The following is a 260,925-nucleotide window of genomic DNA, read 5'->3' on the forward strand; positions in this document are numbered from 1 at the left end:
TTTTTAATTGTTTAATTAATGAATATTTACATTTTAAAAGTCAGTTAAGGAAGTCAGCATCCAGACCACTGACTGTGAGGCAGAAAATGGATACATGTGTCATTTCCAGGGCTTCACAGAGGAAAATCCAGGGAGACTGAGTTTCTTGAGTTCACAATTCTCATTCTGAATACAAACGGTTAGGCCTATCCATCCTCACTGAACACTTTAGTTAAAAACATTATCAACAGTGCTTCCATATTGAGTGCTCAGCCCGGAGGAGATTGCATTAGTTGACAATAACTCTTTCAGAACCAAAACTCATATGATTTTTCATTCCTGAAAGAACTTGACCTTGTTACCATTATTCGATTGTGGAATGGTGGCTCTGGGATAGGGAAGAGTTGAAAAGCTTGCTCATGGAAGAGATTAAAACTCACCCAAATCTGTTTGGTTGAGGTATTCTAACTGTTTATTCTCTGCTCTCTTTAGAGGAAGGATCAGTAAACATTTCTTAAGGATAGCAAGTAGTTTGGATTTGCAGATCATTTGGTCATGAGGCATGTAAACAAATGGACATGGCTGCAGTCAAGTAAAACTTTATTTACAAAAACAAGAGGCCCAGTCTTTGTTTGCCAAAGCCTGTCATAAGGGTGAGGCTAGGCGCCCGAGTTCTGTCCAGAATATCTGAATATTCTGAATGGGTGAATGTTCATCAACATGTGTTTGGTTTTTGTGTCAGAGACATGTGCTCCAACTACAATTTTCTAGTATGAATTTTTAGAATGACTGAGGAAGAGTATCAGTATTTTTGACCCAGACCATTTTATGTCATGAATCCAAGTGGAATATACCTTAGGAGAACATGATGTTATATTTCCCAGTGTTGAGCAGAACTAGGACGACACTCAACTTAAGTGCATATACCTAGAATAAAGTGAACAATTGAGATGCTGGAGATAGGAAAGAGTAATTAAGCCTACATTTTGGTTGGACTGCCATCCCAGTCTCTGACTTTAAAACGTAAAAGTTTAAAATGATTAGTGTGACAAATTTTCATTATTTTAGATTAACTTTTTAAGTTAAAATTTAAAATTGGTATAAAGGAAAAAATAAGATAACCTATAATAAATTCAGTCACAGCATTTTTGGTTCCTTTAATGAATCCTTCTAATCTTAAGTCAAAGCTGGTAATATATCACATGTGAATTAAATGCCATTAGGCATTTATGATGGTATCTGCCTCCCCTAAACATAAGGCAAATCCATTGATTCTTCACCTGCAACTTTTTGATAGATGGTGAATTCCTTTTCCAGTGAATTTCTAGATTCAAGAATTTAAGGTGGGAGGGGGGATCGGGATGGGGAATACATGTAAACCCATGGCTGATTCATGTCAATGTATGACAAAAACCACTACAATATTGTAATTAGCCTCCAACTAACAAAAATAAATGAAAAAAAAAAAGAATTTCTCAAGGCCTATGCCTGGTAATATGGCCACCTGATGTGAAGGACTGACTCATCTGAAAAGACCCTGATGCTGGGAAAGATTGAGGGAGGGAGGAGAAGGGGACAACAGAGGGTGAGATGGTTGGATGGCATCACCGACTCGATGGACATGAGTTTGGGTAAACTCCGGGAGTTGGTGATGAACAGGGAGGCCTGGCATGCTGCAGTCCATTGGGTTGCAAAGAGTCGGACACAACTCAACGACTGAACTGAACTGATGCCTGGTAAAACTCATTTTAAACCTCCAAATTGCCAGTATTAACTGACCTCAGAGGATCTTCCAAGGGAATAAAATTGTATTCCTAAGCACACTGAAAATCCTATAACATTTGCTCATTTCATAATGAGAGAATAGAGAGAGGTGAGAAGACATGAAGAGTCCTCTTTAGCCCCTCTCCAGAAGGTGACAGGCAGCTGAGAATGCTCATGTGCCATATCAGATCAGAAATGTTAAAAAGAACCATTACCTCTGTTAAAAAATAGTAATATTTTGTCAGTCACTTCAAAGTGTGAGTTAAACTGAAATTTATTATAGAGGCCTCATGGTTTTTTTTTTCTTTTTTCCCCAGAAAGCTCTTTCTTGTCCTCTAAAATGGTTTCCATAATAAGGAAGGGCTCTGGATGGGGCCAGTGGTTGAAAGAATAAGGAATGAGGAGAGGCAGAAAGAAGTGCAGGGTCTTCATAATGTATATAAAACCTGTTATGCCTGTTATCTTACATCTGCAAAAAAGGTTTCCTGGCTTGCTGTTTTCATCTGGAAGACTGTTAATTCAAAAATATATTACATTTTCTTGTTATTACTTAAGAGATTAACTGCTTACATTTTTGATTACCTAGAGATAAAATTTTTTTCCAAAGATGCTATTAAAATAAAATCAATGCTTTGTTTTACAATATGTCACTCAATTATCTAGTGACCAGCTCTCCAAGCCCTTCTGTGATGCTTTGCAGCTGAAAAAGAAGACAGTCCCATTAGAGGGTGAGTAACCAAGTGGACACCTGCTCCAGAGCAAACGCCTGCACCTGACCTGCGGTGTTGAGCGTCCTCCAACGACTAAGCTTGGCCAGCATGAATAGCTTTAATAGGCCATGACCACTTTCTACCCTTCACTTCTTATAATCACAGATTTTTTTTTCCCCCTTCTTGAAAGCAAAAATGATCACACGGATTATCAGAATCTCAGGTACAGCACTTAAAGGCTGTAATTACCTTTTGTAATTTCAAAAGATTATAGTCAGTTTAAAGCGTGGTACAGATTCATAATAGTTTTTCAAGATGCTAAATCCCTTGCATTTTATTTATTTATTTAGTCCCTTGCGTTTTAAAGTTTATATCAGACACTGCAACGTTAAGGTATTTGAACTTCTAGTAGGTAGTAACGGTGTCAGAGAATGATGGGTAATTAGGTCATACATCTTGTGTCCACAGCCCATGTGATTTTTACAGAATGGTACATTATGTAAACTGCCACTGTGAAGCAAGGCATTGTGGCCCTGAATTTCCCATAAATCCACCCAAATAAATCTTGTAGCCCCTCTCTTTGCAGATAAACATCTTGCCTTTGAGAAGATTCAGTAGAAAAGAACCTTGCTAACAGTTTCTTTAGCAATAGCAGGAAGATTTTCTTGTATGAGACTCCATAAGGTTTTCATTTCATTAGCTCTCTCTTCCATCTCCTTTATTTATCCAACAAACTTGTACTGAGCACCTCCTATGAGCCAGGCTCTGTTTCAAGATCTGGAGATAACAATATGAACAAAACGCAGGGAAGTCCCTGACCCATGGAGCTTCCATTCTAGTTGAGGGACACGGACAAGCACATAAATCCATAAGATCACAGGGTTCAAAACAGCTTAGAGACATCCTCTCTGAAATCTATTTATTGCATCTCCTCATTGTGGGGCAGTGATGAGTGAAAGGAGAGGCCAGCAGGGGACTGCAGCAGTGTCCTTAGTCCTAATGGGTGAAGAGTCCTTCAACTAACAAGGGTCTCAGTTTCCTCAGCTATAAAATGGGGAGAGGTTGTATTACATGCTTTTTTTTTTTTTTAAAGAGAAAGGGCCCTTTCAAGAGCCAGTCTTTTGACTCTTCTACATTTAAAAAAACATTGAAAAAGAAAATATGAGAAATCCGTAGGTATTCCACATATACTCAACACTTTAAATGCCAATCTAAACTTCACAAATAGCAAACATCTTATTTATGACGGCTATAGAATGAAGCCATTTTTTCATCTTTGGCCGCCATAAAAGCATATTAATTTCCATCGTTGGTTACACAGTCTCACCTCATTTGTAAAACTCTCTTGTGGGTATGTAACACTGTCTCTTTCCTGCTAACTGACTTTATGTTTCACTGGCTTTATGTTCCTATTTAGTCTTTTCTACTGGACTACCAACTCGATGGGCATGAATTTGAGTAAACTCCGGGAGTTTGTGATGGACAGGGAGGCCTGGCATGCTGCGATTTGTGGGGTTGCAAAGAGTCGGACACGACTGAGTGACTGAACTGAACTGACTGACTGATTGGACTACCAGCTCTATGAAACAGGTATGGATCCTTACTTCTTTGGACGAGATTCTGTCCAGGTAACCCATAAAGGTGTGATTATTGCACTCAGTGTAAGTGTGAAAGTGAAAGTGTTAGTCACTCAGTTGTGTGACCCCATGGACTATAGTCTGCCAGGCTCCTCTGTCCACGGGATTCTCCAGGCAAGAATACTGGAGTGGGTTGCCATTCCCTTCTCTAGTGGATCTTTCTGACCCAGGCATCGAACCCAGATCTCCTGCATTGCAGGCAGATTCTCTACTGTCTGAGCCAGCAGGGAAGCCCCATCTATACCATATTTTATGGCCTGTTGGGAACCCACATTAGTTCTTCAAGTTGTAAGAGTAGTTCTGCATAATAAAACTAGAGCTATGGGGTATCAAAGGGTATGTTAACATCCAAAAAGGAGAAATGGATTTCCTGAACAAGTCACAGATGAGGATAGTGTGAATTAATAAATAACCCTAACCTCTTTGGAACTGTAGTGGAATGTTAATGCTTATTTAATAATGCAAGAGATGGTGCATGTATTTTACAATCAATTTTTCTTCTAGAAGGTAGCATAGCTGGAGAGCTGAATGTCAAATAAGGCTGGGCTCATACTCATTCACTTGGCATGAGTTACGAAGCCCCTGATTCTCTTGAAAGACAAGTTGTATTTGCTAGTTTTATTTTGAGATGTAGAAACTCCAATTTCAATCTGGCAGCTATGGATGGCAGGAAATTTTACAGGACTGTAAGAAATGTTCTTTCCTTATCTGAATCTGATTCCCACCAACATGTTGGTGATTTCTGAAGGCTGTATGCTCTGTCTTTGAGTTTTATGGGTTGCTGTGTAATCAAATATCCTACACATGTTTTCAAATCTGATCCGGTGGGCCCTACCATAAGGATACATCTTGTCAGTGCCTTTGGAGGTAAAGTGAAATCTCTGCTGTAATAATCAAATTTAATTCCTTCCTGTTGCTCTGTCGTGTCAAGATACATACTATCAATATTATCAGAAGTACCTAACATGGGCTGCTGTGTATACTAAGGTCTGTCCTGTCCTTTCAGTCACTGGAAGGGAAGAAGGACCACATCCTTGGTTGGGTGCACACCACAACTCCAGGACCAGATGGGCAGAGCATCCCATGGAACCTTCAAGAATCTCAGAGCAGCATCACAACATCTTCTAGCAGTAAACATTCTGTGAAACAGAGCCTGTATGGATTACAAGATGAAGGCAGGTCCAGCAAACAACAGCTGCATGTGTGAGGGTCAGAGGAAATTAAGGAGGTTCAGACAACTTTTGGCAACGTAGATCACAGTTACAGATAAATTCTTGTTAGCAAAGAAAATGCACTTTGGTATACATCATGGAATTGAAATATGTGTTGAAGCTGTTGGGTATATACTACCTAAGAATGCAGTCCCTTTTTCACAAGGAGAGGCACGAGGAATTATAAAGCCAAGCCGATGTTCATTGTCCTTACATCAGTATGACTGCAGCCCTTCCAAGTCAACTCAAAGAGTTGCAATCCAAGGGGTGGATGTGTGCTCTGGGTCTGGCTTTGTCTATTAGGTCTCCAGAAAGTCAGAATGTGACGTGTACTCTTCAGAGTGGAAGTCTCTGAGCTGCAAATAAGTATAACGCTTAAGTCCAAACCTCCATGGGCACCATGGCTTCCTTGGTTCCAACAGAAGGCAGTAGGTTTTCTTCAGACAAGAAATAAAAGGGGAATTGCACCAAGAACCCACGGATCTTTTTCAGTTCTTCCTCAGCTCTAATGGGATCCTCCTTTGCTAATATGGGCTTGCTTATAAAGTCTCTCAGCTGAATTAAATTGTGTACTTCATCATTGGGAAGGCACCGGAACACCTGATCAAAATGCAAATAGGAAACTGAGTGATAAGTTTAAAAGAAAGCATATCCCCTTTATGGAAAATACTCACTCTGACAGACAAAACCTTTGTTTTATGAAACATATGTGTTTTATGTTACATCACAGACCTGATTGAAGGGTTGCTTCTTTTATTTGCTACAGAGAGTGCGAGATTTGCTTCCATCAAAAAAAGAAAAAAATCATAGAGGACTTCCCTGGTGGTTCAGTGGTTGACACTCTGAGCTTCCACGCAGGGGGCATAGGTTCAATTCCTGGCTGGAGAAGTTCTATATACCATGCAGTATGGGACGGTGGTGGGGGAGAGAGATTGTATATCTGATCTATGGGGGAGGGGTGCTTCCCAGGTGGCTCAGGGGTAAAGAACTGGCCTGCCAATGGTGGAGACCTGGGTTCAGTCCCTGGGTGGAGAAGACCCCCTGGAGGAGGGCATGGCAACCCACTCTAGTATTCTTGGAGAACTATGAACAGGGAAGCCTGGTGGGCTACAGTCCACGGGGTCACACGAGTCGGACATGATTGACAGAGCACAAATGAGTGCATATCTAATCTGCATTATCCTGTGACTGACCACAGGATAATGTCAGGTGGTGGTAGGGAGATTCATGGGTGATAGCCTACTTTAAGGTTAATTTTTTTGGATAATAATCATCCTTGAATTTCACTGGAGGTTCTCGTCTAAAAGAAAAATTGTATATTTTCTCTTTTTATTTTGAAAAATGTTTATGTCGGTACCTGTACTTAAAGTTATCAGTTATATATGTATTTTGCTCATTGAAAATAAGTTTCACACATCATAACACTTCACACCTGAATACCTCAGTATGCATTTCTTAAGAATAAGGAAATGTGCCTATATATCCATAATACCATTCTCACACCTCAGAAAATCAATTTCATGTCATTTAAGATATGGTCCATATTTAGATTGATCTGATTATTCCCAAAATGTCTTCTAGAGCTGTTATTCCCCCCAATCCAGGATCCAAACTAGGCTGTGCCCTGCATTTTAAAAATACTCTACACATACGACCTATTTAATCATGTCTGTGAGTCCTCAGTATGAAATAGGTCTATGTAGATAGTTGTCATGTTTCATTAGAAACATGAATTTTTTGTGTTCACAGATGAATTTTCTGTGCTGAAGGGAGTCTGGAAGTCAGAAGAAGAATGCCCTCTTACCCTGTTTATGATAGACAGTCATATGATAGAGTCAATGGATCTCAGTTTGAATATTTTCTGTGATAAAGGTAGCTACTTGATGATGTAACCTGTTCCAGGGTTGGGGGACTCTTAACTCTTGCACAGTCTTTCTCATCACTAATGGATGGAACGTACTAGAAGAGGCATTTGGCCTCCCTAACAGATGAAGCTGGTTTTAAAACCTTTCCAAAGTTGCAATTGTCCAAATGAGGAAGTTTCTCATTATTAATAAGCTTCATCATTAGAATGCATATCATTTACTATGTGCTATGTACTAAATACATTTAACAGATTATTTTTTATCCTCATGACCACCTCATGAATATTCCTCCCAATTTATAAGAGAGGAAAGAAAGGAAGGCTCAGAACATCAAATTACTATACACATACTCATACCACCAGCAACTGTGTGAGCTGGGCTGAACTCAGGTCTGACTCATTTTTTGATCCCATCTGCTTTTTCTTTTTATCACTAGACATGTACAAAGTCTGGGTAACCACCCACTAAGGAGGCTTATGATGGGATTCTGGAATCTGAGATCAGAATGCCACTGAAGTCTCTTCTAAACCATAATCCATGACTCTTACTGACTCTGTTTTCTTAACGTCTACAAAGAAGTCGGACACGACTGAGCGACTTCACTTCACTTCACAAAGAAGTATTTGATTATAATTTGGAGGTATGTTGTGTTTTTACACTTGTTAAGAATACTCTGTACCAATAATATGCAGAAATAATGATATACTTTTGTGATATGATTCAATGTAAAAAGGAGGAGGATATGCGAATCTCACCTTATCATAAATTGTAGCATTTCGAGCTGCTGTTGAAACCCACACCTCCTTGAAGAATTTGTCACTCACTGGATCCTGAATGTCTTCACTGGGGCCAGAAAGATAGCCAAGGACAACCCTGAAATATAAGTGTCCTCCTGAATGAGTAACTGAGACAAAAACACTTTGTTTGCAGGCACTGTTTCAAACAGTACAGTAACTCAGGCACTCAACCATACAAGCCTATTTTTTTAAAAAGGAAATCAAAGGAAGCCATTAAGACTAAATGTGTATCCATAAGGGAAAAAGACAGCATGTACCCCAATGTTCATTGCAGTGTTACTGACAATAGCTAGGACATGGAAGGAACCTAGATGTCCATCAACAGATGAATGGATAAAGAAGCAACGGTACATATATACAATGGAATATTATTCAACCATAAAAAGGAATGCATTTGAGTCAGTTCTAATGAGGTAGATGAACCTAGAGCTTATTATACAGATTGGAGTAAGTCAGAAAGAGAAAAACAAATATTGTATATTGACACATATATATGGAATCTAAAAGATGGTACTAATGACCTTATTTGCAGGGCAGCAACAGAGACACAGAGAACAGATTGTGAACACAGTAGGGGAGGAAGAGAGAGGGATGAATTGAGAGAGTAGGGTGGGACGAATTGAGGAAATATACACATTACCGTATGTAAAATAGATAGCCAGTGGGAATTTGCTGTATTACTCAGGAACTCAAACCAGTGTTCTGTGACAATTTAGAGGTGTGGGAAGGGGTGGGAGGTGGGAGGGAGGTCCAAGAGGGAGACGACATATGTATACCTATGGCTGATTCATGTTGATGTATGGCAGAAACCAACACAATATTGTAAAGCAATTATATTCCAATTAAAAATAAATAAATATACAAAAAAAGACTGTGTGTGTCTTTATGAAAAAAAAAATCCTAAGTTGCAAAACAAAACAAAAGCCCTAAGTTGTTACAATGCTTGAAACTTTTAACTGTTAGACAAGAAAGACCTTCATTTCATTCTAAGAGAGTCCTTGTAATTTGGCCTAGGAAGGTGAGGACCTTGGAAGATAGGACTGGTATTCAAAGAATGTGCCAGCCAATATGCTGAGCCCTTTCCAGAAATGATCTCAACTGCCTATGAGGAAGTAACCATTAAAAAATAATAAAAAGGGGACACTATTATTATTTTCCTTTTACAGAAAAGGGCACTAAGGCACAGAAAGTTTAAGTAACTCTTTCAAGGTCACACAGCTTAATAAGCTGTAGATCTGGGACTCCAACCTGGACCACCAAATTCCTAAACCTGTGCTCTTAACCAAGACCCAACCTTCTTACCCCCCTTTTTCCTTCTAACCTTCCCTCTTCCCTCCCTTGGGCCAAGAACTATGCTGAACTCTAGGGTATAGAAATGAACACAAAAGACATAAGAGTCTCTCTGGGTAGAGTTAAATTTGGTGGGTTAGATCAACACTGAATAAAGAATCACCCTCAGAAGGAATTGATTAAAACGTGGTAAATACCAGGTATGCTTTAAGAGTATGAGTTGGGAGTAGTCAGTCTTTTCCTTCCCCGCCTACCATCTTTCAGGATTCAGTACAAGGCTGCCTCTAAACAACTTCTGATGGCTCCTTCTTCTCCCACTTCCTATTTCTCCCCGGTCACTTTTTCTTTCTTTGTCCCCCACACCGTGCCTCACATATGCTTTGTTTTTGTCAGAACACCTGCAATATTCACGCACTTTTTGCTTTTAACCGGCCCATCTCCCAGTTCTAGTGCATAAACTCTTTGAGAGAGAATGATTTAGTTAGTCTCATATCCCCAGAGTACCTGGCATAAAAGAATACATGCAGTAGATTGTCTGAGTGGATCAAATATAAACAGAGGACTAGAAATAATAAGAAATTCTCAGGCAAAGCAAGACAAATTTCAGAGGTCATATTTGAAAATGATAAGAGCTCTTGTGCTTACAAAAAGCCAGAGAGTTAAAAAGCACATCTATTTTAATCCTGTGAGGTTGATGGTGCATGATTCCCATTTTGCAAATGGGAAACAAAAGGTTGGAGACATTTTATTAGCAGAGCAAGAATCTAAGCTGAGTCCAAAGCCCTTTTCTCACACACCTGACAGGTTCAAGGAATAAATACAAAGGCTTGTGCTACACTGGAAACAGAAGTGGAGGAATGGGTCTCAGAAGGGTTTTGGCTTTTACACTGCATGAAATTTGGGACGCACTGCAGGCACGGGAGCAAGGAGTGACAGAAACTGATTTACATATTAAAAAACCAGCTGCTGTGTTGAGAATAAACTGGGCAGGGTGTGGGTTGAAACGTGGAGAGCAGCTGGGAGTCACTGCAGTGATCTCGGTGGGAGACGATGGTGGTGTGAGCAGTGGGGAGGAAGGTGGGGAGATCAGGTTTCACTGATGCAGTGGACATAGAACATGACAAAAATAGGCATCAGGATGACTAAAAGGGCTCTTTGGCTTGAGCAACTAGATGAAGGCAGTTGCCATTAGCTGAGATGGGGAATTCTGTGTGTAGAGTCAGCTAGTGAAGGAAGACCAGGAATTCAACTTTGAACTTGTTGGGACATCTATTAAATACTCAAGTGGTGATACTAAGTAGGCAGTTGGATAAATGAATCTGGAGTTTGGGACAGAAGGTTTGGCTGGAGATATAATTTTGAGAATTGCCCACATATGTATACTCATAAAGTCATGTGATAAGTATAGACAGAGAAAAGGACCTCAATAGTAGGGGAGAGAAGGAGCAGTCAGTGAGGCTGCAGAAAAGTCAGAGGGTGAGTATCCTGGACCAACACAGTGTTCAGTTCCGATGAGAACTGACCATTGGATTTAACAGGGTGGAGATCACAATACTGTTACCCTCTTAGTATTTAAATATGTACACTTACAGCATCATTTTTAATGACTGCAGAATTTCCAGTTATGCGAAAATTTATTTAACTAGCTCTTTTGTTATGACCTTTTGGGTCATTTCCAGTTTTCCATTATTATAAACAAAGCTATAATGAACATAATTTATTCATCACATATAATTACTTTGTGAATTTCTATGATTATTTCACTCAGAGAAATTTAAAAATTAAAGTTCCTGGGTCAAACATTATGCAAAATTTACCTCAGGGAAGACTGTTCCAACACACATAATATTTATCATGTGTGTTCTCCCCAGTCAACTCCAATATTACCAATACCTAAAAAAAGCTCAGTCAGATTATGGGGATAAAAGGGCATCTCACTTTAGTTTTAGTCTTCACTTTTTCTATCGTATAAAAATTCTCTAAAAGGGAATTCCCTGGTGGTCCAGTGGTTAAGACTTGATGCTTTCACTACGAGGGTCTGGGTTCAGTCCCAGGTCAGGGAACTAAGATCCCACAAGCCAAGTGGTGCAGCCAAAAAAAAAAAATAAATAAATTAAAAAAATTATCTAAAACAAATGAATCTGGTACCTGGGCTCACTATGATTCTTAGAGGTTTATAACCTCAAAATTCTACTTCTACTTCTAATTATGTCTTCCAGGTGGTGCAGTGGTAAACAGTCCACCTGCCAATGCAAGAGAAGCAGGAGACACAGGTTCCATCTCTGGGTTGGGAAGATCATCTGGAAGAGGAAATGGCAACCCACTCCAGTATTCTTGCCTGGAAAATCCCATGGACAGAGGAGCTTTGTGGGCCACAGTCCCTGGGGTCGCAGAGGGTTGGACCTAACTGAGCACGAACGCACACATGCAGACTATAAAGGGATAACTTTCAATAAAGATCCTAAAGGATGATGTTTGCACACAGATGCTGCTGCTCCTTAAGACCCAAAGCAAAATTTAACTGTGTCAAATTTGAAGGACAGTGCAAGTTACAACAATAAGCCAATTAGAATAATGTCTTTGGTTTGGGTTGGGTCTAACTAGCTGAAAACAGCAAGAAAGAATACTTCTGTGACTTCGCTTTTAAATGAGAACAAGAGGTGAGGCAACGTGTCTGTCAAGTTATCAGTTAAGAACTTGTGAGTAGAAAAAGTATTTAAATAAGCCTATAACAGATAATATTCAGTAATAAATTATTTTGCCTGTCAGTTTAATTATTAAAAATTTATATTAAAAAGTACAGTAAATATAATGTGAAGTACCCTGGGTATTTGAGGATTAAGACTTCAGAGAAAATGAATTTGATTGTACGCTGAGGTGAATAATAGCAATTATTGAATGTTTAATTGTTTACATTATCAGTGGGACAGTAGGAAAAGTGCAGAAAAATTTCTGTTCTTTCCACTGCTCATGTCGACCACTGTCACTGATTCTGAGCTCTACCTGTGTGGTTAATGGTTTCTGTTGAGAGATGGCCACATCTGTAAGGTCTGGATAATTTTCTAGGACTTAGTGAACTGTTTGGCATGCAGTTGTGACATTCAGTGCAGTACTGTGATGGTTGATTCTATTTAGAACTGATGTCACATTTAAATGTGTCTATTTCTATTCAAAAATAAACCAGATGGGAAATGGATTGAAGTGCATTTTTTTAAGGGGGAAAATGGCTCGACTCTAGGTCACAACATTCATCTTTGAGAATATTTCCCAGTAAAAAGAGCTAAAATCAACATAAGGTTTTCATGGTGCTTTTTTAATGTATTATTTGTGTCTGCTATTGTGGAAGAGTGAAAATGCTTGTTCAAGAACAACCGCCTCTTTAAGACAGTTTAAAAGTTGCCAGGAATAGTAAAGCACCTAGGAACAAACTTATCATGAAATGTAGAGAGTCAGCAAAAAGCCAAAAGGACAACAAAAATCTTTCAGTTCAGTTCAGTCGCTCAGTTGTGTCCAACTCTTTGTGACCCCATGGACTGCAGCACGCCAGGCCTCCCTGTCCATCACCAGCTCCCAGAGTTTACTCAAACTCATGTCCACTGAGTCGGTGATGCCATCCAGCCATCTCATCCTCTGTTGTCCCCTTCTCCTCCTGCCTTCAATCTTTCCCAGCATCGGGTTCTTTCAAATGAGTCAGTTCTTTGCATCAGGTGGCCAAAGCATTGGAAGTTTCCTTCCAATGAAAACTCAGGACTGATTTCCTTTAGGATGGACTGGTTGGATCTCCTTGCTGTCCAAGGGACTCTCAAAAGTCTTCTCCAACACCACAGTTCAAAAGCATCAATTCTTCAGTGCTCAGCTTTCTTTATAGTCCAACTCTCACATCCATATATGACTACTGGAAAAACCATAGCTTTGACTAGATGGACCTTTGTTGGCAAAATAATGTCTCTGCCTTTTAATATGCTATCTAGTTTGATCATAACTTTCCTTCCAAGGAGCAAGCGTCTTTTAATTTCATGGCTACAGTCACCATCTGCAGTGATTTTGGAGCCCCCAAAAATAAAGTCTGTCATTGTTTCCTCTGTTTTCCCATCTATTTGCCAGGAAGTGATGGGACCAGATGCCATGATCTTAGTTTGCTGAACGTTGAGCTTTAAGCCAACTTTTTCACTCTATTTCACTTTCATCAAGAGGCTCTTTAGTTCTTCTTTGCTTTCTGCCATAAGGGTGGTGTCATCTGCGTATCAGAGGTTTTTGTATTTCTTCCAGCAATCTTGATTCCAGCTTGTGCTTCCTCCAGCCCAGCGTTTCTCATGATGTACTCTGCACATAAGTTAAATAAGCAGGGTGACAATATACAGCCTTGACATACTCCTTTCCTGATTTGGAACCAGTCTGTTGTTCCATGTCCAGTTCTAACTGTTGCTTCTTGACCTGCATACAGGTTTCTCTTGGTCAGGCGGTCTGGTATTCCCATCTCTTTCAGAATTTTCCACGGTTTGTTGTGATCCACACATTCAAAGGCTTTAGCATAGTCAATAAAGCAGAAGTACTCCTGTCTCCAATAATGAAAATCCTAAAGCATTACTGAAGAATAAAAATTTTGAAGAAACTGAGCTACATACCTTGTTCTTCAATAGGATGGCTCAATATTATAAAGACATCAGCTCTTTTTATATTAATTTATACTCCAGTATTCTTGCCTAGAAAATCCCATGGACAGAGGAGCTTGGTGAGCTACAGTCCATGGGGTCACAAAAGAGTCAGACACAACTTAGACACTAAACAACAGCAACAATAAATATACTGTGGTCACGAACGAGAAACGAATGAGAGAACTTGAATAAACAATGTTAAAGTTCATGTGGAAGAATGAATAAGAGTAGCCAAGATTATTTTGGAAAAAAATACTAATTTGGGGAAGTGGCATGGTAGGAAGGAAGTAGTACTAAAGTGCACATCTATGATAATTAAAATGATACCACACGGGCATGCAAGTTAACAGACCTTCAGTAGGAAGCAGTAGAGATTACAAATAGGTTAGGATGTGTGGCAATTTGGCGCAGCATGAAGAGGCACTGCAGGCTGGAGAGGCAGACAGTACTGCAGTCCTGCAGTTCTGGACCAGCTGGTTTCTCCAGCAAAAAGAGTTAAGAGTCCCTACTTCCTCTCTAACATTAAAATAATCTGCAGATGCTGAATGTAAAATATAATATCAGAGACTTCTATGGTGGCTAAGACTCCACACTCCCAATGCAGGGGACCCAGGTTCGATCCCTGGTGAGGGAACTAAATCCCACATGCCATAACTAAGAGTTCACATGCCACAGCTGAAGATCCCGTGTGTAACTGAGACCCAGTGCAGCCGAATAAATAATAAAAAGGTAAATAAATATTTAAAAATAAGTAAATAAATATCAAAAAATAAAAAGTAACATTAAACAAGCACTAGAAGATAAAATATAAGGAAATAGGAAATATTTTATCTTGGGTTGGGGAAGCTATTCTCAGCATATTTATTAAAATGGGGAGAAAAAAGAAACAACTGATAGATCTGATTAATAAGAATTGAAGTTTCCCCCAAATACTATAAACATGATGCAAAAGCAATTGGCAAATCAGATTTGCAACAAATGGGAGAAAGAAATTAGCCTCTTGTATACTTAAATTACTTATAAGTCATTAAAAGAAAGTGAAACATTCCAACAAAATGGACAAAGGACATGAATAGTCTAGACAGTTTACAAAAGAACAAGTACAAATGGGTAATGGATACATTTTTAAACACTCAAATTGCACATTGAAAAAAAAAGGAAATTCATTTTGAAACCCAACAAATTGGCAAAGATTAAATAAAATAACAGAATTCAGAAAAGATGGGAGGAAAAAGCCCTCTAAAACATTGTTAGAGATACAATATGAAGTCAGAGGGCAAAGGAAACTACACACTTCCTTTGGCTGGAAATTCCAGGGTTAGGATTTAGTTAAGGAAACAATTAAGAAGGTGACCAAGATGCTATCTACAACCACACCCCCTTTTGTAAATCAGTGAAAAATCTGTGTGCTACTGAGGTTCTCTTTAAAGAAATTATGGCATACTCATATGACGTGATACAATGCAGACATTAAATATAGTACAATGTAGCTATTAAATCTTATAGAACACAATGACATGGAAAAGTGTGTGCAATATTGTTTAAATAATAAAGAACTTTGTGGAACTACAAGAACCCGATTATGTTTTAAAAAAGAAATAGAACACAGTGATATTTATGTATAGAAAAAAGTGGAATGAGATACATACCATGTTAAAATTATTAGCCCTGGGTGGTGGGATTACAGATAAAATTTAATTTTCTTATTGCTTTTCTGTGTTTGCCAAATTTTCTATAATGAAAATATGCTGAAATCAGAACTCTCTGCCTCTATAATTATTATACATTTAGAAATTTATACAGAAGCCCACACCTTTAAAGAGAATACTTAAGTTCTCATGGAACTGAAAAGGTATGACATTTATTTCTAGTTTACAGGAGGAAATATTTGTTTCCCTATATAACCTGCAGTAGGCAATCAATGGGTTGATTAACAGGGTACTAATTTTAAACTCTCCCCTCTAAACAAAACAAATTGACATTAGAAGCTAATTGAAATATCAATAATCAGAAAAAAAAAATCTTACTGGCAAAACAATTAGTAACAAATGTGAATAAAAACAGAGGTCTGACATATTTTGAGGGATGAATTTGCTGAGTTCCTGGGGCAGAGGGAGCAGAATGAACTGAAGCGTGGTTCTCAAAAGCCAGAGTCTGGAGTGAGTAGAAGGGAAGGGCCTCCAGCATCTGCAGGAGGTAAGAGCTGGTGTGTGCCCATCTGCCGGGGAGCCAGTTTCCAGAAGGGACTGTTGACTTGGGAAAGGGAAAAACAGCAGCACTGCAACAGTATGCATGTAGTGCCTTCCATCAGAAAGCTTAAAATACCACCTTCAATTGGGGCACTTGCTTCTATCACACTGCAGAGACCACACTGAAATCCCACCCTGGCCCATACAGTTCTCTGCATGTTTTAGTCATTCAGCCACGTCCAACTCTGTGTGACCCCACAGACTGTAGCCCGCCGGACTCTTCTATCCATGGGATTCTCCAGGCAAGAATACTGGAGTGGGTTGTCATTTCCTTCTCCAAGGGATCTTCCTGACCTAGGGATCAACCCGGGGTCTCCTGCATTGCAGGCAGATTCTAGAAGCATACAACTGTGGACTTCCTGAAAAAGCTTACAGGTGGGAGGGTGGTTGGGATGTTCCATAGACGGTGGGAGCTCAGCGTGTCTGCAGTGACTGGGGAAGAGGGACAGGAGATAAGAAGCCATTCGGAAAAAATAAAAAAAGAAGAAGCCATTGTGGAGGGAACAGAGAAGTGACAGGATCTGAGTTAGGTTCTCGAAGGATCATTCTGTCCATTGACACTGAAATAAAGGAGTTGGGATGGGGCCAGTTAGAGCCATGCCCAGGAAAGTTCTGAGTAACACTTAATTGAATGAAGGACTCATTTAGGGCCACACAATCCTTGGTTTTCAGCCCAGTGCTCTCTCCACTGGACCACAGATTTGTTTAAAACTCACATCTTCCTGTAGAAGACCAGGAATCTTCTAGGTCCGGAGTCATCTCAAATCTTAGGACTGAAGTTTCCACATTTAAATTTAACACCAATAATCTCTAGCATTCTCCTTTAGTGATTTTAAAAATCATACCCTTGTATCACTGGAACCATTTCAATTTCTAAAAGTGGTCTCACTATAAAAAATTTAAATAGACACTAGGTGGCTTGACTTGGTCCTAAATCTATTAATAGATTTAAAATGCTAGTTTTTTTTTTTTACACATAAAAATAATAAAAGCTATTAAAATAGGAAATGTTTGTGCCCCACACAAAGCCATTTTGCACCACAACCTGTGTTCTGGGGACTCTGTTTTGAAAAAAGAAGAACCTGGAGATGGCAGGCGTGCTGAGAGTTAAGAGGCTGGGCTGGGTCAGTGCCTACTGCAGAGGGACACCCAGCTTCAGAGACCCACCGAAAGCACTGAAGGCGAAGTCCTTGGGCAAACCGACCAGCTTGGTACTCTTTTCCATCCATTACCGAAGGGACTGTCTCTGTGTCCTGCACAATGACTGCCATTTCACTGTCTCGTTTTCCCAGCATGCTTCGGTCATTTATGTTGGCAGAGCCTATAAGGAGAAACAGTGCAACTGAACAATTTTCTTGTCGAGGTAGACACTCACTTGTCCTCCAGACTTGATTCATCCTTGCTAAATAAACCCTCATTTTGTTTGGTTATCAAGAGGTGCGGTGCTCTAGGGAAGCAGTGACCTCCCTAACCCAGGGGTGAATCTCGATCAGTCTAAGTCAGCCACGGTCATGACATTTCTGCCAGTGACTGCTTAGAAATGGGCACTTGTCATGATTCTAGCCATTGTAACATGAAGGCAAATCTGCCAGGGGCTTCTGAGAAAGTTTTCTACTTCTTATTAACAGACACAAGAACAGGATGTCTCTTCCAGTCTTTGGATACTCTGGCTTGAAGGGTTGTATGAAAACATGATTCTAGGAGCTATAGCAGCTATTTTGTAACCAAGAGGACAAACAGATAAGTTAAAGACAGCAGAGCAGAAAGAAGACAGACTCTGGGTCTTTAAGTTATTGAACTAGCCAACTCTAGAACTTCTTACCTTCTTACCTTATCTTCCCTATTGTTTCACATACCTCTAGCTGAATTTTCTATCTTGTGTCTCAAGGGATTCTGACTGATATAACCATTAAGCACACAAAGAAACAAGAATGCTTACCAGTTCAGTTCAGTTAGCTTTTATACTTAATAAATTCTGCAGACTTTAACTCATGGTCATATAATTATAAATGGCAAAGCCCAAGAAGACCTTCACAGCAATATAACCCACACTCTGTATTTGATAGTCTGTATTTGACTATTAGAGGCTCTGAGTTTCCATTCTCTTGCCTCACTTGAGAGGCACAGCAATGGCTTCTGAATCAACTTCTCTCCACTCTATTTTTAAATCCAAATGAGCTGAGAATGTCAACTTTCACATGCGTTTGAATATTAGTTCACCGTGTATCTTCTGTGTTCCTCTGTCACTTATTGTTACTTTTTCTGCATTAACCATTGTGGATCCACACTTCTGAATCCTTGAGGTATTCTACAAATTACGGAGGGGCCTGCTGATTCTCTTTTTCCTTCTTGCTCCTCCTGCCCTAGCCCCACACTCCACTGTTTCTGCAGACTCAGAGCAGAAGGGTCAGGTTGAACAGGAGCTCGGGGCTACCCTCTGTGATGGGGGCCATCCGGGCGGCAGGTGTTAGCAGCCCTGCCCCAAGCCCAAATGGCTGGATGCTGGACAGGAGAGGAAGCTGGCTCCTCCCAAAGAGACTTCACTGCCATTTGCCACAATATGGCGTGTGTGCATGCGTAGTAGGCCACTTCAGTTGTGACTTTGTGACCCCGTGGACTGTAGCTCGCCAGGCTCCTCTGTCCATGGAATTCTCTAGGGAAGAGTACTGGAGTGGGTGGCTGTGCCCTCCTTCGGGGATCTTCTCGATCCAGGGATTGAACCCATGTCTTTAATGTCTCCTGAACTGGCAGAAGGGTTCTTTACCACTAGTGCCACCTGGGAAGCCCTTGCCACAATATTGTCACATAATTAATACACAAATCTATGATAACTGTGGATATAAGTGGTGCCCCACAGGGTCTCTGGGTGATAGAAAAAGGATGGAACACCTCACAGAAATCTGGGAGCCCTACTAGGGTGCTGTAAGGTGAGTCCCACCTTTGAAAAGTGTTGTTTTGTTAGTGACAAATCAACTTTTACACATACATTTACATTTTATTTATTTTTTTTATTTTTATTTTTTACACTTACATTTTAATCACACTATAAAATTTGCCTCCTCTATTGCAGACAAATCACACTATAAAATTTGTCTTTGGGCTTGACATTTGGCCCAGCATTAATTTGGGCAAAGTCATTTAATCTTTTTTCAGCTTTAATTTAATCTTTCATAAGTCAAGATCATAATACAGACCTTGTCGGGTTGTTGTGAGAATTAAATAAGACCACGTGCAAGCACTTACTGATCTATAAACTGCTCCACAAATTCTAATTATTATTGGCATTATTATCAGATACTTGTTACCTCGATAGTATCTACACTCGAGAACCTGCCTCAGGAGGGGGGGGATTTGCTAGCACGTAGGTTTGTAGCAAAGAAGCCTCCTCTCTGTGTGAACTGCCCCTTACCCAGGCGTGTGAACTGTCAGGGGTGAGCAGTAAGGGCCCCCCAGTGCCGCCTTGGGGCTAGCGAGATGGCTCAGTGGTAAAGAATCCGCCTGTCAAGCAGGAGACACAGGTTCGATCCCTGGGTTGGGAAGATCCCCTGGAGTAGGAAATGGCAACCCACTCCACTATCTTTGTCTGGAAAATTCCATGGAAGAAGAGCCTGTCGGGCTATACAGTCCATGGGGTCTTAAAGAGGCAGACACCAGACTGAGCAGTGCTGGGACGTCACTACCACATGTGCCCAGCAGAGGCCGCTGTCGGGCCGGGGCTGCTGAATTGGGACGCCATCATTGCTCTTCACTGTCCGGCAGCCTGAGCATATGAGCCCTCTGGAAAGCCTCCTACACACATAGGCATAGGCGCGCACACACACACACACACACACACACACACACACACACACACACACACACACACACACCACACACCACACACACACACACACACACACACACACACACACACACACCACACACACACACACACACACACACTTTCACACCGGTCCCCCTAGACTCCTTCCCAGCACTGTGGGCCCCGCACTCGCCAGCAGAGGAATGCATTCCTGGCATTCTGAATTCTTAGAGGGTTTGTTTTCCCGTCCTTGCAGGGTCCATCAGGAGTTTCCCAGGGCACTCACTCTCAACCACACTGGATAAGTGAGTTGTGCTTGTCTTGTGCTCATGCTCAGTCATGTCTGACTCTTTGCGACCCTTTGGGCTGGAGCCCACCAGGCTCCTCTGACCATGAAATTTTCTAGACAAGAATACTGGAATTCCTCCTCCAGGGGATCTTCCAGACTGAGGGATTGAACCTGTGTCTCCTGTGTTTCCTGCACTGTAGGCAGATTCTTTACCCACTGAACCTTCAGGGAAGCCAGGATAAGTGAGTTGGCTACTGTTTACTAGACATATGAAGAAGGGGAAGAGAAAACTTCAGATGAATTTAATAAATGAGATACTAAAAATGAGATACTGATGGATGTAAATATTATCTCCCTTTTTGTTGTTAAACATTCCCATATTCTGAAAATCAAATTCAGAACAGCAGGTTATAGTATTAACCCATTTCTATAGAAAATATGAGGAAGAAGATTGGGCAAGGATTCTAGGAAGATACACACTGCAGGGTTAAGGGTGGCGAGTGCTTTCTGGCAAAGGGAAGGAGACAATAAGGGGAATTTTGACCTTTTACTCTATATGAGTCCTTAGAGTTTGAATTGTTTTCAACAAAGGTACTCTGTATTTTTATGGTGACTGCAATCCCTTGGTTTATTAGGACATTGTCCTGATCATTTAAAACCACTTAATTTTTGGAAAATGACCTTTTCTAAGCCTGTTATTAGGAACTTTTTAAACACTGTGAAATATAGCAAAATAGAAAAGAGTATATGAAAACTTATAAGTACAACTTAGGTAATGACTTTAGAAAATTATCGAATTTATTACCCAAGCTGAAGAACAGAACATTACCACATTCCAGAAGTCCTCAGCTATCTTCCCATGGAAGTCCTTCCCTTCCCAGGAGAGAAATTTTATGTAGAATTTTGTGTTCATCATGCTCAGATGATGTTTTCCTGAACAAACAAGTTTACTTTGGGCTTATTTTTAATTTGTGTAAATAGAACCATACAGTAGATAATCTTTGGAGACTGGCTTCTTTCATTCAACATCATATCTTTGGGATTTATCTTACACATATTGTAATGCATTATTTTCCTTAACTGAGCACCCACAAACCTATTTATTCATTCTACTGCTGATGGATGTTTGGGTTGTTTCCAGAGTTTTGCTATAATACACAATTATGTTCTACATAGTTGTGCATACGTTTCCTGATGTACACATGTGGAGTTTCGAGGGGCTCTGTACACAAGAGTGGCATCCCTGGTGTCTCTTAGTATTGCCAGCACTCGGACTGTCCAGTTTTTTATTTTTGCCAACTGCTATTTTGAAAGTCTCTTCTTTTCCTCATTACTATATTAATGAGGATGAACATTGTTCATATATTATGGGACTCAGGTATGTCCTTTTTCGGGGAGCTCCTATATAATTCCTCTGCCCATTTTTCTTTGGATATTGTCTTTCCTTGTTGATTTAGTTCTTTATATGTTTTGAATGGGCTTCCCTGCTGTCTCAGAAGGTAAAGAATCTGCCTGCAATGCAGGAGACCTGGGTTCGATCTCTGGGCTGGGAAGATCCCCTGGAGGAGGGCAAGGCAACCCACTCCAGAATTCTTGCCTGGAGAATCCCCATGGACAGAGGCGCCTGGCAGGCTACAGTCCATGGGGTCGCAAAAAGTATTAAGTGTGTTGCAAATACTCTTTTTTTCAGTTTGTGGTTTATCTTTTTATTTTACTTATATAGCATATTTTGATGAATAAAGTTCTGAATTTTAATGCAGTTAGATTTATCTATCATTTCCTTTGTGATTTTGCTTTTTTAAATGTCTTGTTTAAGAAATTGTTGATTCTCCTGTGATAGACAGAATAATGACCCCTGCTGCTGCTGCTGCTGCTAAGTCACTTCAGTCATGTCTGACTCTGTGCGACCCCATGGACTGTAGCCTACCGGGCTCCTCCGTCCATGGAATTCTTCAGACAAGAGTACTGGAGTGGGTTGCCATTGCCTTCTCTGAATGACTCCTAGAGATGACTATGTCCTAATACCCAAAGTTTGTATGTTATATTGCATGGTAAAGGGGAATTAAGGCTGCAGAAGGAATTAATAGATGGTGCTAATCAACTGACCATAAAAATAAGGACATTATCCTAGATTATCTAGGTGTTCAGTATAATCACAAGAGTCTTTAAAAGTAAAGGGAATTCAGAGAGAGATGTGGTTACAGAAGAATGGGTTGATACTTGGAGGACTTTAAAAGAGATGTAACATTACTGCCTTCAAAGACAGAAGAAAGGGACCATGAACCAAGGAATGCCGGCAGCCACTCAAAGCTGGAAGAGGCAAGGAAATGGATTCTCCTTTGTGCTAAATTGCTTCAGTTGTGTCCTACTCTTTGTGACGCCATGGACTGTAGCCCACCAGGCTCCTCTGTCCATGAGATTCTCCAGGCAAGAATACTAGAGTGGGTTGTGACCCAGGGATCAAACCCACATCTCTTACATCTCTTGCATTGACAGGCAGGTTCTTTACACTAGCTCCATCTGGGAGGCTTCTAGAAGAAACACAGCCTTACTGACACCTTGATTTTAACCCAGTGAGATCCATGTTGGACTTCTAACGTACATAACTTTTAGATAATAATTTTGTGCTGTTTCAAGTCCCTAAGTTTGTGGTCATCTGCTACAGCAGTATTAGACAACGAATACACCAACTCTACCCTATTTAGGCCTGTGTGTTTTAATTAATTCACTTATTTATTTTTGGCTGCACTATGGAGCATGTGGGATCCTAGTTCTCCGACTAGGGATCAAACCCATACCCCCTGCATTGGAAGTGCAGGGACTTAACCACTGGACCACCAGGGAAGTCCTTAGCGGGCTCTTCAGCACTTTCTAACCGCTTGTGTTCCCTGTGTCTCCACTTCAGGAGTTCTCAGCCTGGCTGCACAGGAGCATCATCTAGGTAGCTTTCAAAAGATAATGATGCCAAAACAAAAACAGAAAGCAAAAAAAACCTTGATCCCTGGGCCCTAAACCAGACCAGTTAATCACAATTTCTGGAAGTAGGAACCAGGCATTATTAGTATTTTCTCCTAATATCACTCCATCCTTCTATCAATTAACCCAACTTTTTTTTGGGGGGGTGGGGAGAGGATCTATTTGAAAGTAAACTGCAGACATAAATAAACTTTCCCCTAAATGACAGTTCCATTTATCTGAACTCAAACCCATCTGTGTTCAAAATTGTTCCGTGGTGACAATGAAAACATCTGATTAACTGAGTGGAGATAGGAAGACTCCTATCAGAGTGATGGAAATATTCTGTATCTTGTTCTGGGTGGTGGTTACATAAATGTAAACATGTGTGAATATTCATTAAGCTGTACACTGAAGTTTTGTACCATTTACTATATATAATACATTAATTAAAAAAGAATAGCCCATGAAAAACAAACAAAAAAAAGTCACTAGGCAATCCTAAGGCAGTCAGGGTTGAGACCCATGGGACCCGCTCTTTACCGGGGTAGCCTTTCAACTGCAGACACTTATCTCGAGCCTGCCTTTAAGCACTGAGATCCATTCCCTACATGTAGTTTCCCACATATCACCCTTGCTGACTGCCTCTCAGCACCAGTTCATCAGTACCCATCCCGATGGTTCTGGTGTTTGGTGAAAGAATACCTGCCTCCCCTGTAGTCCATGAGATGGGTGGGCAGTGGCACTGTGTGACCACGTTTTGTGTCTCCCTATTGTGCAGTGCAGTGGACTGCATGTGGGCATGCTAAGTCACTTTGGTCGTGTCCAACTCTTTGTGACCCAGGGCATAGTAGCCTGCCAAGCTTCTCTGTCCGTGGGATTCTCTAGGTAAGAATACTGGAGTGGGTTGCCATTCCCTCCTCCAGGGGATCTTCCAACCCAGGGATCAAACCAACATCTCTTATGACTCCTGCATTGTCAGGCACGTTCTTTACCACTAGTGCTACCTGGGAAGCCCATGCAGTGAATTAGTGAAACCAAAAGAAAGAAAGAAAGAAAAACCATTTCATTTAGTTAACAGGATAGACTTAAATTCTACTTAAGGATAGTGAAAGTGAAGTCACTCAGTCGTGTCCGACTCTCTGTGACTCCATGGACTGTAGCCCACCAGGCTTCTCCATCCATGGGGTTTTCCAGGCAAGAATACTAAAGTGGGTTGCCATTTCCTTCTCCAGGGGATCTTCCCCACCCAGGGATCAAACCCAGGTCTCCTGCATTGAAGGCAGATGCTTTACCCTCTGAGCCACCAGGGAAGTCCTTGTTTTATCCAGGAAAGAAAATAACTGTTCGGGTACATGCCAAAAAGATGAATTAGAAAACTGGACTTGGTCACAGATTTTAGAACCTACAGGGCCACAGGGGGTAAGACATAATTAAAGCTATACATGAAAGAGATCTCAGTGTGAGAAACCAAGTATTTCCTTGTGAAGAAAAAATGAGGATAAACCATTTAGTCATTTTTCTTATGATAGATTATTCAGTGACTCTGGCGTAAGTCTGCCATGTTAGAAAATTTAATCACAGGTTACTTTAACTTCATTTAAGCTCTTAATGACTTAACACCTGTAAAATATCCTCAACCTAATTTCTCAAGTTCCTCTTTGAGAATTTTAAACATTGTTCTCTGTGTTATGAACTTAAACAGGCCAAATGTCTGAGAGTAGCAACAATAAGCCTGTTTCTTCCAGAGTTCCCAAAGAGGGAAAAGAACAAAAGTATACATGGATTTTTCCATGGATTTTCCAGGGGGAAATCTGTTCTGCCCTTGAGGAATAAGAGAAAGAAATCCAGCCCCTAAACACTAGCAAGTGAGACCTCTTCATACTCCCAAGGTCACATCTTCAGTTTCAAGAAAGTAGATAATAACTGTATGCAAAAAGGATCAATTATTGCTAGTCTAAATAAACTGTAGTTTTTGAGAGTTTAAAGACCTTTCTAGAAAGTAAGTCAAAAACTCTACAGATTTATTTAGCTCAGATACTAAAAACTACTTTGCATTTATACTTGATGTAAAAGTAAAGCAGGCTGAAAGTCGAAAAGACTTTTAAAAGGAAAATATTTACATCTGTCAATTTTTACTTCAAGAATTCTGAAATCTCCCTGAAGAGATCAACTGACTTTTATCTGGCTTTGTTTGTTTGTTTTTCCGTTTCAGCAAGCATCAATATCTTCCCTTTCCTTATCGTCACTGTCAGTTTTAATATAAAAATATTCTCAGATTAGCTTCTAAAGAGGCAAAGACAAGAATAGCTTGGGGAAATAAGAGAAAACTTGTTTATTAGGGGAGATGGGGGAGAAATGAATCCTTAAAGAGCTCTGATCCCTATTGGACAAGATATTGAAGACACAAGATATTTCTCTTAAATGCCCAGTAAGTATTAAAAGAATGTGTGTGTGTGTGTGTGTGTGTGTGTGTGTGTGTGTGTGACCACACTGTGATCTACATATTTTCTGGCTTCAGAACTGCTTTTCTTTCTCTTCAAATCATGTTCCAGAGAAGACAGTCTCATTACTCCTAGGTATGAGATTTTTCTTTCTTTTCTCAGTGGAGGATAGAAATGGAAAAGGTATATTTACTGTCAAATTTTTTTCAGAACACTCCATGACACTTAGCTTCTTAAAGAATAGATATCTTATAGCTGAGAAACTACATTTTATTTAAAACAGATGAGTGGAATGCCCAACAGTGGGACACAGCATATCTCTTAAGTAACATCCCCTCACCCATGTCAATTCATTTATCTGGCTGGTTATTAATATTCATTTTCTCATTTTGACCTTTCAATGTTCATGTAACATGATATTAGAAGGCAAACCAACCCCACGATGGGAAAATGAAGCTTTCCAAGTATACAAAAGAATGGAGCTACAAACCCATCCTTCTCAGCAGGCTGATCTAATCTGGGTAAAAGTACAACCAGTAACTGCCCTGAATCTGTCCATGGGGTGAGGGCTGCAGGAAGAGACAGCAGACCTTAGTCTAGGGCTACACTGTATTATTACTACACAAGCTGGTCTACTCTGTACCCTGATTAGTAACACCCAAAACTCTGACTCCGGGGGAAAAATGGTAAGCATAGACATTGTTGTTGCTGTTGGATAGTTGCTCAGTCGCATCTAACTCTTTGGTGACCCCATGGACTGTAGCCCGCCAGGCTCCTCTGTCCATGGGAGTTCCCAGGCAAGAATACTGGAGTGGGTTGCCATTTCCTTCTCCAAGGGATCTTCCCAATCCAGGGATCAAACCCACATCTCCTGCATTGGCAGGCCAGTTCTTTACCACTGAGCTACCAGGGAAGCTCCAAGCATAGACGTAGTGACATTTTAACATCCTTCTGATCCTGACTCTTGCAAAAACCTTAGATCTGAGGTAATGGTGAGGTGGATGTGGTGGGAGCACATACAAAGTACTAACAGGCTACCAGGTACTCATTTATGACACACTTCCCTCCCCAAACGTCTCCCTTCCAGTCCCTGAAATCTAGTACTTGTGTTCAAAATTTTTAAAAAGGGAATAATAAAGAATTAATGAGCACAGACTGATTACAGCCCTGCTGGGTTAGACTGCTGTCTCTGGATACTGTAATTTGCACAATGGCCATTTAATTGTCCTGTGCCTCTGTTACTTCATAGATAAAAACAGGGATTAGAAAGGACAGAAGCAAAAAAGATTGCTACAGAAATGTTTTAGATACTGATACTCTCAACTGCAAAGAAAGCTTCAGAGGAATAAAAAGAATGATTTTCGCATGAGATAAGTCAACTGACAAGGAACACGATTAGAGACCAAGTACTTACCAATAATAACAGTGTTGTCATCAGCAATTAGCAACTTGCTGTGGACATAGATAAGCTCAGTGACTAGGTTTCCTTCAAGCTCTGCATGTGTTCTAAGACCACAGAAGGATATATAATTTATCCACTGATTGCCAACTGTAAATTAAACAAGAAATCACTAAAATTAACATGACCAAGCTCAATAAAGGCATCTTAGATTTTACTGTCTTTCAAAACAAATATACCACTTCAACAGGTTGAGAATAGATTGTATGACATATATATGTATGTGTGCGTACATAATTTTAGAATGCACCTAGGATCTATTTTTACTTTCTGAAGAGTTTTATATTGCTCATATAAATGGAGATATAATTTCAAAATATCTTACTGAAGTGATTTCTATGAATCCCCAATGCTACATGATCCCAAAATAAATTCAAATATGAACATTTTATTTTAAAGACTTATTGAGTAACTACTGAAGAGTGATAATTGAAGTATAGCCACAGTGGGACAACTTAAGATTTGCATCTGTCTGGGTTGACACCTGCTGCTGTTTATTCTGTTATTTTTTAAAATTTACTTATTTGCCTGCATCAGGTCTTAGTTGCAACACTCGGGATTTTCATTGCATCTTGTGGGATTTTTTCATTGCGGCTTCTATTTGTGGCTCATGAGCTCATTAGTTGCAGTACATGGGCTTAGTCGCTCTGCAGCGTGTGGGATCTTAGTTTCCCAACCAGGGATCAAACCTGCATTTCCTGCATTGGATGACAGATTCTTTTTTCTTTTTTTTTTAAATTTATTTATTTGGCTGTGTAGGGTCTTGCTTGCAGCACATGGGCTCTTTTGTTGCTCCTCATAGTACATGGACTTCCTTGCTCTGGGGCATGTAGGATCTTACTTCCCCAACCAGGGATTGAACCCACATCCTCTGCATTGCAAGGCAGATTCTTAACCACTGGGCCACCAGGGAAGTCCAGATTCTTTTTTCTTAATCCAATTTTATTTTATTTATTCTTTTTGCCATTTTAAAAAAATTTAATTGGAGGCAAATTACTTTACAATATTGTGGTGGTTTTTGCCATACATTCACATGAATCAGCCATGGGTGTACATGTGTTCCCCATCCTGACCGTCCCTCCCACCTCCTTCCCCATCCCATCCCTCAGGGTCATCCCAGTGCACCAGCCCTGAGCACCCCATCTCATGCATCGAACCTGGACTGAAAATCTGTTTCACATATGATAATATACATGTTTCAATGCTATTCTCTCAAATCATCCCATCCTCGCCTTCTCCCACAAAAGTCTGTTCTTTACATCGGTGTATCTTTTGCAGTCTCGCATATAGGGTCATCGTTACCATCTTTCTAAATTCCATATATATGTGTTAATATACTGCACTGGTGTTTTTCTTTCTGGCTTATTTCACTCTGTAAAATAGGCTCCAGTTTCATCCACCTCATTAGAACTGATTCAAATGCATTCTTTTTAATGGTTGAGAAATATTCCATTGTGTATATGTACCACAGCTTTCTGCCAGTGGACGTCTAGGTTGCTTCCATGTCCTGGCTACTGTAAACAGTGCTGCGATGAACACTGGGGTGCACGTGTCTCTTTCAATTCTGGTTTCCTCGGTGTGTATGCCCAGCAGTGGGATTGCTGGGTTGTATGGCAGTTCTATTTCCAGTTTTTTTAAGGAATCTTCACACTGTTCTCCATAGTGGCTAGTTTGCATTCCCACCAACAGTGTAAGAGGGTTTGGATGGCAGATTCTTAACCACTGGACCACCAGGGAAGTCCCAACACCTGCTGCTGTTTAAATCAGATACAAGACGTGAATCCAAACTATCTGATGTATATACATACTTAGTAGCAAACTCAGGGCAAAGCAGCAGTTAAAATTTTACAGACTTTGGGTAAGTAAAAATGTTGACAATTAAATAACATTCTTCCTTCTAAATCATTAAAATTAGGGAAACAAAAAAATTCTAAGTACGTTTGACCTTGGAGAACTTATTTCAGAGCAAGAAGTACGAGGTTTGTACTTTAAAATGTTGCCCTCTCGTCGTGTGAAGGTCATTTATGTGATAAGAACTGTATTCCATATCAAACCAACCCATAATCATTACTCTGCCATGAGTGTTAGTCACGAGATTTTATGGCCCCCCTCTCACACAGCAGTTGTCCTGGATAAGCTAAGTGTGATACTAAGAATAAATGGAGTGGAACCAAAGCATCACAGATTGTTATAGAAGGAGAATATGAATTGTTAGAAGAGAAATTGAAGTATGCTGATAGAATCAATGGTAGTTCATATTTCATTTACTGAAGTTTCCAGGTATTACTGATGTTTTCTATTTTGCTGTTGATGTTACTCAGTGAACCTATTACATTTAGGTATCTTGGAAAGAAATTTTTTCACAGGTAATATATAGAGGTTCCTCCATTTATATATAGATAACCCTTCCCATATCTGATATTAACACAGACTATAAAGTCTGTATAATTAAAACAGTGCAGAACTGGTACATAGACAGCCAAACCAGTGTCTGAAATTGAAAGTCCAGAAATAGACCCAAGTAAGTATGGAAATTTTGCATATGATACAGGTTGTAGCTCTAGGAAAAGGGCTTTTTAACAAAAGGTGCTAGTATAATTGCATAGCTATTTGAAAGAGATAAAAATTATATACATTCCTTCCAGCAATCATAAAAACTCTAAATAAAGCAGAGATGAAAATGTAAGCATATGAAACCATACAGGTGTTAGAAGAAAACCGAGTGAATTCCTGGTAACCTGAGTATATGGGAGGCTTCTAACTATCTAGAGGCAATAAAAGAAAAGATCAATAATGCTGGCTAAAAAAAACAAAACAAACTCATTTGCATGACATGGAACACAAAAAGCAAAAACAAAAGGCAAAGGACTTCCCTGGTGATCCAGTGGTTAAGCAGCTACCTTCCAATTCAGGGGCCACGGGTTCAGCCCCTGTACCAGGAAGATTCCACATGCTGCAGAAAAAGGAAACCAGGGTGCCACAACGACTGAGCCTGCGCTCTGAAGCCCCAGAGCCGCAACTGCTGAGACCGCATGCTGCAACTACGGAAGCCCTAGAGCCTGTGCTCTGCAACAAGAGAAGTCCCCACTCGCTGCAACCAAAGAAAGGACTTGCAAGGCATTGAAGACCTAGCGCAGCATAATAAAGAAATAATTTTAAAAATAACTGAAGGGAGAAAAAGATCAAAGTCTTCATAGAAAAATAGGTAAAAGACATGGACAATTCAAACACACAAAAACATACATTTGAAAAGACAGTCATCTTCACTCATAATGAACAGAAATGCAAATTAAAACTATACTGAGAAACCATTTCTTAACCTATGAGATTGACCAAAAAAAAGAAAGAAAGATAACATATTCTGTTGTTGAGACTGGGTTGAAGCAAGCTCTCTCTTACATTGATGCTGAAAGTGCAAATTGGTATAAACTTGGAGGGGGATTTGTCAATATCTAACAAAATTATCTATAGCCCAGCATTTCCACTCTAGAAACTTACCCTAAATATACAGTTCCAACAAATAAGAATGTATGTATACAAAGCTACTAATTATATTATTGTAATTGAAAAATATTGAAGATAACCTAAATGCTCACACAGAGAATGATTGGATTAACTATGGCCAATCTATACATGGGAGACTATGCGAAGGTAGAAAGGAATGAAACTCTCTATGAACTGATCTCCAGGATGGACTGTAAATTTAAAAAGAGCAAATACACAAGAGAATATGTGGTATGTTATTCTTATGAAAGAGATTTGGAGAAATAAGAAAATATACATGTTTCTGCTCATTTGTACAAAAAGAAACACAGCCCAAATAACTTAGAAACTGAAAAAAATTGTTACCAATAGAGGATGAGTAGATTAGGGTGAGAAAGACGGTGGGAAGAAACCGGAAGGAGGTATAGAGGAGTGACGCTTGTCCAAGCATGTCTGTCTTTTGTGCAGTTCTGACTATTGGAAGTTTATTGCATACACTCAAAAAAGAAAAAAAAAATCAGGAAAGATATGGGAAAAAGAACCCCAAATGAAATACAAACTAAAGCAAGTGAACTTAACTGCTTTTCAAATTAAAACCATAATCCAAGGATACCTGGAACACTAGCTTTTGATGATATATACTCTTAGGCTAAAGACAAAAAGAACTATAAACAAATACTGGATTCTAGTGAGATATATTTTTCACAGTATTTGGGCTAGCAATTTCTGTGTATTCTAAGATTGAGGGAATATATATATATTTTAGATAATAGAAGTAGGTTTCTTATTGTGAGATAAGGAAGTTATAAAAATAGAGAGATGGCAAGAAGGAATCCTGTGGCATGGGACTGAAATGATAAGTATCAGTATGGAGATTAGATGATAGGTAGATGATAGATAGATGGACAGATAGATAATGTGTATGCAAAAAGCCCATAGCAGTAATATCCCAGTAGCAATGATCATACCTCCTACCCAGAATTTGGTTTCTAAATACCACTTTCCACTGTGCGTGCATGGGTACTCACTTGTGTCCTACTCTTTGCAACCTCGTGGACTGTAGCCTGCCAGGCTCCTCTGTCCATGGAAATTCCCAGGCAACAATACTACAGCAGAGTGCCATTCCCTTCTCCAGGAGATCTTTCTGACCCAGGGATTGAACCCTTGTCTGTTGCATCTCCTGCTTTGGCAGATGGGTTCTTTACCAGCTGAGCAACCAGGGAGTGAACCTATATAAGTTCTTGAAGAAATAGGTTGATTGCCGGGCTAGTTATGGGAATGTATAAGATGGGTCTGAAACCTTTGTGCCAATGAAAACACTCCATATCTACTCCCCATTCATCCTTGCTATGAAATAATTCCTATGGAGTGGCAGAAATCTTTATTTCTTTATGAATAGGGCCTTTAAAAAGAAAGCTCAGGGTGAGTACCAGTCACAGGGACCAAAACGAAGATAAGGGTTCCAAGCTAGAAAGTAGATATGTTGTGTCCTGTCAAAAGAGGTGAACAGATCCACCACCCACTCTTGTGAGAAGAAAAAGCAAATTGAGAAATTACTTTGGCCAGTACAGTCATCCCTCAGTATCCACAGGGTACTGGTTCCAGGATCCCCAAGGATGAAAAAAATCTGCCCTACTCTAGTCCTTTATGTTAGTATAAAGTTGTATACCGTTTCCACGTGATGTACGCACATCCTCCTGTACACTTTAAATCATCTCTAGATTATTTACAATACTTAATACAATGTAAGTGCTATGCGAATAGTTGCCTGCTTGTGGCAAATGCAAGTTTTGCCTTTTGGAACTTTCTAGGTTTTTTTCCCCTCAAATATTTTCAATCTGTGGTTGGTTGAATGTGGGCTGGGGAACCTGCAAAGTACAGCTGAGTGTAGATTATTCTGTGAAGGAAACTGACTCAACAGAGTAACAAAGTTGGTGATGTTTAACTTGTGGTGTGAGAATATACTGAAACAGTGTCTTCTGAATAAAACATGAGAAAGCCAGGAGCATGACAGGTATTAATAAAGAGCAATAGGCAGAAAATAATCATAGGGGCTTCCAAAGTACATGTCATGGAGGTATTTGAGAACCTGGAGTTTTATATAGGCCTCCAAGACATATTTATTGTGAACGGTGGTGTGTATATAGCTTGAAAGATGAGAAATCTGATACAACAGACTAAGTTTATCAGGACATTTTGTGAAAGGGCTTGGAGTTGTTACAGGCGTTTGCTGCTTAAACAAGCACTTCTTATATGTACATTTCTAATCCTGACTGAATACCTCTAGACCTTGTGTTAAATTATACTAAATTGGCTGCTAAAATGCCATAATTCACAACAATTATAAAAATGATAAAGAAATGCTTTAAGTTAAACACTAAATCCCTGAAGATTAGCATATCAGAAAATTATACACTAATCACAGCTGGTTTTCTTTTCAGGAATTCCAACATATTCGTAGCAGCAGTTTTGTTATTTCTAAAGAACTGAAACAGGAGAAAACTACAGTTCTCTATCCAATTAGAGATTAGCTAGTTCATGTATTTAAAACCCACTATACTTTTATGAAAGCAAAGCCAATAATACAACACTGTACCTCAAAAAGGGGCATTATGTAATTAATCTATTCTTCCATGTTTAGAGTATGTGCATTTCCCCACAGAGATGCCTGATTTTGACTTGTTCCCAGGGTACTTGGAACTCGTTTTGTAAGAGGGCTTAACATTGAAATTACTTCTTATGCTAAAATCCAATTTTTCCCCTGAATAGGCAAAGGAAGGAAAAGGGTCCAGAGTCAAAGGAAATGCTTATAATAAGCTCAGGATATATTTACGGTTGAGAAACTAAATGATAGTCTTGTTCTGACTCTTTATTTTCCTATAACCTCACCTTTGCATTTTTACTAGCCACTGTCATTACTGAATGACTGTCCTGATTTTATTTCTTTTTTAAAGATGTACCCATTTTTATCTCCTCTCAAATTTCATGGTTTTTTTTCTGCCGCACCATATGGCATGTGGGATCTTAGTTCTCTGATCAGGGATCAACCCTCACCCTTGCAGTGGAAGCAGAGTCTTAACCACTGGAGAAGTCCCCTGATTTTGTTTTTTTTAAGTGTATTCTTTTTTTTTTTTCATTTATTTTTATTAGTTGGGGGCTAATTACAATACTGTAGTGGTTTTTGTCATACATTGACATGAATCAGCCATTGATTTACATGTATTCCCCATCCCAATCCCCCCTGATTTTGTTTTTATCAAGAGATCTTTTAGAACCTTACTCATTCACTATCACTTCATTTTAAGCCTTTACCCTAGAGATAGGGTAATAATCTGGTAAATCTGTGTGTGTGAGTGCTTAGTTGCTTCAGCCGTGTATGACTTAGTGACCCTATGAACTGTAGCCCGCCAGGCTCCTCTCTCTGTCCATCGGGTTTTTTTTTTCACAGCAAGGATGCTGCAGTGGGTTGCCATGCCATCCTCCAAGGGACCTGCCTGACCCAGGGGTCAAATCCGCGTCTCCTCCATCTTCTGCATTGCAGGCAGATTCTTTACCCCTGAGCCACCAGGAAAGCCCCTGGTAAATTTACGTCCTGGGTAAAATTAGATATAACTTTTCAAAGTATTTATTATTGGTGATGTACATGTCTTATGTCCAAAGTTCTTTCTCAAGATTTTTAGATTGAAGAGACCATTTGTGAAAAATCACTGAACATTAAACAGAAATAGATAAGTTTAAACATATAGTCCTAAAGGCTTACTTCATTATTTTTACAACTTCCAGATCATTTAAAAATCCACCGGCCATAAAATTTGCTTCTTTAAAGTATGCAATTCAGTGTCTTTTTAAAAAAAGGTATAGTCACAAAGCTGTACCATCATCACCACTATCCAATTTTAAGGTATTTTAATTACTCCAAAAATAAAAGCCATACCCATTATATTTGCCTATTTTTGGCCACAAGACTCAGGATTTTCTGGCATTCCTGGCATTGGGAATCTGCTCCAACAAAGCAGTAGTAGTTTTCTTTTGTTGGTTTAATTTTCCTTCATTTTTTTGTGTGTGTGAACATGTTTTCAATTCTCTTGGGTATATTCTACGGAGCAGAATTGCTAAGATATGGTAACTCTTGCAGAATGAAATGGCAATCCACTCCAGTATTCTTGCCTGGAAAATTCCAGGAGCCTGGTGGCCTACAGTCTCTGGGGTTGCAAAGAGTGGGCCACGACTGAGCAACTGAGCACATGTTAGCTCTCTGTTTAACTTTTGGGGAACTACCGAACTGCTTTCCAAAGAGTCCACACCATTTTGAATTCCCAACAGCAATGTAAGAGGATTCTAAAATCTTCATATTCTCATCATTATCTTTTATATGTCTTAAATCACAGCCATCTTAGTGGACATGAAGTTGTATCTTATGATTTTTACTTGAATTTCTCTAATGACTAATGATGTTGAGTATCTTTTCATATGTTTATTGGCCATTTGTATATCTTCTTTGGAGAAATGTCTATTTAGATTCTTGGTCCACTTTTTAATTGGATTATCTCTTTATTGTTGACTTGTAAATGTTCTTTTGTGTATTCAGGATATGAATCCCTTATCAGATATATGATTTGCAAACATTTTTTCAGTCTTTTTTTCCCAGTTCCTTGATAGTGTCCATTGGAACATAAAAGCTTTTATGCCTGTTGAAATCCAACTTAATCTATTTTTACATTTTTGTTGTAAAGCCAAGAAATATATGTTAATACAATGTCAGAATGATTTTTGTCTGTTTTTTTCTAAGAGTTTTTACATTATAGGCCCTGATCCATTTTGACTTATTTTTTTGTATATGGTGTAAGGTCCAACTTCATCTCTTTGTATGTGAATATCCAGCTGTTCAAAGACCATTTCAGGACAGGGAATTGTTCTGAAACCCTTGTTGAAATTCAAATGACCATAGTCATAAGAACTTATTTTTATATTCTCAGTTCTATTCCTATGACCTATATGTCTATCCTTATAGCAGTACCACACTGGTTTTATTACTGTAGGTTTCTAGTAAGTTCTAAAATTGAGAGTGTGAGTCCTCCAATTTGTTCTTTTTCAAGAAAAGCTGATTCATTGGATAAGACTCTGATGCTGGGAAAGACTGGGGGCAGGAGGAGAAGGGGGTGACAGAGGATGACATGGTTGGATGGCATTACTGACTCAATGGACGAGTTTGAGCAAGCTCCGGGAGGTGGTGAAAGACAGTGAAGCCTGGTGTGCTACAATCCATGGGGTCACAAACAGTCGGCAACAACAGAGGCTGATTGAACAACAACAGAGGCTGTCTGGGCTATTCTAAATGCCACAATCATTTTTTCTGCATTCTTTTTTTCTGCTCCTCAGACTGGGTAATCTCAGTTGACCTATCTTTAAGTTTGTTGACTTACCTGCCTACTCCAGTATGCTACCGAATTCTCTAATGCATATTTTATTTCAATTTATATTTGATCATTTTTTTGTAAAAAAATTTTTTTTAATTAAAAAATTTTAGTTTTTATGGTTTCTATTTGGAGAGTGATTGTTTTTATACTTCTCTTTAGTTCCTTAGATTTATTTCCTTCAGTTTTTTGAACATAGTCAAACTAGCTATTTTAAAGTCTTTCAAACTGTCTGTCAGGTCAAATTATGACTATTCTCTGAGGACTGTGGGAAGATGGGAGCTTTCAACCTATTCGGCTCCTCCCAGTAGCTGCCAGGCTACTGGTTTCCTTTCACAGTGATAAGGAGTTGGTTTTCAAGGCTGCCATGGAACTGAGGAGAAGGGGATGGGCACATGGCAAATTAAAAAGCTTGCTGCTTTTACCAAGATTCTGCTGTCCTTCTTGAGTAAACAAATTGTTACATGCCCTTGGTTAATTTCCCAAGTTCTGCAGAAGTTGATTTTTGACAATTTTTGTGAGCATTTTTGTTGCTTTTATTTAGGAGTGGATTTGGGGGTGTCCCTGCTATGCCATGGGGCTTCCCTCGTGGCTCAGATGTAAAGAATCTGCCTGCAATACAGGAGACCTGGGTTCAATCCCTGGGTCAGGAAGACTCCCTGGAGAAGGAAATAGGTACCCATTCCAGAATTCTTGTCTGGAGAATCCCATGAACAGAGGAGCCTGGTGGGCTACAGTCCACAGGGTTGCAAAGAAGCGACTTAGCATGCACGCATGTAGGAGGCCAGATACATACTTGTTGGCCAAGTCCTCATCCTTAAAGCAGGGATGACCCCTTCCTGTTTACTTTCTAGGACTGTGGTGAGGGATCACAGGAGAAGATACACATGAAGTCATTTTTTAAAATTTAATTTTTAATTGTAGTATAATTACAATATTGTCTTGGTTTTTGCTATGCATCAGTGTGAATCAGCCATAGGTATACACGTGGGGTCTTTTGAGGTGCCTTACAAATTCCACTTCTTACGAAAACAATTACTATAAGTAAATAAAAACAAATTATAAAAACTGTAAAAATAGGGACTTCCTCGGCCATCCAGTGGTTAAGACTCAGCTTTGCACCACAGGGGGTTTGCATTCTACCCCTGGTTAGGGAGCTAGGAACCCAAAGACTGCAGGGTATGGCCAAAAAAATACAAAGTGTAAAAAGTTTTTAAAAATTTATAAAAATACTCTCATTTTTATCACTTATGCATCTCATACTGTGATGAGATTTGAACAACTGTTTAGACTATTTAGTGAAAATAAGTAATTTATTTCTGCTAAGCATTTTGTGGGCTATCTTTCGTGAAGAGTTCTATAACCACACTGTAAAAACACTAATAATATGTCCTAAGAAACAACCATGCAGGAAAAGAAAAGCGGTTACTCACTCTCTGCTTTTAATTGTCCAAGGATGGAATTTTCTCCTCTGCACATGGTTCTGAAAATACATAAAGGAAAGAAACAATTAAAGAGATTTCAAAGGAATCAATCCCAATTGCAATAACCTAATCCAAGCAAAAACAGAGCAAGTGCTTTTATGACAAGATGCTACATAGGCTTTTTAAAAGTAAAAAAAAAAAAAAAAAAATGAGTGTCACTTCTGTTACTGATGGGACAAGTTGTTTTGAGGTGGATAAATGAAAAGTTACAAAATTGATATTAGATTTCAGAAAGTGAAAATGTTAATCACTCAGTTGTGTTTAACTCTTTGTGACACCATGGACTGTAGCCCACCAGGCTCCTCTGGAATTTTCCAGGCAAGAATACTGGAGTGGGTAGACATTCCCTTCTCCAGGGGGTCTTCCTGACCCAGGGATCGAATCTGAGTCTCCTGCATTGGCAGGCAGATTCTTTACATCTGAGCCACCAGGGAAGCCCAGAAAGAGATGTTGTTTTTAAAAGATGGATTATGAATGAGTTTTCCCTCTTAGAAAAGGTGGCATTAGTTCCTTTGGAATTAAAGAAACTACTGTACCTGAGCTCTCTCCGTAAAGATAGAAAATCCCTTAAAAGTGAAAAGTATAGTCTCGAATAGCTGACTCTTCTAATGGTTTTGTTTCTCAAGACTCTGATAATAGGCAATGAATTAGACTGACAAAACAAAAAATTCTATGCTCCATTTGCTTGCTCTATGAAAGTAATTAAAAATACACTTATGTCTAGGAAATGCTGATATTATTAAAGATGATGCCAGCAAATAGAGATGTTTTTGCATAATAAAAGGTTATAGTTTCGGTTGCTGAACAAAAGCCAAACATGTTATTTCATTCAGCTGGTTCAAACCCAAGAAAACAGTCATAGAAAGTAATTACAATTGACAATATTCCAAAAATAATATTAGCATGGCAAATGAAGTGGATAAAACCAAATTAAACATTATGTCAGTGCCTTAAATACTTCAAAAGCTTTGTTTGTCATGTTATAAATCAGATAATATGAGAAGTGGGCAAATCTTCAAGTGTATAGACCAAAGCACAGGGAAAGTTTTCTCATACTGTCACCGGGCAAAATCACCCCAGGAGAAACAAAACATCTTTACTTGAAACCCTGGCAGACAGAACGATACATGCTTGAAAAGTCAGAAAGAAACAAGAGGACTAGAGAAAAGATTTCCACCACAGTGGTACACTCAAACCACGGGAAGGCCTTAGATCCTGCAAGGGCTGCCTCTAGGGAAGAGGACAGAAGCCAGAGCGCATCTAAGCCCCCACCTCCAATCTGACCAGGGCCCTGACCCTTATCTGCTTCACACTCTGGGGGTTTGGGACAAAATCTTATGTGTCCCTTCCCCACAAAAGAACTTGATTAGAAAGGTGGGAAACTATAAGTGATTCTGAAAAACAGGACATTAAAAGAAAATATCCAAGTGCTAGTTCTTGCTCTGACATATGATCCTGAGTGGGGCACTTTTGTGTCTCAGGACACAGGGTCTGTAACTGGGAGCTGGATTTATGCCAGGGCTGTTGCATTTACTTTCTACTAGGTCACTCTTCTCAGCTGAGTGACCCAGAAAGAATGCGTCAGGGGGGTGGGGGTGGGGTTTCCAGGGGGCGTGGTTTCCATCACTCTGCACCACCTCGCTACACCGCCCACCAGCTAGGACCTCTCAGCCCTTTCATCATCATCTCCTCGCCAAATCTGAAGCCTCGTGGGCCTTTTTGAGTCAATGTGGACTCTCTGCTTTTCAGAATACTGAGAACAGGACTTCGCATTCTCCCTAAAATTCTAACAATGAGATGGTAGGGAAAACAGAATTAAAACTCCAGGAGACAGGAAAGAACCTTCATGCTTCACTTACTGGCAGAGACTATTATTACCAACCTTGTTGAAGGATTGCTGCCTAAAATACTCATAAACCATCATGTGCAAATCATGTCACTGTAAGCATTTATTTTTTTTCTTTTATCTACTTACTGCAAAGAATATGGAAAGCTCAATAACTATTTATGGCTTGAAGATAATTTTTAAATTATCTTTAAAATTAATTATGTATAAAGAACTTTATATCTATATAAAGTTTTATATAGATATAAATTGTATCTATAATTTATATAGATAATATACATTGATTTATAATATATATTAATATGTACTCAATCCCTGGTGGCTCAGTGGTAAAGAATCCACCTGCCAATGTAGGACATGTGGGTTTGATCCCTGGGTTGGGAAGGTCACCTGGAGCAGGAAATGGCAACCCACTCCAGTATTCTTGCCTGGGAAATCCCATGGACAGAGGAGCCTGGCGGGCTACAGTCCACGGGGTTGCAAAAGAGTCAGACACAACTTAGCAACTAAACAACAAATAGCAACAACAAATAACTAAAATGTTAGTATTTTTATATTTGTATATATATTGTGTGTGTATATATATCTTATAAATGGAGATATGCACTCTCTCTATATATATATATGTGATAGGCAATTAGTATAAGAGAGAGACTAATATTTTAGTTCTTTTATACTTACCAAGTGTCCTAGGCCTACCATTTAAGATTTTAGGCTCTATTTGAGTTTTATCAATTAGTGAACAGGCCAAGATTCAAATGCAAAACAACGAAATGTGTCCATCTGCTCAACGCTCCATTGAGTAGATGTGGAGAGACATTTCCATGCCTCTGGCCAGTTTACATGCGTGACTGACTGCAAGCTGAAAACAGAGGACTGCAGAACTTTGGCACCTGTAGTTGAAGTGCATTATTGCCTGTAGAGCATTTCCTCCACCGGTTGAAATGTCTCCTTCAAAACCTGGCAGAAGTGGTATCACGACATACACCCGGTATCTCTGGCTTCCCCTGCAAAAGTCAGACGCAGAGAGTTTCATCACAAGGAAAAAAAAAAAAAGACACAGTCACGGTTAAAAATGACAGCCAAGCAGTTCACACGGTTTTGGGGACTGAGTGAATGGCTTCCCACAATACCCTCTATCACGTTCCAGGCATGTTGCTAGACTGGAAGCCAGAACCGGCTATCAGGCTAACCATTCGTTAACAACCTGAAAAATAAGCTACACTTGGCAGGAAAGTGGGAACTATATCCACTATCTCTCTACAGCACAATCCTTCCTAGGACAAAATTCCTTGTAAGAAGGCCTTGCGTGGATTCCATGGAAGTTGGAGAGGTTACAATAAAGTTTTGAAAAGATATTATTCTAACCATTGCCTGCGGACAGTAGGCATTCAGTTAGCAATCACTGAGTAAATGAGTTCCCACAGCCTAAATCTCAGGGGAAAAACAAGATATTGGACCCAGGATATTTTCCAGTGCAGAAATCATCATTCAGAAGCTCTGATTCATCCCTGAAAACTCTGCTTCAAATGCAAAATGTTTCCCTGGGCCCATCAAGAATTTTAAGTAACTGATGTTGAGTTTTAAATCTCCTGCATATACGAAATATTTCTTGGCTCACTCTCCCAACTGATTAACAACAGCCTTTGAAAGAAAAGCCTTTGAGTTGCCTTTGCTAACTCAAGGATGTAACAAATGTTTAGAAGAAGAAAGCGTGGCTCCTTACTTTGATCTGCGTTCAGAAAATCGGAAATTTGGAGAACTATATTCAAATAGATCCTGCCTCCTTGGAGGCGAGACTGTTAATGTCCTTATCTCTGGAAGACAGACAGGAAGAAGAGCAAGTCTGGAGGTGGCCATGGTAGCCACTATGGTCAGAATCTCACCCGTTTATCTGAGAAGTCTACATTCACACAAAGATGTTGCTGCAGCTTAATTTTCAAATCGGAATCTCCCTAAACTTTTCATAATACATAATTCCTAAAATGCATTTTCTTTTAAACTGCTACATTTTTCTTTTTTAAAAAAAACTGCTACACATTTATTTTGGGTGAATATTATTACTACTCTTAGAGGGATCAGACTTAATTACTGAGGTCTCTGATGTCAGCTTACTGTAGGAAGACTTAGGGAAAGTGTGGCTCGAGGCAGAAGCCACAGCCAACAGGACAGAGTCTGGAGGCCTTTGAGCTTAACTGCAGAGCCTAGAAATGAGGAAATCTGAACTAGGGTACTGTAATGGCATGAATTAATCACTAGATGGCAAACACAGTTTGAGTTGGAAATTTTTTTAAAAAAAGATATAAACTGTTAAAAGTTCTCTGTCAGGTAAGGGTAAGAAGCTCACATTCCTAGATATTAAGCTAGAAAATGGGAAGAACAGAAAGAATACCTAAGCCACTGTCCCACAGCTGGTATTTAAAAGTCCAAATGAATTTTACAGTTGAAAATTGACACCATCTGGCCTCAACAAGCTGGTCTGAGTGCAATGGTGTTTATCATTAATTGATCACAGCCAGTTACAGACATCTCTGGAGAAGGAAAGGGCAACCCACTCTAGTATTCTTGCCTGGGAAATTTCATGGACAGAGAAACCTGGTGGGCTATGGTCCATAGGGTCGCAAAGAGTCAGACACAACTGAAGTGACTAAGCATGCATGCACATGGTCTCAACTGTCTTTACAAAATCACCTTTAGTCTGATCCTCCCAGGCCCACACTCCAGTGATGGGACACCGCTGCCCTCTGTTCAGAGGTACACCCGCACTAAGCAGGTTAGCCGACCTAACTTGTCTGCCCCCGAGCCTGGATGACCTTCTCCTCGCAGAACCCCTCTTTCTCTTGCAGGACTGATGACCAGCTCTTCGCACCAGGCCATCCTGGATATGCCAGTCAGAACTGACTTGCTTCTGCCTTCACATTCCTGCTGCACATGGCTGGCATGCCTCCTCAGCACCTTCTTTGCTTTACACAACAGTGACAGGTACCTCTGCTGGCTAGAATATGTGATATGCCTTTTTGAAACACAGGACGTATGTCCACTTAGCTTTCTATTTTGGGCAGTGCCCACCAGAGGACCTTTGCACAAAGCATGCACCTGGTACTGTTTGCTTTGAGAGGATGGGGTCTGGTTGGAAGAATGTTTGCTTCTGGAATACCTCTGATAGGCAAGAGGTTCAACAAGATATTTTTCTTTAAATTAGATTACATTATTAGTTGAATTTTTTTATTGTGGTAAAACATAAGTGTTAGTCAATCAGTCGTGTCTGACTCTTGGGACCCCATGGACTCTAGCCCACCAGACTCCTCTGTCCATGGAATTTTCCAGGAAAGAATACTGGAGTGGGTTTTCATTTCCTTCTCCAGGGGATCTTCCCAACCCAGGGATCGAACCCAAGTCTCCTGCACTGCAGGCAGATTCTTTCATATCTGAGCCACCAGGGAAGCCAGTGGTAAAATATATGTAACATAAAATTTACCATTTTAACCAATTTGAAGTGTACCATTCAGTGTTCTCATTACTTTCACATCTTGTGCAACCATCCTGATCTCTATTTGCAAAAGTTTTTCATAAGCCCAAATAGAAACTCTGATAATTTTGCAATAACTTCCAATTTCCCCTCCCAGCAACCTCTGGCAATGTCTAATCTACTTTCTGTCTCTAGAAATTTGCCTGGTCTAGATATTTTCAGCTAAGCGAAATCAAACAGTATTCGACCTTTTGTGGCTGATTTTATTTCACTTAGCATAATATCTGTCAAGATTCATCCATGATGTAGCATGAGTCAGAATTTCCTTCCTTCTTATGGCTGAATAATATTCTGTTACATGTAGAGACCACATTTGGTTTATCTTGTCATCTGTAGGTGGGCACCTGTGATAGTTCCAGCTTTTGGCTATGGTGAATAATGCTGCAGTGGATTTGTTATCATTGTTGTTCAGTCGCTAAGTTGTGTCTGACTGTTTGCAACCTTGGGAACTGTAGCATGTCAGGCTTCCCCATCCTTCACTCTCTCCCAGAGTTTGCTCAAGCTCCTGTCCATTGTATCGATGTTGCCATACAACCACCTCATCCTCTGTCACCCCCTTCTCCTGCCTTCAACCTTTCCCAGCATCTGGGTCTTTACCAATGAGTCAGCTTTTCACATCAAGTGGCCAAAGTACTGAAGCTTCAGCTTTGGCATCAGTCCTTCCAGGGAACATTCAAGATTGACTTTCTTTAGGATTGACTAGTTTGATCTCCTTGCTGTCCAAGGGACTCTTGAGAGTCTTCTCCAGCATTGCAATTTGAAAACATCATTTCTTCAGTGCTCAGCAGGGAATGTGGGCATATAATATTTGAGTCCCTGTTTTCATTTATTTTATATACCCAGGAATGGTGTTACTGAGTCACATAGTTATTTTATATTTAGCTTTTTGAGGAATCACCAAATAAATTACGTTTTTGAGTGGATAACATATGCTCACAGAACAAGTCTTCAGAAGTAGAAGATTAGACAATGAAAAAATCTCTTTTTCACTCCTTTGTCTCTAGCCTTTATTTCCCCTCCCTAAGGGCAATTCGTATTACCTTTCATGTTCTTTCAGAAATAGTCTATGAACTTATAAACATATATATGTATTCTTTCCTTCCACACAAATGTTAGAATACTATAAACACATTTCTGAATTAAAAAAAAATAATATATCTTGTATCCTGGAAATTCTTTGATATTTGCACTTAGAGAGATGCCCATTTTAAAAAACAAAATGACAGTATTCCAAATCCATGCCATAATATTTAAACCAGTTCTCTTTTGGTGGGCATTGAATCATTTCAAATTTTTTGCTACTCCAAAATTTCAAAATACCTATTTTGCTATGTGTGCTGACACACATAAGTTGTTTTTCACATTGGTTAGAAAAATTTCAGAAGTAACATTTTTGGTCTTGAATACGAAGTATTTGTTATTCTGTTTGTAAAAGATAGTTCCCTTGTATCCTTGTGTTTTTTCAAAAGCAAAGATGACTTCAAAATGTAGACATTTGGAAATGTCCTATAAAAATCTTCTATCTTTAGACAAAACATTCTTGAAGAGTCAGTTTGTAGAAATCAGACTATTCACATTTTCTTGTTTTTGGGACTCTGTTAGTTCTATATCAATGTCTTTGCTTTTTTTCTTTTTTCAATGTAGCAGCTTTTGAATTTCCTTATTGATGAAATTTTTAAATTGTGTTCAGGAAATCAGCAGAAATGACTTAGATTTTCACTGCCATAAAAAACAAAGGGCTCCAGAATTTTAAACCATAAAATTGTTGCTAAGTTTAAGTCAATGAAGAGAAAATTTTATGCGCGAGCATGTCCAGCCTCCCTTCTTGATCTAGTCCCTAGAAAACAATGGTTCCCGGATGCTAAGGATCCTAACCCCTTCTGAAACATCCTCACAATGCTGAGGAGGTGAAATGACAGCAGTTGATGTAGGGCAAGAACCTGAGCCCCTACCGTGCAGAATTATTTATGATTTTAAAAGCAAAAGAAGAGCTAGTGGGCACCAGGCCATCATGCAGGCCATCGCTTTATCCATTTTAGTTCAGAACAATTTTATAAAATTGCATTCTCAGGCTTTTTGTTAAAATAAATTTTTCTTTCAAAACTCACTAACTCTCATAGAAGTGTTATGTATGATAGCTAGAAATTGGAAATAAATGTCTGATAATGGGGAGATGGTTAACTAAATTATGTTATAGCCATTCATGGATATAACTTCTTAAAGCCACAAAACAACCACTGTGATGGCTTCCTAGCAAAGTACTTCTGGTAGTGTGTTAAAATGGCCCTAATGCAAAGCTGCAATCACAAGACAATCACAGATGTGGCAGACTGATACTATTAACTATTAAATTTTTCTCCTTAAATGTGTTTACTTCCCCCTTAGCAAATGGAGATATGAAGGAGGCCTTGCTCTAGGATGACGCTCTCACAAAGGAGTCAGGGCACAAAGATATCAGCTTCTTAGATTTAAGGAACCGGGTAGACATACTTTGAGCTGAGGCAGGAGTTTAAAGAAATAAGAATGATAAAGAAAATGTGGTACATATATACAATAGAATGTTACTCAGCCATTAAAAGGAATGAAATTGGGTCCTTTGTAGAGACATAGATGGTGGGTTGACCTAGAGACTGTCATATAGAGTAAAGTAAATCAGAAGGAGAAAAACAAATACTGTATATTAATGCATATATGTGGACTCTGAAAAAAATGGTGCAATCATTTTTACAAAGCAGAAATAGAGACACAGACCTAGAGAACAAATGTATGGACACCAAGGGGTAAAGGATGGCAATAGGATGAATTGGGAGATTGAGATTGAGATATATACAGTATTGATACTATGCATGCAGGCTAAGTCATTTCAGTCGTGTCTGACTCTTTGTGACTCCATGGACTGTAGCCCTCCAGGCTCCTCTGTCCATGGGATTTTCCAGGCAACAATACTTGAGTGGGTTGCCACGCCCTCCTCCAGGGGATCTCCCCAACCGAGGGATAGAACCCACATCTCTTTTATCTCCTGCATTGATAGGCGGGTTCTTTACAACTAATGCTGGTACGATGTAGAAAATAGATAATTAGAACTTACTGTATAGCACGGGGAACTCTACTCAATGCTATGTGGTGACCTAAATGGGAAGGAAATCCATAAAAGGGGGGCTATATATATATGTATAGCTGATTCACTTTGTTGTACAACACTGTAAAGCAACTATACTCCAAAAAAAATAAAAGTAAAATAAAATAAAGAAATGAGTGAGACTCAGGGCAGGGACTCTGTCCTTTGTCCTTAAGTAGAATTCCAGGGAGAACAGGACAGGCCCTACTCGCTCTCAAACAGGATATGGGGCCACGAGGATCTGAGCCTTGCTTCCAGGGAACACTCAGAAATGATTATCAGCTTACAGGATGTGGAAGCAATAGAGGAGAAAGGACAGAGAGGCAGGTTTGAAAGGAGAAGGCTGAGGCCCCCAGGCTACAGTAAGCAGATGCCAGAACGGGCTTGAACCAGGTCAATACTGAGCGCTAGGAGCCCTTTCCCAAAGACCCAGGACCCCAAGAGTCTATACCAAGGATGCAGGAGAGGAGGAAAGACCAGGGAGCACCCTGACGGACTGAATATGGAACAGAGATAACCACAAATCATTGAATTTGGTCACATTTATCAGGAAATAACTAAACTAATTTTCCCTCTATTGTATGGAAGTAAGACTTGAGACAGAACTCCACGTGAGTTATAGGGAAACGAAATAACAATTCAGAAAATATGTCTGTATATGAATATGGACCAAAAAGAAAATAGGAAAATAACAAGCAAATTGTCAAAGTGGTGAGAATATGGGATCTTTAATATTTTTAATTTTTGTGATTGCTGAAATGCTGTCTGTCCCTTTAAAAACAGAGTCCTAATTCAAGCAGCGGCTTTCCTCAGGTTTCCCTCCTTGCTCTCCTCTCAGTAGAATCCCCTCTGCCTTCCCCTCCCCCTCAGCCTGGTGCAGTCAGAAGAGGGGTCTGGGTCTCAGGATCTACAAAACAGCCTCAGAGGAGCTCACTGTGCTTCTCCTGTGACGAGACACTTTATCTTTTGAGAATTTGAGATTTATAGACCATATTTCATTGCCATAAACATCAAGAGCTGGTATAAATCCTCTCATTGTAGATTTTGCAGCAGTGAATGTTGCCAGAAATAACAATTGTGGTTGGGGCTTAGTGTTTCTTTATGGGGAGAATTGTACTCCACAGTGGTATCAGTTATGGGAGAATTGGTCTGTAGCTTCTCTGTGGTTTGGGACATGACCCATTTTATTTTGTGTTTGGCAAATCTTTTCAAATGCAGTAAACCTTTCTGGACTTCAAGTTCTTTCATCTGTAAATGAAGGAGTTGGTGGAAATTATTGCTAGTCCACTAGTAATGCTGGTTCTATTTAGCACGACCTTGCATATTATCTGTGAGACTTTTATAGATAGGACACTGCATACTGTGTATGCACACACATAATTTTTTTCGCTGGTTATTTTTTGAAAATGGCAAGCTTTAAAAAAAGAATTTGTTTATTTATTGTTGTTTACTATTTATGGCTGTGCTGGGTCTCTGTTGCTGCTTGTGGGTGGGCTTTCTCTAATTGCAGAGAGCACGGGTTATCCTGAAGTTGCTATGGTGGGCTTCTCGTTGCAGTGACTTCTATTGTAGAGCACAGGCTCTAGGCTCGTGGGCTTCAGTAGTTGTGGTGCATGGCCTTAGTTGCTCCATGATATGTGGGGTTTTCCCAGACCAGGGATCGAACCTGTGTCCCTGCATTGACAGACAGGTTTTTTTTGTTTTTTTTTTTAAACCATTGAGCCACCACGGAAGCCCCGAAAATGGCAAACTTTTAAATGTAAGAATGTTCAGGGTTAGTCCAGCATGTGTAACTTAGACTGAAGTCTAGGCTTGATAACCTTCAGCAGGCACGCCCCTCAGTGCAAATAAGATAATCCAAATAAGACTCTGAAAAAGCTCTTATGAAACTATGCTACAGCCCAGTCATTTTCATTCTCATTTTAAAAAAAGAATCTTTCCTTTCTTTCCTCCCTCTGCCAAGGCACGTGCTCAGACTCAAAATGATTGCTGGCCTCTGCCCGGTATTAATCTTTACTCTATCTTTTTTTTTTTTTAATCTTTACTCTATCTGCTGAGATACCATTTATCTAATTTTTGGAATCAAATAAGAGCAACTAAATGATCTAAATCCAAACTTCTCCTGCCACATTCTGTCATCTCTGCCTTAATGTAACCTCTTCTCCAGGAATTTTACACAATTTGGAGGTTATCCCACAAGATAAAATGTGAAACCAGCCATGGGCATACTTAAATTTCATATTTTTCTTCTTTTTTATTGTAACTGCAGCTTAAATTTCTTTAAGACAGTGATTCTGAAACATACCCAACGTGTTCTTTCAGCTTGGTACGCAAATTATAGGATATGGTAATTATAGGATGTAGATTTTTCTTTAAACCTAAGAAAATTTTATCTATCAAGAAATTACTTAAAAAAAAAAAGAAAATGTTCATCTGATTTTTTTTTTTAAATTAAGGTAAAGTATCTCTCCTCGATTTCTGGGAGAAATGAGAACATTTCTTCTTCTCCTGGAATGAGCAAAGTTTTGTAGTCGAGCTACAATGGTACAAGGTAAAGAGCCCAAGTTGAGATCCTAAAGATATGATCTGAGCCCCAGTTACACTCATCAATAGCTGTATGATGTAGGCAGGTTACCGTAATCACTCTTGGCCTCAGCTGCCTCATCTACAGAATGGAAATCATTTGCATCCATTTCATGTGAGAACCGATGAAAGAATTAAATAAAGGAATGCATAAAAAGTAAGTTGGATGTGGAATGACTCAAAAGTGATTTAATAACATTATTAATCAATCAACAACCAGTGATTTCAATTAGAAAGCTTGTACACCTTCGAATGCCTAAAGTTAAAACAAAGCAAAATTGAACTCACATTATGTTTTGGAATATATTTTATTTTATATTTGGGAGGAAGGTGTAATCCAATCAATAATGAGGAATCCAAAAATTGATTCCTATGAGGAGTCAGCTATAGATTTCTGGCAGGACACCTCTAGACAGTGTTTCAATTATGTGCCTCTACCTGTCAGAAAATGAAGAAGCACCAGTTATAGGGAACCAAGGTAAGTTGTCCTTATCCAGCAATAGTCATCTAATAATTTAAAATGGGGCACATTCAACATCCCTTTAAGAAAACACTTGTTTCTAACATAAATATTAATTTGTAAATAATTGATAAAATTAACAGTATTAATTTCTAAATTGTTTCTAAATAGTTGAACTAGTCAACCCTAAAGGAAATCAACCCTGAGTATTCATTGGAAGGATGCTGAAGTTGAAGCTCCAGTACCTTGGCCCCCTAAAGTAGAGAGCTGCCTCATTGGAAAAGACCCCGAGGCTGGGAAAGATTGAAGAAAGGAGGATAAGGGGATGACAGAGGATTCGATGACTGGATGGCATCATTGACTTAATGGACATGAGTTTGAGCAAACTCCGGGAGATAGTGAAGGACAGGGAAGCCTGGGGTGCTGCAGTCCATGGGATTGCAAAGAGTTGGACACGACTTTAGTGACTGAACAACAACAACAATAAATAGTTGGTTTCAGAATTGTGATTCTTTGTCCGTGCTCGACTTTAGTGTGAGCTAGCACATTTCCAGATGATGAATATCCTGGAAATAACATAGTAATTTCTTACATGAGCTGGTCCTTGACAGTTTTCAAATTGCTTTCACATCTATTCATATGGGTTAGGTAGAGCAGATATTATTATTCTCCTTGTTGGTGAAAAAATGGAGTGCCCAGAAAGGCAGAAATGATAGATTTGAAAGGTCATGTGCTTGTAGACAACAAAGCTGGGAAGAACTCGGATCTCCAGACATCCGGTTCCCAATTACTTTCAGATTCTCCAGAGGAGGTTCCTCATACCATTACTCATGGCCAAACTATAAGCATCATCTGGCATTATTCTACAGTTGTAGGAAGCATGAAGAGTTTGAGCAATTTTCAAAACTGTGTATTTTCCAATGCAGTTTAATATTAAAATACAGATGCATTTAAATCAACTTCCTATTTCACTGCATGTGTCCACCTCGTAGTGGTAACAGTGCAAAATGCACTGTTTCACTTAAAAGTTTTTTACCAGAGCAGCAAAATCATGCATGTGAAGGTTCCATAAGCAAAAATGGTTGCATCTTCAGAAACCGTCCACAGTGTTTTACGTTTTCTTGTTGGATCAATTGGTTATACTCTGTCTTTTGGCTTATGCAGACATGGTACAAAGCGTCAGTGTTAGGCTGTGGATTATGATTTCTTCTCCCTGATCTCTAGCCCTATTTGAGTTGTCAAAGACAGGCTTCTAGCTGGTTGAGAGCTGGTTGCACCTCCAGGACAGTTTTGGTTTCTAGAGCAGACCTTCTGTTTTCTGCAGAGATTCCCACAGCTATTTCCCACAGTTCAGCAGGGGGGAACAATATTCTGAGGCTCTAGGTTATGAATCAGGACACGGAGGCTTGGCCTGGTTCTGCAAAGAATTATGGATGCTGAGAGGAACCAGGAAAAAGTAAGGGGATCAGAGAACTCATTATGGGAACTGATGTGGGGCTGCCAGGGCTGGTAGAATAACAAAGGCTCAGCCTTTGTTGAGAGAAGTTGGCAATTTAAAGACTCCGATCTCTCTAAGGAGGGAGGGCTCTGGAAAAGAGCCTGTGTTCCTTGGTCAGGCTGGACGAATGCTGATTGCCGTTTCCCTCCATCTGCTTTGTGCTGTATTCTATTCTTCTTCCAACAGCCAAAATTATACTTGTTGCTAGGCATGTGACCCTGGCAGGGCAGTTCTGAGACTGAGAAGAGCGGAAGGAAGAGAGAGGGGTAAGCTTGGGGATGGCCCATGATGGCTCTCAGTGAGGAGGCTGCCTGCAGCCTCCTTTTGCCTTTTTCCTAAGAATACAAGTTCACAGGTTTGACATTATTCCATAAAAATATATTTTATAATTTGGAATTAACATAGGAGATGAACAATAATGTGGAGACACAGAGAAGGGGGAAAATGTGAAATATGATTCCGGGATACATATGTGTGCCCACTGGAAGTCTGAATGAGTGATACACATACCTCTTTGAAGTGACTGTCAAAGCAAGTGGGACTATTGTGAGATCAAAGTGAAATGACACACAGTGAATTTGAAATCTGATGATCTCATTTCCCAGTTTCTACAGAATGAGTTTGAAATGGCCCATCTTTAATGTGCACTGTGAACTCCCAGGCATGAGATAAAATCTGCAACAGATGCTACCTTGCCAGGCTCTCTAACCATGGATCCCAGGGTCACTGGGAAATGTTCCATTAGAATATATCTTAAAGTTCTTTCCAGCTCTAAAAAGTGCTACAATTTTGAAGAAGGGCAGATTTCAGAAGACAAATTAATATGCCAAGGAAAAATGTCCTTTCAGGTTCCAAACAGTTAAAAACAAATCTTACAGAAACTTATTAAACCATATACTATAGGGAACTATTAATTGGGATGAGCAAAGCTGAGATTCATCCTACTCTCCTGATTAGCTGATCACAGCTCCAAAATTCATGATTCACTGCTCAGCCCAATGAGCTCATTTGTCAACTAAATGTATTTTTGTGACTTACTTCAATTTCATGAAAAATTATTTTTCTTTTTTGTTCAATGTGCTTTAGAGACCAAGAGGACACTCCTACATCAATAAAATGCAAGAGTTGACAGAAATATAATGCAGTTTTGTAAATGAGACATAAATTGTCCCCTAAAATTGAGAGACTGAAAAGGATGCAAGGAATCCGTGTGTGTGTGTATGTTTAACTGTAAACAGACTGTTTTTAAGTTATCTCAGAAACAGTCTTATGGTGACTTTCTTAATAAAATCATTTGAGAAGGCAAAGAATAAAGGTCATCTGTAAAAACACAGACTGTTATTAATATTTATGGGCATATATCCTGTTCTAGGGACTTCTCAGGTGGCGCTGGTGGTAAAGAACCTGCTTGACAATGCAGGAGACTTTAGACATACAGGCCCAATCCCTGAGATGCGAAGATCCCCTGGAAGAGGGCACAGCAACTCACTCCAATATTCTTGCCTGGAGAATCCCATGGACAGAGGGGCCTGGAAGGCTACAGTCCATAGGGTTGCAAAGAGTTGAACACGATTAAACCAACTTAGCATGCATGCATGCTGTTCTAGATGAGTACTACATCATCTTGGCTGTGCCCTGGAATTACTTGTAAACATTTATAAAATAAAAGTGCCTGGGTTCCCCTTCAGGAAATTCTGATCCAGTAAAGCTGGAGTGGAGCCAAGCCCTCTGTGTTTTTGTGAAATGGTGATTGTGATGCGTGGGACCGGGCTCTGCAGGATGGGTGAGTCTTGTGCCGCACTGCCCAGAGGCCCTCACTGTGGGCCCAAGACAGCCATTCCCTCAGCTGCTGAGAGTGCTGGCTGCTGCCCCTCACCACTCACGCACAGTGGTCCTTCTCAGGAACTGACCTCCAGAAGCCAAAGGAGCCTGCCTCACTCAAGGTCATACCCATTTCCCAGAGTCGGCCTACATCCAATGACCGGTCAACGGGAGGACAGGATTATAAAGGTCCAAACGGCTTGCCTCAATGTGGAGCAACCCTGAAGTGGTCTGCAATCCTGTCAATGAATGGGAGATACAGGTGGCGCAGTGGTAAAGAATCTGCCTGCCAGTGCTGGAGATGAAAGAGACACCTGTTGGATCCCTGGATTGGGAAGATCCCCTGGAGTAGGAAATGGCAACTCATTCCAGTATTCTTGTCTAGTAAATCCCACGGACAGAGGAGCCTAATGGGTTACAGTCCACGGGATTGTAGAGTTGGACATGAGTGGGCCCAGAGCCAAGCTGCCAAGCTGCTGTGGGATGCAGTTGGTCCGAAGTCCAAACACTTGGCCTCAAAGCTGTTTTTGCCTTCTGCTGTTAGTGTCCCAGACAAGGCACATCACCTCTTTCATCTCAGTTTTAACTTTAAAAATGGGGCAAAGAAAAAGATACATATTGCAATCCCCAGACCAATCACTAAAAAATGAAAAGGTATTAAATGCTAATAAAGGCATCAAACAGAAAAAATAAAAATGTATAGCAACAATAATAACAACAAAACTACATGATCTACTTTCAAGAGTAGTTGTGAAAATTCAGTAAGAGTCTGTAGATAGAATATGTGAATCACATAAAATGCTGTGAGCTTCCTTGGTGGTTCAGTGGTTAAGAATCTGCCTGCCAATGTAGGAGACACAGACTGAACCCTGATCCAGAAAGATCCCATATACCCTGGAGCAACTAAGCCCGTGCACCGGGACTATTAAGCCCGTGCTCTAGAGCCTGGGACCCGCAGCTGATGAGACCTTGTGCTCACTAAGAGAAGCCACCGCAACGAGGAGCCCACGCACTGCAACTAGAGAGCAGCCCCCACCCGCCGCAACTAGAGAGAAGTCCATACAGCAACGGAGACCCGGCATAGCCATAAATAAATAAATGAATATTTAAAAAATGCTGGTAGTGGCCATTGTAAATTGTTCTTAGGTCTAAAAAGCCCCACATATTTATATGTGAAAAAAGATATTAAAGTACTACATGGCACTGGACGTCAAAAAATGGTTTGAGTTCCAAATGTATATGTACTTAATATTCTCCACTGTATACATTCAATGAATTGAAACAATAAAATGTAATGATTTTCTTGGGCTTCTCTGGTGGCTTAGACAGTAAGGAATCTTCCTGCAATGCAGGAGACCTGGGTTTCATCCCTGGGTCAGGAAGATCCCCTGGAAAAGGGAATAGCAATCCACTCCAGGTTTCCTGCCTGGGAGATCCCATGGACAGAGGAACCTGGCGGGCTACAGTGCATGGGGTCGCAAACAGTCGGACACGACTGAGTGATGAAACCACAACCAGTGATTTTCCTTATTTTGCTGTTCCTACACAGAGCTAAAATCAGTCATAAAAAGAACTAGTCCCACGTGTCAAGACAATTCAGCAGGGAAGAACAGACTTTTCAACAAATGCTGCTTGAACAACTGTATATTCCACATACAAAAGAACAAAGTTAGACCTCTATCTCACAGCATATACAAAAATTAACTCAAAAAAGTCCTAAATATAAGAGCTGAAACTATAACATTCTTAGAAGGGAACAGGCATAAATCTTCATGATTTTGGACCAGACAGTGTTTTCCAGCTATGAAGCCAAAGTACAAGCAATAAAGGGAAATGAAGATAATGAACTTCATCAGAATTTGAAACTTTTGTGTTTCAAAGGACAGTATCAAGAAACTAAAAAAGAAAACACACTGAATGGAAGAAAATATTTGCAAATCATAAATCTGATTTGTATGCAGAATATATAAAGGACTCTTACAACTGAATAATAAAAAGACAACCTAATTTAAAAATGGACAATGATAACAACGAAAGGACAATAAACAAAAAAAAAAAAATACTCAGTATTATCAGTCACCATGAAAATTCAAATCAAAACTACATGAGATGCCATTTTACATCTACTAGGATGACTATAGTCAAAAAGAAAGATAATTGTAACTATTAGTAATGATACAGAAAAATTGGAAACCTCATATACTATGGGAATGTAAAATAGTGTTGCCACTTCTGAAAACATTCTGACAGTTCCTTAAAATGTTAAACATTAGAGTTACCATATGATCCAGTAATTTCACCCCTAAAGTAAAGAAAACATGTCTGCACATAAAAACCAGTACAGAATATTTATAGTAGTTTTATTTATAATAGCCAAGAAGTAGAGACAAACCAAGTATCTACCAACTGATGAATGGATAAGTCCTTTTATATGACACATAGACAGATAATGGGATATTACCTGACAATAAAAATAAATGAAATACTGATACATTTTATAACATAGATGAGCCTTGAGAACATTTAGCTAAGTGAAAGAAGCAAGTCACAAAAGGCCACATATTGTATAATTCTATTTACATGTGGCATTTCTAGATTTCTAGGTTGCCAGGGGCTAAGAAAAGGAAGAATAGGCAGTAACTGCTAATAGGTATGGAGTTTCATTCTGGAATGATGAAAATGTTGTAAAATTGATTCAGAGATAGTTGCACACAACTCTGTGAATACTAAAAATGACTGAATCGTCCACTTTGGGAGCATTGTATGGTATGTGAATTATATCTTAACAGAAGTGTTATTAAAGAAAACAGTCACATGAGCTGAAAAAGACAGAGGGTAACAAGAATTTAAATATAACCCATGGGAAAATGTTTTGACTGTTTTGCTTTGATTTTTAAGTGAACACAACTCACTGTCTGCCTTTAAATAAATCAAATCACAAGTCTAATGTGTGGGAAAGAGACTGGCCAGGAAAAAATGACTGCTCTGGGAGCATTCAGAGTTCCTCAAAAATGGACTCAAAAATTCTCAGCAACTGACGCAGATTTAAGGACTCAATAACCTACTGCTAGCTGAACAAAAGTCATGTCTGCTAGAAAAAGACGGTATTTTAAAAATGGGCTTTCAAAAGTCATTTTAGCAGTAAAGGCAAGAACATCTGCAGTAACAACTTCTACCAAAATGCTAAAAAGCTTACCTGTGAGCTTTAAGTATCCTTTGAGCAATGGCATTGCCAATCCTGTTGAACACAACTCTGTTATCAGCGCAGCTTATGAAAAACTGGTTCTATGCAAAATAAATGAGATAATTATATAATAAATTTCTATCTTAGTAGTATGCATGTAAGGAAAATATGGTATATAATAAAAAAATTACACTGATATTTAAAAAAAATGTTTCCCTGAGCCGATATGTTCTGATCCTGAAAATGACACTGGGAATAACTGAGATGAGAGTAACTATATAAAGTTATATGAGAATAACTATATAAGGAAGTCTCATCTCACTCTGGGTCTCATGCAGTTCTAAACAATATCACTTATATCATCTTATACACAACTTTTTGTTACCACTTCCAGTTCTTCTAAAGTATTGGGCTTCTCTGGGTCCCAGATAGTTGGAATCCAATCATAAGGCAAACCATTCCACATCACAGTAATCCAAGACTATGCCCCAACCAGTGATGCTCAAGAAGCTGAATTTGAATGGTTCTATGAAGACTTATAAGACCTTCTAGAACTAACACCAAAAAAAAGATGTCCTTTTCACCATACAGGGGTGTAATGCAAAAGTAGGAAGTCAAGAGATATCTGGAGTAACAGTTAAGTTTGACCTTGGAGTACAAAATAAAGCAGGGCAAAGGCTAACAGAGTTTTGCCAAGAGAACGCACTAGTCATAGCAAACACCCTCTTCCAACAACACAAGAGACGACTCTACACATGGACCTCACCAGCTGGTCAATACTGAAATCAGACTGATTATATTCTTTGTAGCCAAAGATGAAGAAGCTCTATACAGTCAGCAAAACAAGACGTGGAGCTGACTGTGGCTCAGATCATGAGCTTCTTATTGCAAAATTCAGGCTTAAATTGAAGAAAGTAGGAAAAATTACTAGACCATTCAGGTATGATCTAAATCAAATCACAAATCCCTTATGATTAGACAGTGGAGGTGGTGAATAAATTCAAGGGATTAGATCTGTTTAGACAGAATACCTGAACTATAGATGGAGGTTTGTAACATTGTACAGGAGATGGTGACCAAAGCCATCCTCAAGAGAAAGGAATGCAAAAAGGCAAAATGGCTGTCTAAGGAGGCCTTACAAATAGCTCAGAAAAAAAGAGAAGCGAAAGGCAAACGAGAAAGGGAAAGATATATCCAACTAAATGCAGAGTTCCAGAGAACAGCAAGGAGAGATAAGAAAGCCTTCTTAAGTGAACAATGCAAAGAAATACAAGAAAATAATAGAATGGAAAGACTCATTTCTCTTCAAGAAAATTGGAGATACCAAGGGAATATTTCAGGCAAAGATGGGCACAATAAAGGACAGAAACAGCAAGGACCTAACAGAAGCAGAAGAGATTATAAAGAGGTGGGAAGAATACACAGAAGAACTAATAAAAAACATCTTAATGACCCAGATAACCATGATGGTGTGGTCACACCTACAGCCAGACATCCTGGAGTATGAAGTCAAGTGGGCATTAGGAAACATTACTATGAGCAAAACTGGTAGAGGTGATGGAATTCCAGCTGAGCTATTTCAAATCCTAAAAGATGATGCTGTGAAAGTGCTCAAGAAGCCAGCAAATTTGGAAAACTCAGCATGTGGCCACAGGACTGGGAAAGGTCAGTTCTCATTCCAATCCCAAAGAAAGGCAATGCCAAAGAATGTTCAAACTACCATAAAATTGGGCTTATTTCGCATACTAGCAAGGTAATGCTCAACTCCTTCAAGCTAGGCTTCAACAGTACATGAGCCAAGAACTCCCACACGTACACACTGGATTTAGAAAAGGCAGAGGAACCACAGACCAAATTGCCAATATCCGCTGGATTATAGATAAAGCAAGGGGATTCCAGAAAAATACCCACTTTGGCTTCATTGACTAGGCTAAAGCCTTTGACTGTGTGGATCACAACAAACTGAAAAATTCTGAAAGACATGGGTATACCAGACCACCTTACCTATCTCCTGAGAAACCCGTATGCAGGTCAAAAAGCAACAGTTAGAACTGGACATGGAACAATGGGCTGATTCAAAATTGGTAAAGAAGTAGGTCAAGGCTGTATATTGTCACCCTGCTTATTCAACTTGTATACAGAGTACATCATTCAAAATGCAAGGCTGGAAGACTCACAAGCTGGAATCAAGATTGTTGGGAGAAACACCAACAACCTCAGATATGCAAATTTATTGTTGTTGTTTTTCAGTCACTAAGTCTTGTCCAACTCTTGTGACCCCGTGAGGACTGCAGCATGTCAAGTTTCCCTGTCTTTCACCATCTCCTGGTGTTTGCTCAAACTCATTTCCATTGAATCATTGATGCCATCCAACTGTCTCATCCTCTGGTGCACCATTCTCTAGATGATACCACTCTAACGTCAGAAAGCAAAGACGAAGTAAGAGCCTCTTGATGAGGGTGAAAGAGAAGAGTGAAAAAGCTGGCTTGAAACTCAACATTCAGAAAACTAAGATTATGACATTCAGTCCCATCACTTCATGGCAAATAGATGGGGAAAAAGTGGAAACACTGACAGATTTTATTTTCTTGAACTCCAAAATTACTGCAGATGGTGACTGCAGCCATGAAATTAAAAGACGTTTATTCCTTGGAAGAAAAGCTGTGAGAAACTTGGAGAGACTATTAAAAAGCAGAAATATCACCTTGCTGAAAAACGTCTGTCTAGTCAAAGCTATGGTTTTTCCAGTAGTCACATACAAATGTGAGAGTTGGACCATAAAGAAGGCTGAGCACCAAAGAATTGATGATTTCGAACTGGGTGCTGGACAAGACTCTTGAGAGTCCCTTGGACAGCAAGGTGATCAAACTAGTCAATCCTAAAGGAAATCAACCCTGAATATTCACTGGAAGGTCTGATGCTGAAGGTAAAGCTCCAATACTTTGGCCACCTGATGCAAAAAGCCAACTTATTGGAAAAGATCCTATGCTGGGAAGGATTGATGGCAGGAGGAGAAGGGGGCAACAGAGGATGAGACGGTTGGATGGCATCACTGACTCAATGGATGTGAGTTTGAGCAAACTCCAGGTGATAGTGAAGGACAGGGAGCCTGGTGTGCTGCAGTGCATGGGTCACAAACAGTCGGACACAACTTAGTGACTGAACAACAGCAACATGTCATCTGAGTCAGGTAGAAAGCTAAACAATTGTGTAATTATGCAAATTCATTGTAGATTACGTTCTTAGAATGGTAGGAACATTCTGAACTTAATAGGGAAATCAGGTTTTCCAGACACACTGTGTAGATGCTTATGATTAAAAATCCTATATTGGCAAACATTCTATCCCATGCTAAGTTTACTTTCTGAACAGGGTAGATGGCAGAATCCTGATTTAATTTTCTCCACTATTTCCTATTATCTGCTTTGGCCTTATCACATTTGTTTAGGTTTTTTACTATTCCTGGACTTCTATTTTAAATAGTTATAAACCTCTCTTACAAGTATGTTGTACTATATAAATCAATCAATAAGATGGAAGGAGAAATAATTTTCTCTCTTTTTGCTTTAAGTACTTCTGCTTATAAATTCATGCATCATTATTTAAAACTGTTACTAAAAAAAAACCAGGTACAAGATTATTATTATAATGGTATGAAAGATTTAGCTGCTGCATAAAGGACTGTTGAAAATTAGGTACAAATATTATGAATATTACACATTCTATTTACTATACAAATTGTTTTAACACACCTGTAATTTATAAGTATAGTCATCACAGAGTAACCTCTGCTAATCATCTTAAAGTGTTAAATAGGCAATAACTCAAAATAGGATTATTATCCTTTGGCCACATTATCATTTTTACTATTGCACAAGCTTTTAAACTTCAGTGCATAAATCTGTTAACAGCTTCCAAAAGACAAAATTAGAAGAAGTCTTTGCTCAAAAACTCATTTGAGAATGTTTCCCCTTTAGGGCAGCAAACAATCAAAATCTCAGGGGCTACCAAACCATGTTTGTTCTTCTGAATTCCTATCGCAGAGAAGCTTAGCATTCCTCAGCAGCTGTAACACACACTCACGTCCTTCAACTTCTCCTTTTTTGGATACAGGAGGGTGAATGCCAACCGCTTACTTTGGCTACAGGCATTTCAATCAAGTTTATGTCCATAGCCATGTGCACCCACATGGCATTACTGACCTTGTTTACTGCCATGGTAACATTACAAAGAAAGTGGATTTAATCTATGAAAAAGAGACAAAGCAAAAGGATGCAGGGCAATGGATGAACCAGCTATTAACACCTTGCATTATTATTGAACAATTGTTAAAATTATAATACTAACAATATTAGTTTTATTAAACTCTAGACTTTATTCAGATTTTACTAATTTTTCCACTAATGTCCATTTTCTGTTGTATGATCCCATCCAGGATACCACACTAAATGTAGCCTGCTAATATTTTTTATCAGTCTTCTCTTTCTCTAGGCCTATGAAATAAATTAAACTCCAATTCTTTCCCACTTGCCTTTAATGAACTGTTACTTCATGGAAGGGAAGGGCTAGGACTCAAGGAGAAGGAAAGTGGGTCTAGAATGTTTTTCCCCAGCAACCCCATCTCTTTATTGAATTTGTTACAATATTGCTTCTGTTTTATGTTTTGGTTCTCTGGCCATGAGGCCATGTGAGATCTTAGCTCCCCAGCCATGGATGGAACCCACAACTCCTGCATTGCAAAGCGAAGACTTAACCACTGGACTGTCAGGGAAGTCTCACCACATATATTTTAAAATTCAGTGGGAAAGAAAAGACTAAAATAAAGAGGATAGATATGCTCCGAGTGACTTTTCCATGGTCACGGCTTTTTATTTTTAAAGGCTATTCCAAGTGTTCGGAGCTGTCTTCAGATCTACTTTGAAGTACAATTAAGATTCCCAAACTAGTACCTGCAGATTTCCTCCTATTCTCTACACACAAACTCTGGGATCTGAAAAAGCTTTATAACGAATAGTAGTTGACATGGAATTGAAGAAGGTGGTACCTGCCCTCAATATTCTTACTTCTCCCTTTTCCATGTTCCTTTTCCTGCCTCTCCCCACTCCAACATCTCTGAACCATGGCATCCAGTGGTCTCTACGTTAACGGGTTAACGGCTTACCCCTGTGTGTGCTCTCCTGAAGCAGCACACGCCTCATATTTACACCCTCCAACTCAAGCCAGATCAAAACTTACATCTTCATGGTGGGATATTTCTGGCTAATAACATTATAAGTTGATACATTCTGATAATAAGGACTTAGGGAATTTCTATTAGAGTCCCAAGTTAATGAAAATGCAGAGTGAATGTCAGGTATGCCAGGGAAGTCAAATTTCAGGTGACCTCTTCACATCTTAACATGCACTCATTCATGGAGCAAGTCCTGAGTGGGGACCCTGCACTCTCTGTGTGATATGACAGGAAGGCAGATTGTCATACTAATTTAATGAGCAAGACTTACTTCTAGGGATTTCGCTGGTGGTCCAGAAGCTAAGAATCCACCTTGCAATGCAGGGGATGCAAGTCCCATCCCTGGTCGAGCAACTAAGGTCCCACATACCGTGGAGCAAGTGAGCCCATGGGCTGCAATTTATGAGCCCAGACATTCTGGAGCCTGTGTGCTGCAACTACAGAGCTTACGTGTCACAACTAGGGAGTCCATGCGCCACAACAAAAAGATACCACATCATACAACCAAGGTCCCACATGCCACAACTAAGACCCAATTCAGCCAAATAAATACATAAATGTTTCAAAAAGACTTACTTCTATATAGATGTAGTGCTTGCTGTTCTCTATCACATAGACGTAAGCAGCATGGATGGATTCTTCATGGTACTTGATACCAGCAGACCAATCAGCTGCAGAGCGGAGTAACTATAAGGCAGCAATCAGAAATGAGCAGATGTAAGACAATGGAGATGATACCAGAGGAATTACTACAATGAAGTCCACCCTTTTCTTCCAAACAGCTTATTGATTACAGTGGCTTGTGTGACATGTGTGCACTGAGGGAGAGACGGTGGATAGGGAACTGACCCTTAGATACAATCCACAATAAAGAAGCCCAGCTGGAAATCCCATCCTAAATATATGCTCTTCCACCCAGGATTATTTGCATTCATGACTGGAAATCAGGAGGTTGTGGTTTCTAAAAGGAGCATTTCAGAAGCACCTCTTTTGGTGGCTGTGAGCAGGGTGACCATTTGTACTCTTCATTCCATGATGGCCCCACAATTATACCAGAATCCTGGTGTGTTAATAACAATTTTACTCTCAAAAGTGTCCTGGTTTGATTCATATGATATGGTCACCCTAGCTCAGACTTGATAATGTGATTACTCTTTTCCCTCAAATATACACTGTTCAGAACTGCTGTTGTTCATTTGCTAAGTCATGTCTGACTCTTCGCGACCCCATGGACTGCAGCACACCAGGCTTCCCTGTCCTTCGTTGTCTCCTGGACTTTGCTCAAACTCATGTCCGTTGAGTCAGTGATGCCATCCAACCATCTCATCCTCTGTCACCCCTTTCTACTCCTGTCCTCAGTCTTTCCCAGGATCAGGTTGCTTCCCAATCTTTTCCAGTGAGTCAGCTCTTCACATCAGGTGGCCCAAAGTATTGTCGCTTCAGCCTCAAGCATCAGTCCTTCCCATGAATATTCTTAAAGGGTTGATTTCTTTTAGGATTGACTGGTTTGATCTCCTTGCTGTTCAAGGGAGTCTCAAGAGTTTTCTCCAGTATCATAGTACAAAAGCATCAATTCTTTGGCACTCAGCCTTCTTTATGGTTCAACTCTCACATTTGTACATGACTACTGGAAAAACCATAGCTTTGACTATACAGATCTTTGTCGGCAAATTTCAGAATAATACATTCTAAAATACAAACAGATTCATTTAGACATCTAACCTTGATTCTAATTTGATTTTAATTAACTGTCTAATCCTTGATGTGTCACTTCAACTATCAAGTTTCTCATTTATACTGCCTCCCTCTCTTCAGACACTCACCTGCTCCCACTTGGATTACAACAACAGCTTCCAGATCAGACATCTAATATATGGTAAATACATGGATGCACAGTGAGACAGCCTGGGTTCAAAGTTTAGCTCAACCACCTAGCGGCTTTCATCTTGGTCAAGTTTCTTAATCTCTTTGTGCCTCAAATTTGTTCTATAAAACTGAGTGTCCACTTTGCAAGGCTGTAAGAGGATTCAAAGAATTACTATCCAGTTTGCAGAAGGAGGCTGAGCACCTAGTAAGTGGTACATAAGTGTTTGTTGTTATTAATGAGAACCTTAGAGGATGCATTTGAACTGTAGCAGATCATTCCATAGGTGCTTCTGACTATAGCTATGCTACAGTCTGGCCACATAGAAGGCTTTTTCAACACTAAGAATCCATTGGTTGTAACTTTTTACAGCATTCTAATCAGTGTTTCAGTATACCGTTGGGCACATAGTAGGTGCTCAATAAATACTTATTACCTGACTTTCCTTAAGCAATAGAATGTTATCATAGAAGAATCACTATAAAAATATATTCATTAATCCTAATTTGAAATGAGTACTGAAACTGTTCCTCATGAGGTCAGCTGAAATTAAAAATAAAATAGCCCATACTTATTAGAAATTTATAAAATGATCCAATACAAAATCAGTTTTATGTCTATTACAAATAAAAGGTCCAACAAAATTCTTGCTTTAATCACTAACTTTAAAAATTGCACATACTGATATAAGACTACTGAAATCCAAATCTAATACTAAAACTGATTGTGCCATTCTCAGAATGCTATTTCTTTATTCATTATGAAGTATTTATTATAATATAGCTCCCCAAAAAGCATTTTACTCAATGCTATCTGATGAGTATGTGTAATGAAATTAGAAAACTTAACTATGAACAAGAATAGTCAAATATCTCAGAAGGAAACTTACAAGGAAAACTTAGATAAATATAATACACACTGGGAAAGTATCTTGATTCACATAATCTTCAGGGAACTGCATTACTGTTCATCAGCATAAATAACAAAGGTTAAAAAAAAGAGGTTTCAATTCTTTGTCCATTCAAATTTATGTTGAATTTTGTTGCTAAGGTGCATGGCTCTGAAAATGCAGGTCATCTTGAGCAGATTCTTTGGCCACACATCCTGATACAATTCTACATTACTTTGTCAACAATGTGTATAACTGCAGCGTGTATTGGAAAGGTAGGAACACTTGAGGCCTGCACTATTGCTCTGAACTTACTAGCTCTTTCACCTTGAACAAGTCATTTTAATATCATGGAGGCTTGATTTCTTCTTTTGAACACTTGAGATAGCTTTGTCTGTCTCTGTTTTTCTCTTTCTCTCATACATACACACCTGCCCACCCACAAACTCCCATACAGAACTGCTGTAAAGAAAAAAAAATGGCAAGACAAACACAAAGCACTGTTACACAGCACACAGAAGATATTTGCTATATGGTAGATCTACCTTTCTAAAGGCTTCCCTGGTGGCTTAGATGGTAAAGAATCTGCCTGCAATACGGGAGACCAGGGTTCAATCCCTGGGTTGGGAAGATCCCCTGGAGAAAGGAATGGCAATCCATGGCAGTATTCTTGCCTGGGAAATCCCATGGACGGAAGAACCTGGCAGGCTACAGTCCATGGGCTCGCAGACTCAGACACGACTGAATGACTAACACACACACACACACCATCCTAAAATGTTATGAGCAAAGTTTATATACTGCCCTTGGTGGTAATGTCCTAGTCTTGCCCTCATATCCAAACACCTTACACTTTCTTTACTTTCTCAGTTTCAAAATATGTTCCTTCAAAGATTTAATAAACTTATTCACATAAGATATAAATCAGGAGTGTCGAGCAAGGGTCAACTCAAAGGTCGAGTCTAATTGATTCCAAGTGGCTTCCTGGACAGCTATGTTGAAAAGTGGATTTTTGGAACTAGACACATGGGGGAAGAAATCTGGGTTAATGGCGAATGGCAGCCAGGAGGGAAAGCACGAAGGTCACATATCTGCCATCTTTCCTGTGAAGGATAATGGTAAATGTTTTCCTTTCTAGAAGCAGTTAAATGTTTATAATAAGTACATTTGTAAGCCAAAAGAAGACCATTTTGTCATTAGCCTGTGGGAGAGCATAAATAAAGTAGAGGGAAGCCCCACCCCTGATGCCTATAAAACCATACAAGGTAGATGGTTACCTACACCCTAAGCAGGTTTAGCACCTTGTGTCTTATTGTCTGAATCCAAATCTGTATCATTTTCTCAAAATGAAAATTCATTTAACTTAAAAAAAGTCATCGTTTTTGGTTAAACTTGAACATATTCTTCAAGTAATACAGAAAAAAATTACTTGAGACTATTACTCATTTTTTATGATTTTGATTAGCTAAAATCTGTTTATCACCACAAGATAATTAAAAATATGAATTTCTCTTTTACCACTAAACCAGGGGCCCTACGGTTATGTACAAACCAACTCAACTGCTTTAAATGATTGATAATCTAGAAAATTTGTAAACAAATCTAGCCAGAAAGCCAAAGACATTTTGATTGACTTACTTTTGTTTTAAATTTACGATTTACTCACTTCTTTTCTTAACTGACCTGACCAACTTGTCTTAACATTTGTTTCAAACCGATGTAACTGAGACAAACCTCAAACTCCCCCTCACATACACAGAAATGTGGCTTATCTTACTGCCCCAAGTATATTGAGTGTTGGGGTCCTTTAATGGACCAGAACCTTGTGGTACGGAGTCGACGATAAGAAAGTGAAAGAGAGAAAGAGGCTGATATCCCTTGGTTTACGCAGAGGACCAATAAAGTCCTTGACACAGGACTTGCATCACTCACAAAGGCACCAGGCGCCCTCTCGAGGGGGTCTTAGAAGCCCGGGCAGAAAAGTGAGCACGACGGGTCTCCACGCTCCAGAGAGTCAGCCAGAAAAAGAGAGAGAGAGAAAGAGAGAGAGACAGAGACAAAAAAGACCTGGGGACCTAAGCTCTGATGAAGCAAAGGTGCTTTAAAGATTTTCCTATGAGTATATATAGGCTGTGGTATAAGAAACTTCTTTTGGGAATGATAGAGTTCAGAAAACCAAACGTACAGCAACCGTTACCAAGGGAACAAGGGGTAATGTTAGTCACAAGGTCAGGACACAATCCATATCTCAAGAAAGGGGAACGAGACTAAGCAGTTTTGTCCTAAAGAGAATGTTTAGTAAAGGAGACCCAAGCCTGCCTCACACAATGACCTCAGTCCCTGGGAGCAGCGTGCTGTTCCACTTGAAGAGGGACAAAGGACTCATGAGAGACAGCACGTAGGAATCCTCCCGTCAAACATTCCCTGACAATTCCCCCTTATTTATTTATAATATTTGTAAGAAGAGTTTTGACCATCAGAGTTTATTCAGTTTTGACAATTTTTGCATGAAGGTAACAGTAGACAACAAATATAATTGTTAAGACAATCACCAAAATTATAGTTTTAGACCCAATGTTATGAGTAAGGCTTTGAAACCATCTATGTGGGTCTAGCCCAGATAACTGATCAGCCAATTGTTTAGCTAAAGTTCTCATACTAGTGGAAGAGGGCAGATTATTAGAAAAGGTTTTACATATTTTTTTGTAATAACTGTACATTTAGAAAGGCATTATCATATATGTTTTTTAAAAATGAAACTTGATTTGTTTCTAGTTGTAGCCACTATTATAGAAATGAACAGGAGTAACATGAAATTGAGTAGAATTTTAATCATATTTTAGCATCATCTGTTTTTGTACATCTGTTCATTGATCTCTAACCCATTTGATGGCTGTTTTCAGTTTTTGTTTTTTTGAATATTTTCATCTATTTGAGCCTGAGTGGCCCACATAGTATGAGCATCTTTAGTCCAATTTTGGATAAAATTATGTGTTTGAATTGAGGTTTGTAAAGTAATGCTAGTGATTACAGCAATGGTGTAAATAGTTATTAATCTTATAATGTCAAAAATCAGCCATCTAATGAATCGTTTAGATCATTAGAGCAATTTAGTAAATAACTGGGAAGCAAGTCTAGCCTTGGGACCTTTTTCTCAGGGCCATTGGAGATTTATTGGTAACCATAGATTATGTCGAGATCGAAGAATCAAAAGGGAGTCATTTTTTAAGGAAATAGAGGAGTTAAGACAAGTATATAATTTACAATTTATGCAAGTTATAGAACGTAAAGTCTTATTGAATTGTAAATTTTTTATAGCTACAACAAAAGGAAGTGGAACATAGGCTTGTATAAAATATGATTGATTATAGTGAAAGAAATAATTGCTATAGCTATGATTGGTCCCTGTGGAATGTCTGGTCTAAGTATCAAGTTCTTCAGTGTTTGTAGCAAGTTTTTAGATGTTTCATTGTTTAGGCCCAATCTGTTTATCAAGGATGATTCGAGGATGAGGTGGGGGCCATTTTATCATCAAGCTAGCCAAGAAGTCTTTTGTCACGGTAATGTTTTATTGTAGTATTAGTAACCTTCTATGTTACTTGAGTAATATAATCATACATAGTATTGTTAATATCATCTGAGCAGTTTAATAACCACATACTATGGGGTCTCTAATTGACAATTGTATGATTAGCTATAAACATTAATTTTCTTGGTTTGGCCTGACATTTGTCTCAATGAACAGGAATATATTTAAAGTTTTTATTAGTAAACCCTTTGCATGTTGTTCTTTGTTTTTTTCTTAATTTTTTCCCTAAAGTTTCAGTAGTATAAACATAGTTTACTGACAAAGAAAGGGCAGTAAATAATCTAAGTAGTGTCCGAAAATCTTTTTTTGGAGGCAGAACGAAAGCCCAAGTTTGTTGACTAACGTTTATACATAATTTTGTTGGGCCCATACATAAAGGAAGGACTTCATAACCTAGAATGATATTAATTAGTTTTTGTTTTTTTTTTAGGATGAGAGGGCCCCTCCAAGTTTTAAGGAGGGGGCATATGTGTTGACTCATTAGTGGATATGATTGGTTTTATATCTGTCTATTTTACAACCTACAATAAAAAAGGGGGGGTTAGGTATATAAGCCCAGTAAGTATGATCAATCAAGTCAGCCTGAGAGGGGGAAGCAAAAGCAAGCAAAGCAAGCATAGCGAAGAAAAATATTTTTAGGATTTTGAGGCATTCCCTGTTGAGAAATCAGGTTTTCAGTTTAATTAGTAAGGGTTTTTATCTGTCCCCAAGTAGGGAGATCATAAGGTCGATGACGTCGAGTGCGGCGTTTTTTGGAAATTTTTAATGTCGCCATGGCTTATATTGGAATTTTTTTGGGGGGTTTTTTTGTTGTTTTATCTCTAGTCTGAATGTTGGGGGCTCTCTTAGGTTGAATCTTCTGAAGAGGAAGTCATGTGAGCTCGTTGGATCTACCTGGAGAAATAGAAGCATATCTTTTTTCTGTAAGATTAGTTTTTTAGATTTCCATTGATTAGTTAACCTGTCTTGATATCAAATGGGCAAAGGAAAGGAGGTGTCCTATAATGTTTCAAAACTTCTTTTTTTGTTTGTTTGTTTTTTTGTTTTTTGTTTTTGTCAAAACATCTCTTTGTGGTAACTTTAAAAACTTTAAAACAAATAAGGCTATATTAACAATAGTTATAAAAAGAGAGGAAAGTGATAATGATGAAAATATTCTTAGGAAATATTTTAGTCTAAAAGAAAAAAATCATTCAGAAATCTGTTTGGGACTGGTATTTGGCTATGGTTTGTGTTATTTGGGGCAAAGGATTAGGAGTAACCATTCAAATATTTTTTCTTAAGTGAAATTATTGAAGAGGTGATGTAGAACAACTTGACAAATGAAATGTTGCTCACATCCAAATATATTTGACCTTGTCTTTGAAAAAGAAATGTAGCTTAGCAACTGTTGAATCTCACTGTTCAGTGTGTTAAAGAGGATGACTACACTTTTAAGACAGACCTGAAAAGAAGGCAAACATTTCACATTTCTGATATTCTTAGGAACAAATAATCTATTCGGGAAATGGTGTTTTTTTTTTTTTTTTATGTTGTTTTCACCCTGTTTTAAGAATCTTATACATTGGGAACAGAAATAAAGTCACACCAACAATAGTTATAGGCTTAAAGACTACACTACACCAGAATCTAGTAAAGTTTGTTCTGGACAAGGAAGACAAAAGTGTTTTTGTGTATTTTTTCTTATTTAATTTTTTATTTGTAGTTACAGTGTGTACTGTGTTTGTCTAATCATGTCTTGTGTTTGTGGACTATAAGGAATGTCTGTAATCTGTTTAATAGAGAATGAATGTAAAAATTGTTTGAACTGCTTAGAAATATAGGCAGAGTCATTGTCTGTTTTTATAGAATTACGTGTTCTCATTATCGTGAAGTAAGTTGATAGGTGGGTTATAACATGTTGTGTAGTCTTACCTTAGAGAGGTGTTGCCCCTAGAAAAGAAGAATTTGTATTGATCGAGACATGTAAGAAGGAAAAGGAAGAAAGTTTAGGACAATGAGTTACATCAATTTGTCATAAAGTTTTTTTTCATTTGTCATAAGCTTTTTTAAAATTTCAGCACTAAATATCTTTAAAAGTTAAAAGGCCAAAACAAAGTATGATAGCACAATAAACAAATGTAATGTTTATTTTAAATAAACATATCATACTTTGTGGTTTTCATTGTGATCCACCCAAGCATTTCAACTGTATTTTCTAATATATTTGCAGTCTGAATGTATCTGCTGACCAAAGTTAATTCTGTTAAATATTGTTTTTTCAGAATTTTTTTTTTGTTTCCAATTTGGTTTAATTTGGAGAAAGAACATTTGTTGTAGCTAGAACGACAATGAAAAACCAGTCTAGTAAAGCTTATGTAAATACCACTTTATTTTATAATAAATGTTTCAACAATTAAAAAAATATTTTTGTATTTATCATTTTATTTGTCATTTTTTATATCTTTCTATTAAAAGCATATATTTTACTTTTTTATAGCAACATGAAATGTCTTATATGTTAGCATTTTATAGACCATTGAACATATTTCTCAAATCATATTATATTATACATATATTTTTATATAAATATATATTTATATTCATTAACAGCTCAAAATCTCTTCAGCTCTTTTGCAAGAAAAACCCCTTTTAAGAGTAAGCCAATGTTTAGCAATTAATGCTTTAAAATTTTACTTTATTTGGAAATGACCCAGCCATTCAACAAACTTTTACTACTTAGTTTAGCACAACTCTAGAAACCTAAGTCACTCTAATCTCAAGAGACGGCTCTAGATTATAGATAATAGATCATTTTATCAAAAATACAATTATTTCTAACAGAGCTTATCTAAAAGTTTTTATCTCATCTATATATTTGTGTATATATATATATATATATATATATATATATAAAGAGTCACCTTTTTGTTGACAAACTTAGTTTACCTTAAACCAAGGCATAATAAAAGTATTATATAATGTTGATGACTCAAGACATGTCTCAACTAGATTAACAAATAATTATATTTAAATCACATTCACATTTAAATAAACATTATACCCAACATTGAACACCCTTTAGTTCATGTAAAGCTGAATTTAAATAGAGCTCATTAACTCTACACTATCTAAAAACAAAGACATACATTGAGACATAGATAATTTTAGATACATAGGCATAGTTTTCTGTTTGAAATTTAAAATATCCTTTTGTTTTATTTATTTATTTTGAGCTCCACCAATTTGTTAATGGCTGGAGTCTTAGATAGAGTGGGCTGTGTATCTCAAGGACATGATAAAAGTTAACTTAAGGGTTTTTTTTAAGCCTATTTTTGTTTTTCAGGCAGAACTGGAGCTCAAAAAAAAAAAAAATATTTTAACAAGTTAACCTTTTTCTAACTGCACGTGCAAGAAGAACCAGTTTTGCAATTTTAAAAAAGATTTTATTTTCATCAGTTTCCTCCGGAGTCTAAAGAATATCATAGCCATTCAGTGTCAAAAATATCATTTTTCTTTTTTGTAGCTATAGTATATTATTAATGATATATGTATGAGGGAATTGTTGTCACATAGGAAGTAAAGCCTTGGCTACAAAATTTTGACAAATACTAGGACTGTTATGGAGACGGCAATAGCACCCTATTTCAGTACTCTTGTCTGGAGAATCCCAGGGACGGGGGAGCCTGGCGGGCTGACATCCATGGGGTCACATAGAGTAAGACACGACCGAAGTGACTTAGCAGCAGCAGTAGCAGGACTTTTAAGCATACCTTGAGGTAACATAGTCTATTGAAATCTTTTATGAGGCCCGATATGATTAGGATAAGGGAGAGAGAAAGTGAATCTCTCCCGGTCTAAAGGGTGTAAAGGCATATTTAAAAAGCAATCTTGTGAATCAGTAATAATAATGTGCCAATTTTGAGGAATAGTAATAGGTGATGGGATCTCTGGTTGTAATGCACCCATAGGTTTTATAAAAGAATTAACTTTTTTAAACTCTGTTAAAAGACACCATTTGTTATGTTTTCTTTTTATAACAAAAATAGGAGAGTTTTAAAAAGAGCAAGATTCCTCAATATGTTTTAATTTTAATTGTGTGTTTATAAGTTCTTTAGTAGCTTGTAATTTTTTTTTGTAAGGGGCCATTGCTTTGTCTAAATAGGCTCATAATTTTTCTCAGTTATTTTAATAATTGTTTTGTTTGTTAAATGAGCAGTGGCCCCTAGGAAAAATGTGGAATGTATATCTGAGTTTGTCATTGCATAAGTAAGTCTCTTCTTATTAGATTAAAGGGTACATTTATTACATAAGGTTTTAATGTTGCGGGTTGGCCTTCTGGTCCCTCACATGAGTATATTTGAACACTTTGATAAACTTTTTGTATTTTAGTTTGAGAAATTCTTGCAATTTAGCAAGAGACCTTTTGTACAGGCCAGGATTTGGGCCATAAATGTTTGGAAATAATAGTAATATCAGATCCAGTGTCGAGGAGACCAGAAAATCTTTTACCATTAATTTTGATATTTATATTTGGTTGGGCATACTCAGATACTAATGATGTTTACAAAGATTGTTTTTGATCTGTACTGCCAAACCCATCTGTCTGTACATTATTAGAGGAATTAATAGAAATGTAAGGTAAAAGTAGTAATTGAGCAATTTTGTCTCCCTTTTTGAATTGCCATAGAATCTGAGATGACATCAGAATTTGAATTTCTTTTATAATCTGAATCAATTATTTCAGGGTGAACAGTAATTCTTTTAGAAGTCAGACTAGATCGGCCAAGCAAAAGACCAAAAGTTTGTGGGGGCAGGGGTCTAAAAAGTCCGGTAGGCACTCTGGTAGGGACTGCTTGAGGGTAAAGGAAAAAATCATTTAGGGCTGGTATATCGACAGCAGCACTGCCAGATGTTGAGTGTTTGAGGGAAAAGATAGAATTTGCCCCTGGTTTTTGTTGTAGGGGACCTGGGGGGGGTCCCCTGTTTGGAGTTTCCCGGAATAGGTTTTCTATCAATATTAAATTTAAATTTACAACTTTTGGCCCAGTGCATTCCTCTATGGCAGTGAGGGCAAATTTTTGGTATTTTATTAGCCTTCTTAGGGCAGTCCCTTTTTAAATGATTTTTATCTCTACAATTAAAGCATCCTTTATTTTTCTTTTTAAAGGTAGTAGCCATTGCCTCAATCAGCATTTGCATCTTTTGAGTTTCTGATCCTAGATTGTGATAAGCTTTTAAATAATCAATAATAATCCTAGTCTCACAAATTGCAGCTATAGCTCTTTGACATTTCTGATTTGCATTCTCATAAGCAAGTAATTTCTCTAGCTATTTTTTGGTTTCTTCTCCAATTACAGTACGGGAAATAGCAGCTTCTAATCTAGTTTAAAAATTAGCATAATTTTTCATTAGGTTCTAACAAATGAGAGACTTTTGGAGTTGCGACTGTTGGCGGAGGAGAAGCATTTGGAGCAGCCGGGGCAGGGGTAGTAAGAAAATTTTGAGATATTTTGTATTGTTTTAATTGGGCCTTTTGTAAAGTTTAATCATTTAATTTATATTTATGTAATAAGTGTTCTGTCTGTTGCTGAATATTGGAAGGGCTAGAATGTACCTTGAAATGACAGAATTACAGCTTTAATAAGAGCCCATAGGGGCTAGAGATCAATTGGAATATTTTTTTCCTTGTTTGGCTGCTCATTTAACATTTTCTTTGACCTGGAGCCAAATATTTAAATCAAAACTGCATTTATCAGGAAACTAAGGATTATGTTCAACTACTGTTTGAAGGCAAGCCTCTATTCATTGGCGTGAAACCAGAAGTCCCTGAAATTTAAACAAATGGTGAAGTAAAGTAGAAAAATAATGGGGCTGGCCAGCCATTTAACCCATGTCTTAGTACTTACCGACCTCAATAGGTCCCTGAGTCATTCCACCCGATATGCCACGTATACCAGTGTCCCTGTTCAGGCACCATTTGTTGGGGTCCTTTAATGGACCAGAACCTTGTGGTACGGAGTCGACGATAAGAAAGTGAAAGAGAGAAAGAGGCTGATATCCCTTGGTTTACGCAGAGGACCAATAAAGTCCTTGACACAGGACTTGCATTGCTCACAAAGGCACCAGGCGCCCTCTCGAGGGGGTCTTAGAAGCCCGGGCAGAAAAGTGAGCACGACGGGTCTCCACGCTCCAGAGAGTCAGCCAGAAAAAGAGAGAGAGAGAGAGAGAGAAAGAGAGAGAGACAGAGACAAAAAAGACCTGGGGACCTAAGCTCTGATGAAGCAAAGGTGCTTTAAAGATTTTCCTATGAGTATATATAGGCTGTGGTATAAGAAACTTCTTTTGGGAATGATAGAGTTCAGAAAACCAAACGTACAGCAACCGTTACCAAGGGAACAAGGGGTAATGTTAGTCACAAGGTCAGGACACAATCCATATCTCAAGAAAGGGGAACGAGACTAAGCAGTTTTGTCCTAAAGAGAATGTTTAGTAAAGGAGACCCAAGCCTGCCTCACACAATGATCTCAGTCCCTGGGAATAGCGTGCTGTTCCGCTTGAAGAGGGACAAAGGACTCATGAGAGACAGCATGTAGGAATCCTCCCGTCAAACATTCCCTGACAATTGAGAATCATATCTAACCCAAGCTTTTCAAATCTCAAGTTTGAATACACAACTTTAAAGTACACGTATGCCCTTTTTTTTAAAAGGACATATTTCTAATTCTGTGCTTTAGCCTCAAGATTGTAACTAGAACCAGTCATTTTCCTTTGTACTATGTCCTATTTTTTGACTTAAAGGATAACCTTCTCTTTATCCATAAGCTCTAAACCCCTTACATGTAGTGGGCCTAAGCTGAATATGTGGATTAAAATGCAGAAATCTCTTCTTGAAGGAAGGAAAACTTTCAAAACTTTCTTTGTATTTGTCCCTAGTTCCTGTTCCCTTACTGTAATGCTTTTATTGCCTAAAAATCCAGTACATATCTTAATTCCTTTTTATTTCTCTGAGCTCCCAAGTCAATCACAGAACAAAGTACTTTTTTTTTTGTCTTTCATACAGAAGTTGGCTTCCATGTTGCAGATCACAAGTGGCATGGGTCAGGGAGAGAAAAGAAGTGATCAGATTATTGAGCCTCATTCTTCCAGTCTGTGTTGAGAAGCACTGCAGGCAAGAAACTGCAGAAAATGACTGTGTTCAAGAATCTGCCTCAGACTACCAAATTCTTCCTTTTTTCTTTTTTTGGCCATGCTGTGCAGCTTGTGGGATCTTAGTTCTCTGATCAGGAACTGAACCTGGGACCTCTGCAGTGAAAGTATGGAGTCCTAGCCACTGGATCACAGGTTATTTCAAGTTCCTCCTTCTAAGAACCATTCACCTATAGTCAAGTGTCATCAACACACACATCACAGTATGTCATTATTCCAATAGGATGATCCTTTGGCCTAAGCAATAGTGAAAAGTTAAACTTGAGGGTGAAGGGATGGAAGAGAACATACTTTTTGAAGAACAAGACTTAAGGGAAGAGAAGTCCTAGGAAAAAACATATAGTTGAGAGCTCTTGGAAGCCAGAATGAAGCAAAAGGAGAATTGGAGCTGAATTTGGGTCTGCAGCCACAGAGGATGATCTCAAAAGGCAAGCATGCCATGCAGCTTTGCCTTGCTGGAGCCCTTGGTGGTTGCAACCATCCTGGGGCTTAATGGAGACAGTCTCTCTGCTGAGCAGCTATGGCCTTGGGCTCTGGAATCAGACTGCTAAAAATCCAGTCTCATCCTCTCCATTACTCACTGTATTATTTTAACCTCTCAAAGCCTTAAGTCTCCTCATATGTAAAAATAAGGGGTCAAAGAGAACACAATTTATAGACTGGTAAGTATAAAATGAGATAATCCACACATCAGTGCCATGCTGGGCACAGGGTAAACATTCCCCGTTCATGTGGCTTCAGCCAGCCAAGACCCACAGCGACATGCACAGAAGTCTTACCATATAAGGACCCGATCTGTAAATGGAAAACAGCTTCCAGGTTAAGAAACCTCCTTTGAAATGTCAAGTGGCTATTTTCCCCTCTTTCCTAGTATCTACTTTGTTCTATCAGCGTACAAAAGATTTTGCTGTTCTTTGAAACATTGATTCCTACACTGACATCCTTTGGAGTGTCATTTGGACATTTTCCCCAAGTGGAAGAGCAAATTCTTCCAGTTATATAACTGGAATGCCATTTACATTTGCCTGCATATATTTTTTCTTTTCTTTTAGTAGAGAGATTGAAGATATGGCTCCAGTGGATTATTTCCCTCACTTTTGTAGGACTTCTTGGCAATGACTGTCTAAGAAATGACTCTTCTACTATAAGCTGCCCAATTTAATAAAAGGTATTATTCCATGTATCGATTCCACGTTGATGCTAATTTGGCATCAAGCACTTTCTTTTATCTTAATAGACAGGTCAGATGTCTTCTGTCTTGGTCATTTATTGTAAATGGCAATGATAGCATTCAGGAACCTATTTTGTTCTTTTTAGGGAGAAAACAAGTTCTTTTATAAACTCTGTGCATAAGCAGTTTCAGAATCATCTTTCCTCCCACCCGCCTCCCCATGCCTTTTTTCTGCTATGTCTTGTCCAGGTGCTCTTGGCAAGCTTTGGGAACACACAGCACTGAGGGGAAACAACCGAGATTATTTAAGTGTCAGTGGAAGTAGCTGAAGTCAGATCTCAGGACTTTTTTTAGAAGCAGAAATTCATGCTGGTGGGGGCAGGTCTCCATTCTGCCTGCTGGAGCTCTAGTCTCCTTGGCTGGCTGTGTCAGTCTTCTGCAACAGCTGGAATTACCAGTAGTATGTGCCTCAGGGTGATTGGCCTTAACATTTTTGTGTTAAAAAATCAAATAACTGGGTTCTCTTCTGCAGATGAAAGAGCAGCATGAATTTCTTTACCTTATTGTATCCAATATTCTTTTTCTCCATTTCAACATATATAGTACGAACAGTATAAAGATTTTTGTATCCAGAACTAAACTGTGACTCATCCAGAGAAATGTCAACTTCTTCACTGCAAACTTGAAAACACTAGGGAATGCCTGAAGGTTGTAGCTAATACTGACATAATTCAAACAAGTATATTCTTCTAGGTGACTTGCATGGATTAATTTCTTTAACTATCACCACAACCCTATGAAACAGGTACTATTCGATTTCTGTTTTAAAGATGAAGGAAATGCATTCAGAGAGAAGAAATAATTGTCCCAAGGTTATACAGCTCATATGTAGTGAAACAGATACTTGAATACAGTCTGACTCTAGAATCTGCCCTTTCCCCTTGCTATATTACATCACTTCTTTTCAGTTATGTAAGCTTGTGGTCTCTAAATTACATTATGAACAAGAAACTATGTTAAAAAAAAAAAACTATGTTAAAATCAATGTTAAAAAGAATAAACCTAAGGAAGAATTTTATTAAATTTCTCAAATAGTCATTTGTCTATTGCCACATGGTAGCTGAGAGAGAGAAAGGTTTGAAAATACCACAACAGATTCTTTAAAAATTAAGTAGCCTCCTACATAGCCAGGTCCTAACTCCCTGCTATCTTCTGGATTCTCTGGAAAACCAAGGTTTGGACTAGGCTATTGTCTTCAACCTCTAAGCACACTAGACGTTCATAACTTGACAACAATGTCTAGAACAAGTCGAATAATGTTTACAGCCGGTAAGTAATGTGAAGTGAAACAGTGCTGTGGTCAGAACTTTACAGAAAAGGAGAAAAGGAGCAGTATAATTTCCTTCCTTTCCCTCAGCATCTGGTCCTCTCAGATTTTCCTGTCTTCAAAAAGACACACTTGTCTGGCCATACCCACTGTTTTCACAACTGGAGTTATTTTGGCAGTTCCGAAAACATCTACTGGCAACCAGTGGATGTTTTGTGAGGTCTCAAGCTTTTAAACGATGGAGGAATCTTCTTTAAGAAAAGGACTACCAGTTTATAAATACAAAATTAGTGTATTCTAGGATTTATTATAGCAATCTCTTTACTTGTCTCCTTGTTTTCATTCTCTTTCTAGTACTGTACGTTTTCACATGTATAAATTTTAGGTCTCAAAGTGTGTTTGTTTGGAAAAGTTGAAATAGACATGTCACAAAATGAGAGACCCTACATCAGTTAAGCTTGGGAAATGCACATAGTATATTTAGTCTTAGTGATTCCATGATATACACACCAGCATCACAAAGGCACTGAGAAGTCCTGTTTTAAAAATCTGCAAAAACTTATCTGTCCATGGAAACCTTTTTTTGTGGAATAGCTACTAGCATTTTACAGGCAAAACCCAATTTGGGAAACTCTGATCTAGGTTCAGCTCAGTTCAGTCACTCAGTTGTGTCCGACTCTTTGCAACCCTGTGGACTGCAGCACGCCAGACTTCCCTGTCCATCGCCAACTCCTGGAGCTTACTCAAATTCATGTCCATAGAGTCGGTGATGCCATCCAACCATCTCATTCTCTGCCTTCATAAAACATTCATATATCATGTTTCCTCTCAGATGACCAAAAAAAGCCCACAATTCACTAATTCCTCCAGGATCAGGTTGAAATGAACAAGACCAGCACTTCAGGGCACCCCCAATCTGGCCATGTGCTCTCTGAACCTTATTTACTACCTCTTCAAGAGCAAATGGTTTGCTGTAGTGGGGGGTACCCACTCTTATTCTTTAGAGGGGGTACCCAGCTCTGTCCCTCCCATTCACCAACTGCTCACGGCACACTGGTCTGCATTCTCGACTTGGATTTGTCCTAAACCACAACTCGCCTTGTTAACTCAGTTTTTTAACGTTAGCACTTTCTCTCTCCCGGCCAACTCTTTTCCAAAAGGAGGCAGAGAACTCCTTTTGTCTGCTTCCTCGGTATCCAGGTGTGCACTGATGATCTGGCTGTGCAAAAAGATGGCGCTTGAAAGGCATAGACTGACTGAGTAAATGAATTAATGAGTCAGTGATTAATGAGTCAGCCTTGGTAAACTCCAGGCTGCCTGGGCACTCAGGGATGAACATATGAGTATATAAGAAGAGGTCACTGATCTAGCTCCATTTCTACCACAACATCCCATGATACAGAGAAGGTGAACCACGGCAGGCACTTGGTAGGATGGACATGCAGATCATCTGTCTGTCTCATCAGGGCAGCAGGATGACAATATGTAAAATAGGGCTTGTACCAAAGGCATCAGAAGACATATGTATATGCAAACACTAGGATATAACATCTTCTGCTAATCATAAAAATACATAATGCCCAGTAATATCTTTTCAACAGCTGCTTAATTAGTATCTGCTAACTTTGGTAAGTTGATCACTGAGCCAATTTTAATGCCATCTCAAATATTAAATTAAACTCTCTTGTTTTCTTAATATCAAGGCTTCTATTTTATCTTATAGGTAACTTTTTTCCCTCTAAGTAGAATAATATTAAATACATTCATAAAATATTCATTAATTTACATATGAGTGCAAATCTATCTGTGCTTCTAAGTTTAAATTAGCTTTCTCGTTTAGCCTGGGATGACTGACTATTTGCTGTAGATAATTCTCTTAAGTAGTTTATCTCCTTGATTGTTCTATTATTTGATCTATGGTTTGAAATGTCTTTTTATTTCTTATATACACACACCTCTACTTGCGCACAGTACAAAGTAACTAACCCAGACATTTCATTTATTTTGTTTAGGTGTTAGAATCCATGTCCAAATTATAAAAATCCATAATAGTAATGTTAGCAGCAGACTACTGGATCTTTATTTAAACAATAGTTTTAAAAAATTTGGTGTGTGTATTTATTGTGAAATGATTAGCACAAGTTAGTTAACATCCACAACTTCACATATTTACAAAATTTTTTTCTTGCGATAAGAACTTTTAAGCTGTATTCCATGGAAAGTGAAAAGTGAGAGTGTTAGTCCCTCAGCTGTGTCTCACTCATTGTAACGCCATGGACTGTAGCGCACCAGGCTCCTCTGTCCATGGAATTCTCCAGGCAAGAATATTGGAGTGGGCTGCCATTCCCTTCTCCAGGGGATCTTCTCAACCCAGGAATCGAACCTGGTCCTGCACTGCGGTCTTTCCTGGTGGCTCGGCGGTAAAGAATCTGCCTGCGATGCAGGAGACCCAGGTATGAACTCTGGGTTGGGAAGATCCCTTGGAGAAGGGCATGGCAACCCACTCCAGTGTTCTTGCCTAGAGGATCCCATGGACAGAGAGGCCTGGCAGGCTATCGTCCATGGGGTTGCAAAGTCAGACACAACTGAAGCGATTAAGCAGCAGCAGCAGCAGCTCCTGCATTGCAGGCGGATTCTTTATTGTCTGAGCCACCAGGGAAGCCCTGTACTCCCTTAGCAACTGTCAGACAATACAGTGTTGTTAACGACAGACACCACGTTGTACAGTACATCCCGAGGACTTTTAATTAAGCGTAAAACTGGAAGTCTGTACTTCTGACCACTGTCACCCACTTCTCAACCCCTCCCACTCCACCCTTTGCCTCTGGCAAACACCAATCTGTTCTGTACTTAAACAATAATTTTGAGGCAGATAGTGATGACTTTGAACAAAAGGCAATGCCAAGGTGGCCAACCCTAGATCTGTCCCTGTGTGATCTCAAGATATTTGAGCTGGAGTTGGTCCAGGGAGCAGATTGGGTAACAATGGACAGGACTAGGATTTCAAGCTCCAGCTCTACTGATAACCTTCAATGACCCTGAGCAAGTCTCAAAGTTTCACGGGGTCCTAATTTTCTTATTTGTAATTTGAGAACGTTGGACTCTATGTGGTCGAAGTTTGCGCCTCTAATAAGCAAACTTCTCATCCTTTTAAAAGTGCCTCTAAAAGGTATTTGGTTAATTAAGGAACTAAAATTAGGTTGAACTATAGCTTCCAAGATGCTAAGTTTCAACCAAATTCCTGGTACTTCACTAGTATCGGTCCCAGGGTTACGAGGTATCATGTTGCTAGAGTCAATTCAGAAGGACTTAAAAGACAAGCCACTCCTTGACTGGCTTTTTCTAAAGACATGTATTTATTACATTTATATAAGAGTTTTAAAAAGAGGATAAATTGAAAAAAAAAGATAAATTGAATACATTTAAAATTGAAAATATAATACGAAATTTTAAAAGGTCTATTCAGATTTGTTCTGGAGTTGTCTGCTTTAAAAAGCTTGAAGCCAATAGGCATTTAGTCCATATGAATAACTGTACCCAGTAGCATTTCATGAAAAACAAAAACCAAACTTACCTGTACATTAGCATGGACAGACCCAGGCACTTGGTATTTCAACTCGTGGGCTGTTGTTTGAGATTTTGGAAGCAGAAAAGGATAAGAAAGGGACCGATATTTTGGTTTCATAATCTAAAATAAAGAGAAACAAGGTAAAAAAGATTCAAATGAAAAAATAATTCTGGTCTTCCCTACTTTGTGATTCTAAAAGATATACAGGTTCATTTGAAAAAGAAAAATAAATATTAACAGTGGGTGTTTCTAGCTGAAGAGATGACAGATTATTTATTTATGTTTTCTGTTTCCCAGAGGCAGAAAACCCCTTTGTTCCTTCTTTTACCTTTTGGAGTGAGCATTGAAAGTGAAAGTCAAAGTCCGACTCATTGCGACCCCATGGACTATACAGTCCATGGAATTCTCCAGGCCAGAATACTGGAGTGGGTAGCTGTTCCCTTCTCCAGGGGATCTTCCCAACCCAAGGATAGAACCCAGGTCCCCCACATTACAGGCAGATTCTTTACCAGCTGAGCCAATAGGCAAGCCCAAGAATACTGGCCTGGGTAGCCTATCCCTTCTCCAGGGGATCTTCCTGATCCAGGAATCAAACCAGTGTCTCCTGCATTGCAGGCAGATTCTTTACCAATTGAGCTATTGCTTCGTATTTTTAAAGAAAAGTTAAATATAACCTAGAGCTGTAGAAGTATACAATTGCAAAATGGGATTATTTTATAAACTGATTTTTTACTATGCTATTGATATCTCGTAACAGCAATAAATACTATAGGTTATTTTTAAAACAACTTCACAGTAAAATGTCATGGAACAATCATAATTTGTTTAATAAAGTTCTATTAATGAAGATTTCAGTTATTTCTCATTTTATATGAATTATTAGATATAATGTCAAAATAAATTACTTACTGAATAACTTCTTTAGCTTAAATACCTGAAATTGATTTTCTGAGTCAAAGGTTACATACTTTTAAAACTTTTTTGCAATTATACCAGTTTATCCTCCCAGGAGTAGGGTATAAGAGCATCAAAGATCCTGAACCCAATTGTTGGTTTCTGCAGTTTATTTAACTTTGCCAGTCCAATAGGTTAAAAATAATATCCCTTTATTTATTCCTGCATTCACCTCTAAATTCTTGTTAAAAATATTTCCACTATTTCTAAGAGCTCCCACTAACTATTTATAATGTAAATTAAGTGGAAAATAAGGTGACACTCTAAGTTAACAAAACTAAATTTTTTCCCAAATTATCTCCAAACTATAGGGAAGAAATGCCTCATCACCATTTAAAATAAATAAAAGGGAATCTTAATAATAACAAGACAATAGGCACTTAACTTATGAGTATTAGGTCAGATTCTTATAAGCAATGAAGGCATCTTGTGAAACAAGACAAAATCTGGAGGAAAGAGAAGTAGCTCCATCTTCTCACATTGCTCACTTTGCTCAGAACTGCCTCTCAGAAGCCTGTGCCAACACGGATCCCGGGCAGTGCCAGGATTGCAAGGGCTTGAAAGCTGCAGCTCTCACATGAACAAGGGTCCCATCCCCGCTACAGCAGCTCAGCAGCCCTCCACGTGACTATCAACCCAGGCAAGATGCTTGAACTGGGAGTCCCAGGTTAATGGTTAAACCAGAGTCTGTGACGTTAGCACCATCCCTCTGCCCTCTGAATTATTTGTGGAGGAAAAGTTCAGGAACTTTTTTTTTCTCCGTTGCCCAGAGTCCCAGGTGCTCTGAGAACCGGCCACTCAACAGTGGGTAAATGGCACAGCTGTGGCCCCGCCAGCCCCTCCACGCCTCCTCCTCCCGGCCTGTCTGAATGATGCTAAAACCACCCACGTACCTTCGTGAAGTTCCAGCGCTGGATGAAGTGACGGGCCACGTCGCGAGCTGCCTTCCCGTGGACTGCAGAGGCTATGTCATGCCATGGCATCCGGGGGGTGGAGTGCCTGTCAATGAAATCTGCCCAGGTGCACCAGGCAAGGAGCCACACTAACTTCTGTGCCCACAAAGCACAAGCCATCTGACCCCAGCTCTGACCCCAACTATGACACATAAAAAAATTAACAAAAAAACAAACATGGTGATGTCAACCATATGTATATTTCTTGACTTGGATAGAATAATACCTTCATAGCCAAGGGAAGCATAGGTCTCACATTGAGGAACATAATCCCTATGCACTCTCCCAATATGAAGTTTCCATTCCACTATTAGATAATCACTGAGCAAGGCAGATGTGAGTTGGTACAAATTATCTGACGATGTAAACGTGATATTACATTTTTCTCTTCTACTCTGTTGAAATAATGTCAAGCTACATGTGGGCTGCCATTTCTAGTTCCTGTTCAGTGTGCAAGCACTTAGATAATCTGAAATGTGTTATTTTAATGTTGGAAGATGAAGATGATAAGCAGAAAAAAGGAGATCATCAAAGGAAGGGAAACATCTCCTGGAGAATTACAGATTATGATGCCTAAAATATGCCTATATGCAACCTGGTGATTTCAAACAAGTAGGCTATATTTCATTTTCTTTTCTTACTATACTCACAAGGAAAAACCCTTAAGTATATGACTAAATCATGGTCTCCAATGTTTCACCAAATGTTCAAAACAAAATAAAACAAAACAAGATATTAGATCATGCACATGCATGCTTGTTGAAATACTAACAAGGAAAAGACAAAATATGCGCAGCCACCCACTACCATGGTACTCACCAGCAAAAGGTTTATCGAGTTGAACCCAGTCTTTGAAGACGAAATTGCAGTAGTCTTTTCCATGCCAGAATCTGGTTTCCCCATGTAGCTCTCCCACACGTGTCTGTACACTTTGGAGGGAAGCTGTGTCTGTAAATGCAACAAGACTCACTCAAAGGCTGTGATTCAGGCGGGCCCCAGAGAGGGAGACTCACCTCTCATTTATTAACACCTAAACACTTCCTAACTTTTCTTCTTAAGCCTCATAACAAGGGCGGCATGGGTTCGTTCCATCTGAGGCTGTGGGCTGGCTGTGGGCTGAGTAGTTGGGGCGGTAACCAGGTTCATCATTTGACAATGAAATTTAATATTTTTATTCTCATCATCTACCAGATCACTGGCAGAATGGATCACAGGGTTAACTTGCTGGGAGACAGCAGTAAAGCCAGGTCTGCTGGAGGAACATGAGATGCCGAGGCCATAACGAAGTCATGTTCTTCTTTTTGCTCAACCAATATGGTGCACAATCTAATGTGTAATTCTTGTCTCTTGCATTTCAAAATGCAAGAACCTCAAATTTGCAGACAGTGGTGTTCTAGCCCTGGAATTGACTAGTTAAGTGACACTGAGCTTCACCCTTTTGGGTCAGAAATCCTTTATGTACAAAAGGAAGAATTTGGCTCAGCTATCATCTAAGATCTTTTGGGCTCTAACATTCTATATTTCTATAACTATAAATGACATCCATAAAATATCATAACAATAGAAGAAGCTTACAATCACATGGGTGCAAAAGCAACATCTACTGCAGTATTTCACAAAGAGCTGTGTCAGGACCATTTTACTTAAGGGTAAATATGTTGACTTAAATAGTTTGTACATTTATGGGATATGCTGATCACAAAGACAGCTAAGCAGGGAAACTAGCAGAACTACAAATCACAAAATGCAGCGCTTGGCACAAAAGAGACACTTAACCATCAGACACTGGATGCAAAACGTTTGTTGAAAGAATAAATGGTACCACATACAGAAGCCAGAGTGAATACCGGACTGGTCCCCCTACCATCATGCTGCCCCAGATGTGTCCTTCCAAAAATGCAGATTCCTTATTTAAAAGCCTTCTAGGATGACCTGCCTACAGGGGGTCAAATCCTCAGGGTTTAATGTGCAGAGATAGCTCTTCTTAAACTGCTGCCAATCTCTCTTTCTCATCCTCATTTTCCCCACACAACCCAGGCCCCAGACACACCACTGTTCTCACTGATTGTGACAGACCTTGTCTGTCATGCAGCCAGCACATGATTCCTTCAGCCTGGAATGTTCTTCCCACCCTCTTGGTCTGACCTCCTCCTCATCCTTCAAGAGCCACATTAGCTGTCACCTGTCCTAGAGCCACTCCCCGTATCCCAGCAGGGAGAGGCTGTGGAACCACTCATAGTTGCGCACCCCAGGGCCCCTGACTCTGTGACCCATCTGTCCCTCATCGTCCACCACTCACTCATCTATAAACTCAGGGGTGGGGAGTGCATCCCCTCGGTGCCTGGTATAGCTCCTGGCATTCAGTAGGCAATCAATAAATAAAATGCAGAGTGAAAAATTTTAAACAATCACTATGCACTCTGCTAGTATTCTATCTCAAACTGAATAATTAACCTCCAAAGTTATTGACATTTTCTGTAAAAGAAAAATGCCGTGCTCGCTTCGGCAGCACATATACTAAAATTGGAACGATACAGAGAAGATTAGCATGGCCCCTGCGCAAGGATGACATGCAAATTCGTGAAGCGTTCCATATTTTTGAAACAGGTCACCAGCCCAGGTGGGATGCATGAGACAAGTGCTCGAACCTGGTGCACTGGGAAGACCCAGAGGAATCGGGTGGAGAGGGAGGGGGGAGGGGGGATCGGGATGGGGAATACGTGTAAATCTATTGCTGATTCATGTCAATGTATGACAAAACCCACTGAAAAAATAAATAAATAAATTAAAAAAAAAAAAAAGAAAAATGCCTCAAACTACTAACAATGAACAAAACTATATAATATTAAAAATTAGAATTCTATTCATTTCTCCTAGTGATTTATTTTCCTTTTCTCTGAAACTGAAAGGCCAAAGTACTGGTAGATCTATTTGCTCACCTATAGGCTCTTTATAGTAAGCATGGCACTTTATTAAAAAAAAAAAGAAAAACTATAAAAAGGGAATAAAGAGAAGACAAATAGCAGGTCAATTCCAAAGTAAAATTAAAAAATATAGATAAAATTTGTTTTCATCAGTTGAGAGACTTTGGGCTAAATTTTTACATATATACACATATACTTGTTTAAAAATTAACTTTCATCTAATAATCTGTTTTGATAAGAAAAACAAAGCAAATTCTTAGTTTCAGAAAATGATCTTGAATTGAATTCAGATTGCTGCTAATTGAATTCAGTCTGCTCATAATTCAAATTTGCTTTTGGTCATGGCCTAAACCAGTGCAAATTAATCAGGGTCCTCCTCAGAACCAATGAAACATTAAGGCTAAGCAGAACCAAATCTTGCCAGTAGGATATTTCCCCCTGCTGAATCACTAAGGCACTAAGTTAGAAAAATATTTAATCCCAACACTTATCTACTATTTAATAGATAATAAGCTCTTTGAGAGCAAAAATAAGTGTTATACAATGTACCACTGCATCCTGAGAATGGAGCTGAGAAATGACTTGACTTGCCATTCATTCTCCCTTATGATTAAATATCTGAGTTTGAAACACTTGCCTCAACTAAATGACAAGAATTATCTTCCCCATTAGCCATCTATTAAATCATGCTTAACAGGAAATCATCAGCAAACAATTACTCATACAAAAAGAATAAAATTTAACCCTTTTAAAATGACTGTATCAAGCAAACAATGTGTTTGAAATTCTCCCTCTTGCAACATAATTTTGAGAGGGAAAAAAATTTTGAGGATGGCAGACTGATTTTGGATTAAAATATATACTATAGACATCTATCATAGTTACTAATCACATTTAAGATGAGCTGATTTTACTCCACTTTTTTCTACTTAAAAACATGCAATGATGTGTGCACACTACGGATTTCCACACATCACCAGTAAGGTTCACTCAGAGCCCCATTCAGAGCGGCCTTTTGCATTCAAGTGATACATTGCAGAGAAGCTAACCCAGGTCATATTTTCAGGAAAGGAAGTTATTAACTCAAGCAAACATTCAGTTTCAAACTTATGATGAAGAGTCACTCTATGCTTAATTTGGGTTTCTAGTCCCAGAATTAAGACAATAAAGTTTAATTCATTACATGATTTAAATTGTAGAGCTGTGATCTTTAAACTTCCTTCTCCATTAATAGTAGAACCTTAGTTTTTTTCCCCCAAAACAAATTCACATGGCAGTCCGATATATAAAACGATGCAAGTGGGATTTTTCTGGTTGAAGCAGGTAGCAATAAAGGTAGGAGGGGCCCAGGTCTCCAGTAGTATCCTCAAAGCTTCCCGAGAAACACCAGGATTTATGGAACAGACTTGGTAAAGCACTGCTCCAGAAGAACTCAACTATTCTTTGGCTTTGCTTTTTAAGTAAGTGAACTTTTTTTTCATATTAAAAAGCTAAATCGGTAACTTAACATAGTTAATGGAAAGAGTGCTCTTGGTCCCCCACATCCCATGTCCACGATCTGCCACCCTTGTCTGCTCTGAAGAATAAGCTTGTAAAAAATGTTCATCAGATCTTGTCTGGCCTTTGCTCAAGACCAACTGATGACTTCCTTTTTCTACTCTATCATTCTGCCTGATAATTCATACCACTTGACACGCTGTGTTTGATGGTCTATTTCTATATACAATTCCCATCCTCACTTTCCAACTAGATAACTGAATTTCATTTGTGTTGTTCGTCCCATCCCTAGTACCCAGAACAATGATTGACATATTACAGGAGTTTAGTAAGTACTTATTTAATGAACAAATGAGTCATACACATTTAGTTTTGTATTCCCACTTACAATTTTTAATGATTGTGCAATTCCATCAAGGGTATGGATTGCTCATTAGGTTCTAGAACCATCCTCCATCCTCTCTTGGATATTTAGGGTGTTTACTTTTTTCCTCTCTTTCTCTCACTTAAAAAAACAAACAAACAAACACTGCACTGGATGTGTATCCAGTTTATTAAAGAGAGGATTTCCATCAACACCTAAAAACAACCATATTGCTGTCCCCAAACACAGCGTGTGGGAATCACCCCCTCAGTCTGCTATCAGCCAGAATTACTTAATATATTCTGCACCCAGCTTGCATCTTCTTTTCTACTTGCCTTCAATCCTGTTGTCAGCAATACTAACATTCAGTCCCCTCACTGCTCCATCTTAACTTCAGTCCTAACACAGCAAAGCCACATGCTGGAATTACAAAGCAATATCTGGACCTATTTGTAACCCTTATCTGTAAAGTCTGCCCCTGCATTCATCCCTGACCTGGCTCTCTGGACTTCCCAGTGCCCTGTCTCAGGGCTATGCCGCTCTATGGAGCACAGGAGTCACTGTGAGCTCTCCCTGAATCCACATAAGCATCGAGGACTAGCTATATGCTAAACCAATAAAATGTCTCCCCATATATGCTCTTCTCCATATTTTAATGGTATCAGTGTTGTTGAGATTTATGACATGCAAATGGATTTAACAGTTACATTGGTGCTTTAGTTCACTATAAATAGTCAATCACTTTAACAACTGCAGGGTCCCCAGACTAAAGAATGCTGGAACCACTGCCCAAGGTCCAGCTTAGAGTTCAGGGTCATTAGCTCCTAACAGCCACAAGTGACTCACTTCCAGCCATGCTTGCTGGGCTCCATCTCAGTCATCTCCTAAACAGTACACAGAACTGTGGCCTTCAGAATTTAGCCAAAAGGTCCTGCTTCGGTCATCTGCATTTCTGCTAAATCACAAATCTGACTCATGATTTCTAGGTGGCTGAGAAAATGGAACTTCACTGGGCACATCACTTATCATCTCTAAACCTTCATTTGTAACAAGAAGATAACACTATTATAACCAAGCACCACAAGTGTTCTCGGCAGTGAGGGGCAGAGTCAGCACATGATAAAAGCTATCTTACATTTTACTGTGGTTGCTATTTACTATGATGATTGTGTGCATGCATGCTAAGTCGTTTCGGTGGTGTCCAATTCTTTGTGACCCAATGGACTGTAGCCTGCCAGACCTCTCTGTCCATGGAATTCTCCAGGCAAGAATACTGGAGTGGGTTGCCATACTCTTCTCCAGGGGATCTTCCCAACCCAGGGATCAAACCCGCAGCTCTTATGTCTTCTGCATTGGCAAACGGGTTCTTTACCACTGGAGACACCCCCAGGTGCCCATCATTTGTCCCTATATCTGATCTGTTGCCAAATCTCTCTTCATTCTCACCACATTTTAGGCCCTGATTAATTTATTCGAGTACCTCGTTCTTATAAAAGCTTATCAGATCATCATTTCTAATAATACGTGCAGGGTAAAAACTGTGAGGACAGAGAGGCAATCCAGAAACACAGTCACTCTGCTCATGCAACAAAAGCTGAAGCCTGTGGAAATTCTGGCACTTCACACATCACTTACCAACGTTAGGTCTAGTAAGCCCCTGCTCAGACTCACTGGAAGAGCGAAAGAATTTCAAGTGGGGCTTTAAACCATGGATTAGATTCTGACGACTCCTACAGTGATTACAATAACCTGGAGAAAGTTGAGAGTTCTTTTTTTACAAAGATATATATATATATATAAATATATACACACACACATGAAGTTTTCTAAACCGGAAAGCAGGTTCAATCATTTTTAAAAGTAGGCAAGGCTATCAAATCAGTCACAAATTCTGTGCCACAGAAACTGTAGTGTTTTAAAGACAAATCTGAAAAGAATAGTAAATGAACACGATGTAGACAATCTGATGTTTGAGGACAAAAGCTTGATGTATTTCTGGACAGGAAGAGACGTGCAATCTCTGCTATGACAAGTTTATAAAGTACACCTAATACTTTTCCTCCATAATTTGGCATTAGTTTAGAAACGCTTAGTCATTCTGTGACCATTAGAAGCATGAATTGTGCGTGTTATGAGTACTGATGTGAATAAAACAATAAATCTCCTCTACAATGAGTTAAACAGAGCCCCAAAATGGTATGAGACTGAATAGGATGATATAACGACTTTGAAGCATTGCTTGCTTGACTCCACTATAGGCATCATGGTTCTGCAAACAGGTGTCCCGTGTCTGGCTCTGGAGGAATAGAGTCGTGGAGATAAACTCCAGGGCAGACGATGACTTACTGGAGGCGCTGTCGATGCTGCTGATGCTGTCTGTGTCATGCAGATGGTGTCTGTGCAGCTGCCTGTAGAGACTGAATTTGGAGAACTTGCTGGGCTTTCCTATTCCTTTCAGTTTTGAAGTTGCATCATCCGGAGGGTTCAGGATGGGCAGATCTTTGTCAGATTCGTTTTTATCTTTGAGGCATAAGGATTCCATAGACTCTGTTGTTTCAGCCTGAGAAAATTATTAAAAGAAATGAGAAATGAAAAGAAACTGCATAATATATGTTGCAATGTGGCCTTTTAATTTCAGTTTAAAGTTTACACGTTGCCGGCTCCCTAAAAGACACACGATAATGTGTGTGAGGTCACCGGCAGGGCAGTGGGGGGATTCTTATGAGCTGTTTAAAGACGTTCAAACGGACACCAGGAAGTCCATTACAGTTCCTCTTTCACTGCATCAAATTCTTGCAATTTTATGCCAATTAACTTTTCAGTTTCAGATATAATTACATGAGTTATACTCACTGTTGAGCTACTGAACTTCCTCTGATGAACATTAAGTAAGTGATGATTTTTCTGTCAATTATTTCCCCCATTACCTTTCCACTAAATCTCTATTTTCCCAGAAAAGTCACCAACATATACAGCAGAAAAATAAGATGGAGGCCATCAAATTTTTAATAAGTGTATTGATATTTTGGCAACCATCTGAGTTGAAATAATAAGTACATGAATATAGGCGTACAGAGATTTTGGCAGTTCTTGATTTGAAAGGTACGTTGAGGAGTTATTAACCTCCTGCTTTCAAACAGAATTCTCTAAATGTCTCCAGACCGACTTATCCTGTTTTCATATGTCTGTAAGAAGGAAAATTTCAAAAACCTTGGCAGCAACTTGTAATAAGGCTGCTTACTTAAAGTCCAATTGTGCTGCACATTTTTATGAACTTCTTTTTCCCCAAATAGAAATTAAATCTTTAATTTAAATGGAAACCCAAGGAACTGACCATGAGATAGCAAATGCCTTATCGAATCTATTTCATTTTCTTACAAGAGAAGAAACTGAGGCGAACAGACCCCTTAGGTGGTATTTGAAACAAGGTCTATGTTGGACTCAACTGTCCAGGAATATGCCTCCTTTCATTCAACCCATCAGCCAACCAGTCATGCTTTTAATACACACTTATACAAACTGTGTCCCTTTTACGCAGTTCCATAAAGATGAAATCTACTAACTGTGAGGGAACCCAGAGACGGTCCCCCGATGACGCGCTTCACGCTGCCCACATCCGTGAGTCTGTGTTCGTTGTCATCCCACCTCCCATAAGCCAGGTCAATCCCACCCACAAAGGCCACCGACTGGTCGATGACGACGAGTTTCTCATGATGAGCCCACAGGTATACGCTGGACGACACGTGATCCGGGTGCCTCATCACCTTGAGAGGAAAAAAACCCACACATGTAGTATGCTTTGTAAAATGCCTTTCATACTATAATAAAATAGGTCTGTTTACACCCTCGGAGAGCATTTCCTACAACTCAAATACTAAAATGTGCTATCTATATCTATACATCAAAAAGAATCCCCAAACTTCTAATTTTATTCTCAGTTTTTACCAGAGGAAGGTCCCTGGTTACTTTTCAAGACTCCCCTGCCCACTTTTCAAGACTCCCCTGCCCATTCTGGACCCCCACATTTGTGGGGAGCTACCATTCAGCTTGAAATTTGGCCACATATTTCAATAAAAGTCAACTCAGTGGGATAGCAGATTCCCTTTCCCCCACCAAAGGATTACATTGTATGTGGTATTACTTAAAAAACACTAAAACTTTTGAACCAGCATCTATCTCTGACAAAACTTTTACTAAGTGTATTGATATTTTAGTAGTCATTGAGTTGAAATAGTAAGTATATGATATAGGGATATAGATGTTTTGGCAGCTCTTGATTTTAAAGGTACTTTGAGAAGTTATTAACTTCTTGCTTTCAAGTAGAATTCTGTTTAAATCATCCCAGACTGACCTATTTTTGTATGTCTTTAAGTAGAAACGTACCAAAAACTTTGAAGACAGTTTTACTGTTTAACAACATTATTTATTGTGGTGAAATACACATAACATAAAATTTATGGTTTTAACCTTTTTTATGTGTACAGTGCAATGGTATTAAGCATATTCATATTGTACAACCATCTCCAGAACTTTTCATCTTGCAAAACTGAAACTCTCCACTCATTGAACAATAAAGCCCCCAAAACCTGGCAACTACCATCTACTTTTTGTCTCTGTGAATTTGACTACTGTAGGTACCTCATGTAAAAGGAATCTATCTTTTTATGACTGGCTTATTTCACTTAGAACAATGTCTTCAAGGTTCATCCACATGATTTAAGATATGTCAGAATTTCCTTACTTTTTAAGACTGAATAATATTCCATGACATGTATATGCCAACCCATTAGTGAGAGTGTGATATTCAAGTGTCCAGCTATTACAGAACTGCTTTATTTCATCCTTTGATTTTGCCCATGTTTGCATAATATATTTTGACAGTCATTATTAGGTATGAAAATGCTTAAAATTGTTATATTTTCTTGCTGCACTGAAAGTTTTATTAATATATAATATCCTTATTTGTCTACTGTAAACCTTTTTGATTTACAGTCTATTTTGACCCATATTAGTATAGTCACTTCTGCCTTTTTTTGGTTATTATTTACTTAGACTATCTTCTTTTAATCAAGAAAAATATACAATCATTATATACTTTAAACCTACTAGAGATTTATTAACTCATTGTCTTGAAATATCTCAATAACTGGGCAATATTTACTGATAGAATTCAGGTCCTTGGTAAAATATCAAATGGCTTTTTCAAATTGTTTATCATGTTTATTCACCTTAGTAGTACTTTCTACTAAGTGCTTTTAAGGAAAGCACTTTAAATCCTAAAGGAGCTTTTTTTGTGTTTATCAGTATTCAAGGGATGTCCCAGGGAGCTCACATCTTAGAGGTTTCAGGATAACCTTAATGAAGAGTATGGAAACTTGATGGGGCTCTTGAATATTAAAACAACTCTAGGAATAATGTTCTTGGCTAAATGATCAGGGTAAAAGAAGCAAAATAAGACTCTGATGATCCCATCAAAATCAGAAATATAAGAAAGTATGTGTGCTCAGTCATGTCTGACTCTTTGCAGCCCCATGGACTATAGCCCACCAGGCTCCTCTGTCCATGGAATTTTCCAGGCAAGAATACTGGAGTGAGTTGACATTTCCTACTCCAGGAGATCTTCCTGACCCAGGGATTGAACCCATGTCTCTTGCATCTCCTGCATTGGCAGGTGGATTCTTTACCACTAGCACCACCTGGGAAGCCCATAAAGTTCATAGTACTATTTACTCAAAATATACATGAGGGAATTCCAAAGATTGCCACTGCTCAAAACATATCTGAAAACTGTAGAATAATAAAGAAGAAACATTTTTCAGCAAGATGACCCAAATACCTTTATGTTGGGGTGTAGACGCATCAGAGTCCTCTTGCTGTATTCACTATTGATTCCAAGGGCGAGTTCCACCTCTTTGTAGAGCATAATGAAGATCCTTACCCCCTGTTGCTGTCACAAGAAAAAAACACAGAGAAAAATAAGAATTTCTGGAAGTATGCTATGATTTTCTTTTTCTTCTTCCTTTCTGGGCATTGTATTTTCTAAAAATTTTTCCTATAAACAAGTATAATAAAATATTTAATGAAAACTGCAACAGAAGGAGCTGAAATGTATGTGTAAATTAAGACACAAATATAAAAAATAAAAAGCTACCTCCTTTCCATTCTATGCATACTGAGTCAATATTTGACTAATTACAACCAGAATGTTGAAACTGCAACTTTAAATACTAAAAATGTCTGATAGTCTTACACCTTTGAACATCTCCAAACACTTGACATTAGAGGAAAGTTTTGATCTGATTTATTGTTACAGAATTGGGTCTTCTTTTTGTTTTTACCATACCACAATGAGTTGAAATAACAGTGTTTTTTAAAACTTTGATGATAAAATATGCTAAACAAGCCTTAAATGTTTCTGGGGGTATTTTCATAGATTTTTTTCTTTATTAAAAATTATTTCAGTGGAAAAACATTTCTCAGTCTTTAGAAAGGAATGTGTTGGTTCATACTCTTCACCCATAGTTAAATCATTAAGGCCTATTTCACCACTGAAATGACTTCTTCAGAAGTCAGCTTCTCTAACAATCAAAAACCCCTGAGTTTTAGCAGCAGCCCACAAATTAACATTGATCTGTCCCTAGACCTTGGACCTAAAGGAAAATAGACAAAGCCATTGTGAAGGTCATACTGAATCAAAAGTGACTTGTAAACTTTAATATGCTATGCAAATAATATTTATTATTAATATTAACCATCAAAAAGAATGTCCAACAGCTGGTAGTATAGAAAGTACCATTATTTTTCTCTCTTAGTTCTAGGTAGTGACAAGGTCTTAGCTTATGGTTAATTTTGCCTGACACTGGAATGTTCTCCCCTCTCCCTGTCCTCTTACATGGTTCCTCCATTAACATACAGCTCCTCCAGGAAGCTCTATATTATTATCCTCATTTCTTATATCATTTTTTTACTTTTCAGGTTTGCATCCTCAGTATTGCTGTGTAGTCTGCAACACTGAATTTGCATTTTCTATACCTAGCAGCTCTGAAACCATTCTGAAACATATATACATATAGGATACTGTAGCTACACATAGACATTTAATATGCTACAGATTTAAAGGCAAGAAGTTTTCCATAATCTTTTCTAGAGTATTACAGATGCAGGTGTATCTAATTAACTATAGTGATGAATAATAATTTTGTTATAGTTTAAATATAATCCATGGTATTTAGGCATTTTTCATAATGGACATTTGAATCACAAATTTAAGAAGACTTACTGGATTGAACACATCAAATTATAACAACTGGACATTTTTGCAATGTTACAAAAATGTAAAAAAAACATAGGAGTTAACATTTTTAGTTTGCAAGATATAAAACCTTAAAGTAAACCAAATATGTTTACAATTCCCTAGTGTTGCTCTGACAATACTAAGGAGCATATTTTAGCCCCTAAATCCTTTAGAATAACACATCGCTTCAAAATACTAACTTAGTCTTACTTGGTGTTAATAATATCTGAAAAGTGTCATATTTCTGAAGGGATACACCTGATTTACATTCTGAACTGCATTAAGGAAATCTGAGTACCAGCAGAAAATCATTCTTGCTCTGAAAAAAACAGGATTAAAAATTCATATGTTATTTTATTTCTCTGGTTAACAACTGACTTTTGGAACTTGCTTATCATTTATTACATTATGCAACTATTATTGTAATCAAGTATGAAAGTACAGACTTAAGTAAAGAAATAACTGAAAGGATTAATTAATTAAAGGCAGGAAGTGAACAGATTAATTTCCAATGATCTGGTCAGTGAGTGCTCTAAATGAAAACTAGAACATTATTTTATTTTTCTCTTCTACTCTTCAGATATACTTTTCTATTTAAATATTTTAGGATTCAGCAATGAGTAATAGTTTAAAAAATATCCTCCCACTGAATGATGCAATATAGAGTTTAAAACCCCCAATTTCAACCTAAATTATAGAACATTACACCTGACATCTCTCATCACGGTTCATTTGTTTTAAAATGGATGAAATTTTACTTCTTAGGCTTATGAGATTATTATTCATGAAGGACAGTAGTTGCAAATTAGGAACTGGAGTGAATCTTATAAATTTCCATTTATCTGCATAACGAATGGATTTTTTAAAATAATAGAGATGCTGGCACTAATGGATTATAGTACTGATATTATCCTCCATCTACTAATACCTGACATTTCCTTCTTTGCTGTGTCTTTCCTCATTGAAATAAATTAACCTATAGGAAATAGGATACAGACTTTTAAGTCATCTTAGCTTAAATAGAAATGACTAATAAGGAAACAATTAAACATAAAAGTTCATTTTTATGTAGTCTGGTTTACAATTGTTTACTTACGTCATGCCCACAATAAACAGTTGATTAGTGACAAGATTCTTGTGATAAAAAGGAAATAAATTCCTCTTCTTTTGGTCAAGGCATTACAACACTATCATAAACTCTCAACTATAAAGGGCGAAGCAAAAGCAAAATACATCCCCTGGGAATGAAGGCATTTGTTGGGTCCTAAAAGCGCAGACTTACACAAAATATGGGGATAGTTGCACACAGTGAAAGCCAAATCAGAAACAAAAGGACTGATGTTAATTCTGTAATTTAAAAATAATTCTTTTGAAGAATCTGATGTTTTACCAAAGCCTTTCAGTGACTCTAGGGGAAATTACCTTTTGCTCAGAAGGAAAGTATTAATAGGGTAAGTGGGAAAACAGATGGCCCTGGGCTTGATTGTTTCTCACATTTCAGTGTCATGTTTCTTATCTTTGCTGAAGTGGAACCCAAGGATTCCACACAATAAACTTTATAACACCTGACTTTAAAAAGATAAAAGTTCTATCTTCTTTTCTAATTCATTTTTCATCAAGTAGAACAGATACAATACTATAAACAGTGTGAACTTTTAGGTGCTTTACACATACAAATGCATGTGAAGAAAATGAAGAATAAAAAATGTTTATAGTTGAAATCAAGAGATTTTGTTTCTGAGCCAGCTTTTTCTCTGATTGTTCAAAGCACAGTGGTCAAAATATTTTCTAAATGTAGTCAACTTGGTTCACTGCCTAAAGACAGCTTAGCTAACACCCCTCCCCCCCAGAGCAATCACTAATTTTATCACCTGTCAAGGACTTCCCTGGGGAGCAGCACCGCAGGGATGGACAGTCTGTAATATTTTAAGAAAATGAAAAGTAAAGGATAAAAGGGAATCATATCCTCACCATTGAAATGCAAGCAGCACTGGTAGGTAACTGCACAAGTGCTCATAAGCCTTTTTTTTTTCCTTTCCAAGACAATTTTGTTTAAAGCACAGTCCTTAAGGTTGAAGATCCCATCCCTCCTTCCCTATTTCACCCTTCTAGCCCACTATTTTGATAAGATTCTCTTTGATTTTTCTGTTCAGTGATGTGAGTATTCATCTCGTTTGATGAACCTGGACATCCTTCCCTGCTTTTGGTCCCTGATTGCAACTTTAGAATGTGCTCTGTGGTCCAGGACAGAAAGAAACTAACTTGATGACAAAATACCCCCTGAGAATGAAGGTTCTATAGTTCTACAGATTGCTGCACTTGAAGAATCTTCTGGTGCAGTTCTCATCCAAAATATCACGCATTTCTGTGGTTAAAATATACAAACTGGATACAGGGATGCAGTTACCATGAGCGTGATGCAATGTATCTTACCTCTTAGTACAATAAATTCAGAACTGTACAAACCCTGGGATGCTGCTTTCAGTTGTAAACAGTCTGTCTCTCAACATCGGTTTAAATTATTTTAAATGATGACAGGGCATAACAGGAGACCAAAGAAACAGGAAAATATCAACTTGGTTACTATCAGAGAAACAAAATATTGTATTTTTCCCCTCAGAAACAGCCATTGAAAAAGATGTTTGCCTATTGTTGGCTATAAAGTAGAGACACTAAATTTCTCCCCAAAGAGTGGCACAATCGGATAGAAGAAAAAAAGAATTCATTTCATTCAACCTTGTGGACCTCTGGGATCCATTAATGCAAGAATAAATGCTATTTCAACCCAGTACTTTGTGAAGCTAGTGGTTTTCAGAAAAAATTATGTATGTACCGCAGTGTTTATGAGCATATGAAATGTCAATTTGGAATGATCTGAGTGTTAAAAATTTAATAATATGGTGTAGCTGGATTAGGGAAGAGAAATTCTATTAAATGTACCACTGAGAAATTAATATTTAATAGCATTACTCTTTCCTTAGGAGATCTAAAAAATCATTACATGTAATTTAAAAATTACAAGTTTCAAAAAAGCAGACGAAATTGAAACTAAGCACCATTATCAGTCAGTAATATTTATTTGGCCATGGTATTCACCTGATACCTCACAGGGTTCATGGGCCATAAAAGCAAAGAGAAATCATGACAGTGGTGAAAAGGGACCTGGACAGGTACGCTGAGGGGAATAAACAAACACAGGCCAGCTAACATGGAGTGGAGGACCAGGCTTGTAGGATCTTCCTCCTGAATCCCGCTCTGGAAAAAATTACTAGCTTTCTGGCATATACTTAGGTGTCCTGCAGGTACCTCATAGTCACATGATCTAAAATGTAGCTCTCCGATCCTGGGTTCTTCCCACTTTCTTTCTCTACCACAGTCACCCTACCAACACACCATTTTGATCAGCTCACCCTTCGTCCATCACATCCCCTAACAATAGTTCCCCACTGTTTTTCCATGAAGTTCAAACCACTGGCTTGGTTCCAAAGCCTCCCCATCCCAGCTGCTTCTTCAGCTTGATGCCCCATCCTACATATGCTAACACTCGTATGTCATCAACCCTGTCACCTCACTGTGATTGACAAGGACTTAGAATTCCTGCCTCCAGAATGCTTCCTCATCACAGTTCCTATACCTAGAAATCTCTTCCGTTAAAATTTTTGGCCCATCTTAAATGCTCTAAACCCCTCATGTTGTAAGGGGCTTCCACACCAGACCCACCCAATGCTCTCCCTCCTGCTTTGAATCTTGGCACTGTCTCTGTACCCTGCTGACTTCTACACAGATCTTTAAAGCTCCTTCAGGTCAAGAATCGTGTCTTTCATTTTTGTACACCCCCATATGATTAGCCAGTGCCCTAACATAGGAGGCATTCAACAGAAAGATGTCACATGAAACCTAAGAGAGTAAAGCACAAGAAGAGAAGATTTATTAGTACGATTGATGACTGGAAGGGCAAAACTGGAAAAATGTATTAGAGTGGAATTTCTGGAGTTTATTTCTGGAGGAGAAATGGGAAAGGTGCTATTTCACAGAGCGAAACATGGAGAAAGTTATAGCCCATTCAATATGTAGAAAGACGTTTGGTGAGCCTAGGACTGAGCCCAGGATGTGAGTCCTTCAGCAAGCCCTCCAGGGGCAGGGATGGGATCCTAGTCACACACATGACATCCTTAGTAATTAGCATAGGACCAGATGCAGAGGACACACTCGTATCTGTATGTGGGATTATTTAATGAATATGCAAATACATGTAAGACTAGAATTTCCAATTTTGTGAATGGAAGTCTATTGAGATAACAGATAAACTAGCCTAGAAAATGATGCTTTGGCAGAACATGTGTCTGAAATCAACTTCTTTTCCTTTTAACATCAGCAGTGAAGAGTGCCTATATTTACCTCTGGATATCCTAAATTAAATGCATGGGGAAAAGACATTGAAAGAAGAGGGAAAGGTGAGTGGGGAAAGGGGTAGGGGAATGTAGAGGATGGGAAAAAAGAAATGAGTGATGGCTGTGAGAAATAGAAAATGCTAACCTCAATTACTTAGGATCTGCAAATTCTGCTTGAATGTTTAATGACAGAATTTTGATTGAACCCGGGTCTCCTGCATCGTAGGCAGACGTTTTACCGTCTGAGCTACCAGGGAAGTCCTAAGACAATTTCAAATAATAGTAAAAAGGCTTTGCACTGCTGTTGTTGTTTAGTCACTAAGTCAAGTCTGACTCTTTGTGACCCCACGGACTGTAGCCCGCCAGGCTCCTCTGTTCATGAGATTATCCAGGCAAGAATACTGGAGTAGGTTGCCATTTCCTTCTCCAGGGGATCTTCCTGAACCAGGGATTGAACCCATGTCTCCTGTATTGCCAGGCGAATTCTTTAACCACCGAGCCACCAGGGCAGCCCAGTAAAAAGGCTGCTGCTGCTAAGTCACTTCAGTCATGTCCGACTCTGTGCGACCCCATAGATGGCAGCCCACCAGGCTCCCCCATCCCTGGGATTCTCCAGGCAAGAACACTGGAGTGGTTGCCATTTCCTTCTTCAAGTAAAAAGGCTAGCACTCCCTAATTTGGACATGATTAAGAACAAATCTAGATCTATTCTAATTCAACTTAGTTTAACTTGAGGGTCAACCACATAAAAAGGTTCATTGTTATTGTTTTCTGTTGTTTTAGTCACTAACTCATGTCCAAGTCTTTCGTGACCCCACAGACTGTAGCCTACAAGGTTCCTCTGTCCATGGAATTTCCCAGGCAAAAATGCTGGAGTAGGCTGCCATTTCCTTCTCCAGGGGATCTTTCCAACCCAGAGATTGAACCCACGTCTCAAGCATTGTAGGCAGATTCTTTATTGCTAAGCCCAAAAATTCATTAGAAATATGAATGCAAAGTAGTCATTGATGAGCCTATACTGCTCCAGTTATTTACTTTTTATAACAAAAAGAGCACATTCAATACTGTCCCAGAATCTATAGTGTCAATTTACCATAAACTGTTTCCAAACTGAAACCAGTGGTTTTTTATGACTCTCCTTTGATGTTCTTCAACATCAGCTTGAACCCATCTGACTGAAATTATTCTCAGATGACTTTGTCTTTGGCTCAAATGACAAATAGTGAAAAAAAATAAAACGCTGTGTTTCATTTTATCATTTATTATTCAACGATGGATTTTCATTACAATTTTTGCCTATAAAATTAACTGCCCATAACTGATTATAAAACAAAAAGAACAGAGTTGCTAATATAATTCATGCTGTGAATTAGGTGAAAATAGCTATGTTTCAACAGTAATGGGGAAAAAAACCCCATAATAAAATGGACTTGAAAACAGTAAGTATTCTATTTTTTGTCAAATTCTAAAAGAAAAGTCTTATAAGTGTATATGAAGGGCTTTAAAAAAAGGCATTTCAGAGGCAATAAACATTTAAAAAATTATATCAGCATGTTAGTAAAGTACATACTGCTTTTCGCTTAAGAATGCAGTCCAACCTCCAACGATTTCCTTCAACCACCGGACGTTTCAGGAAGATTTCTGGACTCAACCTGAAATCACGAAACCAAGATTTCAGGAAACGAAAACAAAATATTCAGTTCTGACTGTGTCATAGGACGCAACGGCAATTTTAGCCCAAATGCCATTACCATCCTCCACCGTGGCAGGTCCCCCAAAGTTCTCTATGAGTCCACGTACAACTTCAAACTGGAACAACAACGTTTATCCAAAAAAAAAGGCAGTCTCGATTTTTCTGTTGCTCACATATCATACATACACACACTTGCAGATACCACTGACTGTCTGCTCAGCAACCATTGTCCACCTTTTCCTTCCTTGGTATCAGGGCCTACCTCCCATGACTGAATATGAATATTCTGAATAATTGCTTCCTCAGATTTGTGTTCAGCTCCAGTTTATAAAATAACACAATCCTGCACAATGAGATATATGAGGAAGTACACAGACAGTGAGATGTATGAGGAGGTAAATAGAAAAGTTCTTCCTCTCATGAGAGGAAGAGACACACGGGCACACACGCAAAACCCCAGGGAAAGTGGCTCTGGGATGGATGTTGTGTGGGGCCATGATGCTTAGATAGTGGCAGCCACACCGGAATTCTAAAGGTAAAGCCACCACCCTAACATCACTGGAGAACTTCACCAACTCTAGTACTGCCTAACTTTAATGATTTTTTTTTTTTGATGTGGACCATTATTAAAGTCTTCATTGAATTTGTTACCACATTGCTTCTGTTTTATGTATTGGATTTTGGCTATGAGGCATGTGGGAATCTCAGCTTCCTGACCAGACATCAAACGCACACCCCCTGCATTTTGGAAGGCAAAGTCCTAACCACTGGACCACCAGGGAAGTCCCTAGTACTGTCTAACTTTAGAATTCTCATTCAATGAGACAAATAAATCCTAATTGTTTACGTTACTTTTAGTTGAGTATTCTAGCAACCCAGGCCAAAAGTGTTCTAATTGATAAACATGAACACTGACTTCCTATGCCAAGGAGCAGTGTCCATGGGAACCTGGGCTTTCTGAACAGGGAAGACGGCGGCCTTGCTGATAGGTAAGCTTTTCCCATTGTGAGAATGGACCCCTGGGTTCTTCATAGTAGTGCCATGGGCAGCACAGTACAGGAGAGTCACTTTTTCCCTCGGGGTTAGGTTCAAAGTCATTGCCTGACTTAAACTGGTAAGTAGTGTAACTCCTCTGTAATGGGAAAAACAAACAAAAAAACAATAAAGTTTCATCTGCTGAAATGCTAGACCTGAAGGAGCAGGGTAAACTGTGTAAGGATCAAAGTCTTACAGAACACTAGGGTGAAACAGTGCCTTGCCAGGGGGTCTTCGAAGCATGGGAAAACCACAGGGTATTAAGGAGCTAAGGAGATTAAAAGAAACAATTTTACACCCTACTAAATTCAGTTAGAGAAAATAAAAATCCAGAGAAAAAGTATCTAAAAGAAACTTGTATTGGATAAGATAAATAAGAAAACAGACAATAGAGGGGTGTATACAGTATAAATATTTACATATTTAGTTTAAAATAGGAAACAACTTGAACAAAAAATACAGCAACTGACAGGAAGAGATCTAAGATGAATTAAAAACAAATCTGTTTTAAATAGAAAAGTGTGTCATTGAGCACTGCTAGTTCACTGAAAGTAGGACATACCCAACAACATATACATGCTTGCAATTTTCAATGTACACATTAATTATGGGCTCAGAGGGCTTCAGTGTGGGGGGCATTTTCAGGTCTATACTCTGCAATTAAGTCATTATCATCTTTTATTAAAATCTAAAAACACTGTGCACCCTGTATGCAGAGGATTCTACTAGATACTTTGGAGGATCTTAGGCAGGCTCTCAAGGAAACCTCGATTTTGAGCATAATATATTAAAAGATAAAAGTAGTCATGCTATGAAAAATGATAGTCATGCTATAAACAAAGCATAAACAATGGCAAGTACAGTATAGCTATGACTCACACGCATCATTATGTCAGGATATTAACAATAATCTTAAGTAATTATTAGCTAAGCAAAATTCAAAAGAATTGTGTAATACTACATTTCACTGGGTTTCGGACAACAGTGAATGTAAGATGCATATTACTGTGTGTACCAGTAAGAAAGAAAAAATGATGACATCTATAAGACGTTATTGAGTGTGAGATGCATTCCAAATTCAGAGATGTTAAAAAGTACTTCTTGAGGCCACCATCACCCTAATTCCAAAACCTGACAAAGATGCCACAAAAAAAGAAAACTACAGGCCAATATCACTGATGAACATAGATGCAAAAATCCTTAACAAAATTCTAGCAAACAGAATCCAACAACATATTAAAAAAATCATACACCACGACCAAGTGGGCTTTATCCCAGGAATGCAAGGATTCTTCAATATCCACAAATCAATCAATGTAATACACCACATTAACAAATTGAAAGATAAAAACCATATGATTATCTCAATAGATGCAGAGAAAGCCTTTGACAAAATTCAACACTCATTTATGATTAAAACTCTCCAAAAAGCAGGAATAGAAGGAACATACCTCAACATAATAAAAGCTATATATGACAAACCCACAGCAAGCATCACCCTCAATGGTGAAAAATTGAAAGCATTTCCCCTGAATTCAGGAACAAGACAAGGGTGCCCACTCTCACCACTACTGTTCAACATAGTGTTGGAAGTTTTGGCCACAGCAATCAGAGCAGAAAAAGAAGTAAAAGGAATCCAGATAGGAAAAGAAGAAGTGAAACTCTCACTGTTTGCAGATGACATGATCCTCTATATAGAAAACCCTAAAGACTCTACCAGAAAATTACTAGAACTAATCAATGAATATAGTAAAGTTGCAGGATATAAAATTAACACACAGAAATCCCTTGCATTCCTATATACTAACAATGAAAAAACAGAAAGAGAAATTAAGGAAACAATACCATTCACCATTGCAACAAAAAGAATAAAATACTTAGGAGTATATCTACCTAAAGAAACAAAAGACCTATACATAGAAAACTATAAAACACTGATGAAAGAAATCAAAGAGGACACAAACAGATGGAGAAACATACCGTGTTCATGGATTGGAAGAATCAATATTGTCAAAATGGCTATTCTACCCAAAGCAATCTATAGATTCAATGCAATCCCTATCAAGCTACCAACGGTATTTTTCACAGAACTAGACCAAAGAATTTCACAATTTGTATGGAAATACAAAAAACCTCGAATAGCCAAAGTAATCTTGAAAAAGAAGAATGGAACTGGAGGAATCAACCTGCCTGACTTCAGACTCTACTACAAAGCCACAGTCATCAAGACAGTGTGGTACTGGCACAAAGACAGAAATATAGACCAATGGAACAGAATAGAAAGCCCAGAGATAAATCCACGAACCTATGGACACCTTATCTTTGACAAAGGAGGCAAGGATATACAATGGAAAAAAGACAACCTCTTTAACAAGTGGTGCTGGGAAAACTGGTCAACCACTTGCAAAAGAATGAAACTAGAACACTTTCTAACACCATACACAAAAATTAACTCAAAATGGATTAAAGATCTAAATGTAAGACCAGAAACTATAAAACTCCTAGAGGAGAACATAGGCAAAACACTCTCCGACATAAATCACAGCAAGATCCTCTATGACCCACCTCCCAGAATATTGGAAATAAAAGCAAAACTAAACAAATGGGATCTAATGAAACTTAAAAGCTTTTGCACTACAAAAGAAACTATAAGTAAGGTGAAAAGACAGCCGTCAGATTGGGAGAAAATAATAGCAAATGAAGAAACAGACAAAGGATTAATCTCAAAAATATACAAGCAACTCCTGCAGCTCAATTCCAGAAAAATAAATGACCCAATCAAAAAATGGGCCAGAGAACTAAACAGACATTTCTCCAAAGAAGACATACAGATGGCTAACAAACACATGAAAAGGTGCTCAACATCACTCATTATTAGAGAAATGCAAATCAAAACCACAATGAGGTACCATTACACACCAGTCAGGATGGCTGCTATCCAAAAGTCTACAAGCAATAAATGCTGGAGAGGCTGTGGAGAAAAGGGAACCCTCTTACACTGTTGGTGGGAATGCAAACTAGTACAGCCACTATGGAAAACAGTGTGGAGATTCCTTAAAAAACTGGAAATAGAACTGCCATATGACCCAGCAATCCCACTTCTGGGCATACACACTGAGGAAACCAGATCTGAAAGAGACACGTGTATCCCAATGTTCATCGCAGCACTGTTTATAATAGCCAGGACATGGAAGCAACCTAGATGCCCATCAGCAGATGAATGGATAAGGAAGCTGTGGTACATATACACCATGGAATTTTACTCAGCCGTCAAAAAGAATTCATTTGAACCAGTCCTAATGAGATGGATGAAACTGGAGCCCCTTATACAGAGTGAAGTAAGCCAGAAAGATAAAGAACATTACAGCATACTAACACATATATATGGAATTTAGAAAGATGGTAACGATAACCCTATATGCAAAACAGAAAAAGAGACACAGAAATACAGAACAGACTTTTGAACTCTGTGGGAGAAGGTGAGGGTGGGATGTTTCAAAAGAACAGCATGTATACTATCTATGGTGAAACAGATCACCAGCCCAGGTGGGATGCATGAGACAAGTGCTTGGGCCTGGTGCACTGGGAAGACCCAGAGGAATCGGGTGGAGAGGGAGATGGGAGGGGGGATCGGGATGGGGAATAAGTGTAAATCTATGGCTGATTCATATCAATGTATGACAAAACCCACTGAAATGTTGTGAAGTAATTAGCCTCCAACTAATAAAAAAATTAAAAAAAAAAAAAAAAGTACTTCTAAGTAAAGGCACTTCTTAGAAGATTTTATAGTTTTAAATGCTCATATGAGAAAGAAAATGTTTAAAATAAATCATCAGAACTTTCATCTTAAGAAAAATAGAAAAAAGAATAAATTAAGAAAAAGTAAGAAGAATGGAAATAATAGATAAGAATAGACCTTAATGCAACATAAAACAGAAAAAAAATAAACTCAATAAAGCCAAAATCTAATTCTTTGAAAGATTAATAAAACCTTGAAAGATTAATAAATTACGACAAACTGGCTAGATTGAAAAAGAAAAGGGGAGTTGATTATTTTTGTGGGAAGAAATAATACCATTTCTACCAAAATTCACTCAGGAAACAAAGGCAGGAAAAACATGCACTTACTCATATAATGAGGCTAACATTATCTTAATATGAAAACCAATCAAAGAAAATCTAAGAAAAGAAAATATTAAGTACAATATCCCTAACGATCACAGAGGTAAAAATCTCTACCAAAACTTCACAACTTATTAAAAAGGATCACGACAAAATGGGATTATTCCTAAGAATGCAAAGTTGGTTTAAAAGTTGAAAATCAATCAATATAATTCAGCACATTAACAGAAAACAGAAAGATTGTATCAATATATGCGGAAAAAAGTCTTGACAAAATTCAATACCCATTTAGAATAAAAACTCTCAATACATTTTAAGTAGAAAGGAATTTCCTCAAAGTAAGAAAAGGCACCTATTTAAAAATCTACCTAAAGCATGTAATAAAAGACTGAAAGCTTTTCATCTAACACTGAGAACAAGAAAGATGTCCATTCTCACTACTTCTATTCAACATTTTACTGATGACGCTAGTCAAGGCAATAAGGAAAAAGGAAGAGAAAAAGAAATACAAGGCATACAGATCATAAAGGAAAAAGGAAAACTGTCATTATTCACACATCACACACTCATCTATGGGGAAAAATCCTAAGGCATCTACAAGACAGTTACTCGCACTAGTAAGTGAACTAAGCAAGACTGCAGTAGGTAAGATCAGTATTAAAAAATCAACTGTATTTCTATACGCTGGCAGCAAATAAATGGAACATGAACTTTTAAAAATACCATTTACAAAAACATAAAAAACATGAATTACTTATTGATAAGTGCAAGTATGTGGAAAGTACAAATACTGACGAGAAAATTTAAGATCTAAAAAAAAATGGAGAGATATACAGTATTCATGAATTGGAAGACTCAATATTGAGAAAGAAGAACATATTTGTTCTTGACATATCTTGTAGTGAGTAGTGGTTTTACTGTTCTTTTCCCTCTGATTTCTCAGCTGGGAAGAGAACTGGAAATGGGCATTGGCACAGGCAGAGAGAACCTCAGAAGTCCTCTGGTTCAGGCTTGAGGAAAGGAAGAGTGGGATCTTCTGGCAGTGGTAGGGGTGGCAGGGAAGGGCCCACAAGCGTCAAAAACTCCGAGGAAGTGGAATTTTCCCTTCCAATGGAAGAAATGTGGTTCCAAGAGGACAATACAAATATTCATTGCTTGGCTCTGGATACAAAGTTTCATTGCAGAAACTGTGTCGCAGAGCAGGGCACATTTCTATCAATAGCCAGAGGACTAAAAAGGGAAGCAACAGGCAACCCACAAGTGGTGGGTAGATCATGGAGAGAGAGAAGCTCAGAAAAGCAATGCTATATAAAGTTGTTTATGAACTTCTAGCTCACTCCCAAGCTGCCCACACATAGATTTGATCCTAAATATTATATAGAAGAATTTGAGAACTGAAATAAGAAATAAATCACTGCCCAAATTGGCCATTAGGTGGAGAACATGGGGAACAGATCTAAACAACACTGCAAAGACTATAAAAAGAAAGATGTCACTAAAGACACACAGATAGAAGACTAGTTGGAACATTCTGCATGGACCTAATGGACCACTTTCCTGCTGAAACAGAAATACCAGCATTTTCTGTAAGATTTAAACAAGACCCAGAGTCATAATATTTAAAGCTTCCAGAATACAATAAAAAGTACTTGGCATACCAAATTAAAAAAAAAAATCAGAAAAATCTCAACTTGCAGGAAAGCCATTCAACAAATGCCAATTCCAAAATTATATGCTGGAATCATTTAATATAATTCTTTGCTAGATATTATAAAAATATTTCAACAAGTAAGGGTGAACACTCTTAAAATGAATATAGTCAAAAAGTCTCAGCAAAGAAATAAAGATATAAATAAAAGCCAAAGAGAAATTTTCAAGCTGAAAAATAATCAAACTCTCAGTGAATAGGGTCACTAGAACAGAGGTGACAAAGAAAAGAATCAGTGAACTTAAAGAGAGATAAAGAGAAATTATCCGATTTGAGTAACAAAAGATTTTTTAAAAAATTAACAAAGCCTGAAAGACCCATAGGACAATACAAAAAGATACTGATTTGTGTCATCAGAGACTCAGAAAAAGAGGAGAAAGAGGGAAATGCAGGAAAAAAGTTTGAAGAAACGATGGCAGAAAATTTCTCAAATTTGATGAGTGACATAAACCTACAGATTCAAGAAACTCAGTGAACTCCAAACAGGATAAATTCAAACACCACAATCAAACTGCTGAAACCTAATGACAGGAAGAAAATATTAAAAGCACTCAGAAGAAAAAGAATGCATTATTTAAGAGGGGAACAATAAACCAACCATGAATTTTTCATCAGAAAACACTGAGGCCAGAATGAACTGGAGTAAATTGTAACTAGAATGTATAAAGATGTTCTGCAATTCAGTAATAGGAAGACAATCCAATAAAAAGAAGAAAAGTAAGATTTGAATGTGCCTCCAAAAAAAGCTAAACAAATATCCAAAAGTCACAGGAAAATATGCTTACCATGAAAAGACATACAGCAAATTTGGAAAACTCAGCAGTGGCCACAGGACTGGAAAAGGTCAGTTTTCATTCCAACCCTAAAGAAAGGCAATGCCAAAGAATGCTCAAACTACCACACAATTACACTCATCTCACACGCTAGTAATGCTCAAAATTCTCCAAGCCAGGCTTTAGCAATACATGAACTGTGGACTTCCAGATGTTCAAGCTAGTTTTAGAAAAGGCAGAGGAACCAGAGATCAAATTGCCAACATCTGCTGGATCATCAAAAAAGCAAGAGAGTTCCAGAAAAACATCTATTTCTGCTTTATTGACTATGCCAAAGCCTCTGACTGTGTAGATCACAATAAACTGTGGAAAATTCTGAAATAGATGGGAATACCAGACCACCTGACCTGCCTCTTGAGAAACCTATATGCAGGTCAGGAAGCAACAGTTAGAACTGGACATGGAACAACTGACTGGTTCCAGATAGGAAAAGGAGTACGTCAAGGCTGTATATTGTCACCCTGCTTATTTAACTTATATGCAGAGTACATCATGAGAAACGCTGGGCTGGAGGAAGCACAAGCTGGAATCAAGATTGCCAGGAGAAATATCAATAACCTCAGATGTGCAAATGACACCACCCTTATGGCAGAAAGTGAAGAAGAACTAAAGAGCCTCTTGAGGAAAGTGAAAGAGCAGAGTTGAAAAAGTTGGCTTAAAGCTCAACATTCAGAAAACTAAGATCATGGCATCTGGTCCCATCACTTCATGGGAAATAGATGGGGAAACAGTGGAAACAGTGGCTGACTTTATTTTTGGGGGCTCCAAAATCACTGCAGATTGTGATTGCAGTCATGAAATTAAAAGACGCTTACTCCTTGGAAGGAAAGTTATGACCAACCTAGATAGCATATTAAAAAGCAGAGACATTACTTTGCCAACAAAGGTCCATCTAGTCAAGGCTATGGTTTTTCCAGTGGTCATGTATGGATGTCAGAGTTGGACTATGAAGAAAGCTGAACGCCAAAAAATTGATGCTTTTGAACTGTGGTGTTGGAGAAGACTCTTGAGAGTCCCTTGGACTGCAAGGAGATCCAACCAGTCCATCCTAAAGGAGATCAGTCCTGGGTGTTCATTGGAAGGACTGATGCTGAAGCTGAAACTCCAATACTTTGGCCGCCTCATGCGAAGAGCTGACTCATTGGAAAAGACCCTGATGCTGGGAGGGATTGGGGGCAGGAGGAGGAGGGGACGACAGAGGATGAGATGGTTGGATGGCATCACCAACTCGATGGACATGAGTTTGAGTAAACTCCAGGAGTTGGTGATGGACAGGGAGGCCTGGTGTGCTGCGATTTGTGGGTTCGCAAAGAGTTGGACATGACTGAGTGACTGAACTGAACTGAACTGACTGAATACAAATTAAAATCACGAGAGACTACTGAATACCCTTTGGAATGGTTAATATTAAAAAAGAATGATGCTGGGAAAAATTGAGGGCAGGAGAAGGGGGCAACAGAAGATGAGATGGTGGGATGGCATCGTCAACTCAACGGACATGAGTTTGAGCAAACTCCGAGAGACAGTGAAGGACAGTGAAGCCTGGCGTGCTGCAGTCTATGGTGATGCAAAAAGTCAGACACGACTTAGTGACTGAACAACAACAAAAAAGACTAAGAACAGCAAGTGCTTGCAATGATGAGGAGGGATGAAATTCTCAAACATTCTTAGTATATGCAGTTCAGAAAACAGATTGACAGTTTCTTAGTGAAAGTTGCTCTTAGTATTGATATGATACAATAACTTGAATTTACTTTCTAAGATAAGGGTTATGAAATTATGCACCATGAACCAAATTTTGTCTATGGCCTGTTTTAGTATGGCCCATGAGCTGTTAACATTTTAAAAGGTTTGTTGAACACACAAACACTTGCACAAACAAGACTATGCATCAGAGACTATATGTGACCTGAAATGATGGAAATATTTACTTTCTGGCTCTTTACAGAAAATGTTTGCCAGCCTGTTGAAAGTCAGAAGCTTTTGAAATTTTGGGGTCATAATCCACAGGAATACATTATGTATTCATCTCAGTATTTTCATCCATCCGTCTATCTACCTACCTACCTATCAATCAGTCTTCTATTGACTACTGAAATAAAAGTTGCACAAAATAATAACCCTAACTTCCACTTAGGGCTTCCCTTGTGGCTCAGCTGGTAAAGAATCCACCTGCAATGTGGGAGACCTGGGTTCCTGGGTTGGGAAGATCCTCTGGAGAAGGGAAAGGCTACCCACTCCAGTATTCTGGCCTGGAGAATGTGATGGACTATATAATCCATGGTTATACAAAGAGTCGGATGCGACTGAGTGACTTTCACTTTCATTTTTCGACTTAAGCTGCAACTCTCCTCTCTCTTCTTTCCTACCTTTTCTTATTGAATTATTTAAATAAAATTCTAAATATAACTTACTACCTCTCTGCCTAAAATATTCACCTGTCTTTATCTGGACAGCGCCATCACCCAGGACTCAGGCCAGCCTCCTCTCCTGTGAAGCTTCCACAGCTCCTGCAGACTCAGTCACTGCCCCTTCCTCCATGCTTCCTCCACCCCACCCTCACCCTGTGCCTTCTGCTATGCTGATCTTCACCACTGAAGTGAAGAAGCAAAGTCGCTCCGTCATGTCCGACTCTCTGCGACCCCATGGACAGGGGCCTACCAGGCTCCTCCCATTGGAGACCCGGGTTCAATCCCTGGGTCGGGAAGATCCCCTGGAGAAGGAAATGGCAACCCACTCCAGTACTCTTGCCTGGAAAATCCCATAGACGGAGGAGCGTGGTAGGCTACAGTCCATGGGGTCGCAAAGAGTCGGACACGACTGAGTGACTTCACCACTGAGCTGGCCCTAATCTGTTCTGCACATAATTTCCTGACTGTATATTGTCCAGGGTAGGGGCTGCTTTTCATTCATCATTCTGGACATGTGCCTGTCACATAGTGGCTGCTCATTAAGTATTTCAGAAACGAATGAGTGAATAAATTAACAAATGAAAGAATGGGTGGTTAAATGAATTAACGAACAAAAGAGCTAAGCACTTCTAGGTCCCAGGTTGTTTCTCATTTCATTAAATCTGCCTCTTTGCAACCCCATGAACTGCAGTACACCAGGCTTCCCTGTCCATCACCAACTCCCGGAGATTGCTCAAATCTGCCTTTGCTTGCATATTAATTGTTTCAAAAAAAGAGTAACACAGTTTTCACTCATGTATATGATGTCTCTTGATTTAGATTAGAAGCTTCTAAAGGGCATGTGCATCCTCTCACTATGCTTTTCATTCTCTCAAATCCAGATATATCAGGGTGTGATAAAGTTTCTGAATGCTCACTTTTGCAATATACTTGTACAAGAATTTTCTTCACTTGTTTTGAGGGAAGTTTCTGCAAAGGTTTTATTTCAGAGAGTGTTGCAATAAGATGTTATCCTAGCACAGTCACGAAAAAGAAATAACCTGCTGATTCTTTTTGTTTTTTCTGACAGAAGAAACATTCAACGTTCCATCTCTAGATGTTTAAATGAGAGCCTATATTTCAATATTCAGAACCTTCAAAACATACATTATTTGCTTGTGTGAAACATGATAATATGGACTCAGTGGAAACGCTATTTACAGTCTCTTTCATGTCCTAGTCAAACTTTCAGAAATACTTTTTAAAGGAACACACCTACTACATTAAGCTTGAACCTATTCTCCTAAGTGTGTAGAAAGTATTCAATCAAAGAAATAGCTCCTAAGTCCAAAACTTTCTTTTATTTCTGGTAGCTGACTTGAAGAGATAAAATTTGGCAAGAATAAAAGGACCAAGATTAAGCTCCTCCTAGATGTGAGAATAAATAGAAGCACAGACATGCTGATTACCACAAGCCTTATCTGCCGACTTTAGATCAATGGTTCTCAACCAAGAGGGACTGTGCGCCCCAGGGGACATTTGATGACGTCTGAAGATATTATGGTTATCTCAACTGGAACCTTGCTACTGGCATCAAGTGGACAAAAGCCAGAGATGCTGATGGTTCTAAACACCCCACAATACAAAGAACAAGCCCCCGCAATAAAGAATTATCTGGCTCCACATGTCAGTAGTGCCAAGGTTGGGAAAGCATGCCCTAGACTTAAACATCTCCTCATCAGTGAGGCAAAACAGTAGAAAAAGATGAGTTCACATTCCTAATTACTCTCCTTTCCCCCCAAAACCTAGAATTAGGAGGAAATGAATTATGACGCTATTTTCATAGTTCAATAAAGATAGCATTTGGAAAGAAATAGGATAGGGGAAAATGGGGGTGGGAGGAGCATTTCAAGCAACTCAGTTCTTAGAAGGAAAACATATCTTAGACATTTTCATTTCCATTGTAGGAAATGTTAGCATCAGTAATGGGTTTTAACCATCCAGGCAGATGGGTTATTGGAACTAAAGTCATACTACAAGGTCTACACCTACTCCAGGAATAAAATTTCCCTAGAGCTAAGTGAATTTTAAATACAAGAGACTTGCAATGGCTTTAATTAGCATTTTAACTCTCATGGATGATTTTAAAGGGGATTAGAAAGTTGAAATCTGATGCATCTCTAGAAAAGCTAACCAGGCTTAGTCATTACAAAGGATATTTTAATACTAATAGGTAAATGGAAATATTCCATTTTCAAAGGGACAATTCAGAGGAAGTGTATTCATTGGACCTTGTGACAGACATACCAACATCATGGAAGATATTCAAGGAAGACTATTTTCCATTATCTCTACACCTGCATTTGCATTGCAAAATAATCTTTACTACAATAAATATTGGTTATTTGCTTCCAAAAGGGAAAACAAAAACAAAATTGCTCAAACTAAATATTTTTACAATATATATGGATGTGAGGTTTTTTTGAAAAGACCTTTCAGTGGAGGCTACTATAATTAATTAGTTGGGACTTTGACCAAAACATCTGTGAATACTGCTGTCTTTCTTAATGTATGATTCTAGAACAGTACAACACTGTTGTATATTCCTAAAAACAGAGATCTCCAACTCCCCAGGGACATATACTAACCACCAATCTGTGATAAATATTTCTTCTTTTGCCTCTTCCATTGCATTTGCCACATCTTCAAAATATCCTTTGGCATTAACATACCTGAAAGACAGGTTTTCTGTTTCATTTTTTTAACCAAAAAGATAAAAAAAGAAATCTATCATATGGCAAAACAGAAGAAGGAAGCCACTGCCTAGAATCTCTACAAAACCACCAGCTTACTTTGTATAACTGGAAACAAAGACTGAAAATAGCATGTTCTGTTTGCTACGCAGGAAGTACAGTAAAGAGACAGAAGTAGGCAACCTGACTCTTTTCTGCTGAGAGAATAACAAATTGAATGCTCTCATCATTGTATGAGGTCAGATGCACTGTCCCACTCTACTGAACTCACACACCATTGTTCTTCTGAGACTGAAAACAGACCATTTCCTAACCCATGGGTAGAATAACATGCTAAGCAAAATTTTATTTAAAAGAAATACCTACCAAGTAAATTTCTTTCTTAAATTATGGCTAATGACTTAAATAAACTTTTCATTTGCATCATTAAGAAAATGTATGAAGCTAACTTTTAAAATCAAACTTCACAATCTAAAGCTAGCTATCCAAAGTTCATTTTTAAAAAAATCATAAAAACAAAAAATGGAAAAATAATCTATGCTCAGGTAGTCCTATAAAGGCTCTTGTGAAGTATAACACATAATATTTTTTCACAGCTTCAAAAATTGATTCTGGGTGAACTTAGACCACTGTAATATTAAATGCTAATATTAAATATTAAAGACTATGACTACCTTCATAGTCTTAGAGCAAAAAGATCTTACCATTTAGCTAAAGTGTTCTCTTGGATAGCAGCATATGACCCAAATCGATGATCTTTGAGAAAGTCGGGGCCATACTTCTGGATGAATTCTTCTATAGCCCCTCCCCACCACCGAGCATGTCTGTAGCTGTTGCATTTTAAAATCAGTGTCCTTCAAAGAAAAGCAAAATATGGAAAAGAATGGTTACTTTATGCTCTATCTCTTTAAACAATTTAAGAATTAAACATGTCCCATTTGTTTTGGTACTGCAACAAGGAAAATTTTAGACAAAGAGCATCCTACTGATATGAAAAAAGCAGACTTTTAAATGGTTTTGACAGTATTTACAAATATATTCAATGTAGCAAAAACAAACTTTCAGGTTACTTATTCCCTCATTCACTTATGCAAACATATGTAAAGGCCTGGAGCTAACTGGGCCAAGCTGTGAGGAAGACATGGAAGAGGCATAAAGTGAGATCCTACATCTAAGTCTTAGAAAACTACGGGTTCCTGTAAAGGACATTTCCCTTTGGCCCACCTGGTGTCCATTCCCTCAGCCTCTGGAAATAGCCTGATCATCCCGCGCCTTCTCTGGGTCTACCAAACCCAACAAAATGGCATACTCCAGCTCCTGATTCCAAAGACTGGTTCAAGGATGATATTCATAAGCCAACTCCACCCAAAAAGTGAAAATAAAATCAAGGACTTGCTCAGAAATGCCAGCAGAAGACTCTTCCCCTTCCACTAAACTTGGTTTGAGTGTAAGAGGCAGCCATCTTGCTACCACCAGGAGACCAGCCTGAGGATAGAGCAGATCCCAGGAGACAGAGTTGAGAAACTCCAGGAAAATGCACCTCAATGACATAGCTGGAGCCCTGGAATGAGCCGTGGTTAACATATCTGATTAATGACTTCTGATGTAAACCAGGCGGCACTGGATTTTTTTATTGCCAATGACTAAATGATCCTAACTGGTTACAGATTTGTTTGTTAGTGCTGAAAAAAAATTCAAAGTGGGCGATTACAAAAAGTTATTACACGACAAATACCAGAATAGGTGACTACCACTAAGAGGAGGAAATAAGTTATCCAAATCTGAAGTTCAGAGAAACCAAGGTGTGGGAACTCCCTGGCAGTCCGGTGGTTAGGACTCCATGCTTTCACTGCCAGAACTCCAGGTTCTATCCCTGGTCAGTGAAATAGGAATCTGTATGTCTCCAGGAACTGCCAAAAGGGAAAAAAAAAAAACAAACAAGAACAAGAACAATTAAAACCCAGAGGAAATAAGGAACTGAAGTCAGCAGTCTCCCTGCCATTTAGGCAGAAACTTGCCCCAGTAGAGGACCCGTGCTGTGGGTGAGCAGGGAGAGTTTGCTTTGGGGAGAAATGTAATGATCCTGATAAGAAGGAGGGAAGGGGCTATATGCACAAGACCCTAAAATAATTATTTACAAAGATTAGGGATGTCCAAACTGGTCCCCTTGATATGTCAGAGACTGATGCTTGGCTTTTGTCTGGGGTGTAGGGAGGGGCGAGGTGAAGATATGGTGGTGCTGGGAGGAGTGAGGCATTCTCCATCGGCCGCAGCAGGCAGACACGGGGTTCTGCAGAGAGGTCACCAGGGCGCAGAAATGCCTGGGCTTGACCCAGCATGCAAGCACTGTTCCAACTGAGCTGAAATGCCTCTGAAAACCAGCTATGAGAAAAAGATATTGTAGAAGAGATAAAGGACAAACAGAAGTCTTATCACAGGATGTGAATCAGAGGTAAGGAAAGAAAAAAAAAAAAGGACCATTCCAAACATGGAAGTAGAAAGAAGAAGGGTGAAATTAAAAAATGTGTGAGGAGGGGTGTGAAGGGAACCATCCCTAAAGAACTGAACGACTGCTTTAGGGAGGGATTGCCAAATGAAGGTAGAGAGATTAAAGGCCTTAGATAGTAAATGGAGGAATTTGGGCTTACTTGATACAAGGAGGGGGACCACGTACACCAGAGAGGGAGCAGATGAAACCTGGATCTGTATGGATTCATTTGGCAAGGGTGCATAAACCAGTGAGGACAGGAAATGGAGATAAGATGGCCAGTAAGGCAACCATTACAGCGACCAATGAAAACTGTGGTCTGATTTCTATGGTCCTCCAGAAAATAGGAAAGTAGTACCAGGAGGGAGGTGGCTTTTTTTTTTTTTTTGGCTGCACTGTGTACCTTGTGGGATTCTAGGTCCCTGATCAGGGACTGGACTCAGGCCCTTGGTAGTGAAAGCACAGAGTCCTAACCACTGAACTGCCAGGGAATTTCCAGGAGGGAGATTTAATGGCAGCATCATTATATTTCCAATAACATCCTGAAGCTCCCATTGTCTGAGATCGGGAAGTTCAGCATTTTTCACACACACACACACACACACACACACATGCAAACATATTAGTATGAGTAGCATATTTATATTAAATATATATATATATATATATATATTTGATGTCAGTCAGTGTGTATAGAGAGAAATGTATTGTTGTTGTCATTGTTCAGCTCACTCAGTCAAGTCCAATTCTCTGAGACCCCATGGACTGCAGCAGGCCAGGCTTCCCTGTCCTTCACCATCTCCCAGAGTTTGCTCAAACTCATGTCCATTGAATCGGTGATGCCATCCAACCATCTCGTCTTCTGTTGTCCCCTTCTCCTCCTGCCTTCAATCTTTACTAGCATCAGGGTCTTTTCCAAAGAGTCGGCTCTTTGCATCAGGTGGCCAAAGTATTAGAGCTTCAGTTTCAGCTCAGTCCTTTCAATGAATGTTCAGGGTTGATTTCCTTTAGGACTGGCTGGTTTGATCTCCTTGCTGTTCAAGGGACTCTCAAGAGTCTTCTCCAACACCACAGTTCAAAAGCATCAATTCTTCGGTGCTCAGCCTTCTTTATGGTCAATTCTCACATCCATACATGACCACTGGAAAAACCATAGCCTTGACTAGACAGACCTTTGTATATCTGTATGTATTCATACGGGCTTCCCAGGTGGCTCAGTGGTAAAGGATCTGCCTGTCAAGGAGGGGATGTGGGTTCAATCCCTGGGTCAGGAAGATCCCCTGGAGCAGGAATGGCAACCCACTCCAGTATTCTTGCCTGGAGAATTCCATAGAGGAGTCCATGGTGTCACAAAAGAGTCGGATATAACTTAGGAACCAAACAACAAAAATGTATTCATATACCTGAGCCTGAACTTTACAGAGACAAATATATATATATATAAGAGAGAAAAAGACACACATATATTGTATAACTACAACCTTTCAGAAAGAAACATTTATCAACACACACACAAACTCACTAATAAAATCTATAATAATTGTACAGTTGAGTATCCTTCAAGGTATCTTTTAAAAAATGTATGTAAACAGAATTTTTATAATCAAATCACTTTGTACATGTTTTATTAATTAAAGGGTATCCATTTATAAAGTAAAATTCTACTTTTTAAAAACAAAATCTATTACTCCTTATCTGTTTGGTAATTGGTATTATTGGGTAGTCAATTTTGTTAAATCAGGCACATATTTTGTTAAAACAGGCACACAGCAATACATGGTATCATTTATTCTGGCTCTTGCATATAGGATACTCTGCATCTTAAAGATATAAAAAAAGTAGTTTCATTACTTTTAATTGAGGATGAGTTCTAAACAATAATTTTCTAATACCTAAATTATTTTACCTTCTTCTTCACTTAATGTTGGGAGAAAAACTGTTTTTAGAGAAATCTTTCAAAAATCTTTCCAAATTCTACCTTGAAAGATTATCAATTCGGAGTCCATATTTCGTCTCTGTCTCCTTCCTCCCCACCATAACTCTGAATTCTTTATCCACCAGCAGGACGAAGGCAATAGCACCACTGTCTGGTTTCATATACAGTAAAAAGGAATCTTTTACTATCAACCACCTGTAAGAAGGAAATACATATTTTTGAAGTTGTACTGAATTACTGAAACAAAGGGAACACGTTATTATGACAAGTTTGAAGTAAGCACTCTAGCAGACAGTAAGCATAATTTTATCTTTTACACAAGGGATCTATTTTTTAAAAATATGAAAACATTATGAAACAGAAAAACAATATAAAAATCTTCCTATTATGTTTCCCAGAGAAGTACTGGCACCAAGCAATTCAAGACGAGGCACTGGCCCTTTAGACACTAATGGCAAAGCCTGGAAGGATGTCCCTGATGTGGGTGGGCAGTGCTCACAGGATGTACAGCAGGAACCAAAGCTGTTAGAAAAATGGGATGGGTTAGTGTTTGCTAAAATAAACCGTCATGGAAGAGGCAACTGAGTCTCTGAGTCAGTGAAAATCCCCCTTTAAAAAAATTCAATAAGCATCCAGGACTCTGCATATTGTTCATTTCAAATTATTGGTGGTTTAAGGACCATTAGTAAATGATGCTCAGTGGAACATGATCTTTCAAAAGTATATCTGCAATCAATTCAATATATTTTTAAGAGCTTCACAATGGAAAAGTACAGTGATAAACTGGGAGTTAGAGCAGAGGTAGAAATCGCACAAAGATAAATCAGACATGTTTTCGAAGGAACTTAATAGGCTGGTGGGGCACAATAACAATGCTAGGCTGAATGGGATAGGTATCAAAGGAGGAAAGCAGAAAGAGGTGTGTGTAAGGAAGGGGTCCTCAGTTCTAAGAGAAAGAGCTAGTGGCATTTCTCAAAGAAGTGTTGTCTGAGCAAAACCAGGAAGGAGCCCAACAAGCAGAGTCCAAAGAGGTAGTCCAGGTATACATCCCACATGGAGGGAAGAGTTAGCACAGGCACTAAGGCTGGGAATGCTGCCTGTACTGGGGACAGTCTGGGGAGGCCAGGGTTTCAGGAAGTGTAGCAGATGAGGTGTAGGGAGTGGGTAGGAGCCTGGCAAAGGCCACACTGAGGAGGGTCTGAAGGCCACGTAGGTAATAGCATAGTCATCTGCAATTGTGTAGTGGTCAAATGAATTGGTTGATAATTAAAGAAACAAACAATGGGAATACTATATCACATATTAGGCAACGTAAAGCACGTTATGAAATAGGTAGGGCCAGAATACCTGAACATAAATGAACAAATATTGTAAATGTAACACATGAACTCAGAAGTTAAAGGAAATCTATAACAAATCATTACTGAAATTGCTAACCACATTACATTTTAGTGGCTCTCTAATTTGGGATTTAATGTAGACAATCTACATTGATTTCCACATGGTTTCATTTAATTGGTTCTTTAATATATAGGCTGTCTCCTTTCCAATTAAAGGGGGTGGGATGGATTTAGGATAACACAGTAAAGGTCATACATGTGTTAGGATTAACAAAAGGGGAAACATCAAGGTCAGAGAAAGCAAATATCTAACCACAACACTAATATAATTGTAATGACACACCAATGTGGGTTTGAGCTTCCTGGTTTTTCTTAAAAAACAAATAAATTAAGGAAATAAAGAAGTCGCCCTACAAAAAGATAAATTCCAAAGAAAGTTTCTCACTTGGAACCTAATATAAAGCAACTGAACAATATTAATGGGTAACACTCTCAGTAGATTTCAGAAAATGCAGAAATTCATGTTTTATAAGAATTCTCTTAACACTGCTCAATATAACTACCAAGGCCATGATATCAAATAGAAACTCAGTCATTCTGATGGGGCTGAGTTATGAGTTACATGTAACTGCTTGTTGATGAAAAGTCAGTCAAGATTTAAAGAGAGTAGACAGATCACGTATCTGTTAAAGGTCCTTCTTTAGCTGTGGTCCCTTGTCCCAGCTTGACTTTCTACGTAAGCTAGACAGCAGAGAGCAGGGCACAGGCCCAGAGCAGCAGTGTGCTATATTGCTGACCAGGAAGGAGCCACAGGTTTTGAAAACCACAGCTGGTGGGTTTGTCAAACTGAGAAAGAAAAGTCAAACGTACTGGACTTGCCGAGAAGTCAACGTCACCTGAATGGCATCAGACCCAGCTCTAGCCAGAGCTCCACACCAGATACAACAGTGAGGGATGAAGAAATACAGAAGTGTTTAGTAGTGACTGCTGGATTTTGAAATCTGAAGGCAAAAGATAATGGTTTCTGTTTTGACGATGATGAGTTGTTCTCTGTAACAGTTGTTAGATATAAGGTGAATTGGTGCCTGACCTTTGTTTAAAGCTCTTCTTAACTATGCCATTCATTAAACTTCTTCTTGTTTCTCCTCTTTGTCTCTTTTGTCAATAGATTTTTTTTTTTTTAAACAGGAGGATATGCACCAAGAAAGGAATTCATCAAGCAGTCTTCTGGGAGTCAGCACCTGCTGCTCAGGGGTTAAGTGTCTGCTTGAAGTCAGCCTGCCTGGGCTCCAGTTTTGGTTCTGTCACTCGCCCTTTTCTGTGAACTAGGGTAATTGAGCCTGAGGTCTAAATCCATAAAACGAGGATAAACAGTAATGTCCAGCTCATAAGTATTTTTGAGGATTCATTGAGATGACTTAAGGATGTTGCTTAGCACAATGCCTGGAGCCAATAAATGTGAGCTTTTATGAATTCTCTTGTTCTATACCAGGTGAGATCATGGTCTGTTCTAACAAGATGTGACCTGTTCTACTCCAAACTGTGTCACTAAAATGCAGATAGAGCCACCTAAGTCACATGTCACCTGCTCAGCCTCATCTCATACTCTTCCTTCCCACCATGTTGGTCTCACTGGTCCTGAGACTTGTTAACCTTGTTCTCTGGGCTTCTACATTTGCTCTTCCTCACTTATTTCTTCCAGATCCTCCAATGAGCAGTCCCTTCCTGTCAATCAATCTTTTGCTTAAATATTTCTCCACGGAAAGGTTTTCCTGGGCTCCCATCCCACCTGCCTCTGCATCCTGTTTAGCTTCTTCACATTACTTATCACTGTCTGGAACTATTTATTTGTCTGCTTGTTTCTTGTCTTTCCCTTACTAGAAAGTGAGATCCTTGAGAACAGGGAATGTGTGTCATGTCCACTGGTCCCAGGGCCCAGACAAGTTCTTCAGGCAAAGCAACACTCTTGCCTAAATAACAGCTGCACAAATGGATCATGGAGAGTAAATAAAATCATTTAGATGTGGTCACTGTCTAAAAATTGTAATTCTTAGTATAGTTCATAGTTCAGTAAATGCTAAATTTATTTCTTATAAATTATCTCTTAAGATATTATTTGAGATAAGAAATTTATCACTGAGCCCATCAACAGGATGTGCTGTTTAAGTAGATGTTTTAAATCGAGGGAAGAAATGCTTACTGTGTTCGCCAGCAGAACAGAAGAAATGTTTTTTTTCTTTTCTTCATACTTGAGTCTGAGACTTGGTTGAAAGTTTGATTGCCTTGTTTGCCTTATGTCAGTTTGTCAACAAAATGATCAGAATCTTTTTTTTTTAAATGGATACAAAAATTTACAAAAGAGATATGACCAAGTGTTGCCCTTGAAAGTAACTCTCATTTAGACACCAATAGTCTTCTCGTGTGGGAAATTTTCCAAACAAAATTTGTCAGCTACATCTTATCATTTTTGTTTGGTACTGACATTTTATACCCCATGAATATAACTCAGGAAATACTTATTAATATGGAACCAAGGCTTCAAGTTTCATGGAAAGAGTTATACAATTTAAAATGAAGAGACATTTTATTCTAGGGAAGATCATATCTTTTTAGATGGTTCTGATTGAAGTCTGATATGCGTGTTCAGTCACTCCAGTTGTGTCACACTCTTTGTAACACCATGGATTGTAGCCCAACAGGCTCCACTGTCCGTGGGATTCTCCAGGCAAGAATACTGGAGTGGGTTGTCATGCCCTCCTCCAGGGGACCTTCCCGACTCAGGGACTGAAATCACATCTCCTGTGTCTCCTGCACTGTAGGCAGATTCTTTACCCACGGAGCCACCAGGGAAGACTGAAATCTGATATATCAGACTTTAAAAAGTGGGGGAGGTATATTTCCTTTATATAACAAAGCCTCCCGCTTCTATCTTTTAGGGCTGCCCCTTCTCACAGAGGTTACAACTCAAAGGTCACTTCCTTGACTTCTGTAGCTAAAGCCTCCGTCTGAAGTCCTCACGTCCCTGACTGTCCCATCACCTTCTTTTTCCTTCAAAGCTCTGATCAGCACTTGCGCTAATGTCATTCACCCTGCCTGTCGGCTTCTCCACTGTTGTGATCTCCTCCAATAGGTGCTCTGTGAGGGCAGGGACATGGCCTTGTTCACCACGGCTCTCACAGTGGCTAGAGCACAGCCTGGCAAACATTAGGCACTCAGTGAGTGACAAAATGGACCAGATCCAGGCTTCCATCTCTTGAGTCGATGTCTTAGGTTGGGTTGCTCTAGAAGTCAACTCTGAGACAAGGATGGAAGTGAGAGAGCTTTGTAAAGGGACTTTTTAGGGAGCTTAGTAGGAAGCAGAGGAAGGGAAGGGCAGGAAGGAAAAGCAGGAAGGGAGCCATCGAGGATGTGTTTTCATGCACTGGATTGTGGGCAGCTGTGCTGCAAATCTTCCAGGGAACCCTGGGAGACTGCAGAGTTTGCTGGAGAATCACCCTACCTGATGGCTGAGGGGGCTGGACTCCAGCCAGTTCTTGGCTGAAGGTTGTTCCTAGGGGCTGCGAATGCCTCCAGCCTACTCTGTGCAGGCAGCCCAGAGCAAGCCTTCCGTCAAAGACTCACCAGTGCTTGCAGCCCCAAATCCATACTTAACACTTAGTAGCAACCTTAGGCAAAGCTGATGCCCAGGGAGTAGGCAAGAGGGATCTGGGCCAGGGCCCCAGTGGCTTGGAGGCCCTGCCTCCCCGAGAGGCATGGTGTGGCGCAGGGCACAAGGGCACGAAGTGAAAGTGTTGATCGCTCAGTCATGTCCGACTCTTTGTGACCCCATGTACTGGAGCCGGTCAGGCTCCTCTGTCTGTGGAATTCTCCAGGCAAGAATACTGGAGTGGGCCGCCATTTCCTTTTCCAGGGGGTCTTCCTGACCCAGGGATAGAACCCAGGTCTCCTGAAATTGCAGGCAGATTCCTTACCAGGGAAGTTCATAGCGGCAGGAGCAGGCTGGCTTATGCTCTGCTCCTCTCCTGGGTTCTGTACCACTGCAGGTAGGAGGGTGGGAAGCTACTTCAAGTGGGAGTCCCTGAATTTCTTGTGATGTGACTTATACCCCAAGTTTCTGGGGACATTTAAATAAACTACAGAAGTTTATTTGAAAACAAATACTGTCTAGTCTACTAGTACCCTGTTGATTGTAGTTAAAAAATCTTTTGCTTTTTGTAATACAGAAATTCTCAGCTTCCTCTCGCTTAATCTCTTGATCTTTCCCTTGTAATTTCTTCTATTCTTTAAAAACCCAGAAAATAAGAAACCAATCTAATGGTAGTTTTGGTTGGCAGTGTATCTGAAATACACGTTTAAAGATCCTAGTTTTAAGCTTATATATCTTCAACTCACACATAATTTAATTTCATCTTTACATGAGTTCATATTTTTTTTCAAGGTTAGAAAAATAACAAACATCTCTTAATAGTTTTTAAAATTCCAGTAAATTATTATTGGAACAAATAGCTGTTGTCTATTATGTTAAAACATTGTCATAGATGCTTTGAGAAACAAATAAGAATGAGATAAGAATACTCCTCTATAAGGAGTCTTTAGTTGGACAGGACATAGGACATGAATTAAAGTTTTCTGTCTATATCATACTTACCATAATATACATCCTCACAAATATAACTCTAAAATTACTCCTGAACACTACCATTTTTTTGGTTTATTTTTTATGTATAGTTTACTGGGTCTTAGTGTATTTTATTTACTATGTTTGTAAATTTGCACTCTGTCACCATTAATATCTAATTCCAGAATATTTTCATCACCCAGAAAGAATTCCACATCCAAATGCAAACTAGTACAGTCACTATGGAGAACAGTGTGGAGATTCCTTAAAAAACTGGAAATAGAACTGCCAAATGACCCGGCAATCCCACTGTTGGGCATACACACTGAGGAAACCAGAATTGAAAGAGACACATGAACCCCAATGTTCATCGCAGCACCGTTTACAATAGCTAGGACATGGAAGCAACCTAGATGTCCATCAGCAGACGAATGAATAAGAAAGCTGTGGTACATACACACAATGGAATATTACTCAGCTATTAAAAAGAATGCATTTGAATAAGTTCTAATGAGGTGGATGAAACTGGAGCCTATTATACAGAGTGAAGTAAGACAGAAAGAAGAACACCAATACAGTATACTAACGCATATACATGGAATTTAGAAAGATGGTAACAATGACCCTATATGTGAGACAGCAAAAGAAACATAGACACAAAGAACAGAATTTCGGACTCTGTGGGAGAAGGCGAGGGTGGGATGATCTGAGAGAATAGCATTGAAACATGTATATTACCATATGTGAAACAGATCGCCAGTCCAAGTTCGATGCATGAAACAGGGCACTCAAAGCCAGTGCACTGGGACAACCCAGAGGGATGGGATGGGGAGGGACGTGGGAAGGGGGGTCAGGATGGGGGACACATGTACACCCATGACTGATTCATGTGAATGTATGGCAAAAACCACCACAATATTGCAAAGTAATTAGCTTCCAATTAAAACAAATAAATTAATTTTTTTAAAAAAGAATTCCACACCCAGTAGTAGTAACTCCCCATTCCCCTTGTGCTACAGCCCTTGGAAACCATGAATATACTCTGTCTCTACAGATTTACTTATTCTAAACCTTTCATGTGAATGGAATCATATAATATGTGACCTTCTGTATCTGTTTCTTTTTCACTTAGTGTAATATTTCCAAGGTTAATTCATATTACAACATTTATCACTTTCATTTCTTTTTTTCATTAAAATTAAAAAATATTCAAATATAATTCAAAAACCATAAAATTCACCCCTTGAAAATGTATAATTTAGTGGTTTTAATATATTCAAAAATTTGTGCAACCATCATGGCCATCTAATTCCAGATATTTTTCAGAAATAAATCCCACACCCATTAGTATTCTTCATTCCTTTTTATGGACAAATAATATTCCATCATAGGGCTGTACCATATTTTGGTTAACCACTCATCAGGGGATGGACATTTGGACTTTTTACACTTTTTGGCTACTCTGAATAATGCTGCTATGAACATTCATGAATAAGTTTTAATGGAGATATATATTTTCAGTTCTGTTTGGAAATATCTGGGGTATGTGGTAACTGTATGTTTAACATTTGGAGGAACTGCCACCCTGTTTTCCAAACTGGCTGGTATCATTTGCATGATGCACCAGTAATGTATGAGGGTTCTAATTTCTCTACAGCCTTGTCAACACTTGCTATTGTCCAATTTGCTTATCACAGCCATCCTGGTGGCTGTGAAGTTGTAGATCACTGTGGTTTTGATTTATCTTCCCTTAATGACTAGTGATGTTAAGCATGACTTGTGCTAATTGGCCACTGTCTATTTTCTCTGGCTGACCAATTTTTGAATCCTATGGCCCATTGGGTTTTTATGTATGTAATTGGCATACTCTGCCTACAAGTGCAATTTTGAGTAGAGTGTTTAAATAGAGCTGAAACCTGGAACTTAGAAATAATGTAAAATTTGCTCTGCCATGACTTTCAAAGATTTACAATTGAAAACTAGAATATAAAAACTCCCTAAATACTCAGTTTATTAAGACAAACACACAAAAGTCTCAAGTCTCACCTCTTTGCCCACCGATAGCAGGCTCTCCCCTGGCCACAGCAATTCAGGCCTGGTATTCTGTGTCCTCCGGATCTTTTCATTATCATACCTTCTCTGAAAGAGACATCAAGTTAACCCATCATCTTTAAACTTCCAGCTCACACTTAGCTGATATAGCCTCATAACTGGGAACTAAATAAACTCTTCTGTTCTCCCATGCCCTTCCTCTCTACTTTTTCTGCTTTCACCGTCAAATAGATCAATGCTATGTTTACTAGGCTGAGAACTCCTGCAGCCAATCTTTAAAAGCACCCTGGTGGATGTGGCCTGTTGGCACAGGGGACCGCATACTGCATACACAGCAGGACCTTGAGCATCCCAGCTTCTGGCTCTAAATGCTGAGCACTCCCTCCAGCCACCATCACAGCCTGAAAAAGACCCCACATGTTGCCAAATGCCGGCACGGGGAAGGTTCATCTGCTATGGAGATCATTGACAATGCTCACCCACAGATTCCAGGGTATTTCTGCATCCCTTCACCTACAGTTCTAGGACCAATCCATGTCAAAGAAGTAAAGCAAAGCTATTACTTTGGAAGGAGAAATATCCTAACTCTGAAAGATGTGAAAAGAAAAAAAACAATAATAATGGCCAACCAAACAAACAAACAAAAATTAAAAGAACTACCAACAACGTTCTTGACTATAAAAGTTAAACTCTTTGTAATATCAAGCTCTCATTTCATGAAGGATGTGATCAGTTGCTCAGTTGTGGCCAACTCTTTGCAACCCCATGGACTGTAGCCCATCAGAAGATAATCATTAAGTAAATTTCAATCTTGTTACGTGACATACATTTTACACAGTATTACTTTTAGTCAATAAAATAAATGATAAATAGCTAACTTTTATATGTGATAAAAAGAAGGGATCCTGTATATTTGATTTTTAATGCATTCTCACACACATCATATTTGTTCTCTCTGTTAAACAACCACTACTGTGGGGTAAGAGGAGAAGGAGTATGGAGCAGTAGGCACCCTTGTTTAATGTAGCAAAACACTCTGTTTTGTATAAATAGGTCCCTCAGTTGCTCTGACTCTGTTGGGAAGAAAACAGTGAAGCCAGGGGAGCTCCACCACCTTGGTATACCAATAAACCAAAGGCTACAATGCTCATCAACTTTTCATACTTCTCCTTGGAGATCCAATACTGAAACTTACATGCCCTTTGGTCCCAAATCATGGATGAAAGACAGCTGGCTTATATCAAGAAATTCTGTCTGAAAAGAGGCCAAAAATCCATACGTTAGAAAGCAAAAAAAGAAGAGGAAAAATTTAGGCATTCAAAAAATATTATATACCTCCATGTATAAGCACATCTGGGCTACTCTACAGATTACACAGATCACAAGGGCACTGCCCTGAAAAAGTATTTTTTAGAAGGATATATACAATTAAAACACAACCAAGATAGTGCTGTGTGCTCTAAGATGTAGAGACAAAATGCTCAAGAAGGTCACGGTGAGAACTGCCAACAATAGTAGACCATGTCAGTAAGAGCCTTAATAGAAAATCAAAGACAAAGAGATACACTCCTGGCATTAGGAGGCATAGGAGAGACCAGACACAGAAAACACTCCACATCAATCAAGTTCTGTGGGAAGAACCGTAACAGTTACACGTAAAAGTAATTAATAGAGGTACAGAGAGAGGATGACTGCTTCCTAGCTAATGGGACATCAAAGAGGAAATGGCGTTTGATCTGGGCTTATAAATGGGATTAATAAAATGGACTATAACAATTTTCCTTTGAAGTTTTGTTTATGTGATTGTGACTGCCTAATATTAACCTTGTAAGAAAAAGTTACACATCTCTCAAAACTGTCAGTACTGTGAGGTCCAATTGGTTTTCTTTCTTAGGGTGATTGGAAGAAGTCTTTAAAATTCAAAAGGATTTAAATATCTTTAAAAACCTCAGATCAAACATATTCTCACATGGCACTTTTTATAAGGATTTTGAAAGTCAAGGTCTTTATATTTCATTTATCAAACACGGTGATTCGGTACCATACATTTTAAAATTCTGATTTGTGGAAATGCATTCTAATTGGAAAATATAGAAATACATAGGTTATTAGAAATGATATTACAGACTTTAAGCTGTAGAATTTGAAATGTCTTGAAATCCTCAGCCAGAATTTCTCATTTTATCTCTAGGGAGCAGAGAGAAAAATACTAATCCTAGTTTATATTGGAAGAAACTTCTCCAGAGGTGTAACTAATTTATGCAAAGTCAGAGACTAGCTGAACGGAAGAATAGGAAATGAAAAGCAAAAATCAGGGAAACCATTCATCTAATACTTGGATATTTTCTTATGCACATATAGCTACTATCAAATCATTGACAACAGGAATATTATTTAAATAATTCAGAAACCATAACTTCAGAATATCATACAAAAGTTGCTAAATGTAGAGAATTTCATCTAAATAAAAAAACACACATTAGCAATGCAGAAAATTTAAAGCTGTGTATTAAGAAGAAATTCAAATTTATCCTAATGTTTTACTAAAGAGAAATTTGAATAAAGAACTAGAACTATTATATAGAAAAAAAATCTCTGGCCATAAATTTTCTAATATAGATTTATGGGATTGAAAACAAATGTAACCAAGTCAATTTAGAAACAAACCTAAATAATACAATTTGAAATTTAACAAACATTGTATTGTCCAAATATCTCAATGCATCTTCAGTGATAAAAATCCCATTCTCGACTTGAGCAGGCGAATCTCAGGAATAAGAATTTAATGATTAATTTAATCTGACAATATTCCATTGGGCTATTGATCTCTAAATAATGTACTAATCAATATCCTTCGTCTTTCCAAAGGAACTTGTTAAATTTAAATGCTAGGAAAATAGGGGACCAAAGGGTTCCCATGCCAAAGGACAAGCAACAAACCCAGGAGATGATAATATCTCAAAATTTCTGGGGCTTGTCTTATGCTTATAAAAATATAAATTAATTATAGATGATTATATGAAAATGATTTTAATATTTCTATCTGCTTTTTGCAGACAGAGGCCAGTCAGATGGAAATTACAGTATGCTCCGTACAATCTTTGGGTATTCAACTCTGTTCAACTGTCTTCATCACTTAACAACTCAATGTTTTTTTCTTCAGTGTTAGAAATGCATTTTGGCATTTTCTCCTCTGAAAGCCTGAGGAGTGAAGGAGGTTGATTTCTAGATAATCTAGTAGCATTTCTAGATAATCTTCAGTAGTATTTCAAGTTCATCTAAATTTATTGTTATATTAATTATCATAGTTGATATTTTAAAAATAGCATTACCCTAAACTGGATCCTCATTGTCAAATCAATTTTGTTTTCCTATTTTTTAATTTTATTTTTTTTATTGAAGGATAGTTGATTCACAATGTCATGCCAATCTCTGCCGTACAGTAAAGTGATTCAGTAGTGCACATATAGACATTCTTTTTTAAAATACTCTTTTCCATTATGGTTTATCATAGGAGACTGACCACAGGTCCTGGTGGTATACAATCAATTTTGTATTGATTTTGTATTGTAAACTGTATTGTAAATTGATTTTGTGGTGTAAAATCAATTTTGTATTCATTTTATTTAGCTTAGTTTAACTCAAAGAATAATGCAGAAGTGAATACAAGCACTTGTGTTAATAAAATGATCTAAAATGTAGCCAACACTTTACAATTTTATAAAATTACTTCAGAATTTAAATCACTGAAAAGTACTTACTGTTGCATGATAGTTTCTATACATGGGCATTTTTAGTAACTTTGTCAGGTAATCTTCCAGCTGTTTCTGTAATACATATATATTTCAGATTAAAGATACTATCATACTTAAAAGAAAATGTAAGCAGTTAATGACAATGGCATGATCCTTCCATCCTCTGTAAGTCATTCAATTATTCATTAATATTATCACTGGACAAGGAACATTGAACACATCTCTTTCAAAACATAAAAGTTCCAGATTACCAAAAAAACTGACATTTAAAAAAAATAATTTTTATTTATTTTATTTTTGGCTGTGCTGGGTCTTTGCTGCTGCCTGGGGTTTTCTCTAGCTGGGGCAAGCAGGGGCTGTTTTCTAGTTCGGCGCACAGGTTTCTCATCACAGTGGCTCCTCTTGTTGCGGAGCACAGACTCTAGGGCACATGGGCTTCAGCAGCTGCGGCTCCCAAGCTCTAGACCACAGGCTCAGTAGTTGTGGCACACAGGCTTAGTTCCTGTGAGGCATGTGGGATCTTCCCAGATCAGGGATTGAACCCGTGTTTCCTGCATTAGCAGGAATATTCTTTACCACTGAGCCACCAGGGAAGCCCCCAACACTGACATTTAATTGTTAATTAAATTAAAAAACGAATTAATCTTCTGCCCTAGGCAGCACCATATCACTGAAGCCGAGTGGGCAGACGTGTCCCCTGTCCTGGGGCGTCTGTCCTGCTGTATGCGTCTGTACTCTGTCCTACTCTTCTCAGACCCTCACTGCTCCATCTATGGTCTGGGAATGAGATTTTACATATATTTAGGATAAACCACTATCGATTCTGAAGCACATATATGGAAATAGATGATTTTAAAAGAGTAGATCTCAAAGCCCTCAACTATGAGCTCAATCTTGACTCACGATGAACCCCAATGAACAGGAAGTGCAGCTTCCTCATAAAATCACTCCTGACGGAGAGCCCTCTTCCTCCTTGGGGGAGCGCAACCTCCCCAGAGCCAGAGTGGCCTGGGGAAGAAGGCTTCCCTAACTAGTTCCCGAGAGGTAAACCAGCCTAGGTGATGAATCGGTGGGTAAGAGAAGCTGCACGGGGCCCACCTCAACCTTCAGCCAATGCCATCTTTCTATAGTGCTGCAGAAGTTTGTTCCGAACAACAGGAGAGTGAAAGGACTTACCCTTCTACTAAAGAACTGTTCTTCTTGCCGGATCATGTTTTCAGATGTGCGGGGCAAAGCTGGCATCTCTCGAGGCTCTTCTTTGACATTCTGTCTTCTAAATGTGTGTCTAAAATGCACACACACACACACACACACAATGTAAACATTTATTATTCTTTGAACCATGACTCTCACAGTATTTTTCATGAGATGATTTATTTTTAGAAGTCTATCTAATAAAAAGAAATATCTAGCAACAATGGACTAGTTAACCAGTAATATGAACCAAAATATTCTTTCTATACAAGCCATATACTGGGATAACTTTATAATCAATTCTGGGTTACCTTCTGGTGGGAATGGGGATTCGGATAAAGGCTTTGTACTTGAGCAGTTCTCTGTGAAATTCTTGAAAGTGCTTGAACTTTCTCTTCACTTGCCATTTAAATTCCCCATGTGTTAATTCAATAGTGTAAAGATTGACACTTGGTACCTATAGTGGTAATAAAAATGGTTGATATTTTAGATAACAACAACATCTCTCTGTGTACAATAGTTAATTAAAAAGTAACATGGAAGTATCTTCAAATCCAGCTTACTTATTTTGTGTAAGGATGGAAGCAAAGTGTTTTTTAAAAAATGACTGATTACAGAAGTAATATTCTCTTAAATATTCATCTTATGATATATGCAAGACAAACTCTGACTTATATCAAAGGCAAACCTCCACAAATCTTATTGTTCTAAATACAAAGACACAGACATATCTCTGAAACAAGAAGCCAGGTAAAAGAGACAATGAGTGAAAGCCCTAATTAGCCATCATGAGATTGTCCAAGCAGTGAACAGACAATGCAGGGGGTGAGAGGAAAGCTGAAGGAAATGAGTTCCATTGTGGAGCACAATCTTAGTGCAGTTTTGCTCTTCACAAATGACACTAACGCCCTCTCCTTCTGAAATGCCTTCAGAGGTCCATCCTGGTCTACAATAGCTCTCTGTCCTTTAGCTACACCAGTGACTAGGAAGGTAGAGGATGATCAGAAGGAAAAGGGCAAATGATCTTCCTACACACAAAATATTTCCCCAACTACTTAACTAGGATGAATTTCCACTTAACATTTAAAAAATATTTCTTCTTAAAATGCAAATATATCTTGGTGACTAGTGATTCAATCAGAAGCGCTAACAGACCTCAGGGATAAAAGTTTTGATAAAGCAAGAAGTGTCAGAAGATGGAGAGAGATTTATAGAGCACAGGAGATCTTGAATGCTCCCATGGTGTGTGGGGAGTGGAGGACAGTAATCGACACTGGACCACCTAGAGGACACTGGCCCCTACTGGGAGATCCAGGCCCCATACGTGTTGACAGGTGTTGGGACAACAAACAGCAACTGTCTCCTCCTTTGCTAGTTTATCCAGGCATCAGTATCAGTAACCCCATGGGTGACCAGGCCTGCTGCCATTCATCATCGATGTTTGGTATATTCTGCAAATTTCTAAAGCGTGACCACTCTGTATAACTGTAGTATAAAAAAATGAGCCTGAAGAGACTTCCCTGGTGGTCCAGTGGTTAAGACTCTTTGCTTCTAATGCATAGGTCGCAAATTTGATTCCTGGCTAGGGAACTAAGATCCCACTGCCTTACTGTGTGGCCAAAAAATAAATTAATTTTTAAAAAATGAGCCCAGAATCAATGTAACTTGTGCTCCTAGGTCTAGAATCCAAACATATCACTGGCAAACACTCAAATCTATTTCCTGCTTTGCCTCCAGTTGGGATCCATGACAACAACTATAGCCAGAAGTCAAAAGGATCCAGTTCTGGGGTCTAATATTATATGCTGCCTTTCACCTTGACCAACATTACAGGCATCACACTGCATCGTGTTTCACAAAGAAGGATGCAGGAGAACTCAGAGTGACCAGAAACTCTGCATTTGAGTGAAAAATGCTCAATTTAAGACAAGTCAAATAAATGAGAACAATTATGCAATTTATGCAAGCTACCACATACTCTAGGATTATATTTCCCAATCTAAGAAAACTGAATACTTAAAAACATTACAAATGTCAAGTTCTATCCCTCACACATAAACCGAGAATTTTGGACAATTCTTAGCAATTCTAAGACAGTGTGGGGCAATGGCAACAGCCTGTCCCACCCTTTTTGAAGCATCTAAAGGTTTGAAATTGCCTGCTGCAGCCTACTAGCTATGAAGCCTTAACCAAGCATCACTTCGGTCAGATAATATCTCAGCAGAATTATTGGAATACTTTGGAATTGGAACAGTGTGAGAAGTTGTAATAAAGGGACTGACTGCCCATGAAGGTGTGATAAGAGGAAGGAAATCACAATGTAAGGACAGTAACCTGGGACTCAGGAAGGCACACGTCATTTTGAAGGGACAAGGGTAGGACCAGGTTCTGGAGCAGGAAGGAGAGGACCACTTAAAGAGGCTGCCTTGAGGGGGAGCGTGCCTTGGTCAAGGGATGCATCCAGCCCAGAGTGAACCGAGTCTAGGCTCTCCATGGCCAGAGCCCTTCCAGAGGACAAAGGCAAGGGAGTCTCGAGAGGCAGAGCAAAGGGAGGGAGGAGGGACACATGGGAGACCTCCTGCTGGGGAGGGTGGGTAGTAGCATCTGTCCTTAGGGGGCTGTCATGAGAGGGAACAGAGAAGTGCCTACCATGAGCTGGCACACAGAACAGATTCAGTCATAGAAGGGTGTTATTTTTATTTACCTGGAATGACATTCAAACTACATGGAGTCAGTTCATATTTCTTAGTAAACTAAATGCTAAGTACGACAAGGAGGATCCTTAGCTTTTCCTACACAGACTAAGATTTAAAACAAAATGTGAAATTAATTAACTCTTGAGAGTCTCTTGGTCTTCAAGGAGATCGAACCAGTCAATCCTAAAGGAAATCAATTCTGTGTATTCATTGGAAGGACTGGTGCTGAAGCTAAAACTCCAATACTTTGGCCACCTATGCAAAGAACTGACTCATTGGAAAAGACCCTGATGCTGGGAAAGACTGAAGGCAGGAGGAGACGGGACGACAGAGGATGAGATGGTTAGATGGCATCACCAACGCAATGGACATGAATTTGAGCAAGTTCTGGGAGTTGGTAAAGGACAGTGAAGCCTAGCATGCTGCAGCCCATGGGGTCACCAAGAGTTGGACACGACTGAGTGACTGAACTGAACTGAAGTGTGAAATTAATATAATATTGGAAATCAACTATACTTTGAAAATTAGGATCCAAAATAAAAATTTTAATATATATAAAAAAGGAATAGAGCTAAACTTATTTTACTAACAGAAAAGTATGAGCAAAGAGAAGTCCTGGTTTGGTGGCTTGAATATTTATCTTCATGAATAATATTAGGAGATATGTAGTAATAATAATAATACACAGTACTACATAGTATATACTTGTATAATATATTATATTCTGGTATTATACAATACCATGTATTATTATTATTATTAAATAGCCATTCCCTTCTCCAAGGGATTGTCCCAACCCAGGGATTGAACACAAGTCTCCTGCATTGCAGGCCAATTCTTTACCATCTGAGTCACCAGGGAAGTCCATATTATACAATACCATTTATTATTACTATTAAATCCTCATAACAAACCTTTAAGATAGGTACTATTATACCTATCCGGCATTATTCAGACGAGGAAACTCAAACACAAAGATGTTAAGTAACTGGCTGGAGATCACAATACAAAGACAGGGATTAAACCACATGGTTTGGCTCTGTAATCTGTGCATTTAAAACCTCCACATGTTATCACCTCTCAATGTAAATGCTGGTAGGTGATATAAAGCAAAGGTCATCTAAGAGACATTCCTTGGTAGGTTGTGTTCAGCGGTGTATCAGGGAGATAAGGACCCAACTCAAAGGAAGATGCTGAAGGAAAGCTGGACACCGAGGTGGCTGTAAACTAGAGGTTAGGATACGCACAAGTAGGTCAGGACAGAAAGTGAAAGTGAAGTCATTCAGTTGTGTCCGACTCTTTCTGACCCCATGGACTGTTGCCTGCCAGGCTCCTCCATCCATGGGATCATCCAGGCAAGAATACTGGAGTGAGTTGCCATTTCCTTCTCCAGAGGATCTTCCCGACCCGGGGCTCAAACCCGGGTCTCCCACATTGCAAGGAGACTCTTTACCATCTGAGCTACCAGAAAAAGCTCCGGTCAGAGCAACAGGCAAAACCACCAAGACTCAGGCCGCATAGGCCACCCTCCAGAGTCTGCCCCAGGCAGAAAGGTTATTCCCCACTTCCCCAGAGACAGAAATCAATGAGCCTTATTCTGCCAGTCAGAGCTTAACTGGAAGGGACAAAGGCCACCAGCCTGCAGCAATGTTCTCTACGCTTGACTTAACAAGTGTGCAACCCAGTCAGGAATAGAGCAAACACAACCACCCTAACAGTCTCCCAGTCCAGTCCTCTTTAAGAGGTTCAGGTTTCCTTGTTGAAAACATTCTACTCCCAATGCCTTTCCAGAGCTTAAAGAGAAAGCATATGAACGAAGCCGAAGGGGTGGTGTAAGGAACAAGCCAGAGTGGCAGAGAACGCGTGGAGAAAGGCACTCACCGAGCAGCCTCCCAGCTGTTTCCCTTTGGAGAGTCAGGAAGCATTATATTTTCTTACTGAACAAGTGTTAAGAAAGCTAAACTTTTCCTTGGTTTATAACTGGCATTCTAGGCAGAATAGCAATGCCCACCCCCCCAAGTCCACACTGAACAGCAAACTGGGGAGAGAGGAAGAGTAGGAGAGGCACTTTGCAATGTATTATACTTATAACTGTCTTAATTGTCTTAAAAAAATTTTTTTTTTCCAGAATGGGGGAAGAGGCATATAAGAATAAAGGCTAAATGAGAAGGATGCAAAAATCTGTGATGAGGACTCAGAAGTGATAAACATAAACACAAACTGAAAGTTAAAGATATAGCCAGGAGGAAGGAAAATGAAAGTCAATGTGTTAAGTCATAAATATTGATGAATACAAGTTGAGTCCATATACGCTCTGACCCTTTTTGTAGATGTAAAGCGCTCCACTTCCAGAACTTGAACTTTTATTGGGCAGCCGGAGAGATACGTCTGTATATTAGGCTCCTTAAATCCTTGAGTCTTATAAACCGCAGAGAAAGGAATATACACTAAAAAATAAAAAAAGTAAATAAAATTGTCATAAGAATACAATGTTACTAGCATCACTTGCCTGTTACAGGCATCTTTTTTAAGAATCATAATGGGCTACAACAAGAAAACAGCTAGTGAAACTCAGCCCAGTGTTGTGACATCAGCAAGGATGATCAATCACTTGCTGGTTATTTCAAATCTGTGTTCTGCCAAACGACCATGATAAACTTTCTACTCCTCACTCAGATCATCAGTCTTTACCTTCCTGTATCCTGGGATCGCTGGGAGACAGATCGTAGTCCACCTCCTCTCCCTCAAAGTGGAGCTCTCGCGTGTCCAGATTTTCTATCAAATTACTCATGTCAGCAGCGATTTTCTGCAGTGCAGAGGTATTTACTCTTGGCTCATTTTTCAGCGACATGTTGGCTTGAGACAGGGTAAAAGCAAAGGGGCTGGGGAAGAAGAAAAGAGTTACCAGACTTACTATTTTGGTCAAATTTTAAAAGAGAATAAAATAATGCTGTTTGCAGTGACATGGATGGACCGAGAGATTGTCATACTGAGTCAAATAAGTCAGACAGAAAAAGGCAAATATCATATGATATTGCTTATATGTGGAATCTAAAAAAAATGGCACAAATGAACTTATTTACAAAACAGAAATACAATCACAGATACAGAAAAACTTATTGTTACCAAGGGAGAGAGGGGGCAGGGAGGGATAAATCGGGAGATTGGGATTGACATATACACCCTACGATACATAAAATAGATAATTAATAACGACCTGCTGTATATCACGGGGAACTCTACTCAATACTCTGTAATGACCTATATGGGAACTGAATCTGAAAAAGAGTGGATATAGGTACATGTATAACTGATTCACTTTGCTATACAGCGAAAACTAACACATCATTGTAAATCAACTATACTCCAATAGATATTTATTTCAAACAAACTAACCAAAAAACCCTAAACCCTGTTCTGTTATTTGAATCCAGGCTTACATATAGCATATGGAAACAAGTCAGCTAGCTCTACGTGAGCCCCAATTACATCAAACTACCTTTAAATTTATTTTCCAGTTTAACATTTAAAGGATTCCTAGCTTGCAATTTAAATTGGAGTGAGATACTTAATTGTATACCAAGTAAGAAAAAAAGAAACACCACATTGAATAAGTGCCAGTATTATCTTTCATTTGGGAATCATTTTTTCAGTGAAAAGGAGTTGATTCTTGACTCTAACAAAAACATGAAAAGAAAGAATATCATCAAAATAAGTAACTTTAAATATTTTCTACAGAAAATTTAGAGTATTTTACAATAATTTCAATATACAGATTTAAAAAGTATTTTTATGCAGTATAACCTTTCTATCAATACATTTCCCCTATAGGTGATAGAGGGCTTCTAGGGTGGCTCAGACAGTAAAGAATTTGCCTGCAATGCAGGAGACCCAAGTTTGATTCCTGGGTCAGGAAGATCCCCTGGAGAAGGAAATGGCAACCCACTCCACTATTCTTGCCCGGAGAATTCCATGGACAGAGAAGCCTCGAGGTCTACAGTCCATGGGGTCGCAAAGAGCCATCCCAAGCAGAGTGTATACTATTTTTTTGAGATATGAGGTTTGGCCACGACTTTATGTGAGTTACAGTGATGTACGTGTCCTGGAAGGTAACCGATTAGTGTACCTTTTCTGAAAGATACCAGAAATGCAAGAATTATACTTTTCTCTTTTTAAGAAAACTGGTTCTATTTCATTCTGACATTTAATAACACAGGTCATTGCACATCAGTACCGAGGGAAGAAGAGTTCATAGAGATTTTATTTTTCATTTAAAATACTGAGATTTCAGCCGTAAGCGCTGTCGTTGGAGTTTGGTTGAAAAATCCATATTGGTTGTAATAATCTCTCCAGACCAGACTCAAAAATAGGAGGGCTTCCATACCAGTAACTCCTCCACCTATGTGCATTTATTAGCAAATCACAAACATTTACTGAGTATCCACCACTTACTCATTGTGACATGGAGTGAATATGTAAAGATGAATAAGACTGGTCACCGCCTACTCACAGTGAGGTGGAGTGAGTGAATATGTAAAGATGAACAAGACTGGTTCCTGGAAGGAAGGAGTTTCTAAGGCAGAGGAGAGAGATAAGTTACATGGCCTCAAATCCATCCCTGGCCTCCCCCACAGTCTTGGCCTTCCTGAGAACGGCATGCGCTAAGTGGAAGACACTTAGGTGGATTCTCCTCTTCAGGTGCTATTAAGAAGTGTGGGGTGGGGAGCAGGGGAAGGCTTTGTGAGAAATGCTAAGAGAGAGTCTTGGGCAGACTAGAGGAGCCCTTATTGATACTCAGCAAGTCTCCAAAGCCTATACTGATATGTTTGGTAGAAAGAGAAATTGTATAGAAATACAAAGAAAGGAGTAGAGGAGGGAGGTTCTGATTTGGCCCAATAAATAGACTCAATACATCTAAGTTCTCTGTGAACTATGTAATTAATCATGTTTGCTCCTCCATGTTGGCTGTAAGAAGTCTGGAGCCAATTAGTGACCCACTGATAGCAAAATACAGAACTATCTTTGCCTCTATCACTTTCCTTCAACTTTTCCACTTCTAGTTCTTGTTATAATAATAGTTGATGTATGCTGATTACTTACCATCACCTGGCTTGGTGATAATCTTTTATATACCTTATCATATTTATGATCAATAATAAATCTATGAAGATTTGTTATTTCCACTTTGAAGAGGACAAGGGTTTGTCATTCTTTCTTTATTGATAAGGAAATATGGAGAAGCATGGAGAGATTGCATAATTTGATGATTACTTTAGACAATCTGTCCAAGGTCATATAACCAGTAAGAGATGGAGAAGGAATTTGAAACCAGGTCTCTCTGACCCAAAAACTGATGTTCTTAACCATAGTCTTTATCTTCTGTATATTTTTTGTAGATACATAGATAGATGGAAGTTTTAGTAAAATCAGTGCCCTTGAGCAAGTCCCTTTAGAAGCTGACTCAAATGTAAAGAAAAATAAATGAATTCCTCTTGCATCCTTCAGCCATTTAAATTCAGGACCTTGGTTTCCTTCTCTATAAATTAAAAAGGTTGAGCCATTTCATCTCCAGAATTCCTTTAACAATAAAACCTTAAGTGTAAATAAAAGATGCTATAAATTGTTCAGTCTCCCTTATAATGTAATCCATTTAACCCTTCTCCCATCCCAAGAAATTAACTGAAGTAGTTTTTCATATGAATATGAGAAGTCATTGCCTCCGGTCATAATTAAAACATTTAATTCCTTCCCTCTCAATTCCGACACCTATTAAATGCCAACCATGAGCCAGGGCTTGCTTTATTTAAAATACAAGGTAATGAAAAACTTAAGAGGAAATGAAACAAGGAAAAACGAGTAAGAAATTACATCATATCATTGCTACTTGTGAATCTGTCAAGACTTTAGGTATTTTCCATTGATTAAACAGTCTAATGGGTAACTTAGTTAACTTTCTCAGCACAGCAAAGGAAAATAAGGGTCGCTTCAAATGACTTTCCTTTTGGACAGTGTTAATGTTAAAAGAATAAATGTTAATGTTATAATGTTAATGTGTTAATGTTGTTAAAAATGCATGTTGAATTTAAGATACACAGAGAATAATTTACACATTGCAAGCTAATTGGAATAAATAGTAGAGAGTTACTGGATCAATCTAACAAAACATATGATATTTCAGGTAAGGAAGATAGAAGGATATAAATCTGTGAAAAACTTAAGAGTGAGAAAAGAAACAGAAAGGAATCCTCTTATCATTTATCCTCAAGTGTTTACTATGCACTCAGCACCCTTTTAGCACAGTTATGTTATTTAGTACCCACAATGATCCTACCTGGTACTTATGATTAGTCTGAATAATTTGCATTCAAAACCTTGATTATTTAGTTAAATAATCTATCTAAGCTCATTTCAGTCATGTCAGTGTTGAATTTATAAAACAGATTTGTCTGGCTCTGAAATCTCATGGACTTAGTTATAGAAGTTTGAAATTATTAATTTTATTTCATGGACTTGAATGTCTATAAATTAGTCATTTATATAAGTTGAACTTCTGTAACAACAGATACTTTCTGCTTTAATCATCACCCTTCTAAGGGATCCCATTGGCTCCACTGTCCTTACAATTTTGGAAACAACATAACCTGACACTCTCCTCAACTTCGTCTTAGCCTTTATTTTTATGGCTTGTAATATTTTACAAGGTTCCATGGAAATTCAGCTGACCCAAAGGCTTTGTAGCTTTGTTCAGGCTTTTTTGAAGATCTTACCATTTAATAATGGAAAAAGAACTAAATTATTTGTCCATCACTGCCTTCACTTGAGTGCATGGTTGCTTTGCGTTGACTTTTTGTCCAACGATTGTACTGCTGGTTTTATTCTTGAATATCAAGCTGCAAGGCCACTGACACTCCTATGTTGTCACATCATAATTTATTATCCCATATTTTCTTTCATCTGAAATAATCTATAATGGTGGGTGAGCAGTTGTCACAGTTACAGCCTATTTTAACCAGCAACAGGATAAAGCCTTCAGTGTGTACACTTGAGATAATGTAATTGGTTTTGTTACCTCCTTATAAATATACTGCAAGATCATTATCTCTTTTGGTACCAAGTAGAGATGGAACCCACAGAGTGATAACAGCAGCTGTGTTTTATTTCTATTTGTGTCTGTATCTGGGAAGCAAATGGTTTTGCTTTTTTTTTTCTTTCTGGTTTTAAATACTAGAATTAAACATCTTTGCAGGGAACATTTAATTATAATTACCTACACTTATCTAATGGTGAAATCAGAGAAATTTAGAGTTTTCTGATCTTTAATTTTCAACATGATTGGGAAGCAGAACATCAAAGAGAACAGATATTTTCCTTACTAGATTCGTGCATAAATATTGACTTAGCTAAACTACAAGGATAATAATATTAACTACAACTATTAATGTTAAAATAAATATTAACATTAGCTAATATTGGCTGAATATGTACTATATGCCAGGCATTATACAAAAAGATTAATCGTATGCCTTCAGTGACTCCTCACAACAACCTTAGGAACCGAGTCCTATTGCCACTCCCATTTTTAAGATGAGAGGTGGGCAGTTTGTCCAGGGGCACATGGCTGGAAGTCATAGAGTTGGACTTGAACTTGCTTGGTCTGACTCCAAAGTCCAGCTCCTTAACTAGCCAGAAGTGGAACTGGGGAATGGCAGGATGGATGGACACTTGTACTCCTTACTTTGCACACTCTTAGAATAAAACAATGAAAAAAGGCATAGTAATAACAACAAAAAAAATCTCAACTTCTGTTTTGTGAAGATGATGGTGATTTACTTCCTGCTTCTCTTTCTAATTTAGGAAGTTGTCCTTGTATTTTTTTTTTCAATGTGTGATGTTTGCTTACCAAGGGAAACAAATGCAATGGATTTCTAAATAAAAAATCACAACAGATGAATATGAAGTGAATTATAATTAGATCATCTAAAACCAAACTGAGTCATGGGAATTTCTTGTCTCCCCATTTTCCATTTTGATGAAATTAATTGGTAGGTCTCCATTAATTGGGGAGGTCCATAACCTCCCTAAAACATATTATACAGCAAAGATTTGTACAAAGTGATTTGATGCTCCCTGAAATGCAAGAATCATAAATGTGTTTTCAAGTACTAAACTCAATCTCTGGTGATACAGTAAGCCTTGGATAAAAATTTTTTGAGTTTAGCTGACTTTGAATAAAGTAAATGGTATTATCATATTTTACATTCCAGTTTACATATTTTGAGAAAGTAACATCGAAAAAACCCCTGACTCAATGTTTACTTAGATCTTTGAATTTTTTTAAGAACATTGGTTACACAAATATCACTGGAGGGTTTTTTGAACCTTGAACAGATAATTAAATGTCGGTGGTGTAAGGGATAGGTCAGATGACCTAAGTTCATTCTTCCCTTATTATCAGTGTAATCTGGGCAACTAACAGCCTCCATAGGTTCTCCTCTGTAAAATGCAAACAGGACAGACTTGCTACTACTTACATGGTTCCCAGAGATGGAAGTTTTTTGCCCAAACACTATCCTCCTTTTGAGCTTCATGTCTAATCTGCTCTTGAAGCCTCCAGAGCCCAGAAATCTCCCACTTACTCATCCTTCTTTCTTGGTTTCATACCAAGAGTTTTCATTTTGATGAAATTAATTGGCAGATCCATACTACATAATCCCCCCCCCAAACATTTTACATAGCCAGGATTTGTACAAAATGATTTGATGCTCCCTGAAATGCAAAAATCATAAATGTGTTTTCAAGTACTAAACTCAAATTCCAGTGACATCATAGTAAGCCTTGGATAAATATCTGGCCTAACACTGACTGTTTTTCTCCCTTGTGGTATCAAGATTGGAGACGATGGTGCCAAAACATTTCACTCCCTGTGTCCACAGAACAGGAATTGGAAACCATGTTCTCTTTTCTTATTCCCTAGCTAAAAACAAAAATGAATCTACAATTACAAAAGCAAGTTTTAGCAGGAAAATAATTTCTCAGTTCCCATGATTTTTCCCTAAATCCTTTGACCTCTTTGATGACCTCTGTTCTCTGCCTCAGGCTTTCTTAGTCATTTCTTTGACAGGTTCTGGGGTTAAATATTACCCTCTTTGCAGTGATATCAGCTTTTTCTAGTTCATCTCCGTCATATCTTTGAGTTCAAATAGATATTTCATTTCCAGAGGCAAATACAAGTGTTAAGAGAAACCAATGTCTATTTCAAATATGAGTGGATAGGAAAGTATTATCTGTCATGTATTGAGCACTATTCTGAGCCAAGGGCTTCCCTGGTGGCTCAGTGGTAAAGAACCCATCTGTGAATGCCAAAGACACAGGTTTCATCCCTAGGTTGGGAAGATCCCCTGGGGAAGGAAAAGACAACCCACACTAGTATTCTTGCCTGGGAAATCCCATGGACAGAAGAGTCTGGTGGGCTACGGTCCATGGGGTCACAAAAGAGTGGGATATGACTTAGTGTCTAAATAACAACTCTAAGCCGCGCACTAAAGGCGCATTACATGAATCGCTTATCCTCAAAAAAATCTCATTTAGAATCAAAGACATGGAGCCACAGCAGCTTACTGAGGGTGCACAGATGTGAAGGGTGGGCTGGCCCCTGGCCTCTGACACTAGCTCACTAGAGATGCCCATCACCACCACTCTTACCTCTTCTCCTAATGCCACCAGTCACCTCGACTTCCCCCTGGGTAAGGGCAGGGCTTCCACACAGCCTCCGTGGTGCAGCCCAGCAGGAGCTATCATAGCTCCAGCCTTCTGGCTCCACCCACCACTGGCTAGACTGACAGAAGGACTGGTTCATTCTGAGGCTTCTGAGGAGGCACAGTACCAGGGGCTGGAACCTGGCTTCCTCAGGATTTGCGCATGTGTGCTGGGGGAGGCAGGGAGCTGGGGCAATGGGGGGACGGGGAACCAAGCCACAGAACCTGGGAGAATGGAAGATGTACTCCTCTCCCTTCTCCTCGCCTGACTGTGCTGAGCACCCTGCTGGCAAACAGCCAATGTGGAAACTCTCCTATGTGACCAAGCCACCGGCTGACTTTTGTGAAGCTATGGCCAGCCAAGGAATGTTCCAGCTTTGACACTTCGCTGCCTCCCTTCTCTTTCCCTCTCCCTCTTGCTGCTCTCGGGTTCTATTATCCAGAAAACTTGGGTTCAGATAGTGTTAGAACCAGTACGAACCACCGAACCATCTCCTGTCTTGCAGAAATTCATTTTATGCTGAAGTTAAAGGTAATAACAAAAAGTAAACTCGAATGGTTCTTACCATGTGCCAGGCAGTGATACAGGTGTTTTTCATGCACTAATTCAATCTACCCTCACCACAGCCCTATGGAGAGGGTTCTATTCTAATATCCTTTTACAAACAGGAACCTGAGGACACAGACAGCTTAAGTGACTTGCTGAGGGTCACACAGCAATCTGACGGGAGTCAGCTGCAAGGTTTGAGCTATCTTTGCCTTACTAACCTGGACTTTAGTACGCAGTTTCCTCATGTAAAAACTGAAATTAACAAACAACTCTCTGTATTTAGGACTTCACAGCAAGTACACTATTATAAGGAAAACTCTTCTTTCAGCACCACTAAATGTCAGAGAAAAGAGCACATTCTAAGAAACCCCAACCAGGAAATTAAAACCTAGCCCAAATGCAAAGGGTATTCAGGTGATGATTCTGAGCCAATATCTAAATGAGATTTGTTCCTGTCTCTATAAGTCACAATGCACCTATCAATGTTCGTATTGAAGAGAAAACGTAAGAGGGGCCCTCCTGACTCCAAAGTTTGTTAATAAGCTTATTAGATATGATGAGTGAGAGACTTGGTACAGCCAATAAACTGACTTAAATCCAGTAAGGATCCCAAAGGAAACATTCCTTTTTATAAAAAGAAAGGTAACTAACATTGCTATAAACTGTGGTCAGACTTCTAAAAATAATATCCTTCAATGTTAAATGAATACTTAATTTTTTGCAGTCAAGAATAGAATATGCATGCATTGTGATGGGTCTTCAGGAGAGGAAGCTAACTGCACATAAATTTATAGAAACATACTCCATTCTGGCTGATACATTATGTTAAATAATATTAACATAAACATTTTTCTTACAAGGGAGATTAAGAACACCAATGATTCAGTGGGTGAGCAAGAGATGAACAAGATAAACATTTTTCCACAGTAGAGTTCATCTCTATTAAAATCACTTTAAGAAAAAATTTCTTTCACTGGCTCAGAACAGTAAACATTTTTTTTAACGAGCACAATGTTGTTTTTGATGACGCATGTTGACCAAAAAACTATAGATATTAACTCAAGAGTTTTCATATAATCATTTCTATTTTTTTTGCTTCATTTTCTTAAAACTGTTCTGTGCATCTTATGATGGCGGTCCTGTTAACTGAAGAAACTACGTTCTTACATATAGACTTGATCATTAAAATTCTGTCCAGCTGTCTAAAATTCTATGATTCCTTTTTTTTCACTTCCCTCCAAAGAATTGGCAAACAACCTCCATTAGTGTGAGGCAGCACAGAAAGCATTTTCACTGATAACCCATGAATTTCACCCATGAAAAGAATGAAGCTGGCAAACACGCATGTGTAAACTCCTCTAGACATTCTACAGCACTAATGAGCTCTCAAACTTCTGTCTTGACTAGTGGTAAACACAGCAAAATTTCAATTTTTTAATCATCTATATACTTACAAAAATATTTGTTGAGACAGCAGAGTACCATGGAAAGTATGTGATTTTTGAGTCAAATAGCTTGAATTCTAATTCTCCTTAGGCTGAAAAACAAGTTCTTTATGGCTCTTTGAAGTTTCCATCACCTAAGTGTAAAGTGGAGGTAATACTACTAACGTAAGGAATTACAAGAATTAAATGATGTGAGTAGCTCAGAGCTCAGGCCATAGTAGATGCTGAAACAATGTTAGTTCCTTCTATGCCCTTAGCTATTCTTTTTTTTTTTTTTGCCCTTAGCTATTCTAAGAGCTACAAGTCTTCTGTTCAAACTCCATATATCAATACTAGAACTCAGTTCCCTCATTAGTAAAGGAATTAGCAGCCAGAGTTGTATTCTGGGAATGGTCTATTTGTTTCCCACTAAGAACAACATAGAAAATACTACAATTGTCTGAAAACAAAATGGATTAAACTAAGGCAGGTGCCCATTTCCCACTACAAACATGGAACTGCTGAATAAATTGCAGATCAATTTCTAAAAATACTTAGTCAAGGATAAAAACAGAGGCAGCAGCACCAAAAACAATAATGAGAAAAAGCTTCCAGTTTCCAACCGGGAAGAAATAAAGTCAGATGGGTACACTGGAACCGAGGCTGAAGAGGCCCAAAGGGTTTTGATCATAGATAAAGGATCTGAGATTACTTTTCTGTCCCCATGTGACTGTAAGGAGACATGATCCTAGGACCATGGGAGGCAGGGACATAGAGGTGAGACTCCTACAAAAACACAGAGCCTCAAAGAACTGCACAATTTTTTTATTTTTTTGTGTTTGCACAATCTGTTTAAAGAGACTAGAAGAGGCATCCCCAGCAGTTCCGAAAAGGAACTATGTGAAACTGTGGAAACTACAGAATAAGAAATCTCATATAAAAATTATTCAGGATCACAACTTCTAGCTTTTAGTAATACAGGTGTAGCTCTGTTAGGTCAGCCATCCCACAGAAGATGACTCTAAATTCTGGACAAAACGTAAAACATAACTGACTAAAAACCAACAGAAAGCATGCAGAAATTGGAAAGGGACCAGCATGGGGAAGAAACTGAAGGCGCTATTTCTGTCCAAGGACACACCTAATTCATGCCAAGTGGAATGACTAAAACTCAGAACGAAAATCCATAATTGTACTGGCTCTAAGAACCAGGAAACAGTTTTAATGGCAATTGTAACAGTTTAAAAGTAAACTGGGAAACTGTGGAAAGGAGTCACACAAAGGGAGCACCAGGTTCTGCTTAGGCCAACCTTTGGACCATGTATGCAACAGGACACTCCAAAGAACTCAGACACTAAAATGACTTCAGTAGAGATTTCCGCTACTGCTCACCGCAGGAAATATGGAGTGTGAAGTATGACTCCAACCAAGTTAACTGCCTCCTAAAACAAACAAACTCTTTGCAAAGAACATAACTAAATCCAGAGTCTATGATGTATCAATTACAATATCATCTAAACTTATTTGACAAAGAAGAAACAGGAAAATGTGATTCATTCTGAAGAGAAAAGTACATGAACGGAGGTGCATCCTGGGATGTAGAAATTAACTGACAATGATTTTAAGGCAAGTATCATAACATGCACCAGGAGGTCAAGGAAAATGTGTTTTTGATGAATGAACAAGTAGAAAATCTCAGCAAAAAAGAAAGCCCAGTGGATGGGCTTAACATCAAAATGGCAATGACAGAAAGAATCAGTGAACTTGAAGACTGAGTCATCAAAATTATCCAAAGTGAAGAACAGACAAAGTGGTAGAAAGATTTCTAAAAAATGAGCAGAGCCTCAGTGACCTATATGATGATATCAAAAGATCTAACAATTATGTAATTTGAGTCCCAGGACGTCAGGCTAGAGAGAAAATGAGACACACACACAAAAGTTTGAAATAATAAGTAAAAAAATTTATCAAATTTTGGAAAAGATGGAGAATGGATAGGTAGGTTATATTTTAAATAAGATATCAATACTATATAGCAGAGAAAATAAATGTATCAGCACAAAGTTTAGTGGAAAAAAAGGCAGCTTACAGTTTGTATTTAGAATTAAAAAACAAGCAAAACAATCCTGTATGTTGTCCATTAACATAAATGTACATAGAAATATGATGTAAAAAGCAATCAAGTAAATAACTATATGACAACTTTAGAAGCATGGCTACCTTTCTGGAGAAAGGGTGGGTATCCTCTAACTATGTAAATAATAAGGGGTATGAAGAGGACTTAATATATCAGTAACATTTTCTTTCAATCTGGATGTTATAGGTATATAGGGTTTTTCCCCTAAATATTCCTATTTTTAAATACTTCATTTAAAGCAAACAATTGGAAAAAATAGATGCCAAATGTGACACTTTACTCATACCCTTAATTCAATTATAGTTAATGACTTTTGCATTCCTTACAAACAAGTAAAATTCACTCTTCTTTCTAAATTCAGCCAATAGGTGTAACCCACTAACAGGGCAAAATGCAAGATATTTGAAATGCTCCACCCTCTGGAAAGCATATTTGTAGACTTCAACCTGATTCCCCTTAGAATCAACAGTTATCATCCACAGTTCTTGGTCATGCTTGGGGATTAATTAAAAAAACAGTAAAAATATGAAGTTAAATAGGCCCCTTTGGAACTGAAAGTACACTTAACCTCTTTTGAGACAACTAAACTAACTCTCAAAACAGGGCCTTGATGCTCCATGGCTCTTGTCTATAAATTTGGGGTGTCCACTACTAATGGTAGTCATGTTCAGGTAAGGAAAAAACAGTCATCAAAACTGAAGTTCTATTTGAGTTTTCCTTTCTGGAGGAGCTATTAAAATTGCTTCGATTAAACTTTTTAAACAAGAAAGCTTTAATAAATTCATTTGAAAATTTCCCCTCCTTAGCACTGGGTATCTAAATCAGGAAGTTCCTTCCTTTATTTTAGGAATCCAAGCTTTAAAATACAGTGAAACTCGTTTCACAAATTCTTCAACAATATCCACGCACAGGTAATAATAATTATTAAAATTATGACCAACAGCCTTTTCCCTCTTTTAACACATTCTTCTAGACTTGATCTCATTTGAACTCCAGAAGCCCAGACAGGAGGCATTACGGTCATCTCCACAACCGAGGTGAGGGAACTAAGACTCCAGGCCTGGTCTCTCAGCGATAGTGTGCATGGGCCAGGGCTTAAATATGAGTCTCAGTGAAATGACAGAGAACAGATATTTCAGACTGAAGAGAGATACAGAGGAGCCTTCCTACTAGGGAAACACCTGAGTCCCTGGCCCACTTGCCACTTGGATTTAGCTGAGATGCAGCACAGTAGAGTCAAATGAACACCTGAATTTGAATGTCCATGCCACCACTTAGAAGCTGTGTGAACCTATGTGAGTAACTTATCTTCTTTGTGCTTTAATTTCCCATCTATAAAGTGGGGAGAGGAGTAATGCCTGCTGCATTGGATTGTTGTGAGGATTAAGCCAGTCGACATGTAGCTCAGCTGGTAAAGAATCTGCCTGCAATGCGGGAGACCTGGGTTCGATCTTCCCTGGGTTGGGGAGATCCCCTGAAAAAGGGAACAACTACCCACTCCAGTATTCTGACCTGGAGAATTCCATGGACTGTATGGTCCATGGGGTTGCAAAGAGTCAGACACGACTGAGTGACTATCACTTTCACTTTTTTCATAAAATACTAAAAATAATATCTGGACCAAATTTGTGCTAGATACTTGCAAGCTGCTATTATTAAAAACTGGCCTTCTTACTTTTTTTTAACATAAAACAAGGTGAATAATGAAGTCAAGAACTGAGGATACAATCTTTGGACTGATGAAGCCAGTGTATACAAACCCTGGTCAGTGACTTCTAGTACACATGAGAATCGAGTAGTTCTAGTAATTACCATTCTAGTAATGGTAGTCATTTGGCTTCACATCCTTTGATGCACTGAGAAGAAGACAGAAGCTCAAGATCCCACAGAGAAAGCAGAAGCAAGACTAGAACTGAGGCCTCTTTCATGCTCCACATGCTAGCACAAGTCTGTTTCTGGGCCAGATTCATTCCATATAATGCATTTGTGAACCATGTCCAAATGTGTAAGGAGTACAACCAGACAGGCAGGATAAGTTGCTATTGTCTCAACTGCAGGCAGACTGTTCAGTACGTGTGGACTGACTGTCAGCTTCACAGGGAAAGAACCAGTTTGGTCTTTGCTCAAGAAATAGCTGCTCTTATGAATGTCACTAAGGAACAGAGCTATTCTAATGCCACCTAATTCTGCGACACCCCTGAGAAGCACATGGATTGCATTAATGCTAACAAGAAATGGCAGACAAAGATAGGCTGCCAAACCTCCGTGAACTGGAGAGAGTCGGCGTGTGCCAGCCAGACTGGCAAGACATCGTGCTTTCCAGGCGTGCCTCTTTGTGGGTTTCTCAAGCGACTCAGGATGATATAATTCACTCAACGTGTATTTATGGAGTAACCACAATACGCTGAGCACCATGATGGGTGCTGGGGAAGCAAAATGACCTCCCACAATTTACTTCACTGTGAAAAGCACACTGTCATTACTCTCCACCTCACCTGTGGATTTACCTCCTTCCCCATTAAAACCCCAGAATAATGCCCTTCCGTCCATATCTGCTATCTCCCACCTACGCTCCTTTCCAACCCCCATCACTCGATTAATCAATTCCCTTATCAACCTCTCTTGCTTCCTGTTTTTTCCTACTGCTGTTTACAATATTCACAAGCACCTCCATTACATATATGTTCCACTCAACTTCTCTTGCTGTGACTTGCGTCACGTTTTTGAAGGATTTCTGTTTCCCCGCTCAGCTAGACTGAACCACACATGTTTCCTGCTCTCTGACCTCTCAGCCTTCCAACAGGCTGCTCCCTCTGGAGTCTGCCTTACTCCAATTTCCTTCTTTGTCTCATTAACTCTAGTCACTCATTCTTTGTCCCGGGTGCCACCTCCTCCAGGAAACCTCCCTGTCCATGCAGGCTGGTTCAGATGACTCTCCTCAGTGCTTCTACCACACCTAGATGAGTCCATTGAGAACGTTCTTTTCCACTTTGCCTTTGTCTCCATTTTTATCTCACTTAACCTTTCTGTTGCTTGATGCCCTCCTGAAGTCTCTTCTCTTGGCTTTCACGTTCCCACACTATTCTAGTTTTCTTCCTCTGTCTTCAGCCACTGAGATGTAATCTTCTTGGAGGCTGTTCTTCTGCTCAGCTTTTACATGTTGGTAGTATTCAGGGTCCCACGATCTTCCTTTCAGATTCTCCTCACCTCTCAGGGGTGGTTTCATTCATGGCAACACATGGTGACAATACATACTCCTGTTTCCTTTCTTTGGTGCTTTTATGGCTCCCAGGTGATACCACCATTGAACACATTCCTTCCCACTTGCCCTCTGTCTCCCCTGGAAGACTGGGAGCTCCCTGAACAAGGAGCCATCTCTATTCCCAGACACTGGTGTCTACTGGGCTTGTAACTCTTTCCAGCCTTATTCTTTTTCCTAAGCTTCAGATATATACACCCAACCACCTGTGAAGGTCCCACTTGGGTGAACTTGATATTCTCCAAATAGAATCATCATCTTCCAAATCCCAAAACATTTCCTCATTCTCGGTTTCCTTCCTGAATGAACTGGGAACGTCATCTACCCAGCTGCATAAACCAAATCCTGGAATTCGTCTGCAGCCATACTCTTTCCCTAACTCTCTATATCCAAACAGTAAGTCCTGCCAAATTCTATATCTTCAATCTAACCACTATATTTTATCTCCATAATCTTGACAGGTTTCAGGAAATGAAAAAAAGTACAGTGTAGTTGGGCATAGGGTTAAGGGCAGGTGATGTTAAGGCATTTAGATTTTATCTCAAAGTCCCCATCCGCCACCTCTCACTTCCCACTCTGGATGCTGGAGTCCTGGAGCTAAAAAGTATTCAATGACAATAATTTTGGGCTGCTCAAAATTGGATTTTGTAGGATAAGTAACATTATTTTCAATTGGTTATCTTTTTTACTCCCCAACTAACCAATGTGGTTTCCCAAATAAAAAAGATACTGGGCTAAATAGAACACTGGCGCTGCTCTCTTTATAAAGTCACTGTGGACAATAACGATTTCCAGATAAGTCTCAGGGACATAAAGTAGTGCCTTCGTGGAACCATCAGAGCTCAGTTCTGCCACCTTTGAGAAACAATGCAATATTTAAGGTAAATAAGTTAAACTGGATGTGTATGAGGGTGAGGGTTAGGGGAAAGAAGGATAGGAAAGATGAGAAACAGGCTGGATCTAATGACTCACAGGCATAGCTGACAGATGATCAATTCATCATCAAATTGGCACTAATATAAAGTTAATAAAAAGCCATAGAGTAATCAGGAAGTGCCTTAAGTTAGTAGTTTCCAAGAGTTCCTTGTTATGCCACCTATATCTGCCCCAAACTATAAGCATTAAACAAATTTGTTAAAGGTATGGTAATATGGAGGCGGGGTGGACAGACACATTAGAAAGAGAAAAGAAAAATGTACTAGTAAAAATTTACAAAACAACACTGTGAATATTCTGAAAACTTCTGAATTGTACACTTTAAATAAGTGAATATTATGGCTTGTAAATTATATCCTTATGAAGCTGTTTTTAAAAAAATCTGCCAAGATAGGAATAATAAGTAGAGTTGTAAAAATCAATCAACACATAGCAATACTCAAAGAAAGAACAAGTAATTTTCATTGATCCTACAGAATAACCAGCAACAAAAGTCATTTTTATATTTCTTGTAACAAAAATAGGCAAACTACTACTTACAAGCCAAAAAAAAAAAAAAAAAGGCGAAAAGAAATTGTCAAAACACTTAAAGAAAGCAATCTGTCAATTCCTACTGTGAATATCGCTTTAATTTCACTGTTTTCACTACCAGAAGACTCTGCTCAGTGAGATTATTATGTTTTCACAAACACAATAATCACATCTGGAAGATTCTGCCAAGCTAGTATCTATGAAATTATAATATGTATCACAAAGAGAACTATTACAAGCTCAGAAAAAGCATGCAAGTTTCAATGACTAGAGAAACAATCCGATAAAGAAAAGACAAATGCTCAGTCAGTGATCATTCCCTTTTCAAGATGGGGTTTGAAAGAAAGATAGATGAAAAGTGGCCACACTCAGCTCCTTGTAAGCACAATTGCTGGGTGCTTTTTGGGAAAGAGGCAGGGTGTAATGTTTTTAGTCTCTCTCAGAAAAACAAGTTCAATCATGCAAAGACAGAGTCCTTTTGAAATCATTTCAGAAGGTAGATCCCATGTACAGCTGAGTCTCTTTGCTCTGCACCTGAAACTGTCACAACATTGTTAATCGGCTACACTCCAACACAAAATAAAACGCTTAAAAGTTAACAAAATACAATAAAAGGTAGATACCAAAGTGGAAGGTAGGTGTATGCTCAGAATATGATCCACTGGAATAGAAATTAACTATGCCTATCCTCTGATCTCACTCAGATTCAGCTGATCAAGCAAAACCATCCAGATGATATAAAACAAAACAAAAACCTATCCTGCAATTTGTATCCTCAGAGATAATTTGCTCAAACCCAAGGAACCAAACATAACTCACTTTGGGTTTTAAGTTAAAACATGTTGAATCCACTGTGACTCAGCACACAGGTGTCACTTAAAGGTGTCTGAAACCAGACTAGCTTTAATATGGTACCCAAGAGACAGCCAATGAATCAGGCACAGAATTAGGCAGGAAGAGCACTGGCCTCAGAGTCAAAGTTTTAGATCTAATCTCAACTCTGGGAACTCTCCAAAAACTGAATTCAATATCTGTTGAAAGCAAAGAGTTGCTTTTGAATTTTTACACACCTACATACCAGGCATATAGTAGATGCTCAATAAATGTCTTCTGAATTATCACTATAGATAGCTAACATTGAGCAAGCACTAAGTACTTCATATGCATTATATCATTTGATCATTACAATAATCCTATAATGTAGATTTTCATATTACTTGCATATCACAAATTCAGAAATTGAAGTTTAGAGATTAGTAATGTGCCCATGAGACTCCGCTGCTGAGTGGCAGAAAGAGGACTGCAGGGCCCAAAGCTGTTAATTAACGTGCATTTATGCACTACTGCCTCTCTGAACTCGGCTGGGCATTGGCCAAAGTAATCATAGTCATCAGTGAACATATGAGGCTCCTCTGACTTAATGTTTGTTTTATTGCATGCTTTTTGCCACCACCTGTCTTCCTAGGAGCAATAACCTTGGGATCCTTGCTACTCAAAACCTGGTCCGCTGATTGTAAACATCACCTTGAAACTTGGAAATGCAGAATCTTAGCCATATAGCCCAGAAACAGAATCCATGTTTTAACAAGACACCCAGTGATTCAGAGGGACCTCAGTTTGAAAGGCACTGGTTTAGACTAGCTCCAAAATGATATTAATACATGTTATGACAGGAGGAATGAAGGTCTGAGAAGGAAAATACAATAGAAATGTTATAGTCAGTGAGAACAAAACCAGCTTGCTACGGCTGTGTCAGGACCTTTATTCACCTAGATAATGGCATACAGATATTTATAAAGGACCTAGCAAAATGCCTAGTGAATTGATGAGACAACAGCTGAATCTATAGGGAGTATACCTATAGTCTCCCACCCTTTTAAAATCACCAAACCTGTGTTTTCAGAAGCACATATCATGTACCAAATAAAAATACACAAAGTCTTTGGCAAATACTGAATTTCTCATCAGGCAAAGGGCAGAGCTGTGCAATGGACTGATAAAACTCAAGACCTGGATATTAGATATTATCACTCGATCACAATCCAAGAGTCAGTTCTTAACAAGGCAACTTTATCCTTTTGAATATTAACACATTTTTTGAAGCACAACACTAAAGTCAACTTAAAATTTGAGTTTAAAAAACTTGATTTAAATTTGAGCTATTTCAATACGGCTTATGGCTTTCTTTTCAAAACACACACCTACATTTCTAGACAGAAAGTGGCCTATATTTTTGGCCAAGAAGTATAAGACAGCAACTCTTCTCTCACGAGAGACATGAGTTGTGTTGTGCTGAGTCAGAATCTAAAGAAGCATCTGAAGAAGCTAATTTTTACTCGCTATTTCTTACTCAGTTAAACAGAGTTATAAAATCCCAGTAGTTCCACATAACTAAAAGTCATGCACATGACTAAAAGTTATCTTAGTAGGAAGTGAGATATACAGGTCACTTTTGTCTTTATTCCCACTTTTCAAAGAAAAAAACTACAGTCCTTTCCTAGTCGCAATTCTATGCTTCCCAGCACTAAATGTGCCCCACACAGGTGGAAATCCATTCTCTTCTTCCGTTCTATGCTCTCAGTCATTTGAAATCTACTAGGCAGGTTCTTCTCTTTCAAACTTTCAACTATATATTCTTGACAATTTCTACTTCCTCCTGTCTTCATCTAGGGAGAACTAGAACAATCAGAATGGATTTCTTGCTAAGTAACCATCCAGATATCTCCTGGAAGGCTTGCTTTCACCACAGTGCATCTAAAATAGGAACTGCTTTTAATACTCAACCCACTTAAATTCTGTTACCATCATAAATTGTCCTCTGAATTCGGAGATTCTATACAAACACCATCAAATACGTCAGGGTTTTACAATAAAGACAAAGAGAGGATTTGGTCATGCTCAAAGTCAGAGGGCAAGCAGGAAGTACAGCAAAGTTTAGAGAAGTGCAGTCCTAAGGATTTTGATTCGGAGTTGAGGCCAGAGACTACAGAAACAGGAAGACATGTATTAACACCAAGAAACATTGAAGGCATAACCCACAGGCCTGAGTCAGTCAACAATGGGGTGTTTAGAGGCCTGAGGGGTCCCATGAGAGAATCAACTATACAAGAGTTTCCTACAAGAGACCCAAATTCCCAATCTCAATGAGGCCAGCAATGGACCATACTGAAAACCAGTTACAACTGCGCTAACCCAACCTCATTGCCAGTGGAAAGTTCTCCTTTATGTGGATGTGACAGGAGCTTCTCTAGAATATCCACCCTTGTGTTCCAATTCTGTCCGCTGAAACCACAGAGGAGACATCTCCTGATACCCACATTCTCATTTCTGTTCAGCTTAAAAACTCCAGCTTGTTTCAACCCTTCCTTATAATGTCTTGTTTTCAGACTTCTTCAGCCCGGTCCCTATTCTCTGAGTATCCAGATGGTTTGCCTTTGTTTTTCTGTGGCCTCAGTCAGGTCCAAGCGTAGACTGACCAGCAAGCTGGAATTGTTGGCTGCTTCTCTGGATACTGGGCTTCCCAGGCAGCACTAGTGGTAAAGAACCCACCTGCCAATGCAGGAGACGTAAGAGATGTGGTTTCAACCCCTGGGTTGGGAAGATCCCCTGGAGGAGGGCATGGCAACCCACTCCAGTATTCTTACCTGGAGAATCCCATGGCCAGAGGAACCTGGTGGGCTATAGCCAATTGGGTTGCAAAGAGCCAGACACGACTGAAGCAATGTATCCTAAGAGTGTATCAGTTCTTAATAATCAATGTTAACATGTGCCATTTGTGGGGGACAGTCACTATTTTCGTGCTGAAGTACCTTATATACCTGATGTTATTTAGTCTTCACAATGATACTAAGGTCAGTGTTACTATTGTATTTCCTTGATTCTAAAACACTGTTCATGACAAGATAATACCGTCAATTAAATTTCAGCTTTTTGGGGAGAAATAGAGATAGAAAAACGCCATCTCGTTAAATGGAGACATAAAATGCAATAGTCATGTCAGTTTCAGAAAAGTTAAATGTGTATTGGGGGAACAGGGACAGAAAGCACATCTGTGAATCAAAGAAATACGGCATCTTCCCTCTGGAGATGAGGAGTCTGTCGACTGGAAAAAATACATGCAACCTAAAAGTTGAGAGTTAGGTTTTATTCGGTGGGAATGTTTGGACTTGAGCCAGAGTCCTGACTCCCTCTCTCCTGTCGGGAGACAGAGAGCTGACTCCGAGGAGGAAGGGGAGGAGCCAGGCTATACACAAGTTTTGCAGCAAGGGGCAGGTAATCTGAATATTAAAAGATTACTGTTAAATTAAGAAGAGCTAAACTTCTCACATGAAAAGATTTAGTGATCTTCTGTGTATGGGAAGATGCAAATGTCTGGGCTTGCCAGAATCATTTCTTTTGTATACATCTATACTGGGGCCAATCCTGCTTTCTTTATTGTTCATTTCCTAATGGCCACCTCTCACATCCCCCCTAGCTCCCCAGCACTACTGGGGAGAAAATAGCTGATGGCTTTGTTTCACCTGGGCTTAGATATTTGCATTTGGCAGAGGCTTGTTTCCCAGTAGATCACAGAGCAGAAATATTTCATCTCACAAGCCCAAGCATAAGAAATTTGAGTGATTTATTGCAGTCTGTGGGCTTCCCTGTTGGCTAAGATGGTAAAGAAATTGGCCTGCAATGCAGGAGACCCAGGTTCAAATCCAGGGGAAGATCCCCTGGAGGAGGGCATGGCAACCCACTCCAGTATTCTTGCCTGGAGAATCCCATGGACAAAGGAGCCTGGCAGGCTACAGTCCATGGGGTCACAAAGAGTCAGACTAGACTGAGCGACTAACACTTTCCCTTTCACTGCCATCTGTAGAAGGGAGAACCGATTCAGACCAATTCTGCTGACTGTGGCATGTGTTCCCACTATTCTTGCTACTTCCTCCTCAGGAGCCCTGAAGTGAAGTTGGTTCATCCCAGATCCCCAGGGCTTTTTCACAAAACGGCCGCTAATCTGGGCAACCACTGTCTGTACCTGTGAGTGTTTAAACCTAAATGCAGATGTCTGCGTTTGTCCCTGGCAGTGAACCACTTTCTGTATGTCTCTTTCTCTGTATTTTTAACATGTGGTTACCAGATCAAAGACCATAAATATTTTGTGACTCTACAAACATAGCACTAATGCTCCGAAGTGGTGGATTCATGAACTTTCTAACACTTTGAGCTCTCTAGGAGTGAAAGAGTCCTGGTGAAAGGAAAGCTTCCTAAAACAGGAAGTGCTCCATCAGTGCCTGTATGGCGCTGTGTCAGCTTGCTCCAGAAAAGCCTCCTTCTTGGTCTCAGAAGCCGCACCGTGTCCACTTCAGCTTTAGAATACCAAGTCTGACTCTTCCTTCTCCAAACCCAGGCCAGACTTCTGGGGACCACCCTGAGCAGAAGTGGCCCCCTCAGCCTCCACCAGCTTGGGCTCCACTGTCTAGGGAAAAGTTAGCACAAAACCATGAGCCTGGCAAAAAGCAAAGAAAGGAGAAGATGGATTCACTGGGGTGTCCAGTGTTGTGGCAGCTCACATGGGAGGTAAAGACGCAGTTTAGATGAAAACTGACAGATCTGAACTCGGGAGGCAAGAGGCAGTGCCAGCGCCTGACCTACTAAATGTTCTGGTTCAACCCTAATGAGTCCATTTAAGGTGCAGGCCAGTTTTACAAATGACAGCAAAGCCTTGGTGAGATCCACACTCTTTCCTTCAGATATAGGCTTTCTTGACCCAGTTACATACCTTAAGTTAAGTCTCAATCCATGCTTTAGGGAATAAATTTTATCCATATTCTACAAAAACCTGCTAAGATCCCAGAGTAAAACAGATGTGTAACTTTGGACTTAGATGTGTAACTTACCAACATTTATGAACACTGGTTTAAGCTTACTGTGAACTTTGTGATTCAACTACATTGTCAATGTTGCAATCATTTTATCTAAATCTCTCTGATCAAAGGTGGTGGGTGTTAACCTTTTGCAACAAGTGCCTTGTTTACATCAGGTGATTCATGGATACTTCTACCCAGTGAAGATGAACAGCTCAGTAACCAACCTACTGAAGGGCCTCAGTCTTACTCCCCAGATGATGCTTGGGTCCAAGAGAAGCCATAGGCTATGGCTCAGTCCTCTGTTAGTCAAGGTTTACCTAAACTTCTTTTGTCAGAAACATTTCTTATCATTGAAAGCTCTGTAAAACCAGGTACAGTTAGGAATCCACATAACATAAGATCAAAATTCTCTCTTCCACAGTGTTGAGCAACTACCACAAGTCAGGTGGTAGAATGGAGTTTAGAAGCACAAAGGTTAACAGCTCTCATCAGAAGCTCACAGTCCAGGGGAGGAGACAGGCTTTTAAGAGCTAATTCTCAGAGTGTGAGAAGTGCAGTATTTGCTCAGAGGAGGAATTGCTCAACCTGGGGTACGGGGAAGGTTACTGCCGGAAAGACACACTGGCAAGGAGTCTTGAAGGCTGGCTAGGAGTTCACTGACCAAGCGTGTGTGCATGTTCAGTCGTTTCTGTCGTGTCCAACTCTTTGCGACCTTATGGACCATAGTCTGCCGTGCTCCTCTGTCCGTGGGATTCTTCAGGCAAGAATACTGGAGTGGGTTGCCATGCCCTCCCTCCAGGGGATCTTCATGGCCCAGGGATCGAACCCAGATCTTCTGCACGAAGGTGGATTCTTTACCACTGAGCCACCAGGGAAGCCCTCACTGAGCGTAGAAGAGAAAACACATTCCAAGAAAAATGAACAGTGATAGTATGTTGGACTACCTAACCTAAAGAACAATAACATTATCCTTGCGTGTTTGAGCAGCAGAGTGAGGCAGGGCGAGGACCATGACAGTTGTTTTCAGATATCTGGGGGACAATCTGATTAGGTGTTTGCTTCTCCATGTAGAAAGTATTATAAGAATTGGAAAGCAGGGTGCCTATGAGATTGTACATTTCAGTTTAATATATACAAGAACAGTCTTTAAAGAAGGACTATTAACAAAGAAACTGGTTGTCTGGAGTAGACAAGTTTACTTCATAATTATCTAGTTTTGGAGTCACTTTGGGTTCTAATTATAGCTTAGCTCATGGTAAGCACTTAATAACCAGGGGCTATCCATATTGTGAGATGGAGAACTCATCTTCACACTGTGAGTATCCACACCAGACCAAGCTGTCTTCTCTGGCTATGTCTAATGCTTGGGGTATAAGTTCTAGGTAGACTAGAGACCATCAAGCTCCCTCCCAGGTCCTAGCCTGGGACTCTTATTTGAATGTCTCTGCCCATTTCTGATCTGGCAATATTCCCTCAGCTCACCGGGAAAAACACTAAAGAAATGTCCATTCATAACCTGCTATCTATAAATGTTAGCTCTCATTACTATGGTTATTATTTCCTCGATATTGTCCTTCTACTAACCTTATCATCCCTGGTTTTTATTCCTGTGAGAGTGGGTGTATGTGTTTAATGGTATGCAAATATTCTTGCAAGCCAACTCAAATCCTTAGTAGGAATAGATGACATCAGAAAGAATGAAATAAAATAACTTCTATAGTTTATTATAAATGACACTCATAACAACAATAGGTAACATTCACTTAACACTCATTGTGCATCAGGCACTCTGGGAGGCCTTATATATAAATTATTTCATTTAGTACTCAGAAGAACTCTGAAAGGTAAGTACTAGTATTATAATCCTCATTTTATAGATAAGGAAATTGAGTCTTACAGAAGTCCAGTTTTCACTCAAGATTCCAACTAACAAGCAGTGGTCTAACCTAGCAATTTTGTAACACAGCCTACAACGATCACATGTTAATAGATATGTACTCTCATATATTTAAAAAATTTGAATACTAAATATTTTTATTTAAATCTTAAATACAAGGACTCCAGAAAACAAGAATAAGCCATGTAATCTAGTAAATAGGTGACAACGGTGAGTTCATCTGGTTTTGATCTTACATTTCAGGACACTGTTGAGAAGACAGGGGCCATAGAGTAACCAGGTCATGTTCACTGAAGTGGTCTTTGACCATCAAATTAAAATTTCCAGCTTTCTCACCTGTATGATTCTATTCAAATGAAATGTTCAGAATGGAAAAATCTAGAAAGGCAGAAAGCAGAATAGTGGTTGCGTAGTGCTGGGTGAGCAAGAGAGCAGGGGAGAGAGAGTGGGTTCAAGGTTTCTTTTGGGGGTGCTGAAAATGTCCTAAAATTAGGTTGTGGGGATGGTTATACAGGGCTTCCCTGGTAGTTCAGCTGGTAAAGAATCTGCTTGCAAAGCAGGAGACCCAGGTTCAATTCCTGAGTCAAGAAGATACCCTAGAGGAGGGCATGGCAACCAACTCCAGTAATCTTGCTTGGAGAATCCCCATGGAGCCTGGTGTCCATGGTGTCACAAACAGTCGGACATGACTGAGCCGCTAAGCGCAGCACACACGGTTATACAACTCTGTAAATGCACTGAAGGAAACAGAAGTGTATGGTTTGAAGGGGTTAGCCCTGTGATGTGCAAATCACACAATACACAATTTCAATAAAGCTGCTCAAACATAATTCCCAGGGTTCTGTGTCCAGTGATCTTCAGTCACTCCCTGCGGCTGCTGTCTTCCAGAATAAACATGGGAACCAGATGTGCATTAAGTAAGCCTTTACCCGAGAACAAAATGTTCGAACAACAACCATGAGAATAAAGACCACACCTGTGAAACTGGTCAGTTTTCCTTGGAAGCCACACTGAGCCTTCTGCTTCTTTCTCCAATGTTATAAGGTTAGTGCTGAAAGGTATTCGCTTTTGATTTTTACCAACGCAGGGAAAATGGAATCATAGTTTTATTCCTTATTACTAAAATGTTTGTAAGACAGAAATATTAAAAATAGCAGCAACAGAGGAATCAAAAGACCTCTGAAAGCCCCAAGAGATTACAATCAAGTTAACTAGAACCTGGGGATCTCAATCATTCTGGGCTTCTGGGACCTCATCTGGAACAGGAAGAGGAGGAAGAATGAAGTCAACTACTCCAAGGTTCTTTTCCACCTTCAACATTCCAGTCAAATCTTATCTTCTAAGGGCTGTCTCAGTGTGTCCCATGGGTGATTTGTCCCATGGGGCCTGCGTGTGTGTGCTCAGTCATTTCCAACTCTTCTGCAACACCATGGACTATAGCCCGCCAGGCTCCTCTGTCCATGGGATTTTCCAAGCAAGAATACTGGAGTGGGCTGCCATTTCCTTCTCCAGGGGATCATCCCGACCCAGGGACTGAATCTGTGTCTCCTGTGTCTATTGCATTGCAGGTGGATTCTTTACCACTGAGCCATCTAGGAAGCCCCATGTCCCATTCTAAACACCAGCAACAGCCCTTGGACCAAGGAATTGTTATCAAGACATATGGACACACTGGAAATCATGAGTGTCTTTCTTGGACTGATGTCTCAAGTATTTAAGTGCACTTCTTCCCACAGCCCTTGTTTAATAAACTATCTATCTTATAATTTTATTAGCTATAACATCTGACTAAGATTTTAAACCTGGTACATAAGAAATCAAAAGGCAGTGTCCTCAAATAATGAATGTGTGCATAGTAAGTAGCTTCAGTCGTGTCCGACTCTGCGACTCTATGGATTGTAGCCTGCCAGGTCCTCTGTCCTTGGGATTCTCCAGGCAAGAATACTGGAGTGGGTTGCCATGCTCTTCTCAGAATAAATGCAGCTGTAATAATGTAGCAAAATAATTGCTCCTTGGAATAAAAATATCCTCTCCTTTATAGAAATTTATCTGGCCTCAACTCTAACCTGTCTAACTCCTGATCTATTTTAATTTTTATTATAAAACATAAATTCCTCTTAAAGGAAACCTTAAATTTACAAACTATTTGAGGAAACTAAAATCATTCTTAGAGCTACCATCTTAAATAGATTATAGGTGATATTAAGTTACTATTCAGAGAAGGCAATGGCAACCCACTCCAGTACTCTTGCCTGAAAAATCCCACAGACAGAGGAGTCTGGTAGGTTGCAGTCCATGGGGTAGCAAAGAGTCAGACACGACTGAGCGACTTGACTTTCACTTTTCATTTTCATGCATTGGAGAAGGAAATGGCAACCCACACCAGTGTTCTTGCCTAGAGGATCCCAGGGATGGAGTAGCCTGGTGGGCTGCCGTCTATGGGGTCGCACAGAGTCAGACATGACCGAAGTGACTTAGCAGCAAGTTACTATTAAATTTTTGTATATCTTGTCTTCATTTTTCTCTTTCCATGAATAAGTTATATATTTTTCAAATATAAAGGGACTGAACTGAACTGAAAGGAAACATAAATATTAACATGCAGAAGAATATAATAAGAAAATTAAAACTACCAGGAATTCCTACTTTTAACATAATCCCTAAATCCCTATTAACTTGAGGTGACCATCCCTTCTGCTGTCTCCCTAAGAATAACACATACAGAGAGATATATTTTAAACATGGCCAAGTATGAGAGACACAAATAGTTTGAGATCCAGTGTTTTAACTTAAATATCTGTCACCACCATTTCCTCCCCTGATAATTTTTCATAAGTTAAGTAGTAATAGCAGCCTAATGATCCATTATGCAATTTTCTTCTAGTGTGTATTTCAATTGTTACCAACTTTTCATGATAATAAATAACACTTCAATGAATATTTTTGTAGTTAAAGCTTTTGCACTCCTATCTGGAAAATTGCAATCTATTGCCCTAATCCTTTTGTGATTTCCTCTATTGGTTTTTGGCTTCCCAAGTGGCTCAGTGGTAAAGAATCCATCTGCCATTGCAGGAGATGCAGGTTCGATCCCTGGGTTGGGAAGATCCCCTGGAGAAGGAAATGGCAAACCACTCCAGTATTCTTGCCTGGGAAATCCCATGGATAGAGGAGCCTGGCAGGGTACAGTCCATGGGGTTGCAAAAAAGAGTCAGACACAACTTAGTGACTAAACAACAACTATTGGTTTTAGGAAGAGAAAGTACTTCCCAATCCAATGGTTAGAATTATTGTTTGATTTCTTTTTTTAAATTTAACTCCTTAACCTATGGATGGTATTTTTAAAGATTCCAAACTTATTTGTCACGTGTTTAAGCTTTGGCCAAATCTAGAGTAAGCTATTTGCACAACATTTTCAAATGCACATTTATGTTTTTAAAGGAAATACATGTCTCATATTCTTGGCTTTCCACTAAGAAAACCTTCAGGAATGACAAAATAACCAGAACTTTGATTGTCAGCTGGAAATCACACTGGTCAGGAATGAAGAGGACAGCACTCATTCAGGCCAAATAAAAGCTAAACAAGCAAAAGGCCCAGGTTTGAGCCTTAGTGGTTTTATTATTTTAGCCTTAAAAAGTCTCAAAGGTTCCAAAATTAGCTTATGCATTTAGAAGACAGTTTTTAAAACTGTGGGGTTATTCTCCACTGGGACTGGTTGCCATTGGTCTCGTTTACTGACCACTGACCAAGCTCTGCATTCTGCTTCGCCACTGGTTCTCTCCACTCACCACCAGCAGAACATGTGAGAAAGCAGAGCACAAGCTCAACGCCCGCCCAGTGGAAAAAGAACACAAAGGACATGCCTTACTGGTTGATGGTGGGTCAACACAAGCATCTTTGAGTAGGAAGCGCAGCACAGATAATGGTATTTCATAGTTGCTTCTCAGTAATAATCAGGGTTGGATTATATTTCCCAAAGATATCAGCTTCTCACTCCATTTCTTCCCCACCACGTCCCCCACCACATCGCCTCTCTGAGGCACCACAATATTACTGCCGACTAGTTGTTATGACTTGGGACAAATTATGTAACTTCCCTGGAACAATTTCATCAACTGTAAAGTGGGGATAATACAGACAATTGATGTCTTAGGGTTGTTGTGAAGATTAAATAAGAGGCTGACACAAGGGATGGCCCTTAGAAAATGCTTTTTGAGTGTTAGCTGTTATTATTACTATTACCTTCCCTCTACTACTCCTGCCATGATTACTAATATCATCACCTCCAGAAATGCCAGAAGGTCAAACTTAATTTGGGTTCTTTAGAAGGAAAGAGGGAATGGGGGATGTCTATGGTCAGATCAGTCCTGGGAATAGAATCTGTCCTCAGCCTTTGCAATCCCTCTGGGAAGTTAGTATGTACTGTCATTACTAAAATAGTGAATTTCTGAGGTGGGTGCTATCACAGCATCTCTTGCCTTCTGTCTGAGTTGCTGATAATGCAAGCACAAGACCCATTTACGTGGGCACCATCAGTGAGCAGGGTTGGGAACAAGAATTCAGTGACTTAGGTATGAAAAAGGCAAAGGTGGCCATACATGAATCTGACAAGACCAGAAACTGTAAATCAACAGCTGACAGCTCCCCAAACACGCACACTGAAGATCCAGCTGATGGGCAGGAATGAGACTGATCTGGGATATAAACAGACCCGGCTGACAGGTGAACATTTATCAAGGTTCAGAAGTCAGAAAACCAACTCCTAATATCACCATTCCTCCTGATTATTCATTTCTTTCCTCCGAGTCCTTATCTTCTAGTGACATCCACCGTTCCCAATGTTTGGGGTATGGGCCAATTTGTGTTGAATTAATCTGCCCTAGGATTTGTCTCCAACTTTGAATCTAAGCTTTGTTTTAAAAGGAAATAAGGATCACATGCTTCTGGAACATAAACTATGTTCATAACCATCTGAGATTTATGAGGCATCTGGAGTACTTCTGACTGTTAACAAGAGAGCATGTTGGATAAAATTTAATCGGCTCAGAGTTTAACCTGATATGGAATGGGAAAAATGCCCGTCTCTACTTGATTTTAGCCAAAAGGCAGAGCTGTAAGGCAAGATGAGAACGAGAATTGCAATGAGTGTGCTAAGCCTGGAATCAAGAATAAGATTTGCTTCGATCCCAAGTTACAGATTTTGAGCACTCTGTTGTACAGTCTTTTATTCCCGTCATGTTTGGAGGAAGCTTACTGTAATGGATACTCTTCAGGAAAACCCTAAAATCTGGCTTTTACGGAGTTTCCTCTCTTATTCTATCCTTTGTCACGTTGGTTTTTTTCTGTTTCTAATCAGTAGTATTTTGTTTTGTTATCATCTGTAGAAGAAAAGGCTGGGAAGCACTTGGGAATATAGAAATCGAGACCTACCAGACATAACTGAGTCTGACATGAGCTTTTTAAGACTTATCCATGCCAATTAAGCATAAACGAGTAATCAACAAGTAGAATGTCTTAACACTGTCCTTTAAAATCAGGGAGCAGCTATAATCAAATTGACAAAAGTCTTCTTTAAAATTTTAAGTTAATAGTATTTAATAATAATAGCACTATGCAGTACTAACATATATTAATATTAAGCAAATCATAGCAATCTCTGGTTTTTTTTTTTTTGGATTTACAGTTGAAGAAAATATCTGCAGACACAGGGGCAATAACACAGCTGTACAACTGTGTCTCAGGGAGATAAAGTCCAGTCCGTTTTGCAATCCTGAGATGGCATGCACAGGTAACTTTATAACTTCAGCCTCAGCAGAGATAGGACTGGGAACTTTAAAGTTTAGCAAATCACCTCAGAGATCTTTCTAAGTATAGATATTATACTTAGAAAGATCTCTGAGGTGAGATCTTTCTCTGAGGTGATTTGCTAAACTTCCTACTCCCTCAGTTTTATATTTTTAGACAGAAGAGAACATGAGAGAACAGATCCTTTTTGAAACACTGTATTTCCCAGCAGGGAAAAGAAAGAGAAGATTAAAATGGTAATAATAGAATTCTATTCACATATTTTCAAATACTAGTGCTTACCTCCTACTAAACCATACCTAAAGTAAGATAAAAGCCAGTATACTTCATAAGAATACTTACACTTCATAAGTACTTCATATACAAAATTGAAAATATCATCAAATCGAACTACTCTTGTGAAACTAATACCAGATTGCTTTGGTGACAAGTGAACAAAGGGAAAATTGTTCTCGAGATGTCTAAGTTAATGAGATTAAGGAAGATATTCTCTTGATACTTCACTTTATTGACTTAATTTCATTTTAATACTAATAGCGATAATTTCATGCCTTACTAGGCACACTCCATTTTGACTGTCATATTTACTCCTAGAGTAATCTTCAATCCTGAGGAATCACTTAAGAAAAACAGTGATGACTAAGGAAGGGATTCAGTTCAGCTTGATCCACCTGTGCACTCTGTCCACATCAACTGTTACACAGGTATTTTCTGAGACATTCTAGAAAAATGCCAGGCTTTTCAAAAAGAAAATTAAAATAATATTCTGGTTCCTTTAACTATAAGTAGTAGGCCCTAGAGAAAACCATACATCAGACAAGCTTGCATGCTGGCTGGGACACAGGACAGTGTTGCCTTGTGCTCCAAGAAGTAAAATAAACCATGTATAAAATCATAGTTATTCCTAGAAGACATAATGAGAAGATACAATGAAAGGAATTCTGAAAAAGGGACTGAAAATGCATACAAACAAGCGCAGATTTCTAGTCTGCACATCTAACAAAAACCAGTCATTACTTCATGGCTTCCTTCTGCATTTAATATTGTCCAACAATGCATATATTACAAGGAAGACTATAACCCTCAGACCTCCATAGGATCAATGAACATTATTTTCTAAAAAAACGCAGCAACAGCACAAATGCCACGCCGACTGTCATGTCATTGCCCCGTGAGAACAGAAAGAAAGTCTGATACATGAAGCAGAAAGTTCAAAATGTTATTTACTAACCTGGTGCCCCCGTGAAAGTAGTCGCTTCATATTGCTTTAAAGAAAGAATCCTTACTATGAAACTAATCTCCAGAGCAGCTGACAGCTGAGAGGGGAAAAGAAACTGACCACCCGGAGAATTCACAGACACAGGAAAGCAATCCGTTTTCAAGCCCCGTTTTTGGCTGACTCCCCAAAGGCAACTTAAGTCATAGCCAAGCCCACAAAGCACTTTAGCCTATAAGCTTTAGTAATGAACTTGAAACCACTCCCATATGTTAAATAGACACTGGGCTGCTCTGAGAAATAAAATCCACTTACAGAATGAGCTAAGACTTCGGGCTTCGTTTTTGTACTTGCTGCCCAAGAAAACTGTAACACACCAACTTAAACAAAGAGCATTCTCACTCCTTTCTCTCCCTTCAGATGCTGTCTTAAAGTGACTCATTCATTTTAAACAAGAGGAATACAGTCTGTCCTCCACTAGGGCCATGAAATGAGTTTTATATAGTTGTCCAAGTTGTTGCTGGTGGTGGTGATGGAACATACAGCACTATAATTTCATGTTGCCTAAGAGGGACCATATTAAGTTATTGCTTCTGAGAATCAAAGTTACATACTATCACTATTCCCAGATTTTTAAAATATATTGTTGTTGTTGTTTAGTCACTAAGTCAAGTTGGACTCCTTTTTGCAACCCCATGGATTATAGCCTGCCAGGCTCCTCTGTCCATGGGATTCTCCAGGCAAGAAGACTGGAGTGGGTTGCGATTTTGTATTCCAGAGGATCTTCCTGACCCAGCGATTGAAGCTGTACTTCCTGCATTGGCAGGCAGATTCTTTACTAGTGCCACCAGGGAAGTCTGTTAAAACACATTAAACAAGCAAAAAGCCTCACTAATCACTGAAGTCTAAAAGTTAAAGTTCAGGGGGAAAACTTATCAAAGAACTATCTAACTTCTGAATTTGACATGGTATCTAAAAATCTGAAAATTACTTGTAATTCAATTCTACCATCTACAGTTATTTTATAAAACAAAGTTTTTTTTGGTAGTTTTTTAATTGTTTATAGTTTAAATTAGAGCTTAATATGACTCACTATGGTTTTAGAATAAGAAATTTATTTTTCATTCTAAAAAACATAATTGATAGTTTCCTTAAGACATTTATTTAAAAAAATAATGTTCCAACATATTGTTTCTTAAGAAAGAATTAAAAATCCATGCTCTGCTTTTTAACATAAAGTGCTCATGGTATACACAACTTTTCCCAAGTTTTCAACACAAGAGCAGTTTTAATTTTTGTTTCCATGATTTCTACCTTATTTTTAGAAGACCTGTTTAACATAATGGTCAAGATTACCAAATTCAATGTTTCTTCTGAGCCATAAAGATGAGACCAAATATTCCAAGGAAATTTTGCAATACTAACCACGTACTTTAATAACACTTGATTCTTTTGTTGCCAATAGATTTACATGTATTTACAGTAAAATCGAAGTTATTCAAACCCGTGAAACATGTCATTAGCATATTAGCTCAACAGGATCAGTCATGGAAAGTCCTGTAACTCCCTCGGATCTAATACTCGCCCTCCGCCCTCTCCCATCCACTCCCAGGGTCAGAGCTCAACAGTTTCTCCAGAAGTCAGTTCAGAATGAGGGGGAGCAAGACAGCCACCTCAATGAGAAAACCAGCCTCAAGATTCTGGCCCCTGTGTTATAAAGGAGCCAGCGCCCCCTCTGGTGGCAAAATCAAGAAAAGGCTGAAGCAGTTAAACCTCAGGGGAAACACTTGCGGTTGGAGGAAAAAGAAGGGGAAGAAAAGGACGAGTGATAAGAGCACATTAATGTCACATACAATGTGTGGTAGGAATCATGAAAAGTTTCTTTCCCACAGACCAGAATATTTATAGAGGGTATGAAAATATTCATGCAAAAGAAAAAGTATTATAATTACATTCAAAACCTGTGGATCTGGCTTGCAAGCATATATAATGATGTGCATTCCCAGAAAAATACTCTGAGAAATAACACTGATCTCTCCTTTACCCAAAGGGCTGCAAGAAAAATTCCTGTGAGACCAGCATAATCTCTGAAATGTAAGAACCCTGGATACATCCCAACTCAGCGAGCTAACTGCTGGTGGGACTGTGTCTCCATCATTCTGTTAAGATGCTGTATCCCCAGGATTATTCCTGTCTTTCTTTCAAACAGTATTTCCTTTTGTCTAATATAAATTATTTCTGTTAAAATCGATGTTCTGATATCCTCAGCAGAGATGAAGAACAGTTAAACACTGGGTTTTGAATTACATGACAGTCTTTAATAAAACTCCAGCAAAAATAGAAGTATAATAGGATGTGACTTCTAAATAAGCCCAGGCCATGCTACATAAACTAAAACGAATATTACAAAACCTACTGAAACTACAACTAATAGCTAATATTTAAGCTCTCACAAGAAGCCAGGCATGGTTCTAAAGTGCTTCAAGAGATTAATTCATTTAAACCACACCAATCTATTATTTTGCCAGCTTCACAGATGAGAAGTTGAGGCCTCTAAAGAGTAAGTACCTTGCCAAGATCAAACAGCAAGTGGTGGAGCTGGGATTAGAACACAGGTTATCGGGCTCTAAAGTCAGTGCTGCTAACCACGTGCAATAATAATGCTGTCGTCCTCCGAGTATACCACTTGTGAAACTCTGCCGGACTCTGGTCAAATGATAGGGAGCGGGAGATGGTTGGACAGTCCTTGTGATAGTGTTGGCTGGGAAAGGCCTCCCAGCCAAGCAGCCACAGAACTGAGACCTGGAGGCCATAAGGCGGGTGACAGATCCCCAAGCAGAGGGCACTCACTCAGCCTGCCCAGGCAAAGGGGGAAGTGGGAGGCAGGCCTCCAGAGGGACCACAGGCAGCTTGGTGAGGCTGGAAGACCAACAGCAGAAAACTCTGCGAGGGAGGTAGGAGTCCTCTGATGTCATATCGTGGAGATAAAGAGGCATCACCAAGAGATTTTAAACCATAATGTGACCAGATGTGTGTGTTGGAAAGAGAAGTAAGGAGGAACTAGACCCTGCAAGGAGAGCAGAAGTTTAGAAGACATTCCAGGTAAAGGAACTGACCTATCAGTGCTTTAAAATATACAAGTGTATACTTCTACAGATATTATCAAGGAGACTGGGGCAGTAATCCTGGCAGGAACAATGCTCACTTACTTGCTAAAGCTGGGTTCTGGGCCTGAGCCATGTGGATGTTGTTAATGCCACCAACAGAATTGGGCACACAGAAGGAAGAATAGGCTGGCAGAAGGAGCGGTGGGATGGACAAGACAAGGAGGTGGTTTCTGGAGGCTATCAATAAAGGGTGGATATTATGTCATTACTTTTTTGGTATACTGATAACTGTATATCAGTCTAATTGGTTTCTTTTGTAACCCTATGCAGTCTGGTATTTTCGCTGTAAGAATCTTTGCTGCAAGAATTTTTGCCATACAACTAATTGACTTCAGGACAGCTTTACCATAAAAGACAAAATCATGAAAATAAATTAAAATAGGGACATTAAAAAGGACACAATGAAACTTTAAAAACTAATAACAAAACCTTAAAACTACTTGAAACATTGTGAAAGCCATGATACTTCCTTTTTCAAAGTCAATCATTAATGATTCAGGGTCTAATGTTGGACATACATCTTCATGATATAAAAAAAAAATCTGCTGTAAGACTCTTCAGATTTCCCTGTAAGTAGAATGAACAGACAGGGATGCTGCTACATATATATATATAACATAGACAAACATATATATAAAGCAGTGCATATCTGGACTACATTAAATATTACATGACAGTCCTCATTTCACCAAATCACCTAAGCCAGATTCTGTGCCAAATACCAAAATTCTGTCTACATCATGTTCTCCACTATCAAATAACAAAAAATGTCACCATTTTCATAAAACTTACCAAGAATCATGTAACCATTTATTTTGGGGATATTGGAGGAGTTTGAGTCTCCCTTTGCCTCCAACTTCTAATCAGTTCAGTTCAGTTCAGTTCAGTCGCTCAGTCGTGTCCGACTCTTTGCAACCCCATGAATCGCAGCACGCCAGGCCTCCCTGTCCATCACCAACTCCCGGAGTTTACTCAAACTCATGCCCATCGAATCGGTGATGCCATCCAGCCATCTCATCCTCTGTCGTCCCCTTCTCCTCCTGCACCCAATCCCTCCCAGCATCAGGGTCTTGTCCAATGAGTCAACTCTTCACATGAGGTGGCCAAAGTATTGGAATTTCAGCTTCAGCATTAGTCCTTCCAATGAACACCCAGGACTCCTTTAGGATGGACTGGTTGGATTTCCTTGCAATCCAAGGGACTCTCAAGAGTCTTCTCCAACACCACAGTTCAAAAACATCAATTCTTCAGCGCTCAGCTTTCTTCACAGTCCAACTCTCACATCCATACATGACCACTGGAAAAACTATAGCCTTGACCAGATGGACCTTTGTTGGCAAAGTAATGTCTCTGCTTTTTAATATGCTATCTAGGTTGGTCATAACTTTCTTTCCAAGGAGTAAGCGTCTTTTAATTTCATGGCTGCAATCACCATCTGCAGTGATTCTGGAGCCCAAAAAAATAAAGTCTGACACTGCTAATATTGCATGATAAATCTGGTAAAGGTGACATTACAAGATGAGATGTTGTATTTAAATGAGCTAAAGAAATGATATTTAATACTCTCAAACACTGTCATGTATTACTAGACTCTGTTTTTATATTTGCCATAGATTGGTAAACTTTTGGTTCTGACAAGAGAGAGATGGCTGTGCCCATGAAAGGATTAGCAAACTGTTATCATTTTCTAGTACAGTATTCAGTCTGGCTTTACACTCTCTTATTTCACACTTCAGTAAGTTTTCTTATCACTGTATTTTCTATCAAGTTGCTATAACACAGTTGCAACCAATTGTCAACCAGTCACTTTCTGTTTTACGGCAGATCTGCCTTACGGCCAATTAGTTGTGCAGTAAAACTGCTTTATGGCAAAGATGTTTACTGCAGAAATGCCTAGAACCCCTAACTTTATTCACTTAAATGTAGGCATTTAATTTAATGCATTAAACATTATTTTGTAAAGGGATTCATTAGCTTCACTAGAATGCCAAAGGGGTCCTTGCAAACTCTCAAAAAAGCAAAGAACGTCTGATGCAAAGGGTGGGGGGGGGGGCGGGGGGCGGGTAACCCAGGAAGACACTTAAAGAATTCAGAAAAGGGGAGACGGAGTATGAGATGACCAGGATTCAAAGCCAGGATTTTGATTTGTGTTCTTCCCTCCAACAACTCAACACTTCAAAATAATAAAAACAGAATCCCTTCATTTGTGTCAACAAAGTACTTTCACAGGTTACAGCTCACTAGCTCATCACAAAGACCCAGTAGGAAGTAGGAAAAGGCAGGTGACGCCAACCTGCCTGAAACCTCAGAGAAGCCGCTGTCCAAGAAGACACCACTCCTCGGGCCAGTCCCGGGCATGGAACCTGGCATCTGCCTCCCCATCCTACGGAGCTGGAGCTGGAGTCCTGAGTGCAGAAGAGGCAATGATAAGCCCTCATATCACATTAGCTAGAACCTGATCAGGAGAGGACGAAAGTGTGCACAAGTAGATCCTGCTTCTCTTCAGGCTTCCATTTGCAGGCAGGCCTAACAATTTACTTGGATGCTTTGCTCTCAACTCTTAGTCAATTTCGATTTATGATGGGGGTGAATTACAGGACTTACAGTATTTCAACTGTTTGATTTTCCTCTGGCTATAACCAGAACAGAAGCCTATACTTAAGCAATTAGTCTGAAAATAGATAGACAGGCTGAAACAATGTGTTCTCTGTTCTCTCCTGGCTGTGCCCACCAACCGCATTCATTATTTAATCTGGGACACGTGTTGTCAGGGCTGTGTTAACAACAATGTGTCTCATTGTCTTCACGTCCATTCCCTATTCTGCCACATCTGTCATGGCTCATATCTATTTTGCATCTTTTTTTGTTTTATTTTGATCCTCTTATTTTTACAGGATCATTTTCTTAATTACTACAAATTGCTCTGAAATCTGTTCTAATGCTCCAAAAGGTTACATTTATTAACTTGCTGATAATAAAAAACTTAATGGACACACAGACATTCTTTTAGACTGATGCAAATCTACATAAAATTATATTATTAAAGCAAATTTTATCTCATAGTTGGTTAGATAACCTATCTTTTTAAAAAACAATCTGATCAGTTCACAGGTTACTCTGGCCTCTTCTCATGTAAGGTGTTTCCTTTTACATGATAATGAGAAGGTGGCTATACATGACTGATCAAATATGCTTGTGGGGGAGGAAAATTTTTCCCTTCTAAGTTCTTTGGCTGGTCTAACAATTAAATTGATACAGACAGATTAACGAGAAAAATTAATTTTGTATATATGAGAGCTGACAAAAATGTGGGATGCAAAGAAGTAACCAAAGAAAGTAGCTTTTATCCCTTTTAGACAAAAGAAACAATAAATTTGTGAAGAACTGACAAAATACAGGCTCTGGGCTTGGCCCAGCAAATCAGTGAAGTAACAAAGTTTGTTTATACAACCCTCTTGGCCCTGAATTCCCTGTCTCTGGCAATAAGGATGTCTTCAACCCTCCTGGTACAAGGAAGATCCCTTCCCCCTGGGAGGTTTATTTCTTGCTCTCAGGGAGACAAAGGAGGATCAGAATATTCTTGCATCAGCTGTTTCTTAAATAACTTTAATTCAAAATAATCAATATGCCTAAGTAGCATATTTTAGGCTGGCATCCTCTTCTCTCTTTCATGTTGTTCAGAAAAAAACCTGAGTATTTCTTTTTTTTTTTTAACAAATATATGAACATTTTTATTTGTTGCTTAGTCTACTTCTTTATATTCTTCTAAAAAAGAAGAAATGCTTAACATGCTCTTTTCCCACTTTCATCCACTACTGAGGAGGGAAAAAATTGAGTATTTCTTAATATGCATATTAAAATGTAAATTATTATGTTTATTGGTTGGCCTTTAATTTCTAAGTTTCTCTAGTCTTTTTTTTTCCTCTAGTCTTTAAAAAAATTTTTATTTTAAATTGGAGGATAATTACTTTACAATATTATGTGGGTTTCTGCCATACATAAACATGAATCAGCCATAGATACACATATGCTCCCTCCCTCTGGAACCTCCCTCCCACCTCCCACCCCTTCCCAATGATGCAGGGCACCCAAATCCAATGCTAAGTTTTTGTATGTAGTTTTTCTACTCTTTTAAATAAGAAATCATAGTGAAAACTGTCCCTTGCCTTTGAGTCATAGCCACTTGGAGTGAGAATTCTTGTGGACAAAAAAACAAAATAAAGAAAGAGTTCAAAGTTATCTTCCAGGCTCTGGGAACAGAAGAGCAGTGTCTTCCTGTGGCTGCCTTTCCTTGGATACACGGACACATGGACTTTGCAAGCCAACCCACTGTCTGTGCATCAGAGAGTAACACCCTAGGACACCTGTACTGTGGGGGAAAAGGGAGTGAACCTGGCAATGGCAAGCCTGTGATGTGTTACCTTCTTTCCTAACCACTCAGAAGCACTTCCTTCCTTGCTTGTCCAACCCACGTAAGGAAGGGCTTCCTGTCACCCTGGCAGTTCCTGTAGCCTGAATCATTTGCTTTCATTCCTACCTCGATTTCTTTGTGCTGCTCTCCAACTGCTTCCTCACAAGACCTCTCCCTCCTGCCAAACTGATTTATTACATTCTTTACCTCCCCTAGTTCTTAGGGTTTATGTCACTGCCCCACCTTTGATGCTCATCCACCCCATGGCCAATAAAGGATTAAAATCCTCCCCAGCATTTCAAGAGGCAGCCCAAATCCACATGCTCCATAAAGCCTCCTCAGATGACTCTAGTTTAAAAAAAAAAAGAAAAGCTTTTATTTCTTAGACCTAGAACAATCATCAGCAAATGTATTAGACAACAAATTAAGCATGATAACATTTGTTCTGTTGTCTTGATTGGTTATTTAAATATTCGATGGCATTCAGGGGTTCCCTCATAGCTTAGTTGGTAAAGAATCTGCCTGGGTCAGGAAGATTCACTGAGAAGCAATAGGCTACCCACTTCAGTATTCTTGGGCTTCCCTTGTGGCTCAGCTGGTAAAGAATCTGCCTGTAATGTGGGAGACCTGGGTTCTTATCCTTGGGTTGGGAAGATCCCCTGGAGAAGGGAAAAGCTCCCCACTCCAGTATTCTGGCCTGGAGAATTCCATGAACTTCAGTCCACGGGGTTGCAAAGAACTGGACACAACTGAGCAACTTTCACTTGGCATTTGACTTTTCATGTACTTATATCTATTCCCTCCAACTGAGTTACCAATAACTGGATTGGAAGTTATACTCCTGAAATCAACCACTGGAAAAAGTATATAGCAGGCAAAGTCCACCTTACTTAGCATAAGTATCTATGGATTAATCATAAGAGATTTCAATCACTTATATATTTTATTTATTTTTGGCTTCACTGGGTCTTTGCTGCTTTGGGAGGGCTGTCTCCAGTTGCGGTGTAGAGGCTTCCCATTGCAGTGGCTTCTCTTGTTGCAGAGCACAGGCTGCAGGTGCAGATTTCAGTGGTTTCGACTCATGGGCTCAGTAGTTTCAGCTCACAGGCTCAGTAGTTGTGGCACATGTCACTCCACAGCATGTGGAATCTTCCCGGACCAGGGGTCAACCCGTGTCCCCTGCACTGGCAAGTGGATTCCTATCCACTGCACCACCCGGAAAGTCCTAGATCATTTATATTATTGAATAGCAATCATAATCACAACAGCCAACACTATTGCCACAATGTCTTATTACACCCAATCTCTTATTTGGCATTCACATTTGCCCTATGAGGTAAATACCATTACTTTCCCCATTTCTCAGATGAAGAAAATGAGGCCAACAAGGTTAATTTGCCCACAGTCATTCATTCAACATAAATTTATAGAGCACTTACTATGTGACAAGCATTGTTAACAGTATTAACCCTTCAAAGTAGAAAATCCCTGACCTCAGGGAGTTTGTATGTCTTCTACTAGGGGAAACAGACGAGTAACAAATAAAACAAATATCAAACAAGATAATTCTAAGTGCTAAGAAGAAAACGAAAGCAGAGTAAAGAAGTGGAGAGTAATGGGGTGAGGGGACACTCTCCTTACATAGGGTGGTCAAAAAAGCCCTCTCTGGGGAGATGACACTTAAGCAAAGAGCAGAATGAAATAAACAAGATTTATAATTATCTGGGGAAAAGGTTACAGGCAGAAGAAACAGAAATCACAAAGGCCCTGAGGCCAAAAGAAGCTTAGAATGTGCAAGAACAACAAAAAAGCCAAGGAAGTCAAGGGTATTGTGAAAGAAAGAGCAACAGAATGGGGTGAAGTCAGAGAGTGAACAGAGAAGTCTGATCATCTGAGGCTTTTCAAACCATTGCAGAAGTTTTCTTCCCCATAAATAGAATAGAAAGGTTCTAGAAGGTTTTAATCATGGGAGTGAAATGCTCCCCTGAGTAAACATTTTTAAAGGTGACTCAGGTTATATAAAGAACAGAGTGAGAGAAAGCAGACTACTTAGAAGAATATTGGAGTAAACCAGGTGGAGATGATGGTGGCTGGGACTAGAGTGATGGCTAAGAAGTAGATAGAGCTCTATGATAGAGCTAAGAGGGTTTTCTAATGTAGGGTTGTCACTGAGTCCAAGCTCACTCTGCTCCCCACACTACAGGCCAATAAATCTGAGAGGAGGTGTTAGGCAGGAAGGGACTTTATTCAGGAGGTGGCTGACTGAGAAGATGACAGGCTAATGCCTCAAAATAACCATCTCGCTGGGGCCTAGATGCCAGGTTCTTTAATGGATCAGAGATGGGGAGGTGAGGAAACAGAGTAAAAAGACTATTCAATCCTTGCAAATGTCTCCTAGAATGGCAAGTTTCAGGCAGGGAGATGTGTTAGTTTCATTTCCTTACATTCATTTATTGGGTGGTGTAAAATGGAACATCTCCTGTCATATCAACAAAGATGCCACATCTATCTGTGATTCTGGCCTACCCAAATGTGAATTTCTAGGCCACCCCCGTAAGCAGGAGTCAAGGGATGCCAGATGCTGAGCCATTTGCCAAAGAATTTAAGAATGTCATAGTCCTTCACAGGTGGGCGGGAGCAAGGTATCTTCCTGAGGCAGGCCATTATGTATGCCTGTAATAACAAATGTGAAATGCGCTGTGCTCAGTCATGTCTGACTCTGCAACCCCACGGACTGTAGCCCAATGAATACTAGCACCACCTGGGAAGTCCAGGTGGGAAGCCTTGAGATACCCAAGTGGTCCAGTGGTAAAGAATCCACCTGCCAATGCAGGAGACATAAGAGACGTGGGTTTGATCCCTGGGTTGGGAAGATCCCCTGGATGGTATGGCAACCCACTCCAGTATTCTTGCCTGCAGAATCTCATGAACAGAGGAGCCTGGTGGGCTACACTACACAAGGTTGCAAAGAGTCAGACATGAGTGAAGCCACTTAGCACACGTGCACGCATAATAACAAAAGCAACAAGATAAGGGTTGAAGTCACAGAGCAGATCCAGTGTGAATTCAAAATTAATCTTTCCTGGTTACAGGGTGATGCACAGTGTAAAAGAAAGAGAGGTGCCAAGGAAGACTGTAAGACTGATATATGAGCAACAAGGACAAAAGTCCAGTTACTGAGTTGGGGAACATGGTGGATGGTAGGGAGTCAGAAGGTACAAGACATTTCAAAGGCAAATCATGAGTTCCATTTGGAATGGTTAAGTTTGAGATACCTTTAAAATTTCCAAATGAAGATGGGTAGGACGTTGAATATATAAGTCTGGGGTTTGTATAATAAAGTCCTGGATAAAGGATTGAGATACGACATTGGGAGTCTTATGGCTTTAGACATTGTGATGGCTTTAAATAACATATTCACACCATGAGATTGATTGATAATCGATAAAGGACAGAACTCTAAAGACTGAGGCTCAGGGACCTCTAACATCTAAATGTCAGGAAGGAAAAGATCCAGCAAAGGAGGCCAAAAGAGAGCTGCCAATGAGATGGGAGGAAGACCAGGAGAACATGGGGAGACAAAGCCAGGTGAACAAAATGCTTCAAGGATAGAGTGATCAATTATGTCAAAGACAGTTGAAAGATGAAGGAAGGGGAAGACTCAACTGACCATTGGATACAGGAGCATGGAGGTCACTGGTGACCTAGACAAGAATGGCTTCAGGGGAATTTGGGCACAAAACCTAAAAGAAGTAGGTTCAAATGAAACTGTGACTACAGGACATTGCTGAGAGAAATTAAAGATCTAATAAATGGACATACCATGTTCATGGATTAAAAGACTAAATGTTAAGATGTAGGTTCTCCACAAACTGATCTATAAGTTCAATAAACCCAATCATGATCATTTCACTGGGCTTTTTGTAGAAATTGACAAGCTATTTCTAAAATGTGTACAGAAATGCAAATGACCTTGACTAGCCAAATCAATTATAAAAAATGAGACCAAAGTTGGAGGGCTTACACTACCTGACTTTAAGACTTTGACTAGTAAGTCTACAATAATCAGTCTGATACTGGCATGGGATCAATAAGAAAAATCAATAAGACAGAACAGAGAACTTAGAAACAGACTCACACTTATATGATCATTTGAATTTTCACAAGTTGACAGAGAAATACAACAGCAAAAGACAAGGCTTTATAACAAATGATGTTAAGACAACTACATATCTGTATGGCACAATAAACAAATCTTGACCCCAATCTCATACCACATATAAAAATTAATTTGCAATGTATAATAGACCTAAATATAAAAGCTAAAACCATAAAACTTTTAGATATTAAAGAAATTTACTTAAAAAAATAGACAATCAAAATTAAAATTTTCTGCTCATCAAAAGACACCATTAAGAAAATGAATAGGTGCAAGGTTGGGGCAGGGAATTTCTCTCGCAGTCTGGTGGTTAAGATTCTGTGCCTTCATTGCATGCAGCACAAGTTTGATCCCAGGCCAGGGGACTAAGATCCCATAGGCCACACAGTGCAGTCAAATAAAGAAAAAAAGAAAGAAAATGAAAAGGTAAATCAAAGTCTGGGAGAAAACATATGCAAATCATATATCTGACAAAGAACTCATATCTAGGATATGTCATGAACGCTATATAATTCAATAAAAAGAGAACAAAAGATTTGATAACTTCACAGAAGAAGATAAACTAATGATCAATAAGGACATGAAAAGTACTGAATGTTAATATTCATCACATACATTTATATGAAAAGTACAATGAGATGTCACTACATACTCACCAGAATGGATAAACATGAAAAAAACTGACAAAACCAAATACTGACCATGAAAGAGAACAATCAAAACTCATATACTGTTGGTCAGAGTGTAAAGCAAAACAACCATTTTTTTTAAAAGTTCTAAACTCCAATACTTTGGCCACCTCATGTGAAGAGCTGACTCATTGGAAAAGACCCTGATGCTGGGAGGGATTGGGGGCAGGAGGAGAAGGGGACGACAGAGGATGAGATGGCTGGATGGCATCACCGATTCGATGGGCATGAGTTTGAGTAAACTCTGGGAGTTGGTGATGGACAGGGAGGCCTGGCGTGCTGCGATTAACGGGGTCTCAAAGAGTCAGACACGACTGAGCGACTGAACTGAACTGAACTGAACAGTTTCTTATAAAACTAAATACACCTACCCTACGACCCAATAATTTCACTCCTAAATATTTAGCCAAAAAGAAACCCTACATCCACAAGAAAGAACTCTGTGTCTGTTTGTGGCAAGTTTATTCACAACAGCCCCAAGCTAAAAACAGCCTGTGTGTGCTGTGTGCTAAGTCGCTTCAGCCGTGTCTGACTCCTTGCAACCCTGTGGACTGTAGCCTGTCGGGTTCCTCTGTCCCTGGGATTTTCCAGGCAAGAACACTGGAGTGGGTTGCCATGTCACCACTGAGATCTTCCTGACCCAGAGATTGAATCCACATCTCAAGTCTCCTTCATCGGCAGGTGGGCTCTTTACCATTAGCACCAGCTGGGAAGCCCCAAAACAGCCTAGGGATCCATTAATAGGAAAACGAATGAACAAACTATTGTAGAAACAATAGAATAATACTGAGCAATAGAAAGGTATGAATAACACATATTTTATGGCTACATCTCAAATACATTGTGCTGAGTGAAAAAACATACACAAAAGTGTACATATTGTACAATTCAAACAATTGTATGCGATGTTGTTCTTCAGTGGCTCAGTCATGTCTGACTCTATGCGACCCACTTGGATTGCAGCACACCAAACTTCCCTGTCCTTCACCATTTCCTGGAGCTTCCTCAAACTCATGTCCATTGAGTCAGTGATGCCATCCAACCATCTCATCTTCTGTCGTCCCCTTCTCCTCCTGTCTTCTATCTTTCCCAGCATCAGGGTCTTCTCCAATGAGTCGGCTCTTTGCACCAAGTGACCTGAGTATCGGAGCTTCAGCTTCAGCATCAATCCTTCCAATGAATATTCAGCGCTGATTTCCTTTAGGATTGACTGGCTTGATCTCTTTGCAGTCCAAGGGACTCTCCAGAGTCTTCTGCCAGCACCAGTTTGAAAGCAATTCTTCAGCACTCAGCTTTCTTTATGGCCCAACTCTCATATCCAGACATATATACGCTGGGGGGAAATCAAAACAGAGGTTGCTTCTGGCAGGAGATGGGAGGATGGGCTGGGGATTGATTGAGAAGGAGCACAAGGGAACTTTCTGTGGTGATGGTCGTGCTCCATGTCTTTATAAAGGTTTGGATGGCAAAGGTGATGTACTCATATGTCAGAACCCTGGGTGATTCACTTGATCTCCAAAGAGAGAAGAACTATGAATAAATACTCCACTCTAACTAATAATATGCACACTGAAGTGTTTAATAGAGCATGTATTGATGCCTGCAACTTAGTTTAAAATGCATCCAAAACCTAAATTTGACTGAAGAAATAGTCACGGAATGAAAAGATGACAAGATATGTATTAAAGCAAATAAAGCAAAACATTAATTGTAGAGTCTAGGTGGTGGTTATATAGGAGTTCACTTAAAATTCTTTCAACTTTTCTATATGTTTGAAAATATTCATAATAACAGATGGAGTGGGGGTGAAAAGACTGAGGTAAGTTATCGGAAACAGAGAGAACAGACAACTTATTCAAAGAGTTTTGCTTTAAAGAGGAACAGAGAGGTGGGGCAAAGCTTCCTGGAGACAAAGGATTAAGGAGGGTGTTTTTTTAAAGAAGGGGCTTCCCTGGTGGCTCAGAGGTTAAAGCATCTGCCTGCAATGCGGGAGACCTGGGTTTGATCCCTGGGTTGGGAAGATTCCCTGGAGAAGGAAATGGCAACCCACTCCAGTATTCTTGCCTGGAGAATCCCATGGACGGAGGAGCCTGGTGGGCTACAGTTCACGGGGTTGCAAAGAGTCGGACACGACTGAGCGACTTCACTTTTTCACTTATTTTAAAGAAGGGAGATATTACAAACTGTTTGAATAAGAATGATCCAGTAAAAAGAGGAACTTTGATGAAGCTAGTGGGAGGATACTGTAGAAGAAAGTTCCAAACAGGCAAGAGCAAAGAATCTGGTGAGTGGGGAATGAGATAGACTTCAGCCAGGAGCACACACAACTCCTCTGTAGCAAAGAGTGGGGGTTTGCAGACCTGAAAGAGACACGTGCACCCCAATGTTCATCGCAGCACTGTTTATAATAGCCAGGACATGGAAGCAACCTAGATGCCCATCAGCAGACGAATGGATAAGGAAGCTGTGGTACATATACACCATGGAATATTACTCAGCCATTAAGAAGAATTCATTTGAATCAGTTCTAATGAGATGGATGAAACTGGAGCCCATTATACAGTGTGAAGTAAGCCAGAAAGATAAAGACCAATACAGTATACTAACACATATATATGGAATTTAGAAAGATGGTAACGATAACCCTATATGCAAAACAGAAAAAGAGACACAGATGTACAGAACAGACTTTTGGACTCTGTGGGAGAAGGTGAGGGTGGGATATTTCGAGAGAACAGCATCGAAACATGTATATTATCTAGGGTGAAACAGATCACCAGCCCAGGTTGGATGCGTGAGACAAGTGCTCGGGCCTGGTGCACTGGGAAGACCCAGAGGGATGGGGTAGAGAGGGAGGTGGGAGGGGGGATTGGGATGGGGAATACATATAAATCCATGGCTGATTCATGTCAGTGTATGACAAAAACCACTACAATATTGTAAAGTAATTAGCCTCCAACTAATAAAAAATAAATGGAAAAAAAAAGAGTGGGGGTTTGAAGAGTAGAAATATTAGACAATGCAATAGGATTTGGCAGGAAATGAGAGGCTTCTCTTCTGACTACTTATAGTTTCCTACTGAAATCAGCAGCAAGATCATTGGCTGAGAGACAGGAGGGGATGCAGGAGGTTTGAGCAAAGAGACAAAGGTGTGGAATAATCACCTAGAAAAACGAGAGAATGAATTTACTAGGGAACATGGTAGAATTGCCAGAGAGTGCTGAGTGTCAGTGCAGTGGGTAGGTTAATTAATTCAGTATCATCAGACTGTGTGTGTGTCTAGGTGGGGTATAAGGTTATGCCTGGACAACCCTGATTTTAACCAGGGTGGGGTTTTTCAGGAGAGTGAGAAAGAGGAAGGAGAAAGATGACACAACAGGAAACCATGGGGTGTAACGTGAGTAGAGGGGGAATATACAGGTCATTGATGGAGAGCAAAAGTGGCAGAGTCAGAGGGTCATAGGTGAAACTGTTCATCTGGGATTCAGAAGTGAGCAGAGAAGTTGGTAGATGGTGGAGCTTGGGTTTAAACTCAGAAGTCTGATTCCTAAGTCCATGCTCCTAACTGTAATTCCCCCACCCCCTCCTCGCCTAGCATTTTCAGCACTCTTGTCCTCTATAAATCTCTGCGTTTGGACAATCTGTGTACCAATTTGATCTTTCCAAGACTCCATGGCACTACGTGCCCTCATGTCCTCAAAAATAATTTTTATAGAAAGTGTTTTTATTTTCATGAAATTGGGAAATACAAGACAAAGAGTTGGTGTGACTTTTCATCCCTGTGACTCAGGCAGTAAAGAATCAGCCTTCAATGCAGAAGACAAGGGTTTGATCCCTGGGTCAGGAAGATCCACTGGAGAAGGGAATGGCTACCCACTCCAGTATTCTTGCCAGGACAGAGGAAAGTATTCCATGGACAGAGGAGCTTGGTGGGCTACAGTCCGTGGGATAGCAAAGAGTTAGACATAACTGAGGGACTAACACACTTCATTTCAACAAACTGGCTACAAGAGAAAAAAATTATTCTCTTGTCTCTCAACACATCCCTTTATGCCTTATTATTTGCCACTATTAAAACTACCATTTTGCTTCTTGGAAAGAAACACATATCACTGTTAGGAGAAGCACACTGACTGAAACCACCCACCCAGGCCAGGTACCACAGTAACCACATGCATGAGTTATTTTATGACAGGAGGTCCTGGTAAGGAAAAGGAAACTAATAAGCCACCAACAACCAGAAGAGTTCAGGAAAGGTCAAAAGGAAGTGCCATGTGTTCTTCCACCTCCCAGAATCCTTCTCCTTGGCATTCATCTTGGCTGAGCAATGCATGTGCCACCAGGAAGGACCCTGAAACTAACCCCATCACATAAAACCTGAGACTGCCAGCCATGGAGCAGAGCAGTTCCCCTGGGTTCCCCTTCCCTACTGCTCTCCCCATGGGCACCTGTTCCCAATAAAGTCACTTGCTTTGTCAGCTTGCATGTCTCCTTGGACAACTCATTTCCGAGTGTTAGACAAGCGCCCAGTCTTGGAACCTGGAACAGTTCCCCCTTCCTGCAACAACTAGCAACTCTGGTAGGGATTTTCTTTGCTGCAACTGACATCCTGACCACTTGGGGTACTCAGGGACCTCTCGCCTGCCAATGGACAAGACTCAGTGGTTGCAACTGAGGCTCTTTTGTCCCTGATTTCCTCTTGACATGGACCAATGGCCAGAGTGCCCCGAAAGGGTAAAGACCAAGAGACTTTATTGACCTCTCTCCCCTTCCCTCTCTTTTCTCCTCTTAACCCTTCCTATGCTATTCTTTTTTCTAGTCCCCCAGTCCTGGATGCGGAAGTCTGATCAAAGGGCCTCAGGCTAGGCTGAGGGTCGAAGCCTGATGGACTCTAGTTGGCAGAGAACTTGAATTCTAGTTCTGTTCTGGTCTGATTTCCGGTCTGGATTCTGATTCTGTCTGGTCTGCTCTGGTTTCTGGTAGGGCTGAGAACCAGTCCTCCCTTCCCTGGAAGCCCAGGGGAAAGTCCTGTAACTCCTGGGTGTCTGCAGGTGGAAGGAGACCTCTATAAGGCTACCTCTTTGGCCTCCTTCCTCCGCCTCCTTTCCCCTCTTCTTTCATCCTGGCCTTCTTTACCATTTGTTCTTGTCCCTTGGTCCTGGATGCAGAAGCCTGGTAGAAGGGACTCAGCCTGAGCTGAGGGTCGGATTCTGATTGCCTCCAGTTGGCAGAGAACTCAAATTCTGGTTCTGGTCTGATTTCTGGTAGGGTTGCGTCCCAGTCCTCCCTTCCCTGGAAGCCTAGGGTAAAGCCCTGTAACGTCTGGGTGTCTGCAGGTGGCAGGAGACTGTAAGGCCACCCCTTTTGTGCCCCTCTCCCCTGCCTCCTTCCCCCTCTTCTTTCAACTTAGCTCCCTTTCCTCCCTTTGAAATCTTTGAAGACCTGAGATACTTCCATTTACTCTGTTGGTACTTGGATCTGAAGTTCTGTCTCTGGAGGAGGTTTCCTGAGAGACTGAAACCTTGTATTTAAGAGAGTGTTTGAGGAGGACGGCTGGGCCTGTGTACAGTGTTCTGTGTTGTGATTTGTGAGGGCCATTTCCCTTTGTGTGTCCACCATTTTGTTTAGATCTGCTGCCATGTTATTTAGACCTCAGAGAAAGTTGGTTTGGGTAAAAGTGTTAAAAATTAGTTCCAAAGCTAGTTCTTTTTGCATAATCAGCTAGTGAAAGCAAGCTTGATTAAATGACTTTTCAGACTTTTGACCCTGAGGTGGAACAAGTTGTAGTAGAGTTTGATTTTCTCTCCCTGTGCCTTGAGACCAAGCTCTCAGGAACACTTGTCTAGATCATCTCTAATTCCTGAGACTGAGGGGGAAAAGGAAGAAGGCTTTAAAAATTTTATTTATTCTAAATGCTATTTATAAATTAGTGAATTTTCTATTGTGATATACGATTCATGACTAAGTTTAGAAAATGAAACTAGATCTTTCATGTCTGTCTGTAGTTTTGTATGTCTCAGAATATATCTATGGATAATATTACTGTGGTTAATTTGTAAATGAGCTCTATTTAATTGGCTTAAAGAAAAGTAAGCACTTACAAATCAAACAATTCTAAATACAAGAAAAATTAACCTAAATGAATTTCAGGTTCATATGAACTGGGAAAAATTCTGTATTAAAGTAATACCTGGCATTCTGTTACAAATTTATCAGTAAGTCAATGTGGGGGAGAAAAAAAAAACTTTTAAGGGAAATGTTTTCAGTAAAAGGTGTGAGAAATGAAAAAGTACTGAAACGAATGAGTTATGGATGACCAGGATTTTTCTAAGATTGGATTGCATTTAGTTGGGTAAATGGATTTTGTTAGGAATGCCATAGCCATAGAATCAACTAGGTCCAAGATGGCAGAGTCGACTTCACTAGACCTTGAGCCTCCATATACGCTTACTGTGATGTATGAGCAAGCTAAGTGATACACCCACCAGTGCTGGCTATATTGTATGGTAAATATCACTAATATAGATATTCTAGAGATTAGATGGAGTTGTTAAAAATCTGATATATCCTAGTAAAATGTTATCAGTCATGATTCTTTGAAGTGCTGTCTCCAGTCTGTACAGAGGGCCCCTGCACTGGACTGGCCTATAGAGAGGGTGACTGACCTCAAAATTAGCTTAAAATGAGTCTGAGAGGAGGAACTACACTCACACCAAGACGAGAAAAAGAAGACCAGAGATAGACAGCTTGCCCAAGATTCTTGATGTGACCTATATGATCATTTATAATGTTTTCTTAACTTCTTGACCTTTGCATGTGAATCAAATGCTTTTCTGTCATAGAAATGATCCTATGCTAGTTTTAGAAATCAATCCAATCTTTGGGTTTACGGCTGTGTCTAGTACTGTGTCTAGTACTTCTGGGTCACCTTGGTGAATTTCTGCACTCCAAGGCTCTAACTGGTTTTCCCTGAAGAAATTTACTTTAAAGGAAAAATTATAGTCATGTTTAGGTCACGATTGTCATTACTAGGTGGAATCCCCTCATCTGGTCAATTAATAATGCCTGCTTTGACCCTGGCCATAAATATGAATTTCCTCCTATTACTCAATAGTAATAGAGAAACAGAAGCTCACAATAAGCTCAATCAGAGCAACAAAGTTTCAGCCAAGGAATAATATCTCCCACAATTATGGGATGGATTTATGTAGACACCACCAGGCTATGGTAATTTAAGTTTCAAATCTCCTCTATGTTGGCAACAATTAAATCATACTTAATCAGTCTAGTAACACCACAAAACTGGGCTGTGTGTCTTATGGACAATGCCAACATATAATTTCCCTGAAAGATAAGGATTGATATAAAATAGACTAAGTCAGATGACCTGGGATATACTGGGCTGCATCTAATGAAAGTGAAAGTCATGTCTCAGTTGTGTCCGACTCTTTGTGACCCCATGGACTCTAGCCTGCACCAGGCTTCTCCATCCATGGGATTTTCCAGGCAAGCATACTGGAGTGGGTTGCCATTTCCTTCTCCAGGGGATCTTCCTGACTCAGGGATCGAACCCAGGTCTCAGGGATCAAACCCAGGTCTTCCACTTTGCAGGCAGACGCTTTACCCTCTGAGCCATTAAAGCTTCTAGCTTAAGTCTTACTTATGACTTTACTAAATACTGCTAGCTGTGTAATTTGTATTTCACCTGTTTTACAAAATTGCTGCTTCTTACATTTCCAAATGTGTGACTGAAATTCTGATAAAATAATATATAGATAAATATGAGAACAATGATTGTAATAATGTAACTCTAGATGTGGGAAGGGAGGCCTGGCGTGCTATAGTCCACGGGGTCACAAAGAGTCGGACACAACTGGGTGACTGAACAACAACAATAAGATATGGGAAGAAGCAGCAGGAGGGAATATTTTCCTGAACTAACAGGCTAATAAGACAGGTGGTCCAGAGAATTTTGGATTCTGGTTTATGGCCTAGTCCATGAACAGTACATTGAGTGGCCTATGGTGAAATCTGCCAGAAGTGGGAATGAGCATTCTCAGTACAGTGGGACAACATGGTCATGAAATGCACCCCCCCCTACACACACAAATCATGGTTAAATTTATAACCATGAAGGGGCTCTGCCAACTGGAAACTGATGGTTGCCATCTACTTCTACAAAGATTAAATCATGGCCACTGCAGCTGCTGACCTTCAACATCCCTGAAAGGAGTTCAGGATAGAGATCAGGAATGAGGTACTCTGTGTTCTGGGAAAAACTGGCAGAGCAGGTCTTCAGAGAGTTAGAATATTTTCAGGAGATTTTATGAGTACCGATTCTTGCATCTTCTCATACCTAGAGAAACACTAACATCATTAATGGTGATACCTGTTTTGGCTATTAAGGAGACTATTACAATTGAAAGTCAAAATAGAGTAGCTACAGTTCAGACATCCAAGGAAATAACAAGGTGACACTATGGGTGTAATTTCAGACTAGTCCTTGTATTGCTAAGAACTTGAGCTTCCTGAGTCAAGTCAGAATTGGATGCCACCGAACATTATCAAAACAATGTCTGTTGGCAACTAGTCACTGCAACCTTACTTTTTATAGAACTAGGCAAGTGGCTACCTGGCTAAAAGTCACTAACAATGATCAGGACTCTGTGAGGTTTTGGGGTCTTTCTGTGTTCCACGTTTCTTGTTTGTAGGACATAGACTTCATTCAGCCTCCTTGATCTTCCATGAGTTCCAAAGGGCAGGTTCAAACAGCTGCTGATCAGAGAAGGGAGGGGATACAGAAACAGGGGAGGAGCAATCAAGTGGTGGTACAGCCTTGGGGCAGGATCCGGGTTCCTACTCAAAGATTATGCATAAAAATATCTCTAAGTTCTTCTGCAGAACTGGGGCCCCACCCAGGTAGAGGATGATTACTTCAGGCTGACCGCAAGATTCCTGGAGCACCACCCTGGTTGCCTCACCACCAACCAATCAGAAGAAAGTCACCCATCCTGCAGCCCTCACCTCAAATTTTGCCTTCCTTTTCTGGGCCAGTGATGACCATCATGTTTGGCCTCCTGTTTGACCCCTGTCTGCTTCATCTCTGACAGGGTCCAGCAGTTTCAGGCTAAATCGCTGTTACTACAAGGGTGGAAGCCAGTTAAAGGTATGGAATACCTTGACTTAGATCAAAGACTTCTGCTCCGCTAGGCAGGACTATACCCACACCCAGCAGGAAGTAGTTACAGAAGGAAGAGACCTCTGCCCCAGTTCACAAGAAGTATCTTGAGTATGAAGTCTTTCAGGGGGGAGTTGTTAGGGGAAGCATGCTGACTGAAACCGTCCCCCCTGGCCAGGCACCATAGTGACCATCTGCATGAGCTGTTTTACAACAGGAGGTCCTGGTAAGGAACAGGGAACTAATAAGCCGCCACCAACTTGGAGAGTTCAGGAAAGGTCAAAAGGAGATGCCACGTGTCCTTCCATCTCCCAGAATCCTCCTTGTCATCCATCTTGGCTGAGCAAGGCCATGTGCCACCAGCAAGGACCCTGAGTCAGAATAATTAAACAAAGAAAACCCAGAAACTACTCCTATCACCATAAAACCCGAGACTATGAGCCATGCAGCAGAACAGTTCTCCTGGGTTCCCTTACCCTATTGCTGTCTGCCCAGGGGCCCCTTCCCAATAAAGCCTGTTGCTTTGTCACCTCGTGTGTCTCCTTGGACAATTCATTTCTGAGTGTTAGACAAGAGCCCACTCTCGGGCCCTGGAAGGGTTCCCCCTTCCTGCAACACCACAGGGCTTCCCTGGTGGCTCAGTGGTAAAGAATCTGCCTGCTAATGCAGGAGCTGTGGGTTAGATCCCTGATCTGGGAAGACCCCACATGCAGCTGAACGAGTAAGCCTATGAACTGAAATTATTTAGCCTGCTCTAGAGCCCAGGAGCCGCAACTACCGAAGGCCCCACATCCTAGAGCCTGTGCTCCACAACAAGAGAAGCCACCACAATGACAGGCCTGTAAACCTCAACTACAGAGTAGCCCCAGCTCACCACAACTAGGAAAAAGCCCATGCAGCCGTGAAGACCCAGCACAGTCAAAAATACAGGCAAATAAATAAATAATATTGGGGAAAAAAAAGCACATACCACATTTGCAGAATCTGAAGAAAATTAGACTCATAGTATTAATAATTATTTCAAAAGAATTTCTTTTTAAAACATTTAAGCATTGTTACCTATCAAAAAAAGAAAGAAAGAAAACCATTTTAAGGTACCACACTCTCACTGGCATTTAAGTACTACAGGAAAAAGTCCAGCTTCCCCAGCCTGGGCTTCCAATCCCTTCCTTCTTCCCTGTACACACATCATGTCCCAGGCAAGTGAACTCCCGTTCCTTCCACAAGACCCCTCCTGCCTCCCCCATGAGCCTTCGCCCTTGCTGCTCCCTAAACCAGGCCATCCCTTCCACCTGCTCTGTCTCTGGGCACACATACCTGTTATCCTTCAGGCTCCAGCCAGAGCACAGACTCTGTCAAACACAGACCACATTCCTCTGGAACTGCCACAGTTCTGCATCCACACCTCTTAAGATGTTGTGTCTGGTATCTTAGCTATTTCAGAACTATAGAATCTGCCCCCTTAGAGAGGATCATTCTCATCTGGACGTCCCCATGATTTGCCTTTGACTTGGACTCAGAATGCCTCACATAGTGCCTGGCATAAAAGCTAATCAGTAAACAGCTTTCCAGGTGGCACTAGTGGTAAAGAATCTACCTGCCAATGCAAAAGATGCAAGAGATGCCAGTTCAAGCCCTGTGTCAGGAAGATCCCCTGGAGTACGAAATGGCAACCCACTCCAGTATTCTTGTCTGGAAAATTCTAGCTTCTCTGGAAGCTCAGGGGTAAAAGAACCCACCAGCCAATGCTGGGGACATAACAGACGTGGTTCGATCCCTGGGTCTGGACGATCCCCTGGAGGAGGGCATGGCAACCCACTCCGGTATTCTTGTCCGGAGAAGCCCATGGACAGAGAAGCCTGGCAGGCTACACAGTTCATGGGGCCACAGAGTCGGACACGACGGACACACACATAAACAGCTATTGCCAGTTCAAAGATATATTTTAGAGATACTCCTAAGGGAAAGTTAAACACAATGGTAGGAATGCCTAGTTTAAGCTCAGCATTCTGTGTCTACTACTAAGGTAACTAGCATAGACATCTAGACTTTATCCTTATGAGATGTTGCCAAATTGTCTTTCAAAAAACTTACCCCAATTTAAATGCCCAGCGTGATGCTGGAAGAGAACCTTTATTCTGTTCTGTTCTTTCCGAGAAGCCTCGTGAACTTATTGTGATTCCATGGCAGAAATTCCTGGTAGAATATTTTACCCACCAATAATAAATATATCCCAAACTAGATTGGAAATAATAATTTTTCAGGATAAATATAATAGTATCCTATCTTTATTAGTCTCCAGTGAGTCTGATTTCTAGCACATGTTGCAGGGTTCATTCACTCCTAGCTGACTTTATGAAAGTGAATTTTCAAAGCTACAAAACTGAAGAAAATACTCAGGAAGCTAAAACCAAGGAGCAGTCACTCCTAAATCCGTCTGAAAATAGCTGGTCAGATGGATCCTCCACCCAAACTCCTGTCTACTGAATCAGGGGTGATGACCAAATCAGGTTACCTAGGCAGTTGCTTGGGTCTCCAATTCTCAAGGAACTAGAACAAGATAAAAAAAAAATTAGGAACACTAAAAATACATTTTAACATAAATTGAATATTATTTGAGAATTCAAAAGGCATTTCAGAATCTCTTATGCCTCAAACAGCAACATTATAATCATAAGTTTGCACTGGATGTTACCATAAAAATTGTAATTTGAGCATCCATGTTGTTTGAGCTTCTGTGTTGTTTGATTACATACTCAAAATGCAAATGAACAATTCTCTTATATGTATTATATAAAAATATATGTAACACAATAGCTCAACCTGACAAAATCTCAACTAGAATAGGTGATGTGGGATTTTCCTTACCAGTTCTCATCTTTCATGCAAATGTTTGAGCCAAGCAAATATTTCTAGTAATACCCGCAATGCCTTGTAGTTATATCTCATGCTAATTAATTAGCTCCCTTCATTAACACGTTATCATTGCTTCAAATCTTCCAGCCTCTGTCTACCCATGTTTTTGTTACACTCTTCATATATTTACTCAGTTCATCCATGAAGTTATGCAGAAAACAAGCATTTATTGGATACACATCTCCACAGAGTACTGGGCACCCAGCACACACAGAGAATAAGAAAACACTGCCTTGGCCCTGGGTAACCTCACAGTTGAATTCTCTTTCCAATCACTGTCCATTCTATTTGTCTACTACCTGAGATCTGAGATCCCCAAGGCTGCGTGCCTCTGCAGAAGTCCCATTAATAAACAGGAACCTCTCTGGGGTTTTACTGCCTCTGTACAATAAATTAGGCTGTCTAGTGAATTTCCTTCCTTAGGATATGGTCATCAGTGTTCAACACAAACCTACTTTCTGGATTAATCTCTACTGTGTATTTTTTCCCCTTCTTTCTTAGGATCAAATTACTTTCCCTTGGCAAGTCCTTCAGTTTTTTCACTAAGTAAATACCTGGGTGCCCCCAAGTGGCTGAAGCTTCTGTCACACTGCAAGAACTGGCTATACAAAATACAGCGCCCAAGGAAAACTTTACAACCATAATACTAATCCAAGAAAAAATCTTACGGATTTACTCACCAGGAAAAGAATCTAAAGTATATTTGCATATGTAACAACTCACTTAGACATCAACGGGCCAAGAAAACAAAATTAAGGACGTTTTTCTCCTTTTTTAACGTTCCTGGTGAATTGTTCGTGTTTATGGTATTTAATGCTCACGGTGTGCTGTGTATTCGGGGTGGAGGAGCAGGTAAACAAGGCAGGTTGATACAAGTTAAGGGCTGATGCCTCCTTTGAAGCAGCAAGTCCATAGTACCTGCATTCTCATTTGGGAAAAGGAAATATCTTTTTTTTAAAAATAATCTAATGAAATTCAGGTAATAGGAGAACTGAATTTTTTGAAAAAAAAATTCAGAACTGGTTTTTTGAAAAGGAAGAAAAGTATTCTTTTTTTATTAAAAAAATATATTATTATCATTGCCTACAGGACAAAATGAACCTTTGTGTCTGTGAGTGCACCTGCATTTTCTCTTTGTAAGAACTGAACAGAGGATATGTTGACCTGTAAACTGATGAGACAGGTGATGGAGGGAGAGAAACGGCATGATCAAGTGACCACCTGCTGAGGAAACCGGGCCAAGTTCACAAGCTATCAACACCAGCGAGGTGGTAATGATCAGTTTTTCCTTAACGTATAGATTCCTTGGTCACCCCTATAATGGAATTCATTCAGCTAGCATGTCAATAAGCCAAACAGCTTGCCTCAGGGTTTTCTAACAGCCTGCCTCTCGTTAGCTTTCAAAAAAAAAAAAACCCAAAGCCACAGACAAAAATAATAAAGCAACAAGTGAACTTAGCGACTGAACAACAACAAAACCTGGAGAGCACGCGGTGTGACCTAACACGAGAAGCCCTGCAGAGAGAGACCGGGAGACAGGGCGGGAGGGAGGAAGGGGAGAAGGCGGAGAGCTAGAGAGGGTGTGTGTCTATACCCGGGAGGCTGTAAGCGGAACTGAGAAGCCACGTGACAGCCACACTGAGGAGAGTCTTGCTGAGAGTCTGAACGCTTGTGTCCCCCTCAAACTCACATGTTAAAATCCAAACTAGGTCCTAGGGTGGTGCTCCAAATATGCGAGTGGAATCCTAATGAATGGAATAAATAATTTATAAAGGCGATTCGGAGATCCCTAGCCCCCTTCAACCATGGAAGGACACAGTGAGAAGGCTGCGGGTTAGGAACCAGGAGGAGGGCTCTCAGCAGAAAGCGACCATGCGGGTGTTAAGGGAAGCACACTAACGGAAACCGCCCACCCTGGCCAGGCTCCCTAGTAACCATTCGCATGAGTTGTTTTACAACAGGAGCTCCTGGTAGGGAACACCGAACTAATAAGCCACCACCAACCGGAAGAGTTCAGGAAAGGTCAAAAGGAGACACCGTGTGTCCGTCCACCTCCCAGAATCCCTCTCGCCAGCATCCATCTTGGCTGAGCAATGCGTGCGCCACCAGGAAGGACTCTGAGTCAGAATGACTGGCCAAAGACAACCCGGAAACTAATCCCATCACCATAAAACCCGAGACTGCAAGCCATGTGACAGAGCAGTTCTCCTGGGTTCCCTTACCCTGCCGCTCTCCACCCAGGTGCCTTCTTCCAATAAAGTTTCTTGCTTTGTCAGCACGTGTCTCATCAGACAATTCTTTTCTGAGTGTTAGACAAGAGCCCATTCTTGGGGCCCTGGAGGCCCCCCCCCCCCTTCCTACTACATTGGCACCTTGATCTTGGACTTCCAGATGGTAAGCAGTAAATGTCTGTTGTTTATAGGCTACCCAGTCAGTGGTCTTTTGTTACAATAGCATGAAGGACTGAGACAGATCTTGAATGCTATACTAAGGAATTTTAGATCCAGTCTTTGGAGATGGGGAGCATAGAAGGCCTTAGGCCAACTGGTGTCTTAGGAAGAGCACTCCTTGAAGCTGGAGGCAGAGAATTATCATAATCCAGTATTTTACGTGCTAAGAGCCCACCTGGGCAGTGCCCACAGTGAGAATGGAAAGGAGACATCAAGGAAGAAGTTAGTAACGAGCTGAGCTGGGAGGCAGGGATGCAGGAGGTTAAAGATGATCACATTTCTTACTTAAACAAGGAGGTGTGCGCAACACCATTTTCAGAGGTCTGCAAAGGCAAAATAGAGGGTGAAGGGAAAGTGGAGTGTCATGGCACCAACTTCAAGAGGACAGGGGGCTAAGTCAGCAGGCTGAAACAGAAACCCACAATGGACCAGCTGAATACTGTAGCGAGGCCACTGGGTTAGGCAGTTCAGCATCATGGTGATCTTCCTGGGGAGCTTCAGGAAATGATGTGGGGGAGCAGGAGAGCACTGAGGTTGCAGTAAAGGGGGAAAAAGCAAGCGAGATGAAGGCCCAGACAAAGTCTGGACATATGGAAGAAACTCAGGCACTTCGTAAGATGAAGAGAAAAATCTAATAGTGTTAAATGGTCTCATATCTGAGAGTGAGCGCATCCCTCAGGTCTCATAAAGAAAAACACACAGAGAACTTTCAAGCAGTTTGACACAGATAAGAAAGGCAGAAGGGATGATGAAAATGTTTGGAGCCTAAGGGAGTTCATTCTTGTCACCTGTTTTCTTGGAGAAGAAAGACACAAGGTTAGTTATTGAGAGAGGGGTGGAAGTTTATGAGTTGCCTACTGTGTGCCAGGCATTATTCCAGGCTCTGTGAACACAGGAGAGAACAAGCAAATCTGCTCCCAGTAAGCTTACAGTCTGAGAGAGGCCCTAACCGAGATTGGAAAGCAAGCTTTTTAAATTGGACCAATTAGCAAAGTCCCTGATGGTGCAGTGGTAAAGAATCCACTTGCCAGTGCAGTAGACGTAAAAGATGTGAGTTCGATCCCTGGATTGGGAAGATTCCTTGGAGAAGGAAATGGCAACCCACTCCAGTATTCTTGCCTGAAAAATTTCATGGACAGAAGAGCCTGGCAAGCTACAGTCCATGGGGTCCCAAAGACTCTATCACAACTGAGCACGCACAAGTGTGCATGCATTTTCCACCTCCAACACACACACACATACAGCTGGATTCAAATATCAGACTGTTATTTTGCAATGAGAAGTAGCCTCATCCAATTATCATCCACAAATAAACACATACCCCATGATCTGAGGTGTTTATTAAGAAATCAGTTTCTAAAAGAAGATAGAGATATAACTGGAGAAGGAAATGGCAATCCACTGCAGTACTCTTGCCTCAAGAATTTCATGGACAGAGAAGCCGGGTAGGCTACAGTCCATGGGATCGCAAAGAGTTGGACACAACTATGCAACTAACTTTCATTTCATTTTTATAACTGAACCACTTTGCCATATACCAGGAACTAACACAACACTGTACATCAACCATACTTCAGTTAAATAAAGAACTCTGAATTCTGAAAGACCAAAAAAAAATTAATTTCTGCTTACATAAGGAACCATATAAAGAGAATTTTATAATTTGCACCTTGTTTTTTAGATCATTCACACACGTCACAAATCCTTATTAGGACTATGTGCCATACATGGCACTAGACATTGTACTGAATAGAATGCAGCATATAAAACAAAGTATTTGCTCTCCCTGGGCTGGGGGTGGAACTGCAATAAAAATAAGTGTGTCATATATGAGAGCTCAGAAGAGACAGAAAACAGAGCAAAGTGGTGGAGCAGGAGAGGGTGACAGGCAGGGAACGCCTCTCTGATAGGTGCTATGTAGATAGAGCCCCGGAGGAAGTGAGGATGCAAACCCCACTGTAGTGGAAAACCTTCGGTTCTCACGAAATGCAGCAACATTCACTGCGCTTCTCAGAATATGCGCCCACTTCTTACAAGAGTTTACCAACTTCACCCCTGACTACTGTGAAACCAGCCCCTAAGAAAATCTGGCCTCCCGTGGAATGTTCAAGATATGTTCTCAAAGCCTTCTTGATACGGTCACTTCCCTCCCTCCCATAACCTGGACGCCTGCGCACTGTATGTTAGCACAGATGGCTTCATGCCTCTGGGCTCACAGTCAAGATGGCACCACAAAGGCCAGAGAATGACCTCATCAACCTCTCTGGCCCCGACTTCAAGGTGTCCAAGAAAGCCTCCTTTAACCTGGGACTGCCAGTGCCCAGCACTGGGCTTGGCACAAAGTAAAGGTTCCATAAATACTGGCTAAGTAAGTGAATGAAAGCCCCAATCCATGCTACCTTTGAGGGAATTACATACATAAATTGGTAGAAAATCCCATAATGAAGACCTCATGCGTATTCTCCTCACAAAATTAAAACCGAATGTTTGCACCTCTGCCTTGATCAAATGTCACCAATTTCTTCTTTCACGTGAATTTAAATCAGACAACAGAACTGAGCTTTTCAAATTCTTTATTTGTCTTAAAATATTCACATCTATATTTACTATTTAATACAAAAGAATACAGAGGTTCTAAATGAGTGATGATCAATGCCTAGCTTGGTGAATATACTAAAATTCACTGAATTCTACTACCTAAAAGAGTGAACTTCATGGTATGTGAATTGTATCTCAATAAATCTATTACTTAAAAAAGAGAATAGAGGATTATTTCAACAAAAGATTAAAAAACTGGACATCTTAGAGTAATATACAACCATGATACATATAATTAACACTGCTGCATGTAATACATAAAAGTGGTTAATAGAAACCCCATGAACAGAGGGAGCCTGGTGGGCTACAATCCATGGGGTCACAAAGAGTCAGACACAACTTAGCAACTAAACAGCAGCAGCAGAAAGACTATAATGGGCCCTACTCCCCTTACCCAAGCAAGTATGAGGATCTGGTCTGCCCAGCCCACGCCTTTGGAGCAGCACTTGCCCTTCAGACATTCGCTTGACCCTGTGTTCTTTCTCATCCCTCTGGCCTGTTTCTTTACCCAACCAGTAAGTTGGCTAATTCTGCTTTAAAAAATACTGTTCCTCCTTAGAATGAACCTCTCAAGCAAAGAGCTAGCTGGAATGCCTAAAGACTGCGAGGGACTTTTCCCCCACTCACAAGAAACCACTGTGTGATCATTTTTATACCTGCTTGTTAATAAACACTGACACCCTTAGCAGAAAAAAAAAAAAAAAAAGTGGTTAATAGATTAATTCTAAGAGTTTCCATCACAAATTTTTTCCCTATTTCTGTAATTGTTTACCTGTATGAGATGATGAATGTTCACTAAATTTATTGTGGCAATCATTTCATGATATACGTGAGTCAAATCATTATGCTGTATACCTTCAACTTATTCAGTGCTGTTATGTTAGTCATATGGCAATAAAATTAAAAGGAAAAACCTGGACAGCTCATCATTAGTTTCAAAAGCAAATCTTAAGTTCTCTTAACTTTGATGAGTTCATAATGACTCCAATGAGCCTAAAGGCTCTTGACTACTAAAACATCAAAAATAAAGTTTTAACTATCTATGAGAACCAGAGAAGGAAAACAAAGCAGAAAAATAATTAAAATGCCAAGTTCTCATTTTAGTTGCCAGAGCATCAGTCTACCTTCTGCCAGAATACAAGAAATAAAGAAACTGATTTGTTTTTACCCTCTCTCTCTCTCTAGGTGACAACCAAGGAATAGCATATGATGGCTTTGTGATGTATCAGCTTGGCTGAGTGGCATTACATTCCCCTGAATTCCCTTTCATACGTGTCTCCAGTTGGGTTAACTACAAGGGATAATGACTCCTGAGAGCTGGGGAAAAGGTAGGCAGCAGCTATGCTGCAGTGTACATACACCTTTCCCAGGTAAGCAATCAAAGATGAATCTAGCACCACTGTGGAGGGATGGTGCAGATGTAATTAACATATCTAATCAGTTGATTAACATACCTAATCAGTTGACTTCAATCAGTCAAAAGTATACTAGGTGGAGCTGATGTAATCAGTTCAAAGCCCTTCAAAAGAGGAGTTAGGCCCTCCCTGAATTCAGAGTTTCTGAGCTTTAGCTCCTGCTCCAGCCCACCAACACTTATCTCTCTTCTTGACTACTTGCCCTATAATTTCAAGCATTCTTAGTCAGCCCCACAACTGAGTAAACCAATTCAAAATAGATTAACCTCTAATCTATATAACCTACCAGTTCTGCCTTTAGGGTGAATGCTGGCTGATTCCTGAAGATGTAGTTATTGCTGTTGGGAAGACACAGAGAAGACCTCTGTGGGAGTCATCCAGAAAGAACTAAAGAATCCTGCACAAGCTCTCTCTCAATCTCTTGCAATAATGACCAGGAGAACATAAGATTGTGGGTTAATTAATTCTTCAAAAAGTGAGATTTATAATAATTTAGAGATATGGAGTGAATTAAACACAATGCTTGGAGAAGGCAATGGCACCCCACTCCAGTACTCTTGCCTGGAAAATCCCATGGACGGAGGAGCCTGGTAGGCTGCAGTCCATGGGGTCGCGAAGAGTCAGACACGACTGAGCGACTTCACTTTCACTTTTCACTTTCATGCATTGGAGAAGGAAATGGCAACCCACTCCAGTGTTCTTGCCTGGAGAATCCCAGGGACAGGGGGGCCTGGTGGGCTGCCATCTATGGGGTCACACAGAGTCGGACACAACTGAAGCGACTTAGCAGCAGCAGCAGCAGCAAACACAATGCTGGTAGCTATTTTTAGGGCTATGCACCTAAGCTCTGGCCAATGAGAGGTGAGCAGGAATATTGGAAATCTGAGACAGCTCTTTTGAAAGATGGCATGTCCTTCTTCCCTCTTCATTCTCTGCCTATAAAGTAAATACAGTCATCCCTAGTATCTTTGGGGATTGATTCCAGAACTACTCCCTACCCGTGAGTATCTGCCAAAGCTAAATTCCCCTATATAAAATGGCACAGTGGACTTCCCTGGTGGTACAGTGATAAGAATCCACCTGCCAAATGTGGGGACACAGTTTCGATCCCTGGTCCAGGAAGACCCCACATGTCATGGACCAACTAAGCCCATACTCCACAACTACTGCGACCCCATGCTGCAACTACTGAAGCCCCTGAGCCTATAGCCTGTGCTCTACAACAAGAGAACCCACCGCAATGAGAAGCCCATGAACCACAACAAAAAGTAAGCCCCATTCACAACTAGAGAAAGCCCACGCGCAGCAGTGAAGACCCAGAGCAACCAAAACTTAAAATAAAATGGCATAGTATTTGGACATAAGCTATGCACATCCTCTAGTTTATTTAAATCATCCCTAGATTACTTATAATACCTAATATGATATAAATGCTATGCAAATAGTTGCCAGTGTGTGATAAATTCACGTTTTGCTTTTGGAAATCACGTTTTGGAAAATGCTTTTCTTTTCCTGAAATATTTCCAGTCCAGGTTGGATGCAAAACCAGACGATAACGGAGGGCCGCCTGCGATGGTGGAGCTCCAGAAACCCTTCTGGACGTGGGCCACATCCTGGAGATGGCAGATTGGAGAGCTAAAGAGAGCCTAATGATTCCTGCTCTCATGCCAGCTCTCAACTGCCTACTCGCAGGCTGCTTTTACATGGGAAATAAAGCCACTGTCTGGGAGTCTCCAGTACTTGTAGCTAAAGACAATAACTAGCAGATAGAAGGGTTGTGTGTTCTATTCTTCCGACTCCTTTAGCAGTCAACCAACACATCTAAGTTACCATATTATAAGGAATAGCTATATTTACTTTCACTGCTATGTGCGTGGGGACACATTAAGTATTTAAGAAGATTAAAGTAGATAAGCCATCACAGAAAAAGCCCACCTTTCTCTATGCTTTGTTAAAAGAAAACAAGAAAAGTTTACAGTCTGCGATAAATGCCTTCACAAAGCCACTAACTTGAATTCCCATGGAACAGAACTTCATATGGCAGACCTGTGGTCACATCCAAATCCACTTATTCGACAGATCTGGGCAGTATCTCTTTAGCTAGGCTCTCTCTTTTCATGTCAGAGTCATCTAATTTCTTCCAAACCAGTAACCCTTGAATATGTCTGGGGTGTATTTTTTGCTGAACATAAACCACACAGTCATTTCAAAGCCTATAATTCACTTCAGTAGCACTGAGCTTTCTGGACGTTCATGAGCATAACCACCCAGAGTGGCAGACACTCTGGGCGGTAGCTTTGTCAGCTTGGGCTCTTAATGTGTCCCTACACCACGATGAAAAACCATCTGACACACCAGGCAGCTGACAACTGTGAGAAAAAAAAAATCAAGCCCGTGACCAAGGGGAAAATGAAATGATTAATATGGAAAACACAGCAAGAAACATCAAACAGGGAAAAGCTGACATTTCCTTTAGCTTCAAAACCTTTAGCTTAAAGTAAATTTGTTTTCTTCTCACCCTGACTCTCAAAGGCTGGATCAAAGTATTAACATGGTAGAAAAGTGTCAGATGTCTTCCCATCCCTGGATCATTTATGATACCTCAGTGTTGACTCCTTTTTTTTTTTTTTTTAAGAGGGAGGAAAGGAGGCGAGGTTAACATCATCATAACTCCGAAGAGATAAACTTACAGGAAACTCTAAGCCTAAAACACAATAGGCCAAATTGTTCCCAGTAGAAGCCACAGTCCTGCGTCAGCTCCTGTTCATGCGATTTCCTTCCCTTCAGAATTCCCTGGATATTCCTCTCTGAGTGGTTCTTGCGCTCCTAATCCCCACACCATCCCTTCAACACCACTGTTCTTGAGGTTCCACGCCCTCACTAGTCCACCTGTCAACTTTTCATTCTGCATCCTCTTCGGGAGGGCGGGGTGTCTCACAGTCATCCATGGTTTCACTAGTTTTATTCCTCTCAATGCCACCATTGCTTCCGCTCTTTCTTCTGAATGCCCAGGACCACTGAGCTGTCCCTCAGGCATCTATTTTTATGAAATTCAGAACTGAGCATGATTAAACTTCTCTACCTCAAACCTCCATTCCATCCTCCTCCCCTTCCCACAGCCCAGCTACACACGGAACACGGGGGGCACTCCATACTCCATGGCTCAGTTACTGGCCCCACCACATGTCCAGCGCCCACTTCCACCCTTTCATCTACTCCGTACATGTGTGCTAAGATGCTTCAGTCTTGTCTGACTCTTCATGACCCTATGGACTATAGCCCGCCAGGCTCCTCTGTCCATGGGACTCTCCAGGCAAGAATTCTGGAGTGGGTAGCCATGCCCTCCTCCAAGGGATCTTCCTGACCCAGGGATTGAACTTGAATCTTTTATGTCTCCTGCACTGGCGGGCGAGTTCTTCACCACTGGCGCCACCAGGGAAGCCCTTATCTACTCCTCCTCACTTTTGTACTAAGCGCAGTGGAGGCTATACAACCCCCAGATGAAATCTGTATGCTCTGGGAGATCAGATGGGTCAGAAGGGCTCCTTGGGATCAGGAACTCAACCGCACCAGCTGCTCTGCAAGGGGAGAGGGGCACCTTAGACAGAGACACTTCCATGACTTCCAGGGGCCACATCAGGAGAGGGGAGGGGACGTTTTCTTGCCAGCTCCAGCCTGGCCGGGGCTGCGACAGTGAGTGGTTACAGGAAGAAACAGAGAAGGCTGTCTTTCCCCTGCCTCTGTGAGTCACAGAAAAACAAACCCAGCGACTTCATGTTCTTGGAGATAAATTTCTGTGGGGCACATGCCAGGTGCCAACAGCCTTTGAAAGCCCCCTCCCCCAGATCTGCAAACCTGGGAAAGCAGCCTAGCAGGTGGCTTCTTTGGCCCGGATCCCATTCTCAGCTCTGGCAGGGGTGGGGCCTCACCTTCAAATCCCTTTGGCCCATGGTCATCAACAGGAAGGCCAAAGAGCAAGGACAAGTAAGATATCTCAGAGGCTTCAAGAATACCTGGAGGAGACTTACTAAAAGTCCTACATATCCATGTTTGGACAAAAACCAGTGAAATTTGCATTGTCTGTAGTAACTGAACTTTCTTTGAAGCCTCATGCTTGTGGGATCTGAAGACATTTCCTAAGTCTGTGTTCTACTTTTCACGCCTTACATAGTTCAGTTCAGTTCAGTCGCTCAGTCGTGTCTGATTCTTTGCAAGCCCATGGACTGCAGTATGCCAGGCCTCCCTGTCCATCAGCAATTCCCAGAGTTTACTCAAACTCATGTCCATTGAGTCAGTGATGCCATCCAATCATCTCATCCTCTGTCGTCCCCTATTCCTCCCACCTTCAATCTTCCCAGCATCAGGGTCTTTTCAAATAGTCAGTTCTTTGCATCGGGTGGTCAAAGTATTGGAGTTTTAGCTTTAGCATCAGTCCTTCCAATGAATACTCAGGACTGATTTCCTTTAGGATGGACTGATTGGATCTCCTTGCAGTCTAAGGGACTCTCAAGAGTCTTCTCCAACACCACAGTTCAAAAGCATCAATTCTTCAGTGCTCAGATTTCTTTAGAGTCCAATTCTCACATCCATACATGACTACTGGAAAAACCATAGCCTTGACTAGATGGACCTTTGTTGGCAAAGTATTGTCTCTGCTTTTTAATATGCTGTCTAGGTTGATTATAACTTTTCTTCCAAGGAGTAAGCATCTTTTAATTTCATGGCTTCAGTCACTATCTGCAGTGATTTTGGAGCCCCCCAAAATAAGTCAGCCACTGCTTCCAGTGTTTCCCCATCTATTTGCCATGAAGTGATGGGACCAGATGCCATGATGTTAATTTTCTAAATGCTGACCTTTAAGCCAACTTTTTCACTCTCCTCTTTCACTTTCCTCAAGAGGCTCTTTAGTTCTTCTTCGCTTTCTGCCATAAGGGTGGTGTTATTTGCATATCTGAGGTTACTGATATTTCTCCCGGCAGTCTTGATTCTAGCTTGTGTTTCATCCAGCCCAGCATTTCTCATGATGTACTCTGCGTAAGTTAAATAATCAGGGTGACAATATACAGCCTTGACGTACTCCTTCCCCTATTTGGAACCAGTCTGTTATTCCATGTCCAGTTCTAACTGTTGCTTCCTGACCTGCATACAAATTTCTCAAGAGGCAGATCATGTGGTCAGGTACTTCCATCTCTTTAAGAATTTTCCAGTTTGTTGTGATCCACACAGTAAAAGACTTTGGCATAGTCAATAAAGCAGAAATAGATGTTTTTCTGGAACTCTCTTGCTTTTTTGATGAACCAACGGATGTTGGCAATTTGATCTCTGGTTCCTCTGCCTTTTCTAAATCCAGCTTGAAAATATGGAAGTTCATGGTTCATGTACTGTTGAAGCCTGGCTTGGAGAATTTTGAGCATTACTTTACTAACATGTGAGATGAGTGCAATTGTTCAATAGTTTGAGGATTCTTTGGCATTGCCTTTCTTTGGGATTGGAATGAAAACTGACCTCCCCCCCCACCCAGTCCTGTGGCCACTGCTGAGTTTTCCAAATTTGCTGGTATATTGAGTGCAGCACTTTCACAGCATCATCTTTCAGGATTTGAAACAGTTCAACTGGAATTCCATCATCTCCAATAGCTTTGTTCATAGTGATGCTTCCTAAGGCCCACTTGACTTGACATTCCAGGATTTCTGGCTCTATGTGGGTGATCATACCATCGTGATTATCTGGGTCATGAAGATCTTTTTTGTATAGTTCTTCTGTGTATTCTTGCTACCTCTTCTTAATATCTTCTGCTTCTGTTAGGTCCATACCATTTCTGTCCTTTATTGAGCCCATCTTTGCCTGAAATGTTCCCTTGGTATCTCTAATTTTCTTGAAGAGATCTGTATTCTTTCCCATACTACTGTTTTCCTCTATTTCTTTGCATTGATCACTGAGGAAGGCTTTCTTATCTCTCCTTGCTATTCTTTGTAACTCTGCATTCAAATGGGAATATCTTTCCTTTTCTCCTTTGCTTTTCACTTCTCTTCTTTTCAAGCTATTTGTAAGGCCTCCTCTGATAGCCATTTTGGTTTTTTGCATTTCTTTTTCTTGGGAATGGTCTTGATCCCTGTCTCCTGTACAATGTCACAAACCTCCATCCATAGTTCTTCAGGCATTCTGTCTACCAGATCTAATCCCTTGAATCTATTTCTCACTTCCATTGTATAGTCGCAAGGGATTTGGTTTAGGTCATACCTGAATGGTCTAGTGATTTCCCTACTTTCTTCAATTTAAGTCTGAATTTGGCAATAAGGAGTTCGTGATCTGAGCCACAGTCAGCTCCCAGTCTTGTTTTTGCTGACTGTATAGAGCTTCTCCATCTTTGGCTGCAAAGAATATAATCAGTCTGATATCGGTATTGAACATCTGGTGATGTCCCTTGTCTACATCTGGTGTAGAGTCTTCTCTTGTGTTGTTGGAAGAGGGTGTTTGCTATGACCAGTGCCATCTCTTGGCAAAACTCTGTTAGTCTTTGTCCTGCTTCATTCTGTACTCCAAGGCCAAATTTGCCTGTTACTCCAGGTGTTTCTTGACTTCCCACTTTTGCATTCCAGTCCCCTATAATGAAAAGGACATCTTTTTTGGATGTTAGTTCTAGAAGGTCTTGTAGGTCTTCATGGAGCTGTTCAACTTCAGCTTCTTCAGCATAGCACAGACATAGACTTGGGGCATAGACTTGGAGTACTGTGATAATGATTGGTTTGCCTTGGAAATGAACAGAGATCATTCTGTCGTTTTTGAGACTGCATCCAAGTACTGCATTTCAGACTCTTTTGTTGACTATGATGGCTACTCCATTTCTTCAAAGGGATTCTTGCCCACAGTAGTAGATATAATGGTCATCTGAGTTAAATTCACCCATTCCAGTCCATTTTAGTTCACTGATTCCTAAAATGTCGACATTCACTCTTGCCATCCCCTGTTTGACCACTTCCAATTTGCCTTGACCCATGGACCTAACATTCCAGGTTCCTATGCAATTTGCTCTTTACAGCATCGGACTTTGCTTCTATCACCAGTCACTTCCACAACTGGGTGTTGTTTTTACTTTGGCTCCATCTCTTCATTATTTCTGGAGTTATTTCTCCATTCTTCTCCTAGCATATTGGGCACCTACTGACCTGGGGAGTTCATTTTTCCATGTCCTAACTTTTTGCCTTTTCATACTGTTCATGGGGTTTTCAAGGCAAGAATACTGAAGTGGTTTGCCATTTCCTTCTCTAGTGCACCACATTTTGTCAGAACTCTCCACCATGAACCATCCATCTCGGGTGGCCCTACACAGCATGGCTCATAGCTTCATTGAGTTAGATAAGGCTGTGGTCCATGTAATCAGATTGGTTAGTTTTCTGTGATTGTGGTTTTCAGTCTGTCTGCTCTCTGATGGAGAAGGATAAGAGGCTTATGGAAGCTTCCTGATGGGAGAGATTGACTGAGGGGGAAACTGGGTCTTGCTCTGATGGGCAGTCCCATGCTCAGTAAATCTTTAATCCAATTTTCTGTTGATGGGTGGAGCTGTGTTCCCTCCGTGCTATTTCCCTGGGGCCAAACTGTGGCGGAGGTGATGAAGGTAATGGCGACCTCCTTCAGAAGGTCCCATGCATGCACTGCCACACTCAGTGCCCCCAACCCTGCTGCAGGCCACCACGGACCCACGCCTCTGCGGAGACTCCTGGACACTCACAGGCAAGTCTGGGTCAGTCTCTTGTGGAGTCACTGCTCCTTTCTCCTGGGTCCTGGTGTGCAAGGTTCTGTCTGTGCCCTCCAAGAGTCTATTTCCCAGTCCTGTGTAAGTTCTCGCGGCTCTGTGGTGGGGTTAATGGTGACCTCCTTTAAGAAGACTAATGCCATACCCAGGTCTGCTGCACCCAGAGCCCCTGCCTCTGCGGCAGTCCACTGCTGACCCGTACCTCCAAAGGAGACACTTAAACGTAGTTCTGTCTCAGACTCTGTGGGGTCCCTGGGTCCTGGTGCACGCAAGGTTTGTTTGAGCCCTCTGAGCATCTCTGGCGGGAATGGAGTTTGATTCTAAATGCAAATTTGCTCCTCCTATCATTTTGCTGGGGCTTCTCCTTTGCCCTCAGATGTGGGGTATCTCCTCATGGCCGCTTCAGCGAAGCGCAGCTGCCGCTCCTGACCTTAGATGTGGACTCCTATCATAGCTCAGGTACAACTAACCCTAACCCCTAACTCTGGACTACTTTCCTTCAAAATGCTCCTACAGATTGCTACCAGATCTTCTAAAACTATAACTCCAGGAGTGTGCTGGGCTGGTTGATACTAGATCCTGAGAACTGACTGGTAACTTTTCAGAAATTTTATGCATCAGTTGTTAAACATTAACAATGATTAACACTTATAAATTTACAATGAAATAAATTATATTATCCCCAAAGGTAATAAACACTTGAAATCCATCCCTTCTTTATTGCTTTAGTACATGTAAGCAGTATCTATGCTCTTGGGTTACTTAGGTTTGTTTTACTATCTATGGAAATGCTATATAATGTTGTCCACTGTATATCCTTTCTTAATTCCCTGTAACTTGAAATTGGTCATGATGGGTATGTTTTCATATGGAAATTGACAAATCAAAGCTTTTTTTGTTGTTGTTGTTCAGTTGATTGTCTAAGCTTAAGAAAGTGAGAGAGAAAATGTTAATGTGTGGTGCCTGTTGTAGTTATATTGTGAATGAAACAAATAGTTGAGGAAATATTCTGTACTATTCAATTCATAAAGAAGATGTTTAATGAGCAAGGGAAGTTCTGGGCTATGCCTTCATTGTTTCACTTTCATCTTACTGCATACTGTAATAGGAAAATATCAGCTATCCTCTCTCCTCAATTGTAACCATAGATTGGCTATGCATACAAGAGTTCAGTGAAAACTGCCAACCGGTCAGAATCAATTAGGTATGTGGACCTTACGATAAAGAATATTGTCTATTTTATCATTATTTGTAAATTGTGTACTATACATCCTTTTATATCAGTAAAAGTTATTACTGATACACTTATTTTTATGGATAGCTAATTAAACATTTGTTAAACATTTACAAGCAGTCCACTGTAGGACTTCCCTGGTAATCCAGTGGTTAAGACACCAACGCTCCGAGAGCAGGGGGCATCGGTTTGATCCCTGGTTGAGGAACTAAGATCCTCTGCCGCACGGCGTGACCAAAAAAAAAAAAAAAAAGAAGAAGAAAACAAAAAAACAAGGACACCATTGTATAAATCTGATCAGCTGGTTCCTTTGTTAAAATTCCCTCAGTAGCTCCCTGTATCAGCCACCTTTTATGCATGACTTCAGATCCTCTCAAACTCACCTTGTATTCCTGCCATTGCAATGGCAGCCAGTTCCAGGAAGAATCCAGCCAGCTCTCCACATGTGAAACCTGCCAGGGCCTCTCCATCCCAAGCTCCTCTGATGCTGTTTCATGAGGTGCCCAGGGGAACCCACGTGGCAGTCAGACATGCCCAGTCTGAAAAAGTCAGCCTGTCTTTAATCAACGTGAGACGAGAAAAATAAAATCCTCTCCGTTCTTTTTCTCCAGCTGAACTATGCTGAGACACATTTCATAAGCCTTCCCCTAAGAAGACCCCTGTGAACAAACAACTAGTTGTTTAGAACAATAGCCAACTCAATAAACTCCTCCTTGTACTGGTTTTGTTTCCTTCCCTGTGTAACTCTGGTCCTGCTCTCCTGCTCCCCAGATGGCATTTCCAAGTAAACTACCTAGCACAAGACTCTCCCAGTGGATAGAGTCCAAGCTCCTTATCTCAGTAGCAATGGCCCTCTGCACCTGGACCTCTACCTCCCTCTCCTGCTTCATTCCCTGGCATTTCACACTGGTCACAAAGAATGCACACACTTTCTTCCATCTCTGATGCTTTGTTCATGCCATTCCCTCTGCCTAGACTTCTCCCCAAAGGATGTGCAGGGAGGTACTACAACTATAAACTTACAAATGAAAAAATGGAGGTCTGGTGCAAGGTTTTCAAGAGCTAGTATAAGACAGAGCTGAAAACGCTCCTTGTTTTTATGGGCTTCTGCTTCTAGTTCCTAAAATGCCCATGAATATCTCTACTTTAGTCCCGAAGGTCTCCTGCATTAAATGTTTCCTTTTTCAGCCTCCCAAGATACATGGATTTCCATTTCTCTGTAAACTATTATGTTTTATTGCCTGAACCATTTTGTCTCTCCCTAAAGAAGCAGGGAGTAATAGACTTTAACTCAGTGATTCAACCCAATCCCTCAAACATTTCTAGCCACTTTACACAAGCACTTATGAGGAGTGTAGGAAGGAAAACAAAACTGAATAAGACATGCTCTTTACTCAAAACAAGTTTGTAATCCAGTGGGAAAGTTAGGGATGTGCACAAATATACCAATACAGAGTGTGATGATTATAATGGAACAATGAGGCCAGAGGGTTTAAAATATTTGCTAGACTCATTAAAATATATATATATATATATGTGTGTGTGTATATATATATATATACATATATATATGTGTGTATATATATATATATACACGTAGAACATGTACCAAAAACATGTTCACATGCATAGTACATAAAATAGAGGAAGAGCAAGTTGACATACTAAGAAAACTATAAGCAAAATGAAGAAAAGTTCAAATGAAGCCTATTTACAGATGCAGATATCTGAGAGCTAATAAGTAACCCTGATCAACCGATCCACAAATATATGAGTGTGTGCACGTGTGAGTGCTCAGTAACTTCAGTTTGACTCTTTTCAACCCCATGGACTATAGCCGGGTAGGCCCCTCTGTCCACGGGATTCTCCTGGCAAGAATACTGGAGTGGGTTGCCATGTCCTCCTCCAGAAAATATTCCTGACCCAGGGATCAAACCCAAGTCTCCTGCATTGCAGATGGCTTCTTTACTCCTAAACCACTGGGGAAGCCCAAATATATCAGTACCTGTTACATATAAGCCGTTTACTTTTTGTACAAATATATTCTGTAATATTTAAGACAATCAACAATCTGCAAAACATTGATTAGAATTGTACAAAAAGAGACCTCTAAGGGTATCTGATTCAGTCCCCTCCTCAAGAAACCAAGGTCCCACTAGGTTCATCTTTTTTTTTTTTATCCAAACTACTTCCCCTGAGCGATCCAGCCACCCTCTTTCCTCCCCAACAGCTCAGACTTGAATCCTCTCTCTTGACCTTTCCATCTCTTTGATCCTTAAGAACCAATCAACGACCAAATCTGTGGTTTCTGCACAAATCCTCCCCACTTCATGCTTTTCTTGCTTAGAATTCCTAACCAACCTAATCCCCAGTCATTCCTAACCAGCTCCCCTGAAATCACTCTTTCTCTTCCCAAGCCATCCATCACAACACCGGAGTTGCCCTCATTAAGCGTGACTCTGATCGTGCTGTCTCCTGGCTGCCAAAATACGAAAACGTGTTTAGTTTAAATTTCCAGCTCTCTCATTCTCCATTCCATCTGTTTCTGGTTGTTCCTTCCCCCATATCAACCCTCCAGTCCACCTAGGCTAGCCAATATCCCTGCTCCCCCACACACTCTGCACTCTCCCTCCCATCGGGAGACTTGGGTAGCATCAGCCCCCCAAATGTCCTACCTGTCTAGGCTTTATCCCCTTGTTAAGATCCTGCTTAACCTCTCTCTCTTCCATGAGGGCTTCCCAGATCTCCAGCTGGTTGTTAATCTTTTGACCCACTTGTCCACACTGTTTCCTACTGCACGTTACTTGTACTTATTTCACAACATTCAGTCTTTGAATTGTGGCTACTGATGCATCAGCTAAACCATCAGACCAGTGGTTCTCAAATCATAGTCCCCAATCCAGCAGCATCAGCAGCATCTGGGAACTTGTTAGAAACGCAAAAATTCTCGACTCAGCCAACCTACTGGCTCAGAAACTCGAGGGTGAAGCCCGGCACTCTGACCCTCAGAGCCCTCCAGGGGAATCCTAGGCACAGTGGAGTGTGAGAACTGCTCCACTAGACCATAAATCCCCTGAGGGCAGTGGTGAGGATCAAGATGAGTTCATCCTAGCTCCAGAGGCCCGGTCTGAACAGATAAGAGGACTGGCGGAATTTCCGGGAAATAAATTGCCCAGGCTCACATTGAGCTCGTTCTGAGACAAATCCAGAACTCAGGTTATCCTGCATAACAGACCAGAGTTCTTTGCAGCACATCCACAGCTTCTGATAGGGAATTTAGACCATTTGAATCCATGCATAGACGTCTACAGTGAGGGGGAAATGCATTACCTAATTATGACAGACTGTAAAATAAACAGATCAGGCCATTTTCAATCTGTCATCTTCAAAATGATGAATTAGTTGAGCTGGCCAAGAAGGTTTACTTAGAGACGCCCTGTTTACGTGAGAGGTGAAACTCTATAGGAACAGAAGGATACTCTCTATTAACAAGTAAATTATGCTCACAGAATGGTTTTTAGAGGCAAACTCAGTCTTTTTAAAACCACATTATACTGTATTGTGGTTATCTTCTACTTTTTGAATTATTAAAAGATTACTGAATTATTCAAGATTACTTTTAAAATAAACACATTTTGACCAAAACATATGCAAATATGGGGGAAAAAACTCTGGCATGGACCGACAAGAATACATTTTAAAATTTCTCATGTATTTGGAGCCTCCTATTTAAAGTTGGCTAAATTTTTGGTATTCCATTCCATTTCTCTCAACCTTTGGAATTTTTACAGACTTGTTACTTTTTAAGTCCTGTTCTTCCTTATGAGTTTTGTGATGGCTGTCGTGTGAGAATAGTAAAACCTGTTTTCTATTTTTTCATGATTTATTTGTAAAATGATAGGCCCTTAAAATGTGAAACCAAAAGAAACTTTAAAGGGAAGGGAGAAGCACTCAGGCCACTGAATCCAGGTAACACCCACACTTGTGTAGTAAGATTGTCCTACGGTTCTATAGGGCTTCCCTGGTGGCTCAGAGGGTAAAGAATCTGTCTGCAGTACAGAGGACCAGGGTATAATCATGTGCATGAGAAATACTGCCTGCCATATCAGTAAGCAAAAGATGTTGTGACCATCAAGTCAACAACCACTGCAGCCACCTCCAACTGTGCACCCTGAGGGGATTCAGGATGGAGAAAAGCAGGATACTGGCCCCAGATAGCTAAGGTGCATATCAAAGGAATAATTTTAATGAGCCCAGACTTTTGTATCTTCCCATACACAGAAAAGCACTAAATTCAATAACTTGAGATGTCTGGTTTTCTTTAATTAACAGTAACCTCTGAATGTTCCGACTACCTGGTTTTTGTTGCAAGAAGTCCTACATATCCTGGCTCCTCCCTTATTTCTTCACAGCAGCCCCTCAGAGCTATCTTTTTCCTGCATTTTTTTTTCTTTTAATCGACAATCAGCAACAGTAGGAAAGTAAGTTGGATAAGATCAAAGTGGACTGATTACAATGCTGAGGGGTATGATGCAGAACTAAATGATGAGGGTATTTTCAATTAATCATGGTCACTTAAACATCCTTTATGAATATAACTCTAGGGCCATTTTTGTTGCATTAAGCAATGGATCTACACTTCGAGGAAAATCAAGCCTCTACTTGCGGCAACAGAGTTCTCCAGGCCTGTCCTCTGAGAAGAGGTTCGAGGGTGGCTGGTGAGCCATTCAGGACCCATTCAGGACCTATTTCACTTCCAGCTGAGGCAGTCACTCTCCTTTGCCCCAGAGCTGTGCAATCTCTCTTGCTCTGCACCAGCTCTGGGGGCGCTGGTGAGGAGGACCCCAAGGCCAAAGAAACACAGGCCTTACCTGAAGCCAGGCCGCACCTCCTGCCCCAGACCCAACTTGGTTTGTGAGTCATAACAAAGAAAAGAAATTATGTTCATCATTTCTAGTAATTCCTTCTCAACGAACATATAGTCCTTTTACGTTATGGAAGATTTCACAGCTTTCCTGAGCCACTGGTACTATGAAATCAGGGTGTAAAAAATTTTACTGTATAGAAATCATCAGATTAAGGGTCTATGGCTCAGTAAGTAAACAAATAAATTGAGAAAAAAATCCTGGATGGAATTAGGAGACAGTGTCAACACAAGCACTGGTTTCACGAGAAAGAGTGAGAATGAAATGCTTGCCCTGGTTGTGTTAAAATAATTCTAATTACAGTCCATTAAGTGAGGTGCTTATCCTTTATGCTTAACTTGTGCTTAATTACCATGTAATATAATGATGACTTCTCAGCATGTTCTAAATTGATACTGCAGCCCTTTACTTGATTGTAGTAGGAAATTCTTCATACCTGTCTAGCCAGATCTCAAGACCCAACTCTAGGTATATTACTTAATCTTCCTGGAAACTGACCCATAGGCCCACATTTATTTTGCCATTTACAGAGTCAGTTAAGCTGGTGATAGAGACAGAGTAAAGGGACAAGACAGGTGATTAAATAGCTAATCCCACTAGGAGATTGTAAGTAGAGAAAAAAGTATGAGAGACCCCAGTAAGTTAATGATCCCTCAAAGAAAGCTGGTTTGCTTAACCACAAAACCAGTCAGGCTTACTTAGCAATAAAACAATGCAACATAAGCATGAGACATGCCCCAGAACAATAAAACAATGGTGGAAAAAGACCTATATCCTGCCCAGGGAGGTCAGTAAGCTAACAATTCCTAGGACACGTTCCTCTGCACACACTAAAAACAAAAATATAAGGAAAAGGTGATACGATACTAAAACCTGAAATGATTTACCATATTCTAGTATATGATATTGCCTTTTCGCTCATTTTCACTGCACCATGACAGTCTTGGCTTGACCACATAGGGACAAGAAAAATTCCCTGCCTATGTGGTGGAGAAGTTAATGATGGAAACCTGATATCTGCTTAAGAATGAGGAAGAAGGTGGTCTTCTCCCCGTCTCCACTTTTCCTTTGATTATAAAATCATAGCCCACTAAGATCTGGGCATGGCACTTTCTTGTCCACCTGCTGATAAGTCTCACAAGTACCCTATTCTAATAAATCACTTCTTATCTATCACTTTGCCTCTTGCTGAATTCTTTCTGTGCTGAGACATGAAGAAACAGAGCACCTTGGAGCCGCCATTAACTGAGACGCATTTCTGCAGTTTCACTGGGATGGGTCTCACACTTCTTAAAGGAGTACTGAGTCCTCAGTGGGGTATCAGAACACTAGTGGAACTGACCACCCAATGAGCCCCCAACACTTGACTCAGAAGTATCTTTCTGGACCAAATCGTCAGGTCATCTGGTCTCTGAGTGTAACTGTCTACCCACAACTTCATTTACAAATTGTCTGCCCACAACTTCTTTGTCTCCTGAGAAACCTGTAGGCAGGTCAAGGAACAACAGTTAGAAATGGACACGAACAAAAAACTGGTTCAAAATTGGGAAAGCAGTACATCAAAGCTATATATTGTCACCCTGCTTATTTAACTTATATGCAGAGTACATCATGCGAAATGCCAGGCTGGATGAAGCACAAACTGGAATCAAGAGTTCTGGGAGAAATATTAATAACCTCAGATACGCAGATGACACCACCCTTATGGCAGAAAGTGAAGACGAACCAAACAGCCTCTTGATGAAGGTGAAAGCAGAGTGGGAAAGTTGGCTTAAAACTCAACATTCAAAAAACAAAGATCATGGTGCTGGGTCCCATCACTTTATGGCAAATAGATGGGGAAACACTGGAAGCAGTGACACACTTTATTTTCTTGGGCTCCAAAGTCACTGCAGATGGTGACTGCAGCCATGAAATTAAAAGATGCTTGCTCCTTGGAAGACAAGCTATGACCAACCCAGACAGCATATTAAAAAGCAGAGACATTACTTTGCCAACAAAGGTCCATATAGTCAAAGCTATGGTTTTCCCAGTAGTCATGTATGGATGTGAGAGTTGGACCATAAAGAAGGCTGAGCACAGAAGAATTGATGCTTTTGAACTGTGGTGTTGGAGAAGACTCCTGAAGAGTCCCTTGGACTGCAAGGAGATCAAACCAGTCCATCCTAAAGGAAATCAACCCTGAATATTCATTGGAAGGATTGATGCTGAAGTTAAAGCTCCAATACTTTAGCCACCTGATGCAAACAGCCAACTCATTGGAAAAGACTCTGATGCTGGGAAAGACTGAAGGCAGGAGGAGAAGGGGACAACAGAGGTTGAGATGGGTGGATGGCATCACTGACTCAAAGGACATAAGTTTGAGCAAACTCCGGGAGATGGTGGATGACAGGGAGGCTTGGCGTGCTGCAGTCCATGGGATTGCAAAGAGAGTTGGACAGCACTGAACAACTAAACAACAACAACAACCCACAATTTCAATTAAAAAGAAAAAAAAAGAATTGGCCCGTGACTAAAACCACTCCCTAAAGTATTTCTGTGTGTGTGGACTGGCACAAAAACAAGAACACCAAAAAGCACTGGATTGTAGAGCAAAAGTTACTAATGAAATACAAGAGAAAATCAAAAACATTGGGAAGTAAAGAGAATGAAATAGTTTTAAGATTATTCCATTTCAAGCCAGTCCAATAAGCATGTTGGGATCGGCTATATGTTAAACTTGTAGGTGCTTTAAAAAGAGGTGAAATTTATATATAAATGATATTTATATTTACATACTAAGATCATGGCATCCGGTCCCATCACTTCATGGCAAACAGATGGGGAAACAATGGAAACAGTGACACACTTTTTTTCTTAGGCTACAAAATCACTACAGATGGTGACTGCAGTCATGAAATTGAAAGATGCCTGTTCCTTGGAAAAAAAACTATGACAAGCCGAGACAGTGTATTAAAAAGTAGAGACATTACTTTGCCAACAAAGGTGTGTATAGTCAAAGCTATGGTTTTTCCAGTAGTCATGTTTGGATGTGAGAGTTGAACTATAAAGAAGGCTAAGTGCTGAAGAATTGATGCTTTTGAATTATGGTGTTGGAGAAGACTCTTTGAGAGTCCAGTGGACTGCAAGAAGATCAAATCAGACAATCCTAAAGGAAATCAACCCTGAATATTCATTGAAAGGATTGATGCTGAAGCTGAAGCTCCAATACTTTGGCCACCTTATGCAAAGGGCCAACTCACTGAAAAAGACCCTGATGCTGGAAAAGATTGAAGGCAGGAGGAGAAGGGGACAACAGAGGATGAGATGGTTGGATGGCATTACTGATTCAATGGATGTGACTTTGAGCAAACTCCGGGTGATAGTAGAGTACAGGGAAGCTGCAGTGTTTCAGTCCATGTGGTTGCAAAAAGTCAGACATGACTGAGCTACTGAAAAACAAAAACAAGAGTTTAATTATGTGGTTTAGTAGAGAAAAAACCTGCACACAGGAGATTGGTTGTGGGAAACAGAAAGCATGGAGGATTGTCATGGGGATTTCTGTAACAAATTCACCATTGAATGAGAACAATGTATTGAGTAGCATTTAATTAAGAAAAATCTGAAGCAAATAAAAAGGACAAAAATTATTCCTAATACGTCCTAAGGAGTTTTAGGAAGAGAGCTGACTATAAATGTTCATATAGATGATGGACATTTATTTCAGCAATAATTGAAAGTAGTGAGTGCAAACTCAGTATACAATGGGGGAAAGAAATGCCTTTGACCTCTACCTTCCCCCAAAACACATAAATATAGTGGCTCAGATGGTTAACAATCTTCCTGCAATACAGGAGACCTGGGTTCAATGCCTGGGTCATAAAGACCCCCTGAAGAAGGGAATGGAAACCCACTACAGTAATTTTGCCTGGAGAATTCCATGGACAGAAGAGCCTGGTGTGATACAGTCATAGGGTCACAAAGAGTCAAACACTGAGGAACCAACACTTTCATTTTTTCACTTCACCATCCTCGAAACTTTTCTGTAAATCTGAAACACAAAGTTTACTTTTTAAAAAATAAATATACAAAATCACGCCTTTTTCAAATGATATGCTTTTATGGAAAGTGAAATTTAGAGAAGTGCAGAGCTTTGCTCTCTACATCTCTTACCCCAGCTGCTGCTCCAATCCTAGGGCAAACTGAAATCACTATCATGAAAAACTGGGATGTGTTATTATAATGAAACACCAGCCCATTTCAGGCAGCCTAGTGGCACTGTGCCGCACTACTCCGTCCAGCCTTTCACTGACTGTATTAGACCACAAGCTCTGTGCGGGCAGAACCATATCTTCACTGAACAAGCACATGCTGAGCACTCCGTTGGCATCAAAAGACCACTGACTAACTTACCAGCACCAGTATAAGCAGCAAACACAAGGTGATGGCTTTCACCACCAGCCCTACTGGCCTTCCTTGGCCACAGATCTGTAAAACTTACTTCCTCATTAGTCCAAGTCTGTTCCCTGTGACATCAGATAGGAGAAACCTCTCCAACGTGCCCTTCTGGACTCCTGAGTCTTACAGAGTGATGTATAGCCCTCTTACCCCATCACCCCACCCAACACCACCACAACAGAGCTCAAAGAGGGAGGAAAACAGGAACCTCCCCAAATCTATCAGGCTTATTTTACACTACTTTCATGTTTAATTGATCCATTTTATCACAGATTAATCACCCACAGGACAAACAGCTACAGCTGAATCAACCCTTACATGCTCTCTGCAAATGAAAGGAAACATTCATATACAGGGCTACAGATTTTGTTTCCCATCGGTTGAGAGTGGCCCTTGTTCCAAATGGCAGTAATATCTCAGCAGTGTGTCACTGTCCCAAAGGTAACATCTGTGGAATCAGGAAAAGAATGATAACAAGAACTGATGAATTACCTGGGAACCCAGGGTTCACACTAACATCACATACTCACACAGTAGTTCAGAGAGGCATTCATTTTACAAGTAATTAGTGAGCACCTACTATATGCCAGGCAAAAGCCAGCTCTCATGGAGCTTATGTTCATATGTAGAAAACTCAGTATTCAAGAAAACTCAGTATTTAAGACGTGAAGAAAAACTCATAGTGATCAGTGCTGGGGTGAAAATCACCCATGGGAATAGCTAGGACAATGAGGCTATGAGCAAGGTAATGGGCAGGGAGGCAGATTTGATGGTCAGGGAAAGACTTTTCAGAGAGGTGACATTTGAACCTTTTGTCATTGACCCAAATGTCAACAATATGCACGCCACACAAAGACTCGGGAGAAGAGTGTTTCTGGCAGAGGGAACGGCACAGTGCAAAGCCCTGAAGTGGAACCAGGTTGGTATATTCCAGAAACAGAACCCCCCCCTCCCCGACCATCCCCAGAGATGGGCAACTGTAGTTCAGAAAGATGAAAACTGAGGCTAATGTGGGAATAAACCTCGCTTAGCTGACTCCCCTGCCAGTCTCCAAGTACCATGCAGAGCTGTGTCCTTAGGTGAGAATCTAGGCCCCAACAGATCTGAGCTCAGGGAGTCAGCCCCTTATCGGATAAATAGGTTTATGGGGCCAAGAGGCAGACTCCGAAAGTTGTCTCACAGGAAGAGAATTTGAGGCCAAACATAAAAATCAAGACTCTCAGGCAATGTGGCCAGGGTCCAGTAGGCCAAACGACTTGACGCTACACAGGGCACATGGAGACCCCAGGGCTGGGCAGCAAGGGCCCACAGGGGCCAAGCAGGTATATGGGAGGATCATCAGAATCCCAAACGAATTCACAAGATACTGCACTGAGTCGCCTCCACCCCAAGAACCCCAATTTAGTAGGTACATGACTGAACCTGGGACTCCGAATTTAATCAAGCTCCCAGGTGATTTTGTTTAGCCAGACCTTAGAATGACTGACTGGGAGTGAGGAGAGGGAAAGCTTGCCCTGGAGGGGAAAGCTTGAGTCTGAAGAATCCTATCTCTACAGACAAATAGAATCAAGGATGGAAGAGAACGCAGTTAAGGGAAAACGCACTTGGTATAACTATACGTCCATGCATAATCTTTAAAACTGGTAGAAAAGAAAAAGGGAAGTAAAATTTTATAGTCTAACAAAGATGAGCTTAAAAATTATAGCTAATATCGTTTAAGAAGTTGAAAGTTTTCTCCTAGGAATAGGAAAAAAGATTGTCTGCTATTACCGATCGCGCACACATGCGTGCTATGTCACTTCAGAGTCCAACTCTGTGACCCCATGGACTGTAGCCCGCCAGGCTCCTCTGTCCATGGGATTCTCAAGACAAGAATACTGGAGTGGGTTGCCACGCCCTCCTCCAGGGAGCTTCCCGACTGTATTCAACACCGTGATAGATGTCATATTTAATGCAATTAAACAAAAAAAAAAAAAAAAAAGAAAGAAAAAATATAAAGTGGATGCAGCTAGATAAAGAAAAAAGTATGAAACCAAAATTATACTAGCTAATAGGAAAAGATAGTTAAGAACACTGCATAACTTGGGGTATTCCTTTTCCTCCAACCACATCTCCAAACTCGAGACACTACTTTTGTTTTCAATATAATGCATTTAATATAAATTTAAAACCTAAACTTAGGCAATCTGTTGTTTCATAATGGCAGGTTTACAATTGGCTCATGAAATTCCTGAAAATTTAAAACCAGCTCTCAGCATGTCAGTTCCAGCACACGATTGGCAAAAGCTTCTGAGAAAAAAAAAAAAAACAGTCCACTGCCCTTCCTTTCCCTCTTCAGGTCCATCTTCTCTTCCCTCCAACAGACACACAGCAGTGCTTTGACATCTGCTCCGAGGAGCCCCACGGTTCCAGCTGCTAAGGGTCAGCCTGTGCCAGGATGTGGGCAGGGAGGGAGATGGGAGGACACAGCTGGTTCACTGGCCCCATCTATGAATCCTCAAGAATGGCTGTGCTTAGGGTATTCTATACACTGGATTTCACAGGAGAGTTCATTCAGAAAAGCGGTTCTTAGGGGCAGGGCAGGGGACAGTAACAACAATTTTTTCCTTCAAATATGAAAATGGCTGGTCTAGGTTACTGACACACAGTCTACGCTTCCATCCATGATTCATGCAGGTGTGTGTGACCCACACCCCTATAAAGCTGGCGAAGCCTGTGACGCCATCCTGCCATTTAACGTGAAGGCAGGAACGTGATGGGAGGCATGTTATTCCAACACAGCATGAACTAGTTCACTCGTCCCTTGAGAGTGCACCCTATTCTTAATTCTAAATACACTTTAAAAATATACCTCCATACACACACTCGTTGGAAAAAAGAGACGAATCATGCTTCTCCAACTATAAATGCATGCTACCCTGTGTGTGTGTGCAGACAGTGCGTCTGATTCTTTGTGACCCCATGGACTGTAGCCCAGCAGGCTCCTCTGTCCATGGGATTTTCTAGCAAGAATACCGGAGTGGCTCGCTATTTCCTTCTCCAGGGGATCTTCCCCACCCAGGGATTGGGAGATAGCTCTTGCACCTCCTGCTCTTGGCAGGCGGATTCTTTACCGGCTGAGCCACCAGGGACACTGCACCACCTGCGAAGCCCAAATGCCATCCTACGTTTGTAAATTAAGAAAAAATCAAATTTTCTACCTAATGTCAAAACATATACCTAAAAAGTATGATTATCAAAGGCATATAGCCCATTATCCCTAGTTGTAACTAGCTCTGTTGCCTGAAGCTTTCCTACTGCTTCTCATCACTGGGGTCTCATGGAATGCCATACTTATTCAAGAATTCCTCTCAGGAAAAATTAATTTCTCCCTCGTCCATATTCCCGTAAGGCCCCACCTCCATGTCTCCTCCAACAGTGATTTGCTTGGTTATTTAGGGATGTCACTCCTGCTAGATCTGGGGTGGAGTGGGGAGAGCTTTGTGAAAGAGGGGAACTAATGTTTATTGTGTCATTTCTATGTTCCAGTTGTTAGTCGCTAAGCTGGGTCCAACCCTTTTACAATCCTGTGGACTATAGCCCACCAGGCTCCTCTGTCCATGGGATGTTCCAGGTAAGAATAGTGTCGTGAGTTGCCATTTCCTTCTCCAGGGGATCTTCCCGACCCAGGGATTGAACCTGTATCTCCTGCACTGGCAGGCAGATTCTTTACCACTGAGGCACCAGGAAACCCCAGCTTTACAGGCTTTGTTTCCTGCAGTCCCCACAATAATCCTATGAGATAGGTATTATTTTTATCCCCATTCTACAGATAGGGAAACCAAGGTATAGGGGACTTTTCAGTTACTTATCTCAGGCCACATGGTGCTCAAGTCCTCAGGATCTGAATCCTAGCTCTCAGGCTCCTAGGACAAGGACTGTGGTCACTACTCCTGGTGAGGAACTTGTGGGGCTCAACTGTGCCTTACTGTTATTAACCTTACTTGCTTTACAGGACCTGCTTTGATCCATCACTGCCCCATCACCCTACATTTCCAGACAAGACAGTGGCAGATTGGGGTTGGGACTCGGGATAGGGTAAAAAAATCTTTGCTCCATGTTCCTAGCTTTGAAATATTTAGCATCTACAATATTCTATCAGATGATCCTTTTTTTCCTTAAGATAATATGATTTTGGAACCCACACCTCAATCCTCTGCTAATCCTCCCCAATCTTCTTATTTCAAAGGACTCTTTCCTCAGAATTCAGGTAGAAAATACTGCAGGAAAAGACCTATGAGATGAGTAAACTGGCTGCAAATTCAAAATGCCACAGACTGTCCACTGCACTTCTACAAGTTTATTTCTGAAAGTAGTTAAATGGCACAGCAGAGCAAATCAATAAGTAAAACATTCATTATAATAATCTTCTTTTCTGGAAATATTTACATATTTTGAATAAAATGAATCACACCAATTCAGCTCACATCTAATTGTACACTGCAATGAGCGGTGGAGATGCAAAAGTGAAAAAAACACAATCAGTGACCTCTCACAGGGAAGACAGCGATAAAATAATTGAAAACCCTGTGATTCTAATATCATGCTATATGTAAAATCCATTCATAAAAAATAGGGTAAAAATAAACTAGGTTAGTATGAAGATCCCAAGCAGGGGCTAAGAGTTCCCTGGTATCTCTTTGTCCACATGCTTTGTTGATTAGCAATGGTTTTAAGCAACAATAAGATCACTTTAAGATAAAGACTTGAACGTAAGACCTGAGATCATAAAACTCCTAGAAGAAAACAGAGGCAGTATGCACTTTGACAGTGGTGTTAGCAATATCTTTCTGGATTTGTCTCCTCGGGCAAGGGAAACAAAAGCAAAAATGAACAAGTGGAACTAAACCAAACTAAAAAGTTTCTGAACAGCAAAGGAAACTATCAACAAAATGAAAAGACAACCTACCAAATGGGAGAAGATATTTACAAACCATATATTCAATAAAGGGTTGTCATCTAAAATATAAAAAGAACTCATATAACTCAACAAAAAAAAAACAAACAACCTAATTTAAAAATGGGCAGAGGAGATGAATAAACATTTTTCCAAGAAGACATACAGACGGCTAATGGGCACATGAAGAAATGTTCAACATCACTAATTATTATGGAAATCCAAATCAAAACCACAATGAGGTATCACCACATGCCTGTTAGAAAGGCTATGCTCAAAAAGGCAAGAAACAACAAGCTGGCAAGGAAGTGGAGAAAAGGGAAGCTTCATACACTGTTGATGGGACTGTAAATTGCTGCAGCCATTTTGGGAAACGGTGTGGAGATCCCTCAAAAAATTAAGTATAGAACTACTGTATGATCCAGCTATCCTATTTCTGCATATTTAGCCAAAGAATAAAAAACATGAATTAAAAAAGATATATGGACCTCTATGTTCATCACAGCATTATTTACAATGGATATGGAAACAAGCTAAGTGCCCTAAATGAATGAATGGATAACAAAGATGTGGTGTCCTCATATTAGAAATTAATTATTAGATGCATGAACGTGGCCAGTCACTTCTCTGAGGCCTAGCATTCTAATCTGTTAATGTGAGTACCAATAATGTTGTTTGGCTTGCAAATGAGGTCATGTGTGGGAAGACAATGTACAGGTGCATGGCATTCCTAGACATAAATATTAACTGGTGGACAGTTTAACATCTCATGCTACAATGTTACTGATCCAAATGGAGAAGTCCTGTGGAGGCCCAGGAATACTGAAACTCCAGGAGAATGTCTGGTGACTTTAACTTTAGTGACCACTAATAAGCTGGAAAACACATTTTTAAATATGCCTTTTAAATGTTGCTAAAGAGTGGATTTAAACAACTTTGTAAAATAAATGACTGTTAAAAAATGTGATATTTACAATGGAATATTACTCAGCCACAAAAAAGATGAAATCCTGCCTTTTGAACAGTATAACTGGACCTGGAAGATACTATGTTAAGTGAAAACAAATACTATATGATTTCACTCATTTGTGAAATATAAAAAACAAACTAAAAAGCAAAAAAAAAAAAAAAAATTTAAACAAACCAAACACATAGATACAGAGAACAAAGTAGTGAGTTGCTAGAGTGAAAGGGCTGGGGTGGAGGGGTGGGGGGGATGGTGGGGAGGGTGAAAAGGATAGAGAGGATCAAATATATGGAGATAGATGTAACTAAAAATTTTGGTGGCTGTAGTGTATACAGGGGCTTCCCAGGTGGCACTAGGGGTAAAGAACCTGCCTGCCAAAGCAGGAGACATAAGAGATGTGGGTTGGATCCCTGGGTTGGGAGGATCCCTGAAGGAGGGCATGGCAACCCACTCCAGTACTATTGCCTGGAGAATCCCATGGACAGAGGAGCCTGGCAGGCTATAGACCACAGGGTCACAAAGAGTCAGACATGACTACAGGGACTTAGCACAGTGTATCCAGAAGGAGAAATAGAATATACATGAAACTTACATAATGTTATAAATCAATGTTAACTCAACAGAAAAATAATAAATAATTGCTTCAGGATAAACCAAAGAAAAGATCATTTTCATCTACACTTGACATTTCAAAGGGATTGTTACGCAGAATCACATGGCAGCTCGAGCTTGTGTCAAGAACTGACAAAACTTTCAGCACCCTGTCTTCCCCTGTGCTGGTTCCTCTCTGTACTGGCTTCTGCCTCCCACTCCACCACCTTCCTTTTCCCATGTTTATTCCTTATTCTCCTTCATCCAAATTCACTTACTGTCTGCAAGAGCCTACTCTGAAAAAAAATCACTGTTGAATACTGAACTTTGATTTTCCTGTCCTTTATATAAAGTTTGTCAATTTACGCCCTTAGAAGTCTCTCCCTCTCTCAACAAAAGAGCCGACCAAACGGAGTTATTTTTATTTCCCTGTTGCTCTTGGCTGATTTTCTTTTGTGCGTCAGAGGCTTTCAAAAGGTTCCTAACTCCAGATCCAAAAAGTGCACAAAAATGATTGAGTACAGAATAAAATATTCCTCTCATCCAGAGGGGAGCCTGAGGTCACAGGCTGGGGAAGGAATTGGGGTTCTGGAGCCCTAAGTAGCAAGACTGTCCATGGCCTATGGTCAGCCACAAGCTTCTGTTCTGTCCACCTGGGATAAAACCCAGGCCTTCATTTGGGCTGGGTTAGATTAGCTCTGGGATGGTCATAATGATTATTAAAATACAGAAGTGTTTCCTCTCTGATAGGCAAATACTGCCTCCCCATACACACATCCTGGCCTCCACAGACCCTTTCAGGATCCCTGTCCAAAACTCCTCACAATCAAGAGGCAAGGAGATCAGCAGAGAGTCTCTAGGACCCTGTCTCAGCGCTCACAGAGCCTGACAAAACCACACTCCACTTTAATTTCCGCTGGTGAAAAATGTGTGTGTGTGTGTGTGTGTGTGAAAGTTGCTCAGTCATGTCCCACTCTTTGTGACCCCATGGACTGTAGCCCAGCAGGCTCCTCTGTCCATGGGATTTCCCAGGCAAGAATACTGGAGAGGGTTGCCATTTCCTTCTCCTGCTGAAAAATAAAGGAATTGAATTGGTTGTCTGAGTTGCACTTCTATTGCAATTATGTCAAGTTATTTATCCCTAAGGATAAGGACAAGACAGCAGTATAATAATACAAAAAAATTCATTTGTTAGGAGGGTGGAATCTCTGGCTATATTTTTCCGATGAGACAGCAGTGCCAAAACCCTGGGTTCAAGATGCCTGCGATGGATCTGAAAGAGACATGTGCACCCCAATGTTCATCGCAGCACTATTTATAATAGCCAGGACATGGAAGCAACCTAGATGCCCATTAGCAGACGAATGGATAAGGAAGCTGTGGTACATATACACCATGGAATATTACTCAGCCATTAAAAAGAATTCATTTGAATCAGTTCTAATGAGATGGATGAAACTGGAGCCCATTATACAGAGTGAAGTAAGCCAGAAAGATAAAGATCATTACAGCATACTAACACATATATATGGAATTTAGAAAGATGGTAATGATAACCCTATATGCAAAACAGAAAAAGAGACACAGATGTACAGAACAGACTTTTGGACTCTGTGGGAGAAGGCGAGGGTGGGATGTTTCGAGAGAACAGCATGTATACTATCTATGGTGAAACAGACCACCGGCCCAGGTGGGATGCATGAGACACGTGCTCGGGCCAGGTGCACTGGGAGGACCCAGGGGAACCGGGTTGGGGGGAAGGTGGGAGGGGGGATCGGGATGGGGAATACGTGTAACTCCATGGCTGATTCATGTCTATGTATGACAAAACCCACTGCAATGTTGCAAAGTAATTAGCCTCCAACTAATAAAAATAATTGAAAAAAAATAAATAAAATAAAAATTCATTTGTTATAACGCAAAAAAAAAAAAAAAGATGCCTGCGATGGAATCCCAGCTCTGCCATGGGTTTAGCTGTATGATCTTGCTGTACCTCCAATGACCTCATCTATAAAAGGGGCTGGTAGGACTATCCCATATCTACTTCAGGGGGTTGTTTTGAGAATAAAATGTGCTCATGTGTGTAAAATGCTTAGAATAGTGTCTGGTGCACAGAAAGTACCTTTAAGTGTTGACTGAATACACAAATCATTTTGTATTCTGTCACAGAATGTTTGTTCAATAAATTAAAAAATTAAGCAAGTTTCACAACACAAAGAAAAAAAAAAGCAGCTGTGACATTATGAAACACCTACTATACACTTTTATTAAAAAACCCAGCATTAAAACATCCGGGATATAGATTTTACACTGGCCTGTGAATTTAGGGAAACTAACACATTGGAAGGTATTTCCACTACAGCATGAGATAGGACTTGTACTATCCCTTTTCTAATCAGAAATGTCACAGGCTTATGAGAAATTTAGGGTTTGAGTTTCTCATTTTAACCCTGCCAAAACATTTATCCACACCCTGGCGGGAGAATACATTTTATTTTGTGGTCCTAAGACTGGAAGAATTAAAAACATAAAACCAGGCCCTGCAAGGCTACAGCTTCTCTCATGCACACAGTGCCTCAAGCCAAGAGTTTAAAGGGTCGTATCTTATGTACTGGGTCCTCTGAGTCCATCAATGTTTAGAAAACATCTAGAGTGGAAAGGAAACTGCTACACCCAGGAGCTAGCTCAAACAAAACTCCTTTTAGTTATTAAAAGGGTGCACAACCTGAGCTCAAGCATAATTTGGAAACATGTTACAGAGCTGCTAAGGAGACAAAGGAATTTCATCTTTCTGTTAGAGATTAAGGAGAGGAAGCTACCAACAACAACTCTAGGGAATTCCCTGGCAGTTCAATGGTTAGGACTCCGCACTCTCACTGCTCAGGACATGGGTTCAAACCCTTGTCTGGGAACTAAGACTCCGCAAGCCACCGGCATGACCAAAAAACAAAAAAAAAACTCCCTCACCTGTTTCTCCCACTTCATAGCTAAACCTCACAGTACCTCACAGTACACAAATTTAAATAGGTCCCAAGCTTATCCTCTGGGTTTCCCAGGTGGTAAAAAACCCCCGCCTGCCAATGCAAGAGACTTAAGAGACGAGGTTCAATCCCCGGGTCGGGAAGATCCCCTGGAGGAGGGCCCGGCAACCCACTCAAATATTCTTGCCTGGAGAATCCCATGGACAGAGGAGCCTGACAGGCTATAGCCAATAGGGTTGTAAAGAGTTGGACACGACAGAAGCGACTTAGCACACAAGTTTATCCTCACAGAGTAAAGTATTAGGCCTTTCCTGACGCGGATAAAACTTACTGAACACAGTCTGGTTATACCTTTTCAACTTTCTTTTCTCTAAAAATATGAGAAGGAACTCAAACTTCCCTTAGTGAGAAAACTAGAGCTTGTATTCTAGTCATTATCATTAAAATATTATTAAAATTCTAAAAAAATGAAGAATTTTGTGGAGGGATAGTTGTGATGGGAGCACAATAATATGAAAGTACTTAATGCCACTGAATTACATACTAAAAAATGGTTAAAATGAAAAATTTTATGTTATGTGTATCAACACAATAAAAATAAAATAACATGGAAAACCCTGTAAGAGTTAAAGGTAAATGAATTTTACAACAAATCATTTTTAACTAAGGAATGCACATTTAGTAATCAGACAACTTCCAAAGAGCAGGGTCCCCCACTGCCTAGTTGTAAGTGAATCAACAAGCCTAAATATAGCACTTCTAGCCGTGGTTCCCAAATACTGTAACATCAGGTACAAACATGTTAAAGACACACCTTTCTCAAAGCCTTAACTACTCACACTTTTCATATGGATTGTGAGTTATACTAGGTCCTGAGAAGACAAGCAGGGAGCCCAGACAATTAGTGAAAAGATCCTAAAACAACATTTAAAGGCTGTGTACAAATTCAAGCTAAAAGACTGTGCCCTATTTACTTGTACGTTATCATAAAACATTTAATACTGAAAGAAAATCTTATTCAAAGAGGCAGTGTGTAATTGTGGAGTCTGTTAATAGTTCGAGCTATAGATTAATTTTTATTCTTTACACTTTCATTGCGCCACCTTTAGTTAGCCATTTAACATAGCACCGAGGTCTGGGGATACCTGGCCTCCCTGAAGCCCTGAGAAAGGACTCAAAGGGCCGTCTAAACTGTAACCATGACTGATTCATGTCAATGTATGGCAAAAACCACTACAATATTGTAAAGTAATTAGCCTCCAACTAATAAAAATAATTGGGAAAAAAAATAGCCAATAAACTGTAGCCGGTAGGCCTGGCAAGTAAAGTAAGTGACCTCCTTATTTCAGGGGAAAAACCTAGGGATAATCAAACGCAGAAACGTTTGTCGTCCTTAAGAATCTACTTGCCTTTAGTATTTTACAAAGACAGTAAAGATGGCAATAATCCGAAACTAGGAGAATGAGCAAATACAGGCGTGGTGATAGTTCTGGACTGACTCTACAAGTTCTGAAGGGCCTCACACAATCCTATCCTAGGCTTGAAGCTCCACGCTCTTGGATCTGAGACCTAAGTCCCACATGCCTGCAGCTGGAGCCCCTTGATACACACCCAGGTCCTTGCGCCCTCATCCCTGCCCCGCCCCGCGTCATCACTTCGTGGGCGCCACAGCGGGCAGCTGTGTGGCCACACGCCCAGGACGGGGCATCTGGCGTGCTGGGCGCTCAGCCTCCGAACACAGCACTTCCTGGTTGGTTTGGTACACTGGTCCCACCGCCACCGCCGTCTCGGTCATCCCACAGCACACGCGAACCCCAGGGGCGCGAGATGACCTAGGGTCACCAGACACACTTGTACTGGGGGCCCCGCGGCGAGCTAGATGGATACACCTGCAGAAGACGTCCCCAACTTCGGCCTGGCGCCAGCGCGGCTCTGCAGTCCAGAGCCACCTGCCCCAGCAAAAGTGCGCGCCGAAGTTGACGGCGTCGACTCTGCAGGAATCCGGGCCGAAGGCATGCACTGGAGGCCCCCGAACGCTGCCCGGGAGGCCGGTCCCGCGAGGCCGCAGGGAGCGGGTGCCCGCCGCCGACGCCGCCGCTGCCAAGGCTGCGTCCAAGTTGGGCGGGGAACGGCCGGCTGCCGGGGGCCGTCGGGAGGAGGGACGGAAAGCGAGCGCGGCGGGAACCCGCTCCCGCTGGAGCTGTGCGCGCCCCCGGCGGCGGCCGCGCGGCTCCTACCTGTGGCATGGAGGGCGGCCTCAGGAACCTGCGCGGTGGCGGCGGATTCTCGGGGCTCCGGCGCAGCTGGCACCGCTGGAGGCAGGGGAGCGGGCAAAGAGGCAGGGCCAGAGCGGGGACCGCGCCGCCGCCCGGAACTCCGCGCCGGGATTCGCGCTGGCCCGGCAGGGGTGGGGCGAGGCGGTGCCCGGCCAGGCGCGTCTCTGCGCAGGCTGGACGCCCCCGCCGGGGAGGAGGTCTCCGGCCTCTGAACCTCTTTCTTGGTCCGTGTTTCTGCCTCTCTTCTCCCAAAGTTTCATAATTCAACCGCATCAATCTAGGGCATGTTCACTAGCATTACTACAACTATTATTAATTATTATTATATCGGGCACTCTTGAGCCGCCGAGAGTGCAGGCACGGTTGTAGGAGCTTTGCCTACATAATCTTAATCTCCTCTACTGCAGTCGGTAGCCACAAATGGTCTATTTTACAAGTAGGGAACGGGAACCAAAAAGGGAAACACCTTGCCAGAGGTGACACAAGAACTGGGATCTTTGTTGACGTCATCTATAAGCCTTCTTCCAACTCCCTGGCTTCACGTGTTGCCAAGCAAGAAAAGTGAGACTCTGAAGTAACCAGCTTAAGGTCACCCAATCAAGAACACAGAAGACAGGAATTTGTATCTTGATGTCTTTGAAGTTCAAACTTTAGAAATCTTAGTATAAAATAATAAATCAGGAGTAAAGCATGGAAAATTCCATTCCACCCATTGCTGTTGTTCAGTTGCTCACTCTTGCTTGACCTTTTGCGACCCCATGGACTGCAGCCCTCCAGACTTCCCTGTCCTTCACCATCTCCCATGGAACTGTCCAAATACAGCAGTTTTGATGTCCACTTAGAATAAAGTCTTAAGAAAAAAAACAAGAACTAGTTGTCATGTGACTTGACTAGCAGTCATTTGGGAATATAGCTTTGAGTGTAGATCACCCTATCCTCATTATACAATGCTGCCTTCTGCCAAAGCCAAAAGAAGCTATCGCCTTCATGGATCTCAGACTGTTAATAACGAGGGCCTCTTTAAAGTATGTAGTGGATATTGCAAGGCTGAGACTGAGTTACATAATGTCTTACTGCACATATGGAACCACATGAAGTGAAAAATATAATATTCCAGTCCAAAGTAGGGGAAGAGAAGTGAAATTATTGTCTGGAACTCTGTTTTTCCTGTAACCTATAGTTGGAAGGACTGATGTTGAAGCTGAAACTCCAATACTTTGGCCACCTGATGTGAAGAGCTGACTCATTGGAAAAGACCCTGATGCTGGGAAAGATTGAGGGCAGGAGGAGAAGGGGACGACGGAGGATGAAATGGTTGGATGACATCACTGACTTGACGGACATGGGTTTGGGTGGACTCCGGGAGTTAGTGATGGACAGGGAGGCCTGGCGTGCTGCGGTTCATGGGGTCACAAAGAGTCAGACACGACTGAGCAACTGAACTGAACTGAATAGTTGCTTAGCTCTCCCTGGACTACATTCTTGCCTCTTCAGCACATCTTTTCCTACTGATAGAAGAGTCACTCAGCCTTCATTCTTTCCTTGTTGGCGGAAATGATTGATGTCTTTTGAATCCTAAAAATCGGACAGATTTTTACAGTTAAACACATGGCCCTCTGAGCATACAGAGTATTGCCTAAGAGGAGTTTGGCAAGTGTAAGACAAGCATGTTATTGAACAAATGAATGCCCTTTCCTCAAGTTTTATTAGTCACAGATGATTTGATAAGTATTATACACACAAGTAATACATTCTTTCAAGCTTGTCCTTAGAAGTTATAACACTTTTAATTGAGAAGTGGCAGGCTATAAAATTTACAAGTGTCATCATTAAAACATTTGGCAATAGGTTTTTCTATTAACTATAATTAGAAATAAAATTAAGTGCCCTCACTGTAATTGAATTTCTGCTTCCCTGAACTAGAGGAATAAAATAGAAAAAGGCTATCTGTTGTTTAGAGATAAGCTATGGACTGTCAAAGATAAGTTTTATATATAGTATGATTCTGCATGTGATTATTGTATTGTCCTGAGAGATTTAGTGCTTGTTGGTTGCTGTTTTTCCAAATTTTGTATATCTTCAGAGATGTGCAATGACTAAGGAATCCTCATATATATCCATCTGGATACATATTTGACATTTTAATCAGACACGTGGTATTCTAAATACTCTTCAAAGTTTATCTTTTCTTCTCAGTATAAAAGTAATATATGCCCATTTTATAATTTTTACATTTGTAGTTTACAAAAATATAAGGTTTTGGAGACTACAGAATTTTGTTAATTAAAATTACCTATCATCTCCCCTTTGCACACACACCCATTATCAACATCTTGTTATATTTTCTTTTTGTTTATTTTCCAATAAAGATTTTGTTACAAAATTAACACTATGCTGTACAATTTAGAATCTTATTTTTCTCACTGAATATTTATAAATTGAGTACTTTTTTACCATCCCTAAGTTTTTTTAAAAAATATTTAGTGGTGAAGAATATTCTAATTATTTACTTATCTATGCATCTACTGATGGCTTTTGTTTTTTCCTATGTGATACTATTGCTGTTCTTGCTATTTGCTTTAATACTGTTAATAGAAACATTATATATATATATATAATTTATAGAATAAATAAAATTTACATACCAGTGTGCTTCCCTAGATTTTCTCTTGTGGTATATTTTATATGTACACTGCAATCCAGGTCCTCTAGGTCATTTTGGGGTGCCCAGTATCCATCATCTTTTCTGATGATTCCATTTTATTATAACTATAGTATATAGTTTCAGCAAGAGGGAAATCTGAAGCAGTGATCTCCAAGGCAAAAGACAGATCCTTCCTCTCTTTTCCCACCACACTTCATTTACCCTGCAGGCCAGGTGGACTGAATCCCAAGGAATGAGGGAGTAGAGAGTGTCTGGGGCTGGGCTCGCTGAGCACAAGCAGTAGCAGCCTCAGCAGCAGCTTTGCCTTAACCAGGGTGACCCAGTCAGAGACAATTTCCCACTTCCTGATTTGTTTGTTTTTAACCATCTGTCACTTCCTCTGTATCTGTTGGTTCCAGTCTTGTCTCCCAGCCTTACCTAGAGTCTTTGAGTCCCTGGTGCGTTTTTCTTCAAGGAAACAAGTTTGTATCCATTGCTTATCTTTTTATAGATAATCCTCATGAACATAACCTGTGTGACTTCTACATCATTCCCTCCACCTACTGGTCCCCTAACTAGTACTTCACTTATTCGCTATGAATGCTAATTAACTAACCATAGTACACATGGTACTCTGGAAACAGTATGAAACAGGATATTTTATCCTCAGTCACCTGCTTACATAAATCACTTTAGCCATCATAACAGTGACAGGATGAAAGATGAGAACAATGTGACTATCAAGGCTTAAAATTTAAAAAAAAAAAAAAAGCACTTGGCATTGTTTGGTACCAGAAAATGTCAAGAGAGGATGAGGAACAGAGTGGACATTGTCACGGTATACAGAAGCTGTGTCTCTACAGCTTCATTTTAGCTTCCTGTGGACCATTCATACATTTCATAATTTCTCCCAACAATGGTCAGTTTGTGGGCTACCACATTACTCTAAAAAGGGGCCACACTGATGCCTACAACCCCAGCTGAAACAGAGATAATCTTCTCAGTTACTCTTCGCCTGTCCCTTTGAAGTGTTTTCATATTCAAAGGCCCAAAAGAATCCAACTCCCCCAGCAGTCATTAAGTTTAAAAACATGTTTAAAATATTTTTACACCTTCAGAGTTTATGTGTTTTTTTTTAAATTGTATTCATTTTCATGAGTTTGTACATTTATACATAGTATCATGATTATTAAATGAGAAAATATGCATGATGATTTAAAAGAGTGAATATTTGGTTAGCACAATTGTATGTCAATGGTTGCTACAATTGTATTAAAGTAACTATAAAAAACAACAATAATCAGTTCCCAAAAAAATCTGTAAATTGCACAGTGAAAAAAGTTGGGTCAAGGAGGTATTGCTCTAGGAATACATAATAAAGAGAAACTAACATGTTCAAAGCTAATGTGTTTTATACAAACATCTATGTATTTTTAACTTTTAATATCAAGTATAAGCTTTCATTCAATCATACATTAATAAAACCCATTATGTTGCAGGTACTGTTTTAGTAGAGGGTTTTTATAATGTTAAGTTAAAAAGAGGATACTATATGAATAAAACAAGTGAAACCTCTGTTTTCCTATAGGAGAACAGACTAAAATGTGTAGGAGATGAAAGGTACTGTGAAAAAATATAAACCCAGATAAAGGAAAAGATAAAGACTTCCAGGATGAAGTTGAGGGAGGCTGACAGAGAAGGTTCTCTGTCAGAGCAGAGCAGAAAAAAAGGAGCAAAGCTTCCAGACAGATGTATGGAAGAAGAGCATCCAGGCTCTAGGTTGTATGAAGGCCATGAGGTAGAAACATATTTGGCATTTTCAGTGAAGAGTGAGGAAACAAAGGTGAATTGAATGGTGTAAGCAGGGGGGAAAAGTGATAGAAAATGTAGTCAGAGGGGTGACCGGGAGCAAGTTCTTAAGAGGAAGCAGTTTGAATTTAATGTTTTGTTTTGCTTTTTATTTATCGAAGTACAGTTGATTGACAATGTGGTGTTAAGTCTCAGGTATACAACAAAGCGGTTCTTTTTCAGTTTCTTTCCCCTTATAGGTTATTCCAAGACATTGAGTATAGTTCCTGTGCTATACAGTAGGTCTTTGTTGGTTATCTATTTTATACATAGTAATGTGCATGTGTTGAATTTAAACTTAATTGATTATGGAAAGCTTAAGGCAGAAGAGTGACATAGTCGAACTTTTGTTTTAGAAGGACCACACTGACTGCTATCTGGAGACTAGCCTGTATGGGGATGAGGGTAGAAGCATGAAGACCAAGCGACAGTCCAAGGAAAGACAGAATGGAGTGAGAGTCACGGAGGTGTTGGAAGGGGTCAGATTCTGCACCTGAGTTAGATAGGAAAGGAACCAGTATTCAGGAGAATCAAATGTTCAGGAGGTGCCTTCCTCATCAAGGGCATTAGTTATTTCTTGACCATATAGACTGCCTTGGGAAATGAATTAGTGAGAGCATCAGTGGAGCCCAATTAGTAGCATTACTGCTGCATTTTTTTCATGTTCATTTTTAAAAATTTTATTAGAATATAGTTGATTTACAATATTATGTTAATATCAGGTATACCACAAAGTGATTCAGATATATACATTCATATATTCATTCTTTTTCAGATTCTTTATCCATATAAGTTATTGCAGAATATTGAGTAGAGTTCCCTGAAGATTTTTTAATCTTCACCTGGGCAAATTCTCTATTTGTTTATGAAATACAAATTTCAGTTATTGTATTTTTGCCCAGTAGAACTCAGTTCTACCACCATTAGACCAATCCCCACACCATACATAATCTCATTTCAAAATTAAAAATAAGTTTTTCCCCATCAAGTTTGACTCAGCCTTCATTTAAATAAAAATACAACCAATTCAGCTTTTTATATCATAACTTCTGTGCTGGTTAAAATCAGACATTATACCTATAGTTTCAAAAGCATGTAGCTTCAGACTCTATTACACATTAGTATACTTTGCATTTTCCAAGTAAAATGTTTCTACAAATGTTAGGTTTTACACTTTCTTAGTTCAGTTTACATTTAGAAAGCTATGTTTGTTATACCAGCAAATGTTTTTATTTAGAATAAAAGAATAGAAATAGGACACATTATGAAAGTTTTCTTTAATGATAATAGAATGGCATAACTCCCTAAGAGGAGAGCCATTTGGGTCCCTGCTGTGTGCCTTCTAATCTTTTAGAACCTTCAGAAAATTATGAAAGTGTTTTCTTGGCAAGAAGTTGCTAACAGCTAAGGGGTTTGGAAAGCATTATTGTTTGCCTGCATCACTTTTCATTTTCCACTAGAAATGTAATCATATAGAAACTCACACTAAATCCTTGCTAATGTAGGTTTTCACACTTGTATAACTCATCACACTGGAGGCGCATTTTCAAATTCATGCCTTAGTCTAGTCTGTAAGCCAGTCAAGACTCCCCACCCTCACACCCAGATATAGCAGAAGCATCTCTCAGAACCTCAGCTTCAGTTGAGCTCTGTTTCAAGGAGGCAGAACCCTCTGCAAGAACAAAGTGAACCGAAAAGAAGAAATAGATATTTTACACACACACACATATGCATGTATTATTTCTTTAGTGGGGCAATCTATTTGACTTACATGCTCACTTGGAATTATAGACCCTCTGCCCAAAGATGTGACTCCACTATCCTTTCAACAGCAAAAATTCAGGAAACAAATTTCAGAATTATCCATCCTTAACATTAAAATGCAATGAAAAAAACCCCTGCATATCATCAAAAATACTTTGTTATTCTTTATTCATCTTATATTCACACTGCACATGTCCACAAGCTCCAAAACCCTTAGGATCAGGTGAATTTAGGATATTCACAATTGTATGAATTTTCAAAAATTCATATAGCACATATTATATAATACCCCCAGAGAGGCTTGGGGCAGCACCCCATAATTAAGTCCCCTCATATTCCCACAGCAAAAGGCATGAATAGGCACACTGCATGGAAAAGTAAAAGCTGTAAACAGCATTGAATCAATTCAAGTCAGATTTTCGCGCCACATGAGTTAAGAACAAAACTTGGTTTTGAGAACTTTTTGGATTTTATAATTTTTTATAAGGCATCATAGACTTGGATTAAAACAGAACGGAGAAGACCCTGGAGACAAGGAAGAATACTTTAGAACTCTTTCCCTGCCCCTTCCCATATCATTCAATATCTTAGAGAACAATATATATTTTGTCCAACTAATCAGATGTGTTGCATTTTTATATTTTTAACAATTGTATTTATCAAGTAGATTCAAAATCCATCCGAAAGCTATATGAGGGAAGATTTTTTTAATTGAATTAGAAATGTCTGTTTCCAAGCTGTTTAAGGTGAGCAGAGGTGAGAATTTTTATAGTTGATCCACATTTTCTAAAGTCAATCAGTTAAGAAGGAAGTACTTCCAAAGGCCGGCTATCATGCCCTTCACCATGGCACAAGTTGCCATGAAAAGTAGAACCTTTTCAAGATTAAGGTGACATGTTTATCTTGAAGAAGCAGTATTAATTTAAAATTCTGATCTACTATCACAGAATTGATAAACACTTGTTACCATAGAGAAGACAGAGGGTGGAACACTAATGCTTTTAGAAAATAAAATGTGTCATTCCTTTAAACTTGACAGTTCTAAAATGTTCTCAGCCATTATAAAACCAATAAAACACCAACCTTCTTTGTGATACAAAATGTTTACATCATTACTCATCACCCCCACCAAGAACAATGAATAGTTTCTATAGTTTAAAAGTCTGATTTTTATACCATTATCTGTATCAGTAACATCTTGTAGCAATTTGTACACTTTTAGCTTCACCTTCTTTGCTGCATGAACTTCTTGCCTCTGAATGATGGAATGAATAAATTTAAAGCTATCTCTGCATTTTTAGCCCAGAATCCAAATTTTATTCAAGTCAAAGCAACTCTTCCATCAGTGGTTACATTGTCACAATTTTTCCGTAAGACATTGTTTTTCTTATGGAATTCATGTATGCTTAGAATATATTTTGTCCTTCAGTACATCTTTCCTTTACTTAGTAGCTTTCAGCTTCCTAAAAGCAACACATCCTTTTTATTGTTGTAACAATATTGTACATTATTACAATGTATCTAATAATCAGATTTATTGTAACACCCCTTTTATTATCTTGCAATGGAATTGACTCATAATTTCACAAAATACAAATATGTACTGACAATAAAGGAGAAATAAGAGAAAATACATGATAGAAAGTAGAATAGCTTTCAATCTGTAAAATTCTGAAACAAACCACTCTGGAAGGCATAAGAGGGATAGATGTTTTTATTCCCTATAATCAATACAGGTTTTTTTAGAGACAAATTTTGATCTAAGTATTCTCAAATTTCAACATGCATGTAAGTCGCCTGTGGCTTGTTAAACTGTAGATTCTGATTTCACGTGTCTGGAGTGGGCAGTTCTAGCAAGACTGATTCTATTGCTGCTGGCCTACTTAAAGCTGGATATCTAGTGGAGAGAGTTAACACCATTGTTTTATGTTGATATTTGAATACAAGAGTTAAATTGTCAGCTAATAAAGGTGTTGCCATGAGTGACTTGATTTTTTCAAACAGCTTCAGATCAATTCAGGACAGATTTTGTTATCAAGTGAGTTATGAACTATCTATTTGTGATGGTGGAATGAACAAGAGTTGTTTATGAACAACTTTTAGCTAAGTTTCAAAGAACAATTTCCTCTCAATTTGTACACTAGTCACGTTCACCAAAAATGCAGTCTATGTGAAAAGTACGCAAGCAGTATTTTGAATTTACGTGTAAAACAGAGTTAGGTCCTAGACTCAGATTTTTCACTTATGTGAATGCCCAGTAAGACCTTCAGAGGTTGTGTGGGATCAAGGACAATCATTCATTGTATGAGATAGTTCCACAAATAGCAGACCTCTAGCATCCCTGGCCTCCACTCACTAAATGTCATTCAGTAGCCCCCAGTCACTCTGTTGATCAAAAATGCACCCCATTTCCAAAATGTTTGGACATTTTGATGACAGTTTGACCTCTGCTGATTGCCGGTGCTTAAGTGAAACACAAAAACTACTTCTAGTATTTAATTATAACAGAATCCAGCACAGACCTAGACATTGTAGAAACATTCATTTTTTCCTCCAGCTCCATAGCAAAGCTCCATGCTCAGAAACTTGTTCTAACAGTTGCTTTTTAAGTTTTGCACAGTGTGATTTATGCATTTTTCATGATTATTTGCTGGTGTGTGGATGCCATCCTGTTTCCTTCACATTATTTTAAGTATTTTTACTGGAAGAAAAGCTTGAGGGAGGATACGTGTGTCAACCAAAATATTTTATTAAACTTAACTTCCTTCTTATTTTAAAAAATAAAAATAATAAAAAAATTTTAATATTTCTCCTCCACTCTTCAGAGAATTGTAGGAGCAGTTATTTCCTCTGAGGTACTCAATTTAGTGTTCGAGCTTAGGAATTCTGATTTGCAGGAACTAAGCAGAAAGAAATCCTGATCAGAGAGTATCTTACATTATTCTGTTGGTTGGTCACTATGAAATAATTTCTACAGACTTGAACACTATGAAATAGGTTAATATATAACATACACAAATTGAGGAATCTTTTCTTATAACTTTGTTTATGAATTCAGAACTTTAAAAAATTCTATTAGGCTAGCACTTCAGAAAGGTTGAATTTTATAATGTATATAGAAACACAGTTGAAATTTGGTAGTTGTAAATGAGGAATGTATTACTCTTTTTTCTTTTTTCCCTCTTTGGGTTTTGCTTTCATATAATTTATCTAACTGTATACCAATTACAAGCATATGAATAGTAAGCAATGTAATTTTGTAGTTTTACACAAATTGCATGTATGTAACGAAAAATTTTGTGTACAAATATTGAAGACAGAATGAATGAGTTAAAATCTGTTCAAGGAAACAGGGGAAAAGAAAGGCTGAATCTTGGATTCTCTAAATTGAGAAATTGTACACTTGTGGGAAATATATGAGCAAAAAAGGAGGGGATGTGACCAAAAAGAAGGTAGACTTTTAAAGCAACAGTTGTTTAGGAATTAAAGTGTAAATTACTCGGCTAGATAGAAGCTGTATAATGTCTTCCTGTCACAGATGGTGAAACTGTGGCCCATGAGCAAGACAGAATGGCGACATCACTGCAGTTCTCCTTTTGATAAAAGGACATCAGTGTTCTGTGTCACTTGTGGACCACAGTTCTGTCATCTATGACAAGAAAACAAATGCTTGATTTGCCTTCCTCACAATTTCTTTGCAATTAAAAAAAAAAAATCTGCTACTCACGATTTAATTTTGACCCACAAGAAAGAACTGGTTGGAAATTTAAGAATGAGGAAAATCTTAGCAGAAGATGTCTAGTGTCTATTAATTTCAGTTTTTCAAATTAGGATAAAATGCATATAACATCAAATATCTCTTCTTAACTATTTTAGTGTGCACTTCAGTGATATTAAATACAATCATGTCATTGTGCAACCTCACCACCATACAACCAAATAACTCTTTTCATCTTGTAAAACTGAAAATCTAGACCTATTAAACAATAACTCTCCTTTCTTTCCTTTCCTCAGCCCCTGACAATCATCATTTCATTTTCCAATTTTATGATTTTTGATTGCTCTAAGTATTTGATATAAGTGGAATAACAGTATTTTGTCTTTTAGTGTCTGGCTTATTTCAGTTAGCATAATGTTCTTTAAGTTCATCCATATTGTAACGTATTGCAGAATTTCCTTCCTATTTAGTAAATAACTAATGAGAAACAGCTGTATAACATAAGGAAATCTATTCAATGCTTTGTGGTGACTGAAGACTGAGGAAGAAAATCCAAAGAAGGGAGAAATGAAAATATGACTGATTCACCTTGCTGCAGAGCAGAAACGAACACAACATTGTAAAGCAAATATACTTCAATAAGAAAAGCATTTCCTTCTTATTTCAAACTGAATAACATTCCACTGTAGGCTTTCCTCTTGGCTCAGTGGTAAAGAATTTGCCTGCCAATGCAGGAGACACGGGAGACATGGGCTCAATCCCTGGGTTGGGAAGAACCCCTGAAGAAGGAAATGGCAAACCCTCTCCAATATTCTTGATGGGAAAGTCCTATGGACAGAGGAGAAGGATGGGCTAAAGTCCATAGGGTTGCAAAGAGTCAGACACAACTTATTGACTAAACAGCAATGATATTCCACTGTATGTATACACCACATTTTGCTTATCCATTCACCAGTCAATGGACACTTGGATTGCTCCACCTTTTAGCTATTGTGAATAATGCTGCTATGAACATGGGTGTACAAATATCTCTTTGAGACCGTTTTTCCAATTCTCTTGTGTACATACCCAGAGATGGAATTTCTGGATCATATGCTTTGCTGTGCTGTTCTTAGTCACTCAGTCATACCTGACTATGTAATCCCATGGACTATAGCCCTCCAGGCACCTCTGTCCATGGGGATTCTCCAGGCAGGAATACAGGAATGGGTTGCCATGCCCTCCTCCAGGAGATCTTCCTAATCCAGGGATCAAACCCAGGTCTCCTGCATTGCAGGCAGATACTTTACCATCTGAGCCACAAGGGAAGCCCTCTTTATCATATGATAGTTCTATTTTTAATTTTCTGAGGCAATCATAAATATTTTCCATAGTGGTTACACTACTTTACATTCCCATCAACAGTACACAGGGTTCCAGTTTCTTCACATCTTCGCTAACACTTGTTATTTTCTGTTTTTTTGAAACAAGCCATCCTAATGGCTGTGGGTTGGTATCTCATTGTAGTTTTGATTTGCATTTCCCTAATGGTTGGTGATGCTGAGCCTCTTTTCATGTGCTTATTGGCCACTTGCATATCTTCTTTGGAGAAATGTTTACTGAAGTTCTTTATTCATGTTTGAATGGGTTAGTTGTTTTTTTGTTGTTGAGCTTTAAAAGTCCTCTATATAGCCTGGATGTTAATCCCTCATAAAATACATGATTTGAAAATAATTTCTCCCATTCCGTGGGTTACCTTTTTACTCTGTAGATAGTGGCTTTCGAAGCGCAACTCTTTTTTAATTTTTAGAAAGTCCAGTTTGCCCACTTTTGCTTTTGTTATTTGCACCTTCAGTGTCATGTCCAAGAAATCATCACCAAATCCAATGTGATGAAGCTTTTATCCTATTTATTCTCCCAAGAGTTTCATTGTTTTAAGTGTTTATGATCCTGAATTCATTTTTGCATTTTTTATTAGGTAAGGGTCCAATTTCGTTTGTTAGCATGTGAATATCCAGTTATCCCAGCTAGATTTGTTGAAGAGATCATCCTTTCCCCAATAAATGGTCTTGCCATCTTTTTCAAAAATCATTTGACCATTTATTTATGTGAGGGTTCATTTCTAGGCTCTCTATTCTATTCTGTTGGTCTCTATGTCTGTCTGTGTGCCAATACCACACAATTTATTTATTGTAGCTTTTTACAGTCAGTTCTGAAGCCAGGAAGTGTAAGTCCTCCAGTTTTGTTTTTTCAAGATTGTTTTGGCTATTTAGGGCACCTTGAGAATCTACGTGAATTTTAGGATTCGTTGTTCTTTTTCCAGAAAAAAAATCTTTATTGGGATTTTGATAGGGATGGCATTACATCACTTTGGGTAGTTACGACATTTTAATAATATTAAGTCTTCCAATCCATGAGTATGGCATGTCTTTCCATTTATTTAATCTTCTTTAATTTTTCCCAGCAATGTTTTGTAGTTTTCACTGTATGCTTTTACCTCTTTGGTTAAGCTAATTACCAAGTATTTTTATTATTTTGATGTTATTATATGTGAAATTGTTCTCTTAATTTTCTTTTCACATTGTTCATGTATAGAAACAGCTTATTTTTGTGTGTTGACTTAGTATCCTGTAACTTTGCTAAATATGTTCATTGGTTCCGTCACTCCAAATTTTTGCTGTGATGAGACAAAGAACTGAGGAGCATACACTCGCGTGACAGTTCTAACAGCTTTTGTTGTGGAGTCGTCAGGGTTTTCTACATATGAAATCATATCACAGGCAAACAGAGAAATTTTGCTTCTCTTCCAACTTGTATGCCTTTTATATCTTTTTCTTACTTAACTGTTTTGGCTGAAATTTCCGGTACTATGTTAAATAGAAATGGTGAAAGTGGGCATCCTTGCCTTGTCCCCGATCCTAGAGGAAAAGCTTTCAGGCTTTCACCACTGTGTATGATGCTTGTTGTTTCATATATAAAACATGGCTTTCATACATGGTTGACAGGAACAACATGGGTTTGAACTGTATGGGTTGACTTACGTGCACCTTTTTTGCAATAAATAGTCTATGGTCCTATACAATCCACAGTTGGTTGAGTCCATGGGTGCAGAACTGCAGATGCAGAGCATCATCTCTAAAGTTATATACAGATTTTCAGCTCTTCAGGGGGTTGGTGTACCTAACTGCCTTATTCATGAGTAAAGTGTATGGTTTTTGTTATCTTGAGGTTGCTTCCTCTATTCCTATGTTGTGTTTTTATGATGAAAGGATATTGAATTGTGTCAGATGTTTTCTGCATCAAGATGGTTAAGTTGGATTTTCCCCTTTATTGATGTATCACATTAAATCAATTGTCATATGTTGAACAATCCTTGTATTCCAGGAATAAATTCCACTTGGTCATGGTGTATAATCCTTTTAATATGCTGTCAAATTCCATTTGCTAGCATTTTGTTAAATATTGTTGCATAAATGTTCATATGAGATATTGGTCTATAGTTTTTTTCTTGTGGTGCCTTTGTCTGGCTCTGGTATCAAGGTTGTGCTGGCCTCATAGAATGAGTTAGAAAGTGTTCCCTCTTCAATTTTTTGAAAAAGTTTGAGAAGGATTGGCATTAGCTCTTCTTTGCATGTTTGGTAGAACTCACCAGTGAGGCCAGACTTTTCTTTTTTGGGAAATTGTTGATTACTGATTCAATTGCCTTACTAGTCATAGGTATATTCAGGCTTTTTATTTCTTCATGACTTCATCTTGGTAAGTTTTATGTTTCTAGGAATTTGTCCATTTCATCTAGCTCTTCCAATTTTTTGACATACAGTTGTTGTTTGAACTCTTATTTCTGTAGAGCCAGTAGTAATGCCCCCACTTTCATCTCTGATTTAGTAATTTGGGTCTTCCTCTTTTTACCCTTAATTCTGCTAGTTTTGTCAATTTCATTGATCTTTTTGAAGAACCAGCAATTAGTTTAATTGATTTTATCTATTGTTCTTTTATTCACTATTTCACTTACCTTTGCTCTAACCTTTGTTATTTTTTTCCTACTGCTGGCTTTGGGTTTATTTTGTTATTTACTAGTTCCTTAGATTGTAAAGTTAGTTTGTTGATTTGGGATCAGAAAATATCTGGTTTTTTTCTTAGCATTTACAATAGCCAAAAATGAGAGCCCTGTGCCTACTCGACAAAAGCCCTAAACATTAAAAAGCAGCTTTCAAAATACATATAGAGAAATTTTCACATGATTGCTTATCAAGAGACTCTTCAAGGAATGTTCCTGGACTTTTCTAACCCTCTAAAACATAGATAGAGAAGTTAAAAAGAGGGAACTAAAATCGAAAGAAGAATTTTGTTTAAAAGGCTCAAGTTCTGACTCAGGGGAGACTCATGACAAATACTAAGTTCCACTCCAAAAGACTATTTTATAAAGCAATGGTTGGAACAGGAAATAGGAGGGAAAAGAGGTGGAGTCATTAGAGATGCAAAAAGAAAGCAGAAGTATTGAATTTCTACTTTAGCCTTTTCTTTATCAGAGGGTGTAACATTCAAGCTAAAAAACTGAAAGCGATCACAAGGGTTAAGGCTAAGATAAGTGAAGAATCAGATGGGAAGAGAACTCTTAGTTCCTCTGTTTCGGTTTCTAAACACAGATGTTTGACATTCTAAGACCCTAAAAATACTGTAGGTGGAATTGTGGAATCTGTGCTTTGTAACAATTGCAGGGTCATGGAGAAGGTAAAGATCACCAGAAGACTGGGGGAAAAGAAAACTGATATCCCAGTTTTCAGCAAGAAAGAGAATATAACTCAAGAAAGAAAGTAGCCTTGGCACATTGATTCTACTTGATATTACAGATCTGGATTCCATCTCGTAACCATTTTAGAATATCTGCAACTGGCTCATACAAATATTTCTGTTAGTTTAACAAATATTTATTATGGGCTGCCTTTTTTTCCCCACCTTGTAACTTCTGCATGTAATCCATACTCATAAACAGGAGGGCCACAAATATTTTTAAACTAAGGATGAAATCATATCAAAGAGTTGTTGGCAAAAAGAAGGGTAAGCTTTGATGATCTGAAGATGCTTCCTCAAATACCACAGTGGCTTCCTTTCAGCAGGCTGCTCTGTATGGACTTTGCTGGTGGCTCAGATGGTAAAGAATCTGCCCACAATGCAGGAGACCTGAGTTCAATTCCTGGGTCAGGAAGATCCCTTGGAAAAGGGAATGACTACCCACTCCTGTATTCTTGCCTGGAGAATTTGATGGACAGAGAGGCTGGCAGGCTACAGTCTATGGGGTCGCAGAATAGGACACAACTGCGTGACTAACACAAACACACACACACATACACACACACACAGGAGTGTAAGACACATGTTGTTGTTCTGTGAGTATTTTAGGATGAGAAGTTTGTTTAGAGGACAGCAGAGCACAGGAAGAAGGCTCCAGAGATAGGTTAGTATTGGAGCTAATGAGGCAAAAGGGACCAAACATAGCACCTGAGAGTATGAATGGCTGGAGCCTCTGAAGCTGGGGAACTGGCCAAGGGTACGGGAAGGATAGACGGTGTTGGAATTAACTGGTCTGAAGTGTTTATAGCTCTCTGGTGTAGAGTTATTTCCATGCAGGTGCAAACTGTTGTTCCTGGTGGTATCTGAGGCTTGTGGGAGCTAGCACATTGTAGCCGACTTTATCAAATGTTTCAATTGTGTTTCAAGAACAAAATTGGTAAAGGTGTGAACTGTCTAGTTAACTTTCTTACCCTTGGTTTTTGTGTGTGTGTGTGTGTGTGACTTGTAATTAGGAGAATTATCAGGTGGGAATCGGGCAGGAGAGGTAGATATGAAAGAGGAAAGGACTCAGGATGAGAGGCCAAGCTGTATAAATGATAAAGACCTAGGAGAGGAGACTTTCCTGGAGGCCCAGTGATTAAGACGCTGCCCTTCCAATGTAGGGGGCACGGGTTTGAGCCCTGGTCGGGGAACTAAGATCCCACAGGCTGTACAGCATGGCCAATAAATAAACAGATAAAGCTAAGAGCTAGGAGACAATAGGGAAGAGAGAAGAAGAAAATTTGTGTGAGGAAAAGAGTAGAGGGAAAGTGTTAGAGCATGAAGCCAAGAGAATCTGGCTTCTCCTTTTCGTGGAGCTTGAACTGTACATTGCTGGAGGGTATGAATTGGAGCCCCCTTTACAGTCTTTGTGATATATTGTTGTTTAGTTGATCAGTCAAGTCTGACTCTTTGTGACCCCATGGACTGCAGCACGCCAGGCTTCCCTGTCCTTCACCATCTCCTAGAGCTTGCTCAGACTCAGGTCTATTGAGTCAGAGATGCCATCCAAATATTTTGTACTCTGTTGTCCCCTTCTTCTCCTGCCTTCAATCTTTCCCAGCATCAGGATCTTTTCCAATGAGTCAGCTTTCACATCAGGTGGTCAAAGTATTGGAGCTTCAGCTTCAGCATCAGTCCTTCCAATGAATATTCAGGACTGATTTCCTTTAGGATGGACTGGGTGGATCTCCTTGCAGTCCAAGAGACTCTCAAGTCTTCTCCAACACCACAGTTCAAAAGCATCAATTCTTCAGTGCTCAGCCTTCTTTATAGTACTACTCTCACATCCATACATGACTTCTGGAAAAACCATAGATTTGACTACACAGACCTTTGTCAGCAGAGTAATGTCTCTGCTTTTTAATATGGTGTTTATGTTTGTCATGAGCAAGTGTCTTTTAATTTCATGGCTGCAGTCACCATCCACAGTAATTTTGGAGCCCAATAAAATGAAAACCTTTCACTATATCCTTTGTTTCCCCATCTATATGGAATGAAGTGATGGGATCAGATGCCATGATCTTAGTTTTTTGAATGTTGAGTTTTAAGTCAGCTTTTTCACTCTTCCTCTTTCACCTTCATCAAGAGGCTCTTTAGTTCCTCTTTGCTTTCTGCCATAAGGGTGGTGTCATTTGCATATCTAAGGTTATTGATATTTCTCCCGGAAATCTTGGTTCCAGCTTGTGCTTCATCCAACTTGGCATTTTGCATGATGTACTCGGCATATAAGTTAAATAAGCAGGGTGACAATATACAAGCTTGACGTACTCCTTTCCCAATTTGGAACCAGTCTGTTGTTCCATGTCCGGTTCTAACTATTGCATCTTGATCTGCATACAGATTTCTCAGGAGGCAGGTGAGGTGGTCTTGTATTCCCATCTCTTTAAGAATTTTCCACAGTTTGTTGTGAACAACACAGTCAAAAGCTTTAGTGTAGTCAATGAAGCAGAAGTAGATGTTTTTCTGTAACTCCCTTGGTTTTTCTATGATCCAATGGATGTTGTCAATTTGAGCTCTGGTTCCTCTGCCTTTTCTAAATCCAGCTTGAACATCTGGAAGTTCTCAGTTCACATACTGTTGAAGCCTTGGTGGATTTTGAGCATGACCTTGCTGCATGGGAAATGAGTACAATTGTATGGTAGCTTGAACATTCTTTGACATTGTCCTCCTTTGGGACTTGAATGAAAACTGACCTTTTCCAGTCCTATGGCCACTATTGAGTTTTCCAATTTTGTTGGCATATTGAGTGAAGCACTTTAACAGCATCTTTTAGGATCTGAAATAGCTCATCTGGAATTCCATCACCTCTACTAGCTTTGTTCATAGTGATGCTTCCAAAGGGCCATTTGACTTCACACTCCAGGATGTCTGGGTCTAGGTGAGTGATCATATATAAATATCAGAAACTGTGACATATAAATACCAGAAGTTTCTAAAATTACTCTTTGTAGTTCTTAGACTGTGATTCCTTAACCATGACTGTGTGAACTGAGCCACACAGTACACTAAGACTTATTAGTTTTTGTTTTCAAAATTTTCATGAGTACTAAAGTGGGAATTTCATAGACAGTGAAGGGGAAGACATAAGTTAGACTTGTATATATATATTTTTTACTCCATGCAGGAATTAATAAGACTGTTCAGTGATTTCAGGTCAACTGACCTCTAAAGAGATGATTTCCCAGTAGTTAAGGAAAGGGTTTGCTTATAATTTGTGGGGCGCATAAAGGAAGACAAATGGAAATGAGCTACACAATCAGTTTGCAAAAGAAAATTAAGAACAACAAATAAATAAATGAAAAAGCATTTAACCTCACTGGGAGTTGTAAAATATAAAAGTAAAGTGCAGTAAGTTGTCAAAGCTTGTATGTATACCTGAGGAGGAAAGGCTGAATGGAACAGAACAGCTTTGGGTGGAAAGAGTTGAGTTAAGCGCTCTAACTCAACACTGTTTTAGGAGATGTTTTGCTGCCAAGTAGTGGAAAGGCAGAGGGCATCAGGCCTCAGAGCAGGGGGTGAGGTTGGTCTTTGAGGCAGAGCCATGGAAGGGTAGATGAGAAGAGTTTCAGTAGGTTTCTAGTTGTGAGAGTGATAGCAGGACCTCAGCTTGGCAAAGACCAGACAGATGCACTGGCAGAGCCATAGGCTGACAAATACCCAGAGTATATAGTTATTAGTGTATAGTACAGCCATATATGTGTGTGTGCGTGTGTGTGTGTGTTTGCGTGCTCAGTCATGTCCAACTCTTTGCAACACTATGGACTGGAGCCCACCAGGATCCTCTGTCCATGGGATTTTCCAGGCAAGAATACTGGAGTGGGTTGCCATTTCCTACTCCAGGGGATCTTTCTGACCCAGGATTTGTCTTGCAAGTTATACCATTCTGTGGCCAAGATTTTTTCTGTTTTTTAATTTTTTTTCCCACACACTACATGGCATTCAGGTTCTTAGGTCCCTGATCAGGAAACAAACCTGCATCCCCTTCAATGGGAATGTGGAATATTAGCCATTGGACCATCAGGAAAGTCCCAGCCAAGGTTTTCTCATGTTCACCACAACCCTCTCTTAAATAGTTCAAATAGTAGCGGAGGAACAGCTAACTCAACTTTATCCATTCAAAGTCCTACCTGTGTTGAATGAATTTGAGCCCCAAGTAAAACCATTTCCATCTGCCCTCCAACAAACCCCCCTCAACATGTGTATATACCCATGGTATAACTTGCAAGACAATTGACTGGCCACCATTGATTGGTGGCTTCCACTGGGCATCAGCAAAAACACCTGGGCACTGACTTGGCATCCAGGTGGCTGGACCAGGTGGGCTGTGTTCTCTTACATTCAGGTTGCTCTAGACTATGATAAGTCCAAGTCCACATCTCAGTCTTCCTTGACTACCTCTGGCTTGTTTCAGGAATATTCACTCTACAAGTATGCATACAGACATTTCTGTTTTAGAGTTAGTCTTGTAACTTTTGACCTTAAAGATCAAAATTCTCTCACCCCTTTGTTTCAGATTTAGTTGTACCCATACACTCTCAAAGTGCCAGATGTCTATCATCCAGTTACTTGATCTGGAGGATGGGAAGGCAGAGAGTGAATGTCAGAGGCGACTGAATAAGATATGTGCGCAGGAGAGGAGGGAGAGAGAGGAGTGGAGAGGGAGGGAGGGAGCTGAAAGGAAATTAACCAAACTATTCACAGTGGTAGGTAGTGAGATTTTGTATGGCTTTGTTTTCTTCTCTATTCATTTAATTTAAAAACCTGTTTATGAAGAGCCTCATTACTTTCATTGGTATAAACAGAAAACTATTTATTAACATTATTTTTCTCAGATGAGGAGGCTCAGATGAGCCAGCAAGAGTTTTCCCAGGAATTAGTTATCAAAACAAGTCTGATATAATATTTGGATAGAGCTACTGGTAAATTATGAGACTATCTATACATGTTATTTTATCATGTGGAACCAAAATTAATTGAATAATCATTCGCTGAAAAGTGTTTATAATAATATGTGATTATCACCTTGGAACAAGGCCTTCAGTAGATTGCCATGAGATTCCAGGTACCTTCATCTAATAAAGTAGGTGGCAATAAACAAATTTGTTGTCATTAAGTTGGCAGATGGAAACTGAGGGAAAATATCAGAATCAAGATTCATGTCGGTTTCAGTAGACTAGGTAAGTGGGTTAACACTACCAAGTAGTTAAAGAAAGATAAGTGTCCAGTTCGACAAATCAAGGCTGTATATATGGCGCGGGAGATGACTGAAGAGCTAGTACAGTTACACACCTGTGAACTTCAGTTGATGGCAAGCTCAGTAAGATCTAAGAACCCTCCCTGAGTGCCTCAAAGCTACCATGATACTGTGTGTGTTCTAAGTCTCTTCAGTCATGTCCAACTCTGCAATCCCATGGACCATAGCCCAGCAGGCGCCTCTCTCCATGGGATTCTCCAGGCAAGAATACCTGAGTGGGTAGCCATGTCCTCCTCCAGGAGATCTTCCTGACCCAAGGATCAATCCCATGTCTCCTGCACTGACAGCCAGGTTCATTACCTTTAGCGCCACTTGGGAAGCCCACCATGATGTTAGGTAGCATTTATAAAAATGTCACACGTGGAATAGGTAGACTGTATTTCTTCATTCTCTCGTTAGATGACAACCTTTATTACTTGTGTATTTGTGCCCTAATTGACCCAATCCCACTGAGTTGGAGAGGGATTGGAGGAAGAAGAGATGTTCCTCCTCCCAGAGAATTTGGGAGACATTCTTCAGTGCCTGTGGAACAAAGCTAGGGCTGCTGGTGTTCTTTGAAGTTCACACACTTCTTTGAACCCAATATTTAGATTGACCAAAGAGTACATTGTCTGATGCAATTTCCCTAAGGTGAAATTTCCTCCTCCATGAGAGTATTTGTGAAAAAATATTGCATAAGAACTTTCAAAAATATCTAGCACTTAGCTTATTTCTGAAGTCCAGGCCACAGCTGAATTTAAGATTGATGGATAGATGAAGTGTTCTCCTTTCATTACTAAAACCATAAACTTGGATTTGGTCCTAGGCAGAGAAGATAGTTTTTGCAATGACATCTTCTGTAAGAGGAGCTTGCTGGCTGGCTTGATCGATGTTGATTGTCTGTTGGCCAATCGTCTTTAAGCTGGTATCTAGATAAGCCCTCATTTAGTCACCTAGTTATGAAATTTTCAGTGTAGCAATGACTAATTATAATCAACAATAGATCATAAACTTTCTATAGACAGGAAACATGTATCTTTTAGAATTTTCATTTCCAGCCCTTTTCTTTCAGCCTTTAAAAATGTCTTTCTTTCTTCTTTTCCTTCCCTGCTCCCTCCATCGCTTTCCTCCTTTCTGTAGTGTGAAACAGTTCTAAGCACCAGTCATGACTGACAGCGATACCCCTAATCTTTATATAATGGAGGGCCCCCAGGCCAGCCTAAACTGTTGCAAATTCAGACAAGTCTAAGGACTTTCCAGGGCCAGCTGTATTTGTATGAGACTGAGGACTCCCCTGGGGAAGCAGATTCATAAGAAAGGAGAGTCAAGGTCCAAAGATAATGGGCTAGATCATACTGCAACCATCTGCCAAGGACGCAGGGCAGCTGGAGCATCCCCTCAGCTGCTGAATGAAGGGACAGGGCACAGGGCCGCCTAGAGGCATCTGGAGGAAATGAATGTAGGAACATGTGCTGCGAGAGTAACACTCCCAGAGGGAGACAGGAGACATTATCCTGCAGAACTGGGGCAGAGTCCTACAATCCTATAGGCAAGAGTAAAGTCACAGGAAATTAGTGTAGGCCGGGGATTCGATGTTTTGAAGTATTTTGGAAATAAATCTGAAGAGGTAACTCATGCACTATAAAGGGTATGTTTCCTTGTCATTCTTTGTGAGGAAATGCTCATCAAAGTAACTCACCTGTACTATAGGAATGTCCTCTGTTTACAAATACCACGTTTATTGCATCAGGGAGAACATGCTAATGGCTTATTCCAAAGTTACTCTGATGTGGGTATTCAAAAGGAAACCTTCTGTTCACTAAAACACACCCCCAAGATGCTGCAAACCCCTCGCTAAGGAAATAGAGCACAAGGTTCGTGTAACTGAAATAATTACATTTTTAAGAACATAATTAAATCTATGTTGTAAATACTTCTTTTATTTGACAAAAGTGTACTTGCTCTTTGAAATGTCTTTCTTATAATAACTGTCTTCTCTAACCCAGAATTAACATGAAAAAAGTAAGCAGATGGGGGGAAATTCTTATTTCTATTATCATTGTTATAAACACGTAAAATGAATTCTTCACGGTGTGTGTGAGCTTAGCTGGTATTAAGCAAACATCTCTAGACTTTAATGATGCTAGAATTTAATAAGCTTTTTAGTAGCACCTTGTAATAAGGCAGTCTGCCCACATTTTCTGATTTGTGAATATCACAGCTGTGCATCAACTTACACACCCCCAGGCTTCAGTAAGGGCCAGCTCTGGCCCTGCTGCGGGCATTGAAAGCCTATGGTTTATCATTAGCCTAAAAATGCATATAGCTGGATTCTATCATGTTTTCTAGATTTTTTTTTTCTTTTTCCTGTGTCAAGAAAGGAGGAAAAAATGTAAATTGCAAGTGGTCTGAAATGGACGTCTTTTGGGAATCAGGGCTTGTGTTAACTGTACATAGCCTTCCCTCTGGAACACAGAACTTCTGCCCATTTCAATATTTTCAAAATGTAGTATTAGGAAACATAGAATAATAAAACATGAAATGAGGCAAAAGGGTAGGAATTTAGCTTTTATTTTGCTTTAGATAGAGAAGTTTTATCTCAATCTTGGAATGAACTTAAACATTAGAGGTGGTTAAACTAGGCTGGAAACAATTTTTAAGGGGGAGCAGGACCCGTATTCCCCTCTTTGGAATTATGTAGATTAAAGCTACTTGGAGGATTAAAAGGGATGGAAGAGATTAGTAAGTAACATTAGAAGAGTTCATATAGCAGAATTTTTAAAAAGGCTTTGGTCAATTTAGCATTAAGAAAAATGAAGGGAAAGCATCATGTAATTTGTGTATGTGTGTAAACAGTAAGCCTATTTTCATAGCTCTTACTGTTCTTACCCCCAAGACACATACCCACAGATTTATCTATACATGGTCCATATAGACAGGGGTCTGACTAGAGATGCCAGAAGCTTCCTTGGCATCTGCTATCATTTGGCTTCCTGGTGGTGGTTGTGTCTGACTTTTGTGACCCCATGGACTATATCCCACCAGGCTCCTCTGTCCATGGGATTTCCCAGGAAAGAGTGGGTTGTCATTTCCTTCTCCATGGGCTCTTTCTGATCCAGGGATTGGTTTGTCTCTTGTGTCTCCTGCATTGGCAGGTGGATTCTTTACCACTGAGACCCCTGCGAAGCCCAATACATAGTATACTGTATCTACAATTATGTAGTGTGAAAGTGTGTTAGTTGCTCCATTGTGTCTGGCTCTTTGTCCAGACAGGCCCATGGACTGTAGCCCACCAAGCTCCTCTGTCCATGAGATTTCCCAGGCAAGAATACTGGAGTGAGTTGCCATTTCCTTCTCCAGGGGATCTTCCCGACCAAAGGGATCAGACCAGGGTCTCCTGCATTCCAGGCGGATTCTTTATCAAATGAGCCACTGGTCTCTTGACTTTCACTAAACATTGATTTCCAAAGTAGATTCTTTCAGAAATTCTTCCCTCTCTCCCCTTCAGAGGAAATAGACAATTATCTTAACACATAAACATCTCTTACCCCAAGTTTACAAGAACATGGATCAGGAGTTTAACCTATCACTTGAAAAATTGCCCCTCTTTAACATGGAGGCCGACGAAAGAAGTGTAAAAATAGTAATGGAAACTGTTTTACATGATGACTGAAGCTGTAAGGGTGGGGGAAAGGACAGCCTCTGTGAAAAAAGAATTGGGAGAAAAAGTAGAGCTCCCTTTGTTTCTAAATACCCTAAATGAAACATATAAAAAGCAAAGCACAGTTTTATCACAAAGCATAATTTTATCCTCAAAGAATGTAAAGGAAATAGAATTGTCAGAAAAGAAGGGCTGTGTTTGTGCTAGGAAGAGAGCTGTAAAGTATATTTTTTAAAGAAGTCAAACTTCAGCCAAGGGCTTGGGGTTTTTTTAGCCTGAGGCTCAAACTGTAAAAATTAGAAGAAACCCTGTCTCTAGGACTAGACCAGAGGGCTGTATTATGGGTCCCAGCACCAGCTCTGCATGAACTGTCTCTCTCCGTTTACCCTAAGCTCTATAACGTGATTGATTCTCCACTCTGGGCTTCAGGCTGCCACTTTCCTTGGTGCTAAAAACTTCCGCCTATTATTAACATCATTATCTGATTATAAGGTTTTGGTAAATACCAAATGTGCCTGTGCTCAGACGTCCGACTCTTTGTGATCCCATGGACTGTAGCCTGCCAGGCTCCTCTGTCCATGGGATTTTCTAGGCAAGAATCCTGGAGTGGGGTGCCATTTCCTCCTCCAGGGAATCTTCCCAACCCAGGGCTCGAACCCAAGGTCTCCTGTGTCTTCTGCACTTGGCAGGAGGATTCTTTACCATTAGCACCACCTGGGAAGCGGGTGTATACTAAATCAATCTGAGCTGAAAGAACCAAGTAACAATGTTGAAGAGTCACATTTAACAGCTGAGTTTTATACCCTTTAAAACTTACAGGTGAGTTGAAAATTTGCCCTCTTCCTAAATTATAAATTTCTTGAAGCATGATCTGTCTCTCCCTATGGTATATTCATTCAACTTTAAACAACTCAGCTAATCTGAGTAGTGATTTATCTGTCACTAGAGGGAGTTGAAGCATTTCTGTCCTCTGTTGTCACAGAGAAAGGTTCTAGAAAATTGTCCTTTCTCCCACTTGGTATGCGTGGGAGTATTAAACCCCAAATAGAACAGTGTTAAACTTTTTTTTTCATATTTTGTTTTTCTGTAAACAAACTTTATCTGTGGCCTTGTAGCAGACCGTCAGTTCCAGGAAACACACAGCTAACAATGTCATTCCCCTTGTATTGCACATAATATAAAAACAGAGTTTAAGTAAATATTTGAATTAGGACAATTTGAAAAATTTAACTTTGCAGTAGCCTTTCCCTGGCATGTATTGATCACTTTTTTCCAGAGTGGCTGTTTCAGTAGATTCAGTATGCGATAGCTACATCCTTTAAATGAAGTTTGTTCAACTTAACGTATCATACAGTAACAGAGTATAATCTTAGACTCAGCATTTGCAGAATGGAACTCAAATTTGGAGGTTCAGCTCCTACTGTGTATCAAAGAAAAGCTGATCTATAAATAGCAGTAGAGCAACACCTAGTGCTAAAGGCAGATATAGCAGAAACATCTTTGGTCACAACTAGCTCATTAAATTTAAGGTTAATGTTGCAATTGGATGGCTCTTTTCGTGGTACTTTAGCCATGGAATTATTCCATGAAGTGACAAGCATGGACCTGCTAATCTCTAAGGTTCTTTTAGACTCTTTCTCTCTGTGATCCTCCAGTTGGGTTATTATTATGTACTTTTCATTCTCTGCCCCACATTCTTCTTAGTGAATTTATCCATTAGATAAACGAGGCTTGCTTAGACCTGGCTTTTTACCTTTTAAGTCAATTAGCTTTGTGTGGATTGTGAGGAAGAAATAGAAGTGTTTTTGTACTGGGACAATGCTGTGGGGAAGTTCCAAGAAATGTCCTCTCTCCTCTTTAAAAAAATAAATACTAGGGGCAAGATATCTGCATTGTTGAAAAAGGAAAGTGTGGGCCTTTGTATACAAAAACGATAGCATCATCTGCTAATAGTAGGTAATGTTTATACTATGCTACCCAACTCCTTATGTCATAAAGATATACTCAGTTTATTATTATAATAGTTATCCTAGCTCAGAAAAGATCACAATATCTTCTGTATGGAAATACAATAGGATCATAAGTTTACATAGCCAAATTCTTCCAAGCGAAAGTTTTATATGTCTTTGTTATTTCATTTCTCTGCAGATTAGGGGGGAAATACTTGGTATTTATGGAAAACAGTCAGATAAAGAAATAAAGTCTTTGAATATGCAGAGATCTATAGAAACCATTAAATTAGATAGATCACCATGAACATGAACTGCTTTAAAAGTTGGCATCACCAGTGGATTAAAAAGGTATGTACAAAACACTGCTATATTTTAAATGGATAACCAACAAAGACCTGCTGCAAAGCACGTGGACCTCTGCTCCATGTCATGTGGCAGCCTGGATGGGAGGGGAGCTTGGGGGAGAATGGACATATGGATACGCACTGCTGAGTTCTCTCTCTGTTTACCTGAAACTACCGCCATATTCTTTGTTAACTGGCTATACCCCAATACAAAATAAAAAACTCTTTTTCTTTAAAAAAAAAAAAAAAAGAAGTATGTATGAGAGCTTTCTCTCAGAGGCAGAAGTTCTTGCTGGACTCAAGGCACTTAGTCTGTGACCTTGTGCCTTCCTCTATTTAACAGAGTCATGGGGCAGTCATGTGCTGGTACATCCAGGCCCTAGGAATCCCAGGATGGGTGACTTCGGGGTGCCTCTCGCATGTATCTACATACAATGTGGCAGTGTCACAGTGTATTCTCTGGGTGAGCTCCTCCTTGTGTTTCTGGGTAGATTTTCATGGAGAGATTTAAGGTACCAAGAAATTAAATCTTCTTAAGTGAAGGTCTCAGGCGCTAACCCTCACAGCAAAATGGTCTGGATCATCTAAATTGTGATAAGCAGTGACCTCGTAAATTCATTCATTCATTCACCAGTACTTTCCTAAACATTAATTATTGCTCTAGGCTCTGGGATGTAGCAGTGAATTAAACAAAGTTCTAGCCTTTGTGAAGCTTTCATTCTAGTTGAGACACATCGTAAACAAGTAAGCCCAAGAGCTAGGAAAAATAAAATCAGGCAGAAGTAAGTAAACTTACAAAAGGGATGGAGAAACAGATTGATGAGGGATAGTCTGTGATGAGAGGCCCTTTGAGCGGAGACCTCATGAAGCAAAGGAGTGAATCAGTTGTTTTTACCGTGCTTAGCTCACATCATTTTCCTATATTTAAAAATATGTAGAAAATTGAGGCTCTTGATATTTTACCTGCTGCTTGGAAAACAGGGTAGGGACTTTGTTTCCTGACCAATCAGAAATTGGCTTAGAGGACTTTCCTGGGGGTAGAGTGGATGAGAATCTGCGTGCCAATGCAGGGGATACAAATTCTGTCCCTTGTTCGGGAATATTCCACACACTGCATGTGAAACAAAGAAGCCCGCCTGCCACAACCACTGAGCCTGCGCTCTAGAAGCCCGGAGTGGCACCAACCGAGTCTGTGTGCTGCAACTATTGAAGCCCGTGCACCCAGAGCCCATGCTCTGCAACAAGAGAAGTCACTGCAATAAGCCCCCATACCACAACTAGAGAGTAGCAATGAAGACCCAGCACAACCAAAAATTTTAAAAAGTAATAATTTTTTTAAAAAGTAATAATTAATCTTTAAAAAAAGAAAAGAAACTGGCCTAAAAGAGGTTCATTCTATCTAGTCACTCTTGGATGGGGATTTGCTTCCAAGTTCTCTGCCACGTCCAGATCCTCAATAGATTCTCATCTCTGCATTTATCTACACCTGGAACTCCATGCCTGGAATGTCTGTTACCCGTTCCCTCCCAGCTTTTCATCCCCTCTCAAGAATCTGGGAAGGAAGAGTGAGTAGGTTATATGTTCCCTCAATCCTTGTCCTCCTTAGTCTCTGCTGTGTGTGTTGACAAGTTTTCATTATTTTATGACACAGACACCAGAGCCGGGCTGAGATCACCACTTTGTTACTTGGAGTTTTTAAATGTCCAGCTGGTGGATGTTTTCCCCCTGTTACTGGCTATTTGTATGCCACAAAGGTCAAAGGGGGCCTCTTTGGAGGAACTCTAGGTGAAATCTGTCCAACAAGAATCCAGTTGGGCAATACACAGCATGCCGTGTTTATTACATGCCCACTGCTTGTAAAATGGATAGAGGGGGACCTAGCTGGAAGTTCCCAGTCCTCAAGGAGATAACATTCTTGGTGATACAGACTTCTCAGGGACAGGGATTTTGGTCACATACGTACTTTTGCTGCTTTGGGATTTATTTTAAGCTATGGAATCTTAGCTATGGAAGGAGTCTTAGAAATTATCTAGTTTAACCTCCACCACATGTTACCAAGAAGGACAAGAAGATTATGAGGTTTTGAATTACTCAAGGTCACACAGCCCTGGTCTCTGTCTCTTCTGCCAGACTGCTTCTCATCATCTTCATTTGTTTAAGCCCACACCTCCTCGAGCAGATGTTCAGGAACATTCCATACGGCAACCATCCCAGGCCATCTCCACATAAAGGGCCAGAATCCACACATGAAGCACTGCAAGATGGAAAGCTAGCCACAGCAATGCTCTAGACAGGAATTCTGGGATTTTCACATCAATACACAGAAGTGGACCTTTGACTTTAGTTCCTTCTTTGTCCTAATGGTCAAAAAAAAAAAAAAAAAGAAAAAGAAATAGCAAGGAATCTCTTTGTTCAGTTCTTTTATTTATTTATTTTTTTTGTAACTGGGAGTAGAATCAGAAGTTCTAATAATGTCTCCTTTCTACATATGCACCATCATCTCCATTCTTATTATGTCCTTGGCTTCAGTCCAGCCCTGTATACTTTGGTACCTCATAGTTCAATTTTCAGATGTACATATGTGCTTTAAAAGTTGGAGTATGCCTGTATACTGATATACTAGAGAAAAATGAAAATTACACACTTCAGAGTCAAGTATTCCTAAGTTCAAAACCAGGATTCAACACTAATTAGTTGGGTAAGCTTCATTATTTAACACTAAAACCTCAGTTTTCCCATCTGCAAAGTGGGAATAATGAAGATACCCGTAGAGGGCTTTAGTGAACACATCCTCCCTGTTCTTCCCTCCCTTTCCCCTTTCACATACGTGAATATAGTTGGATCAAAAAGTATGTTGAGCTTCTCACTGAACAGTTTGGTCCTTTCCTCTTTCAAAAATGCCAAGAGAAGGACCGAAATGAATATAAATCTCCCATTTAAGAGAACTTGAAGATTTGTCCCTAAAAGCAACTTTAAAAGCAAACATTATCTGAGAACATTTCAGGATACTTAGAGCAGTTCCTTTCTCACTTTTTTTTTTTTGCCCTTTCCCTCAATTTATTTCCCCTTTGTCCTCCCTACAAACAACTTCTGTCAAATGTACACGGACGGCCCATAGCTCCCATCGCTCCTCTGTCCCGGAATCAACTCTGTGCAGACCCAGGCTCTGAATCTGTGAGTGATGCAAGAAGCTGTTTTTGGCCTCAGGAATGTTTTCCTCTATGTTCTGACTCCTCTCTTGTTGTCCTTCTCTCCTCTCCATCTTTTCTCCACCTCGCTTCCCCAGACACCTCCACTGCTTTCTCTCTTCCTGTTTTCTTAGCTTCTTCCCCTCTCCTTGGTGGCCAAAGCACCCATCAATCACCACCAGTGTCATAATCAGTTCTGTCTGTGACTCCTCTACATCCAGGATAAAACAAGATAGGAGCAGCGGCTCTGAAAGACAGACATCTCCACAGTAGCCTGTGGGAGGCCGCCTGGCGCATCAAGTCTGCCAATAAGAGCATTTCCTTCCAGCTGCAGGGCTGGGGAAAGCCAACCAACAGCGAGCTGCACAAGTTTGCCGGTGACACAGTTAAGTTGTTTTTCTTTGTGAAAACAGGGGAAAATTCTGATAAATTCCAGATGATTTCAAAACACATTCGAGGGTCAGATATACAAGAGGCAGATAAAATCGGAATTAGGTAAGTACAAGTTGAGGCACAAATCTCTTTTTAGGTCCAAACATCTTGCAGATTGAAAGTCTTTAAATTTGACAATTCCCAGTTAGGGATGATAAAAATTGAACTTTGCTCTCCTTAAACCCCAAGCCATTACGAGAAGGGAGGGTTCACTCAAAGTTGAAGCTGAATAGCTAGTAAAAAGCTGACGGAAGTGCGCATTGTGAATGAGCATTGGAACGTTTTTTTAATCCAGTTAAGGACCTGGAATATTTGGAAAGACCAAAAAATATATTAAAGATGTCCATTAAAGTGTCTACATGAATGCTGTGTCTTTGTGGTATAATCAAATACATGTGTCTATCATTCCTATGCTAAGGAAGACAGGTTCATCTTGGGACTGAAGGGGCCAAAGCAGTTTCTGTCTTACCCTCCTTACCCTGTGATCTACATTTGTCAATATTCTCAGAGATGATTGAGCAGCATGACTGTAAGTCTGGGTAAAAGTTAGGCCTTTCATTTTTTTCAAGTTACTAAAGCTATAATCTTTGTTTTTCCCTTTTTGTCTCCCCCCCCCTTTTAATTTGAAATTTTTGAACCCACAGAAAAGCTAGAAGAAAGCATGAAGAACACTAACATACCCAATTCACCAATAGGACATTCTCTTACATAACCGTAATGCCATTCACACTCCCAAAACACTTAACACTGAGGCACTAGTGTTATCTAATAGAAATTCCACCTTTAAATTTCCCCAATTGTACCAGTAATCTTTCATGATATGGACAATTTTGAAGAGCCAAGGGTACTGCTTTGTAAAATGTCCCAGTAATCTGAGTTTGATTGTTTCCTTCTGATTAGATTCAAGCTACACATTTTTCCTAAAAACGATACACAGGTGATTGTGTATACTTCCATTGCATCTTATCAGGAAGCCGTGAGGTCAGTTTGTCCTCAGTTTGGTGTTGGTGATGTAAAGTTTGACCACTTGGTTAAGATGGTGATTTAACCTTTACTTTGGTTAAGTTATTTTCCATTGTAAAGGTGTCTGCTGTGCTTTAATCAGTTGCTGCATTGAGGTTAGAAGAGTATTGATTTTCTAATTTTTTCATTCCTTCTATGTATGTCAGATGGAATCCTCAGTATGGAACCCAGGTGTTTTTTAAAAATTTTATTGAAATATAGCTGATTTACAATGTTATGTTAATTTCTGCTATATAACAAAGTGATTCAGTTTTATATATATATTTTTTTTTTCATTATAGTTTATCAGAGGATATTGAATATAGTTCCCTGTGCTATACAGTAGGGCCTTGTTATTTGCACATACAGTATATAATAGTTTACATCTACTAATTCCCAAGCTCCCAAATCTTTCCCTCCTCCATCCCCTCCTTGACAATTACAAGTCTGTTCTTTATGTCTTTGTGTCTATTTCTGTTTCACAGATATATTCACTTGTATTTGGGATTCCACAGATAAGTGACATCATATGGTATTTGTCTTTCTCTTTCCCATTTGCTTCACTTAGTATGATAATCTCTAGGTCCACGCATGTTGCTGCAAATGGCATTACTTCATTCTTCTTTATAGCTGAGTAATATTCCATTGTATATGTGTACCACATCTTCTTTATCCATTCATCTGTCATTATTTGTTTCCAAGCCTTGGCTATTGTAAATAGTGCTGCTATGCCCATCATGGTGCATGTGCCTTTTCAAATTATAGTTTATTCTGAGTATAAGGCCAGGAATGGGATTACTGGATCATATGACAACTCTATTTTTAGTCTTTTGAGGAACCTCCATAGTGTTTTCCATAGTAGCTGCACTAATTCACATTCCTACCAACAGCGAAAGAAGGTGGAACCCAGGTCTTTCTGATGCTAAAGGCCATGTTATTTCTGCTACAGGAGCTACCTCTCAGATGTGTTGAAAAATGAAGCTGGTCACCTGAAGCTGCAAAGGTCCGTCTAGTCAAGGCTGTGGTTTTTCCAGTGGTCGTGTATGGATGTGAGAGCTGGACTATAAAGAAAACTGAGCGCCGAAGAATTGATGCTTTCGAACTGTGGTGTTGGAGAAGACTCTTGAGAGTCCCTTGGACTGCAAGGAGATCCAACCAGTCCATCCTAAAGGAGATCAGGCCTGGGTGTTCATTGGTGGGACTGATGTTGAAGCTGAAACTCCAATACTTTGGTCACCTGATGCAAAGAGCTGACTCATTTGAGAACACCCTGATGCTGGGAAAAATTGAGGGCAGGAGGAGAAGGGGATGACAGAGGATGAGACGGTTGGATGGCATCACCAACTCAATGGACATGGGTTTGGTTGAACTCCGGGAGTTACTGATGGACAGGGAGGCCTGACATGCTGTGGTTCATGGGGTTGCAAAGAGTCGGACGTAACTGCATGACTGAACTGAACTGAACTGAACCTGAAGCTGCTGGGGAAATAAAACATTTTCTCTCCATCTCTTGTTTAGAGCTCCATTTTCTTTCATCTTGGCAAAATGGACCCCTTCTGCCACTTTGAAATATACTTTTAAAAAAACGCATAACTTGAACACACACAAAGCTATTACTTCTCATATGTGAAGGAATGTACCTAGAGAGGTGGAATATGTCCAAATCATCCTCTCTCTCTCAGCATCACTGATATTATCCCATCTCTTTAGGGTTCCGGGTTTTATATTTCCTTTCCTTTCTTTCTCCTTTTTTTTTTTGCAGGGAGTGGATGGGTGAGAGCTGGAATCAAAACATCAATTCGTTTAGGAGCTTTTATTTTTCTAGCAGCAAAATTGAAGAGTTTGGTGGAATGTTTATCCTTCTTCCCCGAGCCACAACAGTGAAGGGGAAGGAAGGCTCAGCAAAGCAGCCTCCAAAGACCTTGACAAACACCATCTCCACCGGGGACTACAGACCCGCCTTGTACTAAGTTATTGCCAGACGGAAGGGAAGGGCCCTGGAGGGGCAGTGGCCCTGTGAGCCTCGCTGGCTGCCAGACCCTGGGAACAGGAGATATGGCCAGTCTGAGAGGAAGCGCAGACCGGGAGCAGAATTACACTTCTCTTCTTTCCCGATAGCTGCCCTCCCTATACGTCTTCTTGCTTTCACGAAATCAGTGTGGAAAGATTTCCTCGATCAGGAAAAACACACAGAGAAATCCTTAGTTCTTCTGCCCCTTCTCTTTGTTGCAGAAAGTGATGACTTTTCTAATCACTAATAAGTTCAGGGTTACAGGTCACAATGGCAGAGTCAGGGTTAGCCTGTCAGCGTCACACACCCTGAAAAAGCCCCCCCAACCCCCAGACTAAAACAAAAACTATTCCTTTTGTTTGCCATCTTTGTACTGTTTAACATGAATGTTTCAACAGTCTTTATTTTCCAAACATGCAAACGGGAGAGAGTGATCTGACCCACAGTACATTGACATACCATGTAGCTATAACCTTGAGATAAAAAGTAAAGGAAAAAGTCAAAACAGCTCAAACCAAACAAGTTTTTC

The 260,925-nt window shown here is 39.7% G+C and overlaps 1 protein-coding gene and 1 non-coding gene across 6 annotated transcripts; one reads left to right on the forward strand and one right to left on the reverse strand.

Moving 5' to 3' along the window:
- Nucleotides 1–2,670: 2,670 nt before the first annotated feature.
- On the reverse strand, nt 2,671–227,887 carry PLD1 (phospholipase D1). Of its 5 annotated transcripts, none has more exons than XM_043875453.1 (27): nt 227,749–227,887; nt 136,034–136,224; nt 135,662–135,789; nt 130,958–131,103; nt 130,629–130,737; nt 129,459–129,524; nt 126,893–126,951; nt 125,692–125,784; nt 117,730–117,882; nt 113,968–114,117; nt 113,159–113,242; nt 100,300–100,381; nt 92,881–92,991; nt 90,608–90,808; nt 89,391–89,604; nt 88,680–88,793; nt 83,079–83,207; nt 82,200–82,318; nt 80,359–80,472; nt 61,333–61,443; nt 55,539–55,627; nt 40,227–40,340; nt 37,437–37,486; nt 27,062–27,196; nt 17,325–17,478; nt 7,922–8,039; nt 2,671–5,901 (listed from the first exon to the last, which is right to left on the reverse strand). In XM_043875453.1, exons 2-27 carry the CDS (start codon nt 136,191–136,193, stop codon nt 5,677–5,679), a joined length of 3,228 nt encoding a protein of 1,075 aa, XP_043731388.1. In that variant the 5' UTR covers nt 136,194–136,224; nt 227,749–227,887; the 3' UTR covers nt 2,671–5,676. The 5 variants fall into 5 exon arrangements, with proteins under 5 accessions (XP_043731388.1, XP_043731387.1, XP_043731389.1 ...); XM_043875452.1 differs by lacking the exon at nt 227,749–227,887 and adding an exon at nt 166,720–166,871; XM_043875454.1 differs by lacking the exons at nt 88,680–88,793; nt 227,749–227,887 and adding an exon at nt 166,720–166,871.
- On the forward strand, nt 84,753–84,859 carry LOC122676312. The gene has a single exon (XR_006335571.1). It is a non-coding gene; the product is annotated as a U6 spliceosomal RNA (small nuclear RNA).
- Nucleotides 227,888–260,925: the final 33,038 nt, after the last annotated feature.

Source organism: Cervus elaphus, chromosome 19 (assembly GCF_910594005.1).
Source record: "Cervus elaphus chromosome 19, mCerEla1.1, whole genome shotgun sequence".
Classification (NCBI taxonomy): domain Eukaryota; kingdom Metazoa; phylum Chordata; class Mammalia; order Artiodactyla; family Cervidae; genus Cervus; species Cervus elaphus.

Bases quoted from the DNA above. Each gene is read 5' to 3' on its own strand.
- PLD1 (XM_043875453.1), bottom strand. From the start codon at position 136,193: ATGTCGCTGAAAAATGAGCCAAGAGTAAATACCTCTGCACTGCAGAAA. The intron at 61,444-80,358 runs GTAAGTTTGGTT...GCTGCCTTATAG, and splicing joins CTGTCCATGCTAATGTACAG to TTACTCCGCTCTGCAGCTGA. The intron at 37,487-40,226 runs GTGCCAAAGTTC...ATGTATTTTCAG, and splicing joins ATAATGCACTTCAACTACAG to AACCATGTGCAGAGGAGAAA.